Source organism: Tachypleus tridentatus, chromosome 13 (genome assembly GCF_004210375.1).
Source record: "Tachypleus tridentatus isolate NWPU-2018 chromosome 13, ASM421037v1, whole genome shotgun sequence".
NCBI classification, from domain to species: Eukaryota; Metazoa; Arthropoda; class Merostomata; order Xiphosura; family Limulidae; genus Tachypleus; species Tachypleus tridentatus.
In genome coordinates, this window is record NC_134837.1 from 121,164,887 (window position 1) to 121,398,548 (window position 233,662).

The 233,662-nt window shown below is 34.0% G+C and overlaps 6 protein-coding genes, 2 long non-coding RNA genes and 2 pseudogenes across 11 annotated transcripts; 3 read left to right on the plus strand and 7 right to left on the minus strand.

The window, feature by feature from the left end:
• LOC143239583 (techylectin-5B-like) overlaps positions 1–3,954 on the minus strand; it is an 8,138-nt pseudogene extending 4,184 nt beyond the window's left edge.
• Positions 3,955–17,638: 13,684 nt separating this feature from the next.
• Positions 17,639–34,100, minus strand: LOC143239208 (techylectin-5B-like). Its single transcript, XM_076480099.1, has 7 exons — positions 33,901–34,100; positions 33,464–33,714; positions 32,872–32,977; positions 32,575–32,739; positions 32,235–32,489; positions 18,044–18,207; positions 17,639–17,959 (listed from the first exon to the last, which is right to left on the minus strand). Exons 1-6 carry the CDS (start codon positions 34,064–34,066, stop codon positions 18,101–18,103), a joined length of 1,050 nt encoding a protein of 349 aa, XP_076336214.1. The 5' UTR covers positions 34,067–34,100; the 3' UTR covers positions 17,639–17,959; positions 18,044–18,100.
• Positions 34,101–35,168: 1,068 nt separating this feature from the next.
• LOC143236270 (techylectin-5B-like) lies at positions 35,169–37,811 on the plus strand. Its single transcript, XM_076474536.1, has 5 exons — positions 35,169–35,174; positions 36,166–36,408; positions 37,066–37,171; positions 37,304–37,468; positions 37,699–37,811. The coding sequence occupies exons 1-5, from the start codon at positions 35,169–35,171 to the stop codon at positions 37,809–37,811; spliced, it is 633 nt and encodes a 210-aa protein (XP_076330651.1).
• A 10,172-nt stretch (positions 37,812–47,983) lies between these two features.
• LOC143240969 (techylectin-5B-like) lies at positions 47,984–50,428 on the minus strand (annotated as a pseudogene).
• A 14,245-nt stretch (positions 50,429–64,673) lies between these two features.
• On the plus strand, positions 64,674–66,851 carry LOC143239060 (techylectin-5B-like). The gene is made up of 5 exons (XM_076479851.1): positions 64,674–64,935; positions 65,122–65,372; positions 65,934–66,039; positions 66,172–66,336; positions 66,420–66,851. The coding sequence occupies exons 1-5, from the start codon at positions 64,770–64,772 to the stop codon at positions 66,680–66,682; spliced, it is 951 nt and encodes a 316-aa protein (XP_076335966.1). The 5' UTR covers positions 64,674–64,769; the 3' UTR covers positions 66,683–66,851.
• Positions 66,852–72,213: 5,362 nt separating this feature from the next.
• On the minus strand, positions 72,214–182,878 carry LOC143240385 (microtubule-associated serine/threonine-protein kinase 3-like). Of its 3 annotated transcripts, XM_076482719.1 has the most exons (26): positions 182,347–182,878; positions 159,799–159,976; positions 155,226–155,305; positions 112,595–112,623; positions 112,101–112,177; positions 111,082–111,131; positions 106,281–106,299; positions 104,506–104,585; positions 103,692–103,852; positions 103,342–103,417; positions 102,592–102,801; positions 101,341–101,439; positions 100,848–100,980; positions 97,857–97,933; positions 96,713–96,801; positions 96,174–96,348; positions 94,510–94,682; positions 93,945–94,015; positions 90,700–90,816; positions 89,982–90,092; positions 87,463–87,690; positions 86,074–86,231; positions 84,171–84,304; positions 82,855–83,228; positions 82,124–82,338; positions 72,214–79,146 (listed from the first exon to the last, which is right to left on the minus strand). In XM_076482719.1, exons 1-26 carry the CDS (start codon positions 182,869–182,871, stop codon positions 77,452–77,454), a joined length of 5,334 nt encoding a protein of 1,777 aa, XP_076338834.1. In that variant the 5' UTR covers positions 182,872–182,878; the 3' UTR covers positions 72,214–77,451. The 3 variants fall into 3 exon arrangements, with proteins under 3 accessions (XP_076338834.1, XP_076338833.1, XP_076338832.1); XM_076482718.1 differs by lacking the exons at positions 106,281–106,299; positions 111,082–111,131; positions 112,101–112,177; ... (2 more) ...; positions 159,799–159,976; positions 182,347–182,878 and having other exon boundaries at positions 103,342–103,414; positions 104,506–104,581; XM_076482717.1 differs by lacking the exons at positions 106,281–106,299; positions 111,082–111,131; positions 112,101–112,177; ... (2 more) ...; positions 159,799–159,976; positions 182,347–182,878 and having other exon boundaries at positions 103,692–103,870; positions 104,506–104,579.
• LOC143240389 (uncharacterized) lies at positions 141,170–145,085 on the minus strand. The gene is made up of 2 exons (XR_013021747.1): positions 144,537–145,085; positions 141,170–141,930 (listed from the first exon to the last, which is right to left on the minus strand). It is a non-coding gene; the product is annotated as an uncharacterized LOC143240389 (long non-coding RNA).
• Positions 170,639–173,429, minus strand: LOC143240388 (uncharacterized). Its single transcript, XR_013021746.1, has 2 exons — positions 173,088–173,429; positions 170,639–170,941 (listed from the first exon to the last, which is right to left on the minus strand). It is a non-coding gene; the product is annotated as an uncharacterized LOC143240388 (long non-coding RNA).
• LOC143240387 (uncharacterized) lies at positions 182,844–186,304 on the plus strand. The gene is made up of 2 exons (XM_076482722.1): positions 182,844–184,277; positions 185,141–186,304. Exon 2 carries the CDS (start codon positions 185,233–185,235, stop codon positions 185,548–185,550), a length of 318 nt encoding a protein of 105 aa, XP_076338837.1. The 5' UTR covers positions 182,844–184,277; positions 185,141–185,232; the 3' UTR covers positions 185,551–186,304.
• Positions 186,305–192,844: 6,540 nt separating this feature from the next.
• LOC143240386 (uncharacterized) lies at positions 192,845–210,481 on the minus strand. Of its 2 annotated transcripts, none has more exons than XM_076482720.1 (3): positions 210,105–210,481; positions 202,143–202,479; positions 192,845–193,042 (listed from the first exon to the last, which is right to left on the minus strand). In XM_076482720.1, exons 1-3 carry the CDS (start codon positions 210,119–210,121, stop codon positions 192,911–192,913), a joined length of 486 nt encoding a protein of 161 aa, XP_076338835.1. In that variant the 5' UTR covers positions 210,122–210,481; the 3' UTR covers positions 192,845–192,910. The 2 variants fall into 2 exon arrangements, with proteins under 2 accessions (XP_076338835.1, XP_076338836.1); XM_076482721.1 differs by lacking the exon at positions 192,845–193,042 and adding an exon at positions 195,006–195,191 and having other exon boundaries at positions 210,105–210,478.
• Positions 210,482–233,662: the final 23,181 nt, after the last annotated feature.

The following is a 233,662-nucleotide window of genomic DNA, read 5'->3' on the forward strand; positions in this document are numbered from 1 at the left end:
GTTTCTGATGTTCATGTTATTATGTTAAATATAAATCTACAGAAAGAGTTATCTGTGTTCTGCGCATCACGGGTATCGAAACACGAATTTTAACCGTATAAGTCCTCAGACCTACCACCGTGCCAGTGGGGGATTTCCTTTCTGAAACTAACTTTATTTTGTTTTAGCATATGTTTTGAACGTTGGCTCTTTCTACATACATATATATATTTGTTGTAGATACGGAACCACTACATTCAAAACAAATAAACCGCTTACACTGTCTTAAAAACTGATGGTTACAACAATGCAGGACACAAACTTAGCGTATCAAATTTCAGAATCCTTTGTGAGGTCAGTACTGATCCGGAGTTACTGATTAGAGACACCTTCCACATCAAACAACTTTCACCAACATGGAGTTTTCGTTTAAAGTGTATATTTTCAATACTATATTTTTCTTATTAGCCCTCTACTCTAAAATAATCAGTACGCATATATTAGTAGTGCCATCTCGTAGAAGGAATGTAGGTAGTCAACACAACCTACCGTCAATTCTTGAACTACTCTAACCTAATATTTCAATATTGGCATTTGCCCTTTACACTTACAACACAAAAACGGACTGAAATGGGAAGTGTGATTCGTTTGGAGTAAGACATGAACCATGCCCATTCAAAACCACAATTCGTCACGCTAGTAACTGGACCTTAAAATATATGATAAATGTTATTCGTTAGAAGACCATCGTGTAAGAGAGAAACACAAGATACTCGTTTGTTGTTTGTTCTTTGTGGTTTTAATTTTCTGAATTAACAGTAATAGTTGTTTTCTAATAACAACACAAAATTTGAGATTTGCAGCTATGTATCGCAGTATTATAGATTTAAGTTCAAAAGTAATTTTTTAAAAATATGAAAAAAAGCTTTTTATTATTGAGGGTTCTAGATTATATTTTATAGCAACACCAAAATCATATAAATATTCGCTCAAATAATTAATCTGATAGCTAGAAAAAAAGGCACTATTAAGTTGGTTTTCAGTAGGCCCGGTATGACCAGGTGGGTTAAGACGTTCGACTCGAAATTCGACTCGCGGGTTCGAATCACCGTTGCACCAAACATACTCACCCTTAAGTCGTGGAGGCGTTATAAAGTGACGGTCAATTCCAATATTCGTTGGTAAAAGAGTAGCCCACCGCCAACTGTTGGGCCATAATTTATTAGTGTAAGGAAGGCTAGCGCAGATAACCCTCGTGTAGCTTTGCGCGAAATTAAAAAAATAAATAAATACATGTTTTCGGGCTTCGTGATATTATAAAACCTTTTAACACAGCGCAATCTGAAAAGGAAAAGTTTTATTGATTGTACAAACCATACTGAAACAGAAGATAATATGTAAATTCTATGGTTATTACATATTAGACATTTTTCTTAAAGTATTGGTGGACAAGAGAACTTTATCGATAAACAATTTATCGACCCTCGGATTACGAGTCGCGGGTTCGCGCCAAACATGCTCGCCCTCCAGCCGTGGGGGGCGTTTTAAGTGTCCCACTATTCGTTGGTACAAGTGTAGCCCAAGAGTTAGCGGTGGGTGGTGATGACTAGCTGCCTTCCCTCTAGTGACTCTAGTCTTTCACTGCTAAATTAGGGACGGCTCGGTGCAGTGGGTTAACAACCTACTCACTTAAATACTTGTTGAAGAATCCGCAAGCGATTGCGGCCCTATTCTATCTAGATGGAATCTAACGGTGATAACTAACACATATTTCAGATTCTTCAAAACACATTTAATTAAAATAACAATCGTAAACATTCACCAAAATGACTTGATTTGTTTATGATAAAATATTCACTTAAATATAATTACACACAGAGAAAAAATTAAACATGTTAAGAATATCTCTCTATCTTGTCTGTCTGTCATAATGTATGACGGGTAACACCAGTTGTATCTACCTCATCTTCTGTGTTATACAAACCGTTTAATTTACAACGATGACATGAATTATACCACCATCCGCCTTTGTGGTTTTGAGCACAACTTTCGTTGTATTTATCGTTGTCTTTATCCTTGGTACTGAACATCATGTTGTTGTGAACAGCGAGAGAATTTCCTAAAATAATGTCGAAATAATATATAAACAACTAATGTAGGATGTTATATACTGAAATAAAGTTTAACTCTCCCGCGTCACCCTTGTACGTTTTGTAACTCATTTTATAGAGTTCTCTTTCACTTCTTACCAAGAACTCGTCATAATTTGCAGATCTTCGATTTCCTTCAAAGTCTTTCAGATCAACACGGAGCACCATATTGTCCTGATTGGTCAACGAGAAAATGACGTTATTTCCTGGAACAGAATCAGTATAAAATAAATAAATAGTTTATAAGATAGTAAATTATTAATTATATCAAATCAATAACTTGAAAAGAAATAAGTAGTTGATCACTGTTAGATAAATATATAAAGTTTTACCTAACTAAAACTCCTGGGTTAAATTTCCAAAACCATTTTTGTATTCTACCCACGATCTGTAAAAATTTTCAAATGGTTTTCCAAAATCTCCTCTTCTCTGGATCAACTGGAAATAAGAAAATCAATAAGATATACTGAGATAACTAAGTTTTATAATTATCAAAATGAAACTTTAAAATATATATTCCTGTATTATTCAACATTATTCTGTACAAAATATGTGGAAACTGTCTTAAGAAATTCATTTGTTTTTTAACGAACACAAAACTCATTCTTATGATTTGGCCTCCACTGGCACAGTCTGAGGACTCACACTGTTACAAATAATGTTTCGATGCCCATGGTGATAAGAGCATTGATAGCCCATTCTGTAGCTTTGTGCTCAATTCGTAATAAGCATATAATCTAAATTTATGTTTGAAAGATGATTTTAAAATAAGAAGTATTATGTTTTAAACTTCTCAAGAAACGTAAAATAATGTATGAGATAAAAACCAGAGTAGATTTCATTGTGTTATTAAACACTGTTATACCTTTATCATCATGTAGAAAGTGTCAGATTGAACACAGATACACATTCTGACATATAGAACAATCTAGAACGAAACAATTATTATATGAAAACCTGTCTTATAAGTTGTATATTTAATTATGATAAAATAACATATATTAATGAACAAAATCAGTGAAGAAATATGATAAAAAATAAAACAAAAACATTACCTGTACCAAACAAACTTAAATAGTTTTCTCTTTTTAAATGTGGATTCGTTCTGAAAGTTATTTTCCAATTCTTTTACATAACTGAATTTATAGAATAAAGTAGTTTTTCTTATATAAAAATATTGGCAAACTAAAGTGTACCACAAAAGAAAGTTTTGTTCACCTACCGTCCACCCTCCACATGATGTCTGCATATCACAGTATACAGAAATTGACTAGTTCAAAATCGTGGCTGAATCCAGTAGACACCGCTAGTTCGGTTACGTTTTTGTTTATAGATACTGGCACAGTATTTTGGTAGAGGTGGCTTTTGATCTGTCGTCTGTGTCACACAAAGATATTGTTCAAAGGATCGGTTTTGTTTGTCATTAACAAGCGGTGGAAATGTTCGTTCAAGAGTGGTTGTAGAAAACACATCTAAAGAGTAACGGATAAAAACTTTAATGTGGAAACAGAAAAGTAGTTGAACATACAGTGTTACTGACAATAATATTGTAGCATTTAGGTGTAACTTTCTTCCTTGACAAATAGTTATTTTTAAATGTTCCTTTGATCGATGTTCCGCTTTTCCATAAACTAAAATACTTCAAGTAAAATATATTACCTTCTAATGTAGAAATCCTCTCTCTCGCCAGATCAACTAATTCTGTAACGGAGTCCACTATTCCTTTCAGTGACCCAACAGTATTACAAGCTGTTTGATGACGGACATCAGCCTGGGTCAACACGAAGAAAGACAAAATACTTAATATCTTCACAGTGTTGTACATTGTTAAATGGTTAATAACACAGAACTGTTTCCATATAGACTCAATATGTGAATCTTTCATCAGTGGTTTTATAGTTGTATTAAACAGGATATCCAAAAAGGGTTTTCTTTATATTACCGCAAGTTAGAACCGTGTTAGTAACTGTATCTGATGTTTTTCACTCTGAGTCCAAGAAATGTTTATAGTTTTCTAAATATGGCACTATTCAAAATCTGAATTTTCCGCTTCTTTTTATAAACACTGGAGTTATTATTACGGTTGTTGTCTGGAGTTAATAATTTTAATGTTATTGTTGAACATGACTTGTTACATTTTAAACATATTTATACACCCTATAGTATTTATGTTTACAAGAATAGGTCGAAAACTCACCTCAAGAGACATCTAAGATCCCCGTATTTCAGTTAAAATCACGAACAATTTACAACATATTTTTCAAACAGAAAAATACAATATAAATTACACACACAACAGACATCACTGTATAAAAGGTTTGTTTACATACTTGGTCCAGAATAACCTTTCTTATGTAATTCCGGTGGTTCAAATGAGAGATTGAGGTCTTATGGTGCTAGATACAGGATTTAGCTACCAGAGTATTGATTAATTTATTAAAATGTGTAACTAGTTGAGTGCAACGTACAAATATGGTATCTGTATATCTACATAAACTTGTTACCGTATAATCTAATTAAGTAGTTAATAAATAGTTAGTATATCATTTGTATGTACATGCTTATTACATATGAGGTCAAACTTCAGTGTTCATATTACCATGCTAACCAGTGATGTGAGTGTGACTAGTGCGAGACTGTTATGAACATCATTGACCTGTGTGACTGACTGTATTTTGCATATAATATATGTTTCTTTCTTTTGAATTTCGCGCAAAGCTACACAAGGGCTATCTGCGCTATTCGTCCCTAATTTAACCGTGTTATATTTAAGGGAAGGTAGCTAGTCATCACCACCCACCACTAACGCTTCGGCTACTCTTTTACCAATGAATAGTGGGGTTGACCGACACATTATGACGCCCCCTGCTGAAAGGGCGAGCAATTTTTGGTGTGACGGGGATTCGAAATCGGGACCCTTGCATTACGAGTCAAGTGCTTTAACCAACAGGCCATGCCAGGCCTTGTGGAACTTGTATGTCATAATGATTATTGTGAAATCAATACTAGCGTCAGTGTAACTGGTCCCAACTCTAATGGGTTTCACTGTAACTGATGTGAGACATTATGGGTGCCAATGTGATTCCTGAAAGATCAACACGGGTGTAAGTGTGACTGAACCGAAAATACTTATTATTGGTATCAGATGAATAGAAACAGTATTATTAAAACACACACTTTAAATAAACACTATTGAACTGAAAATCGAGTAACACCATAAGAATATAATGGATATCAGTGGTATAGTTCTAAAGTATGTCATTGAAATAATATACAATAAAACATAGTAATGAAATACTGTAATTGAATATCATAGCCAACCAGTAAAATAACACATATCAATAATATACCTGAAAGTAATAGATACCGTATAACACAGTAAGTGATAATAATTAACTGGATGTCATTAAATAAACTAACTCTAGTGTTATATCTGATATACAAACAACTTTAATGATGTTGTACTTTTATTTGTTACATTAATTTAGAATGTAATACCACTTATACCAGTATTCGTGTATTAAACATGAAAACCAAATATTTTAATATAACGTTACGTGGAATGATGTACGTTAGTTTTCAATGTCGTTATTTATATTTAGACAAGAACACATTCAACACACAATGTGTAGAAGACATAAAAACACGTTTAGAGAAAACTGTAGTTGTAACAACATGTGACATATGTTCTTTATCCTTTCTACATTTCTTAATTAATCATTTTATAAATCAACAGTTATGGTAATACAGTCTGGATGGACATCTGTTGGTACGGTATAATTTCAGTCTGTTTCTTCCACCAACAATATACTACAAGCAACAGTTGTTAATATCAACATGAAACTGACAGAATGTATAATAAATTTCTCCTAGTTACTTTTAATATGTTGTTGTCTGCGTTACGGTGCATTTCACTAGTTATACCTTAAATCCCTTCATCCGGTTACTTGGTGGTAATTACATGTAGTTATTATAGTTGTTCTATATCATAGTTACCATGGCAATACTTCAGTGTTTCTGTTATGGATACACTGGTGTATTGTTAGTACAGTGACAAATAATTAAATATTGTTGTGGTATAAAAGTATAATTTTAATAATGAATGAAACATTAAGAAAGGTTTGAAACTTGTATTATTACGGTGTTACAGATAATTATTGTATGTATATTACTGTGTTAAAATTTGTTTAAATCTTTCATAAATTCTCTGTGTAATATCACTCTAAAACTCTAGTTACACTTAATATAAACAACCGCTTTCAATACCTTATATGTAAATATTTGAATAGACAAGTGTGAGAAATAGAAGATTTTTACATGAAGGAAAAACACGTTTATTTTTGAAATTATACGACGTTTATTCATTTTTTTCCAAACTATCCTATACTGTACATCTTTATTTCTTACACACTGGTTATAAAATCTTTTGTAGTACTATAACTCTAACAATAAGTTACCTTTGGTTGTTTCTGACACTGGATTTTTATGTTTATACTACAGAGAATTTATAGACGAACTTTGTAACAACTTCAATACCTTAATCCAGGTAAATCTATACATACCAATTTACGGAATATTTTAAAATCAGATTTTGTCGAAGTATTTCCAGTTTTGTTTTTAATATATTTCTAATAATAATTTCAAACGTTTCTTTACTCTGAATAAATTCTAATAATTCAATATTTGTTTATTGTTTGTGATGATTGTTTTCAAGCATTGGTGGAAAAATTTTCACAATAAATTTTCTAGTATATTTATATTAAAACAATGGAAGTAAAATATTTCCTTGTTTGAAGTTTAAAACAAAATATTCTAGTACATTAGTATATAGAGTAGTCTATTAGTGGGTCAGTAACAAACTTGTGGATTTACATTGTTAAAACCTGGGGTTCAGTTTCACGTGCTGAACATACCATGTGTATATACCACGTTATAAATATTTCTATTGATAAAACGTATGAAATAGATGAAGACAGCACAATTTATATTCAGTCCAAGTAAAAATAAATTTAATTACTTGTTTTACTTCATGCATTTTAAAAAATATATTAATTTCGGTTTCGATGACAACTTTATCAGTTTGTGAAGGTTTCAACAATTCGAAAGGTTTCTGAAATCCTGATTTATAGTGTCTATACTTTACAGTTTTTGTGTGTGTGTGTTGGGTTTTGTAACTTTCCTGCACTTGTATTAAAAACTAATAACTTATCTATATCTAAACTAACACGGAGAACAGTTTGTTTATTTTTGTGAAAAATAAAACTGCCTTTTACTTGTATGTCGTACAGATCATTTACATGTTTGGTAATTATGTAAAGGTAAATAGACATTATTTCACAATTCTATCAGTACATGTAAAAGTAAATTACTACTATTATTCAAACCTACTGTAGGTTCTAACACAAAATTAACCTTCTAATATTTGCTTGTGAAAACATTATTCTCATGAGTTCATTATGTTTTTATTCTGTTTTTTAAAAAAGTTATTTTAACTTGTTGCTGTTTTAAGTACACAATAATTTTCTACTATAGAATCATCAACATAAAATATTCTAGACAAACAAAAATATTCTTTGAAAACAAACATAGCCATCCTGCAGACCTTTATCTATAATTACAGCTGATAATGTAAATCTGTTAACACTTTAATTATCTAATCCTAAACTTCCACGTCACTGTGGTCGGTTTTACCTACAATCACACTAAGTCCTTGGCTAGACACTGTATCAGTAATACTGAGAGAGACGTTCCACAGTTGTACACTTACATGATTCTGTTGAACCATTACAATCCAGTTTATGTATAAAAATTACTCAAAGTAAAACTGAAATAGATAACAGTATACTTAGTGTCCTTAAACTATCTGACTCCATATTTAAAATTAATAGCTTCAAAAAAATTACGGATAGAATACTCCGGATTAATTTAACTTGACTGAATGTCTTCTTGTTTTAGTATAGTACCACGTGGGTGAAGTTTGTTACTAGAAGATTGTCCTGATGATACTTTACCTGTTCTTCAGTATCACATCCCTTATTATATCGATTATTCTGTGGCTGAAATCCACGATATCATGTACAGGTGTCAAATATACGTAATATTTGACAACCTCACTCAAGAAAAACTCTGACAGGATGATGTCAGTGAAAGTGGGACCGTCATGTTAGTTCACCTCTGCAAATTTATCTTTCTAGTCGTTCGTATTTTACTGTAGTGCAATAACAGAAAGAAGAGAAAACTTCATGAGTTGTTCATGTAGTTAAATAAAATAAATGTTCTATCTATCATAATTGGTAAGTTATGAATTTTCAAAATGAGTCAGATAATTTATTGATATCTTAAGAACTTTTCGCATGTGCTGCCATCTATTGTTGCAGACATTAAAATGTTAAAAATTAAAAGTAGTGAAAGATATTCAACAGAAATAATGAAACATACAGGAAATAGCTAAAATAAGAACTACAACGAAAAAAGTAACCACAAAATGTACTTAACATTTCAGGTTCAATGGCCAATTATGGATATTGTCATCTTTCACTGGTTTTTCCGTCTTAGTTTTATTGTTTCAAATTCTTAGAAGTTATAAAATAAAGAGTTTAATGTGCTGCCACCAGAGTTTCAAAAAAATAACACATGTTGAAGAATTAAATCAATTGATAATAGAAAAAAAAAATTACCACTAATAATTGAAATAAAAATACAGTCCAGAATTACACATAACTATCGCTGTAACATTTAAAAGTATCTTATTTAAACGTGAATCTTTTGATCTGTGATTTATTTCACATTTTATTTGACAATCGATACCTTTAAGCTAACCCTAACATAAAAACAGCCTCCGAATGGCTCAGCGGTATATCCGCGGCCTTCCAACGCTAAAAACCGAGTTTCGATACCCGTGGTGGGCAGAGCACCGATAGCCCATTGTGTAGCTTTGTGTTTCATTTAAAACAACATAATAACCTACAAATATTAGTTTTTCGAAAGAAAGTTTTAAGATATACCAAGAAAAATGTTAAGTCAAAACAAAATCATACTCTTTAAGTATGAACGTGTTTCTGTATGGTATTAAAATTGGTTACAAATAAACGTATCGAAGTTCTTATGCTATTTATGTAGAAATGTATAACTTACTTGAACGTTGGTTTTTAGTATTTATTTGCATTCTGGTCGGTTCATACTAAATGAAAACTTCCAGCACTAAAACCAGGGTAAACTCACTAAGAAGCACGAAAACTATAATGGGTAAAAATCTCATAACTTTATATTAGGTTCTATAGCATCATGACATCAAAATTATGAAAAACAGACAACAACTCTTACGATAATAATAACTCCAGTGTTTATAAAAAGACGTGGAATTTATAGATGTTGACCAGAACCATGTTTAAAAAACTATAAACATTTCTTGGACTCAGTGTGAGAAACATCAGATACTGTAACTAACACGGTTCTAACTTGTAGTAATTTAAGGAAAAGCATTTTTGGATATCCTGTTTAATACAACTATAAAACCACTGATGGAAAATTCACATCTCCAGTCTACAAGAAACCAGTTTTGTGTTATTAACCATTTAACAATGCACAACACTGTGAAGATATTAAGTACAAAGAGGAAACAATATACAAGTACCTTATATTTCTGTTCTATCGTTTGTTTTTCTAACATATAACATTTATCAGACATTATATGGACAGGCGTGGCTCAGTTATTGGCGTGACAAATTGTGGTTTTGAAAGCGCCATGGTTCATGTCTTACTCAAAAAACAATCACACTAACCATTTCTGGCCGTTTTTTGTTATAAGTGCAAAAGTCAAATACCAATATTGAAATATTTAGTTAGAGTAGTTCGAGAATTCCCTGTAGGCGTTGTTCACTATCTACATTCCTTCTATTGGGAATATTGGGTAAAGCTGGTGTAATTCATTTAGATAATTACATATAAATACGTATTTAAATTCCACACAAATGTATTATAACATTTCTTAACACAACGATTCAAACCGTTTAAAATTAGTGTCAGTAATGTTGATGTTACTACCAACCTAAAGAAACAGAATAATTTTAAAACTAATGTATTCAGAGCAATGATTATAGTGAAATGTCTTAAGTACTGGATTTGTGTTAATGAAAGCTCAGCGGTATAGAAACTTTCTTATGACATATAATGAACATACGAACAAGTATCAATATAAACGTTATTTCCAAGAACGGCTCTAGAGAATGTGGGTTTAGGGTACATCCTCCTAACGGGTCTAGAGAAACCCCCGTATCCTCGACAATATAATACAGCTAAAAAGAGAAACATAGCGTTTGATGTCAGAAGGAAAATACGTCAGGTATTCGTTTGGATTAAAAAATTCATAGTAATGTCATATAACTTGACTGTAACCATAGTTACGTTAGTGTTTACCAAACATTAATGTAAAATAGCAAATATTCTACATACCTGAAATAAACTTATCCAACTTATCTAAGTAACAATATTTTATGCTATATTATTTTAATTTAATTTCATCATATCCAAAACTATTTATAACCATTTCTAATTCCAAATTAAAGTTCTAACGTTAGGTTTTGTAATTAAGCTTGAGCCTAGCGTGTTAGTACTCAGTTACACTAATAAGAGTAAAGTAAAATGAAGAGTAAAAATAAAACCTTCCTTTCTACAGAGTCCTGTTTGTAGTTAAATTATAGGTTTCACTGTTCTTTGTGATTAAAACGGTAAAGTATCTATATACAATTGACCAAAATATAATGTTAGAATAATTATCACACAACAAGTAATTATTGAAACACGACTAACCCGGAATAAACTTGTATTTTTTCCAGTGCACTTTGAAACCATATACAGTGACGGAGAAGAAGGAAAGTATGATAGTAATTTTGACTTTAAAATGTTCCATGTTAAACTGAATTATTTACATTTATGTGTCTCTTCCTAGGCCTAAACTACCCAGAATTACAATATATATATAACCAGTACTTTATTATTTGTTATTATTATTTATTTAACCTCTCATTCCCATTACATGAGCTCTGTGATAATTATACGTCCCCTATCTCTAACAGAAATAAAAATCATCCTTAAAACACCAGAAGAATAACATAACATTAAAAACTTCTCTTGCGGACACTGTCCGTTAATTTGAAAGTCCACGACAAAAAAGTGCAAAAAAAAAAAAGACACGGACGTCAGCCAATCAAATAGCTATGTACCTATAAGTCTTCTGTACAACGTTGGTTAAGTCATGGGCAAAGTCACATCCAACAGACTGTTACATTACTTGGAAATTAATAACATCTTCTACAATAAACAAGAACTGTACACTGTAAAAACATGACAGTTATTAAGAACAAAAACTGTAAACACATAACGGTTATTAACAAGAATAAGTGTACATTTCGAAAATATCCAGTTTGAACCGTGAACATAAATTTAATAATTGCAGTAAAACTGTCTAAGGCGGAATCGCACCGGACCGAGTAAAATTTTCGGCTTAAGCAGGTTTTCCGGCTGAGACAGTGAATATATATAATTTTTTAGTGGAACGTTATATTTGATTCACTGAAGGGAAGTAAAACGTTTGTTAACAAAGTTCTAATACTGTTTATGCTATATTTGTTAGAATATGAACAAAAAGGTATAATAAGGTATAACTAATGAGATCCACGGTAACACAGACAACAGCAAAAAAAAAGGAAAACTTTATTATACATTATGTTTGTTTTATGTTCATATTAACGACTATCGCTTATAGTATATTGTTGGTGGAAGAAACAGACTGAAATTACACCGTACCAACAGATGTTCAGCTAGACTGTATTACCATAATTGTTGACTTATAATTTAGTTATTTAACAAATGTAGACATGTTATGAACACACATCACATTTAGTTACACACGTGCAGTTTTCTCTATACGTGTTATTATGTACTGAATGTGTTTAGACATAAATAACAACAATGAAAACTAACGAAAATTCTTTCAAGTTCCGTTATATTAAAATATTTGGTTTTCATGTTTAATACATGAATTCAATTTCAGTAGATAAACGTTGTAAATTAATGTAAGAAATAAAAATATAACATTATTAAGGTTCAGTCATATTGACTTCCATAACAGTCTCTCACCAGCCACACTTACATCCACGTTGATCTCTCAGAAATTCCATTGACACCCATAATGTCTCACATCAGTCACACTGAAACTCATAAAAGCTCACAACTCTTACACTCGTGATAGTTTTCCTACAGTCACTAAGACATCCAAACTTGTTTCACACGTGTTTCACTCACACAACAAAAGCAAACAGGTCACTGACGTTCATAACAGTCTCACACTAGTCCAACTGGCATCACCAGTTAGTATGGCACTATGAAGGGGGAAGTATGACGCCATATATAATTAATATATACATGAAAATGACATAGTAACAAATTAAAGACTAATTACTTAATTAGATTGTACAATAAATATTTCATGTAGATATACAGATACCAAGTGTGCATGTTAATCTCAACTCGTTACACATTTTCACAAAGTTAAAAACATGTACACATGAATGTGAAATACAAATACATGATAAAATACACAGTACCCTAAAATTATTTGATGTATTATAAATTTAATCCATGGCAAGAAACGCTTACAAACTAATGGTACGTGGTGGTTACAGTTTTGGTCACAGTAAGGGCAATTACGTACGACTGATCACCAAATACGTCATTAACAAGTGTGACACTAGCAACTTTAAACTTTTTGTTCACATCAACAAGTTTTCCTTATTGTTGATATAAGTAAGTTACTGATGTTTAGATATAAAAGTAAATGATTTAGCATTAAAAAACGTTTGATATTTTAACAATGAAATTACAATAGTACAAGTCACGTCTGAAAATGGGTTTGCCAGTTACACCCTTGTGCAAATTAATTGAAACAAATGGTCATTTTACAATATTTTCAGCATGGCGGCCGGTGTATGCTCGCTGGACCCGCTGATTTCCTTTAATAGTAAATTTTTTCACACAGACGGCGTCATTAGCTGCGTTTTGCAGTACGGTCGATCTATTTTTGGGATATATGATGAAATTTTGAGGAATATTACGTCATTCAAAATTGCGTTAGAAGGACAAGGAGACCAGTCAAAAAACAACTTCTTACCAACTCCATGAAGAAAAACCGGTATCAATGGGGTCTGAAATACAAGAACTGGACGCAAGAACAAAGGGGAAGGTGTTATTCAGTGACGAGACTCATTTCTTCGTACAGGGTCAAAGAAGTCTGCATGTTCGCAGATATCCAAATGAAAAACTTCGAGAATCTCACATCAATCAGTTCGTAAAACACCCCTTGAAGAAGTTTTGGGGCTTTTTCAGCTACTATGGCGTCGGAGGCTTCCATATCGTAGATGGTATGATGCGAGAACCACAGTACATCGAAGTTTTGCAGAGAAGAGTCGTTCCAGAATTGAAAAAGAGATTTCCAGATGGATCTGGCATTTTTTCAGCAAGATCTGGCTCCGTGTCACACATCGAAACTTGTGAAGAATTTTATGACTACAACGCGAATAAAAGTGATGGACTGGCTTGGAAGCTCTCCGGACTTAAATCCTATTGAAAATATTTGGGCGATTTGTAAAGAAGGGCTTCGAGGAAAAGATTGTACTACGAAAGATAAACTAATTGAAGCCATAATTGAGGTGTGGTACCGCGATCCAAAAATTAGTAAAAATTGCAGTCAACTCGTGGACTCGATGTCAAAGTGGATTAATGATCTTCTGAAAAATAAAGGCGGTCATATCATGTATTAATTTGTGAGTAATTTTTGGATTCTCAGAAATAAAACGCAAAAAATTGAAAAAATCGTAATTTTCCGTCTTGTTTCAATTAATTTGCACAAGGGTGTATTTCCTTACATTTAATTGTTACGTCACATAATATAGTCGTGTATATAATTATTAAACTATTACTTAACACTAATTGGGATTATTACAAAAATATTTTATTTAAGTGTTACAACCTTGGTTAGGGTTAGGAAACAATCGAGGAAAGGAAACTCTATTTCAGTATATAATATCCTACATTAGTTGTAGAAACTTCACTTGCTTGTAATCACAACTATATGATGTTCAGTACCAAGGATCAAGACAACGATAAGAACAGTTATAGTTGTGTTCAAACCTACAAAGGTGGGTGGTAGTATAATTCGTGTCATCGATTTAACTTAAACGGTTTGTATCACACAGAAGATAAAGTTATTATCTAGATATCTGGAAAAATAAACAGAACACACTAAAGACAAGCGAGATTGCAATAAAATATGTGGAGTTTATTATTAGTCAACTAAAATATAGATATTTTATTTAAAATTGCATTTTAATTAATAGACAGAGAAAAGTTATGTAGATTAATAGTGTTCATTTGTTAAACGTTTCTTTGTGTTAAAAGTAAACATCTTTTATTTCTTACATTAATTTAGAATGTTTCTCTTATGATATTGTATTCATGTATTAAACATGAAAACCAAATATTTTAATATAACGGAACTTGAAAGAATGTTCGTTAGTTTTCAATGTTGTTATTTATGTTTAGACAGTAACACATTCAACAGAGAATATGTAAAAGACATAAAAACACGTATAGAGATAACTGTAACTGTAACAACACGTGACGCGTGTTCATTATCCTTTCTACGTTTGTTAAATAACTAATTTATAAGTCAACAGTTATGGTAATACAAAATAGCTGAACATCTGTATGTACGATTTAATTTCAGTCTGTTTCTTCCACCAACAATATACTACAAGCGACAGTTGTTAATATCAACACAAAACTAACAGAGTGTTTAATAAAGTTCTTCTAGTTACTTTTATTTTATTTTTGGGCTGTTGTCTGATGTTTTGGTTTACTGTGAATCTCATTAGTTGTAACTTAAGTTTCTTCATCCGGTTAATTTCTGGAAAGTACTGATCAACAGTCTGTTGTTCTATTAATGGTTTATGTCATGAAAATACTTAGAACAATTGTTTCTTACACAGATTTGTATGAAAACTTAGAAAAAAAATCAATAGACACATTTGTAACCGTGCATAAAACAAATATTTCTCGTATTTAATATTTTAGCGTGGATGGTAGACATAATTCACACAGTGATAGAAAAATAATTATTAAATTTCCATCTTAACCATTTTATCCATATGAACTATCTTTTTATATTGTACAGTTCTTGCTGTTAATAACTGCCATGCTTTTAGAGTGTACAGTTCTTGTTCTTAATAACTGTTATGTTTTTTACAGTTTATAGTGTTCTAAATCTTGAAATGTTTCAAAGGATTCAGAAGTATTCTCCTGGACTTTCAAATTAACGGATAGTGTCTGGATATATATGTATTGTAAGTCTGAGTAGTTTAGGCCTAGGAAGAGCCATATAAATGTAAATAAAGCAGTTTAGTTTGGAACATTTTAAAATTAAAATGACTATCATACTTTTCTTCTTGTCTGTTACTGCTGTATATGGTGCTATATTACACCAGAAGATATATGTTTATTCGGGGTAAGTCATGTTTCGATAATTATTTATCGTGTTATAATTATTCTAACATTGTATTTTGGTTTATTGTATATAGATGCTTTACCGTTTCAATCACAAAGAACAGTGAAACCTATAATTTAACTACAAAAAGGACTCTGCAGAAAGTTTTACCCTTGTTAGTGTTAACTGAGTACTAACATACTAGGCCTACACTTAATTACATCAGAACTTTAATTTGGAATTAGAAATGGATATAAATAGTTTTGGATGTAACAACCTTAGATAAATAAAATATAACATTAAATATTGTTACTTAGGATAGTTATATTGTCATGGAAGAAGATGAAGAATGATCCAGAATTGTGTAAAGAACCTCATCACAGCCAGCGATCATCCATACAGTATACTCTCAGGACTTCCTAGTGAGTGATGCTTGAACTATTTCTGCGACACAGGGGAATATTTTAAATATCTTATTTCCATACTATTTATGGAAGAAGTAGGCTACGTTTTTGCTACTGCGTTTTTTTTTACGTGTGTACGAAATTAGTATACTGTAACTATTAAATATAGAATGTTTAATGAAATATCTTTCTCACTACATTTGTTACAGTTATTATTTTTTTAAGTATATAGAAGATAAATGTAATATGACATTCAGATACAAAATATGCTACGATTTTCTTGAATACCATTCGTTAAGAATCTTTCGGGTATGTAGAATACTTACTATTTTACCTTAATGTTTGGGAAACACGAACGCAACTCAGTTTACTTTATGAAGTAACCAATATGGTTACAGTCTGGATATATAACATTACCATACAGTTTATACATCCAAAACCATACAAACGTATTTTTCTTCTGAAATCACACGCTTGGTTTGTCTTTTTACCTATATTATATTACCTAGAATATGTGAGTTCCTCTATACCTCTTAGGAGCAAGTACCCTTAATTTACATTCTCTAGTGCAGTTCTTGGAAAGAATGTACGTATTGATACTTGTGCATATGCTCATCATATGGCACAAGAAAATTTCTATACCGCTGTGCTTTCATCAACACAAGTCCAGAACTTGAGACATTTTACTGGTGGCTGCTGTAACGCGGTGTAATCATTGCTCTAAATATTCTATTTCTTCACATTGGTAATAACACCAACATTACTGACACTAATTTTAAACGTTTTGAATCGTTGTGTCAATCAATTTTATTGGACCTTTACACTTATAACACAAGCACGGCCTGAAATGGGAAGTAAGATTGTTTTTTTGTTTGTTTTTTTGGAGTGAGATATGAACCATGCACATTCACAACTGCAGTTCGGCACTCTAACAAATGAGCCACGCATGTCCTTAAAATGTGTGATAAATGTTATACGTTAGAAGACCATCGTGTAAGATAGAAACATAAGATACTTGTATGTTGTTTGTTCTTTGTAGGTTTAATTTTCTGAGTTAACATTAATAATTGTTTTCAATAACAACACAAAATTTCATATTTAAACTCTGTATTGCAGTATTATTGATTTAGATAAAGATGTAAATTTAAGAAAAATATGAAAAACTTTCTTATTTTTGAAGGTTCTAGATTATATTTTATAGAATCACAAAAATCGTGTAAATATTCACTCAAATAATTAATTTGGCAGCTGGAAAACAGTCAGTATTAAGTTGGTTTCGCGCTTCGTGATATTATTAAAACTTTTAAAACAGCGTCATCTGAGAGGGAAAAGTTTTATTGATTGTACAAACAAAAACAGAAACAGTAGACAATACATTATCTATAAAGTCTATGGTTATTAAACACATTTTTAATAGAAAATGGTGGAAAATAAAACTTTATAGATAAACAATTTAATTATAATACAAATATTTTAGGTTCTTCAGAACACATTAGATTAAAGTAACAGTCATAAACATTCACCAACATTAATTTATTTATTTATCATAAAATATCCACTTAAACATAATTACACACAGAGAAATAATAAAACATGTTAAGATATCTGCCTATCATGACGCATGACGTAAAATACAATTTTGCATAATATATTTAGATTTTATTTATCGCTTGTCTCTAGTGTACTGTGTTTACTTTTCCACTCATGCCAGGTAACACCGGTTGTATTTACCTTATCTTTTATATAATACAAGCAGTTTAAATTGGAACGATGGCGTGAATTATACCACTATCCAGCATTGAAGGTTTGAGCACAATTACCACTGTTTTCATCGTTGTCTTTATCCTTGGTACTGAACATCATGTTGTTGTGGTGATCGAGAGAATTTCCTAAAATAATGTCGAAATAATTAATACATAATACATAAATAACTAATGAAGAATGTTATATACTGAAATAAAGTTTAAACTCACCCGCGTCACCCTTGTACGTTTTGTAACTCATTTTATAGAGTTCTTTTTCACTTCGTACTAAGAACTCGTCATAATCTGCATATCTTCGACTTTCTTCAAAGTCTTCCAGATCAACACGAAGCACCATATTGTATGATTGGTCAAGAAGAAGATGATGTCATTGCCTGGAACAAAACCAGTAAACATAGAAACATCAGCATTACTGACACTAATTTTAAACGTTTTGAACCGTTGTGTTGATAAACTTTATAATACATCCACGAGAAAATAAAAACGTATTTACGTTTAACTTTCGTAACGATTTATATTTGTTTCTTGACGAACTTCCAAACAGACGTATAATTTGTATTTAAGTGTGAAAGATGATTATAAAATAAGAAGTAATATACTCTCAACATCTCAGGACTCTTAAAATAAATAAGAGAACAACTTTGACGTTTCAATATACCAAGATATTAATATTGAATACTAATGCAGAATTAAAGAAACTATGAAAAATATTAAACTAATGACATCACCACCACAGTTAATAAAACCAGTATTCAGTTTCCATGGTACCACATATGACATGATTTCGTTTAATTTCACAGAAGATGAGTGCTTTTAAAGGCTATGCACATAAAGTTTAGTTTATCTATACATATTTATATTTTATTGGTTTAGTTATATTATATCAGTAAATTAATGATATTATGAAACAGTCCTCATGATATTCAATAATTTGTCGAAGAAAAAACATTTACTCTCCAAAATAGCAATTTCTGTTTGTTTTTCCGCCAGAGGTCCACAGTATATCAAAGTGAATTAGACTGTCCTACATAACACTCGATCATAGACATTAACCTTATCCAAGAATAAATTAATTTGTAGTTTAATATTATATATCATGTAATATAACAAGTAAACTTATAGACACTGAAGATGTCATGTTTATAACACTAAATTTATACAAAATGTACAAAATATTTAATACAGGTAGAGGTTCTGTAGAAAATAACATTTTGTTCTGGACCTGAAACATTGTAGAGACAAAACACTTTTGTATCATATTTTGTAAGACCATTATAATGTTACAGTATTATCATTTTATTATAAATCGTTTACCAATATCAAGAAATATAATAATTTTAAAACCTATCTATTCACAGCAATAATTCAACAACATTTTAACAATCAGCAGTGAAATATTTCAAGTTCTAGACTTGTGTTGATGAAAGCACAGCAGTATAGAAAATATATTGTGTCATATAATGAACATTTGTACAAGTATCAATATAAATATTCTTTCCAAGAACGGCTCTAGAGGATGTGGGCCAAGAGTATATCCTCCTAACGGATATAGAGGAACCCCCCTATATCCTCGATAATGCAATATAGGTAAAAAGACAAACAGCGTGTGATGTCAGAAGAAAAATACGTCATAGTGTGGTTTTGGATGTATAAAATGTATGGTAATGTTATATATCTTTACTGTAACCATATTGATTAATTCATAAAGTAAACTGTGTTACGTTAGTGGTTACCAAACATTAATGTAAAATAGTAAATTCTCTACATGCATGAAAGAACCTTAACTAACGGAACTGAAGAAAATAATAGAATGTTCCATATCTGAATCGTTATTTAATCTTATCTACTGCATACCCAAAAAATAATAACTGTAGGAAATGCAGTTGGTTAGATATTTCGTAAAATATTCTACACCTAATAGCTAAAAAAATAAAATACGACAATAAGAAAAACGTATTCCACTTCTTCAGTGAATCTTCTGAAAAAGAGATATAAATAATTCCCGGAATCGCAGTAATAGTTAATGTACTGCTCACTAGTGGTCGCTGTTCTGGAAGGCCTGAAATTATTGTGCTTTTAAGATTGCCATATGTGATCAAATTATTTGACGTAGTTCTGGCTTGTCCTTTATTTTTGCATTTGAGATTATGGCTATAATGAGTAACAAAGTTTGATACTATATTACTATTATCTAACATTATTCTGTCCAAAATTAGTTATATTCATTTTTATTCAAATGTAAAGTTCTGACATTAGGTTTGGTTATTAAGCTAAGGCCTAGTGTGTTGAAAAATAATAAAGGTAAAACTTTCCGTTCACTTATTGGTTTCAGCAGGTTTCACTAATTTATGTGATTAAAACTGTAAAATATCTATACACAGTTAAACGGAATACAATGTTAGAATAAATATTACACAATATATAATTATTGAAACATAATTGAAAAAACTGTACTTATGTTCCGATGAAATGTGACACCACATACAACAGTAACTGAGAAGATTCCAACCTAAATGAATTATTTACAATACTTTGGCTTCATCTAGGCGTAAACTATACAGTATTACAAAATATATGTCCGATACTTTATCATTTCTAGATCTAGACCAGCTTCCTTGTTTAATATTGTATTTTTCTACTTCTATTGCTTCCATAATATTTAATTCTTTCTACTCAGCTTTCTACTCAACCTGATCTATCAATTTAACATTATTTCAGTCTACAACATGAGATGTATCTTCCGTGTGTTTTATTACAGCCTACTAGTTTACTTTGTATTTATCTATCTCGTCTTTAATGTTCTTTGATCTTGAATTTTAGGTTTGTATATGTGTGTTTATTCATTTTAATTCAATGAATAAAAAATTAATTTTAAATAATTAGAAACAAAACAGTGTACGTTACCACATTCTTCTGACAACAACACAAAAAGAAGGAATTGTAAGTCTCGCTTGAACAAAGCTAGAGAGAAAATGTAAAGTAGATAAGATGTGAGTTTGATTGTCATATGTTCAAAATTTATCTACAAGAATATATAAGATATAATGAAACAAGTAGATAGAATGTAGTGTAAAATTCTCTCCGTGTTGTAAATTAAATATTTCTCTGAAAAGTGCTAAAGATAGGATGGAAGAAAGTGATAAATGCGAGATTTACAAAATTCGTTTTATCTGTGGTTGAACGTACATTAACTAAGTGTATAGAAAGATAAAATTCGGGATCAAGGTACATGAAAACTGTATAGATATAAAAGGTTAATGAATGATATAAGTAGAACATGTGATAGAAATATCTGTTATAAACTGGAATAACACTGAGTTAGTGAGACAGGCGAATTTAACATTGAATTACAAATCACAGAAACTATCGAAATAGAAAAATATATACATCGTATTAAACAAGGAAGCTGGTTAAGGGCTAGAAATAATAAAGTACTGTGTAGATGTTTTGTAATTCTGTGTAGTTTAAATCTAGATGAAGCCACAGGAATGTTAATGTTCATATGGGAAAATAAGATCCAACCGTGGCTTAACCGTACTGGTTATGATAGTGTTAGAATACTATGTAGAGATCTTTTTTGGAGTAGACCCTGTTTTAATAATTATTTATTGTATAACAATTTTAAACGTTATATCCTTCCTGATTGTATATATATATTTTATTCAAATATCATTTTAATTCTTTTAGTAAGATATACATTTAAACTTTAGATTGTGTGAAAGATATTAATTAAAAACTTCATACCTTTAAAGACGTTATTTAGTTTATTTTAAAATTATATGGTTGAAATAAACCTACTCTCGACCAGTCTGTTCAAAAATACTGTTACCTATGTTGTAAATGTTTGTAATTATAATACATTCTGTATTAAATAACATACATTCACTGTATGATGTAACTCGTAAACTTAATTGGTGTGACACAATTTTGGATGTCTCAGTGATTGTAGAAAAACTATTACGAGTGTCGGTGTAACAGTTGTTAGCTTTTATGGGTTTCATTGCGACTGGTAAGAGACTGTTATAAATTTCAGTGTGATTGATGTGAGACATTATGGGTGTCAATGTTATTTCTGAGAGATCAACATGGATGTAAGTGTGGCTGGTGAGAGACTGTTACGGAAGTCAATATGACTGAACCTTAATAATGTTATATTTTTATTTCTTACATTCATTTGGAATATTTATCTACTGAAATCGTATTCATGTATTAAACATGAAAACCAAATATTTTAATGTAACGTTACATAAAAGAATGTTCGTAAGTTTTCAAAGTCGTTATTTATGTTTAGACACGAACACATTCAACAGACAATGTGTAGAAGACGTAATAACACGTACAGAGAAAACTGTAGTTGTAACAATACGTGACGTATGTTCATTAACCTTTCTACATCTGTTAATTAATTATTTTATAAATCAACAGTTATGGTAATACAGTCTAGCTGAACATCTGTTGGTACGGTGTAATTTCAATCTCTTTCTTCCGCCAACAGTCGTTAATATCAACATAAAACTGACAGAATGTATAATAAAGTTCTCCTAGTTACTTTCATATTTTTGTCTGTTGTGTGTGTTACCGTGGATCTCATTAGTTATACCTTAAATCACTTCATCCGGATACTTTGTGATAAGTACTGATCAACAGTCTGTTGTTCTATAAATGGCTTATGTAACAAAAGTACTTAGAACAATTGTTTATCAGATAGATTTGTAACCACACTTAGAACAATTGTTGATTCGATACATTTGTAACCACGCTTTGAACTATTGTTGATTAGATGAATTTGCAATCATTCTTAGAATGCTGTTGATTAGATACATTTGTAACGACTCTTAGAACAATTGTTGATTGTACAAATTTGTAACAATACATATAAGAAATATTTCTCGTATTTAGCAATCTGACATGCATGGTAGTCATAATTCACATGGTATATATAATAAAATCTGTACAAGCCGGAAATATAAAACATTTACAGCATTATCTTAATATTTTTTCTTATAAAAGACCCTCAATATCAAGAAGTTGGATTAGAACCTGTTTAAATATCAATAAATTCTTGTTTAATTAATAATTTGTTTAAATATTAATAAATTCTCAGACATTTTGTTACAGTAAGTGTTGGTTAAATATATTCTGTTCTTTCTTCTGCCGTCATTATTTTCTCAGTTAAATTAGATTCATGATTTGTAGAAATATATTTGTCTTTTAAGTGCATAATTCTACTATTTAAATAATTCTCACGAAAAAATAAATTCCTATCTTCTCCAATTTTAAAATTTAGGAAAATTTACCAAAGGTCAAAGGTAAAAGTGAAAATCCGTGCTGTTCAAAAATTTAAGGAAGAATAAACTTCCTGTGGAATGGAAAGCGAATAACATAGTGTGGGTGACAAGTACTTTATTAGAGGAATTTTTAAACAAATTAAACAAAAGAATGGAACAAGAAAATAGGAATATTCTACTTTTCCTAGATAATGTAATTTGTCACCCAAAAGTTCAACTTTCAAATGTTCGTTTAGTCTTTCTACCTCCATGTACAACATTAGTTCTACAGCCACTAGATTACGGAATGATACACTTTATAAAATTGAAATACAGAAAACTGATGCTTCAGCATATTATTACAAACATGAACGACTGTAAGAGAGCATCTGAAATGATCCTGAAAATTGACGTGTTAGATGCAATTGAATTTTTAAGTCATTCAATCAAATGTGTAAAAGATGAATGTGTAATAAAGTGCTTTTGAAACTGTGGATTTATTCTTGATAATGGCGGAGATTGTGGAGAAGTTGTTTGTTATGACGATTCTAGTGAAAATCAAACTCTGATTGAGAAGATTTATACAAATGATTCTGTGAACGTGGAAAGTCTTGTGAACGTTGACGAGAATGTTTTAACAGAAACTGATTTAAAATCTATAATTGAATCACAAGATGGTAACAGTGTGAGAAATTCAGAAGATAAACAAAATGGAAAAGATAGTGAGAAAATAGAAATTCCTACTTCATCGCACATGTTAAGTTATATTAACGCTATCAAATTGTATGGGAATATGAAGGGGGAGATGAACTTCATGAAAAGACCGTAGAATTGGAGTTCTGTTTTAACCGTATGAGAAAGTCTACTGAAAAACAAAGCAGTTGAAATTGGACACTGACTTCAAATAAATTTGATTAAGATTTTGTGTACTTATGTATATTTTAAATGTCTATTTTTGTTCTCATTTTAATAAATATAGCATCAACAGTATAATAACTTTGCTCACAAACGTCTTACTTCCCTTCAGTCAATCAAGAATAACGTTCCGCTCAAAAATTATACATAATTAAGGAAATGTATATTCACTGTCTAAGCCGGAAAACCTGTTTAAGCCGAAAATTTTACTCGGTCCGGTGCGATTCCGCCTTAGACAGTTTTACTGCAATTATTAAATTTATGTTCACGGTTCAAACTGGATATTTTCGAAATGTACACTTATTCTTGTTAATAACCGTTACGTGGTTACAGTTTTTGTTGTTAATAACTGTCATGTTTTTACAGTGTACAGTTCTTGTTTATTGTAGATGTTATTTGTTTCCAAGTGATGTAACAGTCTGTTGGATGTGACTTTGTCCACGACTTTACCAAAGTTGCACAGAAGACTTATAGGTATATAGCTATTTGACTGGCTGACGTCCGTGTCTTTTTTTTTTTACTTTTTTGTCGTGGACTTTCAAATTAACGGACAGTGTCCGCAAGAGAAGTTTTTAATGTTATGTTATTCTTCTGGTGTTTTAAGGATGATTTTTATTTCTGTTAGAGATAGGGGACGTATAATGATCACAGAGCTCATGTAATGGGAATGAAAGGTTAAATAAATAATAATAAAGTACTGGTTATATATATTGTAATTCTGGATAGTTTTGGCCTAGGAAGAGACACATAAATGTAAATAATACAGTTTAACTTGGAACATTTTAAAATCAAAATTACTATCATACTTTCCTTCTTCTCCGTCACTGTATATGGTTTCAAAATACACTGGAAAAAAAAACAAGTTTATTCCAGGTTAGTCGTGTTTCAATAATTACTTGTTGTGTGATAATTATTCTAACATTATATTTTGGTCAATTGTATATAGATACTTTACCGTTTTAATCACAAAGAACAGTGAAACCTATAATTTAACTACAAATAGGACTCTGTAGAAAGGAAGGTTTTACTCTTATTAGTGCAACTGAGTACTAACACGCTAGGTCTAAGCTTAGTTACAAAACCTAACGTTAGAACTTTAATTTGGAATCAGAAATGGTTACAAATAGTGTTGGATATAATGAAATGAAATTAAAATAATATAACATAAAATATTGTTACTTAGAGTAGCTATATTTTCATGTAAGTAGATGGAGAATGAGCAGGAATTGCGTCAAATAATTTGATCACATACAGTGATCATCCATACAGTAAATCTTCATGACCTCTTAGTGAGTGATGCTTGAACTATTTCTGCGATACAGGAAATATTTTAAATATCTTATTTCCATACGATTTATGGAAGAAGTGGTATTGTTGTTGTTGTCGTTTTGAATTAAGCACAAAGCTACACAAAGGGTTATCTGTGTTCTGCCCACCACGGGTATCGAAACCCAGATTTTAGCATTGTAAGTCCGTATATATACCGCTGAGCCACTGGGAAGCAAGAAGTTTCCTATTTTTTTACGTGTGTACATAATTACTATACTGTAGCTATTAGATATAGAATATTTCACGAAATATCTTTCTCACTGCATTTGTTACAATTTTTATTTTCACGTATAATAAAGAGAAGTGTAATATAATATTCATATATAGAATATTCTACGGTTTTCTTCAGTGCTATTGGTTAAGGTTTTTCAAGTATGTAGAATATTTGCTATTTTACATTAATGTTTGGTAACCTTAACGTAACTCAGTTTACTTTATGAAGTAACTAATATAGTTACGATCAAGTTATATAACATTACTATAAATTTTATAAATCCAAACGAACAGCTGACGTATTTTCCTTCTGACATCAAACGCTATGTTTCTCTTTTTAGCTGTATTATATTGTCGAGGATACGGGGGTTTCTATAGACCCGTTAGGAGGATGTACCCGCTGTACTAGCGGGGGACTAAAAGGTTTAATAATGTCCCAAAGGTTGTCGCGAAATCAACTTAATACTGATTGTTTTCTAGCTGCCAAATTAATTATTTGTGTGAATATTTATATGATTTTTGTGTTTCTATAAAATATAATCTAGAACCTTCAATTGTAAGAAAGTTTTTTTTTCATATTTTTCTAAATGTTACGTTTTTACCTTAATCGATAATACTGCAATACAAAGTTTCAAATCTGGTATTTTATGTTGTTATCAGAAAACAGTTATTAACGTTAACTCAGAAAATTAAAACAACAAACAAGAAACAACATACAACTATCTTATGTTTCTATCCTGTAGGATGTTCTTCTGACATATAACATTTATCATACATTTTAAGGACATGTGTGGCCCAGTTGTTAGCGTGACGAATTGGGGTTCTGAAAGTGCATGGTTCATGTATTACTCAAAAACAGTCACACTTTCCATTTCCGGCCGTTTTTGTGTTACATATGTTTAAAGGTCAAATACCAATATAAAAACATTCTTTTGTCATATAATGAACATAGGTACAAGTATCAATATAAACATTTCTTCTAAGAAGTGCTCTAGACTCTAGAGGATGTGTGTCAAGGGTAAATCCTCCTAACGGGTATATAAGGACCCCATATTCTTAGTAACATAATATAGGTAAAAAGATAAACATAACGTGTCATTTGAGAAGAAAAATATGTCAGTACGCTTTTAGATGTATAAAATGGATGGTAATGTTATATATCCAGATTGTAACCATATTGGTTAATTAATAAATTAATCTGAGTTACTTTAGAGGTTACAAACGTTAATGTAAAATAGTAAATATTCTACACACCTGAAAGAACCTTAACCAAAATCGTAGAATATTCTATATATAAATGTCATAACAGCTATATACCTATAAGTCTTTTGTACAACTTGGGTAAACTCATGGACAAAGTCAAAGTAAACTTACTATTGCATCACTTGGAAACCAATAATATCTTCAACAATAAACAAAACACAGACAGACAACCGATCACTTAGTAAGATTGGTTGAATCTATATACCGACGGTTCAACCAGAATCTCTCCACAGTCGCAGAATTCGTAGATGTAAAGTAACTCTTAGATACAAGTTCCCTATTCACGTTACCAGTGGCTTTTTAAGTTTATCATTAATATAACTGTTAAAAATAAAATCAATAATATTACATAGAAATACAGAAGACCTCCAGGGTCTGTCCTCAGCCCACCACTCTTATTTTCTATTCCTAGATGTCATATATATTCCTTAGCTAATATATAATCTCATCTCACAATATGTAGATGACGTTGTCGTGTGGAACACATCAACGATTCATTCATTACCACATCCAGAGTCCAAGACATATTAAATTAATTAATTAAATGGAGAATGCTTCTCAATCCTTTCAGCAACACGGACTGCCATGGCCCGGTGAATTAAGACGTTCGACTTGTAATTCTAGGGTCGCGGGTTCGAATCCCCGTCATACCAAACATGCTCGCTCTTTCAGCCGTGGGGGCGTTATAATGTGACGGTAAATCTCACTATTCGTTGGTAAAAGAGTAGACCAAGAGTTGGCTGTGGGTAATGATGACTAGCTGCTTTCTCTCTAGTCTTACATTGCTAAATTAGGTACGGCTAGCGCAGATAGCCCTCGTGTAGCTTTATGCGAAATTCTAAAATAAACAATGCTAGAAATGTATCTAATGAACATTTGCTTTAAGTTTTGATGCAAATCTGTCTATTGAGCAATTGTTCTAAGTATTTTGGTGACATAGACCATCTATACAACAACAGACTGTTGATCACTACTTACCACAAAGTAACAGGATGAAGGGATTTAAGGTATAACTAAAGAGATCCACAATAACACGGACAACAACATGAATAAAATAAAAGTAACTAGGAAAAATTTATTATACATTATGTTAGTTTTATGTTGATATTAACAACTCTCGTTTGTTATATAGAGTCTTGTTCAAAAAGATTGTTACATGTGATATTTTGAGCTGGTTTGTCCCTTATTTGTTACTTTTCATGTGTTTTTAACGTGTCCAATATCTTTCCTTTGGTAATTATTGATATGTATGTTTATAACACAAACATTCATGTAATATTTCATGATTATGTCTTCTTTATGTAAATTTCTGTAGAACGTAAGATCTGTACCACCAGAAATGGACTTTTCTTCTTCACTTCTAAGTCAAAACAAATAAGACGTCATTTTGTGAAAATATTTAGTATCAATCTGAAACTTTCAGTAAACGTGCAACAATTACATTCACATCAGAATATTTAACTCTATAACGTGCATGGCTCCCACGTGTTGCAATAATTTACGCTAGGTGGCGTGGCATACTCTCAGCTAACGTTACTGGTCTTTGATTTGGAATTCTGTTCCACTCTACAGTCAGTGCTTGTCGTAACTGCTGTAGGGGGATTGTTCCTATTCCTGACTGTCGGGTTGATATCTGGGCTTACAGGTGATTACTAAAGGACCAACACATCATGTTTTGCAAGAAATCTTGCATATTGCGAGTATTATGAGCCGGTGCATTATCCTGCTGCAGCCGGAAATTGTCCTGGAAAATACCCTCGGCAAATGACAGTGCGTAGCAATCCAGAATATTCTGATACACAGCACCAGTGACGTTTTGATCCAGAATGACCAACTGGATGACAGCTGCAGAACAGAATGCACCCTAGACGTGCACTGAACCTTCGCTTCCTGCTTGGGTTGAACATTTTCTTCATTCAGCTGTTCTCCAGGAAGCCTGCGTTCTCGTATCCGTCCATCAGTGGGGTAGAGCAGAAATCTGGATTCGTCAACAAAAACTACATGATTCCAGTGTGCGATCATCAGATTATGGTATCGTTGAGCCCACTGCAACCTGTTGTTGCGATGTCTAGCTCTCAGTGTAGGTTTATTGACCATCCGTCTTGCTCTGTATCCAGCTTGCACCAACCGTCGATTAAATATCTGCCGTGAAATTCGGATCAGTTGTTGCGCACATAACTCAGAAGCAACCGACCAGGAGAACATCGTACGGTTTCGACGAGCAATGGTGAGGATCCGGCGATCATCGCGTGCTGTAGTGGCACGTGAACGAGTCGTACATCTGCTGGGACTCCCACTTCTGGCTGCAGCTCTTCTTCTAAGAACTCTGTTGACGGTCTACCTGGATACACCAAGTCGTCTTGCAGTATCGCCTTGTTTCAACCCAGTGTTGTAGTAGGCAACCATCTGATTTCTCAAACCTACGTTAGTAGGACCTGGCATAATGTCTAAAATATTTACAGAGTTAAAGACGAGTCGCCAACAGGTAAAGTACAAAAGTAACACCAAAATCCCTGGCTTTTATACCTCACCCCAGACACTGTGTTTGGGACAAGTCTTAGAACATTCCAATGTTCAAGGGATTAAACCGACTCAATGTGAACTCAGGTAATGCAGAGTAGTAGAGAAATAAATCTTGAGAGTTTAAGGGCAATACACAAAGTGAATTAGTTTGAAATTGATATAAATGATCAAAAATCACATTTTTCTTACATGTAACAAACTTTTTGAGCAAGAGTGTATTGCTCGTGGAACAAACAGACTGAAATTACTCCGTACCGACAGATGTCCACATGTTGTTACAGCTACAGTTTTCTCTAATCGTGTTATTATTTTCTTTTCAGTTACTGCTGTATGGGATGTCATACTACTCCATAACATATGTAGTTTGCTCAGGGTTAGTCATGTTCCAATAGTTATTTATTATTTAATAATTATTCTAATAATGTTTACCGTTTACTTGTATATAGATGCTTTGCCTTTTTATTCACAAAACACAGTGCAACCTATAGTTTAACTACAAAATTGGACTCTGCAGAACGGAAAGTTTTACCCTTATTAGTGTTAACTGAGTACTAACACACTAGGCCTTCGCTTAATAACTAAACCTAATGTCAGAATTTTAGATTTGAATTAGAAATGGATATAACTAATTTTGGGCACAGTAATATTTAAAGTAAAAAGATGAGGGATAAGCCAGAACTGTCAAATAATTTGATCACATATGGCGATCTTAAAAACACAATAATTTCAGGCCTTCCGGAACAGCGACCACTAGTGAGCAGTACTTTACTATTACTGCGATTTATGGTATTATTTATATCTCTTTTTCAGAACATTTACTGAAAAAGTGGAATACGTTTTCCTTACTGTCGTATTTTAATTTTTTAGCTATTAGGTGTAGAATATTTTACGAAATATCTTACCATCTGCATTTCCTACAGTTATTATTTTTTTGATATGCAGTAGATAAGATTAAATAAACATTCAGATATTGAATATTCTATCATTTTCTTCAGTTCCGTTAGTTAAGGTTCTTTCATGCATGTAGAGAATTTACTATTTTACATTAATGTTTGGTAACCACCCACTAACGTATGAATTAATCAATATGGTTACAGTAAAGATATATAACATTACCATACATTTTATACATCCAAAACCACACTGTGACGTATTTTTCTTCTGACATCACACGCTGTTTGTCTTTTTACCTATATTGCATTATCGAGGATATAGGGGGTTCCTCTATATCCGTTAGGAGGATATACTCTTGGCCCACATCCTCTAGAGCCGTTCTTGGAAAGAATATTTATATTGATACTTGTACAAATGTTCATTATATGACACAATATATTTTCTATACTGCTGTGCTTTCATCAACACAAGTCTAGAACTTGAAATATTTCACTGCTGACTGTTAAAATGTTGTTGAATTATTACTCTGAATAGATAGGTTTTAAAATTATTATATTTCTTGATATTGGTAAACGATTTATAATAAAATGATAATACTGTAACATTATAATGGTCTTACAAAATATGATACAAAAGTGTTTTGTCTCTACAATGTTTCAGGTCCAGAACAAAATGTTATTTTCTACAGAACCTCTACCTGTATTAAATATTTTGTACATTTTGTATAAATTTAGAGTTATAAACATGACATCTTCAGTGTCTATAAGTTTACTTGTTATATTATACAATGTATAATATGTACCTATAAATTAATTTATTCTTGGATAAGGTTAATGTCTATCATTGATCATTATATAAACACACAAACTAAAAATTGCTAATTTGGAGAGTAAATGTTTCTGTTCGAAAATTTCTTGAATACTATGAGGACTGTTTCATAATTTCATTATTTTACTGATATAATTTAACTAAACCAATAAAATATAAATATGTATAGATAAACTAAATATTATATACAGAGCCTTTAAAATCACTCATCTTCTGTGAAATTAAACGAAATTATGTCATACGTAGTACCATGGAAACTGAATACTGGTTTTAATAAACAGTGGTGGTGATGTCATTAGTTTAATTTTTTTCATATTTTCTTTAATTCTGTATTATTATTCAATATTAGTATTTTGGTACATTGAAACGTCATTTGTAAAATAACCCATGACTGTAAACATAGTAACACCAGCATTAGTGAATTTTAAATGTTTTGAACCGTTGTGTTGATAAACTTTATAATACATCCACGAGAAAATAAAAACGTATTTAAGTTTAACTTTAGTAACGATTTATATTTGTTTCTTGACGAACTTCCAAACAGACGTATAATTTGAATTTAAGTGTGAAAGATGATTTTAAAATAAGAAGTAATATACTCTCAACATATCAGGAAACTTAAAATAAATAAGAGATCAACAATACGGCCCTGTAACAAGTTGGCCATATTTATGAATATCTATGATAAATGTTATATGTTAAAAGACCATCGAGTAGGATAGAAACATAAGATTCTTGTATTTTGATGTATAAAGTTCGTATAAATTGGTATTCCTAAGTAACAACACAAAGTATGACTGAAATAATAAGGAACTGTAGATTTTTTTTTAACATTACATAAGGTCAGCTAAAAACAAATTTAAGCTTTTTAAAAAATATATATATATTTTTGGATATACTGGATTATACTTTATAGAAGCATAATCTGAAGAGGAAAAGCTTTATTCATTGTACAAACTAAACAAAAAGAGAAAACAGTATGTAAAATATAACTATATTTGCAAACATTCACCAAAACTACTTTATTTGTTTATGGTAAAATGTTCATTTTTTAAATATAATTAAACAAAGAAAAAATAAAACATGTTAAGAATATCTGTCTGTCATCACGTATGACGTAAAATATAATTTTGCAAAATATATTTATATTTTATTTATTATTTATTTACCAATAATAAACTCCACAGGTCTTATTTTCATCTCGCTTGTCTTCAGAGTGTTCTGTTTACTTTTCCACGTATACCAGGTAATACCGGTTGTATCTACCTTATCTTCTGTGTAATACAAGCCGTTCAGGTTGGAATTGTGGCAATTATTGTACCACCATCCGCCTTTGTAACTTTGAGCACAACTACCGCTGTATTTATCGTTGTCTTTATCCTTGGCACTGAACATCATGTTGTTGTGATGATCGAGAGAATTTCCTAAAATAATGTTCAAATAATAAATAAATCATACTTAAACAACTAATGAAAGGATATTACATACTGGAATAAAGTTTAAACTCACCCGCGTCACCCTTGTACGTTTTGTAACTCATTTTATAGAGTTCTCTTTCACTTCGTACCAAGAACTCGTCATGCTCTGCATATCTTCGACTTCCTTCAAAGTCTTCCAGATCAACACGGAGCACCATATTGTTCTGATTGGTCAACGAGAAGATGACATCATTGCCTGGAACAGAATCAGTATATAATAATTAAATGGTTTATAAGATAGTAAATAATCAATTATATCAAATAATACTAAATAACATAAAAAGAACTAAGTAGTTTATCACTGTTAGATAAATATATAAGGTTTTACCTAACCAAAACTCCTGGGTTAAATTTCCAAAACCATTTTTGTATTCTATCCACGATCTATAAAAATTTTCAAATGGTTTTCCAAAATTTCCTCTTCTTTGGATCAACTAGAAATAAGAAAATCAATAATAAATACTGATATAACTAAGTTTTATAGCTATCAAAATGAAACTTAAAAATATATATTCCTGTATTATTCAACATTATTTTATTCAAAATGTATGAAACCTGTATGAAAACGAAACGTTCAACACAGGAACACATTCTGATATATATAAAAACAACCCAGAACGAAACAATTACCAAGTGAAAATACATGTTAAAGTTGTATATTTAAAGATGGTAGTTAACATTTATTGATAAACAGTGAAGAAATGTGATGAAAAAAATTGAAACAAAAACGTTTTTCTTTCTTTTTAAACGTGTATTTGTTTTTAAAACTTATTTTTCAATTTTTATACATAAATTACAGAATGAAGTAGTTTTTCTTCAATGCAAATAGCAGCAAACGTTTAATTAAATGTTTCACGAAAACATCCACTAACTGACAATTAACTAAAGCTGCACCACAAAACAAAGCTTAGTTCACCTACCGTCCACCCTCCTCCTGATGTCTCCATATCACAGTATACAGAGATAGACTGGTTCAAAAACTGTGGCTGAATCTTGTAGACACCACTGGTTCGGTTAAGTTGTTGTTTATAGATACTGGCACAGTCTTCTGGTAGAGGTGGTTTTTGTTCCGTCGTTTGTGTTACACAAAGAGTTTGTTCAAAGGATCTGTTTTGTTTGTCATTAACAATCGGTGAAAATGTTCGTTCAAGTGTGGTTGCAGAAAACACACCTAAAGAAAATCGGAAAAAACTTTAATGTGGAAATATGAAAATAGCTTAACATTTTGTGTTACACACATTAACAATATAGCATTTAGGTTTAACATTTAAATTTGACAAATAATTATATTTAAATGTTCCTTTAATCTATGTTAAAGTTTTCCGTTAACTAAAATACTTCAAGTTAAATATATTACCTTCTAAAGTAGAAATCCTCTCTTTAGCCAGATCTACTAATTCTGTAACGGAGTCCACTATTCCTTTCAGTGACCCAACAGTATTACAAGCTGTTTGATGACGGACATCAGCCTGGGTCAACACGAAGAATGACAAAATACTTAATATCTTCACAGTGTTCTGCATTGTTAAATGGTTAATAACACAAAACTGGTTTCTTATAGACTGAAGATGTGAATTTTCTATCAGTGGTTTTATAGTTGTATTAAACAGGATATCTAAAAAGGGTTTTCCTTAGATTACTGCAAGTTAGAACCATGTTAGTAACTGTATCTGATGTTTTTCACACCGAGTCCAAGAAATGTTTATAGTTTTCTAAATATGGCTCTAGTCAATATCTGAATTTTCCGCTTCTTTTTATAAACACTGGAGTTATTATTATCGTAATAGTTGTTATCTGTAGTTTATAATTTTAATGTTAATGTTCAACAAGACTTGTTACATTTTAAACATACTTATAGACCATAAAGTATTCATTTTTACAAGAATAGATCGAAAACTTACATAGAGACATCTAAGATCCCCGTATTTTAGTTCAAAACACTGCTCAACACATTTTTTCAAACAGAAAAAATCTTGTTAAATAAATTATCTTATTTTTATCAATTTAAATTTAAAGCCCAAATGAAAGAAGTATTAAATTAAAATTATATTTTTAACTTTAATGCTATAATTACTGTAATACAATATAAATTACACAAGTTACAGACATTACTGTAAAAGGGTTTTTTTTTCACATACTTCGTCCAGAATAACTTTTCTCATGTAATTCCGGTTGGCTTATGGTGCGAGATGTAAGGTTTAGTTACCAGAGAACAGATAACTTTATGAAAATGTGTAACTACTTAGGTTTAACGTACAAACATGATATTTGTATATCTACATGAAGTAGTTACTGTATAATCTAATTAAGTAATTAAACTTTAATTAATAAATGGTTACTATATCATTTGCATATATATATTAATTACATATAACCTCACAATTCCGTTTCCATAGTGACATACAAACTGGTGATGTCAATGTGACTAGTACGAGACTCTTATGACCGTCAGTGACCTATATGGCTGTATTATGCCTGATGAACTTGTATAAAACCTTTTTGGATGTCATAGTGACTGTTGTGAAATTAACACGAGCGTCGGTGTAAGTGTTGCTAGCTTTTATGGGTTTCAGTGTGATTGATGTGAGACATTATGGGTGTCAACGTGATTTCTGAGAGATCAACATGGGTGTACGTGTGACTGAACCGAGGTTATTTATTATTGGTCTCAGTTGAGCAAAAACTGTATTATTAAAACACACAATTTAAATAAACTCTATTGATGTGAAAATCGAGTAACACCATAAGAAAATAATGGATATTAGTGGTATTGTACTAAAGTATGTCATTGAAATTATGTATAACAGAACATAGTAATGAAATACTGTAACTAAATATCATAGCCAACTAATAAAATAACACATATCAATAATATAACTTAAGTAATAGATACCGTATAACACAGTAAGAGATAATAATTAACTGGATGTCATTAAATAAACTAACTCTAGTGTTATATCTGATATACAAACTACTTTAATAATGGTATACTTTTATTTGTTACATTAATTTAGAATGTTTCTATACTGATATTGTATTCGAGTATTAAACATGAAAAACAAATATTTTAACGTAACGTTACATAGGAGGATGCTCATTAGTTTTCAATGTCGTTATTTTTGTTTAGACACTAATAAATTCAACAGAAAATATCTAGTAGATATAATAACACGTATAGAGAAAACTATAGTTGTAACAATACGTGACGTGTGTTCATTAACCTTTCTACATTTGTTCATTAATTATTTTATAAATCAGCAGTTGTGGTAATACAGTCTGGATGAACATCTCTCGGTACATAATTTCAGTCTATTTCTTCACCAACAGTCGTTAATATCAACACAAAACTGACAGAATATATAATAAAGTTCTCCTAGTTACTTTTTTTTTGGCTGTGTTACGGTGGATCTCATTAGTTATACCTTAAATCCCTTCATCCGGGTACTTTGTGGTAAGAACGTGTAGTTATTTTACACGTGCTATATCAGAGTTATAGTTACCATGGCAACACTTCAGTGTTTCTGTTGTGGTTATACTGGTGTATTGTTCGTACAGTGACAAATAATTAAAATATTGTTGAGGTATAAATGTATTATTTTAATAATGAGTAAAACATCTTAAGAAAAGTTTGAAGCTTGAACGAACATTTCTACAGATTGTTAATGACAAACAAAACCGATCTTTTCAGCAATTTCTTTGTGTGACACAGACGACGGAACAAAAGCCACCTCTACCAGAAGACTGTGCCAGTATCTATAAAAAGCAACAAAACCGAACCAATGGTGTCTACAAGATTCAACCACGATTTTGGAACCAGTCGATCTGTGTATACTGTGATATGGAGACATCAGGAGGAGGATGGACGGTAGGTGAACTCAACTTTGTTTCATTTACTTAACTTTCAGTAAATGGTTGTTTTCCTGAAACACTTAATTAAAAGTTAGTCATTATTTTCATAGAAGAAGAAACTACTTTGTTAGATAAACTCAGTAATGTAGAAGAATTGGAAATTGGAAATTTCAGAACGAACCCACTTTTAAGAAGAAAAAAATATTTATGTTTGTAACAAACATGTAACGTTCTTGTTTTAATTTTTATAACATTTCTTCACTGTTTCCGTTCATTAATATATGTTATTTTATCATATTTATATATACAGCTTATAAGACCTGTTTTTACTTGGTAATTACTTCGTTCTAGATTGTTTATATATGTATATCAGAATGTGTATCTGAGCTCATCCTGACACCTTCTACATGATAATAAATATATATGAGTGTTTAATAACACATAGGAACCTACTCTGGAGTTTATCTTGATGTTATGATAACATTATCCTAAAAGCATCTATGAAACATAAATTCAGATGGTATACATATTGTTTTAGATTTAAAACGTTTCGTTTTCATACAGGTTTCATACATTTTGTTCAGAATAATGTTGAATAATATAGAAATATATATTTTCAAGTTTTATTTTAATACTTATAAAACTTAGTTACCTCAGTATTTCTTATTTCTAGTTGATCCGAAGAAGAGGAGATTTTGGAAAACCATTTGAAAATTTTTACAGATCATGGGTAGAATACAAAAATAGTTTTGGAAATTTAACCCAGGAGTTTTGGTTAGGTAAAACCTTATATATTTATCTAACAGTGATCAACTACTTATTTATTTTTATGTTATTTAGTATTATTTGATAAAATTAATTATTTACTATCTTATAAACCATTTAATTATTATATACTGGTTCTGTTCCAGGCAATGACGTCATCTTCTCATTAACCAATCAGGACAATATGGTGCTCCGTGTTGATTTGGAAGACTTTGATGGAAGTCGAAGATATGCAGAGCATGACGAGTTCTTGGTACGAAGTGAAAGAGAACTCTATAAAATGAGTTACAAAACGTACAAGGGTGACGCAGGTGAGTTTAAACTTTATTCTAGTATATAATATCTTACATTAGTTGTTTATATATTATTTATTAATAATTGCGACATTATTTTAGAAAATTCTCTCGCATTCTACAACTGATGTTCAATACCAGGGATAAAGACAACGATAAATACAGCGGTAGTTGTGCTCAATCCTACAAAGGCGGATGGTGGTAAAATAATTGTCACAATTCCAACCTGAACTGTTTGTATTACACAGAAGATAAGGTAGATACAACCGGTGTTACCTGGCGTGAAAGGAAAAGTAAACACGGTGCACTGAAAACAAGCGAGATGAAAATAAGACCTGTGGAGTTTATTATTGTTCAATAAATAAAAAGTAAAATATAAATATATTATGCAAAATTATATTTACGTCATACGTCATGATAGACAGACAAGATATACAGATATTCTTTACATGTTTTATTATTTATCTGTGTGTAATTATATTTAAGTGGATATTTTACCATAAAGAAATAAAGTAATTTTGGTGAATGTTTACGACTGTTACTTTATTCTAATGTGCTCTGAAGAACCTAAAATATTTGTGTTATAATTAAGATGTTTATCTATAAGTTTTATTGTCCACAAATACTTTAAGAAAAATGTGCTTAATAACCATAGAATTTACAGATAGCATATTGTCTTCTGTTTCTGTTTGGTTTGTAGAATCATTAAAACTTTTCCCCAAGTTGCAAAAAAGTGTTTTCTCTCTTATTTTTACTCATAGGCTTGATACCGATTTCAGTAAATTTAACTCCCCTCTTTCATATGATAAACTTTATTTATATTTTTTAGCTTTATCTACAATGCATGTTTCTTTTAATAGGCCTTTTAAAGTCACTTCATATTTTACACGACTTCAATCTTTTTTTCCAATTAATGTACCCACACCACGTAAAACAGTTACACTTCATCAATATTTTTATTTGGCACCTCGTATTCATAATTTTATTCCTTATAGTATAAGATCTTCTATTAATCGTGTTAATCAAAAGAAATACTTAAAACAATGGATCTTAAATACTGATGATAATATTCTGGGAACTTTATATTGATTTTGTAAGTTTTGATTTTACTTTATTATGTGTATAACCATCACAGGACGAGTTAACTCTTTGTTGATGGTTTTATATTGATATTTGATTTTTTGTGTCTAATTTATTGCTTAATAAATTTATTATTATTATTATTATTATTATTATTATTATTATTATTATTATTATTATTATTATTATTATTATTATTATTATTATTATTATTTAGATGGCGCTATAAAGAAAGGTTTAATAATATCACGAAGTTCGAAACCAACTTAATACTGACTGTTTTCTTGCTTTGAGATTACTTATTTGAGGGAATGCTTACATGAATTTGGTGTTTCTATAAAATTTAATCTAGGACCTTTAATAATAAGAAAGTGTTTTTTTTCATATTACTCTAAGAATTACATTTCAAATCTCATATTTTGTGTTGTTATCAGTAAACATTTATTAATGTTAACTTAGAAATTGAAAACTACAAAGAAGAAACAATATACAAGTACCTTATATTTCTGTCCTATCGTTTGTTCTTCTAACATAAAACATTTATCAGACATTATATGGACAGGCGCGGCTCAGTTATTGGCGTGACGAATTGCGGTTTTGAAAGCGCATGGTTCATGTCTTACTCAAAAAACAATCACACTAACCACTACAGGCAGTTTTTGGGTTATAAGTGCAAAAGTCAAATACCAATACTGAAATATTTGGTAAAAATAGTTCAAGAATTATCTGTAGGCGTTGTTCACTATCTACGTTCCTTCTGTTGGAAATACTGGCGTAAATCATTTAGATAATTACATATAAATACGTATTTAAATTCCACACAAATGTATTATAACATTATTAACACAACTATTCAAACCGTTTAAAATTAGTGTCAGTAATGTTGGTGTTACTACCAACCTAAAAAAACAGAATAATTTTAAAACCACTCTATTCAAAGCAATGATTACAGTGAAATGTCTTAAGTACTGGATTTGTGTTAATGAAAGCTCAGCGGTATAGAAACTTTCTTATGACATATAATGAACATACGAACAAGTATCAATATAAACGTTCTTTCCAAAAACGGCTCCAGAGGATGTGGGTCTAGGGTACATCCTCCTAACGGGTCTATAGAAACCCCCGCATCCTCGACAATATAATACAGCTAAAAAGAGAAACATAGCGAAGGAAAATACGTCAGGTGTTCGTTTGTATTTATAAAATTTATAGTAATGTTATATAACTTGACCGTAACTATATTAGTTACTTCATAAAGTAAACTGAGTTACGTTAGAGGTTACTAAACATTAATGTAAAATAGCAAATATTCTACATACCTGAAAAACCTTAACCAATAGCACTGAAGAAAACCGTAGAATATTCTATATATGAATATTATATTACACTTTTCTTTATTATACGTGAAAATAAAAATTGTAACAAATGCAGTGAGAAAGATATTTCGTGAAATATTCTATATCTAATAGCTACAGTATAGTAATTATGTACACACGTAAAAAAATAGGAAACTTCTTGCTCCCCAGTGGCTCAGCGGTATATATACGGACTTACAATGCTAAAATCTGGGTTTCGATACCCGTGGTGGGCAGAACACAGATAACCTTTTGTGTAGCTTTGCGCTTAATTCAAAACGAAAACAATACTACTTCTTCCATAAATCGTATGGAAATAAGATATTTAAAATATTTCCTGTATCGCAGAAATAGTTCAAGCATCACTCATTAAGAGGTCATGAATATATACTGTATGGATGATCACTGTATGTGATCAAATTATTTGACGCAATTCCTGCTCATTCTCCATCTACTTACATGAAAATATAGCTACTCTAAGTAACATTATTTTATGTTATATTATTTTAATTTCATTTCATTATATCCAACACTATTTGTAACCATTTCTGATTCCAAATTAAAGTTCTAACGTTAGGTTTTGTAACTAAGCTTAGACCTAGCGTGTTAGTACTCAGTTGCACTAATAAGAGTAAAACCTTCCTTTCTACAGAGTCCTATTTGTAGTTAAATTATAGGTTTCACTGTTCTTTGTGATTAAAACGGTAAAGTATCTATATACAATTGACCAAAATATAATGTTAGAATAAGTATCACACAACAAGTAATTATTGAAACACGACTAACTTGGAATAAACTTGTTTTTTTTCCAGTGTATTTTGAAACCATATACAGTGACGGAGAAGAAGGAAAGTATGATAGTAATTTTGATTTTAAAATGTTCCAAGTTAAACTGTATTATTTACATTTATGTGTCTCTTCCTAGGCCTAAACTATCCAGAATTACAATATATATAACCAGTACTTTATTATTATTTATTTAACCTTTCATTCCCATTACATGAGCTCTGTGATCATTATACGTCCCCTATCTGTAACAGAAATAAAAATCATTCTTAAAACACCAGAAGAATAACATAACATTAAAAACTTCTCTTGCGGACACTGTCCGTTAATTTGAAAGTCCACGACAGACTGTTACATCACTTGGAAACAAATAACATCTACAATAAACAAGAACTGTACACTGTAAAAACATGACAGTTATTAACAACAAAAACTGTAAACACGTAACGGTTATTAACAAGAATAAGTGTACATTTCGAAAATATCCAGTTTGAACCGTGAACATAAATTTAATAATTGCAGTAAAACTGTCTAAGACGGAATCGCACCGAACCGAGTAAAATTTTCGGCTTAAACAGGTTTTCCGGCTGAGACAGTGAATATACATTTCCTTAATTATGTATAATTTTTGAGCGGAACGTTATTCTTGAATGACTGAAGGGAAGTAAGACGTTTGTGAGCAAAGTTATTATACTGTTGATGCTATATTTATTAAATTGAGAACAAAAATAGACATTTAAAATATACATAAGTACACAAAATCTTAATCAAATTTATTTGAAGTCAGTGTCCAATTTCAACTGCTTTGTTTTTCAGTAGACTTTCTCATACGGTTAAAACAGAACTCCAATTCTACGGTCTTTTCATGAAGTTCATCTCCCCCTTCATATTCCCATACAATTTGATAGCGTTAATATAACTTAACATGTGCGATGAAGTAGGAATTTCTATTTTCTCACTATCTTTTCCATTTTGTTTATCTTCTGAATCTCTCACACTGTTACCATCTTGTGATTCTATTATAGATTTTAAATCAGTTTCTGTTAAAACATTCTCGTCAACGTTCACAAGACTTTCCGCGTTCACGGAATCATCTGTATAAATCTTCTCAATCAGAGTTTGATTTTCACTAGAATCGTCATAACAAACAACTTCTCCACAATCTCCGCCATTATCAAGAATAAATCCACAGTTTCAAAAGCACTTTATTACACATTCATCTTTTACACATTTGATTGAATGACTTAAAAATTCAATTGCATCTAACACGTCAATTTTCAGGATCATTTCAGATGCTCTCTTACAGTCGTTCATGTTTGTAATAATATGCTGAAGCATCAGTTTTCTGTATTTCAATTTTATAAAGTGTATCATTCCGTAATCTAGTGGCTGTAGAACTAATGTTGTACATGGAGGTAGAAAGACTAAACGAACATTTGAAAGTTAAACTTTTGGGTGACAAGTTACATTATCTAGGAAAAGTAGAATATTCCTATTTTCTTGTTCCATTCTTTTGTTTAATTTGTTTAAAAATTCCTCTAATAAAGTACTTGTCACCCACACTATGTTATTCGCTTTCCATTCCACAGGAAGTTTATTCTTCCTTAAATTTTTGAACAGCACGGATTTTCACTTTTACCTTTGACCTTTGGTAAATTTTCCTAAATTTTAAAATTGGAGAAGATAGGAATTTATTTTTTCGTGAGAATTATTTAAATAGTAGAATTATGCACTTAAAAGACAAATATATTTCTACAAATCATGAATCTATTCTAACTGCAAAAATAATGACGGCAGAAGAAAGAACAGAATATATTTAACCAACTCTTACTGTAACAAAATGTCCAAGAATTTATTAATATTTAAACAAATTATTAATTAAACAAGAATTTATTGATATTTAAACAGGTTCTAATCCAACTTCTTGATATTGAGGGTCTTTTATAAGAAAAATATTAAGATAATGCTGTAAATGTTTTATATTTCCGGCTTGTACAGATTTTATTATATATACCATGTGAATTATGACTACCATGCATGTCAGATTGCTAAATACGAGAAATATTTCTTATATGTATTGTTACAAATTTGTACAATCAACAATTGTTCTAAGAGTCGTTACAAATGTATCTAATCAACAGCGTTCTAAGAATGATTGCAAATTCATCTAATCAACAATAGTTCTAAGCGTGGTTACAAATGTATCGAATCAACAATTGTTCTAAGTGTGGTTACAAATCTATCTGATAAACAATTGTTCTAAGTACTTTTGTTACATAAGCCATTTATAGAACAACAGACTGTTGATCAGTACTTATCACAAAGTAACCGGATGAAGTGATTTGAGGTATAACTAATGAGATCCACGGTAACACACACAACAGACAAAAATATGAAAGTAACTAGGAGAACTTTATTATACATTCTGTCAGTTTTATGTTAATATTAACGACTGTTGGAGGAAGAAAGAGATTGAAATTACACCGTACCAACAGATGTTCAGCTAGACTGTATTACCATAACTGTTGATTTATAAAATAATTAATTAACAGATGTAGAAAGGTTAATGAACATACGTCACGTATTGTTACAACTACAGTTTTCTCTGTACGTGTTATTACGTCTTCTACACATTGTCTGTTGAATGTGTTCGTGTCTAAACATAAATAACGACTTTGAAAACTTACGAACATTCTTTTATGTAACGTTACATTAAAATATTTGGTTTTCATGTTTAATACATGAATACGATTTCAGTAGATAAATATTCCAAATGAATGTAAGAAATAAAAATATAACATTATTAAGGTTCAGTCATATTGACTTCCGTAACAGTCTCTCACCAGCCACACTTACATCCATGTTGATCTCTCAGAAATAACATTGACACCCATAATGTCTCACATCAATCACACTGAAATTTATAACAGTCTCTTACCAGTCGCAATGAAACCCATAAAAGCTAACAACTGTTACACCGACACTCGTAATAGTTTTTCTACAATCACTGAGACATCCAAAATTGTGTCACACCAATTAAGTTTACGAGTCACATCATACAGTGAATGTATGTTATTTGATACAGAATGTATTATAATTACAAACATTTACAACATAGGTAACAGTATTTTTGAACAGACTGGTCGAGAGTAGGTTTATTTCAACCATATAATTTTAAAATAAACTAAATAACGTCATTAAAGGTATGAAGTTTTTAATTAATATCTTTCACACAATCTAAAGTTTAAATGTATATCTTACTAAAAGAATTAAAATGATATTTGAATAAAATATATATATACAATCAGGAAGGATATAACGTTTAAAATTGTTATACAATAAATAATTATTAAAACAGGGTCTACTCCAAAAAAGATCTCTACATAGTATTCTAACACTATCATAACCAGTACGGTTAAGCCACGGTTGGATCTTATTTTCCCATATGAAGATTAACATTCCTGTGGCTTCATCTAGATTTAAACTACACAGAATTACAAAACATCTACACAGTACTTTATTATTTCTAGCCCTTAACCAGCTTCCTTGTTTAATACGATGTATATATTTTTCTATTTCGATAGTTTCTGTGATTTGTAATTCAATGTTAAATTCGCCTGTCTCACTAACTCAGTGTTATTCCAGTTTATAACAGATATTTCTATCACATGTTCTACTTATATCATTCATTAACCTTTTATATCTATACAGTTTTCATGTACCTTGATCCCGAATTTTATCTTTCTATACACTTAGTTAATGTACGTTCAACCACAGATAAAACGAATTTTGTAAATCTCGCATTTATCACTGTCTTCCATCCTATCTTTAGCACTTTTCAGAGAAATATTTAATTTACAACACGGAGAGAATTTTACATTACATTCTATATACTTGTTTCATTATACCTTATATATTCTTGTAGATAAATTTTGAACATATGACAATCAAACTCACATCTTATCTACTTTACATTTTCTCTCTAGCTTTGTTCAAGCGAGACTTACAATTCCTTCTTTTTTGTGTTGTTGTTAGAAGAATGTGGTAACGTACACTGTTTTGTTTCTAATTATTTAAAATTAATTTTTTATTCATTGAATTAAAATGAATAAACACACATATACAAACCTAAAATTCAAGATCAAAGAACATTAAAGACGAGATAGATAAATACAAAGTAAACTAGTAGGCTGTAATAAAACACACGGAAGATACATCTCATGTTTTAGACTGAAATAATGTTAAATTGATAGATCAGGTTGAGTAGAAAGCTGAGTAGAAAGAATTAAATATTATGGAAGCAATAGAAGTAGAAAAATACAATATTAAACAAGGAAGCTGGTCTAGATCTAGAAATGATAAAGTATCGGACATATATTTTGTAATACTGGATAGTTTACGCCTAGATGAAGCCAAAGTATTGTAAATAATTCATTTAGGTTGGAATCTTCTCAGTTACTGTTGTATGTGGTGTCACATTCCATCGGAACATAAGTACAGTTTTTTCAATTATGTTTCAATTATTATATATTGTGTAATATTTATTCTAACATTGTATTCCGTTTAACTGAGTATAGATATTTTACAGTTTTAATCACATAAATTAGTGAAACCTGCTGAAACCAATAAGTGAACGGAAAGTTTTACCTTTATTATTTTTCAACACACTAGGCCTTAGCTTAATAACCAAACCTAATGTCAGAACTTTACATTTGAATAAAAATGAATATAACTAATTTTGGACAGAATAATGTTAGATAATAGTAATATAGTATCAAACTTTGTTACTCATTATAGCCATAATCTCAAATGCAAAAATAAAGGACAAGCCAGAACTACGTCAAATAATTTGATCACATATGGCAATCTTAAAAGCACAATAATTTCAGGCCTTCCAGAACAGCGACCACTAGTGAGCAGTACATTAACTATTACTGCGATTCCGGGAATTATTTATATCTCTTTTTTCAGAAGATTCACTGAAGAAGTGGAATACGTTTTTCTTATTGTCGTATTTTATTTTTTTAGCTATTAGGTGTAGAATATTTTACGAAATATCTAACCAACTGCATTTCCTACAGTTATTATTTTTTGGGTATGCAGTAGATAAGATTAAATAACGATTCAGATATGGAACATTCTATCATTTTCTTCAGTTCCGTTAGTTAAGGTTCTTTCATGCATGTAGAGAATTTACTATTTTACATTAATGTTTGGTAACAACTAACGTAACACAGTTTACTTTATGAATTAATCAATATGGTTACAGTCAAGATATATAACATTACCATACATTTTATACCTCCAAAACCACACTATGACGTATTTTTCTTCTGACATCACACGCTGTTTGTCTTTTTACCTATATTGCATTATCGAGGATATAGGGGGTTCCTCTATATCCGTTAGGGAGGATATATTCTTGGCCCACATCCTCTAGAGCCGTTCTTGGAAAAGAATATTTATATTGATACTTGTACAAATGTTCATTATATGACACAATAAATTTTCTATACTGCTGTGCTTTCATCAACACTAGTTCAGAATTTCAAATATTTTACTGCTGACTGTTAAAATGTTGTTGAATTATTACTCTGAATAAATAGGTTTTAAAATTATTATATTTCTTGATATTGGTAAACGATTTATAATAAAATGATAATACTGTAACATTATAATGGTCTTACAAAATATGATACAAAAGTGTTTTGTCTCTACAATGTTTCAGGTCCAGAACAAAATGTTATTTTCTACAGAACCTCTACCTGTATTAAATATTTTGTACATTTTGTATAAATTTAGTGTTATAAACATGACATCTTCAGTGTCTATAAGTTTACTTGTTATATTATACAATGTATAATATGTACCTATAAATTAATTTATTCTTGGATAAGGTTAATGTCTATCATTGATTATTATATAAACACACAAACTAAAAATTGCTAATTTGAAGAGTAAATGTTTCTGTTCGAAAATTTCTTGAATACTATGAGGACTGTTTCATAATTTCATTATTTTACTGATATAATATAACTAAACCAATAAAATATAAATATGTATAGATAAACTAAACTTTATGTGCATAGCCTTTAAAAGCACTCATCTTCTGTGAAATTAAACGAAATCATGTCATATGTGGTACCATGGAAACTGAATACGGGTTTTATTAACTGTGGTGGTGATGTCATTAGTTTAATATTTTTCATAGTTTCTTTAATTCTGCATTAGTATTCAATATTAATATCTTGGTATATTGAAACGTCATTTGTAAAATAACCCATGATTGTAAACATAGTAACATCACCATTACTGACACTAATTTTAAACGTTTTGAACCGTTGTGTTGATGAACTTTATAATACATCCACGAGAAAATAAAAACGTATTTAAGTTTAACTTTCGTAACGATTTATATTTGTTTCTTGACGAACTTTCAAACAGACGTATAATTAGTATTTAAGTGTGAAAGATGACTTTAAAATAAGAAGTAATATACTCTCAACATCTCAGGACTCTTAAAATAAATAAGAGAACAACTGTTCGTCACGCTAACAAGTGGTTTTCAATTCCGCGCAAAACTACATGAGAGCTATATGCGATAGCCGTCCCTAGTTTACAGTGTAAGACTAAAGGGAAAGTAACTGGTCATCAACACCCACCTCCAACCCTTGGGCTACTCTTATACACACATAAAGTGGGATTGAATGTCACTTTATAACGCCCCTCGACTGGGACTCTATCCCACGACCCTGAACTTACAAGTGACGTGTCTTAACCACCTGACCATGTCAGGCCAAACCATATAGAAACAGAAGACAGTATCTTATGTATAAATTCTATGATTATTAAACACATTTATTATTGGACAAAAAAACTTTAGAAAATAACAATTTTATTATAATACAAATATTTTAGGTTCTTCAGAACACATTAGATTAAAGTAGCAGTTGTAAACACTCACCAAAATTACTTTATTTGTTTATGGTAAAATATCCACTAAAATATAATTACACACAGAAGAAAAATTAAACATGTTAAGAATATCTGTCTATCCTATCTGTTTATCATGACGTATAACGTAAAATACAATTTTGCATAATATATTTAGATTTTATTTATTATTTATTGACCAATGGCCCCTCAGTGGCTCATCGGTATGTCTGCGGACTTACGACGCTAAAAATCAGGTTTCAATATCTGTGATGGGCAGAGCACAGATAGCACATTGTGTAGCTTTGTGCTTAATTCAAAACAACAACATTGACCAATAATAAACTCCACAGGTCTTATTTTCATCTCGCTTGTCTTTAGTGTACTGTTTGTTTTTCCACTCGTATCATGATATACCAGCAGCATCTACCTTATCTTCTGTATAATGCAGGCCATTTAAGTAACAACGATGACATGAATTGTACCACCATCCGCCTTTGTAGTTTTGAGCAAAACTTCCGCTGTATTTATCGTTGTCTTTGTCCTTAGTACTGAACATCATGTTGTTGTGAAGAGCAAGAGAATTTCCTGATATAATATCGAAATAATTAATAAATAATATATAAACAACTAATGTAGGATGTTATATACTGGAATAAAGTTTAAACTCACCCGCGTCACCCTTGTACGTTTTGTAACTCGTTTTATAGAGCTCTCTTCCACTTTGTATTAAGAACTCGTCATGCTCTGCATATCTTTAACTTCCTTCAAAGTCTTCCAGATCAATACAAAGCATCATATTGTCTTGATTGGTCAAAGAGAATATGACGTCATTTCTTGGAACAGAATCAGTATATAATAATTAAATAGTTTATAAGGCAATGTTTGCTCTTTCAGCCGTGGGGGCGTTATAATGTTACGATTAATCCCACTATTCGTTGGTAAAAGAGTAGCCCAAGAGTTGGCGGTGGGTGGTGATGACTAGCTGCCTTCCCTCTAGTTTTACACTGCTAAATTAGGGACGGCTAGCACAGATAGCCCTCGAGTAGCTTTGTGCAAAATTCTAAAACAAACAAATAATTAATTATATCAAATAATACTGAATAACACGAAACGAAATAAGTAATTGATCACTGTTAGATAAATATATAAAGTTGTACCTAACCAAAACTCATGGGTTAAATTTCCAAAACCATTTTTGTATTCTACCCACGATCTGTAAAAATTATCAACTGGTTTTCCAAAATTTCCTCTTCTTCGGAATAAATATAAATAAGAAAATCAATACTGATATAACTAAGATTTATATCAAAATGAAACTTTAAAATATATATTAATGTATTATTCAACATTATTCTGTACAAAATATGTGGAAACTATCTGTAAAAATATTGATATGTTCTTTAATTAAAACAAAACTCATTATTATGATTTGACCCACACTGGTACAGCGGGATGTTTGAGTACTCACACTGTTACAAACTACGTTTTGATAATCGTGGTTGTCAGAGCACAAACAGCTCTGACTATTGTCTAGCTTTGTACTCAATTCGTAACAAACGTATAATCTAAATTTGTGTTAACCCTACATGGCCAAGCGTGTTAAGGCGTTCGACTCATAATCCGAGGGTCGCGGGGTCAAATCCCGCTCGCACCAAACATGTTTGCTCTTTCAGTCGTGGAGGCATTATAATGTGACGGTCAATCCCACAATTAGTTGTTAAAAGAGTAGCCCAAGAGTTAGCGGTTGGTGGTGATGACTAGCTGCCTCCCCTCTAGTCTTACACTACTAAATTAGGGACGGCTAGCGCAGATAACCCTCGAATAGCTTTGCGCAGAATTCAAAACAAACAGACAAACAATAAATTTATGTTTGAAAGATGATTTTAGAATAAAAAGTAATATGTTTCAAACTTCTCAAGAAACTTATATTAATGAACGGAATCAGTGAAAAAATGTGATGAAATTAAAAAGAAAAACGTTACATGTTCTTAACAAACTTAAATATTTTTTTTTCTTTTTAAATAAGGGTTTGGTTTTGAAACTTATTTTCCATTTCTTCTAAATAACTATATTTATATAACAAAGAAGTTTATTCTTCAATAAAAATAATGGTAAACTTTGAATTAACTGATTCATGGAAACATCCACTAACTCATAATTAAGTACCATAAAATGTACCATTAATGTACCATAAAAGAAAGTTTAGTTCACCTACCGTCCACCCTCCTCCTGATGTCTCCATATCACAGTATACAGAGATCGACAGGTTCAAAACTTGAGGCTCAATCTTGTACACACCACTGGTTCGGTTTAGTTTTTGTTTATAGATACTGGCACAGTCTTCTGGTAGAGGTGGCTTTTGTTCCGTCGTCTGTGTCACACAAAAAGATTGTTCAAAGGATCTGTTTTCTTTGTCGTTAACAATCGGTGGAAATGTTCGTTCAAGTGTACTTGTAGAAAACACACCTAAAGAATAACGGATAAAAAGTTTAATGTGAAAACAGAAAACTAATTGAAGATATAGTGAACATATTACCAGCGATAATATTGTAATATTTAGGTTTAACATTCTAACGTAGCATATAGTTACATTTAAATGTTACTTTAATGTTCAAGTTTTGCGTTAACTAAAATACTTCAAGTAAAATATATTACCTTCTAAAGCAGAAATTCTCACTCTAGTCAGATCTACTAATTCTATAACGGAGTCCACTATTCCTTTCAGTGACCAAACAGTATTACAAGCTGTGTGATGATGGACATCAGACTGGGTCAACACGAAGAAAGACAAGATACTTAATATCTTCACAGTGTTGTACATTGTTAAATGGTTAATAACACAGAACTGTTTCCTTATAGACTGAAGATGTGAATCTTCTATTAATAATTTTATAGTTGTATTAACCAGGATATCCAAAAACGGGTTTCCTTAAATTATTACAAGTTAGAACCGTGTTAGTAACTGTAACTGATGTTTTTCACACTGAGTCCAAGAAATGTTTATAGTTTTCTAAATATGGCTCTAGTCAACATCTGAATTTTCGGCTTCTTTTTATCAACACTCGAGTTATTATTACTGCAAGAGGTGTTGTCTGTAGTTATTAATTTTAATGTTAATGTTAAACGTAACGTGTTACATTTTAAACATATTTATAGACCATAAAGTATTAATTTCTACAAGAATAGGTCGAAAACTCACATCAAGAGACATCTATGATCCCCGTATTTTAGCTAAAATCACAAACACTGTGCAACAGGTTTTTGAAACAGAAAAATATCTTGTTAAATAAATTATCTTATTTTTATCAACTTAAATTTAAAGCCCAAATGAAAGAAGTATTAAACTAAAATTATATTTTTAACTTTAACGATATAATTACTATAATACAATATAAATTACACACATGACAGACATTACTGTTTTAAAGGTTTGTTTACATACTTAGTCCAGAATAACCTTTCTCATGTAATTCCGGTGGTTCAGATAAAAGACTTAACCTAACCAGCGATGTCTACAGGATTCAGCTACGGTTTTTTAACCAGTCAATATCTGTGATATGGAGACATCAGGAGGAGGGTAGACGGTAGGTGACCTAAACTTTGTTTCGTGTATAACTTTACTTAGTTATTAGTTAATAGTTGTTTTCGTGAAGTATTTAATTAAAATTCAGCCATTAATTTCAAAAAAGAAAAACTACTTTGTTCTATATACTCAGTTATTTAGAAGAATTGGAAAATAAGTTTCAGATCCAGATCCACAATTATTTAAATTACTTAAGTTTGTTAAGAACGTGTAACGTTTTCGTTTTTATTTTTTATCATATTTCTTTGCTTATTCTGTTCATTAATATATGTTATTTATTATATTTAAAAATAGAGCTTATAAAACCTGTTTTCACTTGGTAATCATTTAGTTCTGGCTTGTTTTTATATATATCAGAAAGTATATCTGTGTTCAACCTGACACTTTCTACATGATAATAAACTTATATCAGTGTTCAATAAAGCATAGGAATCTACTCAGGAGTTTATGTTGATGTTGTGATAATATTATCCTAAAATCATCTATAAAACATAAACTCAAATCATATGAAAAAGTTTTGTTTTAGATTTAAAACGTTTCGTTTTGAAACAGGTTTCATGAAGACATAATAATGTTGAATAATGCATTAATATATATTTTAAACTTTCATTTTTATACTTATAAGCATATAACACTATTTAATAACAAAGAGGAATCTACTCTGAAGTTTATCTTGATGTAATGATAATATTATCCTAAAAGCGTCTATGAAACATAAATTCAGATGGTATAAATACATATTGTTTTAGATTTAAAACGTTTCGTTTTCATACAGGTTTCATACATTTTGTACAGAATAATGTTGAATAATATAGGAATATATATTTTCAAGTTTTATTTTAATTCTTATAAAACTTAGTTACCTCAGTATTTCTTATTTCTAGTTTATCCGAAGAAGAGGAGATTTTGGAAAACCAGTTGAAAATTTTTACAGATCATGGGTAGAATACAAAAAATGGTTTTGGAAATTTAACCCAGGAGTTTTGATTAGATAAAACTTTATATATTTATCTAACAGTGATCAATTACTTATTTCTTTTTGTGTTATTTAGTATTATTTGATATAATTAATTATTTACAGTCTTAAAAACATTTTTATTTATTATATACTGGTTTTGTTCCAGGCAATGACTACATCTTCTCCTTGACCAATCAGGACAATATGGTGCTTCGTGTTGATCTGGAAGACTTTGAAGAAAGTCGAAGATATGCAGATTATGACGAGTTCTTAGTACGAAGTGAAAGAGAACTCTATAAAATGAGTTACAAAACGTACAAGGGTGACGCGGGTGAGTTTAAACTTTATTTCAGTATATAACATCCTTCATTAGTTATTTATGTATTATGTATTAATTATTTCGACATTATTTTAGGAAATTCTCTCGATCACCACAACAACATGATGTTCAGTACCAAGGATAAAGACAACGATGAAAACAGTGGTAATTGTGCTCAAACCTTCAATGCTGGATAGTGGTATAATTCACGCCATCGTTCCAATTTAAACTGTTTGTATTATATAAAAGATAAGGTAAATACAACCGGTGTTACCTGGCATGAGTGGAAAAGTAAACACAGTACACTAGAGACAAGCGATAAATAAAATCTAAATATATTATGCAAAATTGTATTTTACGTCATGCGTCATGATAGACAGATATCTTAACATGTTTTATTATTTCTCTGTGTGTAATTATGTTTAAGTGGATATTTTATGATAAATAAATAAATTAATGTTGGTGAATGTTTATGACTGTTACTTTAATCTAATGTGTTCTGAAGAACCTAAAATATTTGTATTATAATTAAATTGTTTATCTATAAAGTTTTATTTTCCACCATTTTCTATTAAAAATGTGTTTAATAACCATAGACTTTATAGATAATGTATTGTCTACTGTTTCTGTTTTGTTTGTACAATCAATAAAACTTTTCCCTCTCAGATGACGCTGTTTTAAAAGTTTTAATAATATCACGAAGCGCGAAACCAACTTAATACTGACTGTTTTCCAGCTGCCAAATTAATTATTTGAGTGAATATTTACACGATTTTTGTGATTCTATAAAATATAATCTAGAACCTTCAAAAATAAGAAAGTTTTTTCGTATTTTTCTGAAATTTACATCTTTATCTAAATCAATAATTCTGCAATACAGAGTTTAAATATGAAATTTTGTGTTGTTATTGAAAACAATTATTAATGTTAACTCAGAAAATTAAACCTACAAAGAACAAACAACATACAAGTATCTTATGTTTCTATCTTACAAGATGGTCTTCTAACGTATAACATTTATCACACATTTTAAGGACATGCGTGGCTCATTTGTTAGAGTGCCGAACTGCGGTTGTGAATGTGCATGGTTCATATCTCACTCCAAAAAAAACAAAAAACAATCTTACTTCCCATTTCAGGCCGTGCTTGTGTTATAAGTGTAAAGGTCCAATAAAATTGATTAACACAACGATTCAAAACGTTTAAAATTAGTGTCAGTAATGTTGGTGTTATTACCAATGTGAAGAAATAGAATATTTAGAGCAATGATTACACCGCGTTACAGCAGCCACCAGTAAAATGTCTCAAGTTCTGGACTTGTGTTGATGAAAGCACAGCGGTATAGAAATTTTCTTGTGCCATATGATGAACATATGCACAAGTATCAATACGTACATTCTTTCCAAGAACTGCACTAGAGAATGTAAATTAAGGGTACTTGCTCCTAAGAGGTATAGAGGAACTCACATATTCTAGGTAATATAATATAGGTAAAAAGACAAACCAAGCGTGTGATTTCAGAAGAAAAATACGTTTGTATGGTTTTGGATGTATAAACTGTATGGTAATGTTATATATCCAGACTGTAACCATATTGGTTACTTCATAAAGTAAACTGAGTTGCGTTCGTGGTTCCCAAACATTAAGGTAAAATAGTAAGTATTCTACATACCCGAAAGATTCTTAACGAATGGTATTCAAGAAAATCGTAGCATATTTTGTATCTGAATGTCATATTACATTTATCTTCTATATACTTAAAAAATAATAACTGTAACAAATGTAGTGAGAAAGATATTTCATTAAATATTCTATATTTAATAGTTACAGTATTCTAATTTCGTACACACGTAAAAAAAACGCAGTAGCAAAAACGTAGCCTACTTCTTCCATAAATAGTATGGAAATAAGATATTTAAAATATTCCCTGTGTCGTAGAAATAGTTCAAGCATCACTCACCAGGAAGTCCTGAGAGTATACTGTATGGATGATCGCTGGCTGTGATGAGGTTCTTTACACAATTCTGGATCATTCTTCATCTTCTTCCATGACAATATAACTATCCTAAGTAACAATATTTAATGTTATATTTTATTTATCTAAGGTTGTTACATCCAAAACTATTTATATCCATTTCTAATTCCAAATTAAAGTTCTGATGTAATTAAGTGTAGGCCTAGTATGTTAGTACTCAGTTAACACTAACAAGGGTAAAACTTTCTGCAGAGTCCTTTTTGTAGTTAAATTATAGGTTTCACTGTTCTTTGTGATTGAAACGGTAAAGCATCTATATACAATAAACCAAAATACAATGTTAGAATAATTATTAGACGATAAATAATTATCGAAACATGACTTACCCCGAATAAACATATTTCTTCTGGTGTAATATAGCACCATATACAGCAGTAACAGACAAGAAGAAAAGTATGATAGTCATTTTAATTTTAAAATGTTCCAAACTAAACTGCATTATTTACATTTATATGGCTCTTCCTAGGCCTAAACTACTCAGACTATATTATGTGACATAACAATTAAATGTAAGGAAATACACCCTTGTACAAATTAATTGAAACAAGACGGAAAATTACGATTTTTTCAATTTTTTGCGTTTTATTTCTGAGAATCCAAAAATTACTCACAAATTAATACATGATATGACCGCCTTTATTTTTCAGAAGATCATTAATCCACTTTGACATCGAGTCCACGAGTTGACTGCAATCTTTACTAATTTTTGGATCGCGGTACCACACCTCAATTATGGCTTCAACTAGCTTATCTTTCGTAGTACAATCTTTTCCTCGAAGCCCTTCTTACCATTCTTCTCGAATACCATCTACGATATGGAAGCCTCCGACGCCATAGTAGCTGAAAAAGCCCCAAAACTTCTTCATGGGGTGTTTTACGAACTGATTGATGTGAGATTCTCGAAGTTTCTCACCTGGAGATCTGCAAACATGCAGACTTCTTTGACCCTGTACGAAGAAATGAGTCTCGTCACTGAATAACACCTTCCTCCATTGTTCTTGCGTCCAGTTCTTGTATTTCAGACCCCATTGATACCGGTTTTTCTTCATGGAGTTGGTAAGAAGTTGTTTTTTGACTGGTCTCCTTGCCCTTCTAACGCAATTTCGAATGACGTAATATTCCTCAAAATTTCATCATATATCCCAAAAATAGATCGACCGTACTGCAAAACGCAGCTAATGACGCCGTCTGTGTGAAAAAATTTACTATTAAAGGAAATCAGCGGGTCCAGCGAGCATACACCGGCCGCCATGCTGAAAATATTGTAAAATGACCATTTGTTTCAATTAATTTGCACAAGGGTGTTACTGGCAAACCCATTTTGAGACGTGACTTGTACTATTGTAATTTCATTGTTAAAATATCAAACGTTTTTTAATGCTAAATTACCTACTTTTATATCTAAACATCAGTAATTTACTTATATCAACAATAAAGAAAACTTGTTGATGTGAACAAAAAGTTTAAAGTTGCTAGTGTCACACTTGTTAATGACGTATTTGGTGATCAGTCGTACGTAATTGCCCTTACTGTGACCAAAACTGTAACCACCACGTACCATTAGTTTGTAAGCGTTTCTTGCCATGGATTAAATTTATAATACATCAAATAATTTTAGGGTACTGTGTATTTTATCATGTATTTGTATTTCACATTCATGTGTACATGTTTTTTAACTTTGTGAAAATGTGTAACGAGTTGAGATTAACATGCACACGTGGTATCTGTATATCTACATGAAATATTTATTGTACAATCTAATTAAGTAATTAGTCTTTAATTTGTTACTATGTCATTTTCATGTATATATTAATTATATATGGCGTCATACTTCCCCCTTCATAGTGCCATACTAACTAGTGATGCCAGTTGGACTAGTGTGAGACTGTTATGAACGTCAGTGACCTGTTTGCTTTTGTTCTGTGAGTGAAACACGTGTGAAACAAGTTTGGATGTCTTAGTGACTGTAGGAAAACTATCACGAGTGTAAGAGTTGTGAGCTTTTATGAGTTTCAGTGTGACTGATGTGAGACATTATGGGTGTCAATGGAATTTCTGAGAGATCAACGTGGATGTAAGTGTGGCTGGTGAGAGACTGTTATGGAAGTCAATATGACTGAACCTTAATAATGTTATATTTTTATTTCTTACATTAATTTACAACGTTTATCTACTGAAATTGAATTCATGTATTAAACACGAAAACCAAATATTTTAATATAACGGAACTTGAAAGAATTTTCGTTAGTTTTCATTGTTGTTATTTATGTCTAAACACATTCAATACATAATAACACGTATAGAGAAAACTGCACGTGTGTAACTAAATGTGATGTGTGTTCATAACGTGTCTACATTTGTTAAATAACTAAATTATAAGTCAACAATTATGGTAATACAGTCTAGCTGAACATCTGTTGGTACGGTGTAATTTCAGTCTGTTTCTTCCACCAACAATATACTACAAGCGATAGTCGTTAATATGAACATAAAACAAACATAATTTATAATAAAGTTTTCCTTTTTTTTTTTGCTGTTGTCTGTGTTACCGTGGATCTCATTAGTTATACCTTATTATACCTTTTTGTTCATATTCTAACAAATATAGCATAAACAGTATTAGAACTTTGTTAACAAACGCCTTACTTCCCTTCAGTGAATAAAATATAACGTTCCACTAAAATATTATATATATTCACTGTCTCAGCCGGAAAACCTGCTCAAGCCGAAAATTTTACTCGGTCCGGTGCGATTCCGCCTTAGACAGTTTTACTGCAATTATTAAATTTATGTTCACGGCTCAAACTGGATATTTTCGAAATGTACACTTATTCTTGTTAATAACCGTTATGTGTTTACAGTTTTTGTTGTTAATAACTGTCATGTTTTTACAGTGTACAGTTCTTGTTTATTGTAGAAGATGTTATTAATTTCCAAGTAATGTAACAGTCTGTTGGATGTGACTTTGCCCATGACTTTACCAACGTTGTACAGAAGACTTATAGGTACATAGCTATTTGATTGGCTGACGTCCGTGTCTTGGACGTCGTGGACTTTCAAATTAACGGTCAGTGTCCGCAAGAGAAGTTTTTAATGTTATGTTATTCTTCTGGTGTTTTAAGGATGATTTTTATTTCTGTCAGAGATAGGGGACGTATAATGATCACAGAGCTCATGTAATGGGAATGAGAGGTTAAATAAATAATAATAACAAATAATAAAGTACTGGTTATATATATATTGTAATTCTGGGTAGTTTAGGCCTAGGAAGAGACACATAAATGTAAATAATTCAGTTTAACTTGGAACATTTTAAAGTCAAAATTACTATCATACTTTCCTTCTTCTCCGTCACTGTATATGGTTTCAAAGTGCACTGGAAAAAATACAAGTTTATTCCGGGTTAGTCGTGTTTCAATAATTACTTGTTGTGTGATAATTATTCTAACATTATATTTTGGTCAATTGTATATAGATACTTTACCGTTTTAATCACAAAGAACAGTGAAACCTATAATTTAACTACAAACAGGACTCTGTAGAAAGGAAGGTTTTATTTTTACTCTTTATTTTACTTTACTCTTATTAGTGTAACTGAGTACTAACACGCTAGGCTTAAGCTTAATTACAAAACCTAACGTTAGAACTTTAATTTGGAATTAGAAATGGTTATAAATAGTTTTGGATATGATGAAATTAAATTAAAATAATATAGCATAAAATATTGTTACTTAGATAAGTTGGATAAGTTTATTTCAGGTATGTAGAATATTTGCTATTTTACATTAATGTTTGGTAAACACTAACGTAACTATGGTTACAGTCAAGTTATATGACATTACTATGATTTTTTTAATCCAAACGAATACCTGACGTATTTTCCTTCTGACATCAAACGCTATGTTTCTCTTTTTAGCTGTATTATATTGTCGAGGATACGGGGGTTTCTCTAGACCCGTTAGGAGGATGTACCCTAGACCACATCCTCTAGAGCCGTTCTTGGAAAGAACGTTTATATTGATACTTGTACATATGTTCATTATATGTCATAAGAAAGTTTCTATACCGCTGAGCTTTCATTAACACAAATCCAGTACTTAAGACATTTCACTGTAATCATTGCCCTGAATAGATTGGTTTTAAAATTATTCTGTTTTTTTAAGTTGGTAGTAACACCAACATTACTGACACTAATTTTAAACGGTTTGAATAGTTGTGTTAAAAATTTTATAATACATTTGTGTGGAATTTAAATACGTATTTATATGTAATTACCTAAATGATTTACGCCAGTATTTCCAACAGAAGGAACGTAGATAGTGAACAACGCCTACAGGGAATTCTTGAACTATTCTAACCAAATATTTCAATATTGGTATTTGACTTTTGCACTTATAACAAAAAACGGCCAGAAATGGTTAGTGTGATTGTTTTTTGAGTAAGACATGAACCATGGCGCTTTCAAAACCACAATTCGTCACGCCAATAACTGAGCCACGCCTGTCCATATAATGTCTGATAAATGTTATATGTTAGAAGAACAAACAATAGAACAGAAATATAAGGTACTTGTATATTGTTTCCTCTTTGTACTTAATATCTTCACAGTGTTGTGCATTGTTAAATGGTTAATAACACAAAACTGGTTTCTTGTAGACTGGAGATGTGAATTTTCCATCAGTGGTTTTATAGTTGTATTAAACAGGATATCCAAAAATGCTTTTCCTTAAATTACTACAAGTTAGAACCGTGTTAGTTACAGTATCTGATGTTTCTCACACTGAGTCCAAGAAATGTTTATAGTTTTTTAAACATGGTTCTAATCAACATCTATAAATTCCACGTCTTTTTATAAACACTGGAGTTATTATTATCGTAAGAGTTGTTGTCTGTTTTTCATAATTTTGATGTCATGATGCTATAGAACCTAATATAAAGTTATGAGATTTTTACCCATTATAGTTTTCGTGCTTCTTAGTGAGTTTACCCTGGTTTTAGTGCTGGAAGTTTTCATTTAGTATGAACCGACCAGAATACAAATAAATACTAAAAACCAACGTTCAAGTAAGTTATACATTTCTACATAAATAGCATAAGAACTTCGATACGTTTATTTGTAACCAATTTTAATACCATACAGAAACACGTTCATACTTAAAGAGTATGATTTTGTTTTGACTTAACATTTTTCTTGGTATATCTTAAAACTTTCTTAGAAAAACTAATATTTGTAGGTTATTATTATGTTGTTTTAAATGAAACACAAAGCTACACAATGGGCTATCGGTGCTCTGCCCACCACGGGTATCGAAACTCGGTTTTTAGCGTTGGAAGGCCGCGGACATACCGCTGAGCCATTCGGAGGCTGTTTTTGTGTTAGGGTTAGCTTTAAGGTATCGATTGTCAAATAAAATGTGAAATAAATCACAGATCAAAAGATTCACGTTTAAATAAGATACTTTTAAATGTTACAGCGATATTTATGTATAATTCTGGACTCTATTTTTATTTCAATTATTAATGGTAAATTATTTTTTTCTATTCTCAATTAATTTAATTCTTCAACATATGTTATTTTTTGAAACTCTGGTGGCAGCACATTACACTTTAGACACAAAGTACACTTTGTGTCTACTTCTTTTCGCTGTAGTTCTTATTTTAGCTATTTCCTGTGTGTTTCATTATTTCTGTTGAATATCTTTCACTACTATTAAATTTTTAATACTTTACTTTCTGCAACAATAGATGACAGCATATGTAAAAAGTTCTTAGGATGTTAATAAATTATTTGACTCATTTTGAAAATTCATAACTTAACAATTATGATAGATAGAACATTTATTTTATTTAACTACATGAACAACTCATGAAGTTTTCTCTTCTTTCTGTTATTGCACTACAGTAAAATACGAACGACTAGAAAGATAAATTTGCAGAGGTGAACTAACATGACGGTCCCACTTTCACTGACATCATCCTGTCAGAGTTTTTCTTGAGTGAGGTTGTCAAATATTACGTATATTTGACACCTGTACATGATATCGTGGATTTCAGCCACAGAATAATCGATATAATAAGGGATGTGATATTGAACAACACATAAAGTATCATCAGGACAATCTTCTAGTAACAAACTTCACCCACGTGGTACTACACTAAAACAAGAAGACATTCAGTCAAGTTAAATTAATCCGGAGTATTCTATCCGTAATTTTTTTGAAGCTATTAATTTTAAATATGGAGTCAGATAGTTTAAGGACACTAAGTATACTGTTATCTATTTCAGTTTTACTTTGAGTAATTTTTATACATAAACTGGATTGTAATGGTTCAACAGAATCATGTAAGTGTACAACTGTGGAACGTCTCTCTCAGTATTACTGATACAGTGTCTAGCCAAGGACTTAGTGTGATTGTAGGTAAAACCGACCACAGTGACGTGGAAGTTTAGGATTAGATAATTAAAGTGTTAACAGATTTACATTATCAGCTGTAATTATAGATAAAGGTCTGCAGGATGGCTATGTTTGTTTTCAAAGAATATTTTTGTCTATCTAGAATATTTTATGTTGATGATTCTATAGTAGAAAATTATTGTGTACTTAAAACAGCAACAAGTTAAAATAACTTCTTTAAAAAACAGAATAAAAACATAATGAACTCATGAGAATAATGTTTTCACAAGCAAATATTAGAAGGTTAATTTTGTGTTAGAACCTACAGTAGGTTTGAATAATAGTAGTAATTTACTTTCACATTACTGATAGAATTGTGAAATAATGTCTATTTACCTTTACATAATTACCAAACATGTAAGTGATCTGTACGACATACAAGTAAAAGGCAGTTTTATTTTTCACAAAAATAAACAAACTGTTCTCCGTGTTGGTTTAGATATAAATAAGTTATTAGTTTTTAATACAAGTGCAAGAAAGTTACAAAACCCAACACACACACACAAAAACTGTAAAGTATAGACACTATAAATCAGGATATCAGAAACCTTTCGAGTTGTTGAAACCTTCACAAACTGATAAAGTTGTCATCGAAACCGAAATTAATATTTTTCTAAAATGCATGAAATAAAACAAGTAATTAAATTTATTTTTACTTGGACTGAATATAAATTGTGCTGTCTTCATCTATTTCATACGTTTTATCAATAGAAATATTTATAACGTGGTATATACACATGGTATGCGCAGCACGTGAAACTGAACCTCAGGTTTTAACAATGTAAATCCACAAGTTTGTTACTGACCCACTAATAGACTACTCTATATACTGATGTACTAGAATATTTTGTTTTAAACTTCAAACAAGGAAGTATTTTACTTCCATTGTTTTAATATAAAGATACTAGAACATTTATTGTGAAAATCTTTCCACCAATGCTTGAAAACAATCATCACAAACAATAAACAAATATTGAATTATTAGAATTTATTCAGAGTAAAGAAACGTTTGAAATTATTATTAGAAATATATTAAAAACAAAACTGGAAATACTTCGACAAAATCTGATTTTAAAATATTCTGTTAATTCGTGCGTATAGATTTACCTGGATTAAGGTATTGAAGTTGTTACAAAGTTCGTCTATAAATTCTCTGTAGTATAAACATAAAAATCCAGTGTCAGAAACAACCAAAGGTAACTTATTGTTAGAGCTATAGTACTACAAAAGATTTTATAACCAGTGTGTAAGAAATAAAGATGTACAGTATAGGATAGTTTGGAAAAAAAATGAATAAACGTCGTATAATTTCAAAAATAAACGTGTTTTTCCTTCATGTAAAAATCTTCTATTTCTCACACTTGTCTAATCAAATATTTACATATAAGGTATTAAAAGCGGTTGTTTATATTAAGTGTAACTAGAGTTTTAGAGTCATATTACCCAGAGAATTTATGAAAGATTTAAACAAATTTTAACACAGTAATATACATACAATAATTATCTGTAACACCGTAATAATACAAGTTTCAAACCTTTCTTAATGTTTCATTCATTATTAAAATTATACTTTTATCCAACAACAATATTTAATTATTTGTCACTGTACTAACAATACACCAGTGTATCCATAACAGAAACACTGAAGTATTGCCATGGTAACTATGATATAGAACAACTATAATAACTACATGTAATTACCACCAAGTAACCGGATGAAGGGATTTAAGGTATAACTAGTGAAATGCACCGTAACGCAGACAACAACATATTAAAAGTAACTAGGAGAAATTTATTATACATTCTGTCAGTTTCATGTTGATATTAACAACTGTTGCTTGTAGTATATTGTTGGTGGAAGAAACAGATTGAAATTACACCGTACCAACAAATGTTCAGCTAGACTGTATTACCATAACTGTTGATTTATAAAATGATTAATTAAGAAATGTAGAAAGGATAATGAACATATGTCACATGTTGTTACAACTGCAGTTTTCTCTATACTTATGTCTTCTACATATTGTCTGTTGAATGTGTTCTTGTCTAAACATAAATAACGACATTGAAAACTAACGAACATTTTTCCATGTAACGTTACATTAAAATATTTGGTTTTCATGTTTAATACACGAATACTGGTATAAGTGGTATTACATTCTAAATTAATGTAACAAATAAAAGTACAACATCATTAAAGTTGTTTGTATATCAGATATAACACTAGAGTTAGTTTATTTAATGACATCCAGTTAATTATTATCACTTACTGTGTTATACGGTATCTATTACTTTCAGGTATATTATGATATGTGTTATTTTACTGGTTGGCTATGGTATTCAGTTATAGTATTTCATTACTATGTTCTGTTGTACATAATTTCAATGACATACTTTAGAACTGTACCACTGATATACATTATTTTGTCGTGGTGTTACTCGATTTTCACTTCAATAGGGTTTCTTTGAAGAATATATTTTAATAATAGCATTTCTGCCCAACTGACATCAATAATAAATAGTTTCTGTTCAGTCACACGTACAACCATGTTGATCTCTCAGAAATCGCATTGACACCAAAAATGTCTCACATCAGTCACACTAAAACCTATAAAAACTAACAACAGTTACAACGACGCTCGTAATAATTTCACAACAGTCACCATGAAATCCGAAATGCGGCCCGGCATGACCAGGTGGGTTAAGGTACTTGACTTGTAGTCCGAGAGTTGCGGGTTCGAATACCCGTGACACCACACATGCTCGCCCTTTCAACTGTAAGGACGTTATAATATGATGGTCAATCCAACTGTTCGTTGGTAAAAGAGTAACCCACCATTTGGCGGTGGATGGTGATGACTTGTTGTCTTCCCTCTAGTCTTACCCAGCTAAATTATGAACGACTAGCGCAGATAGGTCTTGTGTAGCTTTGCGCGAAATTCGAGACAAGTTCCCCAGGCACAATACAGTAACAGACGTTCATAACGTTCTCTTACTAGTCACAGTAACATCACCAGTTTGTATGTCACTATGGAAACGGAAGTGTGACGTTATATGTAATTAATATGTACATGCAAATGATATATTAACCATTTATTAATTAAAGATTAATTTCATAATTAGATTATACTTTATGTAGATATACAGATACCATGTTTGTACGTTACACTCAACAAGTTACACATTTTCATAAAGTTATCTATACTCTTGTAACTGAACCCTATATCTAGCACCATAAGCCCTCAATCTCTCATCTGAACCATCGGAATTGCATGAGAAAGGTTATTCTGGACTAAGTATGTAAACAAACCTTTAAAACAGTAATGTCTGTAGTGTGTGTAATTTATATTGTATTACAGTAATTATATCGTTAAACTTATAAATATAATTTTAATTTAATACATCTTACATTTAGACTTTAAATTTAACTTGATAAAAATAAGATAATATATTTAACAAGATATTTTCTGTTTGAAAAAACGTGTTGTACAATGTTCGTGATTTTAACAAAATGGTGGATCGTAGATGTCTCTTTATGTAAGTTTTCGATCTGTTCTTGTAAAAATGAATACTTTAGGCCAGTGTTTATAAAAAGAAGCGGAAAATTCAGATGTTGACTAGAGCCATATTTAGAAAACTATAAACATTTCTTGGAAAAACATCAGATATAGTTACTAACACGGTTCTAACTTGCAGTAATCTAAGGAAAACCCTCTTTAGATATCCTGTTTAATACAACTATAAAACCACTGATAGAAAATTCACATCTTCAGTCTATAAGAAACCAGTTTTGTGTTATTAACCATTTAACAATGTACAACACTGTGAAGACATTAAGTATTTTGTCTTTTTTCGTGTTGACCCAGGCTGATGTCCATTATCACACAGCTTGTAATACTGTTGGGTCATTGAAAGGAATAGTGGACTCCGTTACAGAATTAGTAGATCTGGCTAGAGAGAGAATTTCTACTTTAGAAGGTAATATATTTTACTTGAAGTATTTTAGTTAACGCAAAACATAAATTCGACTAAAGGAACATTTAAATATAACTAAATGTTACGTTAGAATGTTAAACATAAATGTTACAATATTATTGTTAGTAACACTGTATGTTCAACTACTTTTCTGTTTCCACATTAAAGTTTTTATCCGTTACTCTTTAGACGTGTTTTCTACAACCACATTTGAACGAACATTTTCACCGATTGTTAATGACAAACAAAACCGATCCTTTCAACAATCTCTTTGTGTGACAAATACGACGGATCAAAAGCCACCTCTACCAGAAGACTGTGCCAGTATCTATAAACAAAAACTGAACCGAACCAGTGGTGTCTACAAGATTCAGCCACGATTTTTGAATCAGTCGATCTCTGTATACTGTGATATGGAGACATCAGGAGGAGGGTGGACGGTAGGTGAACTAAACTTTGTTTCGTGGGGTAGCTTTAGTTAATTCTCAGTTAGTGATTGTTTTTGTGAAACATTTAATTAAAAGATAGCCAATATTTTCATAGAAAAAAAAACTACTTTGTTGTATAAACTCAGTTATGTAGAAGAATTGGAAACTAAGTTTCAATACCGAGCCCACATTTGACAAAAAAAATATAAATAAATATACAAGTTATCTTTTTACTTTGTAATTAATTGTTTTAGTTTGTTTATATATATATCAGAATGTGTGTTCAACCTGACTTTCTGCATGATGATAAGCATATATTAGTATTTAATAACACAGAGGAATCTTCTCTGGAGTTTATTTCGATGTTATGATAATACAATCCTAAAATCATCTATAAAACATCAACTCAAATCATATGAACAAGTTTTATTTTAGATTTCAAAGCTTTCGTTTTCAGACAAGTTTTATAAAAATAGAATAATGTTGAATAATGCAGAAATATATATTTTCAAGTATCATTTTAATATAAAACTTAGTTATCTCAGTATATCTTATTGATTTTCTTATTTCTAGTTGATCCAAAGAAGAGGAGATTTTGGAAAACCATTTGAAAATTTTTACAGATCGTGGGTAGAATACAAAAATGGTTTTGGAAATTTAACCCAGGAGTTTTGGTTAGGTAAATCTTTATATATTTATCTAACTGTGATCAACTACTTATTTCTTTTCATGTTATTTAGTATTATTTGATGTAATTAATGATACACTGTCTTATAAAATATTAATTTTTTATATACTGCTTCTGTTCCAGGCAATGACATCATTTTCTCGTTGACCAATCAGGACAACATGGTGCTCCGTGTTGATCTGGAAGATTTTGAAGGAAGTCGAAGATATGCAGAGCATGACGAGTTCTTGGTACGAAGCGAAAAAGAACTCTATAAAATGAGTTACAAAACGTACAAGGGTGACGCAGGTGAGTTTAAACTTTATTCTAGTATATAACATCTTACATTAGTTGTTTATATATTATTTATTAGTTATTTCAAATTATTTTAGGAAATTCTCTCGCTCACCACAACGACATTATGTTCAGTACCAAAGATAAAGACAACGATAGAAACAGCGGTAGTTGTGCTCAAACCTACAAAGGCGGATGGTGGTACAATTCATGTCATAATACCAACCTAAACGGTGTGTATTACACAGAAGATAAGGTAGATACAACCGGTATTACCTGGCATGAGTGGAAAAGTAAACACAGTACACTAAAGACAAGCGAGATGAAAATAAGACCTGTAGAGTTTATTATTGGTAAATAAATAATAAATAAAATCTAAATATATAATACGAAATTGTATTTTACGTCATACATCGTGATAAACGGACAAGATACAGATACTCTTAACATGTTTTATGTTTTTCTCTGTGTGTAAATAATTACCATTAAGTGGATATTTTACCTTAAACAAATAAAGTAATTTTGGTCAATGTTTTCTACTGTTACTTGAATATAATGTGTTCTGTACAATAAATATATTATTAAAAGGTTTAATAACATCTAAAACCTCGAAACCGACCTGGTAGCCCAAGAGTTGGCGGTGGGTGGTGATGACTAGCTGCCTTCCCTCTAGACTTACACTGCTAAATTATGGGTGGCTATCGCAAAAAGCCCACATGTAGCTTTCCGTTTAATTCAAAAACAAACAAACAAAAAGCTCGAAACCAACTAAATACTGACTGTTTCCTAGCTACCAGTTTAATCATTTGTGTCAATAGTTACATGATTTTGGTGTTTGTATAAAATATAATCTCGGGCTCTCAATAACAAAAACATTACATCTTTACCTAAATCTATAATATTGCGATACAAAATTTCAAATCTCATGGGGCCTGGCATGACCTAGCGCGTTAAGGCGTGCGCTTCGTAATCTGAGAATCGCGGGTTCGTGCCCGAGTCGCGCCAAACATACTCGCCCTTCCAGCCGTGGGGGCGTTATAATATGACGGTCAATCCCACTATTCGTTGGTAAGAGAGTAACCCAAGAGTTTTGGCGGTGGGTGGTGATGACTAGCTGCCTTCCCTCTAGTCTTACACTGCTAAATTAGGGACGGCTAGCAAAGATAGCCCTCGAGTAGCTTTGTGCGAAATTCCAAAAACCAATCAAATCTCATATCTTGTGTTGTTATCAGTAACAAATATTAATGTTAACTTAGAAATAAAAACTACAAAAATAACAATATACGAGTACATTATGTTTCTATCAAATAGAATGTTCTTCTAACGTATAACATTTATCATACATGTTAAGGACGAAGTCTAGTTGTTAGCGTGACGTATTGTGATTCTGAAAGTGCATGCTTCATGTATTACTCAAAAAACAATAACACTTCCCATTTCAGGCCGTTTTTGTGTTATAAGTGTAAAGGTCAAATACCAATATTGAAATATTTTTAGAGTAGTTCAAGAATTGCCGGTAGGTGGTGTTGACCAACTATATTCTTTCTAACCTATCAACGGAATATTAAGTAAAGCTGGCGTGAATCATTGAGGTAATTACATATAAACAAGTTTTTAACTTCCACACAAATGTATTATAAAATTTATTAACACAACTATTCAAATCATTTGAAATCAATGTCGGTGATGTTGGTGACACAACCACCCTAAAAAAATAATAATTTTGAAACCAATCTATTCAGAGAATTGATTCCACCGCATTACAGAAGCCACCAGTAAAATATCTTAACTTTTGGATTTGTGTTTATGAAAGCACAGCGGCATAGAAACTTTCTTATGTCATATAATTAACATATGTACAAGTATAAATATAAACATTTCTTCCAAGAACGGCTCTGGAGGATGTGGGTCAAAGGTACATCCTGCTCACGGGTCTAGAGGAACCTCATATTCTTGGTAATATAATATAGGTAAAAAGAAAAACCCAGCGTGTCATTTGAGAAGAAAAATATGTCATAGTGTGGTTTTGGATGTATAAAATATACGGTAATGTTATATATCCAAACCGTAACCATATTAGTTACTTTAGGAAATAAACTGAGTTACATTAGTGGTTACCAAACATTAATGTAAAATAGTAAATATTCTATACACGTGAAATAACTTTAACCAATAGTATTGAAGAAAATCGTAGAATATTCTATATCTGAATATTACATTACACTTATTTTCAATATACCTGAAAAATAATTGTAACAAATGCAGTAAGTAAAATATTTTGTGACACATTCTATTTCTAATAACTACAGCACACACGTAAAAGACAAAAAAACGCAGCAACAAAAACATGGCCTACTTCTTCCATACATGGTCTACAAATAAGATATTTAAAATATTCCCCGTGTTGTAGAAAGAAGAAACAATATACAAGTACTCTATATTTCTATCCTATTGTTCGTTCTTCTAACATATAATATTTATCAGATATTTTAGGCACAGGCTCAGTTATTGACGTAAAGAATTGCGGTTTTGAAAGCGCATGGTTCATGTCTTACTCAAAAAACAATCACACTAACCATTACAGGCAGTTTTTGGGTTATAAGTGCAAAAGTCAAATACCAATACTGAAATATTTGGTTAGAATAGTTTAAGAATTCCCTGTAGGCGTTGTTCACTATCTACGTTCCTTCTGTTGGAAATACTGGCGTAAATCATTTAGATAATTACATATAAATACGTATTTAAATTCCACACAAATGTATTATAAAATTTTTAACACAAATATTCAAACCGTTTAAAATTAGTGTCAGTAATGTTGGTGTTACTACCAACCTAAAAAAACAGAATAATTTTAAAACCAATCTATTCAGGGCAATGATTACAGTGAAATGTCTTAAGTACTGGATTTGTGTTAATGAAAGCTCAGCGGTATAGAAACTTTCTTATGACATATAATGAACATATGTACAAGTATCAATATAAACGTTCTTTCCAAGAACGGCTCTAGAGGATGTGGTCTAGGGTACATCCTCCTAACGAGTCTAGAGAAACCCCCGTATCCTCGACAATATAATACAGCTAAAAAGAGAAACATAGCGTTTGATATCAGAAGGAAAATACGTCAGGTGTTCGTTTGGATTTATAAAATTTATAGTAATGTTATATAACTTGACCGTAACTATATTAGTAACTTCATAAAGTAAACTGAGTTACGTTAGAGGTTATCAAACATTAATGTAAAATAGAAAATATTCTACATACCTGAAAAACCTTAACCAATAGTACTGAAGAAAACCGTAGGATATTCTATATATGAATATTATATTACACTTACCTTCATTATACGTAAAAAAAAAAAAAAAAAAAAAACTGTAACAAATGCAGTGAGAAAGATATTTCGTGAAATATTCTATATCTAATAGCTACAGTATAGTAATTATGTACACACGTAAAAGATAATAAAACGTAGACCATTTCTTGCTCCCCAGTGGCTCAGCGGTATATCTGCGGACTTACAACGCTAAAATCCGGGTTTCGATACCCGTAGTGGGCAGAACACAGATAACCCTTTGTGTAGCTTTGTGCTTAATTCAAAACGACAACAACAACAAGACCACTTCTTCCATAAATCGTATGGAAATAAGATATTTAAAATATTTCATGTGTCGCAAAAATAGTTCAAGCATCACTCACTAAGAAGTTATGAATATATACTGTAAGGATGATCACTGTAAGTGATCAAATTATTTGACGCAATTCTTGCTCATTCTCCATCTACTTACATGAAAATATAGCTACTCTAAGTAACAATATTTTATGTTATATTATTTTAATTTCATTTCATTATATCCAAAACTATTTATAACCATTTCTAATCCTAAATTAAAGTTCTAACGTTAGGTTTTGTAACTAAGCTTAGGCCTAGCGTGTTAGCACTCAGTTAATAGTGTAAAACCTTCCTTTCTACAGAGTCCTGTTTGTAATTAAATTATAGGTTTCACTGTCTTTTCTGATTAAAACGGTAAAATATCTATATACAATTAACCAAAATACAATGCTAGAATAATTATCACACAACAAATAATTATTGAAACACGACTAACCCAGAATAAACTTATATTTTTTCCAGTGCACTTTGAAACCATATACAGTGACGGAGAAGAAGAAAAGTATGATAGTAATTTTGATTTTAAAATGTTCCAAGTTAAACTGAATAATTTACATTTATGTGGCTCTTCCTAGGCCTAAACTACCCAGTATTACAATATATATATATCCAGTACTTTATTATTTATTTATTTAACCTTTCATTCCCATTACACGAGCTCTGTGATCATTATACGTGCCCTATCTCCAACAGAAATAAAAAATCATCCTTAAAACACCAGAAGAATAACATAACATTAAAAACTCAATAACAGCAAGACAAAATACAGAAGACCTCCAGGGCTTTTCCCTCGTCCACTGCTCTACTTTCTATTCCCAAATGTCATATCTCTCCCTTACCTAATATATACTCTCATCTCACAATATGTAAATGACCATATCGTATGTAACACATCAACGTTTCATTCATTGCCACATCCAGTCCTAGTTCTATTAAAGTAATTAAGTGGAGTATACTTCTGAATCTTTCAGAAATTTTCAAGAATTAAAATACTATAAACTATAAACCCATGACAGTTACAAACAACAAGAACTGTACACTGTAAACACATGAAAGTTATAAACAAGAACTGTAAAAACTTGACAGTTAGTGACAAGAACTGTACACCGTAAAAACATAACAGTTAGTAACAACAAGAACTGTACACTGTAAAAGCATGACAGTTATAAACAACAAGAACTGTACACTGTAAAAGCATGACAGTTATAAACAACAAGAACTGTAAATTCCCCATTTGAACAGCGAACATAAATTTAATAATTACTTATTTATTACTGTGTGAATTATGTTTACTATATATGTTAGATTGTTAAATATGAGGGATATTTGTGCTTCGTATTGTTACCAATCCATCGCATCAATAATTGTTCTGGGTATGGTTACAAATGTATCTAATGAACATTTGTTTTAAATTTGGATACAAATCTGTCTAATAAACAATTGTTCTAAGTATTTTCGTGGCATAAAGCATCTATAAAACAACAGACTATTGATTAGTACATCCCAGAAAGTAACCGGATGAAGGGATTTAAGGTATAACAAATGAGATCCACCGTAATACACACAACAAAAAACGTATTCTGTTAGATGCTGGTAATAAAAACTTTAGTTTCTATAACACCCTATTAACACTACAATAATTAAGAAGGCTCTAAACAACTGACTGTATTACCACCAGATGGCGAAACACGTCTGAGGTCCATTTAGGTTATAATCAATGTTTAACTGTATATTAAAACGCACTAAAGGAACTCTTACAAAACCTAAGGCCATAGTATTGTTTGTTTGTTTGTTTTGAATTTCGCACAAAGCTACTCGAGGGCTATCTGTGCTAGCCGTCCCTAATTTAGCAGTGTAAGACTAGAGGGAAGGCAGCTAGTCATCACCACCCACCGCCAACTCTTGGGCTACTCTTTTACCAACGAATAGTGGGATTGACCGTCACATTATACACCCCCACGGCTGGGAGGGCGAGCATGTTTAGCGCGACGCGGGCGCGAACCCGCGACCCTCGGATTACGAGTCGCACGCCTTACGCGCTTGGCCATGCCAAACCGAGGCCATAGTAACAGCCTCCTTTTCTTAAGATATAATATAAGAATCCTACACAACCCGCTTTTTCAACGTGTTCGTTTTACGTCTTTGTATAAGCATCACAATTCTTTAATGTAAATAACTTTAGAATGATTCAACACAGAGACAAGAACGGGTAAATAAATAACCAGGAAAAGTTCAAACACCATCAACAAGTTTATTTATCACAGTGGAAGCAAGACGTCTCATAGAATGAATGACACCGCTTTACACAAGGTTATTTAAACATACAGGTCAAAATTCAAAATGTAAACTTCAACATCACAGGTAACGCGTAGAGATTAACAGAGTTAGAATTACATTTTATTGATAATAACACAATACTTTTATCCAATCATATAAAATGAACTTTATTTCATCTTTATGTCAAGTAAGTGTATAGCTACTATAGTTTGTTACTTGTTTATTTATGTCAGTTGAACCCATGTCTATTATAAATCGTCATCTGTTTCCTTTTTATGCAAGTGAGTGTTTGGCTACTATAACTTATCTTTTGTTTCCTTCTTATGCTAAACGAGCCTATGACTGTTACACTTTGTCATCTCTATCCTCAGGAAAGACTGGTTTGTTCTGATAGAACACAAGGACACAACCCATGAGGTTATTAGATTTTATGTCCCAAGTTGTAGCTCAAACTTTCTAATCCAACTTTCCACCATATGACACTGTCACAAGCATTAGAATAAAATGTCTTAAAGACAGATTTCTTGTTCGTCGGTATTGGAATAAAACATTGCTAGTATCCATTTAATATGACACTCTTAAACACATAGTTTCAAAAGTCCATATCTCGTGAGAATCACATAAACTCTCGCTCTCACGCAATGTCTTTAACTCTTTCGCTGTCATGGACACATACATGTCCCCTCAAAAAAACTGCACCATCATTAACACATATATATTCTCCTGAGGAATTTAACCACCATGGGCACATGCATGTATTCCCTCCGATTCACTTAATTATTATATATGAACACGTACATATCTATCCTCTGGAGCACTGCTCTGCCACAGACACATGTCTCCCCTCTGGAGCACTACACTGTCACAGACACACGCCTCCTCTCTGGAGCATTACACTGCCACAGACACACGCCTCCTCTCTGGAGCATTACACTGCCACAGACACACGTCTCCTCTCTGGAGCATTACACTGCCACAGACACACGTCTCCTCTCTGGAGCATTACAGTGCCACAGACACACGTCTCCTCTCTGGAGCACTATATTGCCATGAAAACATACATATCTTCTCACTGTCACATTGCACTATAACGAGCACACATTACATACTACGTTTAATCCCTTAAGGATTCTCAATACTTAAAACTATTTATACTAACAGTATTCCAACAACACTATGTTCACCGTAACCATACAGCTTCAAAATAAGACATTCACACCATAACAACTGTTGTTGTAACAAACGGCTTATACATACATATCTGCCATTTGAAGAACTGCGCTGCTCTGAACATACACACACATCTATCATCTGAAGCATTACAACCACTACTGTGTTTGGTTGTACCAGTTGGTCTGATGAGCTCTGTAATGAGTGAAACGCGTCACGTCGTCGGTAATGGTAACAGAGAAAACAGTATGGTAAGTGCTTATATAGACAAAAGTCTGGTTTTCAATCCTTGCAGTGGGTAGAACACAGAAAACCCATTGTGTAGCTTTGTAACTTAACAATACAGACAAGTGAAGAAAGAGCAGTTTGAATATTTAAAAATATTTTAAAATTCAATTACCCTGAATTACTTTTATGACCACCAGAAAAGTTTACGAATATAAATTCATTTAGAAAACCGCCATTAAAATAAACATAATTACAATAAATATCCGAGTTGTATGAAGTATGGTTTCTTTAAAATATTATTGTTTCATAGTATTATCGTGTCTCTTAAATAGCTTTTTCTGACTACTTCTGAACTCTCACTTTTTAATGAGTATTAACACCAAGTATCATCAAGTGAAACTTCGATCGCACCTCGAGCTGTCATAGACATTTATATAACGCTCGAGTTTCAAAATGGCTGAAAGCTCCTGTACAATAAACCATAAAATTAATTCGGTAGGCTACAAAAGATACGTTAAAACTTTACATTTCAATGAACAATAATTTTCATATCATTTTGTGAGATATATCTTTGATGGCGAAAGTTTTGATTGGAATCAAGTGATAAAAAATAATATTTTTAAATGACTAACAGTTATATTAAAACTGTTCAGAACAGACGGTATGGCAAATGCATTTAATTTAGATAACACAGTTCAAAATGTGTACAGTTATACTTCGGTTATTTTGCAGCTTATATTTCATCCACCACAAAGATTAATTCTTTTATTTGAATTTCGAACCGTAGAAAAATTAAAATTAAACTTGAACAGCTCAGTAACTAATGTCAAAAAATACTTCATTTCTAAACAATTCACTTGGACTACATAAACAGAAAGAGAAAACTTATTTGTACGTGTTGTTAACAACAAATGGTTAAAATTTGAATACTTTAAATAATAACAAACCATATTCACACAAGAATACGTTCTTTAACTTTAGGCCTATATTTGAATGTTAAGCCTAAATTTCTAAATTCTTTATTCAACTAGGCCTATCTTGCAATTCTAAGAAATTCAATTATTCGCATTGCTTGAACAAGCTCGGGTTAGAGTGAAGATGATTCTTTAGGTTCATGGTATAAACTAACAAACTAAATCTACTAGTTTATACTTCAAAGTCTTCATTAACTTTAATATTGCGAGACGAAAGTTTCCACTCAAACAAAACTATAAGGCAAAAACTGTTGATGTTTCACTTGGTTGGTAATGAAAATGTTGAACATTTCTTGGTGTCTCCCGGTGAATTAGTAGTAAGTTCAGATATTTGCAAAGCTAAAATACAGGGTTTGATTCTCCTTGTGGGACAGAGTGCAGTTAGCTTATGTACCTTTGTACTATTAACAAATGAGGTTAACTTGATCGATTGTTTAGCTCATGATCTCAATGTATTCTTCTCAAACTTCAACTAACCTGTGCTCTAATTAAAGCTTGATTGAAAATAAGTTTGTTTTTTTAAATTGTTCCTCATGTGAAATGTGAAAACGACTTTGTAACGATGAGCCTTTAAACGTCTGCATTTTTTTAAACTCGCAATAAGTCTAACTGGAGGTAAAATGGTACAAGCACAAATTAAGTCTACCTGATGTTAGGTGTGTTAGAAACAAATACATTAAGCCTACTTATCAAGTATGATATTAACAAGCACAAAGTAAGCTTAACTGGTGTAAGGAGTGATAAAAACAAGGTCAGAATTAGCCTAACTGATGTCAGACACGACACAAACGTATTAAGTGTGATAGAAATAAGCACAAGGTCGCAGTAAACCTAATTAGTGTTAGGTATGACAGAAACAGGTATATTAAGCCTCACATATTAGGTATGATAAAGACAAACACAGTAAGCCTACCAATTAGGTATAGTAGAACCAAGTAAGCCTAACTTATCATCTATGATAAAAACAAACGCAATGAGAGTAACTGGTGTTGGGAGTGCATAAAACAAGTACAAGTAAGCCTATCTGTTAGGTATGATAGAAACAAGTAAGCCTAACTTATCATGTATGATAAAAACAAATGCAAAGCAAGAGTAATTTGTGTTGCGAGTGAACAAAACAAGCACAAGTAAGCCCACCTTTTAGGTATGATAGAAACATGCGCAAAGCAGGTCAGAAACAGAAAAATTATGCCTAACTGGTGTAAAAAGTGAACAAAACTACATTATAAGTACACATTAATTTGACATTAATGAAAGGCTTGCCATTTCATAAAAATAAAGAGCTATTTAGAGTTATTGATACTACTGTAAATAAAATATTTCAACAGTACTATGCACAATTATTCATGCATAGTGCAAGATATAAAGATATAATCAGTGTGGATAGAAAGAATACATATTTCTTCAGAAACGCAATAACATGTTTAAATATATCAACAACACAAAGGTTAATTTACTTTACGTGAAACACTATAATAGATAAATGCAGATTTAAATTTGATCGTTTATTGTTTGGATGTTATGGAAATTGGCACAAAGTTACACAAAGGCAATCCATGCTAAATGTCCCTAATTTTGATTTAATATATTTGAGGCAGATGGTTAACGACAACCAATGTCAGCTCTTGGGCTACTCTAAACGAACAGTGGAATTTGACCGTCAGAAACACATGGCAAGATTTTGCAGCAATGCAATGCAAACCGTAGACTCTTAGATTTACAGTGCAGGAAGCTTCTGTGAATTAATAGGTCATACCCAATCAAAATTGAGCAATCATTACTTCTTATAGTATTCAACATCCAAACTTTTGTGCACAATTTGTTTAGAGTAAAAAAAAAGTACATCTACTTTCATATCACAACAAACCTTCCAATATCACAAAATTATAATGATTTTTACAGTTGCCAGCCTCACCTTAACCCCCAATTGTATTTTGTAGTTTCCTAAAGTAAAAGTCTCTCACATTTAAACCTGCTATTTTTATCAAAAAAAAATTATTTTACATCAAGATGTAAAAAAAGCTTCAAAAAAGCTTGATTACAAAAGCTTCTTACATCTATATCTATTACTTTATTCCACAACAAAAGCTTCTTACATCTAGATCTGCTACTTTGCTCCAGAACAAGAGCTTCTTACATTTAGATCTGTTATTTTACTTCATATCAAAAATCTCTCCCACATAACCTGCAACATTATGGATTTTTACTGCAGTTATGAAATTACTGTTATTCAAGACAGTTCACGATGTATGCAAGCACAGTTAACTGGTCACTATTATCTAGTTAACAAATAATCTACTTAAAAAATTTCAGTATATTGAAATACATCTAGTCATGCAATGTTTCCTATACGTAGTTCTCTAATCACTGTGCAATTACTTTAAAACATCTGCACTGGAAGACAAGCAGTACACAGAAACTGACCTTAAAGAGAATAATATGAAGGTTAATATTGTATTGTGTTCAATGGTGTTAGAATAGTTACAACCAAGTGTCTTAAAACAGCAATAAATAAACAAATTATATACAATATGTCACACATCTATGTACAAGGATTGGAAATCACATATCCAGGCTATCATACAATCTTACACACTGTGGATAGCACGAAAGTAGAAATTATTATTCACTAACTTGAGCAACAACAACAAGAATCAGTAAATAGTGAAACACTTACAGACTTTCTCTTCAATTCTGGTAATATAAACAACATAAGTTCTAGGTCTGTTTAAAAAGCAACTTATGTAGAAACATATACTCTAAGTGAGATGGATAAGTTATAAATAATTTAACAGTTTTGTTTTTAAATAAGGTTTACTTTTCACCTAACACTTTTGAGTGGCCTTCCTTGGGATCGATTGATTTAACTTGTGAGGAAGTGCCTTTTTCTACTGAATGAACTGTTAAATTTTGAATACCACTGAAAAGGTTTGTCTGTGAATTAATATCCTCAGAACTGTTCTTTTCTGATCTCTTAGATTCTGGAGTAATGTTTGGAACAGAAACAATCGATGGTCTCTGAACAAGATCACACAAGGTTTTGGGTGAAGATGTGTCACAAATGGATGGCAGCTTCAATTCTTCATCCTCCTTACTTTGGTGAACAATGTCGGGCATTAAGGTTGCATCTTCAATTAGTACAGGAAGAGTCTGATCTCTGCTCCCTGATCTCCTGTCTCCTGGGTCACCAACTGACAATAATTTTATCAACTGAGATGCTGAAAGGTGTCCTTCAGTTATACGACTGTCTACATCTGTTTCATCTACAGTTTTGAGCTTAAAACTAGAACCACAAAGTTGGTGAGTATCATCATGGCCAACAATGGATTGTCCATGCTTATTAGAATCAGCACCTGTGTTATATTCCTCCTGCTGCAGACCAGTAGAAGTATCTTGACCACTCATTGTTTCTCTTGTTGCTGGTGTTTGACATTTACTGTTCATTAGCACAGAATCTTTGGATGAAACATAAGAATGAGGCACAGTGAGTTTTGAAACAAAAGAAGAGATAGGAGTGGAATAGTAGTGGTGAGAACTCGTGGGAGGTGTAGAGGAAAGAGCAAGAGGTGAGGAAGTGTGTCCCCCAGATGATTCCCATTTTAGTTTCCCTTGTTTCATCTTGGTTTCAGAAGATTTGGAATGCAGTCGATCTGGAGACAGGGCACGTCTTAGAAGAGGAGAGCCAGGCTCTGCACTCTTTGGTCTCATGAAAATCTTTTTAACTGAGCTAGAAGGAGTTAATGTGCTTCCAGGTGGACCTTTATGTGATGTAGTTGCAGTGTGGTGAGCCAGAGGAAAGGCTAGAGGTGAAGGTGAGCGTATAGGTGAAGGTGAAGGTGTTCGAACTAGTGGTGAAAGGGGTACGTGCCCCACCGACTTCCGACGGGGAGAGCGAAAAGTCTGAGTCAATTTGTGTTTAAGACCATGAAGAGAGCTTGGTCGCTGAAACTGAGCAGTTCCTGCTGGGGAACCTGGAACACTAGAACTGGGAGAACTGCTTCCAGAAGAATTTCCAGCAGAGTGGGAAGACTCAGAGGAGCACAACCTGTTTGCTGGTGGAGATCGTGGGCCTTTAAGATTTGGCGACCCAGAAACAGTCTCGCCCCCTCTGCTCAAGGACTGCAGACTGTGGCTAGTGGTCAACATAGGGGGTGACCGAGAGACTAAATGTTGTAAGTCAGCACTAGCTCGTTTGCTACTTAATCTCTTAAAAAGAGTGACTCGCCTCTTGCGATCAGATTGTACATCTCTCTTTCCTTGACCATAATGCTTTCGTACAATTGGCCGACGAACCATCTTAATGGAAGAAGGATGTCTCTTGCGACCTCCAGTTTTTATGGTAGTGCACTCCAAGGGGGTTGTGCGAATAGTGATATGGTCACCACCAGAAAGAATCAGCTGCAGCACCTGATGATGGACCAGACCTTGAACAGGTTCTCCATTAATATGGGTAATTAGATCACCAGGTCTCAGTCCTGACTCGAAAGCTGGTCCATTATTACTCACGGCCTAAAACCAAATACAGAGCAGTTAAGTTGGGATATGTATACTAATAACTTTATGATGTTTAGGTAGACAGGTTTACATTTAAATTAAATTATCACTTTTTTTTCTATTTTCAAAATTGTTTGCTAAATTAAGGTATAGTAAGTTTATATTTTGCATTGAAAAAGTTAGGAACCTTACATTCATATAATAATAGTTTACAAGCATACCAGGTTAAGTAATGGATCTATTCCACCTTTTGTGATTAAGAGAAAGTTAAAAACCATACATATATATATATATATATATATCATATATGAACTACAACTGTTTATTGCATAAAAGAAGTGTATTGAACTTTATTACAAGTTGGTACATTTAGTAAAACCTTATAAACTAACTCTGAAATATTTATCAACTAACAAGGACTCCACAAGATATATAACTTTCCACATCTTAGAAATATGGCAAGCAAGCAGCAATCTTGATTATATCCAATTCATCTCCCTCAGCCCACAGACAAGTATCTTCTCAGCTTAGACCAGTCTTTTGCATATTCATTGATCTCGTTTAATGTGTAATTTATAGTTTTGTTGAATAAACAGATATAATGTATAATTTTTAAACTAATTAATGCATTTCTGATTCACACAAAACATAATTCAGTGGTCCTATCTTCCATCCACACTACTGATATCTAGAGTAGGAGGATTCGAAGTACAGATAACCCAGTCGTGTACTTCAAGTAGCACACAGAGCACTTTCTTATTGATAATGATCAATAAAAAACAAGGCTCTTAAAATAAATAATGTATCAAAACAAACTACTAGATTCCTGTTATAAATTCAAACCACATTATTATGTTACCATAAGCATAATAAATGGTTTTCCACATAACTAGCTGATCTGATCTTTCCTCTACTTTCTCATCTGTTTGAATCCCACCAATTTTCTAATTTGTCACTTCTTCATAAATGCTCATTCAGTAGTTAATTTTTTTAACTTTGACAAATGAAACACAATCTGTATTAATTGCCCATGTGTTTGCATCTAATCTGTCATCACTGTGAAAACATGTAATGTTTCCTGTGCATGTTTGCCTACTGACCATGGAAAATAGACTTTGTAATCACTGTGAAAATATGCAACATACAGGGAATGTACAAAAAGAAGTAGACCTCTTGAAAATGTTGTTAATTTGTTATATCCTTTATTATATAACAGAAAAATATGTAAAACTACATGTTATTTAGAAAACACTCAACAAGATCTGTTCAAATCCTAATTTTAACACAGGTTTTTGTAAATATCTGAACTTTTCATGATTTTAATTACATTTTCTCATAAACAGTGTTGTGCACCTGGTGTAGTTTCTCAGTTCTTATTATTCCAATCAAAATGGTCAAACAAGTTTCTCTGGAATTGTGGAGTCATTAAAAAACATTTAAAAATAAGAGAACTGATATAATGGCATGGCCAAGTCAATCACCTGATATTAATCTGATTGAAAATTTGTGGGATGAGTTAAACCAATTAAAGAAAGATCACAAGCCAAACATGGAAGATAAACTTTTTGAAATACTCAATGAAGAATGGCAGTGAATCACTCAGGAACACCTGTACAAACTGACTTGAGGCATGCCACATTGAAATCACTCATGAAACTTTTATGTCCAGTTATTGCAGAGAATCTTGTTCGATCATTTTGTAAGCTAACTGGAACAAGAACAACTAGGAAACTACACCAGATGTACAACACTGTTTATGATATAATGTAACTAAAATCATGAAAAGTTCAGATATGTACAAAAACCTGTGTTAAAATTAGGATTTGAAATAATATTTGAACAGATCTCATCGAGTGCATTATAAAAACATAGTTTTACATATTCTACTGTAATCTAATGAAAGATATAACAAATTAACAATACTTTTAAAGTGGGACACTTTTTTATGTCCACTCCATGTAAAACTGAATAATTACAGACACACAGCCTTTCTATACATGTATGCATACTGACCCCAATCAAGTAGACTTTATGTCCGTTTTTTTTTGTTTTTGAATTTCACAAAGAGCTACTCGAGGGCTATCTGTGCTAGCCATCCCTAATTTAGCAGTGTAAGACTAGAGGGAAAGCAGCTAGTCATCACCACCCACCACCCACTATTCGTTGGTAAAAGAGTAGCCCAAGAGTTGGTTGCGGGTTCGCATCCCTCAGATTACGAATCACACGCCTTAACACACTTGGCCATGCCGGGCCAGTAGACTTTATAATGGCTGTAAAAACACGAGATCTTTCTTTTACTTGAATTCATACTGAAAACAAACAATCCTTTTATAGCTTTCATATTGTTCTTGTTTGTTCACAGTACTGCATGAAAACGTAGGCCTCACAAAGTCCTGAGTAAACCTTAGATATTCCTACATAATTACTCAAGTATCCATTTTCTGTGATGCAGTAACTAAATCACAGCAACAACTCTCTTCATTTGTTGAATTTTGTACAAATCAAATTAAGGGTATTCTGTGTTAGCTGTCTCCAATTTAGTTGTGATATATCAGAGGGAAGGCAGTCAGTCAATGGTTGGTTGGGCTATTCTAATAGAACACCAGAATGAATTGTCATGTTATACTGTTCCCATGGCTGAAAGTGTGAATATTTTCAGTAATGGGATCCAAACCCACAACCCACAGATCCTAACCACAAAGCTATGTCAAATCCTGCATTCTTCAATTTATGCTTATTGTGAGGAGATGAAATCCATTGTACTATTTAAATAAAAGTCCAAAGAAACAGCTTTAGAGTGTTTATCGTTTATTTTCGATTTATTTTAATATCTTGTGTTTGAGGATAGGTTGAATCCAACAAATTCATCATCTGAGAAAGAAAACTATCAAAGTGTCTTCAGCACCACCCACTTCTGTTACTGTCAAATTATTAAAACATCGAGCAGAGGTACAAACGTACTTACATCTAACAGAGTTACAAATGTACTTACTGATACCAAATGTTGTAGAGTGTAAATATCAGAGTCTCCAAAGTACACTCGAATTGCTCGTGCCGTGAAACCAAAACCGTGAGGTCCCCTACGGATGATGAGTGGAGGTTTTAGCTGGGGAACTAAAGGGCTTGTCTCTCTGTTAGGTGAAGTATCTCGTGAGCTTGTGCTGGAACCTCCAGGAGAACAAACCACTGGCTGCATCACATTTTCATCTGTAGTAAGTAAAAATGAATGTTAAAGAAATCATTTTAATCATTCAGTTGATATTTTTTGTGATTATGATACAAATTAAGTTCATTATTATGTATACTTTGTTTCAATAAAAACAAGGCATTTCAGAACAATATTGTATGTGACCATTATAAGGGGTGGTGGGGATATCAAAATGAAATAAAAAGGATAATTATAGGGCATTTGGTTTTCAGCTTGTGAAGCTCTAAAATAGGAACATTTTTACATATTATTAATAAAAACAAGAAATATATCCCTTATTATTGATATTAAAACAATAATAATATATTTAGTTTATTCAGTAACATATTATTAAGGAATTACGTGCACCATTAAAAATAAACCTATATATTATTACACTTACATTTTCGTCCAAGTATTTTGGACCTCAAAAATTCTGTACAAGTCCCCAAGTCACTAGACACACATACATACGAAGTTCTTAAACGTTTATACAAAATTCAACTTGTCAAATTATTTATCTGCTCTCCACGTACCTTTAGGTATCATTAGTGACAAACCAGAAGCAGAAACTGATTTTGTAACCCAGCGTTCTCTTTGGAGAGTCTCATTCGACAAGTCAGAAGATGGTGGAATTGGAATTTGTGGTGATACAGGAAGCAGATGAATGTGTTTCCTTAATTTCACAAAATCCTGTGCTATGTGGGTCTCACAGCTTGGTGATTGTGGAGGTGGTACTTCGTAGCCACGAGAAGAAGCCATGGTACTTGATGCAACCTTCCCTACTTTGACTGACAAGTGAGGTATTTGTTTACCCCCTTCCTTTCCTTCCCCTTTCTGTTTGGGAGCACTGTTCTGTTCTTTTTGTTTATGAGCTGGTAGACGTCGTGGTGCGATCCGAGTGGCATTTCTACAAATATATCAAAATGTTTTCTTGCATTCATTGGGATGAAATGCATTATTAAATTTTGCCTAAAACTAGGTTTAGAACTAGTAATAGTTCAAATATTCAACACTGTGAACAACAATGACAGCATCAGTAAATAGTTGACCTTTCTCAGTGATGATCAAAATGCCCGAATTACTGAAATCCATACACATTTGATGATAAATTACTTTCTATGTCGTGCAAAACTAACTAAACATTTAAAACTACATTCAAGAAAAACATGTTTTCATATGTGAATTAAAGTCAAGTACAATATATTTTTATCGATAGAGATAGATAAAAGTATGTTTTTAAGTATAATAAATTAAAATCGAGTATGACATAATTTTATGAATAAATTCAAATACAATATATTTTTGTAGTAAATTGAGCCAAAAGAAACACATTTTCATGAATACAGTGCAGACGAGTATAACATATTTTCATGTACCAGCCACATTAAGTCTTTCAACATGATACCAGTTAGTACATGAAGTCAGTACTACAAAAAACAGTGCAAGACATTTATAGAAATTCTCACATGGAAAGTACTACTTTCCCTAGGCAATATTAAATTATCTCTCATAACTACTATCATCTGGATTGTAATAAGTTAAACAGAAAGTTATATTTAGTTCAAACAGCATTAACAGATTAATCCTAATGCACTATACAAGCAATTAAGTTTCCCAGTAGATATTGCTCCATTTAGGACAAAAATGTGATACTTCCAAATAAAAGGTGTAACTAAAAAGCTGTTAAGTTTGAAGTTAGCATTTCGTGCTTTCACACTGAAAGAAAACAAGCATCCAACTGCATGTGTAAGAAGAATCAAATGGTTTTAGATGTGTTTATATCAAATAATTAGATGCAAACACAGCCTCTTTAAGCCTAAAGAATGATGGAAGTTACAAATGATCTTACAAATCAGGGTTTGAGGAACATTTTCTATCTCCAGTCTCTCCAGACCCCTCAGAGGAACTTCCTGTTTCGGTACTTTCTAACTGGTTCAGGTCAGTGTTACTTCCAGTTTTGCGAGTACTCTCTTTCTTGGCAAGCTGTAAAACAACACATTTCACACAGAAATCTTCTGAAAAACAACACACTTCACACAATAACCTTCTGAAAAACAACACACTTCACACAATAACCTTCTGAAAAACAACACACTTCACAGAATAATCTTCTGAAAAACAACACACTTCACAGAATAATCTTCTGAAAAACAACACACTTCACAGAATAATCTTCTGAAAAACAACACACTTCACAGAATAATCTTCTGAAAAACAACACACTTCACAGAATAATCTTCTGAAAAACACACTTCACAGAATAATCTTCTGTATATAATGATTTAAATTAGAGTGAGTACAGAATTTGTTGGAATATCCCATAACAATCCATCATCAGTTATCAGTGATGTCGAGAAAACCCACTTGTAGAGAAATATATATGCAAAAACGGCTTGTTTGGGTTGAGAAAATATTTTACATGTAAAAACTACTTTTATGTAAAAACTACACTGACAAACACCACACCAACATTATTTATAAAATACAATGTGATAACTGCCACGACTTCTATATTGGAGAAACAAGTAGAAAAATGGAAACCAGATTCAAAGAACATAAAAAGTCATCTTCACACGTTTTTGAACACTGCAAGTCAAATAAACACAACATAACCATGAAAAACACTCAAATACTAAAAAAAGAAACAAACATAAACAAACGTAAAATTAAAGAAGCCTTACTTATACAACAACTTAAACCCAAAATAAACCAATATAAAGGAACACCTTTATACCTATATTAATATAATAAAATAAAATTATATATTCAAACATCTAACACCGCCCTCTACATTCCGACACTCAGTTGCACAACCCCTTCCAAACATGTGGTCAGCTTCCGGTCAGTTACCTCTTTCTTTGTGAACCTGACGATGACCAAAGAAGGCCGAAACGTTGTTCGCTCTTCTATGTAAAATATTTTCTCAACACAAACGAGCCATTTTTGCATATATATTCCATCATCAGTTAGTTAGTAAGTTATACTCAGATGTAATCTAACAACAAAACAAGAGATAATTTATATAAATCTTACAGAACAATTCACAACGGCATCTCTGACAGAAAAACAATGAGTTTCTTGTAACTTGTATTCACTCAGTTCTTAAAAAAAGTAGATCTAATAAACATCTTTGTTCAAAATAAAATTGGAGTCATCTTTGAATGAACCAATATAACATACTTTTAAAATATAAAACTGTCACAGATCACCCTTGGTTATCAATAAAATTACTTCACTACAATGTTTAATAAATACAAACAGCAAGCAATCATACATTTCTCCTTTATTGGTATATACCATACTAAGTTCTCTAAATCTCAAGACACACGAGTACCCTTTCATCCTATGTGTCAATCCCCAACCTCCAAACACTAGAATCTCAATACTCTGTCCATAAAGAAAATGGATGATGTCGGAGTAAGTTTTGATGATGCTTCTCATCTCGCTTCTTTTTCATGAAGAAATAAAATTTTTATCACCCTAATTTTTCACATAAATAAGTATTTCTCTTTCTTCAACCAACTAATAATTTGTATATTTAAAGGAAAGTCACATTGGACTACACATTGTGCCACTGTGAAGAATCAAACCACAGATTTTAGTATTTTGAGTTTGTTAACTTACCTTTGACCACCAGGGGGACAGCAACTAATAGTGGATTACACTGGAATGCTTTACTATCATGAATTCATCTTCACCTACTTGTCCCCACACACACACAGCTGATGATAGATAGCACAGCAGTAACTTACCATTAACAAACTCTCCTCATCCGACTCCTTCTCCATGCAGGAGTACACTCTCCTGTACTGAGGAGAACAGGATGAGAAGCTGCTAAAAAGTGAACTGTCATCAGTATCATCCATTTCCTCTGACTCTTCCATATCGTGGTTGTACCTGTCGGCTCGTGCTACAGTGATAAACAAGCACACAGCTTTATTTTAGTGTAGATGATGAAATTTGTTGTGACTTTGATATTCAACTAGAGCAACAAAAGAAATCTGTCCAAATTCACAATGAAGTTTTGGTTCATGTTTCTTTAACTGTGTACCTCTAAAATATAAAAGCTGTATTCGATTTTCAGTCTTTCATAGATTAATTATGCAGGAACTTAACACTATGAGAGATGAGTCATAATAATCTTATCAAAACCTTTCATAACAATTAGCTAAAGCTGTATGTCAAAAACAAAATGCATTCAATAAAATATTTTGAGTTTCTTACAGTGCATGTTTATTCTAAAACTTCCAAAATTATTAAGCAGCAACAATGTGTTCTCTTTTCTCATACGCTAGCCTAAGTGTTTTCAAAGCAATTAAACCTGTGGGAAATATCTGAGGTATTTTGAAATTGCTATACAATGGACTATCTCTGTATTGCTTACCTCAATTTTGTGTTATTTATAAACCTTTTGACTTACTGCTAAACCACTAAAGGGGCAGCAACATACTTTGGATTAATACTATTTCACTTCTACAGTCTTCAGTTTATTTTTATATTTGCATTAATAAAGTAAAACCCAGTTACTGCAAGCACTGCACATACAATGTCACTAGACTTGAAACACACACCTGAGCACCTATTTTTTAACACAGCCAATTTTTAAAACATTCTTCACTTGAACAAATATATCAAGTAGAAAGCACAGAAGAGTAGACTATGATTGCTGAGTTGGCTATACAGACCTCATTACAAACAGCATTAAAATCTCCACTAATATTTTGATAATAACTTGAATAGCATGAATTACTTATAATAAATCCAATGTAAAACATGTAATTTATTGAAAACGAAAAAGGATCTTTATTTACGAAAGTGTCTAATGTCAGCATTAACATTATTTTGAAAAGTCCCATATTTTTCCACTTCAATTTTTTTCCTGAATAATCAATTCTGCACAAGCATTACAACACTTTACAATTAATCCACACATATATATGATAAATTATTAATAATGTTACCTTTAAAAACAACTGGCAGTTTAAGTTTTAAAGTTTTTTGTTGTTTTTTTTATCAATCTTTCTACTCGTCATGTTCAATAGTTTTTATCTTTTTAAAAAAAATTTTTTTCTTCCAAGTTTAAGAAATTCCTAGGACTCAGCCTCTAACTTCTAAATAAAGATGTGATTATATTAACTTACTATCAAAGTAGCTGGTATCTTCCTCATGATCTAGTTGTGGTACAAATTCTGCTTTCTGACGAAGCAGAGACTCCCAGTCCATGCCAATGAAGAAAGGATGTTCTTTCACTTCATGAGCACCTCCAGCTCCAAGACGATCAATTGGATGTTGACAGAGAAGTTGAGTGATGAGATCCTTAGCATCTTCAGGAACAGTCCAATCTTCATCACCTGGCCACTCCACTTCATCTAGGCAAAATCAAGTAAATGTTAAGTTCGTAACAGTTTAAAACACAGATGTCCACTATGACCAGAGTTGAGATAAAAAAAACGAATTTATTTTACTTTGGCAGCCACACAATTCCAAAATGGAACTTTCAAATAATTGAAATATACAGTTATAATCTACCAAAATTGTGTATCTAAATACATTTGGCCAGGACATGATACTAATGTTAATAAACAATAAAATAAATATCAATGTTTATGATTATTTCAATAAATAAATTTAAAAAATCACAAAAATAAAAATATTCTGTATTTATTAAATACAAAATCACTAACAACATTGAGTAATAACCAACAATAATACTTTTTGGCTATACCTCATGAACTAGCTTGAAGCTCAAGGTATAGGTTTTATTCACTCATTAGACCATGAGATTACATCTCATGTGACCATAACTTTACATAATCTTTCAGGGGGAAACTGGAATAAGTCATCTAATACAAACAAACTTATTGATAATCAACATGATAAATTAGAAGGTGAGTTAAAACTTTCATGTAACTCAAAATTCATAGCTAAATTAAATAATAGATGAATAATAAGTAAAACCATAACAAATGAAAAATAAAACTCTCTATCTCACAATCTGAAAAATGTAATTAATTACAAGCTTCATACTCTAATAACAAACAAAACAAAAACACCAAGGTTTAAAACATGAAAAGAAAAATCCTAATGCTCAAAAATCTTAATAGAATAATTCAGTATAATGTTATTTTTCATGTCTGGAAAATATATTTCAGTAATGGAATTCTGGTTAATGAGCACTATTAATTCATTTGTGGTCCTTGGTTCCTTAAATATTTCACTTGCTAGTTTAGTTCTATCATCTGAAAAAATCTTCAGATGTTAATAATAAAATACATATAAAGACTCAAGGGGATGGGAAAACAAACAACCTAAAATAATTATAACCCCACATACTATTACTGAGAGATAAGTTATGCTCCTTTTTATTACTGCTCTCTTAAGTTTGAATTTAACAAGTTTCATTTATTCTAAGGTAAATAAATCCTTTATGTAGAAGAAAATATCCATACTTTTTTCTTAGAAAAAAGACCCACAACCTTCCAGTTCTTTAGTGCTGGCTATGCCTCTGAGATCCTCATGTGGACAAACTGCATAGTTATACCTTGTCACCAGTGGAAACTGTAACTACACTCACTCACTTTTATTGAGGTTAAGTTACATTTTAAATTACAAGATACCAAACGAAAAAAGCAGCTCTTCCAAGTCTCCAATGAAAATCTAAGTTATTTTTATGATGTGCTAAAAATGCGTAGGCCCAAGAAGTCTTAATAAAACTGAAATAGAAAACTTATATATTTAAAAACGGCTGATATGGGTAGAGAAAGTGCTAACAGAGGAGTGAACAACGATTCAACCTTCTTCAGTCATCGTCACGTTCACAAAGAAAGAAAGAGTTACTGACCGGTAGTTGACCATATGTTTGAAAGCAATTGTGTAACTGAGTATAGGAATGTAGATGGTGGGCTTAGATGTTGGATATATTTATAAATATAGGGATAAAGGTGAAACAAGTAGAAAAGGGAAACCAAATTCAAAGAACACAAAAACTCGTCTTCACACGTTTTACGAACACTGCAAATCAAATAAACACAACATAACCATAGAAAACACCCAAATACTAAATAAAGAAACAAACATAAACAAATGCAAAATTAAAGAAGCCTTACTTATACAACAACGCAAGCCCAAAACAAACCAATACAAAGAAACACCTATATTAATAAATATATCCTACATCTAAGGCTGACCTCTACATTCCTACACTCAATTACAAAACCACCTTCAAACATGTGGTCAGCTACCAGTCAGCAACCCTTTCTTTCTTTGTAAACCTGACGATGACCAAAGAAGGTCGAAACGTTGCTCGCTGCTCTATTAGTGCTTTCTCTACCCATACCAGCCGTTTTTAAATATACACATTTCTCTATAAGTGGGTTTTCCGTTATCACAGATTATTGAAATAAAAACCCTTATAACCCAAGCACTTTCCCAGATTCCTCCTGAAGAAGAAAGGTCCACCTTTCAAAAGCACTCAGGTTATAAGGGTTTCTATTTAAGTTATTTTTAGTCACTGAACTATTTATCTCATAGGACCTAATATATGAAATAAACTTCACAGAAAAAAAACAAACTATTTAAAACCAATAAATGACATACTTTTAGAAAATAAACACATAGGTAAGGGAAAAAAACCAACAAATAGTCTAACAGGTTTTCTTACCATTGATAACATGTGCAAATAACTTCTCAGGGGTTTCACCAAAGAAAGGAACACATCCAACCAAAAATTCATAAAGAATAATTCCCATAGACCACCAGTCTACCGGTTTACCTGGCCAAGAAGTATTTCACAATAGTTAAGTTCAGGTTTCCTTTACAATGCTATCATTAAAAATTAAAAGGTTGCATTTTTCACAGGTAAATAACTTAATACAAATTCATACATTCTGAAACTACAAACTAGATCTCTACATTCTGCAGTACTGGTATAAATTTGTCATGTGTTTATCTTTATGAATTATCAGTTACAAGAATTAAAAACCAGAAATCTAAATAATTCAAAACACCAACTATTTTTACAGCTTCTTTTAGTCAAGTTTGTTTAATTAAAATGCAGCTAAATTCTTGTAGATGGAGATGTACAAAAATCTTTTTTTTTTGCTAATAGCCAATATTTACAACTGGTTATATTAATTTCCAAGATAATTAGTTCATAAATTTAGGCATTAAGAACAATAGTTTTGTAATTATGTAATTACTTTTCCACCACTGGTATCTGTGACAATCAGAATTACCAATACCAACAGTGGTACTATCAGCACCAATGTTGATATAACAACTGGTTATATTTCTGGACAACCTACTTGTTTTTATATAACTCACTAACCAAACACAAAATAAATGTGCATGTGTTTTGTTTTTTCACAAAATCAGCATACCATATCCCCGACGTAATATCACTTCAGGTGCAATATACTCAGGAGTTCCAAACACTTGTTTATCGTTGAACAACTTGGTGTCTCGGTCCAAACATCCTTCATAAAGGTTGGTTGCCACTGAAGGTAACAAAAATCAACCATTCAAATTAGCTGATTTCACACATCTGGTCATGTTAAGTTGGAAACTCACTATAACGAAAACATTACTTGTAAACCAAATTTTCATCTAGCTATACAATATATAGCTTTTAAACAAATACTTAACACTCATGGTTAGAAAACCATGTAGTTTTAAGAAATCAATTTAACACAAAGACGTGAAACCTATAACCTAAGCCCTACCGAAAGGTGACACTTTCCCCTTCAGGGCAGAAAAGTCCTTTTCACACCCACTGCAGTACTGTTAACCTGAAGGTATTGTTTAATATTGAATTTGATGCCATTTAGAAATAAAAAAAGACTGGCACGGTCAGTTACTGTTTGAGATTATGATGGGTTGAATAGGGATAGCTTTATAGATAGACAAGGGTGGCAAGGTCAGTTAATGTTTGAGATTATGATGGGTTGAATAGGAATAGATTTAGAGATAGAAAAGGCTGACAGGGTCAGTTACTGTTTGAGATTATGATGGGTTTAATAGGAATAGGTTTGGAGAAAAGACAAGGCTGTCAAGATCAGTTAATGTTTGAGATTATAATGGGTTGAAAAGGTATAGGTTTATAGATAGACAAGGGTGGCAAGGTCAGTTAATGTTTGAGATTATGATGGGTTGAACAGGAATACGTTTAGAGATAGAAAAGGCTGGCAGGGTCAGTTACTGTTTGAGATTATGATGGGTTTAATAGGAATAGGTTTGGAGAAAAGACAAGGCTGTCAAGATCAGTTAATGTTTGAGATTATAATGGGTTGAAAAGGTATAGGTTTATAGATAGACAAGGGTGGAAAGGTCAGTTAATGTTTGAGATTATGATGGGTTGAACAGGAATACGTTTAGAGATAGAAAAGGCTGGCGGGGTCAGTTACTGTTTGAGATTATGATGGGTTGAAAAGGGTACTAAAATAAGTTACTGTTTGAGAATATGATGGGTTGAAAATGGATGAGTTTAGAAACAGACAAAGCAGTTAAGGTCAGTTACTGTTTGAGATTATTAAGAATTTGTGCTCGAAGAAGAAAAATCCACAAATATTTAATAGCAATCTAAACACATTTTTACCTTAGATTTGGGAACCACGATATCTGATATGATCTTACCATCAACCTTCCTATTTATATTTCTAATGAATTCAACAAAATAGAATTGGTTTGGTTTGTTTCAACTTTCATGGAAAGTTACACGAGGGCTATCTGCACTAGCCATCCTTAATTTAGCAGTGTAAGACTAGAGGAAAGGCAGCTAGTCATCACCACCCACCGCCAACTCTTGTGCTACTCTTTTATCAACAAATAGTGGGATTTATCATCACATTATAACACCCCCATAGCTGAAAGAATGAGTATGTTTGGTGTGACAAGGATTCAAACCCACAACCCTTGGATTATGAGTTGAGTGCCTTAACCACCTGGCCATAAGAATTGGAATCCAATCCTTAAGTCCCTTATACTCAGTGGCCACTTTATTGGGTACACCTGCTCTTTAATGTAAATAGCCAAAAAGCAAATCATGTGGCTGCAACTCAATATATAAAGCATGCAAGACACAGTCGAGAGGTTCAGTTGTTGTTTGACCAAACATCATAATGAGGAAGATGAATTGTTGATGCCAGACGTGGTGGTTCCAGCATCTCAGGAACTGCTGACCTCCTGGGTTTTTCACTCATTAAAGTTTCTAGAGTTTACAGGGAATGATGTAAAAACCAAAAAAACATCCAGTGAGCAGCAGTTCAGTGGGTGAAAACACCTTGTTATTGAGAGAGGTCAGAGGAAAATAGCCATAGTTGTTCAAGTTGAGAGGAAGGCCACAAATACTCAAATAACCACTTTTTAAAAAAATAGTGTATGGAAGAGCATCTATAAACACACAACCTGTTAAACCTTGAAGTGGAGTGGTTACAACAGCAGAAGATCATGCCAGGTTCCACTCCTGTCAACTAAAAACAGGAAGATGAGGCTACAGTGGGCAAGGGATCACCAAACCTGGATGATTGAAGATTGGAAAAACACTACCTGGACTGATGAATTTTGATTTCTGTTGCAACATGCAGATTGTAGGGTCAAAATTTGGCATAAACCACATGAATCCCTGGAACCATCCTGTCTTGTGTCAATAGTACAGGTTGCTGCTGGTGGTGTAATGGTGTGGAGAATGTTTTTTTTGCACACATTAGGCCCATTAATACTAAATGAGCATCATTTGAATGTCACAGCATTCCTGGGCATTGTTGCTGACCATGTGCATACCTTTATGGCCACAGTCTCCCTGGATAATGTGCATTGTAACAAAGCAAGCATCATCTCAAGCTAGTTCCATGAACATGACAATGACTTCAGTGTACTCCAATGGCCTGCACAATCCCCTGACCTCAATCCAATAGAGCACCTTTGTGATGAGGTAGAAATGGAGGTTTGCAACATGAATGTGTGGCTAACAAATCTGCAGGAACTGAGTGATGTTATCAAGTCAGCAATGAGCAAAATCCCTAAGGAATGTTTCCAGCACCTTGTTGAATCCATGCCACAAAGAATTCAGGCTGTTCTGGAGACAAAAGAGGAGCCTAGCCAGTACTAGATAGGTGTATCTAATAAAATGGCTACAGCATGTATTTCACAAAGAAAAAGAAAAGACAAAATTTAAAAAAACATTAGATACAATATTTTAAAATAAATTTATTGACTTATTCACTGAAATCAAAACATAGTTCTTTCACAATCTTGCACATGAATGTAAATAATTTGTTTGTGTAATTGTGAATAAAATCATTTATAATTCATTACACATATTGAAACTCTTATAATTATATAATTTTATTAAAATAATTATCTTGTACTAGGTTTTGTTTAGTAAAAACTTTCAGGGCTAAAGTTAACTAAAAATAGCAGTATGGCTGACATTAAAGTTAAGAAAATAAATGGATACAGTTAAAATAAATAAACTACATTCACAACAATCAGACTTAATAAAATAGAAACTGGTTTTTCTGATGTCAAGTACAATTTATTTTAATACATTGAGCATGTGATAATTTCAAAAAAAATAATATGATATTCATATGCTTACACATAAAATGTGTAAAATACATTTACTCACAATTCATTAGTCCGATTTTTGAAAGGCCAAAATCTGTGAGTTTAATGTGGCCCATAGCAGTGATCAGAAGGCTGAAGAAAGGTAAAAAAAAACATAAATATTTACTGATTGTGAATTAATGACAGCTTCAACTCTTCATGTCTAAAAAATACAGTCAAATTAGAAATATGAATACAAATCCTTTTTTGTTTCTCAACAATTAATAGAAAAATAGGTGAACAAGTAAACACTGAAGTATACATCCAACAAAAAAATTAATGGTTTTCTCTGAATTTATTAATCGATTTTTTTTTATCCAGAGTTCTCTTTCATTTTGAAACTCTAACGTTCTTTAATTTTAAAGACTTCATTTACAGCCTCACTCTATTTACAATCAATAGACTAAACTACTATTAGGAAGAAAATACTTTCACATTAGTAACTGTTATATTTATGCTCAAATATTCACATTATTTTCTTCATTTTCTCTTTGAAAAAATTAAATAAGACAAGGTACTATGATCAAACTCTTTTGTGTATTGAATTTCTTTTTAATAATTTCAAATAATGATTATATTAAGCATACTTCTCAGGCTTAAGGTCTCTGTGAACAATCCCATAGCTGTGTAAGTATTCCACAGCTAGCACTGTTTCTGCAAAGTAAAAACGTGCCATGTCTACGGGCAGAGGACCCATGTTCTTTAATAATGTAGCACAATCACCACCTTCCACATATTCCATCACCATACATAGATGTTTCTAGTGACACAAATAAAATTAATTATATAACTACAAACCAAAAACTACAAGAATAAGCATAATCCAAACAATAATTGTTTCTCTTCACTAACGACTTTCAAATATTTATATTTTCAACATACATCATGAAGATGTTCCTCACTGCAATTATGCACCTGACTTATTGTACATCATGATGTTCCTCACTACAGTTTTTCACCTGAGTATTATTCATACATCATGAAGATGTTCCTCACTACAATTATTTACCTGTTATTCGTACGTCTGATGTTCCTCACAATAGTTATTCACTTGACTGTTATTTGTACGTCATGAAGATGTACGTATTCATCTTATCTTTGAGTAACATTTCTGTTCAAAAACTAATTAGTTTGGTTAAGTTATTCGTCCTTTGTAAACTCTCTTTTTCATTCTAGTCTAATACAAAATAGAAGCAGGTGATTTTAATACTAAATATGGATCTAAAATTCTGGGACATAATTTCTGTTTTGAACTTTTTCATGTGCTTAACAAACCCTGTGAAGGAAAAAATATTTGATTTATTTAGAGGAGCTAAAAAACGTTTGTAATATCTATAGTTGGCATAGAGCAGTTTCATATTTTCAAAGATTTCGAAAAAAATAAAGAAATTTTACCTTGATTCACTAACAGGTAAGTATTGCATCTTCAAAACATTACCTTCTAAGTCTCTTTAGAATTGTTTCTATTTTCACAATATTTAAGTATTTGCATTTTGGTTTTATAGCAAACCCACTAAAACCATTAGCCACTATTCCTAATTTTGAAGTACTTAACAGAAAAAGGTCATCAGTCAACAGCACCCTACAACCTACTGTAAGTAACTGACTGTCATTTTTATAATTCACCCTTAACTGAAAGAGCAAGGGATATTTCACGATGTTGCACAGCCTAAAAATGTAGAGCTCTAAACGTATGGTCAGCCACAGGTTCAAAACATTTAATAAAATCAAAACAAAAAAAAATCAAAGTCAGTTATTAATGATAGATATTTCACTAGTATTTCAACATTTTGATAGATATGAATTTAAGAACACTAAAATTTGATGCTTGCACAAAAAAACAGATAAAAACAACACTTAATTCTGCTAAAAAGAAAAAAAGCAGTGAAGACACTGTATTGTAACTTATTTTCTTCTTATGGTGGCTCTAAAGAAAAAACAAAATTAATAACTTAAAATTTTTTTTCAAAGAAACAATCATGTTGAACCTCACACTTGAACTGAAACAGAAATGTGCTAAAACTGCATGAAATTAACAATTTCTTATAATTCGGGAGACCTAAAAATATCTTAACCAAAGACTTAATTAATTAATGCATCATATTTGTCCTTGGAACAGATTCTTAGTTGATATTGTAAAGAAAAAAGAAATAATTAATAACTCAATGTATGTGATGTTTTTGAGATCACAAAAATATATCTTATAATATACAAAAACACAAAAACAACTTTATTTTACTCTCTCACATACCTTAGTCTCAAATGTACAAAACATGCCAACGACAAATGGGTTATCAGTAAAACTCATAATGTCTCTTTCAGCAAAGACCTGTTCTACCTGGTTCCGTAGAACAAGGTTTTGTTTGTTGATTTTCTTCATTGCAAATCTCTCCATTGATTCCTTATGACGCACGAGGTAAACCGCTCTGGTGGATTGAAAAGACAAACAGGTGATTTCTGGGAGAGCATTTAAGGAACCACAGGTGTGTTGAATTACATAAGCAAGAAACAAAAGGCTTAAAAAAAACATTAAGTTTCTTCGTAATTGCTAACAGTATATAATTTGTCCCTGCCATATTTTATATGTAAAGTTTTATTCAAAGAAATTATGTTCAGAACAATTCATCTGCCTGCCTTTTATTTGGTTGATATTCTATTTATTCAATAATACAATAATAAAAGGTAAAACAATAAGAAGAAAAACCTCATGAAGTTCAATTTTGAGGAATAATAATATTAGAAGCATTTTATAAGTAAATTATTCTATGACTTAAAAACATGAAAACATACCCATAAGCTCCATTACTAATTAATTTTATCATTTCAAAGTCCTCTTCAGAAGGGGGTTTTGTTCTTTCTTTATCTGGCACTGAGGGTTGCTTGAGTAAAAACAAAATAAGAACACTTAAGAGAAAATATTGAAGGTCATTAAACCCCCAAAAAAAATAAATTAGAAGTAAAAACACTAATTTATTATGTAATAAATGAAACCTATTTAAGAAACAAACACAGCTGGGAAAACAAAAGGAAGCATAGCACAGTCAGTTGCAGTATCTTCCACAGAAAACTAAATCATTCATATGAAACTATTAAATTTGAAGTGTTTTGGTCAAAGGTTGAAATAAATAATTACAAGAAACTGTAAAGAGTATTTATTTTGATACAACACACTTTATAAATGATAGGCAATATTCAATAAATCAACAAGAAATTACAAAAATAATTTTAATTCTTATTATAAATTCCATAATAATTTAATTGTTCAGCTTATACAGTAGGCTTAGAGCTATGTTACTAAGCCTACTTAGAAAGTATAGTTTTTCACATAATTTAGTTTTTGAACATACCATTTACCATGTAGAACTAAAAACAATAAGGGTTTAGTGGGCACAAAGAATCACTGTTTCCAGTGTAGTTCTCATCATTTATGAATATACCATAGTTTGAATGATTACAAAAGCTTATTGGCAAGTGCTTTTGAGTTAATCCTTTACCTGAGGTGGAACACTCACCTGGCATGACAAATCTTGAGACCAGATTGAAGACAACGAAATATATATCATGAAAAAATAAATTACCACGAGTGCTCATCTTCATTTCTTTGAAATTTTGTGCAAAGCTACATGAAGACTATCTGTTCTAGCCATCCCTGATTTAGCAGTGAAAGACTACAGGGAAGGCAACTAGTCATCACCACCAACCTCCAACTACTGGGCTACGCTTTTGCAAACAAAGAGTAGACTTGACACTTACATTATAATGCCCCTGCAGCTAAAAGGGTGAGTATGTTTGGTGGGATAGGGATTCAAACCAGCAATCTTTAGATCCCAAATTGAGCAATCTAACCACCTAGCTATGCTGGCAACATTTACAACTAGTGTTTCTCACTATTAATATCATTTATAAAAAAGACAAAAAATTGTGTCATATGTACCTCTTTATGTTTCTCTGCAGCCTTATCTGGTGGTTCAGAGTCTCTCAGATCCCCAGCCATTAGTTCACTTGTAAAATCTAAAAAATAAAATACAACAGAACGTTTAACTTCTTGATATTAAGGTGATAAGTTATTTTAACCCTATAATGGGATTAATATGACTCCATGCTTCTTGGTGTTTATGATTGAAAATTCTAGGGTTAACAGACAGTTATCTTACCTGTTACTACAATTTCTTACTTTAATTAGCTAAAATTTCAAAATTACCTTCTACATTCTTATAAATTAGATAACACATCTCAAGAATGAAAATCTTGTCAAAATTATAACGTGTATAATAACTACTTCAGGTACCAAATTTTAAGAAACTAAAAAAGCATATTTCAGTTGTGGATTTCATTACCTGCCAATGCAAATTTCATAACATAGTGAGGTAAACTTCTTTTTTATTTTATAATCTCACTAAAGATAAATATTAAAACAAAAATACCAAACAATTCAACCAGACCATGTTCTTGAATATCTTATTTGATAAAACCATGTACATAAACAATTAATCTCCATTAAAATTAACTATAATGCCTTAGTGTTAAAATTCATTCATAAACTGAGGCTCAATATCACCAACTCAGTTTTTTATTTCTTATTTATGAACTGTGAAATAACTGTCACCACAACTTATTAAATACAGTTCTATTTTAACACTTTTTAACAGAAGTACACATATTATAGACCAATAATGAACAATTGCACAACAAACACACAAAAAAGTTAAGTAATGTTATATTATTATTTATTACTTTTCATTAATTACATCATTTACAAATATAGTAACCTTAGAGCTATTAGAGATGGAGAACAGAACAAATGGATAAGCATAATTGATTAATGAAAACATTCATGTTATGAGAAAATCTAATTATACAAATAATACCATCCAAGTATAATGTTGTCTTTGAAAATTTGAGGGGATGATAGAGGGATTTACCCATGTGGATAAAAAAATTGAGAAAAAATAACTTTTACACATCATATATACATAGATATAGGATTATTTATTTTACTCAACGTTCCACCTTTGTAGCTTCCTCAAGGTTAGTATACACAACAATAATGTTACCACCCTAAGTTAAAGAAAATCTGATGTCTTATATGACAGTATCAATGGAAACGTTTTATTCCTGGAACAATGTCCATACAAGGAAAATATTGAAATTTGTTGCAAATACATACTTTAAGGAAAATGTTATTTGTTACACAATAGCCAAGATAACATAATTTTGTTTTGTTTTTATTAAAAAATAGTTAAAGTACTGTACATAATACACTGTCTGTATTGTACTTCCACTAAAGAGTTTCACACAATTGTACAGATGATTACTGCGTTATTACACTCTACACCACCATCTCTTGTCATACCCTCTCTAAGAACCACATCTCGATAACAGCTTTGCATTGTAGTTTCTAATGCAAAACACTCTCTCATAAGGTTCTCATGGTCAAAGAATACCACTACTCCTTGTAGCACTCCATAATCCATCTTGTGTATCAGGACAACAGTTTTCCAAGCACCCAGCAACTTGACTGATTTGTCTTTGCATGGAATAGCATGAATACCTGTTGTAGTCTTCAACAACTTTAGGTATATGATAGATGAACATATGTGCTATACAAGTTAGTGGAATAGTTTCTGTTACTTTTCCAGACAGAGATCCTTCTTAATTAAGTTGCATACTGTTGCAACACAGAGTTTTTCCACTCACCTTTGTGTTTGTGGATTCTCACTGCATAAGACACCACATTTTCCTTACCACAGCTGTAGTACAGCTTATTACATATTTATTTCTGATTAGTTCTAGTGTTAATATATTGGACTCAGTCTTCCCTATAAAGACACTAACAGAAAATCAACAGTACTGAAAAAAAAAACACTATTACAATTTCTTCTTCTATATTCTTTTGTCCTTATCTACTTATTGACAAGTTTGTCATCAATTTAAGTTTATAGGTAGAACACCTTCAAAGACAGTGATATGATTTCATACACATACAAATGCATGCAAAAATACTCTTAACAAAATTGACTGCCATTCTATAAATTTACAAAATTGAATTGTTGGATATGGGGGGGATAGAGTTCTTTGAAAGAAATATGGTATACCACTACTCCTTCATTTTCTGGTATATTTTTTGGTTGAATTGAAATGAATATACCATAGAAGGTACTGACAAAACTTATGTTTTTAGCCCAGAGGATAATAAACATGCATGGTACTAGGATAGTGTGATACTATGAGGCTAGCATAGCAACAATATTATATATATATATATATACACACACACACACACATGTAACTACCATAGCAACAATATATATATACATACACACACACGTGTCTACCATTTCAACTAGTGACTACATTATCAGCATAAAGCAATGGAAATATATATAAATTCATTACACAACCCTACTCTTTACTTGTCATATATATATATATATACACACACACACACACACACATGTAACTACCATAGCAACAATATATATACATACACACACACACGTGTCTACCATTTCAACTAGTGACTACATTATCAGCATAAAGCAATGGAAATATATATAAATTCATTACACAACCCTACTCTTTACTTGTCATGGTGTCTAGGACATTCTACCTTATAAACATAAGATTTTAACCCCAGACCTAGGGTCCAGTCTATATCCACTACTGGTCCTATCTGTTGTTACTTGTATTTAAGCACACAGCTACACAATGGACTACCTATGCTATGCCCATCATGGGTATCAAAACCTTCCTTATAGCATTCCAAGTACACAGTCTTACAGCTGTCCCACTCATGACACATTTAGCTACTGATATAGTATCATTCATGTGTTCACCTCACCAACCTAAAATGGTTTACATCAAAATTTTCTCTAAAATCATACAAAGAAGAAAATATTCTAGCAAGAAAAATACAAAAGCATACCAGCAAGAGGGTCCCTGTTTAGTCCTAACTTGTTAATGATATATTGTGGGATATCTGTCTTGATGCCTTGAGCTACCTTAGCCTGTCCTTCCACAGCTTCTAGTAATCTGTAGAAATCTTCAGGATCAAACTCCTACAAATACAGAAAACATATCTAACAACTTGAAATGGTCCCTTGTTGTCTATCTGTTATTCTGTCATAAAGGCATGTTTTTTTACGCAACTGGTATCCCTCATCAAACCATGCTTCATTAATGTGCATTTGTTATCAAATATAAAATATCAATAGATTATAAAAACATTCATTTCATTGAAATTACAAACACCATCTGTACCAGACCAGTGCCAACTCTGTAACATCATCATCTATATCAAATCTTCCCATGCACTCCAGTAGCCGAGCAGGTCTTAAAACAGTCAGCAACAACTACAAACTCCACCTGTACCAGACCAGTGTCAACCCTGTAACATTATCATCTACACCAAATCTTACCAAACACTCCAGTAGCCGTGCAGGTCTTGACACAATCAGTAACAACTTTTTGATTTGGTTCTTGAGATGACTGGCAGCTATGGAAGACTTTTCACGACACTAAAATAATAACAATTTTTAAAACAGTAAGCAAAAGTCATTAATGTTGAAAGATATTTTACAATTTAAAAAGTACTTACAATGAAAAACATACTTTTACTTGTAAATAAGAGTAAATATGCCTATAAATATAAAGCATTAAATATACCTTTATACCATAAACAGTAAACACGTCTTTAAATATTAAAACATTAATTATACCTTTATACCATAAACAGTAAATATACTTTAAAATATTAAGACATTAATTATACCTTTATACCATAAACAGTAAATATATTTTTAAACCTGTATTTATTTATTTTTTTAAATAACAATAAGAACTTAAATTCCAACAACAAATTAGCATTTAAAAAATAAACAAAATAATCACACGTTTTAAAAATAGTTTAACTTAGAACAAGAGTTATACATTTAAATATAGTTCTTCAACTGTATCCTCAACATTTGAAGAATTTATTGCTTGAAACTAACTATACTTTTAGCTTAAGAACATTTCCTATATAGTGTTAAAACATGCAAATATACCTCTAATATAACACTGTATTCATTAGCAAATAATGATATCCTCCAATCTACAAAAGATGTTAGAATTTTTTGTTTCATCAATCTGTATTTAAAACAAATCCTTTCTCACAATTATGCAACACATTTCAAGTTAATTATTTAAACATATAAACCATGGTCAACATTTAGGACTAATATAGTGTGGGTCCTGACTATGTATTGTGTGTACTATGTCTCACTGAAATAAGGGGGAAACTGGTTACACTTTACACCAAGTAAAGATTGCACCTGTATTTTCATTCTTTCACAAAATAAAACTGGGTACTACACAGCATTAAATAAATAACATTACATTTACAGTTGAAATGGGTTTCAAGTTTCCCAGTTAGTTTTTCTTTTGTTTAAAATGTGTGGTTCAACTGTATTACATTAATAACACTTTAAGTCAGTGTATAGATTCCAATCCAGTTGTTGAATCAATAAAAATATAGGTTATGTTGAAACTTCCATAGCTAAAGACTTTCTTTTTTAATTTCTAAAAAATTTTAACAAAACATTCATCAATGAAAAAATTCAGATTATGGCTTTTGGCATTTCTCAATACTTCTAACAACACTGCTGTAAATGTAAAATTTGGGTTATTACCTCCGAGTAAAGCTTTTCAAGGCTCTCTGACATTTCATAAAAGTATCGAGAAGTGACAAGTTTTTCTTGTGACTTCTGAAGGCAGTCTCTAGCCATTTCAATGACTTGAAAGTGGGCAAAGCGTGTGATGGCATCTGAGTTGATGTCCGAGTCTAACTCCTGACCATCTTCTATAAACTTTTCCAGCCTTTCTTCCATCTGATGGGTTGCCTATAAAAGATTTGTGTATATTTAGTCTCAAACTACTGTTAGTGTCCATAATTAATAACTGAAACAATTAAAAGATATACAACATCAACTTACACTAATTTTACCGAAACAAAACGAACAGAACATGTCTTTCTTTGTCAGAGTTTCAGAGCTTCCATACTTAATGAAAATTTTACAATCTATTTCTTCTGACTTCTTTAATAAACTTCTCTATTTTTCTTTCATTATTTCAGTTACTTCTCTAAATATACTATACATAAAATTAGTTTTTTTTCTATCTATCTATTTAGCCAAACTATCATTACCATACAGTTATCTTTTTCTTTCAGCTCCACCTATAAATTTCTTTGTTTTTCTTAATACTCTCTAATAAAATGTTTTTCTTTCTTTTTAGTTTATAAATACTTATTTTTTAACATGTTGATGACACAACCACAAATGAATATAATGTAACACTTAATGGGACAAAGTACCAGAAATATTAGAAAGCTCCAATTTCAATAAAAACCTCAAGTTCACTCACTTGGAAAAAACACAAACCTTTGGAAATCTTTCTTTATAAACACTGTTCATGAGGACAATATCACTATCCAATGCTGGCGACCTCGTAGGACTGCTGGCCAAAAACGAAAGAAAAGCATCTATGATGAATTCAATCTATATACCTCATATACTCACACATGCACATTGTGTTTAATCATGGTAAATATTTAAGTTTTGTGAATTCTTAAAGAATAAAAATATTTCCAGACCACTCTAGGAACTTCTGTTAATGAATAAATAATGCATAATGTACATATATATAAAAACAAAAATGAGAGATTGAATTGAAAGAAAATACTAAAAAAACAGATAATAGTATTCACTGAAAGGAGAAATCAAACATTCACCTTAAACTTCTAGACCTCGATCTCATTAGTGGTGACCTGCGACCATCTTCCTCCATTCCAGGGTTACTCTCGTTGCTGCTAAACCTTGATAGGTGGCATCTCTCCTCTATAGCAGGGTGGCTAGGAATGGGATAAAGCTTTTCTTGGGAGGAGCACTGAGCCTGGAAAATGTTGAATATCTGATACAGATATAGTCTAATATCAGAACTGAGAAGTTCTTGGCTTGTGATAATACAATATTAATATGTACATATATAATTTTACTTCTAGCATTTAAACTAGAAAATGTCCAATATATGTGAAAATACCAGTCCTGGATAATTTTACATGTCTTCAATCATTTCCCTGAAAATAAAGGGACTAAGTAGTCTATATAATTTCAAATAAATTCAACAAATAGACCTCTTAAAAATACAAGCACCATGACTTCTAGATAATTTTCATATCTTTCTAAACCTTATTGCCAAAATGACTAAGAAACTGTTCCAAAAACCTGGGGCAAATAGAGACTTAAACAATTATTGTGGTAATTTATACATTTGAAGAAAAATTTCATTTAACTATAGTATTAACTGTTGCTACTGATGTGAACTTGTCAAAAATAATTAATTCTTTAACACTTCTTGTAGTAATATAAACTAAATCTTATTATCAAAATCAAGTTGCTAGATGCAAACACTTACATGCCTTATTAAATAGAAAATTAGATGTAACTGAAGAGTTAGTTGTATGACAATAATTATTATTATTACAGATAATCTCATATTATCCACAAACAAATGTATAGTTAGTTAGTGGGTAGTGTAATACTTACTGAAACATTGGAACTTCCTGAAGTGTTGGTTCCATATCCTGAAGATGGAAGAGATGCAAGTGACCATCTTCTTCCTTCCCCTCTTTAACACACAGAAACTATTTTACTATACTGTGAAAATATTTTTTACAAACCTATATAATTACGAATAACCAAAGCGACATCTATTGACAACATTACCTAAACTTTAATTTTCACACAACTGCTATTATACAATGAAATAAAGACCTTTCAAGGAAAGACTACTTGAAGATTATTTTAACCCTTCAAATTATTGAAGCTGAAAAATCGATAAACGTGGGAATAATAATGAGAGTGCCCTCTAAACACAACTAACACTGGTAAAAATTTCACAAATATAAAAGAAATACAATGTATCTTAAAATAATAATACATATCTGTAAAACAAAACCAATCTGTACAGATGGCATTCCATCTTCACCTTTTAACTTCTAACCAGTTTCTTTTGAATTTCGTGCAATGCTACACGAGAGCAATCTGCGCGAGCTGTCCCTAATTTGGCAGTGTAAGACAAGAGGGAAAGCAGCTAGTCATCACCATCCACCGCCAACTTTTGGGCTACTCTTTTACCAACGAGTAGTGGGATTGACCGTCACCCTATAACACCCCCACAGCTGAAAGGGCTAACATGTTTGGTGTGACGGGGATTCGAACCTGAGACCCTCAGGTTATGAGTCGAGCGCCATGACTCAAGAAAATGCAGCCTCCCACCCACACTAACTGATTAAAGGTCACTCTTATAGCAGTTTAAGGTACAGGGAATATTTTGTAAAATCACTCGGGTTTCGAACTCGGCACCGAAATCTAGAACTCTACCAGAAGACCGCGTCCAAGAAACCCAATAAAGAAGGCAATTTAAAAAGTGTAAATAATTGTCATGTATTAATTTATTTTCATCTCGTTTCTTACAAACAAGTTATACGTTAGCATCATCTTTCGACACAGAAAACAAAACTGTTTTCTTAACTAGAATTAAGTGTTTGACCACCCACTTACAAGACATTATTCAAGAATTATGAAAACATAAGCGATATGTGGATTATATGTCACTCACAATAACAGCGGTATGGAAGACAGTGTTCTCTCGTCGGATATCAAAGAAATCCGCGCCCACGTCGAACGTTACTAACGGTAACCTACGTATTTCTGACACTTACGACAAACAATTTCCTTACAAGGGGTTCTTCCTCATTCAAGTAAGTGTTCCAGGTTCAGAGACTAAAAAAATTGCTCGTGTAGGTCGAATATGATGTTGTTATATAATATATTATCGATTGTGTAGCATTAACCGCTTTGCGCAATGTACCTACCAAGTAGTTGTGTGAGTAACTTTTAACAATTTTTTGTTTGTTTGTTTGTTTCTGAATTTCGCGCAAAGCTACACAAGTGCTATCTACGCTAGCCGTCCCTAATTTAACTGGATAAGACTAGAGGGAAGACAACAAATCATCATCACCCACCGCCAACTCTTGGGTTTATCTTTTATTAACAAATAATGGGATTGACCGTAACGTTATAACGTCCCCACGGCTGAAAGGGCGAGCATGTTTAGTGTGACGAAGATTCGAACCCACGACCCTCGGATTACGAGTCGAGTGCCTTAACCACCTGACCATGCCGGACCAAATGATTAAGTTGTTGCGTTTTTGAATTCGAATCCAAAAGTCTACAAACAAAAGTGGAAATGTACCCTATTTTAGCACATTCTGTCTCCTTGTTCGGATAAAAATCCTAAAACAGATAAGCCTACGTACGTTGCCGAACAGTGTAAAACTATTACACAAAATATTACATTGTTGGAGCCAACAACTGTTGGTGATGGATACTAACAAACATAATGGGTCATCTTTGTATCATATTAAGATGTTACAACAGGCAAAATAAACTTATCAATATATGATGCAACATGCGACACACACACCTCTATGATTAGACTCCAACAGTAAATAGCATCCTGGACTGTTCAGGTTATCCAACAAGGCACGAGAGGTAATTTTTCGCACGTTTGAAGGGTTCTGGGGACTTTGCAGACTCCCTGTGGGAAGCAGTAGTAGTGGCTAGATGACATTCTAGGGAAAATAGCACGAGAAAATTTTCGAATATCCCTCGTGCAAACACAGTCGATTTTGCACGTCTGGAAAAAATATCTTCAGTTTCACTAACGAACGTTGTATTATACGAAGTAAAGATATGTCTACGAAAAATCAGCGTCAGTCTTACTCTGATTTTGACATATGAGAAATAAAAAAATAATTTTGTCCATTGTACACCTTGCAAGATGAATTTGCATAGCCCCAACAACTTCCTAAAGCCATACATCTCAAGATTTCACCATTACCCTGTAAACTGTAGCTTACATTTTTCTTTCCACTAACACGAACTGTTTTAAAATTAACAACGTAGAGCAAAATAAGTTGATAACTCTTACACCAAATGTATATTATGTTGAATGGCACCTTGTACACAGAATAGGCATGCGCACTTTGGTTTCCACCTGTACACACAGTTTCTGAATATTTGTTATCTTTACTCGCATTTCAGTTCCACGTGACGCTTGTCAATTTCAGTTGGATATCCGGGTTACTAACAGCTTATAGAACTCACCAACATGTACACACAATGAAAGAAAATGCTAAGCCTGGAACATTAAACAGGGATCTGGTTGGAGAAACAACCATCTAATGTTCCTGTTTATTTGTTATTACACAAAACACAACTGACTATGTGTCTATAATGGGGAAGAGGATCAAACCGCAACTTTAGCGTTATAAACCCTGAAGTAATCCTGTTTGAAACAAATAACAGCACAGATGGGAATTTAAAACACTACGTTTACCAACAAATAGTAGGTGGGCGGCGCCCTCCTTCGAGTCAACACTGACCACTCCGGTTGTACATATATACGATACCACAATCTCAGAATGGTTACAGATGAGTTTATAAAATTGATAAAAACTTTTTTGGATACAACTAGTTATCCATTTCTTATTGTTAACTACTTGGTTTTATCCAGCAGCGCCTCTGTACGGTATCTTTCCTTGGAGAACGTTCCGGTACTTTGTAGTACACTTGGAAAATGTTCCCGTACTTTCGTAATTATCGTTTCTTCCGTACCTATAAAAGTCGACACGCGCATTCAAGGTCTGTAGTTTCGTCACATATAAGGTCAGGCAAAGAAACTATAGATTCGTTGAAAAATAACAAGAGACAAACAAATAGAACTGCGTGGTCCGAATCAATTATCTATACAAACAGAATAAAGGAGTGTTCAAAGCCAACTTTCCTCCTTACTAGGGGTAACACTTCACACACCGATCTCGTCAAGGGGAAACAGTAAAAGGAAAAACTTGTGCAACTCTTACCCTTCGATACCACGTTTCAACCAGGGACCTCCCACTTTATAAAAACGTGTCACGATTCTACAACGGGGGAGGTCCGTGGTTGTCTGAAATAGGTGTCCACTTCACAGGGGGCTTAGGTCATGTTCTTTTTCTCTCGCATCTGGCAACGTCGTATAATCAACATAATCCATATTGGTCTTCATTACAAGTACAGACAATAAACAAACCTGCACTTTGAGGCAAGTTTTTTTTATTTTATAAACTGATTCTACCATTAAGTGTTTACAATTTCATTCCACGTGTACCACAACTAAGAAAATTTTTAATTTGTGAAAGATAAGTTAAAACGCATGAACTTTTTCTTTTAATATATGAGTGCTAATTAAGTTCTAAAGATAACCAGAGAAATATTCCGACAACAAACAAACAATGCTCAAAAATGCAAGACTGTATGATCCAAGAAACCCATATTCAGCGAAGTCGAGTTTCTTCAGTTATCAACTCCAATAAAAAATTATTTTTGTTGCAATGTTATCTTCCTATACAAACTCTTTACACTGAACTTCAGACATAGAACTAACTACATGTGGCCGTCCTACATTTTCAACTGACAAGGCTACAAGAAAGACTGTTAGATGAATGTACCCATATTCAACTACAATCGACTAGAGGGATTTAGCGTACCAATGGTCCCAAAGCGCGGGGTACGTTTTTGCAGCGGCAGTTCGCGAGCCATGAACTGTTAGATCTATAGACCCATAATGCTAACCAATAAGACACATATAGCCCGATTTAGATATAAAAATATTAAGAAATGGTTTTGAAAGTCCTTCCCAGTAGGTTTCCAAGGAGGGCTAACCCCCTCACTCACAGTGATAGAGAATACTTCTGTACAGTTGAATAGCAAGATACACACAAAAAAATGTCTTTCGTTATAATAAGATGTGTGTTAATTACATTTAACCCTTGCTGTGTCCCTCTTAAAATGACGTATAAATAATAAAAGTGTCCCTGAGACAGCGAATTGGTTAGTTACAGTTTGGTGTAGATTATAAGATAACGAACTGGTTGATTACCGTTTAATGTGGTTTTATAAGATAACGAATTGGTTGGTTACCGTTTGGTGTGGTGTTATAAGATAACGAATTGGTTAGTTACTATTTAGTGTGGATTTACAAGACAACGAATTAGTTGGTTTCCATTTGGTGTGGATATATGAAACAACGAATTGGTTGGTAACCGTTTAGTGTGGATTTATAAGATAACGTTACAAGAAATCCGTCGCACTACAAAAGATATATAAAAAGGATTTACAGCTTGCATCAGCTATATAAAACATCGTATGTTACAAACGTTTATGCTTATTACAGTACTGGATGTAAACAGCTGACTACAGATGGTGAACTCAATCATTTTTATTCATGATGACCTGACAACGACTAGTATTACTAGCTGATGTATCTGTTCAAGACAATGGTAGACATACGGGGGTGAGATTCGAACGTCGACCCTAATGTCGCTTTTTAAAGGCCTTAAAGGTACTAACTAGGTTTAGTGGAAATCAGTTCAGCTCTTCACCTGTAATAAGCAGCCATACATGCTTCTGTCGAATAATGATTTAGGTTAATCCGAATACTGATGGTATTATTTTTATTTAAATTTCTTCTGCGTGTCACACGCTAGTAGAAATCCTTTACTAACAAATTCATGAAGCCACATTAATTAAGTGCAAAAATAGTTCAGAAGAACGTGCTTAAAAAGTCCCCCTGTTGATAACTCTAGACTCCACTCATTCTAGTTGTAAAAAGAAAAGCGCATGACTTTACTTCACTGGCGCCAATAAGCTTTTAAGACGTGAGGAATGAAAACTTGGTCGACTTAAAAAGATACAACCAACTATACAACATATATTATCTGGGAGGGTTTACTTTGTTAGGGTTCATATTATTTTCGAGGGCTTACTTTGTTAGGGTTCTTTCGGAAACTAATTATTGCTGTTTAATATATCGTCGTTCTTGCAAGAGAAAGACAGAAAAACAATCATAATGCTAATTTAAATATGGAGTATTATGACATGGTTACCTAAATTTTCCGTAAATTAAAACTCATGAAAAAATGAACTTGCATGGTTTTGTTATAACAGTAACGATTTTAGAAATATAAGATAATATAGCTTAGTGTCTGCAGGTGTCTACCAGCTGGTCACTCGTGTCGGAGATCTGAAGAATCTTTAACACAGTATTCCATATTTTCAACACGTGCGACACATGGAATAAACTATTCAACCTGTACGGCGTACAGTACAACACGAGGGCTAAGCGACCAGATCAGAGTTCGGGTCAGTGATCACAGATTTTAACAAATAAAATGTTTATTTTTTAATGTTAATGTCTACATTTTCTTATTTTAGATGTTAGATTATTTCAAAATTTTATATCTTGTTGCAAGGCCGTCAAAATCTTTCGGTCCTACTCTATGTTATTCATCGAGGTGCCATCTGAAAGTGTAAGGCACAGACGAATTACGTCTCTTCGTTCCTTTTTTATCCTGTTAATGTAGCCAAATTCTAGGATTTAAAATGACTAAGAAGAACACAAGTTTCATCAAAGCCTAATACAAACTTAACGACTCTATGTCAACAAAAAATGTTTCACTAAATGATGTCCCGTGACTTAATTAAAAAGTGTGACGATTTATTTTGATTTGAAGGTACAGTTAAGCCCTTGTCTGGCACGAAGACATTATAAATACATTTGTAGCTTTGAAAGACCGACTACTCGAATTGATGTATATATAAATAAAGACGTCTAAGATAAGTACTTATTTAACTGCTTTTTAAGTTATTGTTTTTATTGGAAGGGGGGGTGAATATTGGCTGGCCTCCTCCTTTATATCAACTACAGGTCCCTAATGGTTTGATTCGTGCCCCTAATTTTGAACTAGTGACTAGAAGGAAATGAGTCAGTCAACAGCACCCATTGTCAAAATAATTTTGTTCAACTTTGAACCAAATACAGAGATAGATTGTCACTCTTATGATGCACCCTCAGTTGAAAGTGCGAAACGCGTTTAACAAAATCATAATGCAAACCTTGGACCCACTACTCCCAGCCCAACACGTAATCTGATGGGCCACAACCGTCTCCATACTGTCTATAACATTCATAGGTCCAGAATAGAATAATTTATTACTTACCTCCTGGTGGTAGTAAACAAAAAAGTGTTGACTAGGTGAAAGGTTTCTTGGACTCTCTCCAGGACTATCTACAAATTACAAACGGAGAAAAAACAATGTGTGTTTACTGCATCAAAATTACTAATTGTAAAAAGAAATACTACACTTTTACTTCAGTTTTAGGTTTATGTGGAATTATGAGAACCTATAACCATTTAATAAGTTACTTCAAAACAAACCCTATTCAAAGCAGATCATTTGACACGTTACAAATATAAAACGTCATATGCTCCTAATCGTTTCTGTCTGTAACATTTACTAGTATAAAGTAATTACTTATCAAAATAACTTTGGTTTGAGTTCTGCGCAAAGCTACACGACGGCTATTTGCGCTAGTCATTCCTTATTTAGCAGTGTAAGGCCAGAGTAAAGGCAGTTACCCATCGCCACCCACCACCCATCTTGGGCTAGCAACTCCTTTACCAAAAGATAGTAAGATTAACCATTACATTATAACGTCTCCACGGCTGTTAGGGCGAGAATATTTGGTGGAACACAGATATGAACTTGCGACCTACGAATTGCGAGTTGAGCTCCCTAATCACCTCCCCATGACAGGCCGACCAGAGGGCAGCTATATAGCCAGAAGAAATTTTACCACGAAAGTTTTGTCCGACTCTAAAATCGATAAAGAATTGGCTGTTACATTTATAACGCATACACAACTGAAATTGCGGATCTTTTCGGATTAGAATGCGGAACACTAGAATGCGTGGAAAAAGGTGTTTTTTTTTAACTTTTAATAAAAAGGTTGATGACATTTCTAGGTCCATGCTTCATCGAGTCTTACGTCATGAAAAACTCTTTTAACATGACCTATGGCCCCTAATAACTTACAGATATACATGTATATATATATATACTTATATAAAGTCCTCAGAAATGTATTATACACTTATATTTCTAAGATTAGTCCAATCAACATTTATTTTGTAAAGTAGTAGTCTTAAAAGGAGGCGTAGTAAGACCACCTGTTAAGCCTAACATATGGTACTTACAATGTAAAATGGGCGAGTGACAACGAGGTAACGTTGGTGACGTGGAACTAATCATGGTCTTTCTTGTCGTACAGCGACTGTTAACAAATAAAATAACTAAACAAACTTTAAAATAACATACCTCGAATAATACACATTAAACAGCTTAACTGTATTTGATTGTCACGTATAAACTTAAACCTTTAAAATGTTAATATGATGAAATAATTACAATTTATTAAAACTGTTCCACACGAAAGCTGCTTACATGAACACTAAATGGTTAAAATAACCCAATGTTCTTAAAAACAAAAACAAAAATACGAAAACATTAAGGGCAAAGGTCACGAAGAAATTACTTCCAAAACTAAGTTATTTACGTTTTGATTAAATTTACGACGTTGTTTCTTGTTCTAAAATAACCACAGGTATTATATTATGAAGAATGGAGATAAGATGAAACCTTAAAAGATTTATCAGATAAAACTTAATTGTTATTAGTATCACGAACTCACCTTCCTCTTCTGGACACGTTAAGTTCTTTCTGTAAATAAACACAAGAGACCAATTAAATACTGAGAACATTTATAAATATTATAAATATTTATCTAGATAGTAGTTTTGTAACAATATTTTGGGCTTATATACATCATCTTGAAATCGAACAACGCTACCTGGCAGCCAGTATCAGGTAACTTTTTCCTTGCATGTACAATTCCTTAGTGAGCACTACTTACTCAGTTTTGAGCCGCATCTACTGTGATATTAACTGTGATAATCGTTTTAACCAATGGGATACCACTGTTATCAACTTGGGGTATGTTTTCTCCTCTAGACCTGCTGACCACTGAAAACCATGTCACGTGACCTGGATGGTATAATCATCGTGCTGAGTTTTGTACAAGGGTAACAGAGATCTGTGAAAACATTTATTTTAAGTTATAGAAAAACATAACTCTAAAAAGGCTTCAATGTTCTACTGCATGACTTAACTGATGACGCATCCTACCGTTAGGTGGCCGCACTGTAACACGCAGTACTTTTGTGATTCACCAACGGCAGCTCTTGACGAAGTAAACCAAACAATTAGCAATCGGTTAACTCAAGTTCTAGAATTTAATTAGTTGGAGTGGTATTCAATAAATTACTTAAACCAAGAAACAAAATACCGAAACGCTCTGTTTAATTCTATCTGTTTGACATTCCGTTTTTAAATCAATCTTTATACCTCGTGATTATTTTAGTTATTAACACTTAGTGTAGTTTTTCTTAATCATTTTTTTCTTTTTTAAAACAATACATCTCTAACATATTTAATCTAACATTCTTGCTTCTAGTAGTTATACTGTACCGGAAGTGAGAAACAATTATAATAACACATTGAAAGCTACTGAAAACACTTCCGGAAACCCATGATAATCTGCATTACGTCTCTGAAAGCTCACTTTATCTCACACTTTGCTTCATTTTTGACTTGTAGATTTACGTCATTATTTACGCATTCCTTGACGTTTTGGGTGTTCTGGCAGTACCAGTTGTTCCATAGTCACCCAGCCCTGCTGCGATTTACATCATGAGGATACTAAATTGCTTGCAGTTAATATTATCAACAGTACAAAAGTAGTACCTAAATGTGTGAAAATATACGGCATTCAATCAATAACGTACACTTCAAAGTCAAATATGATGACTGATTACCATAGTGTTCTACAAGTGACTCCACAAATAAGATGTAGTCATCAGTTAACCAGGGATTTCGATACTAATCTTCCAAAAATAAACAAAGTATCTAAAGGCCCAACAAAAGGTCTGAAAAACTTACCACGTGACAGATCAAAGCTCTTCCACAAAATTAACACCAAAGTCACGTACCTATGCACTACACTTATTTCTCCGTGAAAAGTCTTACATTTCTTTCCACATTACTGATCAATATTATTACCTTTTGTATTTTTATCACAAATGTGAAAGAGTTCAATCGAAAAATCACTTTGATTTATAGCATTTCAGCTCCAGCAAATATATCTAAAACGTTAAGGCCAAGATAACACCTTCAGAGCTTTTCTTACAATTCCTTTTTTTTTTTTTTCATTTATATTCTTTCCTTTTATCACAGGCCACAAAGCAGTCTTAATTGCTTCGATCTGGCACGAAATAAAAGCAGTAGTTCCATATTGAAGAAGAAAACAGGATGTTACCAGATTTAAACGTCACATCTGGAAGGACCAAACCTATAATTTACCTAATTCTCAACGGCAAGCCTGGGTCTCACAGAAGCCTACGAACACGTGTATTACTTATCTATTTGTCATTTGTAATTTAGCTCAAATGGGGTTCACACAAACCTACTTATTCTAATTCTTCTCTCCTGTAACAGCTCTTTCACGTGTCCTTCTGATTCAATGTTTCACAGTGATCTTACTCCATTTTAATTTATCTTAATAATTGTTTGTCACTAGATTTAAAAAGAACTTTCTTCACAAATCCCAGATAAGTTTTATTAATTTTGTTTTTCACCAAAGTTCATGAAAGAGAATAGCACTTAAACTGTCACGAGAAAAATATTTAGTTCCAAATATCTATAACTGTAAATATAGAGGGAGAAATAGCTAAGATAAAAAACAAAACATTTCTAGCTAAGGAAACAGCTCTCTTTATTTCTTGCTTTTCTCATAAAACTGCCCCCTAGTGGGTCAGCAGAAAGTTCACGCTAAAATCCATCGTTCGATTCCCAGTGTATAGTTCTACCCTTAAAAACAAATATAAAGTAACGGGCTAGCAGTAGTACGAACAAAGAATACCTTTACAAGTGTTTGTCACTTCAAACAAAATATTCAGAAGGTTTTCTTCTTTTTCTGTTTAATTTTAAAATAAACCTGATAGTGATTATTACCAAGTGTGAGTATGTATGACACGGTTTATCAGTACAGACAAAAATCTTGGACCATCTCAACACTCTTAAAGAGACTTAGGAAGAATTTTTGAATATTTAAAAACTGATACTCGAAACTTTTAGTTTTGTCTCAACAATAACCACTTACCTTAAAGGTAGTAGAAGGGTAGGTTACACTGGAAAATAAATGTATTTCTACTTCACTTACCTTCAGTTGGAGCACGGAAGAAAGGGTGAGAGGCAAGGCCAGCGTCAGACCACGTGTTCGCATGCTTCCTCCCTCCCCGTTCCTCCGCTTGCCCCCTCCAACCGATGAAGAGGGATCATTTGGCGGTTTCTCCACCTTTCGCGGGATATTCTGAACTTGGAAATGTGGATCAGCTTCCGAAAAACTTCTATCTTTGTCTGCCATCTTTACCAGCTCCCGTGGTCGACATCTTTAATAAATTTGGTGGGGACACTGTCTGTTTGGAAAACTAGTATTAGAGGGACAAAATGAGCGTATCGTCAATTTTCAACATCGAATAGGATCCCTGCTTCTATACTTTATGTAAAACTGCAACGCTTTACACAATTTATGTTAAAAATACTTCATCATTCTCCTTAAAACAACAACTTAAGTTGTCAGTACGACTGACTTCCTGGTACTGATTGACACGTGAGGTAAGCTCGTCTCAACTTTAGGGTAAACAGTTCCTGTTCTTTAGCCGTGTTTTTATAATTTATCAAAGCTTGAGTTTTTCTATAACTTATGTTTTCATACAAAACAACAACTAATCATACTTCAGAAGAAAAAATATTCATATACTACCCTTCCAGTTACAGCGTCACATACAAACTGTTAAGTACAAAGCTATACAATAGGCTATCTGTAATGTCCACCACGGGTATCAAAACTCGGTTTTTAGCCTTACAAGCCTTTAGACTTAACACTCAGTTATCGAGAGGCTTGCTCTAAATAAATCACAACCACACCTACAGACTGACCAATGACCTAAATTCAACCTATGAGGCCGCAAAGATTCTATGACGTTTATAATGGCGGATCAACCATACAATACGTGGCACCCTGGATAGTTAAATCCAGCACAAAACGAATCCTTTAATATCAATATGATATCCATTTTGTGTTTCGTTTGTTAATTTATGAATTTTGTGCAAAGCTACTCGAGGGCTATCTGCGCTAGCCGTCCTTACTTCTGAAGTGATAGACCAGAAAATGCAGTTGTCAACATCACCCCTCGTGAACTCTTGGGCTACTCTTCACTAAAAATAGTGGGATTGAACGTCACATAATAACGCCCCTACAACCTAATCTGGTTGATGATTCATGATGATAAGAATAGTGTGTGAAAGGTGACGAAAAACGCTGCACTCCGACTGAGTCATATGCTTGTGACCACACGTTCTTCTAGTCCTATCCTTTGGTGTGTTTTTTACTGCAAGACTTGAACGAATTATGAGTCAACACTTACTGGTACGTAGCAGCTGTATATTTATTTATGTGCATGTAAGTTGTCTCTCCCTAGTTTGTCACGACTCGAATAGAGAATAAAAATGTTTTATTGTGTCTTTAGCAGAGATCCTATTCTTGCTAGAGTCAGAATAATGAGACTGCAAAAAAAAAACACTACACATCTAATGTTACAACTAGATCTTAAAACTATTTTAAAAAACTTGGATGTGTCACGTGAACTATAAGTTTAAGCACTCGTGAAGTAAAGTTAAGCATCACGTATCACCAAGAATGAATCAGCCCATCTTATCTCCCATATTCAGTGCTGACGGGGCATTTCGGCCAATACCAGGCCAGTTGAGATACCACAGGTATAGTAGTGGTTGATAGGTTATTTATAATATTAAAATATATGTGTAATAACTGTTATATTGTAACTTAAGCTGTTGAAGTGTTTTTGTTTTTTCTAATCAAAAGTTAACGATAAATTTTCACCCATTATTTAAAGCCAATAACGACTACAAAAAACAATCCTACGTATCTGTAACAAAGTATAGAGATGTTAGTAAAACCCGATACATGGCATCTCTAAATAACTTCTCATCTATGACAAATTTAGCGGAATTCTCATTTAGGTCAGCATGACATAAACTAATTATTTCATGGTTTTCAACCAAATTATGCTAATCATAGAGTTATGAAATTGTGGAAAACAAATCAGTTTCATTTTTTAATTATATAAATGTAAATATCTTTGTTGATATAATGAAAATGGCTTATAACCTCTAAACGAAAAAAAAAAAGGGAGGGTTAAAACACAACCACAGCCAAGGTCAGGAGAAAGGGAGCCTAATTCTTAAGGGGTTAAAGATCAAAGGTAAACCTAATTTGTAAGAGCTCCAAGTTCAAAATCTGCAGTGACTTGTGCTGTATCGATGTTTTCTTTTTTTTTTATCAGTTATATCTATGATATCATATACGGCCTATAAACACAGTTATATTTCATCAGATCAACCTGAAACCCATCATATCAAGCATAAAATATCTAACAAAATCAATCTAACCGAATCAGATCTGAAATATAAAACATCTGATGTTCTATAAACGTTACTCCTACAAAATAAAGTGTAACAAATACAGTCACAATGTCGATCCATGCCGAGTCTCTGTTCTAGCCATTTTGTTCAACACGTGTTCGTCACTTTAGTATGTTTGTTTCTTTTGGTATTTCGCACAAAGCTACTCGAGGGCTATCTGTGCTAGCCGTCCCTAATTTAGCAGTGTAAGACTAGAGGGAAGGCAGCTAGTCATCACCACCCACCGCCAACTCTTGGGCTACTCTTTTACCAACGAATAGTGGGATTGACCGTCACATTATACGACCCCACGGCTGGGAGGGCGAGCATGTTTAGCGCGACGCTGGCGCGAACCCGCGACCCTCGGATTACGAGTCGCACGCCTTACGCGCTTGGCCATGCCAGGCCGTCACTTTAGTACCAACAACTGTACTGAAGATGTATTTGTTTACATACACACATACATCAATATGAACAAAAGACAGACAGCAAGACACATATATATATATATATATATATATACATACACACATGAAGATACAATTGTGCGTACATACAACACATGCTGTTAAGACTTACAGTTCAATATGAACCGAAAGACAGACCGGGGAGGACGCATAAATAGTTCACATGCCCTTAGATTTAATATCTGTTTTAAAGTAGAATTAATTAATCGAGTAGTTGCTGGCTGAAGATGAACGACGATATGACGATATGAAAATTGTCTTAAAAAAACGTCGGATCTGCATGACGGAAATAAATATCCGTTAACTAACTGGATATGCACACAGACTGTAAATAAATAGAAAAACTGGTAGACTTATAAATAAAGTAAATATATATATGGGGTCGAATTTATAATTTAATATAAAAACAAGGAGAATAAGGACAAAAATATGGATAGACAGAGCAAACCTCCACGGAGTTGAATTCGCAACTTACAATATAGGTAGAGAAACTAGAGGTAAAAAAAAAACCAACAGATAAAAGACACAAGATTCTGGCAAACCTGTTTTACGTACTCCCCACAGGAGGGCGCAGTGCCTAAGGGACCACGTGCTATATATATAACACTTCAACTTGTATATGTATAATATAGACATACACACACGATATATAAGAAAATATATGGGTAGCAGAAAATTCCCTGATAACACAGATCATTATGTTACGTGTTTTTTTTTGTTTATTTTCAAAACCACTGCAGCTGTTGTAAAGAAAAGGAAATAAAAGACCGGTAGAACAAGGTTCTGTACTTGACACCTTTCTCTGTGGATGTCCACAAGGGTTGACTCTTTATTTTCTACACATTCCCAATATGTATAAGAATTTACAAATTGTCTTATTCAATTCACAATTTCGTGATATTTATTACATTCAAGTTTAGTTCAGATGAAAATCGTCAAGTACATCATCAAGGTCTTCTTAAATTCTCCAGTGCCCAACCTATAGCTAATTATAAAGAAATGTTAGTACAGCAGCAGTTATCACTCAGGTCATCAAACCAGCTGACGCGATCTTTCCCCTTAGCTCTGACACAGCGTGATCGGGGTCACTCAGTCGCCACCTACCAGTCATCAAATGGATCTGCACAATCAACGTTACTCTGTATGTTAGACAGCCAACATTTGAAAAAAAAAAAAATGCAGACAGCGTCTGAACAAACAGATACATTTATTTTAGTATTACTCACACAACATAAGTACAACCTACCATTCTAAAATAAGCTTGTACTTACTTATGTGACGTACTTCCATACAAAACTGTTATGCTAACACAGAGATCTCTGTGAACGGTGCCACTGTTAACATATCGGCGAGTTTCCATGATGATCCGGTGGTTTTACGGTTAACAGCAACCAACTACACAACGGAAATGAATTATGTCTACTTCACGCGACTTAAAAACTGGCAGGATGTTATGTGAGATGAGACTACCTGACCATGAAACCTCGAGTCTCAAATAATCCTATTCGTCACGGGGTCCAAACAACGGAGCATGAGCAATGTGTCTACCTCCTGGTGGCTACTTAAGGACACTACTCTTTTCCACTATTAGAATGTCCTAAAGAAATGTCCCCACCCTTTTAGTCGTATGGCTATGATAGTTACGTGACCACGTGATCAGATTGTCAGTTTCCGGCGTGAGTCACGACGGTGTTGAGTTGGTTTCACGTGCTGGTTAAAATATAACACAGGCGATCTTCTCCAAATATCTGTTGTTTTCCGTCATTCTCATGTTCTGTTATCACAATATATAAAAATTAACCTGAAGATGACCTAGAAAGGTCGAAAAGCTGTTCTCTGCTTATTAATAAAAGCGTTAATACCCATACCAGCCGTTTTGACATACAAAAGTTTGGTTGGATACATTTTATTATTCAGCCTCGAAAGTACCGATAAAACGTCACGTGACTGGTACTCTGGTGTTTTTTTATTTGTTTCAGAATATTCGCAGAAAGCTACACGAGAGCTGTCTGCTCATGGTCGTTTATAATCTTGAAATGATACATTAACAGGAAAACAGATAGTCAGCCAACTTTTGCACCAGCCCTTTCTGGTCGAACAGTATGTAGCATTTGATTATCACTCTTATAACGCACCCACACTCCCAAAGTGCGGTGCGTGATTTTGAACCAACGAATCGCAAACAGTGCAACCTTGAATTCAGTCCTGGCAAGCTAACTTCTAGGCCACAACTTCACCACTGTCAGTAAACAGTAATTCGCTGTATCTGTGTCTCATCGCTTTAATTGATGGAAAATGTTTGATTCCTGGAATCCTAAAATGCAAAAGAATTTTCAAAAGTAAGAGGAAGACATTTTTATATTTGTAATGATGTCACGGAGGATTTTTGACAAGTCTGTTTAACATCGTATTAGGTTTATTTCAACCACTAACACAGTTTAACACTGTCCTAGTGTTATTTCAGCTGCTAATATAATTAGTTTAACACTGTCCCAGACTTATTTCAACCGTTAACACAGTTTGTTTAACACTATCCCAGACTTACTTCAACCGCTAACATAGTTTGTAATTTTCTAATACGGTTCCCATTTTTCAACAACTATTCAAGTCTGAAATCAGAATATTATAGAGCAGCCTATGAAATTTATTGACCAGATTTTACGAGAACGTGAATTATTATAGTGTTACAACAAATGTATTTGTAGGCCTAAGACGGGGATCTAAGACAAAATCATTTCGGGATTCGCAGTACGCCTTAATGGTCTAAACTTTAAAAAATGAAGAAAAGGATTCCCACCCCCAGTGAGACAGCGTTAAGTCTTCGGATTTATAGCGCCAAAATCAAGGATTCGATTCTTGTTAGAAAATGGTAAGATTAAATTTTAATACACATTCTGCCTGATAGGTTCCCAACTTTTCTTCACAATAAGAGAAAAGTTCGAGGCCTGCAGGTTGTCAATCCTTGGCCTAACTTAATACGGGAGGTTGGGGGGGGGGGCAGGAATTAGTCCCCACATTTAAACAATTCTTCTACATTTTGCTCCCACAGGAGACAGGTGCTAAACACAACAGAAGAATAACATTAGTGTCTTCTATTTTCTTCAACTCACAAAGCTTTAGAACTATACCTGTGTAAACACTCACAACATAATGGTGGGTCTGAGGAAAAGTCAAGGTCATACGTCCTGTTCCGAGTTAACTACAAAGTGTAAAACATAAAACTGTTTCTTAACGCAAGAGTGGAAGCCATCATGGCTAGTGTAACAAAAATGCTCTTTAAGCCCGCAAGCACGAGCCTACTAAAGTAACTGAAATATTGTATACTTTCTTCGATGGCTCACCATTCTTTATAACCTATGTAACGATCAATGGTCCCCAATATAAATTAATTGTAAGGGGACATCTCATGACACTTCTCATCTTTCCTCAAATGACCAACATTTCTCTCTACCTAATCACTTGTCCCTGTTTCATTAGATGCCTTGGGTCTAACATTTTTAGCATATCGCAAACTCACCCCACTCCTAGTGAGCTACTAGTAACATATATAAATAATAATAAGCCTAATGTTTATAGTGTATCACACGTTCTTACTAACACACATAAATGATAGAAGGGTTAATATTTACAGCGTATCACAAGCTCCTACTAACACACATAAATGATAGCAGGGTTAATATTTACAGCGTATCACAAGCTTCTAGCGACATACATAACAGTAGACCCAATATCTTAGTGTACCACAAACCCTTAGTAACATACATAAACAATAGTAAGCCTAACATTTTAATGTGTCACAAACTCCTAGTAACATACATAAATAACAGTAGACCTAATATTTTAGCGTATGATAAACTCTCAGTAATATACATAACCGACAGTAGGCCTAATATTTTAGCGTATGACAAACTCTCAGTAACATACATAAATAACAGTAGACCTAATATTTTAGCGTATGGTTACTCTCAGTAACATACATAACTGATATACCTTTTAATGCAGTAGATCCAGAAGAAGGTGGTGAGTTCTGGTATTGGAGAAAACATTTCCTAAGCTGTTATTTATGGCTAACAAAATGTAAATATTATAAACATTTCACATAATTTTATGTCAGTTTATGCTACTTAAACCAATAAGTATTAAGTGCCAGTGGGAGTGTCTGAAAACCTAACTCTACGTTTGCACTCCATTCTCCCATCAGGCGTGTGTGTGTGATCTGCCAATTGAAACTTCGTATTACTATTGCATGAGGGTTTCCAACCTAACGCTAGGCTTAAACTTTATCCTTTTATCAGGATCAGTCAGTTTTACGCTAGGTTTATATCCCAACCTCCTACCAATTTAGAGATCTGTAAGCCTCGTTTTGTCACATCCATCTGAGAACACTGACAGAATTAGAATACATTTTAAAACCTCGTAGAGAAGGGACAACGGTGTATCAAACCTTCTGAGTAAAGGCGAATCGTGTCTACTTTCTTTTGCATATTTCATTCTATCTACAATGACTTCCATTAATCAATGAAGTGCCTTTTTCAGATTCGTAAATGTCAGAAAAATCTGATTCGCACATAAGCCTTAAACTATTACATGACAGTTGCTGTTGTTTTGTTTTTCATAATAATGCCCTTTTCGATTCTCGTTTTGTATCACGAGAAACCACGTGATATTATATACAAGCATCGGTATAAAAAGAAATAAACATTCGTAGCCAAACTAAATTAATAGTGCCTACAGTTACTACAAAGTGCTGAAGAGATCAAACCTATATTATAATCTTTCAGAATATTCAAACTGTGGTGCTGTTATTAGAAATTATATATATCTTCATTTTTCACCACAGATGACGCCACTAAAACATAAAGACACACGTTGTAGTGGCCCCACCATATATATATTAGGTTGAGGAATAATTCGTGAGCGTTTTTAAATAATTTCATTCAAGAAATTTATATGCAAAAACGGCTCGTTTTGGTTGAGAAAATATTTTACATAGAAGAGCGAACAACGTTTCGACCTTCTTCGGTCATCGTAAGGTTCACAAAGAAAGAGGTAACTGACCGGAAGCTGACCACATGTTTGAAAGGGGTTGTGTAACTGTGTGTCGAAATGTAGAGGGCGGTAAGATGTTAGAATATATAATTTTGTTTATTTTATTATATTAATATAGGTATAAAGGCGTTCCTTTATATTGGTTTATTTTGGGTTTATGTTTGTTTCTTTATTTAGTATTTGAGTGTTTTCTATGGTTATGTTGTGTTTATTTGACTTGCAGTGTTCGAAAACGTGTGAAGGTGACTTTTATGTTCTTTGAATCTGGTTTCCATTTTCACTTGTTTCTCAATATAGAAGTCGCGGCAGTTATCACATTGTATTTTATAAATAATGTTGGTGTGATGTTTGTCAGTGTAGTTTTTACATTGTATAGACCTCAGTTTTGTGCCTGGTTTTTGAATAAATTTGGTATTAACTGGAATGTCATATTTTGTTACTAATTTTTGCCAAATGTTGGTTATTTGTTTGCTGATGTCAGGAATATATGGTATACAGCAGTATATGGTTTCGTGGTTTTTTTTATTCGTGAGCTGTATTTACTTTAGTTGGTTGATTTTGCTTTCTGTCTAGGTGTGTGCGTATAATGTTTTCTACGGTTTGTGGAGGAAACTTATTGATGTTGATGAAGTATTGTTTTATTTTGTCTAATTCATCGTTAATCTTATCTGGTGAGCATAGTATCACCAGTTCTAGCCAATATTTTTATGACACAAGTTGAAACACAAGCAATTAACACAGCATTACATCCACCACTATACTGGTACAGATATGTAGATGACACGGTTGCGGGATTCAAATCTACAGAACACATACTTAATTTTTTCAATCACATTAACTCTACACATCCCAACATTAACTTCACATGTGAACAGGAAGAAAGCAATCAAATATCATTTCTTAACCTCAAAATTACAAGAACTGACACACAATTCAAAACAGAAATCTACCGAAAAATCACCCATACTGGATTATACATTCCTTGGGACTCAGCACATGAAACAAAACAAAAACTCAACATACTAAGAAACCAAATAAACACAGCCATAAAACTATGCTCACCAGATACGATTAACGATGAATTAGACAAAATAAAACAATACTTCATCAACATCAATAAGTTTCCTCCACAAACCGTAGAAAACATTATACGCACACACCTAGACAGAAAGCAAAATCAACCAACTAAAGTAAATACAGCTCACGAATCAAAAAACCACGAAACCATATACTGCTGTATACCATATATTCCTGACATCAGCAAACAAATAACCAACATTTGGCAAAAATTAGTAACAAAATATGACATTCCAGTTAATACCAAATTTATTCAAAAACCAGGCACAAAACTAAGATCTATACAATGTAAAAACTACACTGACAAACATCACACCAACATTATTTATAAAATACAATGTGATAACTGCCACGACTTCTATATTGGAGAAACAAGTAGAAAAATGGAAACCAGATTCAAAGAACATAAAAAGTCACCCTCACACGTTTTCGAACACTGCAAGTCAAATAAACACAACATAACCATAGAAAACACTCAAATACTAAATAAAGAAACAAACATAAACAAACGCAAAATTAAAGAAGCCTTACTTATACAACAACTTAAACCCAAAATAAACCAATATAAAGGAACGCCTTTATACCTATATTAATATAATAAAATAAACAAAATTATATATTCTAACATCTTACCGCCCTCTACATTTCGACACACAGTTACACAACCCCTTTCAAACATGTGGTCAGCTTCCGGTCAGTTACCTCTTTCTTTGTGAACCTTACGATGACCGAAGAAGGTCGAAACGTTGTTCGCTCTTCTATGTAAAATATTTTCTCAACCCAAACGAGCCGTTTTTGCGTATAAATTTCTCAACAAGTGGGTTTCTCGACATCACTAATTTCATTCAAGCATTACATGCAAGACTATACAATACTTCAATGCATGAACACATTACACCCAAAACATTTATTATGAAACTTTATTTCATGTAATACCTAGGTATATAGTATGCATTGTTTTAAACGAAATTGCAAGAAATTAAATGCAAAAATCAGATGGTGTCGAAAATGCTCGATTTTGTCCACTTGACATTCCATTTAATGAGCTGAAAATGAAAGCAAAAATTAAAGACATATGAAAATCAAACACACCATCTATTAGAGCAAAACATTATCTACCAAATGACATGAAATATTTTGCGAAAGCGTTTCATTTATGAATATATTTTTTTAACTTGAAAAAAACGCTCACGAATTATTCCTCAACCCAATATTATGGTTCCAATCACTAGTACAGATGGCGAAATTACAATCATTTTTTTTTAATTCGCGCAAACCTGCACGAGGGCTATCTGCGCTAGCTGTCCCTAATTTAACAGTGTAAGACTAGAGGGAAGGCAACTAGTCATCACCACCCATCGCCAACTCTTGGGCTACTCTTTTACCAACGAATAGTGGGATTGACCGTCACATTATAACGACTCCACGGCTGAAAGGGCGAGCACGTTTGGTGCAGAAGGGATGCGAACTCGCGACCCTCAGATTAAGAGTCGAATGCCTTAACCCACCTGGCCATGCTGGGCCCTATTACAATACATCTGTATAAATAATCAATGACTGATATGTAGACTAATACAGAAACAGTAATACAATGTTTATGTGATGTGTCGGTTTGTTTAGCTACTTTGCTCAACCATCCATTTAACAATTTATCTACGTAACTTCTGGTGCATAAAGTTTCTGTGAAAATACAATGTTTAATTAAGACTCAATGGTATTTAATTACTCTCTCTATCTATTTATCTATATACAAACTTCCCACCCTTGCGATATTCGAATCGTGATGGTTATGTGCTTTATTTGTATTAGTTTCTCCGACCTTGACTTTAAATCGCACGCGTACTTTATTTCTATTAGCTTCTTTGTCTTTAAATTGTGATCTATGAATAGCAATTGCCTATGTTATTACTATCAACTACAGATGTCATGTATTTTGACCTCTGACATTTCAATGTGACCTGTGTCACAGGTTTGATAGCCTGATTCTTATCTATTACTTATAAAATACTTGGCGTCGCTTGGTTTTAAATATCTTTAGTTGTGTCCATGAAACCAACCATAACAATTGTGATCTCTTTTGCCTTGTTTTGAATTTCGCGCAAAACTACACGAGAACTATCTGCGCGAGCCGTCCCTAATTTAGTAGTGTAAGACTAGAGGGAAGGCAGCTAGTCATCACCACCCACCACCAATTCTTTGGCTACTCTTTTACCAATGAATAGTGGGATTGACCGTCACATTATAATGCTCCCACGGCTGAAAGAGCGAGCATGTTTGGTGTGACAGGAATTCGAACCCGCGACCTCCAGATTACGAGTCAAACGCCCTAACCACCTGGCTATTCCGGACCTATGATCCGTTTGAGGAACTGAATGATAGCATCCACGGTCGGAAAGTGTATCACTGAAGGAAGAACTCTTAAGAGTATATTTTGTGCGTCTCTGCTAGTAATAGTGTCCATATCAAACTCTGACCAGCGAATGGACACGATATTTTTATTAGTCAAATTGCATAAACAACACGGGATTATTTTTGCTTATGAAAATGTCCAAATAACGTAACTTACTACGTAACCACAAAGGAATCTATTCGCGTGCTTATTAAAGTGACTCGGCCATGTGACCTTAATAATAACTAAGAAAGGCATCTTATCCATGTTTTTGGGAATGACTAGACAACGTAACCTTTAGTATTACCAAGAGAGTGTTTTTGAAAGTAACTGGAGATTGCGGCCTTTAGTATAATTCTATATTAATTCAACTTAAAAGGAAATGCTGTATTTCTACTCCTAGTGTCTTTGTTGCCCGATTTCAAAGTGAATTTAGGTGTTTCACCTAAACTTACAATATACAAATAACATGTATGTATGAATGTCCAGCCAACTTCTCCCACAGTTCTGAAGTTAATAAGACCAAATTTAGCAGACAGACTTGGGGTGTATTTTTAACTATAAGATTAAAACCCTAAAAAGGGGCTTTAACGTCCCTAGGAGGTAACTCTGGCGTAATCGGTTCTAAGAGTACGATTTGTAAGAGGCTGAAACCAAATCTAGCATCAGATTATATTTCAGACCCCTCTCTGAAACACGGGAGTGACATGTTTGAAACTATGTTCAAACTCCCCTCTCATAAGGTAGCAGGATAAAACTTGGCACAGGTATTGAGGCATCACAGCCTGGATGTGTGAGTGTGTCCTACCAGGGTTGTTTTTCAGGTATGGGGTCCCCTTGGGATAGATGTAGAAGTAATTGGAGAGAATGGAGAAGATTGATTGGTACATTGGAGTTTGTTTGAAATATGAATATGCCATTAAACTCAGCACAGGCAGTAATCATAATGAATCTATCCAACTGTTTATGAAAGTGATTGGGCCACGTGACCTCCACTACAACCGAAGGAGAGGTCTTTAAGTGTTAACTTACTACACAAACATAATGAGGAACTGATACTTGAGTCGTCATTCTAGTAGTATGTCAGTAACAGTGGCATTTCTTATGGAGCACATGCAACATATTTTGTCATCACCTTATTGTACTTACAAATCATTGTTCGTTAACTTACTACCAAGAATTCTAAAGTATTTAAAGATTAAAATGTGACTGGAATGAGAAAACGATGACTCGAGTCTGTGAACAACTTTCTTAGTTGCGAGACGTTTCGAGTTCCTTGCTAATCGTGCATCGCCATAAGCTATTCAAACAACCGGGAACATAATTAAAGACTAGTGTACTAGCAATCTCAGAAATCTATAATAATTAATTACAGCTTATAGTTTTATAATTAAATACAAGTAGCAAACCGAACAAGTGGTTCTACAAGGTGACAGTTAAAAAATAGTTAATTAAATCAAACACCACCTACATAACATTCTAACAGTTGATGTAAATCATATTCAATATCAGGCCATTAAAAATACATACATTTCAAACCCACACAAGCAGTATCCATGTATGTATATACATCTTAAAGTACAACATTAATTACCATAATGTATTGATCTACAGATGGAAAACAATAAAGGTGGAATAATTCTAACAATGTTTTAAATAAAGACTCATTTGTAACAATCTTCTTCATAAAGGGTTACAATATTTTCAATATCCAAATTATAACAATATTCTTCATATCATGAAGGGTTACAATATTTTCAATATCTAAATTATAACAATCTTCTTCATATCATGAAGGGTTACAATATTTTCAATATCTAAATTATAACAATCTTCTTCATATCATGAAGGGTTACAATATTTTCAATATCTAAATTATAACAATCTTCTTCATATCATGAAGGGTTACAATATTTTCAATATCTAAATAATAACAATCTTCTTCATATCATGAACGGTAACTATATTTTCAATATTGTAGCAATGTTTGGCACACGAACTGTTACAATCTTGTTTGACAACACAAATTATAACAGTCGTTCGACATTATAAACTGTAACAACCTTATTTGATAGTATAGCTGTAATTGTTTTTAAAAGTGAATTTTGCGAATATTTTGATATATTGTAAATTGTAATACTTTAAAAGTTTTTGATACTACATGCCCTACTTGTAATAAAGATAGAATTAACAATATCCAATGTTTGTTACCTGCAGCTTACCCTAATATTCTTTTATTAAAAATCAATAATAACTGAAAGATTCTTAGGCAAGATATAACTTTATGTTTAATGTTGTAATTCTAAAACACATTTTATTGTTAAAATAACTAATTCCTTATATATGTAAAAACGGCTGATTTGGGTTGAAAAATTTTAATGTAGAGGAGCGAACAACATTTCGACCTTCTTCGGTCATCGTCAGGTTCACTGATGACAAATTCCTTATCAAGTAATATTAAATTGTCCAGAAATAAAAGTCGTTTTTCAACTGCAAAGTTTGGAAAAGTATAAACTAGTGTAGTAAAACATACTTTAATCAAAGTAAGCACCATTTGCTTTAACACACTTTTGCTAATGTATAACAATGCTGTTTATGCCCCCGCTGTAGAAATCAGACTTTCAGTGGTCAATGAACTCCCAGGAAGCTTCTTCTGCAGCTGCTTGGTTTTGAAAGGATTTATTGTTTAAAAATTTGTCAAAGTGCTAGAAAAAATGAAATTCTTTAGAGGAAATGTCTGGGGAATAAGGTGCATGAGGCAGAACCTCGATTCCCAATTCGTTCAATTTTAGAAGCGTCATCCTTGACAGGTCTCATAACGACGATTTTGTTGATCTTCAGTCAGCTCATGTGGAACCCATTTATCCAATTTTTCGTTTTTCCAGTCGCACTCAGGTGGTTGGCAATGCTTGATTTGCGTATGCCTAGCTTTTCTGCGAGGTTACAAACTGTTGTGCGAGGATCTGTCTCAACTGGTTTCCTTATTTTATCTAGGGATGGCTTCTTTCCACGACCTTCGTGGTCTTCAGGACTTTCATCTTCATGCTAAAACCTGTACATTCAGTAACAAATCCATGGCAGAATGCCTGGTTGATGTTTTTTGTAGTTTCGGTAGCTTTTCGTCCAAGTTTCAAGTCATAGAGGAAAATCAGACGAAAGTCCTTCTTGTCCATGCTGCCTAAGGGGTTGTGGAACTTACTCTGAGTAGAGTTGAAACAGCAGACAATTAAGATACCTTATAATCGACAAACGTTGGACTAAGCCAACCAACGATTAGTCACTCAACATTCAGCTTCTAAATGTCATCATGAGAATTTCGACATTTATTTCTGGACAACGTAATAAAACTTGTTAGGCTTAAATGAGTAGCAAAAAATGTTAAAAATAAATCTATATTTGAATTTGGCAACAGAACTAATACATAACCCTGCCTGAAACCTTATTGATACTACACTGTCAGATACATAAAAGATCAGTTTACATTAATACTACATTGTTAGATATACAAGAGATCAGTTTGTATTAATATTACACTGTTAGATATACAAGAGGTCACACTGTGTTATTGCTAAGTACAATGTTAAATACACATAAGATCAGACTTTACTAGTTTTAATGTATGTATATTTTACACAATACAGGGAAAAATTACCGTTTCAAATGATGCCACACTCATGTCATAGACAGATAAATAACTATTTCGTCCATTATAATATTAGAATAACCTCAACCACACTGATCCAACACGATATAAAATGAGACCATAAATATATCAGGTTAAAAAATGTGCCAGAACATAAATCGTTAACATTTACTTTGATATGGTGAGAAGCAAATAGTTTTCGGTTTACATTGTAATAAGGCAGCACGTAAATGCCAATCACAGATGAATTACAACAATGTAGTTCAAGTACCATTGGTTATAATGAACTGAAACGATACTTTATAGAAGAAACAACTGGAGGAAAAGAAAAAAACGTAGATAATTTAACACCATACCAGTATTGTAGCTGTTACTCCACATAACAGTGACATGTTTAACTCCATACCAGTATTGTAGCCGTTACTACACACAACAGTCACATGATTTAACTCCATATCAGTATTGTAGCCGTTACTACACACAACAGTCACATGATTTAACTTCATATTAGTATTGTAGCCGTTACTCCACACAACAGTCACATGATTTAACTCCATATCAGTATTGTACCCGTTACTCCACACAACAGTCACATGATTTAACTCCATATCAGTATTGCACCCGTTACTCCACACAACAGTGACATGATTTAACTTCATACCAGTATTGTTGCTGTTACTTCACACAACAGTGACATGATTTAACAGATACCAGTATTGTAGCTATTACTCCACACAACAGTGACGTGATTTAACTCCATACCAGTATTGTAGCTGTTACTCCACACAACAGTGACATGATTTAACTCCATACCAGTATTGTAGCTGTTACTCCACACAACAGTGACATGATTTAACTACCTACCAGTATTGTAGCTGTAACTCCACTTAACAGTGACATGATTTAACTACATACCAGTATTGTAGCTGTTACTCCACACAACAGTGACATGATTTGACTACATACCAGTATTGTAGCTGTTACTCCACACAACAGTGACATGATTTGACTACATACCAGTATTGTAGCTGTTACTCCACACAACAGTGACATGATTTGACTACATACCAGTATTGTAGCTGTTACTCCACACAACAGTGACATGATTTAACTACATACCAGTATTGTAGCCGTTACTCCACACAACAGTGACATGATTTAATTACATACCAGTATTGTAGCTGTTACTCCACATAACAGTGACATGAGTTAATTACATACCAGTATTGTAGCTGTTACTTCACACAACAGTGACATGAGTTAACTCCATATCAATATTGTAACTCTTACTCCACACAACAGTGACATGATTTAACTACATACCAGTATTGTAGCTGTTACTCCACACAACAGTGACAAGATTTAACTCCATACCAGTATTGTAGCTGTTACTCCACACAACAGTGACAAGATTTAACTCCATACCAGTATTGTAGCTGTTACTCCACACAACAGTGACATGATTTAACTCCATACCAGTATTGTAGCTGTTACTCCACACAACAGTGACATGAGTTAACTCTATACCAGTATTGTAGCTGTTACTCCACACATAAGTGACATGATTTATCTCCATACCAGTATTGTAGCTTTTACTCCACACAACAGTGACATGATTTAACTCCATACCAGTATTGTAGCAGTTACTCCACACAACAGTGACATGATTTAACTACATACCAGTATTGTAGCTGTTACTCCACACATCAGTAACATGATTTAACTCTATACCAGTATTGTAGCTGTTACTTCACACAACAGTGACATGATTTAACTCCATACCAGTATTGTAGCTGTTACTTCACACAACAGTGACATGATTTAACAGATACCAGTATTGTAGCTGTTACTTCACACAACAGTGACATGATTTGACTACATACCAGTATTGTAGCTGTTACTCCACACATCAGTGACATGATTTAACTCCATACCAGTATTGTAGCTGTTACTCCACACAACAGTGACCTGATTTAACTCCATACCAGTATTGTAACTGTTACTCCAGACAACAGTGACATGATTTAACTACATACCAGTATTGTAGCTATTACACCTCACAACAGTGACATGATTTAACTACATACCAGTATTGTAGCTGTTACTCCACACAACAATGACATGATTTAACTACATACCAATATTATAGCTGTTACTCCACACAACAGTGGCATGATTTAACTCTATACCAGTATTGTAGCTGTTACTCCACACAACAATGGCATGATTTAACTACATACCAGTATTGCAGCTGTTACTCCACACAACAATGACATGAATTAACTACATACCAGTATTTTAGCTGTTACTCCACACAACAGTGGCATGATTTAACTACATACCAGTATTGCAGCTGTTACTCCACACAACAGTGACATGATTTAACTACATACCAGTATTGTAACTGTTACTCCAGACAACAGTGACAAGATTTAACTCCATACCAGTATTGTAGCTATTACACCTCACAACAGTGACAAGATTTAACTCCATACCAGTATTGTAGCTGTTACTCCACACAACAGTGACATGATTTAACTCCATACCAGTATTGTAGCTGTTACTCCACACAACAGTGACATGATTTAACTCCATACCAGTATTGTAGCTGTTACTCCACACAACAGTGACATGATTTAACTCCATACCAGTATTGTAGCTGTTACTCCACACAACAGTGACATGATTTAACTCCATACCAGTATTATAGCTGTTACTCCACACAACAATGACTAGATTTAACTCCATACCAGTATTATAGCTGTTACTCCACACAACAATGACTAGATTTTAAAGTGGTGGACAATTAATTCAATTCCAACCAGTAAACCGACTACCCTAATAACGTCGGAGAATTTCCGAAACATTCGGTAATTTTGCTAAACATTTACGTAAAAGCACTTACACTTCTGGTCTTGACAAACAATTTTGACGTATTTCAACAACAACAAATAAGCACGGTTTTGTTAAAATGAGTTATAAATTATAAAATAACTACAGAACAAACATTCATATTTTTGATATTTTCAACTATTGTATCGATGAATTTATTAATATTATATATCATCATATTCCTTTCGGCATGGCCAGGTAGCAGGGCGTTCGTCTCGCAATCTGAGGGTCGCGGATTCGGATCCCCGTCACACCAAACATGTTCGCCCTTTTAGCCATGGAGGCGTTACATGTGCGGTCAATCCCACTGTTAGTTGGTAAAAGAGTAGCCCAAGAGTTGGATGTGGGTAGTAATGACTAGCTAGCTGCCTTTCCTCTAGTCTTATACTGCTAAATTAGGGACAGCTAACGCAGATAGCTATCATGTAGTTTTCCCCCGGTATAAAACAACAACAACGCATGTCCCATTCTCTTTTTAATTCAGGTTTGGCATGACCTAGTGGTTAGTGACCGCTCAACGCGAAATCTGCAGATCGCGGGTTCGAATCTTCGTCACCAAACACGCTCGTCCTTTCAGAATGTAGGAGTAATGTTTTGATCAATCCCACTATTCATTGTAAAAGAGTAGCATAACAGTAGGCGATGGGTAGAGTTGACTAAATGTTCTCGTGCCCCACAGATAGATCTTGAGTAGCTTTGAGTGAAATTCAAATGAAAGCTAAATTTTCCTTTAGTTGTTATTATGATAGGAACTGAAGTGTTAAAATCACAAAATAATATCACACCCATTGTTGAACTAATTTCCCACATGTTTAGTCAGTCAAAACGTCATCGAGACGTTAAGGAAGCCTTGCGTATTACGCAGTCTTTATTCAGATTTGGTAAGGTATAACCAACAGTAAATTACAAACTTCTACAGATATTGTTGATTACAGGGTGTAGCCAAATCGATAAAGTATCATAATTGTATATGTAATTCGCATACGGTTTCTGACAAGAAAGAAAAAAAAAAAAAGACGCTTTGCACTTTGGGGCCCTAGTTGCGCTATAAGAGTAACGGTCAAACCCAACAATTCAGTCAGATAAGAAACGCTGCCTTTCCTCTCTTGTTTATCTGTTCAAAATTAGGGACGTCGAGGAGTGCATTGACCTCTGTGAAGCTTCGCGAACACTTTTCAAACAAAATATACCGTTCATTAGCGCTAGGGTCCTCATACTGTGCTATATTGAGTTATTTGTCTCTGTCAACACTTACTGTCAAAAACTAACAATAAAAAGCGTGTAATAACTTACATCCTAAGTAACATATCAGCTCGTTTCATACGAAATGGCCAACTTTCGCTTAGTTGAAGAGTATTTGCGATTGATGTAAGTTATATACAGTAATTTGACTGTATGTTATTCAGTACTGACCGAAGTGCTGTACCTTTCATTTGTCTGTTATACCAAGTTGTATTATAATTGAATTCATACAAAAAAGTAGTAGCAATTATCTTGAAGACATCATCTTGTATAGAGTTCCAAAGAAACAAAAACAAATTGGGAAAAAAGTGCAGCCCAGGTCGCTAAAAACATCAATTTGGCGTTTGGACAAGGGACCACATCTCAACTGACCATCCGCGGTTGGTTCAAGACATTTATTCTGGTAATATTTAACCTCAAAAAAGGCTTCAATTTGTTCTGAATGAAAAGAGATTAATAGCTATTATGGAAACTAACCCATAAACTACGGTTCTGACACTTACAGCAGACTTGGAAATTTCCAGTGTAACTGTTTCTCGTTACCTGGCTACAATCGGAAAGGTTAAAAAAACTGAACAATTGGGTACCGCACGAATTGACGGAAGGGCTGATACTGATTAGGAACAAGAGTGAAGTATTTCTTGAATCGAATCGTTACCTGCAACAAGAAGTGGATCCTATACAACAACCGGGGAATATCAGGACAATGGTTAGATGCAGGTGAATCTCCAAGACATGAGCCAAAACCACCTTTGCACCCAAAAAAGGTTATCGTGACAGTATGGTGGTCTGTAAAGGGAATTATCCATTACTCCTTCCTGCAACCAGGTGAAACAGTTACAGCACGATTCTACTGCCAACAAATTGATAAAATGCATCGAAAATTAACCATCAAACAACCATCATTGGTGAATAGACATAGACCAATTCTGTTATAAGATAACGTCACCTTGCCTCACAAATCATCATTTTAAAATTGAGAGAATTGAAATATGAAATTCTGGAGTAACTACCATACTCACTTGACCTATCTCCATCTTGGAGCTGTTTTTCCAGAACAAAACATTTAGGAACCAGGAGACTATTGTCGAAACCTTTAATGAATTTATTCTCTCCAAAACAACGGAGTTTTATAGTGACGGGATATTTTCATTAATATCCCAAATGGATCATATTTTGATTAATAAAATTTGTGTTCGTTAAAAATATGGGGTCATAATTTTGACCTATACAATTGGCCATTTCCTATGTGTGTTTTTCTTACAGCAAAGACACATCACGCTATCTGCTGAGCCCACCGAGGGGAATCTAACCCCCTGATTTTAGCGTGTAAGTCCGTAGACTTGCCGCTCTACTAGCGGTGGGCTCATTTCATATGAAACAGTTTGTTTGTTTTGAATTTTGCGCAAGGCTACACGAAGGCTATCTGCAATAGCCGTCCCTAATTTAGCAGTGTAAGACTAGAGGAAAGGCAGCTAGTCATCACCACCCACAGTCAACTCTTGGGCTGCTCTTTTACCAACGAATAGTGGGATTGACCGTAACATTATAGCGTCCCCATGACTGAAATGGCCAGCATGTTTGGTGTGACGAGGATTTGAACCCGCGGCCCTCAGATTACGAGTCGAGTGCCTTAACCACCTGTCATATGAAAGGAACTAACACATAAATGGTGGAAATTCCCAGCAGTAGAGTATTTTGAATTGAATATTTATTTTATTTTATTGGTTATTTCGTTGTTTAGCGGTGAGTCTACAGATTTACAACGCAAAAATATCAGGGTTCGAGTTCCCGTGGTGGACAAAGTGTAGTATTTCTTTGCACTGAGAAACAAAAACAGAATTGTTTTGCGACTCCTATGTTATTAAGCAAAACATTCACAGGCCCACGAGCAAGTTAGTGCATAAATAGTTTAGAAAAAAACGAGTTTGAAAAGTTAGTTGGTTGTCTTAGTTGGTTGTTATTAACTTCCTCTACTTTAAGTCGTCCCCGGAGAGTTTCGATACTATATATTCGCATGTACAGGTCTCTTAACAGTTATAAAACAAATTAGTTGACAAACTCTAGTCTAACAAACACGAGCTATTAACTTCCGTTTCTGAATGATTTTACAGATCTTCCAAATAAACATCTGCAGGCGTTGAACCAAGAGCTTCTAACACCAACACACACCTTATACACGATCGTCTACGTTATAGCTAACCTCGTCTCCCTTCCCGCCCACCATGCAAAAAGGAAACGAAAGGTAGGTGTTCTTAATTATAAACACCCCCGAGTAATCACTCCCTCCACCTGCACGACCGTGGGGCCCTACACGACTTGTGCTAAGTTCTACCTTACAATGTAGGGCAAGGTTGTTGTTTGTTTGTTTTCGAAAAAAAGGTTCATACTGAGAAATATCCCACTGTGGTTGCACAGGAATTTAACATCGAATTCTTTAGAGTTACGATTACTGAAGCTAGTCTCAGATCTCAGTGAATTTATAAATACACTAGAAATCACGTGACCGTAACGACATCCACATAAAATTTATACATCGACTTCAGAAACACGAATCGAATACTTTTTTAAAATTGGTCTGCCGACTTGCACTCTTTAAAATAGTTCTACCTCACAATTAAACATGAAACTTAAGAAGCGAAATATCTAGAAACAGTTCACAATTCCACGTGACTAAAACTTCGATTTATGTCCTTAAAATTGTCTATCAAACTGAAATCAAAACCGAAACCATCTTGTGTACTTAAAGCAGATATATCTGCCTCGAGTTGAAACATATCAAGGTTGGTAAAGTTGTTGGTGTTATTGTATCATCAAACAACAAACTCTAAAAATATATGAACGTGTGGATGTTATTTTGTTGTTGTTGTCTTTCTCATATTTTGTGAGATATTTATAGACAGAACACTTTTACATCTGGTTTTATTACGTAGATACAGGTAAACCACGTACATTATGGTATGTGTAGTTTAGAAGAGAATGTTTCCAATGCTGACACGTCATGTGACGTCAATATCAATCAACGGTATGACACGTGGTATAACATACTATACAGCCTACAAACCCATAACTGTGTTATGGAGTTCGAAGCTAAGAGTAAATAATTACAAATATGTACTTTATAAAGCAACCACAGCAACAAGCCAGTTCCCGTTGGCACTAGATATATTTATGTGATCATAAAAGTTTTATACCTGAATTTTGAACTTGCTGTTGTAATTTTCTAATACCACAGTACCACCAATAACGAACCAGTAATCCTTCAAGAATGTTCTACAAAACATTAAACAGTATTGATACATTAAACCTAACTTATCTTTTTGCAAACGAAAATAACAGTTTATGGCTACAATAACAAATAACACAATCTGTTTCACATTTGTTTATACTTCGTAAGGGGCAGCCACATTAAAAACGTAGTATAGAAACTTGAGAGGTTATATTTAACTCTATAAACGTAACCAAATGAGATATTTTCAGTTATGTAATCACGTAATGTTTAACGATATTTGATTCATTGTTTTATTTTCTAGTTCCTACGTAATTTTACTGATCATTGAGTTGTATCCATATACCAAAGAAAATCTTAACGTGAATTACACGTGAAGTTCTAAACAATTAATGAAAATTACGGGTCTTTTTTCAAATATATTAGAAAGTAATGAAAATTATGGAAACTTTATAAATACGGAAGAAAGTAAACAATCAGAATTATGAACACTTTATAAATACGGAAGAAAGTAAACAATCAGAATCATGGACACTTTATAAATACGGAAGAAAGTAAACAATCTCAATCATGGACACTTTATAAATACGGAAGAAAGTAAACAATCTCAATCATGGACACTTTATAAATACGGAAGAAAGTAAACAATCTCAATCATGGACACTTTATAAATACGGAAGAAAGTAAACAATCTCAATCATGGACACTTTATAAATACGGAAGAAAGTAAACAATCTCAATCATGGACACTTTATAAATACGGAAGAAAGTAAACAATCAGAATCATGGACACTTTATAAATACGGAAGAAAGTAAACAGTCTCAATTATGGACACTTTATAAATACAGAAGAAAGTAAACAATCAACATTATGGAGTGTTTATAACTATAGAAGAAAGTAAACAATCAGCATTATAGACTGTTTATAAAACATTAAACGTGAAGTAATTAAATCTAAAAACATCGTTTCTTTGTTTACTTATTTGTAAGCATAAAACTAACCAATGGGATATATATATATATATACACGTGTGTGTGTGTGCTGGGCCCACCGTGGATATCAAAACCCGATTTTTAGTGTTACAAGACTTCCAACTTTTCGTTTTACCACTGGGGTGTTGAAAACATGTAAGATGTAAAAAGATTACTTCAACTGTGGACTATTTACAAAATATTTTGTTTCTAAAACAAAACTAAATTGTTATAAACAATATAAAACAAAACTGCAATTTCGTTCGCAAATATTTGAATATTATTACCTATAACAGAAAGAACATCACCAATAACACCTCCCGTCAACTTCTGGACCACTACTGTCTAACCACTTACTGTACATCTATGGGTACAATGTGCGGAACAATGCAGCTTTGCTAACACCAAATAAAACCCAAAATGCGGAGCGCGTTTCCGCCGCGGCAGGTTGCGAACACCGAAACCTCGGAATCACATACCGGGCACGCTAGAATCGTAGCCACGCCCTGTTCAATTAATTCTGCAACACTACTCGAGAAAGTGAATACTTGGGCAACACCCTCAAATTAGAGCGATGTATGAAGCGTAGTTAACGACTAGTCTTAGAACACGGACGAGGGCGTTAGTCTGGGAACAAAGGCTTAATGGAATTAAATAACAGCACGATACCTAAAAGCAAACGCAAAGTTTCTAACTAAAGAATACAAGATTAATAGTAATTAATTTTCCTTGAGTGATTTATAATAAGCCAATACCATAAAAAAATGCTTAAAATAACACCTTTTGTGACTAATTTATTGTGGTTTTTAGCTAAGTATTCTTTCAATCCTGAAATTTTAACCCTAGAATTATCTTGGGGGTCCATGACCTTGTTTCTAAAAGACGAGTCATATAAAAAATGTAAACAAAACTCCCATCAGTACTGAAGTAAGTGTAATTAATCCCACTCGTTACTACTGGAATCGTTCAAAGTGTTTAACAGTTTATTTACTCTGAGTGTTATGACATACAGTTACCGATACGACATAGTAAAGTCAATCCCACTTCTAGCAAATGGTATATAATCCACGAAAGGTCATCTGGATACCAGTGATACTGTCGACCACGCTGGGCTGATAGATGTGATACAAGTTCGGTTGATGTACTCGTAGTTTGGACGTGATGACCTTTCGTAGCTTAACCCTAAAATTGCAAACTTCTTTCTGTACAGCTGAAGGTCAGCGAGTAAAATTGGTCGAAATTCATCACTTTTAGGCTTCCTCCCCACAAGTTATCGGTGCAATTAACTACAACTGTGATGTTTGTTTTATTACGTTTTGTTTGTGTGACTATGTTACCAGTATCGCTGTATCCATAAAACATGGCTCTATTGGTGTGGAGCTAGTTTGTAAAAATTGATTTATATAAAAATGTTCTAGTTAAGTGTAGAATTGTTGTAGTCTGTTTTAGAGACAAGCCACACTGGGCTATCGAACCCCGATTTTTATCGTTGTAAGTCAGTAAACTTACTGCTGTTCCACCACGGAACAATATGTTTTAATTTCCAATGGTATTTCACATCTTTAACGAGGGCATGTCGACGTTTAAGAAGTGTATCTCAGAACAACTGGTATGGGTATTAACACTTTTACTGATAAGCAAAACAACGTTTCGACTTTGCTAGGTCATCTTCAGTTTAATATAACACCTGAAGATAACAAGTGGGTTTCTCATCATCAAGAAGGGCTTTTAAGAACACCTCGACCCTCGTAATAATCTTATGAGCAGACTTTCCACCTAGTATATCGATCCGCTAAGCACATTCAACCAAGCTGATCCATATAAAAAACTCTCGCTCGTCCTCCAGGTTACTTTCAAATTGTAAACTTCTGGCTCATTTAAACCAATTGAGATGATTCAAACACAATAAATATTCCATTTACAACTTTTGATAATGATCTTTCCGTAAAATTACAGGTTAGCGATTTAAAAAGTCCTTAAACATTCTGACGCATCACTTTCTTCTTACTGACTGTAGCACTGCGTCAGACGGAACTATTTTATCGAAAGCGGTCGAGCGTCAGTTAGCCCCAAAGCATTCTGCGCTGTCGTTTATTTTCTTAGTCAATAATCAACACAACAGAAATTACAGAACGTTTTCAGTCAGTTGTGCAAGAAATCTCAGTGTAATGAATGAGACCTTAACAACGACGGTACGACATAATTAGAACACTGGTGTGTATATATATAGCTAGGAGAAAAAACAACTAAATGAAAAACAGCTAAAACAAAACGAGAGACAGAGAATCCCATCCCAGAAATCGCGAATTTTCTATTTTGTCATTGTAATATTCTGCATGTTATTTTTCAAGCTTCAACAGCGCCTTAAGCAACAAAATGGAGAGACCATTAAGGGTTGAGACACAGTTACCTGTAATTCGGACATGTTGGCCAGAAGGAGGGAAACCAGCTTGTAACACCTGCCGCCTATTAGAACTACTCAAAATGGAATAGCGAGAAGAACTGCCATGGTTCTAACACTCCCACTGCATAAAAAGCGAAGCACATTTAAGGGCACATTGCAGCTGCAACCTTAGATTTTTCCATATGTAGCGCAGGACATGTGAAATATCAACTCCCTAAAAGAGAAGTTTCAATTGTATGAAACTTAAATGTTAAACGTATATACAACTTCACTATCAGATCAAATCCCAAATAAATAAATATTCCAAGTAACAAACCTTTACTTTTATTCAGTGTTCATCAACGTTACAGACAACAAATACTAGAACAGCATACTCAGTGTGTGTAGGGGAGTTACATATGGCCCACCTTGTATACTGTTTATAGAATTTAATTAATTCCTTAGTATTGTATTAGTGGGGGTTACTTAAGGTTCACCTGGTATGTCGTTTATAGAATTTAATGAGTAGAAAGCAGTCCCTATGCTGCGAGGCATAACACGTTTCTATAGTAACATCTTACGGTTTTTACTAAAAGTTAAACACAGCTCACAGCCTCCAGTTATTTTCTAGATTGAGAAATCCACATTATAAGGCTTAGTATCTAGAATCGTATTGAAGCGACTGATTAGTAACAAATATCTTACAGCTACGTTTGTTGTTGTTGTTATCAGACTATTGTCTGAAACTTTTTGCTGTAGCACAGTTTAGGGTGGAGAAAAGAAAGGAACAAAAAACGTTTTTTAACGATTAACCTTCCTGTTAACAGCAGATCGATACAGCTGTAGCACCACTTTAGAGAGCATACATCATTATCGCCGTGCTACTGTAAAAGGACAACCGGTCGTGACGAACGAAATAATCAGTTTTTTCATAAGCACCAATCCACACGTCACAGATTTATACTCTTCGGTGGTGACTGCACAATATTTCCTTCACTCTAAACTTCAGCATGGAGTTCGTCAACCATTCACTTGTCACTGGGTTGCACCATTTTCGGGGAATTCCACCCCTCATCAGTGACCCTGGACAAATGCAAATCAAAGGAACAAGTTATAGATTGGTGAGCTATATATCGCTTCCTTGCAATGGTTCAGCGGTAAATGTGAAGGCTTCTATACCCGTGGTGACCACAGCACAGACAGTGTATTACGTAGCATTGTATTTGAGAACATACATTATACTTTCAGTGTAGATTTGGAATATGTCAGTTTTTGTTTACAAAACTTACAATCAAGTCAGTTTAGTTCATACAAGTAAACTCTCACTCAGATACGTGCATGAACTTTTATATTTCACCACGTGTGCACCAGATTCACATCTGACGGGGCTCCACGTGTCTTGTCAGTTTCTTTAGACTCTCTTTGTTGCTGTGTAACCATTCAAGACCTCGAGACATTTGGATTAGAAAAACAAAATAAAAATGAATGTGATCTTCTCCAATAGAAAATAACCTAAATCTGAAGAAGACTAGTAAAGTCGAATAATCGATACTGATTCATTGAAAACAGTACTACCTTCAGCCAATAAGGCTGACGTTTCGATAAGCAGTTTAACCATTTCTTTGGTATCTGGATTACACATATATTACACACAAATGATTTCATAAATATGGCTTTAGCTGTCTCATGTTAAGTATGACAATAAATTGTTGATGTAAAGCTTATGAATTGTTATACTTAACATGAGACAGCTAAAGCCATATTTATGAAATCATTTGTGTGTAATATATGTGTAATCCAGATACCAAAGAAATGGTTAAACTGCTTATCGAAACGTCAGCCTTTCTTTCGGTGTGTTGATGTTGCTCATCACGTCTTATAAGCTTGACATTAGCAGACCCCGTGTTAAGGTCAATGGGAGGACAGAATTCTCTTTCGGTGTTATTAGGAAGGTAGTCTTTCAGTTACACGGTCAAGTGTTCAACTGTTTTGTTTGCAGTTAAACACAAATTTACACAATGCAATATTTGTGCTATGCCCACCCTGGGTATCTAAACTCGGTTTTTAGAGCTGTAAGTCCGTATACATTCCACTGTGTCACTATGAGGAATATGTTCAATGTAAGTTAATCTTGTTCTACACAATAACCGATTAAATCTCTTTTTTAAATTTATCAGTCGCGGAAACAGTAACAATTAGCACTGAGAACAAGACGATACTGTGCTATAAAACAGTTTGTGATAAGCACAAAGGTACTGAATTCTACTATCTATGCTGTGCATACCGAGGGTGTAGAAACCCTAGTTTTAGTGACTTAATTAGGCCCTCAGACAGTGATAGAAAGGAGGCAACAGTGAAAAAGTGATAAGGTAATCATGGACCTATTTCTAAAACCGTCTTCGTGTATGACAAATGAAACAGGTCACCGAATGTAAACTTGAAAAAGGTTGTTTTACTTTAAATAACAAACTTTCCATTATTTAGTTACACAGATCTCGAAAATAATATTCTTTTTATTCTATCACATAAGAAAGTTATGAAAAATTGTGATGAAAAATAGTTACTTAGTTCAAATGATTATTTCGTTTATCACAATGAACTTTTTTATTATTATTGTCTTTGTTATATTTAGGTTCTAGAACAGTCAGTAAGACTCTCGCGTCGCGATTTGTTTAGAGAAATCTACAGTCAATGGTTGTCAACATTTTAAGCACAACAAAATGTGACCCAATTTCATTGAAAATGATTCACCTACGTAAAAGTACATATGATGTTTTATGAAAATTCTGTATGTTGTGGAGAAAAACGGATATCAATTTTGGGATTCAGCGGACAGGAATTACTGTAGAACATGTAAAAATATCAAGACAATAAAACCATCGCAAACCCTTGTAGCTACCGTATCATTACGACAAACAGACATACAGACGTGTACGTTTACTATACAATAAGAGTACAAGCATAGCAAGCACATGACCTAAAATCACGTAGACATATTTGACATTTGGAGATTAATTATATTTAAAAGCAATACTTTCATTTTCTTGCGGCAAAATGCTTGTTTCTGGCATGGCTAAAAAAAAAAAAAAAAGGTTACTACGATGAAACAATGTCAAGACATTTAAAACAACTTTAAAAGTGATTGAAGTCCAAAAGTCTAACTTGTATATGTGCAAACAAAAAGTTCGTTTACACTTATTCAAGTTTTAAACGAAATTATGTTTTGCAATGACTTGCATAAGTACTATCTATGTAAAATATCACATTTAAAAAATAACCTCGAACCCGGCGTATCTTCTTAATATTTACCTTCATACAATTAAAAACTGTACACGGATCTCTAGCTTTCAGTTTTAAAACTTATCGTTTATTTACAAATAACGTGTGTGTCTGTGTTCCTTGGCATTTTTGTATTACATACGAATTTCTGTTGTTAAAAATATGTTTTCTCCTAAAGCGTATCATTTTGCAGTTCAGTGCCTATAACTTGTTTCACATATATTGGTCTGATATAAAGATTTATAATAATCAATATTTTTTACTGCTATATATAAAGAATACTAAGTAATGTGAACATAGTTTTACTTGTCGATGACTTAACAGGAGGAAAAATTATAAAAACGTTGATATGTTAACCAATTTCATAATTAATTTACTTGAATAAAGGATTCGCAACAATTCCTTCTTACCATGCCTATCGGACGTGTTTACGTTACGCATCCCTAAAAGGCTAAATTTATGGTTCTAGTTGTTACAACGGGATGATTTTGCGAACATTTCTTCTTTGTCCACAGTCTTTCGTAAGTATAACAACACTCTTTCTTGGAACGTGACCACAGCAGAAGTATTCCATCACTGATCCGATCCACTTGCTCGCTCTCGTGCAATGCTCTAGGACACGTCACCAGCGCATAACGTTATAACGTAACAAGCATGAAAGAGATGCACGAGCTATTTGGCACCGTCCACATCGCTATGTAGGGAACATGAGTAAACGGAAGTATCTCTTTCTAAAGTGAGAACCAAACCACGATAGTTTGGCGGACGTTTCCCCCATCGTTCAGGGTTCTCTAGTTAGTTTATATAAACCGTTTATTAATATAGTTTTAATTATGAAGTGATAAAACGAAAAATTCAGTCCGCCCCAGAATTTGAACAGAGTTAACAAATTCTAAAATTTAAGATCCTACCGCTACTAAGTATAACGAACATAAATTACACTAGATATTTTCTGGATGTGGTTTACCCATAAAGTGGGAATTAATATAAAATATATTATCGTGCGTTGTACACGAGGTGCAGACGTGTACGACAGATTGCGGGTGTGGCACTTCAATTATCATATTTGTTTATGTTATGAAACCAAACTGTTTATATCAGCTATTAAATGTTGTCCTTAACAAGCGAGAGGGTTAAAAATTCGTTAGTTTAGTTTCTACTTCGAAATTTACAGCTGTTAAAAAACAGCAGTCATATGTTGACCACGTGGTCAGATATATAAAAACACGTTTATTCTCCTCTTCAACAACAAGTAGCTGCTGCCTAAACAACACTTTACCCCCAGTTTTGAATACCTGACCAAAGGATAAGCAAACCACGACCGAGTGTCACTCTTATAACGCAGCCACAGCTGAAGGTGCAGTGTGTCCAGTAGCACTGTGATTCAAAACTTGGAACTTTCAACCTTTAGACTGACACTTTAATCTCTTGGCCGATTAAAAGCGAGTTAAAGCATTCTGTACTGTTTTTATTCGTATCCAGAGTACAGTTGTAAATATAAGATTATGTTTCAACTATACAATAAATATGCGAGTGCAAATAAGGTTAACTAAGCCTAAGCCTCTTTTATACTTGTTAGTAATTATAACCCATTACTTTGCCAAATTTGGTTTAATTTTTCTCACATTTAAAAAAACATAGACAAAAATTAGAACCTTCTGACGAATATTATAGCAAATCGGACTGAAATAAAGTAGTTTCTGAGGTTTACACTAGACTAAAACAGGACTATTTACGAAAAACGTACTGGTACATTCTCAGGTAATAACATATGCAAGAGTTACCAAACAGACAGCAATATTTTTATATGTTTTCTTAAATTCAAGTTCTTCATCATTATTCTACAATTAATTAATTTCTGACGAATCTCTCAGAATGCTAGATCTGGAACCTGTATCAGATATTTCAAAATCTATAATGAAGTTTGTAAGACTATCTCAGTTACATTATGACTTGATATTACACTGACCTAACCAACCATATCACTTCTTTCCGGTTCCTTTCAAAGCAATACTCTCCCCCCTTCAATACGGTTTAACTTGATACCTCCCAAAACTCCAACCTTATATATACGTCAGCACAGATCCAAAATTTTTTCCGTTTACTTCTGGAAATTAAGACTATTCCCAACTCATAACAAAATAACAAAGAAATGTCAATAACAAGTGTTTCACTTTTCAATTTGTTTTGGTTTTTATCAGTAGTGTTTTGTTTTCTTGTCAGCAGTGTCTTGCTTTTTTATCAGTAATGTTGTACATACTTTCACAAGTTACGGTTTCTAATTTAATTAAATTTACTTCGTTTCTAATAGTAGAATTTTCTACCTGATTAGATTCTTGTGCGCACGTGAGATAAACGGTGAAGACAGAAACCTCTAGTGTTTAGGTATATCTGTACTTATATGAAACATGACGAAGAGCAGTTACTCGAAACCTCGCTGTGCATTAAAATCAGTTCTTTTGTTTTTTTCTCCTGGGCATGTGTTTAAAAAACATATTTATGTGTGCATAATCGAAGGAAAGCAATAAACCAACCAGCACCACCTGTCGACACAAAGGCTTTGTCCAGCATTTTAAACCAAACTGGGTTTAAATGACCCTTTCACAGCGCATCTAATCTTAAAGTTTACCACGTCTCGAGCCCTGGACCCTACAAACAGAGGACTAGTAAACCTGAGCACTAGGCCATGTCCAGCCCACGTGCTTCTTAAATACACTCTGGGTCTAAGAAACGGTAGTAACGTGTCGTTGTCTATTTTCTACATAAGTTTATCCTGGATTGTTGAATGAATAAGTAACAAGATGCACCTATACATTATATAGTAATACCAGCAATAATATATTTGATTTTTAATACAATTTTAGCATATACCAGCTGGAGTGCCTGTCCACTGGGACGGAAGTTATATAAATTCATGATTAATGAAAGGTTATCTTAGGACATGAAAAGTTGCTTCACGCATATGTAATTGTAAAAAAAAAATAAAAAAATAATAATAACACATACACAAATTTATATATATCTCCGCGTGGACCCAACAAACCTTTTTGCCAAGTTTGGTGAAGATTCACCCACACCCTGCAAAGTCGTCACGTGGACATACAACAGACAGTACTATCATATTACAGTTTTAACAACAAAATCCTTCTGTCACGTGGTTTTGTAGACGTAAATTTTTTCTTTAACATTTAACTTTGACTACTGAAGTCTCTTTCACGTGCTATTGTATGTTTAATTGACTCTTTAGTTTTTAAAACTGAAATATACAGAAAGTAGTTACCAAAAATCATTTTTATGCAAAATGCAAAATTTTCAGAATTTTATTTTTCTAAATGATATGGGTACACCATCATTTTAACATCATATCCCCCCTACACAAGTTAAAAACATGTTTTGGTTTCTTTATTTTTAAAACACTGTATTAACTTTCACAGTCAGAGTTAATCAAACGTCCTGTTGCTCTGAAACATACCCATTAAACAACAAACACAGCACATCGTGAACAACAAATCTAACAGGAATGATTTGTTTTGTATTTGAATTTCGCGCAAAGCTACACACAACGGCTATCTGCGCTAGTCGTCCCTAATTTAGCAGTGTAAGACGAAAGGGAAGGCAGCTAGTCATCACCACCCACCCCCAACTCTTGGGCTACTCTTTTACCAACGAATAGTTGGATTGAGCGTAACATTATAACGCCCCCACGGCTGAAAGGGCGAGCCTGTTTGGTGTGACGGAGATTCGAATCCATGACCCTCGGATTACGAGTCCAATGCCTTAACCACCTGGCCATGTCGGGCCTATTATCATGATATTAATGATGCTGTAGAACCTAATATAAAGTTATGAGATTTCATTGTAAAAATAAAAATTTGTATTACGAAGAACAGGCCAAACAGGAAAGAAGAACAAACAATGTAGCACTAGAATGATAATTTTATACACAAAAAACGGCTACAATTACAATAAGTAATCAAACAATGACTCATGATCGAATGACCGAAACGTTACCCAGTTAACTATATTTTCCTTAACGCCATTATCATAATTTTACTTGCGGATACGTAACAATGAAAATATTGGGATTAATTATCGAAAATATATGGAAATAAGACAGGGGTATAAAAGGCAAATATTTGAAAATATCACTTATTGGAGTGAACTTCATCATCCGCGTGCTAGAAGTTTACACTGTGATACAGCCAATCAGAAAGCGCCCCCCAGTATAATGCTTATAAAAGTAGTTATACTATTCCCAGTAGTAGTAGTGTAGTACAGTCATGGCTCCTAGAATTGAAATATACGATATGAATTATGTATAAACGAAAGCACTAACAGTCTAGGATTTTAAATTTTAACTAGAGTATACTAAACATTATACTCCAGAAATATCCACTTAATCGAACCAGTTCATAGCAAAATGTCATCTAATTTATACGACAGGTAATTGCTTTAGAATTCCTACTTTGACCCATTAAAAAGCGTGATGTTTTAAGGTTTTGTTGGCGGAACTTTGTGTACATAACACAACATTTACCAAAAATAAATGAATAAGTCTGTTTGTTTTTCATATACCCTTATGGCCAAAAACAATAAACATTATGTCAATCACATTTAACCTAAGAGTGAGGGGCAGGAATAGTAAAAAGTAAAAATCAAATGAATGAAAGAAAGTAATCCAATTTCTCTTTGCAACGTAAGCCTACCACTATCTCTGTATGCAGATTTGAACTGAAGGGATATGCTTACAAAGCCTATAGAATCAACACTCCTTACTATTGTTACCATAATTATTTAGGTGCGTTTATGCACTTCAAAACTTTGTCAATAGAAACTTATTTTAGTTACAGTATTTCCAGCAAGGATTAATTTTAATTAACAATATCCAAAAATACAAGACAGAGAAATTCTGTTCGCATTCTTGTAAGAGTCATACTGTGAGCTACTATGCAACCGAATGTAGCAAGCGACCTCTGGAACTTGTACAAGTTGTCTATAAATATAAAACTGGATGTACGTCCATAGGATCCCCGAACGTGTTCTGTTTCAAGAATAAATAAAACCAAAAATTAAGAATGTCAAATATTTTTATATCTTTTCAATTTCTTATATCAAGCCGTTTTGAAGCCTACCAAAAGAGTAATTCTTCTTGTGATTTATGGTATTCGCATACTTTACTGACGTCACGACAATACAAACTGAAACATTAAGTATCACTTATGTGACGTCATCTTAGTGTCTACTGACAGACAAACAGACAACACACTGCTGTATAATGATACGAGTGTTTAAAACTGGTGACCCCTGACAGGGAACCGAGGGAAATAATTTTTATCATGAAAGACACACGATAAGAAGTGAAAAAGAAAAAAACAACTAATATGCCGATCATTGGCATCGCAGCTGACACCATGCAAGTGTTTCCATTAAAAATGAAAGGAAAACATATATCCTATCCTGTACACGCATGGTTTAAAAATAAATACTTACCAAAGTAAGATAAATCTTTTATCAGACCACAAACTAAAATACGGTTCGAAAACTTTCATGACTTAAGTTGAAAAAATTTGTATTCCACATTTATTTTGCTTGTCATAGTAACGTAACAGCATCTGTTACTATAGCAACAAATCATGTACCATCTTTAAATAACTCTTATCTAACTCCTTTTCTTCCTCTTCTGAAAAGTTAGTCACAACAAGTTTGGTTTGTTTTGAATTTCACGCAAATTAGCCGTCCCTAATTTAGTAGTGTAAGACTAGAGGGGAGGCAGCTAGTCATCACCACCCACCGCCAACTCTTGGGCTACTCTTTTACCAATAAATAGTGGGATTGACCGTAACATTATAACTGCCCCACAGCTGAAAGGGCGAGCATGTTTGGTATGATGGGGATTCGAACCTGCTATCCTCGGATTACGAGTCGAACGCCTTAACCACCTGACCATGCCGTCACAACAGGTACAGCAGTCCGTATCGTATTAATAAAGGTTTATTTTTTTCATTTTCTAAGCAAATCAAAACATTTGGTTATTACGTAACTCAACTGCTTTAATCAGGTATTAACAGAGAATCAAGACCCCCATCCATTTTTAAACTATGTAATTATAGACCAGTGACATTCTTGGTTATAGCTCCTTACAACATACGAGCTTCCTCCTCCCACCACAACAAAAAACGAAGTAGAAAAGTGCCATTCATTTTGCTATTAACCCTATAAATTATTGATTGGATTTCCTGTGAATTTCACATAGAAAATTAATTACTTCAATTTTTATTATTTTTTAGGCAGATCTTTACGGTAAGCATTAACCGGCTGAATATGTTTGTTTGCTCAAGAGCAAACCACATTGGCTGTGACCACCGTCGAGAATCGAACCTAATATTTTAGTGACGTAAGTCCGTAAACGTACCGCTGTCATACAAGCAAGTCCACTGCAGATGATCACATCGGTAGTGAAACATAGAAAAATGTCGGTTAATTAATTATTTAAATCAGAAGAAACTCATTTTGAAAGGGATATACCAGGTGGCGCTTTACGCCAGAATAATGCATGCACTTGCCGCTGCACTATTTCCAAAAACAATCATTTCTCGCACAATATATGTATACTGTTCTTTTTAAATGCCTCTCTTAAAATTATTGTATTCATAAAGTATTGATTCGAAGGCGTGAGAAAACACAAGCACTCAGGTGGCAACACAAAACTGTGACGATAATATCTGTAGATATATACATCGAATTTTTTTAGCGTCAATGTTTGAACGTGAAATGGTCTAAAAGTCATTTTATCACTGAAAAATGATAACATTTTAGTAACTAGATGGGGACACCGTCGTACAACTGATGGTGAATATTTATTTTCAGTGCTTATGACAAAGAATCATATTTGTATTGATAAATTACTATTTTAGTAACAGAGAGGGCATTGTTTAGGTGCTAAATGAAAAAGTAACAACGATTACTTTTCGTGATTAGCTCGTGGCTTTTTGACCACCTTTAGCTCGCTACGCTTAACTGAAAAAAAAGTATATCATGAAATTATAAAATTTGTTTTATATACTTTAAAAATAGGCTTAGACTATTTGCACTCAGCAATCTTTTTTAAATGAAACTTTCTCCACCAAAAGAGTTGTTTGTTGACAATACCAGTGTTGATACAACACCCTTCTGAGTAAATTCTTATTCTGATCTACCCTTAAGTTAAACAAAACTTGAAAAAAAAAAAAAAAGGTTACTCATTGGTACAAAGTGAACAGATAAGTTATAAAAAATCAAAGACACTTGAATTCTACCACTACATATAGAGCTAGTGGAAGGCTCTAGGCAAGCTACAAAGTGTGTGGTTTCTCGTATTATTGGACAGCAAAAAATATAACGGAAACTGTACAACAAAACGATGCGGTATATTAATGGGAGAACTGAGAGGGCTAGAACTTTTCCAACTTCACATATCCATGCAGATCCATCACAGTATGGGGTCTTCTGGATCTGTCTTACAGGCTTTGATTATACAAATAGAACGAATAAATTTAAATATTAGACGGCATGTAGGCACGCACGCGCGCACGCTCTACAAAATATCCACTTTACTGAAACAGATAAAAATTGTAAGGTATAATGAAAAGGGAATGTTTCGGAGCTACAATATTCGGTATTAATAAAAATCGATAATCGATAATAACGATTTTTAGTGTCATCATATGATTGGCTACCAAGTTCCCTCGATATAAATTAAAATTAGCTTAGCACTGCCGACAAACGATACTCAACTATAGACCGCTTGTCACCATTACTGGTGACTAGAGACCTACTAGATTATACCACGTCATAATCCAGAAAGAGGGGGTGCGTGCGTTTAATATATATTTCATGATGCTGCCTAGGTGGACTTTCGTCTCGGATAAACGCCCTTCAGTTGAGTAGTTCGATCTTAAATCACGTGTGGCTCTAATATTCTTTAGCCTCTGACGTGTAGCACAAAGCTTTATAGTCCAAACACGTGTCTCAACTGTTACCAGTAAAGGTTTACTTAATATTTAATACCTGATAATGTGTTTATTAAACTCAATATATACTTATCTATGGGATTCCCAACCCTTAATCTTTGAAGAAAACTTGTTGACCATTGAGAATATAGAAGTATATACGTATATATATAGTGTTGTTTTCTAATTTATCTTTTGCACGAAGTTCTGAAGTGAAAGATAAGAGGTTTACTTTTTCACAAATGGAAGAAACAAAATTTCCACCAATAACTAATCCAGTAATTAACAATTTAAATCAGAATTAATAACTAATCCAGTAATTAAAAATTAACTTAAACCCAAACTCGAAATTAACCCAGTAATTAATATAGCTAATTGAATATATATGTATAGATAGAAGTACCTAATAAAATAATAACTTACTTTAATTTGAATGTATTTTTCATCATTTGGGTACCCTCAGTATCTTCAGTTCTAATCCCAAAAATATCTCGTAAGGTTTGCCCAACTTGAGAGATTTAATATATCCCTAAATTCATATAATACAAAGTAATAATGAAAGATTAAAAACCTTTATAAATAAATCTATACATATAAAACACAAACATTACTATGTCTTTCTGTCCAATACCTAACTACTCTTCAGTCGCTGGGTCACCCTCAACCAAACTTTGTGAGATGTTAGTTTGGAACAAAGGTATGTTGTGAACCCAGCCCCCTCCATCCACATTGCTGATGTTATTGGGCAATTATCATCTTTGACGCCAGTTAACGTAAACTATATTGATAGATGGCGCCACGTAGTTACCCAGAAACAAATTCTTTATTAAATTTTCTATAAGACAACATACACATAATGTAAATCGAGAGCAAACACAAACGCATCATAAGTCATTTCTATGGCCAATGATCCTCTATTAATTAATCACGCAATACACTGTGGAAGGACATTAAGAACTGAGTTTTGAAAGCGGGTAACACTAAAGACACTATTTTTGTCGCTACCTCTTTCTACAAATTACATGATCTTTGTGCAGTGTCTACCATGTGTACTATGTACAAAACCGAATTATTAAAACTTATATAAAATATTTGGTTAGGTAATAATTAATACCGTAATAATATGTTACGTTATGAATAAACTGTGTGCAAGTTATGATTTTTGTGTTATTTATCATGCCATCCACTCCCACATTTTCTTAAAAGTTCATAACCCGGTTAAGTACGGGAACCTCAACTTGCAGGTATAACTTAAACGTTTTAATCAATACTGCTAAGAAAAAAAAAGCCAACACTGATAAAGCGATATAATGTAACTTACTCATACCTAGCTGGATAAACAGACAGGAATTAAAGCAACTAACACAGAAAACTAGCACAAAATTAATACAATTACTGAGTGTGTGTGTGGAAGGTGAAGATTATAGAGGTAATCTATTAATAAATGAAAAGTTTTCACATTTTCCCACAAACGAAAATTATCCTAAATATCCTACTGTTTGTGCAACTATACGAAAGTATAACCTATAATACGAGTAAACTTGAAATTTTGTCATTTTTAATATTAATAAAGAGTAAACTTAACTGAAAGATACAAGAAACAAATTCAATCTTCTCTCATGTTTCTGTCCCTCGAAAATTTTCCAAACAGACAGGTTCAGGTGGGTTTTTTTTTGTATAATAACTTTCACGAGAAGTTAGAAAATAAAACGAAACACTTACCCTGAGTCTGAGAAAGCATCACTTGGATCGGTTTCGTTATTTACTGGTTTTAAATCCGATTGTTCTGAGCCACTTGGTGCACACAGACGCGCGGTTAAACTACACTGGCTGGTATGTTTGTTACCACACAATCAAATCTGTCTACCACTTCTAGGTTATAACGTACGAAGAAACAAAGCTGGTAACTGTTACACACCACGGATATAAAGGCATTTCATTTTACCCCAAGTAACTTTAGAAAAAAAAAAAGTCTCACAACAAGAGGACTAGAGATAAATCAAGCCAAGATCGGTACAGTCAACAATCACGGATTACCGAGGTTACGTTACCACATTCAATTCCTACGAGGAGAAGTTAAATTAAAATATAACGTATAAGTACTAGGCAGGTGATTGACCGACTCAAATATTCTTGGAATTGTGAAATACTAGCTGATCGATTCTGAAATAAGGGCCTTAGTAACACAAGGATTAAACAAATAACTTACCAATCAAACTATTAATATATATGTAGATTTACTAGTTCCAGGATTGAAAGCACGTAAAATAATATTCACTGATTCAAATAATATGTGATATGGACGTAATGACGTAATATGGAATAGGGACGTAATGAGTTAAATATGTGATATGGACGTAATGACTCAATATGGAATAGGGACGGAATGAGTTAAATATATGATATGGACGTAATGACTCAATATGAAATAGGGACGTAATGAGTTAAATATGTGATATGGACGTAATGACTCAATATGGAATAGGGGCGTAATGAGTTAAATATGTGATACGAACGTAATGACTCAATATGGAATAGGGACGTAATGAGTTAAATATGCGATACAGACGTAATGACTCAATATGAAATAGGGACGTAATGAGTTAAATATGTGATACGGACGTAATGAGTTAAATAATGTGATACGGACGTAATGACTCAATATGGAATAGGGACGTAATGAGTTAAATAATATGTGATATGGACGTAATGAGTTAAATAATATGTGATATGGACGTAATGACTCAATATGGAATAGGGACGTACTAAGTTAAATAATGTAGGGCAGGTAGCTGTTTTAATTCAAAGGTTCTAGGTAGGATAGATGACTTACTGAATAATTCAGTGTAGGTACTTACTGAGTCAAAGGTTCTAGAATAACTGATTTACCGACTGAAAGATTTAAGGAGATGTGATTTATTAACTGAAGAACTTAGAGGGAAGAAAATCCCTATTTCAAGGATTCAGGTATATGTTATTTATTAACTCGCTCAAATGTTCACTTTACTAAAACTTGTGAAACACTCACGAACCTAGACTTCATTAACCAACGACTTAGTTTAACCATAACAAGTTATTGTAGATTCATAAACACATGTGACTAAGACTTACCAGACTGGAAGATAACGAGGGTGCTGATTGACCCATTGATGAGCTACGCATCTTGACCAGGTTAGATGTTTCAGAAGTTCCTAGTGAAATTATCTTAGATGTTTTCAAAACATAAATACCAAAACTGAAATTTTAGTTTTTCGTTCAAGACAGTCTGTGTTTATAACATACATTTTGCACGAAAAGTTAGAGCTAAAAAGATGTTGAAATATGATATGATATCTCCTTAAATTTCACTCTTACTTGTATCTTTTTAAATGTCTAGCTTAATAACTGACCTTATTAGTTATAATTATGCATTTATTTCTGACTACTCGGATTTATTAACTTTATATATGTTATATGCCACTACTAGCTGTTACTGAAAATGTAAAAATTAACAGTAACAACTACAAGTACAACCAATACAGAGGAAATTTCTGCAGTGTTATTTTGGTTCACATTTAAAGCAGCACAAACTTCTTTTTAATTCAATCTAAATTAGTTATGAAACGAGAGGATACAGCCAGAACGTAAAATCCACTTCAATTTGTTAACATAGCTCTTCTACGTTTTCAATAACAGTTAAAATTAAATTTGAAATACTTTCCTCACAACTTTGTAGTTTGTACATTATACTACAGCACTTGAAGTTTAGTAATTCAATTTCCACTCATGTGTTTTTACTCAAAAACTAAAGTGTTTAAAAATATGGCAACCACACAGGAATTATACATAAACAGTACAGTTTCTAAGGCAATTATTAAATTTGTTGAATATTCTCCTTTAAAAACATATAATACAAACATCTAAAGAATACATTATGTCAGCAATTAACGCATATAAAATACATTCATCATTACTAAATCAATCAGAATATTCCACTCTAAGTTCAATATGACGTATGAAAGAATGATACAATTTAGTAGAGCTATTACATTAGTAATTCCCAAAATTTCTAAGGGTAAGTTCCCCTTTACAATTTGAGAAAGTTCTCGAACCCTCCTCACCATGATCATATGTTATTGCTGATATTGTTTTATTACTATTATTATTTTCGCGTTTCCAAGAATGTTGATCCATTATCACAGTCTAGGAATACCGATCTAGAACCGTTTGTTTCAGACCAGAAAGAGGGCAGCCTGCACCAACCTCCAACTCTAGGACTGCTCTGATCGAAAAGTAGGATTTGACGGCTACTCTTAAAACGCACCCACGGTTAGAGAGAGCGGAGCGCAATTTTGTGACAAAGGGACGCAAACCAAGAACCCTTGGATCAAAGCTCGGCACGCTAACCACAAGGTCACACCCGGCTCGGATCGAGATCCACTCTAAAGACTAAAAGAAATCACCAAACCGTCTTACTTCTAAAACCCTTCAATAATACAACATAATCCGGGGACCAGACTAACAAACTGACAGACATTGGAGAACATCATACTGACAACACAAGCTGGTTGGGTGTAGATAAAAAACTGCTATAAACGTTTTGTTTTCGTTTTTCAAAAAACTTACCCAGGGTGTAGAGGTAAAGTTTGGAGATTTCAAGGATTAGCTCCTCTTAAGTAATTTTTTTTTCAGGGAGAAAAGAGGGTGATAAAATTAAAGTGTAGACTGTATAGTAGTATTGGTTATTAGTTTTAGAAGTTTTCTCAGCTCTCTCTAGGCCTGATAACAACAAAAACAAATATTAAGTAAAATTTGTTCATGTTCTGATTACACCATGTAAGGTTGAGCAATCTTATCCTTACTAAACATTAACATGTGACACAGAGAGGATGAAGTAAGAACCTCACCTTCAGTGGGGTTTTGTTTTATTGTTATTTCTTTATTTTCAAGATATTTACGAAAGGCTACTTAAGGGTTACCAACACTCACCATTTCTGATTTTGAAATGATAGACCATTCATTGACGACTATTGTCTGACCAAACAGTGGGTGTAACCTTAAATCTTCCAAGGCACTCACAGCCCGAAATTACAAGGCACTTTTTATTTCAGTATCGGAAGGGTCGCAGTTCCACATTAACCACATGATCACCCTCGATCCAATATATCTAGGAAACAATGACCACTACTACTCCAGTCGAGTGGTTCCTGCACCATAATCACGTTTTTAACACGTTACTTTTCAGTAAATAATTCAACACTCAATCCACTCCTTATATAAGCTTTTTAACTATAAAAGAACATAGGGTTCACGTACCAACAATATCATAGTAACAATACAAATTTTATGTACGAGCAATATCAGTTTAATATACTGACGTCACTAATCTGATGTAACAACAGTTTAATGTGCCAAAGTTATTAATCTGAAGTTAACAACAAAGTTTAACGTGCCAACGTTATTAATCTGATTTAACAAGAAAGTTTAATATTCCAACGTAAAGGCGGTAAAAGACTGACTGGGTACATGAAAGTAAGTACAGGATCCAGAATTGAAGAGAGAAAGGTTGTGATCCGAAACCAGATAAAATGATCCCTCCCATCAATGTCAGCAACATCCCAGAGGGGATTGCGCTCATAAAAGTCCCCCAGGATTAAAAGGTGAGACGGCCACTGTTCAATAAGAACATCAAGGTCTGATTAACCATAAGTCTCTCCAAGAGACAGGTAGAGAGAACAAACAGTGATGGTACGGCCCACAGAAACATGGGTGGCTATGGCCTCCATGCGTGTATTGAGTAGCGGGCACGTGCTGGTCGACCAGTAATGCCACCCCTCCATGCACTTGTCCATTACACAACCTGTCACTTCGGTATAAAGAAAACTGCCAAAAGGTGACTGTATTGGTAGATTCCAGAAATGTTTCCTATAAGGAAAGACACACAGGATGATAGGAATCAACCAAGGCCTTATTGTCATCGTGTTTAGAATGGAAACCTCGACAGTTCCACTGTATCAAAGTGTCATTTTTATTTAAATGGATAAGAACTAGATGGAAAACCCTTCGGTTTACGACCACGTTATCTGTCTTCATTAGAAGGTCTGTCGAACTCCATGGATTCTGTCCTAGATTGAGCGGACAGGTCTCTTTAAGTATATAGAGATTCCAGCGAATGAGGGAGTGAACAAATAATCGTTCTAGATCTCGAGAGCGAAGAAGGTCGAACCAAACAGATGCCAGAATCCGAGGCCAAAGGAAGTGGACCTGACCAGTCACTGGAAGGAATGGTGGAGACAAAGACAGGAGTATATGTTGACTTGTCAACTCGCTTATCTATAGAAAGTAAAAAAGACTTTTAACATGGTTTGAGAACGACTCTGTTAGAGACACAGAAAGATATTTTTGTACTCCCAGTGTGGCAGTGCACGTAGCGCAGCAGCATATGTTCGAGATGGAGTTGGGGCCAATAACTTCCACACCTCTGAGTAACAAATGTTGTTAACGGTTTTTAAAAGCTGTACCTCTCTCTCCTCCACCCACTTAAGGAAAAAACAAAAGTAAGAGAGGTGGAAATCACTACATTCGATGCAGTGTGGTTCCAGTTTGCACTCGTAAGCGTTGTGGTATTTGCCACCACAACAGGCATCATGTTGTGGTTCTTTGACGTGTTCTGCCCTTGCGAGTGGATATAGGGCATTCAGCAGAAACGCCTTCACTGCACAAACCAGAGAAGATCTCGGACTCAAGAATGGTCTTCAAGTCCCTTTCAACGACCATTCCTCGAAAGGAATTCAACTATCATGTGGAGTAACCTCAATGACTATATTCTCAATGGACTTAGAATTCAGAAGGACTTCACTGTATGTGTGTGTGTTTTTTCTTATAGCAAACCCACATCCGGCTATCTGCTGACTTCACCAAGGGAAATCGAATCCCTGATTTCAGCATTGAAAGACTTCACTGTATGTTGGGGTACATGGCTCCACCAAAATTTCACCAAATCAAAGCTTCTTTACTGACTTGGAATAGCCAACAAGTCCCTCTAATTCCTTGTGAATGAAAAAGGGAGGCATTTCCCTAAGGCTCTGTCAGATAAAGAATGAAGGTATTAAAATTGAGGTACCGGCTCTGACGTTAGTGGTGTCTATGTATCTCTCAAGGATTGGGTTATCCATAATAAGTCGAGAAAATTCAATGCCAACTGACCCCACCCACCATGGAGCCATACGAGGGAATGCACTACAATCCCAAACAAGGACAATGCAGCAACGCAAGGGTTTTGTGAGCACTATACCCAAACACCAGCATCAGACGCACAACATCCACTGAGAACGTCCAATACCAGTATTCGGTTGACCCTAGCTCAACAGGATTAGTCAAATGACCCTGGGGGCACCCCAAGGCCTCCCGTTTACAGGAGCTCAAGGCCAAATTAGTGTGTTGAAATTGGACCCCTCAATCACCAGGATCCTCTCTTCTCCTTCACGGGTCGCCTCGCACGACAGACATGTGGGTGGATGTTCAGATCCCAGAGGAGGTAAACTGAAAAAAAAGCCTTCACCAAAGGGCTGACGTTACGTCTTCACGTACCAATATCACTTGTGGTGAGAAGGTAGTAGGCATTGAGCATGATATGTAAAGCAGTAGTATGGCGAAATATTTTTCTGTTGAAGGTTAGTTGCTGTTTCAATATACAACTACCTACCTGAAGTTCCCAACGTAAGGTGAGTGCTCGGAAGAGCAGACAGACTCTCCCGTCGTCTCTTTAAGTTTTCAGATGACTGACGTTGGAGAGGACGAGATTTCCTCTGGAAGAGAAACGAGCTATCACTGGGTTCGTGATGATACGGAGAGAGTAAAGGCGAATGAGATCCTTTCTCCATCTAGTGGGAAAATGATAAACTATAATATTTAATTTCGAATTTCTTAAAAAGTAAATACAAGAATAAAAAATATCTGAGAGTTTTGTGTAAAACCAATAAATTACAGAAAGTGACAGAGATTAAAATGGTTTCAACTGTTCTAAGTCTCCAGTGAGTCGCTCTTCGGACGTCGCAACATTAGATTTCTTTAACTCTTATAAAATAATATCAAGATGTTATGGCGAGTATTGGATTAGCAAATGAAGCTGTTATCCCTAAGCCTAAACAAATACGTTATATAATACAGTAAACTCATCAACGGCCACCATTCTTTTATTTCTTGATGACGGACAGCGTCATGTCATGCAAAGCTCATCGGACAAAGTACATTTTTGTTGCCGTTCTTATCTAGCATTGGAAAGCTTCTTTAGTGGGTTTCAACTTAGCCTAAACTTAAGTTTTATTATTGTTACATAATACACTTCAAAAACATGTTGGAAACGTTCCACATGACAGTACTGAAATATGCACTTAGATCCGTGATTCTTAACGATTTCGCCCTCACAAGCACACTGTGTACAAATTGCACATCCTACATGTTTTACATATTATACTACATGAGTATAATACACTCATATACACTTCATTCAGGATGAAAAAAGTCCACTGACTGATGTCGTCTAACCTCGGACTCTGTGTCATGTTTGACGTCCCTATACTCGAAACTGACTTATATGTAACCACAACACCTCTTTAAGTTGGGCAAGGCTCGACTTGTAATCTGAGTGTCGCGGGTTCGAATCCCCGTCTCATCAAACATGCTCGCCCTTTCAGCCCCTGGGGGTGTTATAATGTTATAGCCAATCCCACTATATGTTGGAAAAAGAATAGCCCAAGAGTTGGCGGTAAATGGTTATAATTAGCTCCTTTCCTTCTAGTCTTACACTGCTAAATTAGGGACAGCTAGCGCACGTAGCCCTCGTGTAGCTTTGCGCGACATTTAAAACGAACCGTCAAGTAACATCATCAAACAATACGTATTTAAATATATCAACAACTATTTCCTTTTTAATACCTAGGTTAATATGAGTTTCATATTACTATAACTTGGTTTTGTTATTCACTAACACAGACACAAAATATACAGGTTTTTATGGTTTATCAAACACGAATTGTTCTTTTAGTACATATATTAAACTACAGATGGCAGAACTAGCATAAATAATATTTTAAGAATATGTGAATTCAGGACCGTATTATTAATTACAAAATTAACACAAAAATCACACAATTTAATCAAATAATAGTGAAATGTACATTACTCTACGAAACATATATACTAATGTGCATGTAAACACAAAATCACATGAATAACAAAGCGGATTGAGAGTTAATTTCACGCAACCGTTTGTTGTCAAAGTAAACCATATAAAAATGGAATTACTTCCACCATCGTGTTAAATACTGTAACTGAACCCTCCGTGTAAAGACATACCTGGTTTCTTCTGTTTATGCAAGCCACATGACAAGTTTGTTTACGTAGTTCCGACGTACTGCTTTAATTTTCCAATCTGGTGAGCTGGGTTCATGTGACGCCACAAAATATTCCTCCTGCTTCAAGCTTTGAGTGCTCAATAAATGACAGTTAAAAATGTATGCTCAAGATGGCTGGCATGGGTATTAAAATTATAATTAAAATAAAGTACAGAACAACGTTTGGACCTTTTTGGAAGAAGGTCAGAAAGTAGTTCCGTACTTTATTGAGCATACATTTTTACTTCAAGTGGGTTTCTCGTCACCACAAAGTGACAGTTAATCCATCAACAGGGAAGGTGAGAGGTGGTGTACTACTGATTGACAGTCTTCGCTCCCCCAGGTCACTGTCACAAAATTACGAACGGCAACAGAGCCCTAGTAGTTTGGCCATAAATTTTAAACTAACTGATAGATGAAAAAAATTAATTATGACTCTCAATACCGTGGTTTTGCTTTGTGCCGCATAACAGTGCCGTTACTGTTGGTCTACGTTGTACATACATGGTTTGCTGCGTATCTCGGAGATGGATAATGTAGTTATGTAGATTATATTAATGAGTTTGGGTTCAAATGTAGTAAATCATACAAAGTAGCTTTGGTTACACTCACGTTCTATAGGAGAGAACTGAATTAATACATATATTGGCTGAGGAGAATAGCATAGAGGATTTATTCTAATGTCTACCTCCCCATGTCACTCTTCGGGTAGATGTCAACTATGGTTGAAATCAACAAATTAGTATGGAGCACTAGTAGGTGACTTACGATGGTCCTAAGAGTACATGTCAAATTTGGTGACAATTAGTCCAGCAGTTTGCCAATAAGCAGATAAACACAAACCATTTAATGAAATAATTGTTTACAGAAGCAGAACATCAAAAACACGTCATCGCAAAATTCTAACAAAGTATGCATGTACCATTACTGTTAATAAAGGGTTGATTCGTTTAACCAGTTAAGTAGTCAGATATATTCAACATAACGTGAAGTTTAAAGTTCAGTTTAAATGTTGAATGTCCCCTTCTACGATTAAATCTCAATTTACAAAGTAGTTGTCCAACATCAGGATTGAACCTCAAATTCAGGTGGCTGTTGACCCCCATCAGGATTAAGTCTCAAATTCAGATAGTTCTTGACTCCATCAAATTTAAAGCACAACTTAGATGGAGGTAGACTTTGATAAAATCTAAGTAATATTCGTTAAGTAAGAACAAAAGTCATGAATTATATATAACTTAGTTGACAGTCTTACCACAGTTTTGCCAGAATCTCTGTTCAAACTCGAAAAGACCAAGATGTCAAGGACATTTAAGGTCGCTATATCATTTTTCCATTGTAAAGAAAATAAAGGTGACCCGAATCAGGAAAATTCTTGTGGTTCATAATTAAGGCCTTTCTGAGACGTGTTCTACTGTCGTTTACAGACTCCAAGCAGTTTGCTGATCAACCGCTAAGGAAACAACTCATGACTTTTTACGGACGGCAAAAACCAATAGGGGAAACGTGGTTTCCTTGTCACTCCAGCACTGTTCCCAACTTTTCAGTGTGGAAGACGCGAGACATGGAAGGAAGTCCATATAACGTTAAAATCTTGGGTTTCTTCCAACAGGAAGACCCTGAGCCACGTTTCGCTGTCTTAATTTCTTTTACAGAAAAGTTCTGATGAAAAGTACACAAAATTACCTTTAGTTAGAGGCGATGTTTAAACACCGTATCCCGGGTGAAACAACAATATGATTCTAAAAAGAACTAATGGCTTCCTTAAAATGAATGGACGTGGACTTCGTGTCGTGCACTTGAACACCAGGTACCAAATTAACAATGTAAATCATTACTACTACAACTAGTATAGAAACGTGTATAAAATATACACAGATTCTACATGAAAATCAGTATTGACACAACTATTACAATACACTTACTGTGAATTACATGTGGGTTCAGTTTGCTCCTGTATATGCTCTTTTCCTGCATTACAGCTTTGCTCGGCAGAAAACAGTGCTGATTGGTGATTTGTTTGTCTATACGTTAGGAGTAAATCTATATAAAGTGCTTTGTACACCACGGGTATCGAAACACGACTTTTAGCAATATAACCTTTCACATTTATAGCTGAGCCACTGATAGCTTATTTCCTTGTTTCAGAAGTTTGCAAAGCTATAAAAGGTTGGTTGGTTGGTTGATTTGGTGTTCTATGGCACAAAGCAGTTAGGCTATCTGCGCCAAACATCTGGTAAAAAGTTAAAATTAAAGTAAATTTGGTAAAATTCATAAAAGGAAATTAAGATAAAACAAAACAAAGTTCAAAAAACATAAATAGCATAAAACCAATGATTTTATCTAGTCTACAACGTTAAGAGAAAAACTACAATAATACAAGTTGTAAAGAAGTTTTTGTAGCATAATTGTAATAATAATAACTCGCCAGGAAGACTAACAGGTAAGTTCAAAACCACCACTAGTCACCTGAAGTTGACCTTTCCAGTCCTGGTTCCGAGTTATTTGACGTTACGGCCATTTTCTAATTTCAAATTGAACTGGATGTACTTTGATTCTTAAAAGGGAATCACATCAAAAAGGTCTAAAGTATAAAAAACTTAAATACCATTAAAAAGATTATTGGTCTTTAAAAAACTAAAAATATTTCCAAGGTGGACAGTGTCATCATTACCAATAACACTGTGTAACGTTATGGACAAACCTTGGGACAGAACAGGTTTAAAATGGTGCCGTCGTTGAGAGTCATAACGACGGCAAGAAAGTAAAATGTGGCTGTTTGAGACCCGAGTGTTATACAAACTACACAATGGTGCATCAGATACAGAAAACAGAAAACGTTAAGTTAAAAAACTGTGACCAATGCGTAGTCTAGTTAGAACAACTTCCTCTTTCCGATCCTTACGGAAGCAAGACGGCCAAAGTCCAATATAGGTTTTATTTGGTAAAGCTTGTTTTCACGTTGATCACTCCAAGTCGACTGCCAGCTGGCACGGAGCCGAGCCTTGAATACAAGACCATAGTCCATGTATGGAACAGGCACAGCGGTGATAGTGCCAGAGCAGATAGACTTAGCTGCAGTGTCGGCGAGCTCGTTCCCGCGAATACCAACGTGGCCCGGTATCCAGAATAACTGGATTGACGTAGATGTTAAAGAAAAATGGGCGAGTCAGTTTTGAATATCGGCGAGTACAGGGTGTGAACTAACATGAAGCGATTCCAGAGCCAGTATAAAACTAAGCGAGTTAATATAAAGAGTGCAGTTTGAGTACTGCTTAGCTTCTATGTGATCCATGGCAAAAGAAATGGCGTACAGTTCAGCAATGAACACAGAAGCTGTAGAGAAGATTCTGCGAGCAACCATCGAACCACAAAGACCACACAGTCACCTGATTTCCATCCATCTGTATAAATAGGAATGGAAAGATGGTTCGAAAGATGTTCAGAAAATAATAAGACAGTATTTCCATTCGGGAGTATCTGCTTTCTTCAGATGGCTTAAAAATAGGTCACACTTTGGGACTGTAAAAAGCCATGGTGGGATGGGTTGAAGAGTGGATACAACAATGTTATCCAAGGACAGGCCCAATTCATCCAACTGCGCCTGGATACGAAGGCCAAAAGGAGCAATGGCAGATAGTCTGTGGGCCATACTTTTTGGTATGGCCCACCGAGGAAGGAAAACACAACCCCAGGTGGGATGCTTTGGTAAGAAACGAAGTTTCAAAGCATATAGTAAACACAGTTGCAAACAGCAGAGATGCAAAGAATGTTCATGAGACTCCATGTATAAGCTATGAACTGGGAAAGTCCCAGTGCAGAGCCCAAGTCCTTGATGATGAATGGGGTCCAGCTTCTTTAAGGCCGATGTTTTGGCAGAGCCATAGACCAGTGATTCATAATCGAGTTTCGATCGAATAAGAGCACGATATATCTAGCACAGAACATCGATCTGCTCCCCAAGTGGTGATACAGAGGACACGAAGGATGTTCAGTGTTCTTGTACATTTGACCCGTAGCTGCTTGATGTGTGGTATAAAGGTCAGCTTGCAGTCAAAGATAAACCCCAAGAGCTTTGTCTCAGGGACCACAGGCAGAACAACTTCACCGATACAGAGTTTAGGATCAGGGTGAATACCTCGTTGGCGGCAAAAGTGTATGCAAACGGTTTTAGAGAGAGAGAGAGAGGCGTTAAAGCCGTTTGCTGTGGACCACTTCAGTAAACAATTGAGAGCAGTCTGTAGCTGTCACCCAATATACCTTATGTGCGCCGACTGACATGAGATGTGAAAGTCGTTGGCATAGAGCCTGTTTGCAACAGTGAGAGAGAGTTATTTAGTGATGGCATTAATCTTTATACTGAAAAGAGTGGCACTCATAACACAGCCCTGAGAGATTCCAAGTTCCTATAGAAAAGAACGGGAAAGTGTCGAACCTACACGAACTTGGAATCTCCCGTCCATTAAAAAAAATTAATAAAAATGGGCAAATGGCCACGTAACCCATATATATGGAGGTCTCACAAAATGCCATACCTCCATGTTGTATCATAAGCCTTCTCATTGTCAAAGAATATTGATACAAGATGTTGTCGTTTGAGAAAGGCTTCTCTGATTGACGTTTCAAGTCAAACTAGGTGGTCCACGGTGGAGCGCTGTCGTTGGAACCCACATTGGGTGGGCAAGAGGAGATTGTTTGATTCGAGGAACCAAACTACACAAACATTAATCATCCTCTCTGAGGTCTTACAGAGACAACTCGTCAAAGTAATTGGACGGTAGTTTGAAAGAATCTTGAGATCCTTCCCAGGCTTAGAGAAAGGAAGGACAATAGCCTGGCGCCAGGCATCAGAAAAAAAACATTCTCCTGCCAAATCCAGTTAAAAACAATCAGAAGAATAGCAAATTATACAAATGACTGCCTGTACTACATACATCTGGTTATATCATACAAATGACTGCCTGTACTACATACATCTGGTTATATCATACAAATGACTGCCTGTACTACATACATCTGGTTATATTATACAAATGACTGCCTGTACTACATACATCTGGTTATATCATACAAATGACTGCCTGTACTACATACATCTGGTTATACTATACAAATGTGTGTTTAGTTCGGTTATTGTTAAGTCCCAAGTTACACAATGGACTATCTAACACAGTGATAAGCTTTGAAGCTTACAATACTGCAGTTCCGGGTTCGATTTAATGTGGTGGACAGAACGGACAGTGTCCACTGTGCACCTCTGCAATTCCCTCCCCAGTGGGTCAATGGTAAACCTACGGACTTACAATGTCAGAATTCGGAGTTCGATTCCTCACAATGGACAGTACATAGATAATCTACTGCGTGGATTCGCGCTAAAATGAATAAATAATCGCGTTTAACAGCAAACAAAGGTTTTACAGAAACCTTAATAGTTCACGCAGACACTGTTTTTGAATTTCGCGCAAATCTACACGTGGGATTGATCATCACATTATAACACCCACATGGCTGAAAGGGTAAGCATGTTTGGTGTGACTTGTATGCGAACCCACGACCTTCAGATTACGAGTAGTGTCTTAACCAACTAAAAACCTTGTTTTGTTTACACTTAAATTACCATTTTGTTTTATTAACCTTTAAATTATCACCTCGTTTCACTAACCCTTGAGTTATAACCTTGTTTTATTATCCCTCATATTACCACTTTGCTTTATTTACCCACAACTTACCACTTGTTTGCACACCTTTCACATATTACATCATACTGATTAAATTTGTTTTTACCTACTATGACATCCAATGATAACAAATTCTACGCTCACAGTAGTGACCCAGTAACTAGAGGTTGATTATCAACCTGTGTGCCACGAGAGATTGGCAGGTGTGCCGCGGTGTTTTTGAAACACATTCAAATTTCTTGGGATTTTACAAGCAAGTCGAACACATCAGTTAATAAAAGCTACAATAGAGACACTCTGTAGCTTTCCAAAACATTCGATGGTTTTCACTGAACTCGAGCACTGAGAAGTTCATACTTAAATTTCATTCTCGACTGCAACGGTTCGACTGTTAGTTTAATTGTGGCGCAACAAGCGCTTCGTACGTCATAAATGATGCATCAAGCAATCAAACTGCTTTCTGGAACACGTTCTCATTCTGCGGTAAGCTACAGCTACTACTCTGTAGGTAGGAATTTTATATCAACTGCAGAACTTCGTGCTTATCGTGTATGAATTAGCTTTATCATTTATCCATGAAAAAATATTTAAGTCTGGTGCTGCAAAGGAGAATGTGTTGAATCAAAAGCAAGGAATCAAACGAAAGTACAAAAACGAATACATCGAATACGGTTTTATCGCTTTGGAATCGGAACATTCTCAATTACCATTCTGCCTACTCTACAATGCAGCTTTATCAAACGAGGCACTTGTTCCTAGCAAACTGAAGAGACACTTGGAAACAAAACATTCAGCTGTGAAGGATAAACCAAAAGAATACTTCGAGAATCTCGCAGCTCAACAACATGAACAGTCAAAGAAGCTTGTGAACTGCATGAAGCTGCCCGAAAAAGGATTGATTGCAAGTTATAAGGTTGTTCAGTTGTTGGCAAAACGCAAGAAAGCGCATATGGAGGCCGAATCAGTCATTGCGTTAGCGTTAGCAATCATCGTTAAAACTATGCTTGGAACGGATGCCGCCAAAAAAGGTTAAGCAAGTTCCACTGTCCAGTGACACAATTTCGAGCATAATTGTAGATTTATCGTCGGATTTGAAGGATCAAGTTTGCGAACACTTCGAAGCGCCTGAAGATGAATTGTCTCTGTTATGGTCTCTTGAAGTTGATGAATCTACTGACGTTAGTGGAAAAGCTCAAGTCCTGGCTTTTGTTTGATTCATAAAAGATGGAGAAATCGTAAACGAATACTTATTTTGCAAAGATTTAAAAAATACAGCGAAAGGCCAAAACATTTTCGAGTTGGTGAATGAAAACATTTTGCTCTTCAAATTACATTAGAATAATTGTGTCAGCGTTTGCGCAAATGGCTGTCCTTCAATACAAGGAAAAAAGAAGGGATTCGTCACTCTGGTGCGCCAACAAAATCCAAATATTAGGATTGTTCACTGCATGATTCACTGAGGAGCTCGCCTCCAAATCTTTGCCGAAAGATTTGCAGTCTGTTATGAATCAAGTTATTCAAGTGGTGAATTTCATCAAGTCTCGGCCACTTCAATCTCAACTTTTCTCTCTTCTCTGTGAGGCGATGGATTCAGACTACATAAAGCTACCTTATCACACTGAAGTTTGCTGGCTTTCGAAAGGAAAGGTGTTAAAGCGTCTTGTCCAACTAAAAACTGAAGTAATTTCTTTCTTGGAGGTTGAGGAAGCAGGTTTTGAATTTTCTTTTCATGATGAGATCTGGTGGCTGAAGGTTTAATTTTTCTCCGACTTGTTTGACAAATTAAAATCTCTGAACTTAAATCTCCAAGGACCATCTGAAAACATTATTACTGCAACGTCCACACTGAAGACCTTCGATGAACAGGTGACGCTGTGGAAGAATAAGATCTCGAAAGGAGTCCTTGATTGTTTTCCTTCTGTTAGCGAATGTCCGTCAAAGAAGAAAATTGTCCCTCAAATTTTGAACACATTAAGCAACCTACAGTCCGCACTAAAACATTACCTAAAAAATCGTTAAGGCTTTCCAGGTGTGCAGCAAAAGTTTTCAGATTGTCGTAGTGTGCCGCAAGTCAGAAAATGTTGAGAACCACTGAACTAGAGGGTCAACTAAGTGTGATCTTCTATGTTGTTTTTTTGTGCGACTCGTAACCAACAAAGTCAGGAACCCACAAGCAATTTGGTTTAAAAAACAGTGCAGTAAAAATACGTTGAATGATAAAAGAGCTGGTAGATCAGCGGTGCTAAAAGCTTCTAAATGAAAGCTCGTGGAAATATCTGGTTCTGTAAAACCCCGTTACAAAACTATTTTACTAACCCAAAACATACAGCGATTTTTTGTTGGTGGTACTACAAAAACTTGTTAGTTCTCACCGAGAACTCATAACACCAGATATATCGCTATCTTAGAATCAAATGTAGTAAACACATTGAAAACGTGATAATATAAGGAATAGTTTTTATATCGTTGACATCACAAGTTTCATCACTTCTGACAAATATATAGGTTACAATATACACTTCTTTCAGTTCTCAGGATTTGGTTACTAACGTATTACCTTGAATTTTGTGGCTTTGAATTGCAATTATCTCATCGCTGAGGTTGTTTCAAGATACCTTCAATTTAATCACTGACTACAATTGATGAAAAATATGAAATGGAATAATAGAAACATGACGGTTAGCACAGAAATTCCTGCTTTGTTAATCCACAGATTATTTCCATTTGGTTGTTATTACAACTAAGTTCTGAACGATGGAAGAATGGATGAAAAGGAAAAGGAATGCCACCAATGCAACGTTGCTAATACATATGTCTGTGACAAGTTGATAATGAGGAAGGGGAGTACGAATAAAACTTTAAAAATTCTTCTGAAATAATCATCGATAATTGGGAGGCTAATTACTCCAGGATGAAACAATTTGTTTGGATTAACTAGGAAATGCGACCGAATTCTTAAAGACCGATGAAAGTAACAAGGCTTTTTCCTTCAGATGTAACAATATCTTCATCAGTCTTTTAACATAAAGATATAAATTTTAATATAACAGGTATCTTTCCGTTATTTTTCCAAGCACATTATCTCTATCAAGCCACAAATTATTAGTTGGCTACCATGATGAGAAAGGACCATTACCAACGTGTTGAAAAACTACAAAAGTACAAACATTTTGAAGAATTGATACAATATATACCAGCGCCCTCTATTGGGGGAGAAAGTAATTGAATGACATTTGAACAATCCTCACTGACAGCTTCCGAAACATAGAAATTACTTTAAATACGTATCTTGTTTGTTTTTGTGTATTTTTAATTTTTTATTACCATTATTTTTATTTAATAGTTAGGGTCTCTTTCTGAATTGTGGAATTGCTAAATACGTGGACCCTGGGGTTCTTGGCGTAATATAACACTTCATCTGTCAAATTCATGAAACGTGATAGCGTCAAAAAACAAGAAAACTCTCAGAAAGCGTACCACTCCGCGGGAACTTTTGATTGTATTTACCCTTGCAATACTTTATTTCTAATCTAATACAAATTAGATCTTTCAATATACAGGTCACCACTATGAGAGGCCTAATATTGTTCTATTCTCGCTCTCCCACACCATTTGCCCCTTGCCAAAGTGAAACTTGGTTCCCAATACGACCGGTCTAATTCAGTGACAAGTGGCAAATCAGATGACGGTCTAGGATTTCTAGTTCTCCATCGACACTGAAATTTTACTATTTTGATGATGAGGAAGAAAGAGAAAAAATGTCTTCAATGTTTTTCTGTCAAAGAACAAAATACAAGAATTAATTTTGTATGTTCTTAATAAAACTTCATAAATATTTGTTAACTATGATTAGAAGAGGTCAAATCCAATACTACACTCAAAGCGTATATTAGTTATTTAACATTAAAATCGCATTGAGCAAGCTGCTGTGTCCGCTGTAGGGTATCGAATCTCAAATTTTAGCATTGTAATTCCTTGAATTTACCACTGGCCTAACCCATAGATAAGGGAACAGTCAAAAGAAATAAAAGAAAGTGCAAACGATTCACGTACCAGATTGTCACAAATTCGATTTTACCAAGAAATATTTACGTGCACGTAACACATCGGTCAAAGTAGTAACATGGAATGTTGTGTTTAAAATCTGAATGGACGACTTTCAAACCTTGAATGTTGAATTACTTTCACCAACAAATTAATTACTGGCTTCTTTTACACTTCCAGTACCAGTTAGCTTTAAACCACAAATTAATGACTTTTTCACATTGAATAGTATTCTGTTTTGACCTTTTACAAAATTCTAATTAAAAAACCTTATCAGCAGTTACTGTGGTTAACTGTAATAATGATGATACTTTTCTGCTATTTACATGCCATTATAGGCCCTATAACCAACAAAGTTATTAACATATAAAGTTTGATGTACGGAATCTGGAAAAACGCGTTTAAAACGACCCCTCTTCCAGTTATAACTCTACAACTAATTGTTTGTTTGGTCTTGAATTTTGAGCAAAGCTACAAGAGGGCTATCTGCGCTAGCCGTCCCTAATTTAGCAGTGTAAGACTAGAGGGTAGGCAGCTAGTCATCACCACCCACCGCCAACTCTTGGACTACTATTTTACCAACTAACAGTGAGATTAACCGTAATATTATAACGTCCCCATGGCTAAAAAGCTAAGCATGTTTAGTGTAACGGAAATTCGAACCCACAACTCTCAGATTACGAGTCGAGTGCCCTAACCACCTGGCCATGCCGAGCCCCTCTATAGTTAATACCGTTGTTATAATCATTCTATATGACGCTATTCTGTCTGCATAATTTTAATATAATTATAATCACATCTTGTTCTTAACCTGAACCACGTGATGTTGAAAAGTAAACACTTGACTTATAAATCCTTACTTAAAGTGTCAACATATAATTCACTTATAGTAGACTGTTAAGGTTATATTTCTATCAACTAAGATGTCTTAAAGCTCTATTATAAGGTAAACTATGAGTGTATGGGCCCTACAGTTATATCACACAAACAAGGAACCTAGAAAACCTAAAGTTCTATTATAAAGTAATCTGTGAACCTACGGGTTCTTGTGTTATATGATCAAACAAACGAGAAACAACGATCACCTAGCATCTATTAAACTATAAATCTAAAGGTTCTAAAATATAAACCTACAGTTATGAAGCTATAATACTGAGTGGACTATTCAACTAGAGTACAAGTGCTCAAGTTTTGGCATCACAACCTACGAACCTATAGGAAACGAAATTATGTAGCCATACCACTTGTGTCTGTATTCATTTACTAGATGGTTAACAGAGATGAGTACACGTATTACTCTGTTCTTTCAATTTACAGTCAAAATGGTGACGAGAAAAACTCCCATTCCCTTCCTGCGATGGTGATTTTTACATTTACACTTAACAGCAATAAAAAATAACCACACTTTCAGTCTTACAACTCAATTTATAAACTTTACAACCTATCATTATCATAACCTCAGAAACATTGTTAGAACCTTAGCTGTGTCGCACACAATTGGTAATATTAAATTAGTTTAGGAATAACTTGAATCAAGCAGTTCTATTGGTCGGTTACCAAAATTAAACACAATGAAACAATGGTGTAGGAAGAAGTTACAAGGTGAAAGTGCTTCACTGGACATGCAGATTTTACAATGAGAGATTGGGAATATGAAAAGCTGGTTTTAGTCAGCTCAATTCAGGAGATTCTGTGCGCATTTCCTTAGATAATTATTATAATAATAATATACTTTACATTTATACCGTATACGTCAAATATGTAAAAATGAAAGTGCTAGAACACTCTCGGTTCCGATACCTCTGAAATATATAATTTGTATAATTTATCAATTCAGCTGAAAACACAAAAAAAAGACGAACAAAATAAATACTCACTGAAATGACTGCAGTTTCTCCTATCTGTCAAAGAAATAAATGAATAATTCCTCCCACTAATTCCATATCATCCCTTGCTTACAGTAATGAACTATCCTCGAGGGGAGTGGAAACACGCCGTTGTCATTGTGTGACAAATACAGCCATTTAGAGCTGCGTACTTACACCATACATTAAAGTAAACCTAACATATTTGTTGATAGATACCTTTATATAGGTATCTTATATTATTCTAATGTATCTAAGAGTACCTCTTACAGATACACTAGCACTCGGCCTTCACATCTTATGAAATATTAGGCCTAATCGCAATCGTATTAGTCTTCAACTACGATCCGCTGCATAGCGAGCGCCCTCTTACAGGTATATATAATTCTAAAAAACAAATAATAATAATAAGGAAGGAAATCTTTATACATTCTCTTTTGTTCGTATCAAATTAAGACTAAAATATTCTTATTAACGTTTCAGTTTTCGCATTAAATTACTGGTTAGTACTTAACTCTTAACAGAAACAAACACAAAATAAAGTAGACTCCGCATAGAGAAATTTTTTGGAGGATAAAAAAATCTCCCAAAATATAGCCCCACAGTGGCTCAGCGGTATGTCTGCGAACTTACAACGCTAAAAACCACCCCTCGATATCCATGATGGGCAGAGCACAAATAGCCCACTGTGTAGCTCTGTGCTTAATTCAAAACAACAACATAAAGTAAATAAAGAAATAAAAATAGAAAGCCTCGAACAAAAAAACAAATTTTATACTATAAGCATAAATTTGGAAGATGAAAGATAAACACCGAAAATCAGAAGCTATAAATATGTACTAACAACTTAACCACACTTTCCTTTCTAAACCAAATAACATCCAACAGACTCGAAGCTTTACTCTGAGGAAAACAAAAGTGAAACCTGTGAACCATATTCGGTTGGTACGTTTGTATTTCTTCCAGTTGTTTCTTTATCAATTTTGCGCAAAGCTACTTGAGGGCTATCTACGCTAGCCGTCCCTGATTTAGTAGTGTAAGACTAGAGAGAAGATAGCTAGTCATCACCATCCACCGCCAACTCTTGGGTACCAACGAATAGTGGGATTGATCGTCACATTATAACGCCCTCACAGGTGAAAGGGCGAGCATGTTTGGTGTGACGGAGATTCGAACCGCATCCCTCAGGTTACGGTTTACTGTTTTTTAGCATCGCAATACCAGTGCTAATACGCTCGCATAAAATACTTGCGCTCAGTGGGGTTCAACAGCCTCTTCATTGTTATAAAGACCTAAACTGTTTCTACTTTCAATCCAACCCGAAAGGTGGAAGGGTAGACACTAACTGATGAGTGTGATTTATGACTATACGAGCTGAGAAATGTTCAACATTGTCAATTTTAACACGAACAAGTGACTTAGTCTTAAGCTTTAGGGAATATAACACTAAATTTTTGGGTTTGTTTCTCGCAATGAACTAAAACAAACAATATAGTGGCGGTCATACTTTAGGTTATTAGCGCGTCCATACTGTAAATTCAATTATCCAAGGTCTGCAATCCATTGCCACAAAAACACGCTTCGCATTTTGATACCATGGAAGCGCTATAAGTAAAAGTGATGAATAAACCTCATTATTCGAAGAAACAAAAGAAGGTTCAAGAATTTATGGTGTGGGCTATTGACTATATATTTTATTCATTATCAAATATTGTTTTATTATTATTATCATAAATGATAATGATAAAATTTGCATTTATGATTGGGCGAATTCCTAAAATAAACACGTAGTTTCTTAGGTCGAATTTAGTGTATCAAATTAAGATTATGACATATAACTTTTAAACTTAATGATCTCTACGAAACAAAAATAAAATGCCTAAAATAATAAAATATTCATCTAATTTCTATGCTTTCAGCTTATTATAACCTTCGTTCAAATTTAGTGTTAGGTTCTATATATATGTAGGCTTAAGATTTTTCTACAGCAGATGTCTGATTTGTTGGCGATAATTTCGAACAATAAACGGACAGCACACAACCCACTTGTTTTAAAATAATGTTCAAAAATTCTTTACACTAAAGAATATCACAGCTGTATCTAAGACCCTAAATAATTCTCTTTTCTTGTCACAAGTCCACTTAGCTTGATTCAATTACTTTAGGATCCAATTGACAAGACGAACTATATTCCTCTACTCGGGCCCGGCATGGTCCGGTGATTAAGGCACTTAACTCCTAATCCGAGAATCGCTGGTTCGAATCTCCATCACACCAAACATGCTCGCCATTTCAGCTGTGGAGTGCATTATAATGTCACGGTCAATTCCACTATTCGTAGGTAAAAGAGTTGACGGTAAGTGGTGATGACTGTCTGCCTTCCCTCTAGTCTTACACTGCTAAATTAGGAACGGCTAGCGCAGACAGCCCTCGTGTAGCTTTGTGCGAATTTCAAGATCAAAAAATATTTCTTCTACTCTTTTCGCAATAGTACCAGTGAATAATTCATTTACGTCACAGTTCACACAGAATGATTCAGTTACTGTGAAATACCTATTGAGAAGACAATTTATTTTCCTTGTCTCTGTTAAACTGTGAAACTCACTTTAAAACATCGCATGTTACTGCTAAACTAATAATCACACAAACTAAACCCACTTTCACTAATTTACTTTTTTCTGATTTCCTCCACTTAACTTGGTGACTAACACAGTTATATCCAGCTTTAAATAACTGTTTCTTTGTTCACATCAAAAGTTCACACAGGCCGATTCAGTTACTATAGAACCCAACTGACAAGACAGATTATTTTACCTGTCTATGTTGTTAAAATACAGCTGTGAACCACACTACAAATATCACCCGTTAAGGCTAATCGCCGGCTAACTTCACGTTTACTTTTACTAAGTAACATTTCTCTAATTGAACTTTATTCTAACTTCACTTATGCTCACTTAGTTGTATATATATATATATATATTTCGTTCACCGAAGACTCGAACTTCATATAAACTACGCGACGCTATAATGGGACAATACTCGTTCAAAGTAACAAGAAACTCGTACAGAGTCATGTAACAACATTTATCACAACCAACAATTTTAAAACAATCAAATCTCAACATCCCTATCATGAGCAATCATTAAACATAAACTTACAAAATAAATATAATAATAGTACTTAAACTATATCTAACACATAGCCTTTGAATAATCCGCCTTCGAAGAAGTAGAAATGAAGTAACTGGGCAGCTGTCATGAACAGAGTTGGAGTTACGTAAGCTAATAAACAAATAGGAGATTTCACCAATGCACGTCAAGAATGCTTTATCTTAACGAAATAAATGCTTCAAAACAAACAAATAATGAAATAAGAAAACCTTTAAAGTGAAGTAAAATTGTCAACGTCATAATTTTTCAGTGTTCCTTTTGACACTAACAAGTTCACTTACACATTCGTTATACTTCATACAAGACTTCAGAAAATGGAACTGACGTTCGACTAAGTGGGACCTGACACTGTAATTCGATGCATATTTATAACGTAACTGGGAAGCCCTTGATAGATAACGCTGTTCGAACTAGATAGGAATCAAACAAAATCTTTAACCGAAAATACCAACAAGCACATAACAACATGAAAATCAATACAGGTCTCTCTTTCACGTGTTAGCCATTTTGTAACAACTACCCATCGCAAATTGTTGGGCCACTCTTCTACCAACGAATAGTGGGATTGACAATCACATTATAACCCCCCCGGCTGAAAGGGCGAGCATATTTGGTTCGACGAAGGATTCGAACCCGGGACACGCAGATTACAAGTCGAGCGTTCTAACCACCTAACCATTCCGGGATCTTTATTTCAGAATTTTACCATTCTGTAATAATTCCACTTAATCACAAGGTGTTCAAACACTTGGAAAAAATATAATTCATAGAACTTTTCTTGTTACGACATTCATCCTCCACTGAGACAATCAATGAGTCTCTGAGAATTATCCATTTGTTTATCTCTAAACTAAACAATGATTAATTCGCTGTTCCGTGCACGTAGAAGGGAGAGAGCCACGAATTTGAACGTTATGATTCACCAATGATTTAACGAGAACACTAATGCGTCACATTCATTGTAAACAGTTTCTACAGCGTATATCGCCGATGTTAAAGTCGAAATTCTTAAATTTCTGTTCTTATGGGAATGGTGACAATATAGAGAGAATCAGTCAAACATATAGAGAGGAAAATTATAAATGGAAATTATATTTAATAAATGTCATACCACATGGGATTCGACAGGTTCAAGCTTTAAGGTGTATGGAAAAGAAAAGTCAAACGCGAAAAATTAACTCTTATTTTACATACGTTGTTTGTTCTCCTTATAATTCTCTGTAAGAAATAGTTTGTTCTCCTTATAGTTCTCTGTAAGAAATAGTTTGTTCTCCTTATAGTTCTTTGTAAGAAAGTTTGTATTCCTTGTAGTTCTCTGTTAGAAATAGTTTGTTCTCCTTATAGTTCTCTGTAAGAAATAGTTTGTTCTCCTTATAGTTCTCTGTTAGAAATACTGTTTGTTCTCCTTATAGTTCTCTGTTAGAAATAGTTTGTTCTCCTTGTAGTTCTCTGTTAGAAATACTGTTTGTTCTCCTTGTAGTTCTCTGTTAGAAATACTGTTTGTTCTCCTTATAGTTCTCTAAAAGAAATACTGTTTGTTCTCCTTATAGTTCTGTTAGAAATACTGTTTCTTCTCCCTACAGTTCTCCGTTAGAAATACTGTTTCTTCTCCTTACAGTTCTCCGTTAGAAATACTGTTTCTTCTCCTTACAGTTCTCCGTTAGAAATACTGTGCGTTCTCTTAATAGTTCTCCGTTAGAAATATTGTTTGTTCTCCTTATTGTTAGTTCTCTGTTGTTATGTTATTTTTCCACATGGCTGATAAAAATGTTGTTCTCCTTATAATTTTCTGTTCGAAACACTGTCTCTCCTTATGGGTGTGTGTGACATTAAAGAGAAATACTGTTTCTCCTTAAGAGTGTTTGTGTGAAATGTTGTTTTTCCGTATGGCTACCTGATAGAAATGTTGTTCTCCTTATAATTCTCTGTTAGAAATACTGTTTCTCATTATGGGTGTTTGTTTAAACTGTTGTTTTACATACGGTTCTCTAATAGACATGTTGTTTTCCATATGTCTACTTAATAGAAATGTTCTCCCTGTGGTAAACTATGAAATTCTTTGTTCTTCATATAAAAGAGTTGTTTTCCTTATGGTTATTTGCTACAAATATTGGTTTTCCTATAATCATCTATAATATCTGTTATTATTCAGATGGTTATTTGTTAGAAACGTCGTTCTGCATGGTGTAATTCCAAACGTCTTTCAAGAACGTGTTTAAATTAACTTAGCACATCCCAAGAGAGAAGTCTCGAATTTTCCTGAAAAGCTACACTGCAGCTCGCCTACGTCCGTCAAGTGAGTACAATTCCAAAACGAAGTGTGATGGCGTCATCAGAAAAAGATTTTACACAAATAGTTGAGAAGACAAGAGAATCTTAATTTTGTCTGTCAAAACACGTGTCCTTAATTTATTCGGTAGACTCTAGATAATAGTTATGTCCTTATTCTGAGTACCCCGAGCTCCCAAACACTACAAACGTAATAAAACTTGTTAGATTTCGTGGTGAATGTTACCAATTACATGGTTACCACAGTAACTCGGAATATTCGAATAATATAAAAACACGGACGTAAAAATAACATGAAAAGTAGACCGGTAGATAGATAAACCAATGGAAATCTCTACAGCCATACACAAATATATATGCGAACTCGTGCAGATATATGTATATAAGAAACAAATTAAAGTTCACTTCATCATGGAATAACGTAAAATAAAAAATAAAAACCAAAAAAATTAAATACAAACCTTATAATTATTACTTTATACACCAACCAACATTTTACTAAATGTATTAAAACTAGATTTAATAGTTTACTTGATTTTTATTGTCTTATAACAATACAATATAATCCCGGCATGGCCAGGTGGGTTAAGGCGTTCGACTCGTAATTTTAGTGTCGTGGCGGGTTCGAGTCCCCGTCGCACCAAACATGGGAGCGTTAAATGTTACGGTCAATCCCACTGTTCGTTGGTAAAAGAGTAGCCCAAGAGTTGGCGGTAAGTAGTGATGACTAGCTGCCTTCCTTCTAGTCTTACACTGCTAGCGCAGATAGCCCTCGAGTAGCTTTGCGCGAAATTCAAACAAACAATACAATAAAAGAAGGCAGCAAGAAAATTATATAATTAATAAATTTACTGCAACACGTAATAACTAATTTTAATATGCAAAGGACGCCTTAAAACGGCGCTAAAAGTAGTTTTCTTTTTCAAAGATAAAGTCCGTATATCTTATGTTCTATTACTGTAATCTGATAAATATGAAAACCCTGTACGAAATATGAAATAGTTTACTATTTTTTGTGCTTTATTTTATACACACACACATACATATATATTTTATATATATATATATATCAGAGTGCGATAGACCCCAAACATTGCACTATATATAACTTCCTAGTTGCACAGCGGCATGTCTTCGGACTTGCAACGCTAGATACCAGTGGCAGAACAAACAAGCACTATATATATATATATATATATATATACACACACACACACACACACACATTTAAAATACTTAAATATATCATCAAAATACACCATTTTTGTATAAATTAAAATTAATTTCAGTCGTGACCTGACCCCGCACCTTCAGTACTTTGGTAAAATTTTTAATTAATTACCCCGAGGCTGTCAATATACAGAAGGTTTCATTTTTGTTATGTGAAGTCCCTCCATCTACACTGCAACACCCCTCAAGATCTTTATTCAAACGTAATAACGGTTGAATCAGATCTACTGTAATCGTTTTACACAGTGTTGAATCCAGACCTTTCCACAGGGGTGGAACAGAGATAATACGAAATTGGGGAGAATAATTTAAACTTCAAATTCAACAAACTAAAATGGAAAATACTCCACTTTATATAGATCTGACGGAAACCTTCCACATACATATGAATAACTGTCACATAATAAGATGGAAAATGCTAATCAAAACTAATAACAGTACCTATTTTTCAGTCCATAAAACGGTTATATTTCCACTTAAATATATGTTTGTAGAGGCATAACCTCTCCTTAAATTTAGTTTCTGCAAATTATTATATCTAGTCTCTGAATTGACGGACACTACATTAGTGTCACTTAACGTTCAAGATTGATTCAGTAATATAGATTTCTTATTTCTACAGGGGGTGCTTTCCTCTGTACGCCACCTGAATTCAGTACTGGTCTTAGATTTTTTTTGTAGAAAAACTGATAATTATTTTCAGTTGTTCTCTTATTCAAACATAATAACGACGGAGTCACAACAATTACAGTCTTGCGTTTTTAGTTTCACGTGAAGAAACTGGTGTAGTAAAGAGACCAACTCATTATTACTTGAGCGGTAATAAAGCGTGTCAAAACGTATGTACCAATCACATTAGAACGGGTAAAATGTTAAGCCTTATGGTACAAGTTGTAATGTTACGTGTCTACTGAACATGAAACATCTTGTAAGTTACCTAGGGCTATTGAACTTAATAAACCTTGTTACTTAAGTGTAAAATGAGATTACAGAGAAGAGCGTGATAGGTAAAAACTGTTGAACCTCGTGATTCTAAAGCACATCGGCTGAATAATTTTAGTTCTATTTCTACCTGTAGGAATGATATAGTAGCACATAACCAGTCGTTCACACTGAAGAAGGTAGCAAAATTAATAACCGATTTGAGGTGGATCGTTGAGGAAAGGTCAAATGTCGTGCAGGTATAAATATATCTTAATATTCATGTGTTTAAAGGATTGATGTCAGAGAAGTTAATGTCACGTGATGTGCAGTTTTTCTCTATGACGTTCTTAACAAATAAAGCTCTCTCTTACAGTAACACTTTACTTACCGACACTAAAAATAGGGTTTCGATACTTGCAGTAGGCAAAGCACATAAAACCCATTGTGTAATTTGGCGCTTATCAACATACTGTTTTATTGTTGTTTTTTTAATGGAATATAGAAAATAAAAGGGTACTTCAAACCAGATAATACTTCACTGATGTCTCGGGGAGGAGATGTTAAAAGGAAATGTTCTATTTAACTCGCGTTTTTTTTTATACCTCCACACAATCACATAATCGTAGGGTATAAAAATATCTACCTACTTTGTATATACGTATATATAGTTTGTTATAATCAAATACAAGCCGAAACAAAAATAAAAACTACACCAATTAAAAGGATCCCATGGTAAAGGCTAGAATATACCCTAAGTTTTGGAAGTGACTAAGAATGTAGGACCCGCATTACGGTGGGGATACACTGTCTATCAGTCTTAACCGTCATCCGCCAGTCTCGCATGAAGGAATAAAATAAATAAAAATAATAGAAACAGAAATTAGGAGAGCAAGATGTGGGTGCTCAAGCCCACACCTACATCACCTACAAGGTAACTGTTTTCCAAAGTAAAGAAGAAAATATTTATTTTCTTCTTCTTCTGGCGAATGGCGGTTAAGACTGATAGACGGTGTATCCCCACCGCAATGCAAGTCCTTCATATATATATGCAGTTCTTAACGTGAAAGGATTATCTTGAAACTGGCCTGGATTATTCAAAATGTTCTGCACTAACTAGACGTTACAACCTTAACACTGTTGATCACACCTATACAAACATTTCAGGTCCAGGAAACTTTCTATGTACATTACTATTTTTTTCCTTATTCACAAAAACCAAAAATAAAGAGTCTTAAGTTCGTTTCTTTTCCGTTTGTGCCAGAACTAGTTACTAGTCATTTATCAATCCATGATCTGTTAACTAACTTAAAATCAGACATAACAACATATGTTGTTGAAGGTTTGTTCAGACCTTCAAACAAGACAGTAAATTTGTTACCAAACTTAAACTTAAACCCAGACGTAACAACTGTGTACAGACGTTCAAACACGACCGTAAGTTTGTTACCTAACTTGAAACCAGACGTAACAAATGTGTTGAACTGTTCTCAACTAGACTGAGATAACCTTTAACAATATAATAATATAGTTCTGAATACTAAACTGTGGTAACCTGAGTAACAGACTCACGCGGATATGATGAATGGACTGACGTAACCTTAGCAACATACTCTTTGATCTAAACAATGAAATGATGTAACCTTGACAACATACTCACGTGATTCTGACGACTGGAATGGTGTGGATCAGAATAAGTATCAAAATCCACGCTGACGATTCTAACGCGCATCATTAAGCCTCGTCGTCTCATTATAACTGGCATGTCTTCTTCGTATATAGTTGTTTCTTGTGAAAAAGACGGTTGGTAACTATCCGAACTATACGTCTGCTCAACGTAAAGGTTTTCTTGACAAGTCAGTCCTTTGGTTATATCTCTAGTCTGAGAAGAGAGAAGAGCCTGCTGTTGAAGTGAGTAAACCCTTGAAATATGCCCACATTCCGTGTGAAGAGAGGGATCCAGTGAAGCAGACGTTGCTTCAACTCCAGTTTTTCGAATGTCTCGTTTTGGGGGCTCGTGGCAGTAGAAACGATCATTATCTTTCTGTTCGCTATGATCCGTCCAGTGTTTGTTTTTTCCAGGAGAAGCTCTACCTGACAACCTTTCTGTGTACAGAGTCTCCAACGATGTTTTTAATCCCCCGTCTCCTTCAGCTGTTGGCGACTCTGGACTAGTTGTTACCATGGTTACCGCAGTCACTGTACGATCGGTGGGTCTTGTGTTCGCCATTTTCAAGGTAGCATGTTGTTGGGCGTATGTTGTTGGTTGTTGTGCGTGTGTTGTTGCAACCCCTGTTGCAGTAATTATCGCAGTGTCGTTCGATTTCGAATCAAATTCTTTAGTGAACGTTAAATTCTTCGAAGCTGGAGGCGTTGATTCCGGACTAGATGTTACCATGATTACCGTAGCCACCACGGTGTCAGCCTGACCTTGTTTAACACGATGTCCCTGGATAGGTAGTTAATAATGTTTATTTTACTCAACTACTTCTCTGACGGGAGCATTTCTCGGCGTAACAAAGGTTTTTCAGAGGAAGTTCTTGCCGATAATTGTACCACTACATCAAAACTAGGGGTCTCGAACGTTACAGTACGAATGAAATGTACTTGAGCACAAATATCAGAGTCATTTTAGAGAAAGATGGCAGCTGTAACATAAGAACAACCGATTATAACAACTAAGCAAAACACGAATATTTTTGTGCCACATCATAAACTAATATTTTCTCCGCTGCATAAAGGCCCAGCTATACAGGACTTAAAGACCGTTATCCAAATATAAACCAGTGGAATCGTTAGCAGCTTAGTAGGAAAGATATACCTCAAAAGTAATATATCAGATTCTCAAAAAATACCAGCTTTCAGCTCGGCGAGAAAATCCTCATATGGACGAGTTATTTGTCCTACGAAAAGTCACAGGTTTACTCTCCAAAGTTGCTCCTGTGACCTATGACATTATTCACTTAAACCTTTTCTTATTAACTCGTGTAACAGGCGAGGTAAAACTCGATTACCTACCTGTTATAGGCACTTGTCTGTTGGCGCTAACTATCACGCGCCGCGTCTTTCGCCGGTCGTGAAGTGTGCATTTTGATCAAGATTTATTTAACGAAATAACTCCTATTCGCTAGTCTCATCCTTATCTCGAACTTCGGGACCTCATTCTAATCTTTCTCTGCACGTGAAAAATGAACGTAGTCAAACCTCAAGACGAAACAGCAGTAAACCTCTCCATCCGTCTGCACAACGTGGTCTATTTCGGAAACACGACTGTTGAACTCTCGCGCACAGGGGTCTAGCATTCCCCGTATTTACTCACAAGATACACTGGTTACACAATGTGAAGCACTTTGTGTTCGAGTTTTCTCTCTCTGGCGCGCGTGCTCTGTGACGCACCAAACTGGAACATTGTTCAGGAGTCACGAGATTTCGCAGCCTTTTATATCTCTATTTAACACATGCTTATCTGTTCATTATTTAAATCAATAGTGTGGACAAAAAGAAAAGAACATTAACAGATGTTGGACAAAGTCAACCACGTATCTGTTTGTATATCTCTATGAACGTAGATTCATGGTGTTAGAAAAACACGTAGGTTCAAGAAGTGTTGATAGAAATGAATAAAAAACAACAACATATAATCCGAGCCATTTCGAAAGGTAGGCCTTTCTTATTCAGGGTCAAACTGGGAATCATTCCCCTGAAGAAGAAAGGGTTAACTTTAGAAAACGCTAAGGTTATAGGTTTTTAATGATTTCAAAAAACGTTGAGAAATCGCTTGACCTGTGCATGCGCTGTAGCATGGGTCTGAGAATACAATGTTAATACAACAAACTTTCGATGGCCAAGGCATTAATAAGATTAGTTATTTGTGTAGCAAGAAATTACAGTTTATGTTTAGGAGAATAAGTTTAGTTATCAGTGTAGCAGGAGAGCTACCCTGTAATTTCTTGCTACACTAATAACTCAACTTTTAACAATGAATATTAATTTACTTAAAATCCAGTTAAATACGCTAACTTTAAAACTAGTTTTTAATAACATATACGATTGTTTGTTTGTTTTGGATTTCACGCAAAGCTACACGAAGGCTATCTGCGCTAGCCGTCCCTAATATAGTAGTATAAGACAAGAGGGAAGACAGCTAGTCATCACCACCAGCATCCAAGTCTTGGGCTACTCTTTCACCAACGAATAGTGGGATTAACCATAAAATTATAGTGCCCCCACGGTTGAAAGGGCGATCATATTCAGTGTGATGGAAATTCGAACCCTCGACCCTCAGATTAAGAATCAAGCGCCCTAACCACCCGGAATGCCTGGCCAACATAGACGAAAGGGGGTAGACACGAGCACTTCAGTCACAAGAGATCTGGCATGAACCTCTTACACATTAGTTGTGGATGAACTAAATTTATTCTTCATAATAACAATTGTATTTTGCTCTTTTGCAGGATGCTACATAGGGGAAAAAGAGAGATATGAAGTTGGCTAATCCAAGAATTTGGCATGAACCACTGACCACTCAAGCAATTGCTACTTCTTCATGGTGGACCCTTCCAAACGTCGGGCTGGCAAGAATGCAACTACTATCATGTATCCAGACCTTCCATCATCCATCTCCCCAGTGCCACACTGCCCTGAGCTCCCTGTAGCCACTCCACCAGAGAGAAAGCAGCCATCCTCAGAAGAGAGCAACAAATCAGAAGAGGAGGTAGACGTTGAAAATCCAGATTACAATTACAATTTCAGAGATGCAGCTGGTGAGAGAAACCCATACTACCACAACCAAAGAGACCTTGTTGACTTGATCAGACATCTTGGCCTAACAAAGTCGAATGCCAAGACTATATTTTGTGGCTGATACGTGAAAGTGATTTACATTAAATCGCAAATCTCGAAAACCTACTCGCTTCTAAACATTTTTGTTCATTTTTGTATAACTTTAGTGTAAATACATATAAATCTTGATTCACATGCTGTTTTATTCAAACCTTATGTAAATGAAAATGTGCAAATTTGCCCGTTTTTACATAGAAAATAGGTTAAATTCTAAATTTCATTATCCAGGTCAGAAAATCAAAGTTTGAAGAGAATAATGGCCATTTTCTGTACTTTTACAACATAAGCAATTAAAAAAATCACACATAGTATCCAGAAACAAAATTTATGTTATATTGTGTTACTTTTATTACAGCTACTTTTCATCCATTGGTGGCTTACATCGCAGAAGTTACAATGACGCAGCGCACGTGCACTCATGATACCGTATTCAAGAGTATAAAATTAATCTTTAGTCTTCCCTGTCTTGGCGATGTTTCAGTGGGCTAGTATTTTGTAATATTCAGTTACATTTCAATTATCATTATACAATACATATATATTATTACTATTTACAAATAAGATTTTAAACTTTGTTTTAAACATAGAACAGTAAATAAAGAAGCAAAGCAAACAATTATCTCTTTTAGTTACGACCTTTGTACTCAGTTGCTACTTATTGTATAGCTTGCTAACCCTGAAGTTCCCCAGTGGCTCAGCGGTATGTCTGCGGATTTACAACGCTAAAAATAGGGGTTCGATACTCGTGGTGGGCAGAGCATAGATAGCCCATTGAGTAGCTTCACACACGAAATTTCTTAAGGTTGTTGTTTTGAATTAAGCTGTATTTCGGTCTAAAAAAGTATAAATTTCGAGCAGAATAAAGACTCAATCTACCTTTTTGAAATCTTGTTTCAAAAAAACGATATGGCGTCCTAACACATAAAAATCCACAAGGGGTACATTTTGAGCTTTCGTTTAGTTATTTAAATATCATACATATAAGTACGTAAACATAAGAGACCGTTTCAAACAATGGAAAAAGGTGAGAGGGACCACTGTGTTTGATTCAACATACAAATAATATTTCAACAAATAGAAAAGATAGGAAATTCTTATTTTAAATTTTAGTTCGTTAATATTAGTAATTTGAGTTCTTAATTCGAATAAAACTATAGCCTCAGTACTTTTACATCATTAACCCTAGTACACACACTCAAAAAAATTACGTTGCCCACACTGGGGGTCATTTTTTACCCCCACCAAAAATATTAAAAAAAAATTATTTTCATATAAGCAAAGTATAAATTTGGACAAAATATTTATTCTATACAATTTATGCATATACTCTGGGTAACTTTATGTTCATTGCAAGCCATTTTACTACATTTGATACACTTTGAAGGAGTTTTTTTCCTTGAACCACGTGCGCATATTTGACACCATTTCCTAACGTTCTCTTCAGCAACTTTTTGTCTTTTTGGAGGTATCACTTCATTTGTATCGTCTTCAGGCAGTAATTCATCAGTAAGCAACTTCAGAAATTCACGTCTTGCTCTTTTTTGGTACTTTGATGCGAATTCTGGATGGCGCTGGCGATAGAGAAGGTAAGCATTGTATGCGGCAGCATCAAGAATGTTATAAAATAGTGCCATTGGCCACCTTCTGGTCTTTCTTTTTGTGGAAAAGAATCTAACTATTTGGTCTAGTGTATCGACTCCTCCTTTGGTGGAGTTATAATATGATATTATTTCAGGTTTTCCTGATTCATCATCGATTGAGGGCTCTCTATGCAATGTAGATAAGAATATTCTAGAATGCTCGAGAACATTTATAGAGTGTTCTAGAATGTTCTAGAACACAAAATTTCATATCAATATATTATTTGATTGTTTACCAGAAATGTAATTGAGTTTTTTAAACGGGGTCAAAAATGACCCCCAATGTGGAAAACGTGAATTTCGACATTAAACAAGGGGTGTAATACCCAATTTGCATAAAATACATGTTAAACGTATTAGTATAGTATGTTATTAGTATAGATTAAATTAGGTACATTTTTAGGCACGAAAGTCACATCTTTGATATTTCTATAACCAGTTAAACATAAGTGGGCCCATTTTTGACCCCCACCGCGTGTATCTAATTTGAGCCAGTGCAGCATTCAACATACCACGTGACTCACAAAACCGATGTTTAAATGTTTTTAATATTTACTTTTAAACTAAAGAAATTAAGTAATATATAGTATGAAAATTTGAATTATAAACTACAGGTGGATACCACAATTAATGTCATTAATTCATAACACAGTAATTCAATAATTTTTCAATTGGAGTCAACAAACGTGATGACTTGGCTTCTGACCCATCTAGAAAGGATTAAAACCACAACAGTCAATCCTGTGTAGATGGTGAATGTTGCCTGTAATTTTTATCTCTCTGGTCAGCAGTTCAGAATTAGGGAATAGCTATTCTTGAACTCGTGAGAATATGGCCTGGCCATTTATAAAATGTCATTATACACTAAACAAAACTTACGTAGGCATAATATAAACACCTCTGTTACCTGTTTGTATGTTCACTTCATTACTATTACCTTCCGATCAGAGAAAACAACCAACTTAGCTCGAAAGTAAAAATTCAATCTGGCTTTTGTAATAGTGATAGCTAATTACGTATAATTGTCTTACGTTGTTATTTATAAAGATTAAAATGCATTGTGTCAGTTGAAAACCCTCACTGTTATCGATATTTTCGACCGTAATCCCAATAACAGAATCGGCCACCTCAGGCCTAAATACATATGTTAAGCCACAAGTGCAAAACAAACTTTATAACAGAAGTATGCCAGTAAAAAATAAAAAATATATATAATGTTGTGACATTTAAGCTATTTAAACAGAACAGTTGTGTTTTCGAGTTATAATTTGTAGAAAAGAAAAAGTATAATTTATATTATTTCCTAATCTTTTATGGTGGTTACGAGATTGATAAAAATCTATTGAACACTATTCAATATTGAAAATAACATATAAAATAAAAAGATTTCACATATAAACCCTTTTAAATATATATTTAATCTTAAGATCAAAATTACTCTGCATGTTGGATAATCAACACTCTGAAAGAAAAACCTTTAATAAAACAAATCTTTATTCAAAAACCTGATATTTTGTGTATGAAAGTCTTGTAATGTTCACCAATAACCTGTAAAATTTTGTAAACATGTGTGTACGTTATCAGAAAGCACAGTATAATTACTCTCATGGATAATTTCGTGGTTACGAGCTGAGTGGATTATACCCAACTGGTAATGAAAAGGTTAATGCCCATCCAAATCCACTACCGCCACTACAGCTGAAAGTGCAAACTGCTTTTGTAGCACTATGCTTCGAACCCAAGAACTTCATATCCCATGCCAGATATACAAACTAGACAATGTTCAAAGACAGACAGTTAAAAAAAAAAAGTAGAAGGTGTTTTTCCCAACACTGATCAGCAAAGAAGACTTCCCCACTCCCTTTACAAAGTTGTTGTTTTTTTCAGTTTATTTTACTCAACACTTATAGATATTCACGATGGATTAAAACATACTATACATGTAACGAATGTCATTAAGCTGAATATTAACATGCACGATTATTGCGCGTGTCTTTGGGTCATCGGTAAATAGTTCTATGTTATTTATTCGGAACAATGAATGATCCTAGGGCGTTGCTACAGCTGTAGCTTAGTGCGTTAACACTACATTGGTGAACTGGACTGTACTTGCAAGAGATTTTTGAAGAGATAATTTGACTTATAACATGTACAGTACCCGGTTGTTGCCATGACAGTCAAGGTTAGTGAAAAATACATGAATGAAAGCTTTATATGTACAAGTTCGTGATAGTAAGTTTTCTCTTTGTCTTTGCGTTGTTGTTGTTTTGAATTAAGCACAAAGCTACACAATAGACTATATGTGCACTGCCCAGCACGGGTATCGAAACCCAGTTTTTAGCGTTGTAAGTCCGCAGACATACCGCTGAACCACTGGGGGTCTTGTTCTTGTGTATGGAAAGTTAATTACAATCTCGTGTTGGTTGTACCGTTATTCCAGAAGTTCATTACAATCTCGTGTGTGATGTATTGTAATTCCAAAAATTTATGTATGCATATAAATGCATTCGTTGTTCATGATATATTAACTTGTTACACAAAATTCATGTATATTATTAAACTGATAACCAGCATGAGACATAACACATAATTCACGATCTGTTACCCTGATAAAAAGTTCATGTATATTATTAAAATTATTGTCAAATTAGCACGCGATAGTGTACATAATTCATAATCTATTGATCTGATAAAAAGTTCATGTAAAAATATATGTGCTGAATAGTCTAGTTCAAGCATCTATATAAACGAGTTCCACACAATGGGCCTGTACATGCGTTATAAGTGTGACGGTCAAACCTACTATTTGATCACAGAAAAGTAGTCCAAGGGTTAGTAAATGGCTCTGTCGACTAACCCGCTTGCTCTCTAGTATATTCTATCACTTTGAAATTTGGGATGGATATTCGGATACAGCCCTTTGCACAACTCGGATTTCGATACTCTTGGTGGGCACACTGCAGATAGCCGATTGTGAAGCTTTGTATTTAACAGTAACCAAACTGGCCAAACTTTGTGTAGCTTTGAGTAAAGATCTTAGAGAAACCTTTTCTAACAACACATATCACAAGCGGATATTGTTTTCTTACTCACTGTGTTGATAGACAGTCAAATATGTGCTATCGTTTCTAGTCTAGTTTCAAATCCTCTTTGTTTTTGGATTTTGAGCAAAGCCACTCAAAGGATTTCTGCGCTAGCTGTCCCTAATTTTGAAGTTATAGACAAGATGGGAGACAGCTACTCAACATCATCCACCGTCACCACTTGGACTACTTTTTACCAACAATTGATTGACTGATTGTTTTGAATTAAGCACAAGGCTACACAATGGGTTATCTGTGCTCTGCCAACCACGGGTATCGTATCCGATTTCTAGCGGTGTTTTGTCGCAGACACACCACTGTTTCAGGAAAAGTTCAACTAATTTAATTTTTTTAATAATAAAAACGTAACTTGCTCACATTCAAAACTAGCTTTTCTATTTTAACATTATGCGCTAATCCAATCAGGACTTTCATACACAGAATAAATGAGTGAATGAAAAGGAAAAAATCAGACACCTCATTAAAACAAACATATAAAAAATGTATAGCAAGTAGAAAAAACAAGAGTTATATCGTTATTTAAATATATAATGAGTTATTATTCGTTAATTAATTTATTAAATATATAATGAGTTATTACCCATTAACTTATTTATTAAATATGTAACGTTTGTTTGTTTTTGAATTTCGCGCAAAGCTACGCGAGGGCTATCTGCGCTAGCCGTCCCTAATTTAGCAGTATAAGACTAGAGGGAAGGCAACTAGTCATCACCAACCACCGTCAACTGTTGAGCTACTCTTTTACCAATGAATAGAGGGATTGACTGTCATGGCTGAAAGGGCGAGCATGTTTGGTGCGACGGGGATTCGAACCCACCGCCCTCAGATTAGGAGTCGCACGACTTAACCCATTCATTAGTTTATTAAATATGTTATGAATTATTCATTAATTTATTAAATACGTTATGAATTATTCATTAATTTATTAAATACGTTATGAATTATTCATTAATTTATTAAATACGTAATGAGTTATTACTCGTTCATTTATTTATTAAATACGTAATGAGTTATTACTCGTTCATTTATTTATTAAATATGTAATGCGTTATTATTCGTTCATTTATTTATTAAATATGTAATGCGTTATTATTCGTTCATTTATTTATTAAATATGTAATGCGTTATTATTCGTTCATTTATTTATTAAATATGTAATGCGTTATTATTCGTTCATTTATTTATTAAATATGTAATGCGTTATTATTCATTAATTTATTTATTAAATATGTAATGCGTTATTATTCGTTAATATATCTATGACCCTTCAGATTGTGTTTTTTTGTTGTTGTTTTTTATCTCACTTTCTAATCACATAACTATTCACTTCTCGCTGATCAGTAAGTCTGGGGATTATAACGCTAAAATATAGCGTTCGATTCCATGCATTGGAGACAGCTTATGTAGTTTTACGTTAAAATAGCATCAATCATGTAATTAGGTAATAAAGTACTTATCTAATCTTTTTTATAATTTTATTCGCTGCTGATTGTTGAGCACATGGGCCCGGCATGGCCTAGCGCGTTAAGGCGTGCACTTCGTAATCTGAGGGTCGCGGGTTTGCGCCCGAGTTGCGCCAAACATGCTCGCCCTCCCAGCCGTGGGGGCGTTATAATGTGACGGTCAATCCCACTATTCGTTGGTAAAAGAGTAGCCCAAGAGTTGGCGGTGGGTGGTGATAACTAGCTGCCTTCCCTCTAGTTTTACACTGCTAAATTAGGGACGGCTAGCACAGATAGCCCTCAAGTAGCTTTGTGCGAAATTCCAAAAAACAAACAATCGTTGAACACGTTTAACCCTACGTTTTTATATTAATGGTAGTAATTAACTAAATAATTTTTATTGAATTAAATAATGCAGCAAAGAATACGGACTAATAACCTGCAAAAATTAAATTAATTTCCCTATATCTAATGTGAGAGGAGCTGTTACAAATTCATTAAAACTAGTTGTTAACTTCCCCATGGGAATGAAAACTGTAACACTGACTGAAACGAATTATTTTCTGTTCATAACACAATACTATACAATATGTTATTTAAATATATATATATATATATATAATGCAGTCTCCTGAATGTCTCCTTAAATGATTAATTTCTAATAACCGGAACCTGTTTCGATTTCCTTTAATCTAAAGTTCGAAACACTAATTAATTTTAGAACTGATAGAGGAAATTACGTCGCGAATTGAAATATTCGGGATGGGCAGGGCACTGGCAGCCTCTCGTGTATCTTTGTCTTTTACAACAAATAAACAAGCCCACACAGCAGCACTCCTTTAATTAAATATTAAATTATCTTCCAAATCCCTCTGTCAACAAGGAACCGGTCCGAAATGGACAGGTTGTTTATTGCGCTCGACTCACAATCTGAGGGTCACGGGTTCCAATCCCCTTCACACCAAACATGCACGCCCTTTTAGCCGTGTGGGTGTTATAATGTGCGATCAATCCTACTATTCGTTGATAAAAGAGTAGCTCAAGAGTTGGCTGTGAGTGGTAATGACTAGCTACCTTCCCTCTAGTCTTACATTGCTAAATTAGGGACGGCTAGCGCTAATAGCCCTCGTGTAGGTTTGCGCGAAATTCAAAATAAACCAACAAAGATCAGGGTTCAGATTGCTACTACTCTGACCCTAAAGCAGTAGCCATACCAACTCATACTGCATAAACATGAAAGTGATGGAAGGAGAAAGAGGTCGAAGCTTACCTGACCCTCCAGGGTACATAAGATCACCCAAATCTCGAGAAAGGTGCAGATTGTTTTCCTAGCCATAAATACCAGACAGATTTATTAACTAAACCTAAAACCAAGTTCAGAGCAAAATATACAATAGCATTCAACAAATAAATCATCGCTAAACCGTATTTTGTAGGTGGGGGCTTATTTGTATCGAAAATCCTGGATAGTTTATATAGTTTCAACTAAAGTTTATGTACAAAGATCACTTATATTCTGTTACATAAAATGGGAAATAACATTACAGCTACGGCAGAGAAAGAACAAAGCTGTATTTATAAGTTACTGATATTACCTGCCGCCTTTTCTATTGACAGCACCTTACCCAACCACCATACACGCGCTCAGAAAATTATCGGACAAGTGGCACAGCGATATGTCTGCGGACTTACAACGGTAGAATCCGGATTTTGATACCCATACTGGGCAAACCACAGATAGCCAATTGCGTAGCTTTGTGCTTTATTCCAAATAAACCGGACAAATGATTCCTTTGTTATCTTGAATGACAAACTGTATCCACTGGAACAAAACTTAGGATGTTCTATGCAGGCAATAACATAAGAACTTCTTCATACCGAGGAGTGTGGGTGGGAACAACTAATTACACAACTATGATACATATTTTATTTTTGGCCTTCTTAAGGGGTTCTAGGGGGGGGATAACTCCCCATGCTTCCTAGTAATACCTAAATATAACTGAAGCGTTGAAGACACAATAAGCTGATTTTATTTCATAAAATAACTGAATATATTAAGATAAAAAATGAAGAATTTTTTATCGTATGTGTTCCTTCAAACGCCATCATTGTAACTTATTTATTTATTTTACATTCAAAATACTAAGTTTCATCAGAAGGCCTGCTATCGATATAACGTGGTATGTCAAACTGGACCACAAACCAAGTTAAATATATATTTTTTAAGCCAAACTCTAGCCAAAAGTTACTCCTCTTTAATAGTAAATTAAGATTTACAAACAATATTTTTAGAATGTGCAATTTATTTATAATAAATAAAACGCGCCATTGTACCATTATTCCTATCACTACAAGCCATCCTCCTATTCTGTAGCATTAATAACAATTTCCTTAGTTAATTATTTGTTCACAAGATGGCAGAACCTCGTCATTTGAGTGAAGAACGAATTTTAAAAAATTATATCTGATATTGTTTTAACATTTCAGTCTTCAGTAAACCGCAACCAAGAAGTATGCTCGTATGGTAATGAAAAATATATTTTAATCAATTGTAATCTATAACGAGCAAGCACTGAATACATATTTACGTTTCTTTATATAAGAAGTAGCCAAAACATTTGTTTTAATGGACACTTCATGTAATTAAATTTTTGTCCAACCTTGGCTTTAGTACATTTATTGACAAAATACTTAAGCCTCACTTACTATTTCTTAGTACTTAGGACTTTGTATGAAAATTAATAAAATATAAAAATCGCTCTGACTGTTAGTAACATCATGTATTATAAAATTAAATGTATCAAATAAATGACACAAGCAGTGAAATACCTTTTTTTTTAATTTTAAAACACATGTGAACTTCATCTGACCACACTAGATGACGCCACGTACCAAACATGTTTTGAGGTAAAACAACAGAAATGTATGTGTAACAAAATACGTTAAACGGGTTTGAAATCACATAATCGTATTCAGTATCTCATAATTTGTTACAGAGATTTACTTAACCAAAATATGTTCTTCATACTACAATAACTTTGCAGTAACCATTAGGCCATGCCAACACCCTATCAAAATATGTTCAGCTTTTATGTGAAAGATAAAATGACAAAATACACTTGATAAACTTGGTTACAAAACACGCCAACCGTGTCTGTCAAGCAAAGAGGGTGAAATTCATTGTAAAATTCATGTATAGCTCTTCCTGTAACAGGTGTGTCGGATAAACCAGTGACAGATGATTTAAGCTATACATATATATTTTTTGCTTTAAGACCTTCACCCTGGCGCGGTTTAGTAATTATTGTTTTGGACTGTGAGTACAAGGATTCATGGTTCGCCACCCTATGACTAAAAACGCACTCCGCACCACGGGAATCTTGAGAGCTCTATAAGAATAAACATGCATGTTCCTCTAGTCCGTCAGACAAGAGTTGACGGTGGATGCTGTTCGCTATCCGCCTTCAGCACTTGAGTCTATCAGATCAAAATTAGGAATGACTAAATGTTATGTAGCTTTAAGTGAAAATCATAAAGAAATATAAATAAGAAAATACGGACACGCTGTGATCGTGTAATTATTGTTATATATATGTAATATTTAACTAATTTATAAATTAAATTCCTGTTCACAATTAGACAAAATGATAACTCAAGGCATGTGAGACTTTTCACAACATTTCATAGAAAACACAGAGGCCAAGGACTTGCAAATTGGGGGTACTGGACTACGCATTACGAATTTACAATGAGAGATTGAAAGTATAAGGAACTGTTAAGAACAGTTCTTGTGGTCAATCTAATGTGTTCTGAAGGCATTCTCCCAAGAAAATTAATATAATTTACAGCAGCTATATGAGTCAAATATGTAAAAATGAAAATGCAGTAAAACTTTCGGTTCCGACACTTTTGATAGCGTAGATCGGTCAAAAGCTAAATAAAGATTAAGAACATACAACTGAGGGCTTTTAGGGCTGATAGAGGTAGTCAAGAATTGAGGAATCCAAGGTGAGCAGAGCACTGGCCGCTTATCGGGTAACTTTGTGTTTTACAATAAACAAACAAATAACAAAACTCCTTATATATTAAATTATCTTCCAAGTCCCTCTGTCAGCAAGGTCCCAACCTGGCCTGGCCAGATGGTTAGGGGGCGCTCGACTCGCAACCTGAGAGTCGCGAGTTCCAACCCCCGTTCCACTAAACATGCTCGCCCTTTCAGCCGTGTGGACGTTATACTGTTCAGTCAATTCCACTATTCGTTGGTAAGAGAGTATCCAAGGGTGGGTGCCAATGACTAACTGCATTCCTCTAGTCTTCCCCAGCTTAAATAGGGACGGCTAGCGCGGATATCTCTCGTGTAACTTTACGCAAAATTCAAAATAATCCAAACTTTACAATGAAAAAAAGAACCATAAGGTATTTAGACCACTTAAATATATCTAAAGTAGTAATACTGGTGTCATGTGTGTTTAATAAGAAACCCAATTCTCACAGTTTCTGTCTCACAATTTTGACTAATTAAAAATCGTGTATTTAAATGTAATATTTTGTTATCTTCAGAAGTAAAAACTATTTCCTGAAAAACAAATACACTGACTGTTTCACTTATGTATCTATTTGTATGTCGTTGTTTCTCTTCAACCAAAACGTGTAATAAAAACAACAGTGAACATGTGAATGAATTAAAGGCCTAACATGTTCTTTAATTCGCTATTACCTTTGCAGTAGACAAGTTTCTTCGAATTCACGGTTCATCAGTACTACTTTGGCGAGTGAACCAAATAAATAAATCACGCCTTATTATTATTATTATTATTATTATTATTATTATTATTACACATTACAACGAAATTCATTTTTTATCAAAGAAAAGAAAAATTTAACAATATACACAATTTACAGGTTTTGGTGTATGGTCGAGCATTCACTCGCAATAATCTAATATAATTTATGTGTTTAAATACCATGTGAAACGTCACAGATAGTTACTCATAATTGTTCAGGGAAGCAGTTAGTGATTTATTTGTGTGTGTGTGTGTGTGTGTGTGTGTGTGTGTGTGTGTGTGTGTGTGTGTGTGTGTGTGTGTGTGTGTCACACACACTTTGAAGTTACCACATATGTATATATACTACTTTGGCGAGTGAACTAATTAATAAGTAACTTTTTAAAATTATTACTATTGCACATTACAATGAAATTCACTTTCTGTTGAAGAAACAAAATTTAAATACATCCTCTGAAGTTACCAAATGTATATGTAAACATATCCTATGAAGCTATCAACTATAGAATACTAAAAATCTGTACGATTCCACTGGTACTATATAAATCAAACCTTTCTTTCACTGGATACAGATGATATTATAAAAGTTAAATAAATGTCTCTGAATATTTTATATCGTTCACAAATCTGGCATTCTTCATTTATTTGTTTCTTTTCAAATATTTGCACAAAACTACTCAAGGGCTATCTGCACTAATCGTCCCTAATTCTGAGCTGATAGACTAGATGTATCTCCGTCACACCAAACATGCTCGCCCTTTCGCCCGTGGGGGGGGGACGTTATAATGTAACAGTCAATACAGTCAACAGTCAGATGATGAGTATCTGCCTTCCTTCTAATCTTACACTGCAAAATAAGTGACGGCTAATGCAGATAGCCCTCATGTAGCTTTGCGTGAAATTCAAAACAAACCAAACCAATCTGAATTAAGGTATTTTTTGTTACATCACCAAAGTTTCTAATAACAAACAAACATCTTTAATCAACAGACACTATAACTTAAGAAATCAACAAATATTTTTCGAGTTTTGTTATTTGTACATTTCATTTTATACTTCCGGTACATAGACTAAAAACAATATTATCTTATCCTTCTGTTGCTAAGCAACATGACTTAAAAGCCTTTGTTGGAACGCATTGTTACCAAAAGCTTTTCTATTTTTTAAAAATTAATAATCATAAGGTTTCAATTGTTTAATATTATGCGCCAAGCTACACAATGGGTTATTTGTTCTCAGCCCACCAAGGGTATCGAAACCCGTTTTCCAACGTTGTAAGTCTGCAGACGTACCTCTGCGCCACTGCGGTAAAAATACAGAGTACACTATGGAGACGTGCATGCACGTATGCACAAGGATAAGATAAGAAATAATACCCCGGAGCACACTCTCAGGGTCCACTTAGTAAGGGTACAAAAATTCAGGTTTCTATGTTCTTTCCTCTTAGAGCTACGGTGGTCACACACACACACACACTTTTATTATTACTGGTTTAATATTAATACACAGTCACACACAGTTCACACGATCAGTACTTTTGTAAACAGAGGAATCTTACACAAGTTAAGAAATGACGTCTTCAACAGAAATATTATCAAGTAAATCCTTTTCGATACACATTGTTATTGGTAGAATTAACACACATGTTAACTGTAATGTCAATGATGATAGGGGTTCGATTCCCCTCGGTGGGCTCAGCAGATAGCCCGATGTGACTTTGCTATAAAAACACACACACACACACACTACCAATATAAGACAACAGACAAATAATAATTTCTGACAGAGCAGTAATCCATTTTTCCAGTGTCTCCGTGGGACAGTCTATGCCTGCTACAATTCTATTTAAATTTTAAAGAACTTGAGTATAAATGCCACAAACTTTGTGATCATAAAACAGAGAACCATAAATCTTCATAATCTAAAACTAACACAAATATAATAATAGCCAGTGACTCAGAACGTGTCTATAAGTGGCAAAAAAAATCTTTTAACCTTTGCTGGAAAACTTATCACTTTGTCCTTTCCTTGACTAACAGTAAATCCTCCCAGAGTCAGTAGCTCAGTGATAAGTTTGCATGTTTATATCACTAAAAACAGTGTTTTGAGACCAGTGTGGGGAACGGCACAGATACCCCATAGTAGCTTTGCGCAACCAAACCAAGACTACCAATCGTCTCCCTCTAGTACAGCGGTATGCCTACCGATTTACAACGTTAAAATCATGGGTTCGACTCCTCTCGGTTGGCTCAGCAGATAGCCTGATGTGGCTTTGCTATAAGAAAAACACACACACACTACCAATACTGTTGCCCAAAGACGTCCATATGGAAATTACGCATGCTCCAAAACACCTGAGAACAGGACGTTTACCCAAACAAAAATGGCGAACATTTCAAACACTATATGTGAACTATATGTTATTTTGACTACGACTGCATTTAAATGTTAAACAACTTCAAGATGAATATAGTGACGTTTGTAATTATATAAAAAAAGGACCAACTACACATCTTTGTAATTCAAAATCAGCACAAAGATAACGCTAACTAGGAATCAAAATATTGGTACAAGTGACAATAAAATCTTTAGATTGGATTGTGAAAACTTGAGTACAATATTTTTCCTTTGACTATCAGTAAATTTCAAGGTCGATGAAGCGATAAGACTACAGTGTTAGTACTTTGGATAACAATGGTCGTCATAATACTATTGGAATGAGCGCATGAATCGAAGGCCATAGCAACATCGTCTAGGTCCAATGATACAAATATAATATGCTTTCTTCTGTTTAAACAATGTAGTATGGTTCAGTTGGGTTACGGAAAACAAAAGGAAAAAATTACAACCATAACTATTTTTTGCTACACATTCGTGTAATGTTTTTGCATAAATTCAAAAGGGGTATTTTTATACACTACAAAGTATAACAAATATATATGTAAAAACGGCTCGTTTGGGTTGAGAAAATTTTGTACGTAGGCTTAAAGGAGATTTTCTTCTCATTTGCGATGACATATCAGAAAGACTTAGAAGATAGGTTCTTATTACTTACGGTGAAGTATGGCAAAGACTTAGAAGGGGTATTCTTATATCACAATAACTATGCCTGCTCACGTGCGATATCAGAAAGACTCTCGTGAGAATCGAGGTTTTTCTATTCTTATAATTACTACATAATTTGTGACGTCAGAGACATAAGAATCAAAGATGAAGTTTGCCCTAAAATATGAATAATCTTTAGAACGTGAACAGTCAGGCTACTACAACATATTTCGTCATATTTCACTAACACAGTGTGTTAACCCTCAAATCACTGACCTTTTTTACACCATTCCTACAGGTGGAGAACACATATTGCAATATAACTATTCATTTCACCTTGCTTTTGTTTGTCACAATACGTAGTGTAAAGAACTGATAGTTATATGACGTCACTCATAAGTAAAGTACATAGAGAGCTTTTAGTAATACATACTGGGATAACTGTAATACAGGATTGATAGCATACTCTGAAGATGGATAATAGTTTAATTATTTAGTAATCCAAATGACTAGAGAGTTGCGAGTTTGTGACTGACCGTCAATGGTTACAAATTGGCCTTGAGGTAAAAGACGGTTGAGAACCACGGTGTAGATTACCTTTTCACCACTAGGTTTCTAATACTCAATCCTAAACTATATTGTAATCCCGCAGCAATCCATTTCCGTATACATATTCATTCCGAAGACATTAAAATTAGGCCCGGCATGTCCAAGTGGTTAGGATCCGTGATGACGAGAAACTCACTTGAAGTGAAAATGTATTCTCATGACGGCTGGTACGGGTATTAAAACTTTAACTGAATTAAAGTACAGAACAACGTTTCGACCTTCTTAGGTCATCTTCAGTTTAACTCTTTGTTAACCTGAAGATGATCTAAGAAGGTCAAAACGTTGTTCTGAACTTTATTTTAAATAAAGGTGGTTAGGGTGCTCGACTAGTAATATAAGGGTCGCGGATTCGAGTCCCTGTCACACCAAACATGCTTATCCTTTCAGTCGTGGGAGCGTTAAATGTGACGGTCAATCCCACTATTCGTTGGTAAAAGAGTAGCCCAAGAATTGGCGGTAAGTAGTGATGACTAGCTGCCTTCCTTCTAGTCTTACACTGCTAGCGCAGATAGCCCTCGAGTAGCTTTGCGCAAAATTCATACAAACAATACAATAAAAGAAGTTATAGCTAACAGTCAATCCCACTATTCGTTTTTAAAAGAATAGTCCAAGAATTGGAGGTGAGTGGTTATGACTAGTAGTCATGTACACTGCCATATTAGGGACGGTTAAGGCACATAGCAAAAATTCAAAACAAGCATTAAAATTACGATCCTAACACTTGTCAAAGTTAGTATCCACAATCAAATAAAGGTGTAAATTTTTGTGAAGCATCTGTCACGTGAATTTAGGGTTACAAACTAAAGAAGAGAGGCTTTACAGTAATTCCGTAAATAAAGTGACTAATTCGTCTCCCACTCAATAAACATGTCTGCTCAAATAACTATGCATAACACAACGTGGCCGCATCAGAAGAAATACTGCCCAAGGGCTCTTAGGCTTAGATACGTGTTACAAATTATGATACTTTAGAATTATTTTAAAAAGAAAGAATTTAATGAAAGAAAAGAAGAAACACCCAACTGCGAACACATGACACAACACACGGATCGAAAATGGTTAGTTTTGGCCCCCCAGATCACCTACTTTCTGATCGGTTAGTCGATATCTATGGCAGAAAGCAAAGATGCTATCTGCGCCATCCACTTTCTGATTTCTTACACATAACGATTTAAATAATTTAAATATGTTGGGCATATAGAAACAGCTATGAATACAGTATGGTAATTTAAAGATTAATGTTGAAACAGAACATATAGCGGACGTGGCCTGATAATTAGCGTGTCGGGCTTGTGGGTCTAAAAGTCCAAGATTCGAGTTACGATATAGCATTTACTGCACTCTACACTTTCAGGTACCAGATCGTTATCACTGTAATTGCCAATCCTATTAGTGGGTTGTTAACCACACAGGTCAGGTGGTTTGTACTTCTGACTGTTTACCCTCCTTCCGGTCAAAGACCCGTTATGGCCAGGTAGTTAGGGTGTCGAATCGCTATCTGAGGGTCGCCGTCAGAATCCCCGTCACACCAAACATGCTCCTCCTTTCAGCTGTGGAGGCGTTATAACATTACGGTCAATCACACTACTAGTTAGTAAAAGAGTAGCCCAAGAGATGGCGGTGGGTGGTGATGACTACCTGCCTTCCCTCTTGTCTTACATTACTAAATTAGGGACGGTTAGCACAACTTCGCCAATAATTTTTTTTGTATGCAGTATTTAGTCGTTAAATCTCCAACAGTCGAATAACACGCCCACTCGTGCCCTTGTGGAGGCATAAAAATAATATATATAAGTATCCATAGCAATCAGCCCCACCTAGTTTCCACTTAGAGACAACTAGAATTACACAATTCTTCAATAGTTATGTACTAACCAGAAGAGGGCGGTCTTCTAATCTCAATACAAATATGTTAAGTTTCAAAAAACGAACAGCTTTGTATGCATCACAAACCAACTGCAACTTTAAAAAAAATAATAAAATATCATACCTCTAATTCTCTTTCCATGTCTCTAGCCAAGTGGACTATTGTTAGGATACGCTTTCTTTGTTCTGGGTTTGCAATTCCTAAGCCTTTTTTCAAATCTTTGTCTGAAAGGTTACAAAAATCTGATAATTTCATATGAAGAGGAATAACTCCGCCAAGAATTTCTTGCATGCAATGTTTAGCCACAAAATCTCCAACAGTCGAATAAGTCGCCCCCTGGTGTCCTTCTGGAGGCATAACCGAATGAGGCGCAGGGAGAGAGTCAGAACGACAAACGAATGCTTCTCTCCTCGACCTCCGCCAGAGGGCAGGGTCTCGTTCTACATCACTCATTCTTCGCCTATGGAAAGAAAAAAGGTTTTGAAGCTGTACATTGTGTAATATTAAAATATATATCTGAATACAAATAGTAATACAACTTATCGGATAAACATGAAGAAAAATATAAATAAAATCACTGTAATCAATCATATTTCAAATCTGTAGTAATTTAGAGATAATATTAAAAAGTAGTATCAATCAATTCTCCGAGTACAAAGTTATTAAACTTTGCTTGTTCTACAGATGCCTAAAAATGCATGACTTTGTTTCTTTGTTTGTTTTGAATTTCGCGCAAAGCTGCACGAGGGCTATCTGCGCTAGCCGTCCCTAATTTAGCAGTGTAAGACTAGAGGAAAGCCAGCTAGTCATCACCACCCACCGCCAACTCTTGGACTACCAACGAATAGTGGAATTGACCGTAACATTATAACGCCCACACGGCTGAAAGGGCGAGCAAGTTTGGTGTGACGGAGATTCGAACCCTCGACATTCGGATTCAGAGTAGAGTGCCTTAATCTTATGGACCTGCATGACTTTATCACTACAGGTTTACTAGATAGATACGGCTATGTCCTGACGTAGCTCTAAAACTTAGATTCTCGTTTATAATCTGAAAGGAACCCAGTGACGGACCGCAGTACATGAGGCAAACTGTCTGAATTTCTTGTTAATCTCACATTGTCTAATTATTACTCAAAACAGTTGAACATACTTCTGTGTAGTTGATATGCCTTATCTCGAGACTGAGTCACATAAAGGAATTAGGACAGTTTACATCGGTCCATTTATCCTTCGTTACGAGAAGTTCCTGGAATTTTGCCATCACGAACAATAAATAACCCGTGATTCCGAATTAAAATAAATCATAAACTAAAAAGTTAAGGACGTTTGTTTTTTTTATCTTGACACTTTTACTTATCGCTTTTCAAGTGAGTCGCTAAACAGCGAGTGGTGATGTTGTTAAGTAAGGTTATTTGCCATAGCGATGCAGTTGTTAAGTCTATGTTGCCATATCAGTACAGTTGTTAAATATGTTTGTTGTCGTAATAGAGTCAAGTAAAAATATTTGTTACCACGGTAAAGTAGTTACGGATATGTTGTCGTGGTAATACAATTGTTAAAATACGTTTAATGTCATAATACAGATGTTTAACTGTGTTGCCATGGTAATGCAGTTAAGGATATGCTGTTACGGTTACGCAATTGTTAAATACGTTAGTTATCATAATACAGTTTTTAAGTATTTGTTGCCATAATAATGTAGTTGTTAAGTATGTTACCATGGTAATTCAGTAGTTAAGTAAGTGTTGTCAATGTCTCGAAATCCTTTAACACAGCATCATTCCTTCTTTAAAATGTATTTTTAATATCTGCTGATGATGGATAACATCACTGACTATCATTGTTTAATACACGTCAAATTAACAAATAATTGTACTTGTATCTTCACCGTTTCTTTTGTTTGTCACCAAAGTAAAACTGAAAAGAGACCTAAAACAAGCCTTGATTGGCCATACTCTCTTCTGTGGACTGCACTATTGGCTCTTCAAGGCTCATTGACATATCTTAATATTATATACACTTCACCATTATATTAGGCCTAACTATATTTCTTTTATTTGCTGACCCAAGCTGTGCTGATGAGCCTTGAATAGTCGAAATTGCAGTCCACAGCAGAAGGTACGACCAATCAAGAGATGTATTTAAATCTCTACGTCACAGATTTTCTTTTCAATTTGACCTTGGTGGGAAAAAAAGAAACTTGAACATATATATACAATCACTACACAACTGGTCAGGTGTATATAATATCGAATAATTAATTCGTCGAAATGTCACCAAGTTATTCACATACTTAAGTTAATTTAAGTTACTATGTGTTGAAGAAAAACAGACTCGAAATCCCATAGAAATTATGAGCAAATACTTTCACTCTACGTTTTATGTTTCTTTTGTTAAGGATGTTGATAAACTTCTATTATTAATTAGTTTTAGTACTGACATGAACGTTTGAAAGTAACTGCACTTGTCATCTTTATCATTTCATCAATGTCTTTTCCACAACTGTAGCTACATTGTACAAAAACTATAAAACAAGTTAGTGTCCACTAAGACCTGATTTATTTCAGTGATTCTATAACTTGTTCAATACAAAATTGATTCTACTGCACCAAGTATCAGTCCATGCTCACGTGCAAATCCTAAAAATGTCAAGTGTTTTTTTTTCAATCTTCATCGCACAGGTCAGTCCAGTACAGTTACATTACCCTTTTAAAAATAGGTAAAAAAAAGCCTCACAGGAAACTGAGACTGCACAAAATGTTAAACCTAATAACCAGTGAACAGTAATCACGCCAGTTAGCAGTAATTACGTGTGGTAAAAATAATCATTGTCCAATGTATAACTTACACACAGATATATTTAATACACGTAGGATTTTATAAATGTGTATCCTCAGCTAATGTTAGTCCTAGTTCAACACATACCTCTTTTATCTAGGGTACACTTCACCTTTATAACACTATATTTGTATACATTAGCTTGCTTGTCTGTGTTTTACGTACAAAATTCTGTAAACTTGTTTGTTTATTTGCTTGTCAAGTTAGTGAAATAATAAATATTTCTTCTGTCCAAAGATTTCAGATAGAGATTATTTACAAACCTGTAACTTCTGAAGAAGGTATGTCCATCTTTAGACAATAATCGTTTTGAATTATAATTGTCATAAAACATTAGTATTAAGCCTAATATATCGTTTAGCAATCCTAACAATCCACTTTGGTTTGGTTTTATAATTAAGCACAAAGCTACACAAAGGGCTATCTGTGTTCTGCCCACCGAAGCCTGGTTTATAGCAGAGTGAGTCCGAAAACTTACCGCTGTGGAGACAACAGTCCAGTACTAGTGTTCTATGACAAGTATAATTAATTATAATTATGCTTCGTCAGTTTGGAAAAGACATTCATCTATAATAATATCCCCTTTTACTTTGTTACTTTCTTCACTTCTGAGATTCTGTAACCTCATAAAAAACTGTCTATGAGTCCTATATTCTTGATCAAATTAAAAAAAAAGAACTTTTTCTTTTTGTCCCAGCTTTTGAGACTCTTTAACCCCTGACGAAACTTTATGTGGTATTAGTCTAGTTATCTGTAATAACAAAAACCAATCAGTCAAGGTGAGGGGACGCTGCTGAGTTACACTCTCTTTCCTTTAAGTTAAAATTAACACAGCTGTTGTTGTGTACACGTGATAAAATTGTTTTGTTCTACTTACTTGCTGTAAAACGTGAGGTATTTTGTTAAAGTCCCATTTCTTTTACGTCTTTCATGATAGTGGAATATTTCTGCACGGAAACACTGTCATATATTTTCGATAACACATTGAACTTCCCATTGAATTTCCCGAGATCCTTGTTTGTGACAAAAGTGAGAACTTAATATTTGATGCCATTTCGACATTCTTTAACAAAGTAATTTGTTATAGCCTGTCTTACAGAAAGTAAAATAAGTTTTTATTCGCTGTCGTAAAACCTAAACATAAGATTTATGTGTCACAATATGTTAACAAATATGTGCTAAAAATCAGCTGGTTAGGAAAGTACGGTTACAGGTTATTTATCTAGGCCTACCCTGTGACTAACTAAAAAAAACTCCATAATCTCTATTATTGGTCAAACAATCTTGTAACAATTTTTAAGCTGTATACTGAAATTACGTAAGTATAGTTAGATGTTGTGTTTAGGCCTACCTTGTATATAAAAATGTCCAGTTCCATAATCTCTATTATTGGTTAAACAATCTTATACGACTTGATACGTTACACCATACTTCACTGAAAGAAAAATCTCCAAATTGTTCAAGTTTACATACACATAGAAAAACGAACATTTATCTATAGTAAAAGTTAGTTACTGCATGCACTGTAAGTGCCATATGATATCCGGTTTAACATCTGTTTAACTTGTTACGTAAAACAATACCGTGCGATAAAACAAACAGACCTAAAAAAAGATAATAGCCCAAAAAAAAAAGTCAATGACGCACGTGGTTCCAAGATTCAGTGACGTAAAAATTATAAATCCTTATCTCATAATTCTGTACGATATACCATTGGTGATCATTTATGCCAATACCTATCTAGCTATACAGTGAATCAGTTTAGAGTATTTTTGTAATAACGTGCCTATACGCATTCTTAGAGCACTTTGACGTCAATTACGGTCAAATTTATAAAATGTATCTTGTCCTTAAATGGCTTTGTGTAGTATTAATTACTTATGCTCACATAATTTAATCAAAAGACATTATGACATTAATTCGTGAAGACGAGAAATCCACTTGAAATAAAAATGTGTTCTCAAGACGGCTTGTATGGGTATTAAAACTTTAATTAGAATAAAGTACAGAACAACGTTTCGACCTTCTTAGATCATCTTCAGGTTAAAAAAGAGTTAACCCAAAGATGTTAACGTAATTAAAGTTTTAATACCCATACCAGCCGTCTTGAGGATGCTATAATATTATTATGTCTGTATGTCACATACTTCTATATGACGTCATTTCCGGACTTAGTTCTTGTCTAACAAATTACAAACTGTATTATTCTTGATTGAAATTAGCATATTACGTAATGGAAGAAAAACACGTGACTTATCTGTTGAATATCACTACACCAGATCTTCGAGTTTTAAGTTATCTTACAAAATATACTAGACATATATATATTTGTGTTTTCTATACACTACATCAGTGTTAACACTGATTTCACAGACAGTAGGTGTATAAAACACGACACTCGACCAGTTACAAGTGAATCTGTAACTGGTAGGACTGAAACTTTGAAAAATTACCTAGAATTAAAGTATACTGACTAATAACCAATCTAGCTTTTAATTTTACTATACTGGTCATAAACCTAAGTAGTTGAACATATATTTTATGGCCGTGCCCTTGCTGGCGTAAAGATATAACGTTGCAAGTCACACCATACGTATATGATAGTGCAGAAAGTTTGTCCTTCGAAGTCAGTATCTGCTACTCTGTTTCTCTGGACACTTCTAACTGAATCTAAGGTCAGCACTAAATAGTTGTAGGGCGACAAATCCGAGTTTTGTTGAACTTTTCCATGACTACGGTTTAGCGTGATGTTTGGTGTTTTACTTGATTCGAAACCTTGTTGGTTTTTTTTCTGTTTGTCTTCAAGAAACAAAAACAACAAAAACTCCCCGTATATTAGAATCACATTTCATTGTTGTGATGGTAATATTGTTGACACTATATTCATTTTCTGGTATTATGTTGTTTTGTTTGAATTTCGCACAATGCGACACCAGGGCTATTTGCGTTAGCCGTCTCTAATTTAGCGGTGTAAGACTAGATGGAAGGCAATTTGTCAACGACGCCCACTGCCAATAAATAGTTGGATTGGCCATGACATAATAACGCACTTATAGCTGAAAGAGCGAGCATGTTTAGTGACGGGGATTCGAACCCACGACCCGTAGGTTGGGAGACGAGTATGTTGCAAGTGACAACATACTCAATATTTTAATTTAATTAATATTGTTAGTTTAAAATAACTTTTGGATATTATTATCCTTAATATTTAGAGTTATGATGATTATATTACTTTGTTAGCTTAGTATTAAATTTAACTTAAACCTCCTAAGATGGTGAAGCCTCCTGAGATAATATTGGGATTATGGTCGAAATTTTCGTCAACAGCGAATATACCAACCAATTGCTGATCCAATGCATTTTGATTATTTTATGTTTTAATTTTCTTATGTACTGTTAGTCTATTTTTACAAAACAGACTTGAATAACTTGCAAATTTCTATTTAATCCTGCTCTTCAGAATTAGCTCACTTTAACTAAAATATTATCAATATCTGCATGTATTAGATTCAAGTAATACACTGTTAGATTCTCGTAAAGCATTGTTAATACTGTACTCTTTAGTCTCTTGTAATACTCTGTTAACATTACAGTTGTTAGGTTCAGTAATTCACTGTTAACGCTGTGGTCGTATGGTTTTGGTAAAACATTGTTAACACTGTGGTGTGCGTGTTTTCTTATAGTAAAGCCACATCAGGCTATCTGCGTAGCCCACCGAGGGGAATCGAACCCTGGATTTTAGGGTTGTAAATCCCTAGGCTTACCGCTGTACTAGTGGGGGGCTAACACTGTGGTCATTTGGTTTTAGTAATTCATTGTTGACACTGATCGTTGACCTGTAGTTATACATTGTTAACATTGGAGTCATTAGGTTTAATAATGCATCGTTAACACTATGGTCGTTTGCTTTTGTTAACACTTTGGTCGTTTAATTTCTGTAATGCACTGTTAACATTGTAATCGTTAGGTTTAGTAATATATTATTAACACTGCAGTCATTAGATTTAATAATGCATTGCTTACACTGTGGTCGTTTGATTGAATAAAACATTATTCAAATCGTTGTCGTCATATCCTAGAATTATAACAAAAGCGTGAACAAAGGTCCAAACGAGATATCAGTGTTTTCTCCAAAACCTATGTAAACTTGTCATTATACGTCACTGGTGTCACTTTTCACACAAATAAAGCAACTACATCCCATTTCACCTCTTATAAGTTGGTTAACTCAAAAGCCCGGGCAAGAATTTCACGAAACATTTGATATATCCAAATATCAGTCGAGTCTAAAGGGCGTAAGGACTTTGTTGTGCTTAGTGGCTCTAATTGGAGCGCATGGATACATACCTCCATGCAAGCACTTCTTTGTTTATTGGTGTAAAGGTACACAGTGGACTTTCTGCGCTGTGCCAACCGCGGGTATCACACCCCGAATCTCAGCGTGATAAGTACTCCAGATTAAATTTAATCACCAATGAAAACAGTATGCTTTGAGTGACTATGTAAAGAGAAAAAAGAAGCGCGAACACGTGTTAACATCGTGAGTTGGTTTAATGGGATTAATAAACATTTGCTTTTTAAGTAAGGCACTGATTTATATATACATATACGTCACTTCGAGGAATTCCCATATAACTCTTTACCTGTTTGAGTGTTTACGGCGTACATAATCTATAATGTCTATGAATCTTGTCACGAACACGATATATTATGTAATGTCTATGAATCTTGTCACGAACACGATGTATTATGTAATGTCTATGAATCTTGTCACGAACACGATGTATTATGTAATGTCTATGAATCTTGTCACGAACACGATGTATTATGTAATGTCTATGAATCTTGTCACGAACACGATGTATTATGTAATGTCTATGAATATTGTCACGAACACGATGTATTATGTAATGTCTATGAATCTTGTCACGAACACGATGTCTACCGAAAATTTCTTTTGTCACTCATCTTACTCCTTAAGCTCAATATTCAGATTTACAACAACAACAAAAACACACTTTTAATAATAATAATAACACAGGTACCTCACGCTCAAATCCAAAAAATACATTACTTACAATTAAAATAGCATAATTTTCAAAATAACCGACTTCCTTTAAATGTTTAACAGTTAAAGGTATTTCTACTGTTTTCACTCTGGTCATAAGTGAACAATATTACACCAAAGTATTGATTTCTGGATGAAATTCAGTTTTTATGGTTAATATTAAACCTAACACTTACCAAAATACGAACGCCATTGCTATCGAAATTCACTAATCTGTTGAAAACACTGTACAAGCTTCTTATACTTCACTCGTCTCGTTTTGAATGGCGCTCTTTAGCGCGAGCCAGGATTAGAGTTTTCGAGTTCCATGCGCGAGTAACCCTCGCTCGAGAAGACGCATCAAATCGGCGCGCGAGGAAGCTGATACACGTACTTTGTGGACAACTGCATAACGTTCCAGGAGCTCAAATATTTACCTGTTCAATATTTTTATAAAATGAAATCGTTAACCGCATCAATTATGTAATACTTTAATAAACGAGCAGATAAGTGTTATAAAGCAAAAAAAAAAGTCAGAGTTTTAAACTTTACTTGTATGAATACAAGTCATCTCAAAAAAAAGTTCAGGTCTGTCACACCTTACCTTATCTTTCTGCACTGAAAAAGTCATTATCACGCTATTGGTCTGATTATGATAAAAAACAGGCCTTCCTTGTGACGTAAGCTTTCAAACGACACGCTCGTGAAAGTCACTTTGGATAGACATAATTTACAAAAATAACTGACTCGGTGCGGCCTCACGGAAAAGGCGTGTATTTATTTTGTACATGTGTTTCGATAGCTTAAAAAAAAACAAAAATGGAACTTCAAAAAATTAACACTCCTACGAAAAGTGGGGCCTAATAGGCCCCAGAGCAACTTGAAAGGTTATTAATATTAGGCTAATAATTTTGTATTTAAATGAAATTGCCATTTAAATCCATTAAGGAATGGATTAACGAGATTCCCACTGTCCCTATCTACTATCTAGCGAAACCACAGCCAGGGGAACGGGCTTGGAGAATTCAGGACTAGTTCGTTCGTTTTGGAATTTCGCACAAAGCTACTCGAGGGCTATCTGTGCTAGCCGTCCCTAATTTAGCAGTGTAAGACTAGAGGGAAGGCAGCTAGTCATCACCACCCACCGCCAACTCTTGGGCTACTCTTTTACCAACGAAAAGTGGGATTGTCCGTCACATTATAACGCCCCCACGGCTGGGAGGGCGAGCATGTTTGGCGCGACTCGGGCGCGAACCCGCGACCCTCAGATTACGAAGCGCACGCCTTAACGCGCTAGGCCATGCCAGGCCCTTCAGGACTAGAAACGTCTTTTCGTAAGAGTGTTAAGTATCTCAGAATGATAACATAAGAAAGGGCTTTGTAACTGTTAAATCTAAGTATTATCCTTTCCACAACATCAGCGTGTTTATTATATTTTTGTATCTTTCTTTTTTTTGCACCCGAGTAACTCAAAATTAAGTCTTCGATTCTCGCAATGGGCAAAGCAGAGATAGCCCATTGTGTAAATTTACACTTAACAACAAAAGAGACTACAGAATCAAATGCTGTATTATATTCGGTGATTTTTAATATGAATTATTTTTGGCTGTTAGAACATTCGGTACAAATAACTGAAAGCGCTACCATTCATTTATATGTTATACACATGAGAAACCACTATTATCAGTGGTTGGTGGTCACCTTTATGTTATTATGTCAGTCATGTGCTATTACACAACTAGCAATTTGGTGTAAAAAGTAGTTTAGAAGTTTTGTTTATATTTATATAAATATAACAGTACTGTCTCTTGTCTGTCCATGTATATATCTTGCACAATGTGGATGAATCTTCACCCAAACTGGTATGGAGGTTCATTAGATCCATGCAGACAAATTTTACATACAAAATTACATCTTGCAATTTTAATGGGTTTTGGGTGTGTTTTTTTACCACTACTCTGCACCCCATGGAATGATCTTCACCAAATGTGGCATGAATGTTTGTTGGAATCATGCAGACATACAAATATATGAGTTCACATGTAATGTCTTACAGTTTTTATGTGCTTTGTTTTTACAATTACATATGTGGGAAGCAACATTTCATGTCCTCAGATAACCTTTCGTTAATCATGAATTTATATAACTTCCGTTCAGGGGACGAGTACTTCAACTAGTATATACATCTATGCACACGATCGATGGGCCCTGACTTCAAGGTTTACTAAACTGATGGTATTGTGCGAAAGACCTAGTCGGCAACGTGTATAGCAGAAATAGTTTGGTTTACATATTATTACACTCATATTTATTTTCATTTACAAATTATTATGATTACAAATGTGGTTTTCTTCTGTTTACGTTGATGTTAAACAGATTACCTTACTAATCTGTTAGTTTTAACTAATGAGTGAAGTTAATTCATGTAAAATAAATAAACTGGATGTACTTTTGTAGGTTGGCCCGGCATGACCAGGTGGTTAAGGCACTCGACTCGTAATCTGAGGGTCGAGGGCTTGAATCCCCCTCATACCAAACACGCTCACCCTTTCAGCTGTTGGGAGATTATAAAGTCACCATCAATCCCACTATTCCTTGGTAAAAGAGTAGCCCAAGACTTGACAGTAAGTGGTGATGACTAGCTGCTTTCCTTCTAGTCTTACACTGTCAAATTAGCGACGGTTAGCGCAGATAGCCCTCGTGTAACTTTACGTGAAATTCAAACCAAACCAAACTTATACAGACTTAACAAAGGTGTTTAGTTTCAAAAGTAAACACCCCCTGCTAGTATATAGCGGTAAGTCTACGGATTTACAACGCTCAAATCAGGAGTTCGATTCCCCTCGGTGGGCTCAGCAGATAGTCCGATGTGGCTTTGCTATGAGAAAACACAAACCCACTCAAAAGTAAATAAACCCAAAATTAACAGTATCAAACATTTCCAATTCTTGCTTTTCAAGTTCATATATCATGCTGTGTTGTAGCATAAATCTTCTCGTATTTGCACGTCTTGGTAAATTCACAACACTACAAAGCCCAACATTAAGCGTCCCATATGTGGCCTCATTTTAGTATCTAGTGAGTGACTGGCAGACAACACATTACTGTATTATGGTGCAAGTGGTTAAAACAGGTGCCCCCAGTTTTTGTAAAGAAATAACAAATACTTTGGTGCCACAAATAAATAAATAACTCGATGATAATAAAAAATTTACAGTTTACCATCTGGACTGATTTGTCCTGATATTAGATGGCATACTTCGTCGGCACTGAATACAGCAGGTATAATTTGGTTGATGTATCATTACTTTCAATCACAAGCATGGGTTTGTCGGTTTTTAGCTATCTCATTTTTTGTTTCCTACACTAAGATCAATGAAGAAACAAGAGAGAATTTTCAATATCCTCGACACTTGAAATTCTCTTAAGCAGGATTAGAGTAAATTAATTTATGAGACCCTTTTTTTCTAGTTGTATTTCTATGCGTTAGCAGTATCAAGCGTGGGGTATTTGTATACCTGATTCAGTTTTATTACTCGTCTGAATCTCTACTAGCCTACCCTAAAATTGAAATTCTTTTAAGCAGATTTAGAGCAAATTAATTCATGAGGCATTGAATGCAGTCAAATACATCAATCGAAAGGATTTAGTCTTCTGAGTCCACAACTGTTATTAGATCTCAGATGGGTCAAGAGATGACGGAGCTATGAGCTGACGGTGTGTATTTAAAAAAACAAATTCATTTTGAGACATTTTGACGCTCCATTCTTTTACCATAAGAAGCTTTAAGTAGCATAGGGTCAAACATCTGACCAGAACACTAAAATAAATTGAATGATCCATGCGGTAGACACACCATAGATAGCTCGTTGCGCTTAAAACAAACGCTGTCTTGGATGCTAGATCGTGGGACTGAGAATTTGAAAGTCCAGAGTTTGCGTCCCATTGCTACAAAACTGTGCACAGCAATCTGAGACCTTATTTACGTGGTAAGAGTGACAGCTAAATCTAGGTATCCGATCAGACAAAGGCTTCCTTCCTTCTAGTTCATCAGTTCAAATCTAAGAATTATATAAACGAAAAAAAAGAAAAGGTAAAATCACTTAATGGTAATAACTTTGCTATTTTCATTTATATATATATATATAAAGGTATATATTAAGCAGTATATATATTTTAACACTCTCTGGCAGCAAATATATTATCATATCTAAAAAAATGAATGGAACAGCACTTTGGTTGCCCTTGCAACGAAATTATTCCAACGTTGATAAATGAACTGTCAAACAGATAAACAACAATGTCACCTCGTTTGTGCTGCCACCTATAGATGAGAATGCCTGAGGTTTCTCAAATTTTAATTTTTTCTTATTTCTAATGTATAAAAATAAATGCCACAAATAACGCTCTATTAATACAATACTAGTGCCTAAATTATACTTTAATGACGGGTATCGATACTATTCAAAATCAATAGCTTACTTTTCTAGATCAGTTACTGGTCTGATGTAGAAAGACAAAAAAAAACCTCCCAAACTGAGCTTGTGTCGTTCCGATACTACTTTTAGATTTTTTAATCATTCTGTTACGAACTTTGTTACAAAAACATAATTTCTTTCGTTCACCTCACGAGGGTGGGAGTAATTAATTAAGTACAGAAGTTCACGTAAACCATAAATAACATCAGAACTGAAATCCATTTGGTTTCCCATGTCTTCCAATAAAGTAAATAGATAAAACAACACACGTGATCTGGAAGACTTTATACACATAAGTTAACCACAGTCCCTTCACTCTGTATACCTTTCAATCTTTCCAAATATCATCAGAGGTAATATTATTTCTTCTGCAGCATATGGTTGTGTTTTTCTGCTACCATATTACTTAAGAAAATAAAACACTGTATTTATTAATTCTTTCCTTATAAGAATTATAACGTTCTTGGTCACAGCTGAAACAATGAAGTCTTAAAGGTGAATTTTCAACAAATTTAATAATTGTCTTAGAAACTGTATTTTGGTTAGGTATAATTCCTGTGTGGTTGCCATATTTTTAAACACTTTAGTTTTTGAGTAAAAAATGAAACAAAATATGCGGGTCGTCGAACTCAAGTTCCTCTCGGTCGTTCGGCTGTTTCCGTGACGTTTTACAACTATGACATAATATTTGCCAAACACGCTTCGTTGCGCGCCGACCATTTTGTTCCTTTCAGTGCTGGTGTTTTATGTAAATCTTTCGGTGCTTTTCTCGGATTACATACTTTGTGAGACTATTTTTTTGTCTTGATATTGCTACTTTATGTTTGTTTTATGATAACATGGTTTACTGCGTTGCTTATGGTTGTAAAAACGGTTCGGCATCGGGCAAAAGCTTCTTTTCGTTTCCGTGCAAGAAGAAGGAACCGGCAAGGTGGCGACAGTGGGTGCAGATGGTCAATAGGAAGAACTGGACTCCTTCACACCATGCAAAGCTTTGTCAAGATCACTTTGAACGCTCATGTTTTGTGTCGGATTCCACTGTTTTGGATTCCGTGGGTTTCAAGCCAGGCAGGTTGAGACTGAAAAAACCATCGGCAGTAGACAGGATCGTCCCCACCATTTTTCCTCGTGTAGAGCTAAGGACTGATCTCAGCCTGCAGCGTACAGGTTCCACCCCTCTAAAGCCATCCCTTACCATCACAAAAAGAACAAACTTAAAGGTATGTGTGCAGTATAAAGCGATAAACAATAACTAGTATAATACAATAATTTAAAAAAGTACAAGTTCTTGAAGAATGTAACTAGACATACACATTTCACATTCATGAGCGTGTTTTGCATTTGTGGCACCTGAAAGTCAGTGAAACCTTGATTTCCTAGTCTAGACAGTGGACAAATCTATCCCAAATAGAGTATATTCCAAGTTTTAAAGCTGGTAGATCATTTTGTAGATGTTTTTTGTATCATTTTACAGATCATTTTAACACAGTACTTTGACATTGTCATATTAAATGTAAATCTCACAAACCTCATAAAGCATGTTGTTTTAATATATAATCTTATTTCTTCAGTATCACTCACAGTTCCGCTACTCTCGCTCGTGGAACTGCCCTCATCACTAGAACTTGTCAGATCTGTGTCAAAAGTAACTGTTCTAGGTTCGTTCAGAGTAGGTTCGAATTGATATGGCGCTACTCAACACTGTTCAGGACAAAAAGTCAAAAACAGACTCCACTTCTGTTTCTCCGTATGCATTGTCCATGTTTATTTACATTCAACGCGCTGGAGTTGGCGGTTGGTTTGGCAACTATTACGTCACAGTACTTTTCCCAGCGGCAAACTAAAGCGTTCGGATTGCCGCTCAGAAAGGGCTCTTTCTGCACCAAGTTCTATGTTTCATTTATTAACACATATGTTTTATAAAAATGTGAACCTGCAAAATTAATCAGTATGAGTAGTTCTTTTGACTGCAAAGTTTTCTTTTTTCTGTAAAGTTCACCTTTAAGGTTTTTTAAACACTACAAGCGCAATATCTGTTGGACTTACTGGATGTTAACAACTGGTGTTAAATTATAAAAGCATCTTAATGAATACGTTTTCATTTCATTGGAACCTCTATAAACACAACATCCTTCCAGCATCACTAGCTACCATGTGACAGAACACTCAATTTTTTTTATCCTGCTGTATTCCCCGCACTTTAAGTTGTGAGTGCGTTATAAGGGTGAGCGCAAATGGTGGGGTGCCATTTACCGGCTACTTTCCCTCTAGTGTAGTTCGCAATTAGGGGATGTGGCATATAATTTAGTAGCTTTGCCATAAACACAAAATAAACACTTTAAATCAATATTTTTGTCAATAATGAATTTATATAATATCTGTAAATATTGTCATTAAATGTTCACACTCTCACCATTCTGTTTTTGCTAAAATTCAAAGTAAAATATTATCTTCCCCCACTTTTTTGTATATAGAAATTAGACAATGATAACTTTCCCGAAAGGGGGCCTAAGCCGCATGAAAGTATCACTTGTTTTCACCATTCACACAATTATACAGTAGTGCGTTGTCTGTCAATCAATCGGTAGACTTTAAAGCAACGCTACATGAGAGATGCTTAACGTCAGTGAAGTGTGTTTGCCATGAATCATGAGAAGAATTATGCACTCTGTAGGCTACAACACATCATGACATAAGAACTTGAAAAGCAAGAAATAAAAATATTTATTTTTGAAACAAAATATTTTAGGGACCCTTCGGAAGTACATCTAATAATTACCAAATAAAATTAAAAATTCCTATAACCCGAGCGTTTTCGAAAGTGCTCGAATTATATGGATTTTATTGTTTTAAATTACGTCACCTTGAGCCTATGTGTTCTTCTAACATGAGTATTTACTATCCCGACAGTCAACAAAAACACATCATTTTTTTGTTTTAAATTACTGTCATCATGATTGAAACTATCAACTTCCCAATCCCCGTGTGGACTCCTGAGGTCCATCCAATATAGTCCCCCAGTAGCACAACGATATGTCTGCAGACTCACACCACTAGAAACGGGTTTTGATACCCGTGATTGGCAGACCACAGATAGCCTATTGTGTAGCTTGTGATTAATTCCAAAAACAAAACAAAAAACAAACCTTGAGATGTTAACCCGAAGATGGCCTAGGAAGGGCGAAACATTGTTCTGTATTTTATTTTAATTAAAATTTTAATACCCATACCAGCCGTCTTGAAAATACAAAAACAAACTATCCAATATGAAATAATCATCCCTTTATACTTTTGATACGCTTAATTGAATACTGGTCACCATATGTCAGATCAGCCCATTTCTGTTGTCTGCTTTTGGGATGGGAAATAGGGACTATACATTGCGCAACCTGAATAGGGTTTAACTACAGAACACATTGAATTTCATCATGCTATGGATATGATGGAAGGGGGTGCGATCCAGCAAGAAGTTGCAAAGTTAACTGAATGCAATCAGTCGACCATTTTGAGGCTGATCCAGCGCCACAGTTTGACAGGCTAAGTTGATGACCGTCAGTGTCACTACCCAATGTCAAGATGGAGCCATCCATTTGATGCACCTACGTAACAGATTCCAGACTGTTAGTCTGACTGCACGTGATTCGCTAGTACTACTTGACCTCACTCCGGCACATCGTCAAACCAGGCTGTAATTGTGTAATGTCGAGAGATCGACCAAGAGTGACTGTAACACTGTTTTCTTAACGTTTTTATACTGATGGGGCTGATTTACATGAACGTTTCTGGAAACGACGGAGTGAACGAAGTACATCAGACATGGTATAAGGAAGTACTTTAGCCAACCACAGACTAGTATAATCGAGAGCAACTTCAATACACAACGCTTACGTCAGCAACGTGTTAAAGCCCCACCTGGTTCCTTTCCATAAAGACCACCGTAACATTACTATTTTATAAGAGGATAATTCTCTACCACACTCCACATGTGTCATCACGAATTATCTCCAGACATGATGCCATGACCACCACAATCACCCTATCACAAACTTATTGAATACCCATGTAACGTCTCCAAAAGCTACCCCAGACCACAGAACAAACAACAGTTGACCCAAACATTATATAACAAGTGGCAGGGGGATTTCCCCAATACAGGATCAGACGTCTGGTAGCCAGTATGAAACGTAGGACCACGACATGCTTTGCTGCAGGAGAAGGGCCCGGCATGGCCTAGCGCGTTAAGGCGTGCGCTTCGTAATCTGAGGGTCGCGGGTTCGCGCCCGAGTCGCGCCAAACATGCTCGCCCTCCCAGCCGTGGGGGCGTTATAATGTAACGGTCAATCCCACTATTCATTGGTAAAAGAGTAGCCCAAGAGTTGGCGGTGGGTGGTGATGACTAGCTGCCTTCCCTCTAGTCTTACACTGCTAAATTAGGGACGGCTAGCACAGATAGCCCTCGAGTAGCTTTGTGCGAAATTCCAAAAAACAAACAAACAAGCTGCAGGAGGTGGGCATACCATTTATTGAATGACATGTTCATCCGATTTGGTGGACTTGAGTGCTCATTGCACTCTGGGATATCATTGTGCTCACTTCTTTGAAATGTCTGCTTTATCCACTGATCACATACACCTAAATATAATAGGTGCTTCTGAATTAACAATAACTCACCGACAACTTAAAATAAAAAGCATAACAATTACACGTTTACATTGATTGTCAATGTATATGTGTATTTATAATAAATCCAAGTAGCCTTCATTTATGTGGCCTGTGAATCGAAAGGTCAAAGGTTCGAGACCTGATGCCGCTAAACATCATTTGCACTTTCAGCTGTACGCGCGTTATAAATGTGACGGACAGTCTAGTTATTAATTTCAAAGAGCCAGACAAAACCCTTGTCGCAAAGGGTTTCCTGGTCAGTAGTATAAAACTAGGATCTGTTGGTATACACGAACCCTAGCGGCCTCGGAAATTAACATGTGAAGCCTTGAACAGTTTGTAAAAGCTGTAAAGAAATTTTAAAATCTCTCTGTCTGATCTCTTTAGTATAGGAATAAGAAAAACGTCATAATTCTCTGTGCTACTGTGTTGAAGCGTCAACATAAAACTGTCGGTGTAACTTTTTTTTTATGTGTCACATTTTAAAATGGCCTGTGAATAACCATTCGGCTCTTAATTTCTACATGTCATTTTTTTTGCCTCGTTGATTATAGTTATTGTCTTTTCTCTATGTGTTTTGAAGCTAGACGCAATCCAGTTTTCAGCGTATCGAGCTACGGATCGAAAGATTCAAAGCTCGAGCCGCAATGCAACACAAACACGCCATACGCTTTCAGCATAATAACTGTAACAATCGCATCCGCTATTCGATTAAGAGCAGCCATATAGACGGCGGGTACTTTATGGTAGTCCTTCACCGAGCCAGTGGTTCTAATTTCAGATGGCTACGTCTGAATCTGCCGATTTAGCCAATTTACCGCAGGGTGTAAGTGTCTGGTACTTGTTTTCATATAACTACCTTTTTAAACATAAAGCATTCGAACAGTATATATTATCTACAGACTTCTATGTTATTTATTTATTTATTTACTCTTGAGTGTTTTAATGTATTTCGTTAAGTTTGTTTTGAATTTCGCGCAAAGCTACACGAGGGCTACCCGCGTTAGCCGTCCCTAATTAAGCATGGCCCGGCATGGCCAAGCGTGTTAAGCCGTTTGACTCGTAATCCGAGGGTCGCGGGTTCGAATCCCAATAGCACCAAACATGCTCGCCCTTTCAGCCGTGGGGGCGTTATAAGTTACGGTCAATCCCACTATTCGTTGGTAAAAGAGTAGCCCAAGAGTTTGTGGTGGGTAGTGATGACTAGCTGCCTTCCCTTCACTGCTAAATTAGGGACGGCTAGCGCAGATAGCTCTCGAGTAGCTTTGCGCGAAATTAAAAAACAAAAACAAACCCTACTTAAGCAATGTAAAACTAGAGGAGAGGCAGCTAGTCATCACCATCCACCGCCAACTCTCGGGCTACCAACGAATAGTGGGATTGACTGTAACAAATTAACGCCCCCATGGCTAAAAGGGCGAGCATTTTTGGTGTGACGGAAATTCAAACCCGCGACCCTCAGCTTACGAGTCGAGTGCCTTAACCACCTGGCCATGCTGTTAAGTTGTTATGTTTAGTTTTCTCTCCCGTTTCGTTCTGATAACGGCTTGTTGTTAAAGTTCACATGTAGGAAACCATATGCAGCTAATTCACATTCTGTTCAATACAAGGTTAACTTTGTAAGCGCCTTTTGACTCTTAACCTAATTTCGCTATCTAACAAATAATAAAAAAGACATATATATGGAGAGAGGTATCACAGTTAGTCACCAGGGTTAAATAGATGAGTCATTAAATATAATATCCTCTTTCTTTCTCTGCGGAACGAACGGAAAATTAAATTCTTCCCAGTCCTTCGTTCAGTGTGTTGGATGATGAACTTGTGGAGGAGGGAGGTCCTAGCTACGAGTTTCTCCCACAGATAAAACTCGTATGATTAGTAAAACATATTTCATTCAAAGAAAGTCAACTTTCTGTTTAACTGTGACTTCTATTAGTTATGTCACGATCAAACGGATATTTTCTTATATCTACTAAACCTCAAAACGTCAAATTAATGGAACAAGAAACTTCACTAGACCATTCAACTAAAGTCGAGCCGCGAGTTCAAGGGATGCATCTATAGCTAAGTGGTTGGTCAATAACGTTTCATGAGCACGTGCATGTTCAATCTTAATGGCGCTTCACACTCACGTGGGTTAATTAAGCTGTTAGGTCGGAGTTTCTCAAATAGATGGTCCAAAGCTGTCTTCACTGACTCAGCATTTTGTTTTTATTTTTGAGTCCTCGAAGGGTTTAAGAGATGAAAATATCATCTATGTTATGAATTATGATGGGGATTGTCTGGCAAATGCGACTGAGAAACACTGGGTCAGGTATATCTGTCCCAGAGGGAAGGCTGCCAGCCAGCAGTACCCAGTACCACAAAGACTCTCTCTGTCCGGCTCTTTAAACTGGATAACGCACCTGCACTTGAAAGTGAATTGCATGTTCAGTAACAACGCGTCTCGAGCCTTTAACCCTCTAATCTGCAGCCGAATACATGAACGTTTAGATTACAGTAACGGGAGACGAAAATAACGAAACCTCTGCTGCACAGTCTGGCTCGCTAATTATTTGGATGCGCTAGACCCCCTCGGCGTGTTCACGTCCCACCCTGGTTCTGCAGCCTGGCATGCTATCTATAATGTTACGTCAGTGGTTTTTATTTAAAGATGAAACTCCATCTGTAACATATTTTAACTTAACAATAAATTTAGTAGAATTTTATATACAGGCTTTGTATCTCAGAACGGCTGGTATGGGTATTAACACTTATCAAAAAAAGTGTTAATACCCATATCAGTCGTTCTGAGATACAATTTTATTTCAAGTGAGTTTCTCATCATCAGGGATATACAGACTTTGATCTACGTTAAAATGTTGTCGAAAGCTCGCAAATAAAAGCATCTTAACGTATAACAAAGTTCGTGTATAATTCACCACATTAATTTACTTACGTTATAAGCCTAAAACAGCAATTAATATTATATTTATATACAAAACAAGAAAGAAAGAGCTCATTTTTAAAAATACATTATGATTGATTTTTAGAAACACTTGTAGTTGCTTTTTCGCAGAAATCAATTTATATATACGAATTTCATAAAATAAAACCTATTTTATAGGTGTAAGCATTACCTATAAAATAATTTGACGCTTAACATACTTCACGTATTTGTTGCTTATTTTCGTATGTTAAGTTTGTCATTCCGAATGATGTAATTACGTGATAGAACATTAAATAGTGTATTTAAATTACAAAATATCATTCATTGCAAATAACAAGAATCTCATAATTTTCGAATATGAGAAATAATTTAAAAAGATAATTTATTTTGACTTAACATTCTAATTTTGTACCGTTGTTAAAAATAGATTTTATTAATCTTTGCGTGGACACTTCTACGTGTGCTTGCCAGTAGATGGCGTATCGTTTGTGTTGTTTTTAAGTACAAAGCTGCACAATGAGTCATCCGCGCTGTGCCACTACACCTGTCGAACCCCGGTATTTGACATATAAGCCCTCAAACTTAGCGTTAAGCTACTGACAATAGCTGGCGAAATTATTATAACTTGTTTTTTTAAATAAATAAAACTTGAAACCAGACATCTACAGATATATCAAAACATTACCATAGTTAGTGAACTATACGAAAATAATCTAATCTATACAAATATAATAGTACTGTCTGTTGTATGTGTACGCAACTAATTTGCAGAGTGTGGATAGATCTTTACCAAAAGTGGTACGAAGGTTCATTACGTTCATATGGAGGTATATAAAAAATTTCAGTTTTGCAGTTTGCTATTTTTATGGGCGCTTTATTACCACTACTTCATCTCCTGTAGATGAATCTTCACCAAATTTAGTGTGGTAATTCATGGGGCAAACTTACAATTTCACATTTTGTGTTTTGCAGTTTGTATAGACATTGTTTTTTTGCTTTTTTACAATTGCATATAATGGAAAAAAACTTTTCATGTCCAAAGATAACCTTTCATTAATTACGAATTAACATACCTTTCGTCCAGGGTACGGATACACCAGCTAGTAATTAACTAGCAAGTGATTTATTATTATTATTATGAGCCTAACTTTCGTATGCCAATATTCTGCTACTTTCAGAAACGTCTTGAGAAAGAACTATATATGATGGCAGGAGTCGTAGTTCGATTCTATATTTTCGTGTTAGAAAAGTAGATATGCTATCTGTTCATCGTGGTTCTAATTTGTAATCTGACTTATGTGGTAGTAAAGAGAATTAATCTAGTAACTGCTGACTCCTGGTAATCACAACTGTATTGAAAAGACTGACAAATCCTAGTTGTTTTCTTCAGAAAATACTCCATTACACGACTCTGCCAATCTTAAACATTTCAACACCGCCCACTGCGAACTTTTAAGCTACTCATCATCAATGATTGATAGAATTGACTGTCACAATACAACGCCCTCACGAAGACGAGAATGTTTAGCGACGAGTTTCGATTCCCTAACCCTCAGATTGCATCGTGTTTGTGTTTTAGCACAAAGCTACATAGTGAGCTATGTGCACCCTGTTTACCGAGGATGATCGAACACCTATATTTTAGTGTAAACTTACTATTGACTCACTAAAAGACCTCATACTGATAGTCGAAACTCCTAATCAGTATGCTATTATATAGGAATGAAATATATGAATTAAAATATAACGTCACTGTTATAATACACCCAGTGATGAGTGATTTTGTGGCAACAAGTAACGGTTTGTTTGTTTTGTTTAGGAATTTCGCACAAAGCTACTCGAGGGCTAACTGTGCTAGCCGTCCCTAATTTAGCAGTGTAAGACAGATAGTCATCACCACCCACCGCCATAGGCTACTCTTTTACCAACGAATAGTGGGATTGACCGTCACATTATAATGCCCCCACGGCTGAAAGGGCGAGCATGTTTGGCGCGACCGGGATGCGAACCCGCTACCCTCAGATTACGAGTCGCACGCCTTAACACGCTTGGCTATGCCGGGCCACAAGTTACGGATTATAGATTCTAGATTCTACAATGATAGTTTGTATCAGTGTAAATATAAAAATTTAAAACTTGAAAGTATAACAGTATAATACTAGTTTGATTGTTTTTTTAAGAAAACGTTTAAGAGCCTCCCACACGTAAGTTAACGACTCAAAAATGTTGTTTTTTACAAAAAAAGTTTTATTGCTTGGAACACTAAAAATTTAATTGTAATCCATAGGCCTAAGGAGGTAGAAATGGAGGTTTTAATCTTTATAAACCTTGACACATTTACTTTGTAGAACTTATAATTTATGTTCGACTGCTTACGTGTGTGATGTCAAACACCTATATTATGTATTTTCCATCTTCCAAAATATCTCTATAAGTTTGATACTGATAGAAATAAATTTACGAACATACCTGTATATTTTTAGACTGATTTGCCTCAGGCTTTATTTAATTAGGTCCAATTTCTTCCGTTATGGACAAGTTCGTTTGGCGAGTAGAATGTGGCCTACATTTCACTAAAGACTGAGTCATTCGATAAAAGTATTAGTTATTATGCCTATTTTACTTAGCACAATCCTACCGATGTATATTTATTTTATTGTTTATTAATGTTGTTATGGTTGTACTCTATTAAACAAGATAATTTTTGTTCTTGTTGTGACTTTGGCTTAACGAAATGCGACATTGTAAACGTCACGTATTCAACGCCACCTCTTTCTCATTAAATGCGTCTTATGAATAGAAGAACCATGTCACACTTCAAATATTATTATTTGTCTGAGATAATACAAGTGACACTAAAATGTTAACATACGTCAAGTAAAATAGTAATAATAATAACTAATTATATGCATTTTCTTATCCATCAGGGCCATGTCCTAAGATGACAGTTAAAAAAACGATATTGTTGTTTGTTCCCGTTCTTTAATACGTGTCTCCATTTACGTTCCACCAAAAATATTTTTTAGTTTTATATTTTAATTTATTGGCAATAATACTTATAGTTTTAAATATTTTATAATGGGATTAAGTTTCATTATTCTGATTAAACGTATATAATTGTATAATTTTTAAGTTATTTTAATCATTTTTAGATGAACATTTAATTAAGTCCGTTTAGGAATTTTCACCTTCACGACGCCTTATATGTACTTGGATTAAGCAGCCAGGTACTATACCTATGGGGTACACAGGTAAAGATGACCGTGAATTTTAGTTACTGACCAGAAGAAAGATAACCAACTAGCAGTAATCGTCGCAATAATGTCTATTCAAGTTGAATAATGATACTATTTCGTTTTCATAAAGCGACAACAGCTGAAACTATGGAGCTTATTTGGCCACACATGACGAACGTCAGGCCCTCCAATGAGTGCCCCACAAAACACAGCACTATGTCTGACGCTTAAAATGTTAGAAGTCTGTGTGCATTAATTAATTTTATTCATAACTGCGATTTTCAAACTATGGATGCAAAACAAGAAACCGTAAAATATTTTGCTCTATCATATTGTTCATATTCCCAGATCATATTCCCAAGACAAGATATAAGAGCATTAATAGATAGTAACTTCCACTCCCCCTATAATTGGGAATGGTCCCAGAAAATTAATTGTCTACGTGTAAGTCATTAGTTTAGAAAGTAGCGGAATCGCTGACTTACGTATAATATTAACCAATTCGAAATATTATAATAATTAAGACCAATTTCTGTTAAGAAAACTTAAAAAAACTTCTCGTTCTTTCAACTCCTCGTGATCTATGTATGTGCATGTATTTCTATCAGTTTCTTTATTTCGCGCAAAGCTACACGAGGGCTATCTGCTCTGGTAGTATCTAATTTAGCAGTGTAAGTTATAGGGTGTGTGTATGTATTTTTCTTATAGCAAAGCCACATCAGGCTATCTACTGAGCTCACCGAGGGGAATTGAACCCCTGATTTTAGCGTTATAAATACGTAGACTTACCGCTGTGCAAGCGAGAGGCTTCAATTAGAGGGAAAGCAGCTAATCATCATCACCCACCGCCAATATGCAACAAGTCCTTAATTTTGTACTGATATTCTAGAGAAAGGACATTTAATCAACATGCAATAACATCGAACGGACAATAGATTCAACCACTTTCATGAAATAGATCTATATCTGGAACTGGCAATGGGTTTGGACAGTTTCCTGGAATAACACCTAGAACTGGCAACCAAAGAATGTGCTAAAAGTATATGTTAGTATTTAACAAATAATTGGTCAACAGTCGTGTGACTCGGGGCAGTGACTTTGATACCAATAATCCACTCACTCACACACATACCCACCACACAAGATGAAGATAAAATAGTGGATACCTTTGATTTTCTGTTAGACAACATAAAATTTCCAGATGTTAATTAAATGTTTACTTGGCGCCATGTTGAAGTCTTCATGTTTCAGTACAGAAACTTTCATACAATCGTATGACATTTTATCTGATTTACAATCACACTTACATTAAAAGTGTAAAACATTATTTGAAATTCTGCTGTTTTAAACACTGAGTATTAATATGTATGACAAAATAATGACAAGAATCTGATTCTCAATATTAACAAAATATGGTTTTCAGTTTTAAAATTCCTAAGATATAGAATTATTTGTCTGTTTGTTTTTGAATTTCGCGCAAAGCTACACGAGGGTTATCTGCGCTACCCGTCCCTAATTTAGCAATATAAGACTAGAGGGAAGGCAGGTAGTAATCACCACCCACCGCCAATTCTTGGGCTACTCTTTTACCAACGAATAGTGGGATTGACCGTAACATTATAATGCCCCCACGGCTGAAAGGGTGGGCATGTTTGACGTAACAGGGATACGAACGCGGGACCCTCAGATTACGAGTCGCACGCCTTAACCACCTGGCCATGCTGAGCTCTTAAGATATAGAAACCCTCTTATTCGACACTATATATTGATAAATGATCTGGGGGTTTTCAAATTTTTCCACATCAGAAACTTTCTCTTTTAATGGCATAAAAATTTGACATTACTATCTCAATAAAGTGTCGAATTTTTAAAAAACTGTTTAAATAAAATTGATAGCAGCAATTTTACTTTATTGTTTGTTTTAGATTTCACGCAAAGCTACACGATGGCTATCTGTGTTAGCCGTCCCTAATTTAGCAGTGTAAGACTAGAGGGAAAGCAGCTAGTCATCACCGCCAACCGCCAACTCATGGGCTACTCTTTTACCAACGAATAATGGGATTGATTGTAACATTATAACGCCCCCACGGCTGAAAGGGTGGAACCCACAGATTACTAGTCGAGCGCCCTAATCACCTGGCCATGCCGAGCTGAAAGTAAGTGTTAGAAACGACACTTCAGTCAATGTTAAACAGTCAGTATTAATTTTGAAATTAATGTTCAATGATAATGTTAATGATAATTTGTAAGTTAAATAATCAATATCAGTTACAAATAATATTTACAGTCAGTAAATCATGTCTGTAACAGTAAAACGTCAGTATTAACTTAAACGTCTTTTACCTGTACGTGTAATATAGCCAAGGTCTAAATGGCTGAAACTTGCAGAACAAAAAAAGAATTAAAGTTTCATGCAACAGGAAGATGATATGCCTGTGTGATTCAATGATATAATTCAATATGCAAAAGATGAGCAAATGTAAGATGAATCCATAACTCACCAAAAAAGTAACAACATAACAAAGAAACTGATATTGTGGTGATAGTATTAGGCTTACAACCATCTCATACACAAACTATATCTTTCTGGAACATAAGTCAGTCAGAGAATTCCCTTCACAGAGGTTAGGGATCATTCTTTGCCACTTTATCCTTTCTTATACTGCACTCTGCCACTGCATCAACTTCATCCGAGTCCGTTCTTTGGCATCGTCCACTCATATGCATTCCTGTTTTCCCTGTCCCCCTTATCATCTACCTTACCAGATGAAATAACTTTTTGTATTTTTTTCTTGTCTTCAGATGTGTTCATAATACTTTAACTGTCTTTATTTATTGGTGTCAGCCATCCACCTTACCAGATGAGATGACTTTATGTAGATTTTCTCGTCTTCAGATGTGTTCACAATACTTTAACTGTCTTTCTTTATTGGTATCAGTCATCAACGTTATCACAGGAGACAACTTTCTGTAGATTTTCTTGTCTTCGGATGTGACCACAACACTTTAACTTTTTCTTCTTGTTGGTTTTAAGTTCTCATTCCTGTGTTCTGGTGTGTTGTATAAATAATGATGAAAATATTGTTCTGTTACAATATATTTAAATAACCAATTTAAAGTGCAATACAACCTGGTATGGCTTATGAATGAGCAGTGTCAAGAGTATGGATTACAGCCTTGCCTTTGTAAGTCGTATCAGTTTCTCTGAAGACTGGTGAACTCTAACTAAATGAAACTAAAATCAAAAGGGCATTATTATATATTACATTTTACTGAAGTCAGTAATATGAATATATTTCTTTTGTTTATTTCTGCTCGAAACAAGTAATATTATGACTCCGTGACAAAAGAACACATAAGATATGCTGAACCAAAAATTGTGATTACGTTATTGATTTTTTTAATACGATTGTCAGAAATCAAAAGTTAGTAGTTTTTACATATACATCAGTACATTGCAACTTCCATTTCATTGGTCTTTCTCTACTCAGTTTTATCTTTCAATTACGTTTACTAGCAATGCTTCTAATATTTTCAACAATCTCCAATAACTCAGAAATCTAGGTAAGGCATCATATCCGAGACAACCTACTGTGGCACAGTAGTGAGTTTGTAGGTTCATAACGCTGAAAACCGGGCTTCGATTCACGTGATTGCCACAGCATCTGTAGCCTACTGTACATAAAAAAACCAAACAAGTTGGCTATCAATGTCCATATTTTGAAGTTAAATCTATATCATGCGAGAGTGAACAAAAGCCGTACAAACTCTAACACTAGTCAAGTACCTTAGTTTTAGATGTATCATCAAACACATACAAAAGAAGACGATAGAATAAACAAAACCCTGATGCTGGTTGAATACTTTGGTTTAACATATAGTACAAAACACAAAGAAGCATTGCCCTAAAAATATGAATACCACCTACAAAACAAACATGTCAAAATAATAATCGTTATTAATAATCAATTTGCGTTATGTTGAAGTTGAGCTTAATCTTAGAACAATTTATATTACAGAAGTATTTACTTTATATACTACAGAAAATTCTAAACGATTACAGATACGTAATCACAGATGTGAGAGCTCGTAGTCATATTCTAAATAACGGCAAAACTCCTGTTCTGAAAAACAGTTAAAATTATGTGAGCTGTTTTCTTCCAGTAACTAGTGTAATATATTTCCAATGTTGTATCGTATTGTCGTGTGTAACGTATTTCCAATATTGTTTCGTATTGTCGTGTGTAACGTATTTCCAATATTGTTTCGTATTGTCGTGTGTAACGTATTTCCAATGTTGTTTTGTATTGTGGTGTGTAACGTATTTCCAATATTGTTTCGTATTGTCATGTGTAACGTATTTCCAATGTTGTTTCGTATTGTCGTGTGTAACGTATTTCCAATATTGTTTCGTATTGTCGTGTGTAACGTATTTCCAATATTGTTTCGTATTGTCGTGTGTAACGTATTTCCAATATTGTTTCGTATTGTAGTGTGTAACGTATTTCCAATGTTGTTTTGTATTGTGGTGTGTAACGTATTTCCAATATTGTTTCGTATTGTCATGTGTAACGTATTTCCAATGTTGTTTCGTATTGTCGTGTGTAACGTATTTCCAATGTTGTTTGGTATTGTCGTGTGTAACGTATTTCCAATGTTGTTCCGTATTGTCGTGTGTAACGATTTCCAATGTTGTTTTGTATTGTCGTGTATAACGTATTTCCAACGTTGTTTCGTATTGTCATGTGTAACGTATTTCCAATGTTGTTTCGTATTGTCGTGTGTAACGTATTTCCAATGTTGTTTGGTATTGTCGTGTGTAACGTGTTTCCAATGTTGTTCCGTATTGTCGTGTGTAACGATTTCCAATGTTGTTTTGTATTGTCGTGTATAACGTATTTCCAATATTGTTTCGTATTGTCGTGTGTAACGTATTTCCAACGTTGTTTCGTATTGTCTGGTGTAATGTATTTCGACTGTTATTTTTGGTGTCTGCATTTGACTATTATGCCAAGGTGTGGCAGTGTGAGAATGCGTGGTCATATCGTACCCGTACGTATATAATGCCACCTTACACCTCATCCAGTACTTCAATAAATAACAAAACCAATTTTTTTATATTAAAATGTAACTTCCAGTTACTGCTACTATTTCCAAAATATTTAGTTTTTATGTACAGATAAAGTTATAAATACTAATAATATTGTCTTTCACTTTTTATTAAGTTCTGTACAGTTGGTGCTCTCGCGGCAGACATTTTCATTTTAAAATGGTACCAGTCATAATTTTTGTGTAAATGATGTAATTTGATATTGTCTTGTTAAAGTTCTGCTGGCATGTATGATGCATCTAGAATAATTTTTACACAATTATCTCGTCATAGATATACAGAGTTGAGTAATTAACTTAAATTGTTACGTTTAAATAAAGATCTCATTAGCGTTACAATTGTATAAAGATAATATAAATATATTCGGCCCCCCAGTAATTCAGGGGTATGTCTGCGGACTTACATCGCTATAAACCGGGTTTTGATACCCGTGGTGGGCATAGCACAGATAATCTATTGTGTAGCTTTGTGCTTAATTCAAAACAACGGCAATAAATATATTTGTAAGTTATAATTTATTTAGACGTTTGCTAGTGAGCGCATGATATTAAGATAAAATAAATTCATATAAGTCATCCTAGAATATTCTACCTAGAAGGTTCAAGATGACTTTAAATGAGGTTCAATTTCGAGTAATATTTTGACATGTTTGTTTTTTAATTTTGCGCAAAGCTACTCGATAGCTATCTGCGCTAACCGTCCCTAATTTAGGAGTGTAAAACTAGAGGGAAGGTAGCTATTCATCACCACCCACCGCCAACTCTTGGGCTACTCTTTTACCAAAGAATAGTAAGATTGACCGTAACATTATAACGCCCCAACGGCTGAAAGGGCAAGCATGTTTGGTGCGACTGAGATTCGAGCCCGCGACCCTCGGATTACGAGTCGAACGCCTTGGCCATGCCCGAATGTCAGTCATAAATAAAAGTATATCTTGACATAAGAATGTCAGTCATAAATAAAAGTAAACGGTTGAGTGAAGTATTCAGTGTGTAAATGATCAAGTGGGATGTTGATCGAGTAAAGATAGTTGGTGAGAGTTAGTGTTCTATAAGCAAATCAGTAAATTTGTTAGCATTTTTTATCAATTAAGGAAATTTCCGTTAAATGATATTAGTGAATTACTTAATATTGGGTCTACAGATGTTTTAGAATTTAAGTTGAAAAGTTTGTTTCTAAACTTAGGCCTAGAACTGTAGCCAGGAGTCAGACGAGCCTAGGATTAAATTTTTCTATTGATTCTATTGTGATCGCGACTAAAGACCAAGACAAAACAAACAAGCTTCAAGACATATTTAACTTTTGGAAACAATAAGAAAATAATACCCACAAATCTTCAAGACTCATTTAGAAATTAGTGAACAATATTAGACGTTTCTTAACAAAGTGGTGTTACAATACAGACAAAATTTGCATCTGGGCAACAAAAACATAAAGACAGAAAGAAACCAAAAACATATAAACCCAAAACATCATTCATTTGCACACATATGCCTAGATGACACAGACACTCACATGGTATACCCAGCAGTTGTAGCAGACCATGTCGTCTGTATTTGGTTAGAACTATGGTTTTCATGGCTTTTTCTATATCAGTAGCTTTTATGATCTGTTTGGTACGAAGCGATTCTAAGAAGTCATTTGCTATGCACAGAAATAACAGTACGTTTAGCCTCTCTTGGCTGATTGTTGACCGAAATTATTTTTTTATCTTTTCTTAGCATCGATAATTATCTTTCTCCTTAATAATTGCTTGGCACTAGCCACAAGTACATCCTTAACATTTATAAAACGTTTGAGAAAGTTGATTTCAAAGATTATTCAGATATATTTCTCAGTATACTTTGTTTGTTGGATTTCGAAGGTTTTTCAACGAAGTTTACCTCGAAGAGGGCAACAAAGTCAACAATTTCTTTATCTGTATAACCCTCCAAGTGCGTAAGATATGTACTAATGAGGTTTTGGTTGTTTTTGTTTGTTTTTGTCATCATAGAGGATGTTTGCAGGAATGACTTTTTAAGTTTCGTAAAACACAAATTTGCAACTGATATTTTTACATGTCACTATTATGTGTCTAATGAAATTGGCAGTTATTATTAAGAAAGTTTGAACTTTATATTGAGTAGAAGGAGAAAGGTTACTATTTTCACCATTATATTCGTCATATCTTGTATTTCTATTGCTTTCCCTTAAACTTAAGACCTTATATGTTTTGCATCCTGACATTTTTCCTTATACCTGGGAAATGAGTCTCACAATGCCTGCACGAAAGTCTTGAGATATTTTAGTAGATAAGAAACTGTACTGAAATATTCTGTAATAAAATTGAGGAAGTTGAGTTATGTCGTTGTGCGCAATTTTTAAGTCTCATATTGCGTCTTAATTGGTGCTTCATCTTCTTCCCGATAACCTCATTATCGTCGGGAATCTTCGTTTTCCAGGTTTAAAATACTGTTACTTACTTTGTTAGCAATGATTAAACCATTTTTAAAACAAATTCCGAAAGTCTCTGTGAATAAAAATCGAAACATGCAGATATCTTCAAGCTAGACTAGCATTGTAGTTCTAACCAGTTTCTAGGTCTACTGCTTGATCATTCGATAAGAAACAACGTGTCGGTCACAAACCGTGAAGAGGAATATGTGGTGTTATGAGATTTTAATTGGCCAAGGCCTATCATTCTATTCGCATGACTAGATCTAGCCTCGCCAGGACTTTGCATAATTGCAAATATACTAGGTTGGAACGGGGATACATCTATTTACGTTATTCGAAGGCAAGGCAATCAAATTTATCCACTCTACACCGCATAATAGGCCTACCTACGTCACACAGAAACTCTTTGTGTGTGTGTGTGGTTTTATAGCAAAGCCACATCGGGCTGTCTGCTGAGTCTACCGAGGGGAATCGAAACCCTGATTTTAGCATTGTAAATCCGTAGACTTACCACTGTACCAGTGGGGGACAACTTTTTCTGTCTCCTCGAAAATAAGTAGATTCACTCAAATGATTTTTATTGGGCATGAAAAACATAACGGACCTGTTTTAACCTGAGCTTACAGCCCCAATAGTTCTAGTATCAAATTTTCCTTTTTTACAGCAAAGTAATAATAAATCAAAGAACAACAGATTAATTTGTTATCGTTAGGTAGATTGGATCTCGCATTATTTTTATGAAATAATCCAAAATACTCCGACACCTAACAATGAAACACGATACAAATGTATATATATTATGTCTGTATAAATCGATTATAAAATTCTCGCTTAGAAGTTAAGAGAGGTATAAAGCTGGCAAATACGATTACAAGATTCATCAGTTTTACCTATCCTTTTCAGT

Excerpts from the sequence above, each read along its gene's own strand:
- LOC143239208 (XM_076480099.1), bottom strand. The coding sequence starts at position 34,066 with ATGCAGAACACTGTGAAGATATTAAGTATTTTGTCATTCTTCGTGTTG. Across the intron at positions 32,490-32,574 it reads AACGTACAAGGGTGACGCGG|GAAATTCTCTCGATCATCAC; the intron begins GTGAGTTTAAAC and ends ACATTATTTTAG. Across the intron at positions 18,208-32,234 it reads ACCTGTGGAGTTTATTATTG|GCAATGACATCATCTTCTTC; the intron begins GTAAATAAATAA and ends GTTTTGTTCCAG.
- LOC143236270 (XM_076474536.1), top strand. Across the intron at positions 37,172-37,303 it reads AACCCAGGAGTTTTGGTTAG|GCAATGACGTCATCTTCTCA; the intron begins GTAAAACCTTAT and ends GTTCTGTTCCAG. Across the intron at positions 37,469-37,698 it reads AACGTACAAGGGTGACGCAG|AAGATAAGGTAGATACAACC; the intron begins GTGAGTTTAAAC and ends TGTATTACACAG.
- LOC143239060 (XM_076479851.1), top strand. The coding sequence starts at position 64,770 with ATGTACAACACTGTGAAGACATTAAGTATTTTGTCTTTTTTCGTGTTG. Across the intron at positions 66,040-66,171 it reads AACCCAGGAGTTTTGGTTAG|GCAATGACATCATTTTCTCG; the intron begins GTAAATCTTTAT and ends CTTCTGTTCCAG. Across the intron at positions 66,337-66,419 it reads AACGTACAAGGGTGACGCAG|GAAATTCTCTCGCTCACCAC; the intron begins GTGAGTTTAAAC and ends AAATTATTTTAG.
- LOC143240385 (XM_076482719.1), bottom strand. The coding sequence starts at position 182,871 with ATGGTAACAACTAGTCCAGAGTCGCCAACAGCTGAAGGAGACGGGGGA. Across the intron at positions 96,802-97,856 it reads CTGCAGAGAAACATAAAGAG|CAACCCTCAGTGCCAGATAA; the intron begins GTACATATGACA and ends TTTTTACTCAAG. Across the intron at positions 94,683-96,173 it reads TTTGTACATTTGAGACTAAG|AAACATCTATGTATGGTGAT; the intron begins GTATGTGAGAGA and ends TTGTGTCACTAG.
- LOC143240387 (XM_076482722.1), top strand. The coding sequence starts at position 185,233 with ATGGTGGACCCTTCCAAACGTCGGGCTGGCAAGAATGCAACTACTATC.
- LOC143240386 (XM_076482720.1), bottom strand. Across the intron at positions 193,043-202,142 it reads ACATGGAAAGAGAATTAGAG|GAAAACAATCTGCACCTTTC; the intron begins GTATGATATTTT and ends ATTTATGGCTAG.